Genomic DNA, 288,358 nt, shown 5'->3' on the forward strand with positions numbered 1-288,358 from the left:
GTAAATACTGTCAACACCCACTAAAAAACATTTCTCGCCATGTTTTTAGGAATACAATGTTAGATAGACCTGGCTATAATAATATTTATTTTAGTAATATATCACCTTTCAAGTTTAATAAGAGGTGTAAAGTGAAACAAAACAAATAATATTAACCGTATATATAAACAAATAGGATGCAAATAAAAAAAAAGATCTCATTTAAGGCAGGTAATGATATCATATGAAGCTGATAAAATGCCAATAAAAGAACAAACTCCTAGTTTAAAAAAAGATACATGTAGACTGTAGAAAATCGATTGAATTTGAATATGTTATGACAATCAAGTTAAAAAAACACCATAAAATAGTGATGAACAGGAACTAAGAAGTGATGTGATAATAGGAAAAGGAAACATTTTCAATTTAGGACATCTTGTAAACGTGAGTTTTAAGAAGGCACTCAACTGCATAAAAAAAGACTTATTACCACCCAATTATCACCCAACCCCCCTTTCAGCTAATCTGTTTGGTTGTATAGTCTGCGACTATGATGTTTGGTTTAGCCTCAGCAATATTATTAACTCCACTTTCATCCAGCAAAAAGAGCTCTGATAAAACCCACTATATGAGCGCTACCTGTGCTCACTGCTCAGACAGATAAAGTTAGCGGCTAGTTTGTGAACACAAATAGAGCTGAGATCTTCAACAGGGGGCCTGGGACACCTATGGGGTTATCAGAGTCACTGCAGGGGGGGAGGGGGCACCAAATTACTGTTTATTCTTTGAAAGATTTTTCAAAACTTAAAATGTCTAAACATTCAATTCAAATAACTATTTGTCCCTGAGGGGCAATTCAAAATGAATGAACATGAATCCAACATATTATTAGCTAATATAAATCAGCCTATTTGTGAAAAGAAAACATTGATGATAGGCGCACAAGCCTATAGGTGATGTAGTCACAGAGGTAGCCATCCACAGATACAGTTCATCCTAAGGATTCACATATTAAATTATCCTGATCCTGAAAAATGACTTTTTTAGCTGGTCATTTATCAATGTGGCATTTACAGCTGCTGCCTCCAGGTTGCAAAATAATGAGCTACATTCATGCTTTTAATTAATGCTACTTTTCACTGGGTGAGACCATTAAAGGGCTAAGAAATATGGAGAACAATTTCACAAAAAAACTACAGATATTTGTAGAACCTTTGCAATGGCTTTTAAAAAATGTCAATTCATTTTTTTTTACACTTTCCACTCGAACCATAAACAAAAAAGTGGAGGGCAGATTTGAGTTCACTTGAGTGCATTGATACACACACCTCTGTACTCTAACTGGCAGTAAGGAACTGATGAATGACAGTCAGGTACAACAAGAGAAGGTCAAAGGCAAAAACAGACGAATGGAAAAATAAAAAAAATTAAAAACACTCACCCTCACAGGTTATTCCTACTGCCACCAGATCCCTGGGTTGGTTGTTTAAGTTAGCTGCTGGAATACACTCAGATATATGTTTGGCGTCTGTCTTGCAATTTATAGTTTTGCGTAGAACATCATTTGAACCCTGGCTGAATTTTTCAGGAGTGGGGAGAGCTCTTCTAATTCCACAGTTCAGTTGTTTGCAGACAGTGTCTGAATTGGTATCTGTCCATCCAACTTGATTGACCTTGTGCCATTTGCCCTCATGCTGGACCTCCACTCTCCCAGCACATTTACCAGGACCGTCCAACAATTTCACTGATATACTATCTGTTCAATGACAGCAAGAGAATTGTCAAACATGGTACGCAACACAACATCGCACAGCTGTCACATTTTTGCTTCCAACATAATGTCAAAGTTTACTGTAAAAGACAGGAAGAGTGCATCACATGTGATTCCTGCCATACCTCACCTGCACAGACTACATAAGCAACGGAGGAACATTGGCCACTGTTGGTGTAATGCTTGGCTCTACAGTGCCACAGTGAGGGTTCATCGCCTGAGCATTTCACATTGTCCATTATCCCTTCTCTCCTAAATGTCTTCACCTCTTTACTAATCACCTAGAAGAAAGCATGATCATTTTGATATTGTCATTCATTTCTGCCAAACAGAAGATGTTGATCTACCCAAAGACTAAGTTATAACATGATTTTTATTATTATTATTATTATTATTATTATTATTATTATTATTATTATAATAATAACTCATTGGCACTGCTTATATGTATGAAAGACTGGGACTTAGGCAATGAGAAGATTGAAAGCCACTCTCCTATCTGCACGTTAAATATGAAGCTGCAGCCAGGAGATGGTTAGCTTAGCTTAGCATGACGACTGGAAACAGCGGGGAAACAGAAAGCCTGGTCCTGTCTAACGGGTTGTTCCCAGTCTATATGCCAAGCTACATGTAAGCTTATCATCTCCTGGTTTAGCTTCATATTTAGTGGACAGAAATGAGAGAGTTGTTGATCTTCTAATGGAACACTCAGCCAGTGAAAAAGCCTATTATTTTAAAAAAGGAGACTATGTCACTGTTTTTAAAACACATTTTCAGGAAAATGTACTTAGAGTTATAAAAGTAAAAGTACTCAATGCAGAAAAATCCTCACATTTTAGAAACTGGAAACGATCCAAACAGTTCTGTCAATCAAATCAGTGTTCAGTCGTCTAATCATTTCTGCTCGACTTGTAGGCCGTTATATTGTCGGATAGTTTGATTTATAATAAAACATCATATTTTATAAACTACGTTTGTTTTGTGTGCAAAAAACTTAATTTGTAAAGTAACTAGTAACTTAAACTGTCAGATTAATGTCGTGGAGTAAAAAGTACACTCTAAGAAATATCTGTGTATTAACAGTTTGTTTGTCTATATATTTTAACATAAATTGTCCATAGAACGTGATTACCAGTTGTATTTCTGTTTTTTTACATTTCAAACTGCATAATCTGTGCCCCAACAACCTTCAGGGGTCACACACGTTGGTTTTGGGAGATTAAAAAAGCGTTTTGTCAGAATACACTATTGAACATCTGCTTAGAAATATAGGACATATGTGATAGGATAGAACAACAAAATGTAATTCTGCTAAATAAAACACATAACATTCATTATTAATTTAACTTGTTTACATTTTGAAAAAAATTGTATAGCCAAATATAATACCCATTTTCTATAGGCTCAGTCCGCCTTTAAAAAAAAATACTTTTCCAGTGCTGGCTGTTCAGAAAAGTTACATACGGCATGCATTAAATAAAACATTTAGTTTGAAAACTCACGCTGCCGCAGTTTAGCTCCCTGCAAACCACTTTAGCCTCCTTCTCGGTCCAGGTCGAGGCGGTCCCACACACGGCCCGACTTTTATCATTCACTTGAATATGAACTTCACCGTAGCAGTTGCTGGGTTTGTTACCGTCCTTCAGAAGTACTTTAACATTGTCTGTTGGAAAAATAAAAATTATGCAAAGTGATTTAGATTTCTATGACGCTCAAGAGGTGGCTCTTTTGATGAATCAATCAATCAATTAATCAATCAATCAGACTTTATTTATATAGCACTTTTCATACATAAAATCCCCCCCCACACACACACACACACACACACACACACACAGATATACACATATACAATTGCATCATGTTGTCGAAGATATAATACATAAGACAAAGCAAGATCATAGCGAAAACATTGTTTTGATCTGGAAATATGAGTTGCTGTTGGAAAAAATGTGGTGAAATATTAGTTGAATTACCTGAGCATGTCAGCTGTGTGCCGTTGTCGTCCTCACTGTGGGAGACCTTCGTACCACAGTGCATTTGCCGGCACCACACATCAGGATAGGAGTTGTTGGTTTTTACAGGATTCCACTTGCCATTTTCCTCTTTTTCCAGCCGCCCAGAACACACATTTGATGGGTTTCCTTTGAGTCGCAGTTTGTCATGACCTGTTTATGAACCATTTTCTCAGTTTACTGATTTGTTGCAACCATAGTAAAAAAAATGGATGAAGGATTAAGTTGCTAAATTTGACTCATTTAGCGACTGGCTCCCAGACTGAAATGTTACTACTTTCCGGAAGTCCGTTCAAACCAAAGTTTATACATTACCTATAAATACATTACACATAAAAATGGCTGCCGCTCTTACCATTCTTTGTTTGTGTGTGTGTGTGTGTGTGTGTGTGTGTGTGTGTGTGTGTGTGTGCATGTTACCTGTGCATATGACAGAAGCAGGATTTTGGCACGTTGTTGATTCCCCAGTGACACACTGCCACAGATTATCTGTTGTTTTAAGGGCTCTACAATTGATCGTCATCTTCTTTGACTGTGGGAATTTCTCCCAATTCATCCAGTCGTTCAAAGTGTCCTTGGATGTACCACAGTTGAGTTCTTTACACAAAAGATCGGCTTCCTTTTGTTCTTGATGTGAGATGAATCACATACACAGTGATTAATAATCATCATAATAGTACTAAAAATACTCCATACCGAACCCTAAGTCAAACTAATTAATTTTAATGCATTACAAAGTGAAAAGCAAACAGTACTTTGAACTTTAAAGTGTTGAAGAAAAAGAGAAAAGAGTCTCTAGTTATAGACTGAATCCTGTTGTAGTGTAATGCATGTGTGATGCTAACTCTTACCCCAGCCTGTATCACCGCAAAAGTAACCTGAATCAGTTTGCCCCCCATCTGTGGAGTACTTGACAGCTCCCGCACATTCAAATCCATCCAGGCTGATTTTGATGTTACCTACAAGAGCAAAAACAGGTAACAGCCAATTACAAATAGAATAGACAGCCAATGACATCATCATCATCATCATCATCATCATGTTATAATATATATTTTGGATTAGCAAAACTATATATATATATATATATATATATATATATATATATATATACTATACAAAGCAGCTATTTTGTAGCATGTAATCTGACTATTGGTGGAAAACACACGGCTTTCACCCAGGAAATGTGTCCTGGGAGAGTTTTCATTCCAAATGCTTTTTTTTCTAATCTTAACTAGTCATCAGTGGTGGAAGAAGTATTCAGATCCTTTACTCAAGAAAATTTACTAATACCACACTGTAAAAATACCCAAAAAATAATCTTTAAGAAAAACTAAATACTCTGTTACAAGTAAAAGTCCTACATTGAAAATGTTATATAAGTAAAATTATGTAATATCATCAGTATCAATCTTCACATTTTAGAAACTGGAAATGATCCAAACAGTTCTGTTAATCAACTTAGTGTTAATCGGCTAATCATTTCAGCTGGGCCTGTATATTTTTGGGTAATTTAATTCATAAATTCAATAATAAAACTTCGTACTTATAAACTGCATTTGTTTTGTGTGCAGGAATCTTAATTTGTAAAGTAACTAAAGCTCTCAGATTAATGTAGTGGAGTAAAAAGTACAATATTTCCCTCTTAAATGTAATAGAGTAGAAGTAGAAAGTGGCATGAAAAGTATCTACATTTTTTAATTAAGTACAGTCCTTGAGTAAATGCACTTAGCCCCTTCCGCCACTGCTAGTCATTCCCGTTGCTGCATCACGCTCACGTTTTGTCGACTAAACTTAACAGCCACGGCCCCTGAAAGGACTTTCTCCTCGAGGTGCCCTTTACCTGGCAACTGCCTGTGATTTGACCGGCAGCTCATGGTGCTCTGTAGCCGGCTCCCAGCCGGCTTTTGTCGGCTAAATTTACTTGTAAAGACCCCTGAACGTAACTGTCATGTGACGGGCCGTCACATGACCAGTTGGCAGTCGCCTAATTTAGTACAATATCAAACCCATTAAAGCGTAGATCGTCATCATCATCATCATCATCCTCATCATCATCATCAATTGGGGGAAATTGTTGAGTCTTTGTAAATTATAGAGTGTGGTCTAGACCTACTCTATCTGTAAAAGTGTATTGAGGTAACTCCTGTTGTGATTTGACACTATAAATAGAATTGAATCATCACCATCATCACGTTATATGTTTTGGATTAGCACATCTATTAGCAGTTATTTTGCAGCACATAATCAGACTTTTTAAAAAGGTGTACTTTTTAACAGTGCATATTTAACTAAACATGTGTAAAAACTAGTTCATAAAAAAAAATGTAAGTTCAGCCTTACTTGAACATTTGATCTTTCTCTGAGTTCCCGGTCGTTGAGGGCTGACTTTAAAACCAGGATGAGTACATTTCCACAGATGGTCCTCATTTCCAGTGCAGCTCACATCATTGAGCAGCACCGGCTCATCGGGCCTTGACGCAGCCTCTGTTGTGCTGTTCTTTACAGGTTCCCCACAGTGAGTGCTCCTGCACACCACTTTGTCAGTGTTCTCGGTCCAGTATTTCTCTCCAACATGGCCCCATTCGCCTTCATGGTAGATTTCAATGTAGCCTTCACATGGGTTGCTTCCATGCCTCAGAATCAGCTTATTCTCACCTGGTTACATGACAAGAGGTTTGTAGAAGTATGTAAACATGCGAGGTGGGGTACAGTATACGTATCCATTTTGTAGTCTTCATTCATTTATTTGCTGAGAATTTTGAGTTTTGCTGTCAGTGTTGTGATTATTAGTTGAGTCAAATTTCTTAAAAACTCTGTTGAACTGCCTTTTTTGACTTCAAGAAAAACTGACATCTGGCTACCGCAAAACATTTTTGTTTTCCTATTCAAATGCCCTTTCATGTGTTGCTTTTTAATGTCAACATTGCTTCAAAAATGTAAGACAATTCCCATACAATTCAAAGAAATGAGTTGATAGAGAAAGAAAAGATTAATTTTACAAATCTGCCTTTTCTCTCATTACTATTTGGTTTCCTAGATTAGAAATAGGCCTATGTCATTTGATACTATTTATAATAATATAAATTAGAAAATAGGAATATCCTTGAAAAATAAAGCTCCATTTAAACCTAAGCACTATAAATATTAATTCATGATCTACAGTATTGTTGGAGACTTTATTCCACCTATATGCTTGATTGTAACACCTTTTTAACCCTCTGAGCTCTTTTAGATAGCTTTTCAAATTCAAATGTATATTTTAAATGTATATAACAACCCCCATGTGTTTCATATCAAAATGTTCAGAACAAACTCAGCTTTCAGTAGAGTGATGCCCAAATTTGTTCCAGAGCAATGTGTAAAGAGATCATTTAGCCCTAAAGCTGAAAAGTTGATGTTCACTTTTTGAAATTTCCAAACCTACACTCAATTATTTTGGCGCTTAAAATGCATTTTAAAAAGTATTGGGTTCACAAAAGTAGCGCAATATATTAATAAAACAGTAAATAAATGTCTAAAATTAAAATTTGTAATATATTGTCAAGCATCGCTTGGAGTCGCTGGTGCTTCTTTTGTCCTCGGAGGGTTTTAAATTATTAAAAAACTATGCAAAAAAAATTATTTACACCAAATGTTATTGGATAGCATTGTTTTTGAAGTTTTGATATTTTTGTCCGTTTTTTTGTCTTCTTTTTGGTTTGAAAATTTATCAGAGCAGGCAGCTCCGGTATCGGACCATGGAGACCTTTATTACTGATGCTGGCTCGACTTTGACTTCATTAAAAAAGCTACAGCTTTCAAGGTTTCACCACAATATATGAGAAGAATATTTTATTGCAACCTGTTGTAAACTATTTCATCCCAAACTATTTGAAATTACTTTAGAATGTATCACCCAAATTGCTATACACTTATTTATCAACATATCATATTTATTCATTCATTTGATATACAGATTTCTTTTCAATTTCATTGAAAATATTTGCCAAAAGACAGAAGTGTCCTGATGTAACTTCTACATCAAGACACTTACCTTAACACTTTCATCATACTAACTGATTTGTCAGACAGAGAACGTTTTGTCATTTTTATAAATCATTTCACGAAAAATTGGGCACAAATTTTCAATGTAAATAATAAATATAATATATAATAATACATTTCTAACTGATCTCTTAATACAAAATTGACTTTGCGTGGGATTTCTTTCTACACATCCAGAAATGTTAAAAGAAATGATCAGTCAAATTTTGTGTTATTGTTAATATTAGGATTACCGTCAGTTTTGAGCTGACATGAAAATGTGCCAAACTTAGCAGTCCATCTAAAGTGATGCTCACAAAACTGTAAGAATGTTTTTTTGCCCTGATTGCGGCACTAGGGTTGGGTATCGTATTTTTACGATTCCGATACCGAACCGGTACTTTTAAAATGATTCCGATTCCTATACCGATTCTTGAAAAACTGCATTCTAGCGATGTCGGAATCCTTGGCTGTAAAATACAGCCACACTTTCGACCGCTTTGCTTTAGGCCTTTTAAATGCACTAAAAGCTAGCTAGCTAACGATAGACTAGCAGAGCAAGTGTTATATGTTTACTAGCGATCATGTGCAGTGAATGGTTAATATGCTTTTACGTCCGTTTTGGTGAGCCCAGAGGGAAAATATGGCATTTTAAAAGTAGCCTACATTTACGGTAGCTAGGTAACGGTAGACTACAGAGAAAGTGTGATATTTTTACATCTGTTTCGGAGTGACAGAGGGAAAATATTTCAGTAGACGCATTAAGTGGAACTGAAATGAGGAACCGAAATTTGCGGTCCGATTGCTCCCGGTTACGAAGGAACGAATGGTTTTGGTACCCAACACTATGTGGCACTGTGGGATTATCTACATTTCAAAATTGTGATAAAAAAAAAAAAATCATAGTTACTGCTTTTTTTTTTTTATTCAAAAAAGATTTGGAAAAAGCAACAAAAATGTAAAAAAAAAAAAAAAAAAAGTCAAAAGCAAGGGTTAATCTAACTCTTAATTGTAATTAGTCCCAGATATAGAGAGTTGAATCTAGAGAGTAGTTGTTACTTACTCGTGCTTTGGGCGATCACCGCCTCAATGTGAGCAGTGTGGAGGAGAAGAAGGAGGAACCACATCGTCAACACAGCTCATGACTAGAGAGTGAGGCAGATCAATGATCTGAGCTCAGCTTTATATCGCCCAGGAAGCACCCACTCAAAATGGATCAGAAGGAAAACTGAACTCAGCCTCCTTTTTCTCATACTAACAGCCAAGGGCATAGGTCAACATTGGTGGGGGGGGGGGGACAACACACATTATAACCAGGGGTTCTGGGGGGTCACCCAGAAAAGTTTCAGCGTCAAACACTTCATTCCCTGCATTTAAAAAAATAAATCTGGTAAATAACAGAAAATGTTCTGGTAGTTCATTACCTGGATTTTGCCCTGAAAAAAAAGGGGGGAAATTATGTGTTATTATTCTGTTATTAAAAATGTTGTCATACAAAGCTGTTCCGTTAGTAAACTTCTGAAAATGTTGAACTCAAACTTCAAATTTTTTTGAAAAAAGCCACAAAAACATCTGAAAAAGTGTCACAAAGGTCGAAAAAAGCGACATTGTGGATTTACTTTCCCAAAACCAATGACCTTTTTTGAGGTGGACAAATCTACCTCTTTTAAATATTGGGGTGGCATTGTATAAAATGTGACATTTAGCTCCATATTTGCAAAAATTGATACAGTATCTGTTGATAAATTGTAAGGTGCATATTCAAGTTTTACAACAGCTACACATCTTCAAAAATGTGTTTTTCTCTTCTAAAGACTGCAAGACTGGAAGGATTGAAGTATTTTCACGTTACTGTTACTGCGATGCACACTTTTATGAATAGCGGAGATTTATTTATTAATTTAATAATGATTACAATGTCTTAGTTTGCGATAAGATCACAGCTACTTCTTTAAACACGGCAACACAGACGGATGTGAATTACTCTCATGCCTGGGTGAGTTAATTCAACTATTAATATCAATGGTTCTTAATAATTATCAATAGTTGCTTAAAAACTCAAATCTAAATCAAATCTAAAATCAAAATTTTAAGGGGAGACACTACAGGTAAAAACATTTTTTGCGTACAACTTCTTTCGGACTAGTGGAAATAAAACAATTATTTTACAACACTTCAGTCTATTTGTGTCTGTAGATTTCTCTTAAATTCACCAAAAGTTACCATAAGTTAGTGCCTCATTTGTCTATTTAAACATTAAATTTCAGAAAACATATTGAAAAAATAATTGTCTAAATGAAAGCTATCATACGCGTATTTACAATAATCAAAACTGGCCAGTGCAAAAACAAAAGGACACCTAATAGATAAAGTGAAATATACACCTAATCCATGCATTAATAGCTACAATTTGAAATCCCACTATGTTTACCCTATAGTGTCTTGCAAAATGGATGGAATTTTACAATACATAGCCGTAGGCCCTTTTTAATAACACCCATTCAATAAGATAATGCCTATAATATAAACTAATAATATTAAACATATATTAAATTGTATTACCTTACTCACCTGTGCAGTCTTCCTTTAAATTATACGACGTGCCTGCTCAGCCAAAAGCAGTTGTAATTACAACAAACACATGTGGGCTTTTAGAGACCCCAACAGTGTGATTGTAAACTAAAAAAAAAATAAAAGATATAATTAAAACAAAAAATACTATGATCACTGTAACTAAGAAATAGTATTAAAAAAATGAAAATACATAATCTTCTGTTTTATCTGAATTAAGATCTCAAACTCTGTCATTAGACATAGCAGACAACATATCGTGTAGTTGTCTTAATAATTTATGCCAGCATTGTTATTATATGATTAATGATGAAACTTTTTTTTTCAGTGCTGTCTTTCATAAAGTTCAGTTAATTTAACTATAAACCTCTTGCAGTAATTCTGACATCTGATCTGATAATAAGTCCTCAAATACAACGACTCAGCGTTAGGGAGCAACACACTCAGCACTCATCAAGGGAGCCAAATGTCAACTCGCTGTACATCAGAGAAATGTCAAGCTGTTAATATTCTTGGAAACAAAAGATTATTTTTAGTGAGAAAAAAAAGCCTCCCGCTAGCTATTATCACAAAGCATGTAGAAACTATAAAAAGCTCAGGTAGTGGTAGGCTACAAACAAATATCTGGCTTCCTCAGCACAGAGATCAAGATTGTGAATAACATGAGGGCAGTTACATCCAATGGGTATTTTCATTTTTTATTTATTTTTTTTATTTTACATGGTAGAATCACAAAGAAAAACAACTTTTACAACAATTACTCGGATGTAACTCATCATTTATATTTGTTGCATTCATTCAACTTGTAGACACACTTGTAGAGGTTGGACATATTGAAAGATACTGCGCAACATATGAACCCTATTTTACATTTTATGATGTGATGATTTGAACAAGCATAAACAAAACCAGGGGTGGAACGCAACTAAGTACATTTACTCAAGTACTGAACTTGAGTACACACGTTGAGGTACTTGTACTTTTTCTTGAGTCTTTTCTTTTCATGCCACTTTCTACTTCTACTCCGCTACATTTCAGAGAGAAATATTGTACTTTTTACTCCGCTACATTAATCTAGGATTTTTGCACACAAAACATGTGTAGTTTATAAAATATGATGTTTTATCATAAATTAAACTACCCAACAATATAACAACAGCCTACAAGTCAAGCTGACATGATTAGACCATTAAACACTTGGTGGATTGACAGAACTGTTTGGATCATTTCTAGTTTCCGAAATGTGTGGATTTTTTTGCATTGAATACTTTTACTTTTAATACTTTAACTACATTCTCCTGATGATACTTATACACTCTTACTTAAAGTGTAACTACCAGGGTTTTTTTTCAACCTGGACCCTATTTTCCTATACTTTTGTGTCTAAGTGACTGATGGGAACAACAATCTTTGAAAATGCTCCAGTATTAAGCGAGATCGCTGCAGTTGGCAGCGGCAAAACAAGCTACTATATAAGTTAACAGGGCAATTGTCCAGCTTGTATTTACCTTCACAAAAGTGCTCGTTTTGCCACCAACAGGCTCAGATTAATATTCTAAGTGTCTGACAAAGAAAGACACGAAAACAATGGAAAATAGGGTCCAGGTTGAAAAAAATGGTAGTTACCCTTTAAGTAAAATTTTCAATGCAGGACATTGACTTGTAACAGAGTATTTCTACAACATATGCTGCATTTTATACAGCATATACTTTATATCCAGTCGCTATAGAAACTGTAATAGGAATGTCCATCATAGCTGAAACCTTCTGTACAGTTAGTGGATGTACAGTATGATTTAAAAACTTGGCTCCTGTACTATGAAGCAGGATCAACATGCCCTGGATCTCTTTCAGTTATCCGGCTTCACCTAACCTAACAACCGCGGTCCCGCATAAGCTGTGTCACGACGGTGGTTACCAACTAGTTCAATCAACCCCGGGTTTCCCAATCCAGCGGTGCGCGCCTTCACATAAAAGAGGCAGTGTTTGCACTGCAAGACCAATCACAAACATCTACCAGAGTCGCATATTTTACATAAGAAGGGCAAACTATAATTCTACATAAATATGAAGAACACAGACACGGTTTTACAGGCAAAACACAATACAGTCGCTGCTTCCTGAATTGAGATCTCAAACTCTGTCATTAGACATAGCAGACAACATATCGTGTAGCTGTCTTAAGAATTGATGCCGCCATTGTAATTATATGATTGATGATGAAACTTTTTTTTTCAGTGCTGTCTTTCATAAAGTTCAGTTAATTTAAGTATAAACCTTTTGCAATAATTCTGACATCTGATCTGATAATAAGTCCTCAAATACAACAACTCAGCGTTAGGGAGCAACACACTCGGCACTCATCAAGGGAGCCAAATGTCAACTCGCTGTACATCAGAGAAATGTCAAGCTGTTAATATTCTTGGAAACAAAAGATTATTTTTAGTGAGAAAAAAAGCCTCCTGCTAGCTATTATCACAAAGCATGTAGAAACTATAAAAAGCTCAGGTAGTGGTAGGCTACAAACAAATATCTGGCTTCCTCAGCACAGAGATCAAGATTGTGAATAACATGAGGGCAGTTACATCCAATGGGTATTTTCATTTTTTTTATTTTTTTTTTATTTTACATGGTAGAATCACAAAGAAAAACAACTTTTACAACAATTACTCGGATGTAACTCATCATTTATATTTGTTGCATTCATTCAACTTGTAGACACACTTGTAGAGGATGGACATATTGAAAGATACTGCGCAACATATGAACCCTGTTTTACATTTTATGATGTGATGATTTGAACAAGCATAAACAAGACCAGGGGTGGAACGCAACTAAGTACATTTACTCAAGTACTGAACTTAAGTACACATGTTGAGGTATTTGTACTTTTTCTTGAGTCTTTTCTTTTCATGCCTATTTCTACTTCTACTCCGCTACATTTCAGAGAGAAATATTGTACTTTTTACTCCGCTACATTAATCTGACAGCTTTAGTAACTAGTTACTTTACAAATTAGGATTTTTACACACAAAACATGGTAGTTTATAAAATATGATGTTTTATTATAAATTAAACTACCCAACAATATAATGGCCTACAAGTCCAGCTGACATGATTAGACCGTTAAACTTTTTTTATTTATTTTTTTTTTTTTTATGCAAAGCGCCAGTTCATTCATTCATTCATTCATTCATTCAAGGTGCAAGGTTCAAGGTAACTTTATTGTTCCTGAGGGGAAATTGTTTGTACAGCCAGCAGACAGACAGAAGGACAAGACACACACCAATACAGCAAAACATGAAATATCCACAGTATCTAAAACACAATAGTAAATAAATACTTATTTATTTAAACTCAAAAGATCATTGAGCAGCCTTCATTTAACAATGACATTGAGTCATTACAGAGACAACAACAAAACAATGACAGAAAACACCATCATAAGAAAGAAAAAAAAACTTGAAAACTTTCTGAATTGACAAATCTAAATGCTACATCACATTTGATAAATAGGATAATACAGATACCAAAGAAAGTACAGTTCTGTAAAGCAAGTAAGAGTAGGAGTTTCCAAGTTTAAAACCAGATTTCTAATTATTTAGGTCCAAAATGTACAGTTAAGTTGCTGTAATTTGTTTCCTGGAGTAAGGGCCACTAAAGTTAAAAGCAGTTTTACCAACGTTCACGTACGCGTTGCAGCCGAGTGCATTTGCTTCAGATATAATCAGTAAAGGGACCCCGTATCTCTACAGATACCAAACAAGGAGTGGGCCTACCTAATCACCTCTAAATATAGACAGGAAAACGCCACTCGTTCAAACCAGGGGGGGAGGTTGATTTCTATTTTCTTTTTCTAGATACTAACTCTGATTTCACTAAAAGAAATGGTGATGGAAACTAAGTCCAATTACTCAAGGCAAGGCAGATTCATTCATAGAGCACGTGCTTTACATAAAACATTAGAAAAACATTTTCAAACATTTGTGAAAGAGAATATAAAAACAGGTTAATGAGAAAAGGCAAGAATAAAAGTTACAGTGCAGTGTAAGTAATGGACAAATGAGATGGAGGATGAGATCTCCACTTTTGAGCAAAATTGAAATTTGGATTGTCCCATTTTCTGCATTCTGGTGAATTTTCTGCAACAAGTTGTGCCCTTTCTGCATCAATGTATGGTACAAATGTGTTTGTTTATGTAAAGGAAATTATAATAGTTTTTTGGGAGGGCTTGCATTGGTTTTGATTATAGGGGGGGTTGTAACCCATTTGTAATGGAGTATTTTGACCTTGTTGTTTACTTAAGTAAAAAGAGGAAAGAGTTCTATCCCTCAAAAAGAGATACCAAGTTTAGTTTGCTTGTGCTGTGGCAAGATGTTTATGTAAATGTCTCTATAAAACCATGTTTGATTAAAATGTCCCTATGATAACATAACTTGACAGTGTTTCAGCCATGAAACAAACTCCTTCACGGAAACAAGACTTAATGACAGGGGTCAGATTGTACATGTGAGTGCTGCCTGGTTCTATTTCATATAGGACCGGCTACATCCTGCCTAAGGCATGGATACCCAAACCGAGCCCAATGGGTCCCGACGGGTCCCAGATGGGCCAGGCTGGGTTTGGACAGATATTTAGAAATTATGGTCGGGCTCGGTCACATCAGAGTGATAGAGAATTCTCTCTCTATGGCTCTGGGTCACATCAGCGCGATAAGGCATTTGTTGTAAAATGGTGCTGCGGCTCCTTTAAGAGAGCTCCGTGCGTGTGGAAAGTGGGCAGAAGAGAGATAGAGAAAGAGGAAGCAATCCTAGCCAAATCAGTGTAATACATTGATGCCATCAACACAAAGTTAAGGAGCGCAATACTAATGATTTAGTTTGAAGTTCCTGTGACGTGATGTTTACAGTCTATTGTTCAGACTCAACCACACGGAGCTCTGAAGAAGACCTGTGCGTCTCTTAGTGTCCACTCTCTCTGTAAAATGCAGCGCAGCCTCAGGTTATAACGGATGCGCTCTGCTGTCGACATGCTGCGGTAGATGCGTTGCGTTCGTGCTCCCTGAATTTCTGCAGTAGATTCGGTTTTCCACCTCCGATGTAGAGCAGCGTACGGCCACTTCCCTAGCTAAACTCTTTGTCTCATTCAGACACCCAAACAGGGCTCTGTGTCTGTCAGAAGGTCTGAGAGCTACAGCAATCACGTAAAACCAGACTATGGTGCAGGTAGATTTCTAAAATAGTGACTTTATTCTTGTAATGGCCTATTATAACTTTATTTTTCTCAAAATCACGACTCCTCCAAATCACAGAGAACACAGATATACTGTATTTTGAATGTGCACAAAGTTTTGAACATTGCTCAAACACATCTGAAATATTACAGTCCAGGGGTTTATAGCCTACATTAACAAAAAAAGAGCAAAACAGGAGGGATGAGTAAATGATGCCTAGGCTAGATGTGTGCTGACTCAGCTATAATTAGAAAAGTCCATCCAAAGGAGAATACATATTTGAAAGCAATACATAATGCCTGTTAGCCTTACTTCAATATATTCCATTATGTTTTTATATTTGGATTGTAATCTATTTTTCTCTTTACATAACGATTTTTGCAGCATACATTGATTTAGAAAAAGGTAGAAATAGGTGCATAAAAATTCACCGGAATGCAGGAAATGAAGTGTTTAATGCTCAAAATTTTCAATCATTTTAATTCTTTTGGTGTTATTGGAATAAATATCACTTCAAAAATCTTTTTTAGAAAAGTCTCAACATAAATCTCATTCTGAACTGAAAAAGGCTGTTTGTTTTGTTAATTTTACCAAAAAAACAAAAAAAAAACATTTATTATTAGATGAGGAGCCTATGATCAAAATAATAAAGTTACTGTCTATGTCTGACCTCGGCTGGCACATGTTCATGTTAAAAAGCGTGTGCGCGTGCACAAGCACTACGGTTACACGCAAAGTGTCCCGGTTTCAGCTCCCGAAATCTGGTCACCCTATTTTAAACCCGACATTATAATGTTGGCCCTGGAGGTAACGAGTCTCCCCTGGTTTTCTGACCACGGTGGGAAACGAAGCAAGCAGGAAAGGTTAACACATGGAACATTTTAACAGCTTATTAACGTGCGCTTGTTGCCCCATGTGCGCTGATGCGCTCATCTGTTGACATTTCTGAATGCCTTCATACTTAATAAAAGCGGACTTTCCACACAAAAAACGTAGCCTACATGTGTCATTAGTATGAGAACAAAAATGAGATTTTAACTGTGTTGGGCTCGGGTCGGGCTCGGACACAAATTTCTTAAAGTGATGGTTCGGAGTAATTTCACCCTAGGGTCCTTTGCACCATGACCTCGAGCCGAACACCCCCCCCAGAAGCTTTTTTCACCTGGGTCGAACATTGGCAGAGTTAGCGTTATCAGCTGAATAGCTTAGCGTAGGGGCTAATGGATCCACGTTTGTATCTCGTAAGTTACCCCACTAATAATGCTCAAAATGATACCAAACTTCTACACTAGTACAAATAGGTTATGCACTCATAAAATGATGGATTGGAAAGTTTGTAAGTACACCATAAGTTTATGTAAATTACACTTGCCTGTTGGCTTCTGCTCTCTGCTGTTGCTGCTGCTACTGCTACTGCAGTAAGACGAGTGCTTAGGGACGTCTACAAATTACAACACCGAAAAGAGATACAACAAAAATATGTATTAATTGTTACGACCCCACCTCTGCAGTGCAGGGGAGGTTCCTCCTACAGGCAGGTCGTTAGTGATTGGAGCCACCTGGGCTCAGCATATTTAAGCTGCTTCTAACCACTCTGTTTTCTCTCTCTGCTCCTCCAGGTGTGATCCTGTTTTGTTGGTTTCTTTCTAGTTTTACTTAGTTTCCACTCAGTCATTTTCACACACACAGACTCACTCATCCATGCACTTTACAGACACCTTACATTATGACATTCTCACACCTCATTCCTTTTTCTTTGTTTAAAGTTAATATTTTTGGTTTACAATAAAAGCATTTTCTTGATTGGCCTATACTTGTTGTTGGTGTCCCCTCATTTCTTTGCCACAGGCCATGAGCCGGTTTGTGACATAATTTTTTTTTTTTTTAAAAGTAAGTGCTGTAGTATAACTAGGAGACAAGTTATAATTGATGTAAGTTTGGAGACATTACCTTATTTAATCATTAAATTAATAAATATTTTTGTGCCATGCCTCTCAATTAGAAAAGGACGGGAGCGCAGCCACTTCACAGCCAAATCCATCATTTATACCGAAAGTTTTAACAACCCTTTTGGGTGAGGGAGTTTTCCCACCGCCTCATAACAACGACGCGGAGGAGGCGTCTCACCGACTTGCCCGGCTACGAGGAATGCGGGGGTTTTACAGATATTAATTGTGATATTAATTTTTTGTCATTATAAAACATTTTCACAATCCACATGACATGGACCTTATGATCAGTAATAGGCCTACTCATGATGATGACAGGATTTTTCTCATCAAAATAATGTGTTTTGATTCATTAAACCTTGTTCAGTGTGAATAGGAAAACAAATTAGTCTATGTTCTGCTTGTGGACCTTGTGTCGTGGGTGGCATTGACTACATCAGCTTCGCCCTTAACCCAATAGCAACAGCTCTTAGAGGGCATAGCCTATATGAAAAAGAACGATAGTTACGTATTGTAACTCCAGATTCTACGAGTATAGGCTTAGCCCTCTAAGATTCAGGCAGTGTTGGGGAGTAACGGAATACATGTAACGGCGTTACGTATTCAGAATACAAATTATGAGTAACTGTATTCCGTTACAGTTACAATTTAAATTGTATATTTAGAATACAGTTACATTGTTGAAATCAATGGATTACCTGACAATACTTCTCTGTTTCACGAGTTTATTTACTCTGAATAAAAGGCAACTCTATCGCATTTTCCAGAAGCCCCGATATGAAATCGAAAAAATTAGCTCCATGATCAGTCACAATGGAGTCGGAACCGGCACGACAGAGCCAGGGCAGGAATAAGTTTCTATCTTGGAAATTCAAACAGCATTTCACATTAAAGAAAGAACAGGGAGAACAAAATATAAATGTGCAGTGCAGCCTCTGCTTGCCAGCAACCAGCCTTCTTTCAGCGTCCAAATTAATCCACCTCCAACCTGAAGAAGCATCTTAAAGTAAGTTATTTTTTTAATTAGCCAAGGGTAGTAGCCTGCTGTAGTTTTACTGGTCACCTTGCTATTTTAACATTGGCGTGGGACCTTACATTCTCCTATACGTATACGTGTTGATTTACTAGCTCCAGAGCCGTTTAAAGACTGACAGCCCCGTTTGACGTGCTAGCTAACGTTAGCTAAAATTAGCTCGTGGTAGCTTAGACCGCGGTTAGATTTTTGTAGTATGCAGTTCGGGACTACCAATACAAAAATCTATCTGCTTGTTTAGATACACATTCAGCCAGTTGGAATGAAAAGAACACACCATAATATGCCTGTTTAGTAAGCTGGATGAGATGGTCGCATTCCTACACTTATAAAACGCAATTCAATGTAGAAGTTATCCTGAAGTAATCCAAGTATTCAGAATACGTTACTCAGATTGAGTAACGTAACAGAATATGTTACAAATTATATTTGTGGGCATGTATTCTGTATTCTGTAACGAAATACTTTTGAAAGTATCCTTCCCAACACTGGATTCAGGCCACCTGCTTCACCAACATTGGCTGAAGAAATGATGTTGGGAGCGGATCTTTGGTCATGCAGCAGTAATATACAGTAACTGCAGACGTAAGAGAGGCCCATGCGGGGCACAGGGCGCAAAATAAATCTTGACAACTGTGCATGCGCGAAGGGATAAACCAAATAGCAACAGCTCTTAGAGGGTTATGCCTATACTCATAGAATCTGGAGTTACAATACGTAACTATCGATGTGGACTGTGGTTACAGGTGCAAACTGAAAATTGCTGGAGAGCTGCACAGGGCTGTGGCTTTGTGTTTTCAGACTTTCCAGAGCTGTAACACACCAGTAAGTAAAAGTTAACCACACTAAGCTAGAAAATACAAAACATATATCAGCAAAGTGCCCTTTAGTCTGTTGCTATAGACAACAGGAAAGCACATAGTTTTTACTGGCTTTTTTTAGCTCGCTGCTTTCAGGTGCGCATATCTTCATGATGGAGGGCTCATTCAGATCCTGTACTTAAGTAGTAATACTGTCAAATACGATTCAGTGAAATGAGCTTGTATATATATATATATATATAATTTTGTGTGTGTGTGTGTGTGTGTGTGTGTGTGGCATTTTCAGGCCTTTTATTTGATAGGACAGGTTAGAAATGAAAGGGGAGGGAGAGGGGAAACGACATGCAGCAAAGAGCCGCCAGTCAGAACCTAACCCGCCACCGCTGCGGCAAGGAGTGAGCCTCTGTATAAGGGTGCACGTTTTACCAGGTGAGGGGTCCAAAATTTTAATATTTTATAAGTAAAATCCAAAATTTTAAATAAACTGTCAAATAATGCTAATGAGTAACACACACAGTTGTCAATTACTATACACACCCTAAACACTTAAAATGCCCTTATATCTGTATATAGAGTATACCTGATCTATACCTTCACAGTTTAATTTGCATTTAATTTAGCACTACTTGCACTCTGGCACCTCAAACAGGTGTATATGAGTGTGATTTAAAAACCTGTTCAGATGAACTATAGAGCCACTCTCAGAGGCGCACATGAACCAAAGATCACGCACGTGTTGCAGCCGAGTGCATTTGCTTCAGATATAATCAGTAAAGGGACCCCGAATCTCTACAGATACCAAACAAGGAGTAGGCCTACCTAATCGCCTCTAAATATAGACAGGAAAACGCCACTCGTTCAAACCAGGGGGGAGGTTGATTTCCATTCTCTTTTTATAGAAACTAACTAATCTATTTCATGATTCGTTAAAGTAAAAGAATGTTGATGGAAACTAAGTACAATTACTCAAGGAATTCATAGAGCACATTTCAGCAGCGAGGCAATTCAACGTGCTTTACGTAAAACATTAAAAACTATTTACTATTTGTGAAAGAGAATGTAAAAACAGGTAAAATAGAAAAGATGTATGAAATACAAGAATAAAAGTTACAGTGCAGGGTGTGTGTGTGTGTTTGTGTGTTTGTGTGTGTGTGTGTGTGTGTGTGTGTGTGTGTGTGTGTGTGTGTGTGTGTGTTTGTGTGTGTTTGTGTGGGTGGGTGTGTGTGTGTGTGTACAGTAAAGTATTTCAGTTATGTTGATAAGTATTGTGTGTGTGTCTTGCTCTTTTTCTTTTTTGCTCGAGGCTGCTGTCACAGTGACATTTTCTACTGAATAGATCAGACTTCAACGTTGAGTGTTAATTAAGTACAATCTACCTTTTTTTTCATCGCAGCCTTTTGCCTTCATGAGATAACACAGTGTCTTCCTAAAAAACACTTTCAAGTATCCCATTAAACCTTAATACTATCCTTTGAAAAATATGTTAGGACTTTTTGTTCATGAACCTTAGATGCATTCAATAAAACAAATGTTAAAATCGCTTGTATTTAATTGTTTGCAGTTTGTTAATTTCTTCAGTTAATTTTGTAGGTGTAATAAGCAATGGCTCCAATGTATAACCTTTGTGCTTGCTATGATTGCTAATTACCGTGAATTACTATTTTGTGGCTGTGAGTTTTTAACAAAATCTAAACTCACAAAACCGAGATAAAGATGTACAGTTTAGCTCAGGGTTAGCAGAAGTCAAGCTGCAGTAACATTTGGGCTGTGTCTAATCATTGTACCTGTGTGAACCTGACGGGGAAAAAAGGGGGCACAACACTTTTGCAATACATTTTTTGAATCATACAGAATTACATTAATACATTTTCCATGTATAACAAATACCGTTTAATCTCCATATCATACACACGGTGCATAGCATGTCCACACCATATATGTATAAAGTTCATTGAGTAAAAATTCCTCTCTTATGAACTGGTAAACAAAATGTGTTTGAGATGAGTTGCTGTATTTAAAATAATCTTTTAAGTATCCACGACCCAACAAAGAATAGTTATTTTATAGATATGGCAAATGTTTGATTTAACGCATTCTCATGAACGGGTTGGTACGATATAGTATGACAATTTATGCACACCAATTGGTATGATGCTTCATGAGAACGGCCGAACATTCTCAACGTTTGATCTCACAGTGATGCATGTATGACTCATGTAGAGATGGTTTGACCACATATTTTTACATTTATCAGCGAGGCAATCACAGATTAAGTATAACTGACTCCACCACTGTCTTGTGAGCGGAGTTAGTTTAGCAGAAATAAAGCCACAAACCTCTGGGTTGTGTTTATGCCACCAACAATCTTCCATCTAGGCAGGAAACAGTGATCTCACACTTGTTTTTGCCTCCGATGTTCTCTCAAGGAAATATGAGTGAAATGTCAACACCTATTTTTTAGAGTTTATTTAAAGAAATCTGCTGGGTACTTAGACTTAGGCTTTTATTCATCTATAATTTGTTATTGACACAGTATATCTGTGAATGTATCCATCTTTTTGTATATACACTTTATTTTAGGAGTGTAGGAGTCAACATAAATTTAAATTTACATAAAAATGTGATGTTATATATGTATAGCATTCCTACAATGGTCATACTATATGTGTTATAGTAAAAACTGAATAATAATGACAATAATATGAATGATAGTTTATTAGAGAAAATAAAAAAAAAATAACAGTAAAAAAAAGAGGAAAAATCAGTAAAAAGAAAAAGTGCACATATAGCATACACATATATAATTTAGTATACATGCTGTATATATTTATACATACATACATACACATATACACACACATACATAGAGAAAAAAAAATACTGAATAAAAAGTCAAAGGGCAGCCGTCCCTGTGCTCAGGGTCTCACAGTGTGACTAGAATACCTAACCCTCAGTGGTCTTGACATTTACACATGGCATCAACATACTACCACATGCAGTACTGCAACAGGAGAAAAAGGTCTCCATGAACATTTAGTGCACAAACCAAAAACTACTGGCAGTGTTATCTACTCCCACAGAGTGAAAACAAAAGCCGGTCGTGACTGATGTAGTTCACTCATGTTATAATTACCTCCTCAAAAAAAACAAATTAAATGGCTGTGTTTTCATCTTGTTGCCAACAGAGATGATTTATCTGCTGGATGATGAACAGAAATGAACAGAAACAGAAATAGTTACGGGTGATTACTGCACACATCATACTGTATAAAAGATAAGACTATTATTCAACTCAAACTGCCAATAAGCAATGATGTGTCTTTGAAGGAAGTCTCTCTCTTCTACCTTACACCGTTCTGAAGCCTACTGTTGAATTCACAGACTCAAAGTAGTCGTTGCGTTGATGGAAATTCATTGTTTACAATGTTCTTCTATTGAACATGCAAGAATAATGTGTCCATTTGCTCCAACAACATTTACACATCCACACGCGGTGTGTAGCGATTTGATGCGGTCAAAAACTATTTGTCCTCCTCCGATTAACAGCACCCACCTATTACCTGTTGAAAGGTTCCTACCTAGATAGACATCACTCAAAAGCACGCTAGTCACAACTGTGGACAGTTTTTGGGGGACTGCCCATTTCTCCGACGCTCCATTGTTCCGACCTCTCAATAACCCGAAAAATTCCCTTTGGTCCTACAGCCCACTAGTCCGACGTCTCGCTGGTGGCGAAATTACAAATCCTACTATGGCCAAGCCAAGACCCGCCCTACAAAGCAGCTCGATTGGTTGGGGTTAGGCATTTGACCTTGAGTGGTTAAGGTTAGGATAGCCAATTGGTCAGGGGATAGGACCTGTACAAATGGGGTTACGTTACCTTGCGTGGACGTCGGACTAATGTGCTATAGGACCAAAGGGAATTTTTCGGGTTATTGAGAGGTCGGAACAATGGAGAAATTACATGGCAACCAATTTGTGTCCTACAACCAAACAAATGAAAATGCTCTTACAATTCTTGTATTGATAGCTCACTTACCAGATACAATGAATATTGCGCTACTTGCCAATGAATGAGCATAAGGCACGAAGCAATACGTATTCAGGCGCAGGTGAAGATGAACATATACAATAAAAATTTGGATGTAGAATATACGTAATCCCTCATGCATGCTCCTTGACGCCAGCAATGAACTAACTGATAATGATTGCAATAGCTTCGAAGAGAAATTTTTAACATTGTGTGTTGTTTCCCTATCAAGAAAAGAATGATATACCTGCCCAGGTATTAGAACAGTGAGTTAACTCCAGAGCAAGTCACATAGGATATTCCAATTAGGATCAAAAGTGATGGAATAAGAGGTCGCAATGACCATTATACAGTTAAGAGGTCACACGACCATGATGCATATACCACGCTGAGTTTGACGTGCCATGACTGAGTCTACGCACGGTGAATGATGCATGACTAACTGCCGAGGTCAGCCATGACCGGAAAGGTGAATAACCAACGTAGTGATTAGGAAACCAGACCTACCACTGGTTCCATGCATCACTTACCAGAGATTAACCAGACATCTGTGATGGAATGGAAAGACTACTCCATCGCCTAATCAACATATATTAGAAATGTATAAAACTTAGCATTGTTGAGAGTAGACCTGTACGAGTCGTGATTCACTCGGATCTTTAACCCGAGTCTTTAAATTGACTCATGAATCACGAGTCTCTAGCATCATTAACCCGGTTCAGTTGAGTCCTACTACATTTAAATCTAAAATGATAACAGCGCCACACACAAACCTCTGGCAACATTAGCTTCTACTATTCCTAGCCATCTTAGCTGCAAAAAGCTTTATAACTTACAATTTCATAGGCAACAGCAACTCCACAAGTCAACCCAAGTGCCTGAGTGAGCAGAGAGACAGTCCTGACCCGCAGACTCAGAGCCGGAAGCTCGCAGACCATGGGATTCACTCGAGAACTCACGAGCCCTCGATGACTCAAGAGTTGTTGGTGATTTATGAGTTGTGGATGACTCGTGAGTTGTTGATGACTTGTTAGTTCTTCTTCTTCTTCTTGTTAGTCTTTCACTTCTGAAATAACATACAATGTTCTGCATGTAGCCTAGCTAAGACTTCTGTACGTTTGGTGTATAAATGTAGCATATTAAAATGCAATTAGGTCGAGCAGACAGTCCAAAACATTGTAAGCTCGCCTCGCCGACAACTCATGTTTTTTTTTTTTGTCTTCACAAAACTTTAATATTCAAGTACAGATACACATACACATTGAAAACATTAAATGCATACATACAGTGCACACATGAGTGCATTTACATTAAAGAGGTTGTAAGTCATTGTAAATGTTCATAATGAGTCCAGATGGCTTTCTTATTTGTCAGTCCTATTAAAGTTACAAAATATAATTCCATGTCATTTTTAAATGAATATTCATATTTCTTTCAGACCATTTACAGTTATGGATATAACGTTTTCCAAATAAAATTAAAAGATTCTAAATGAAAACATGGCATTTTATCCAAAACAAAAGGATGTAGCATACAATACTGACTCAAGTGATTCAAGTGACTCGCACAACCCGGATCAGTTTAGTGAGTGACTCAGAATAACCCAAATCCTAAAAAGGAATCGAGTTAGCCAGACCTAGTTGAGAGTCAGAATCGTATACCAGTTACTGCATATCAAAATATGTACGCATGATATTTAAAGAGCTGCTTCTCTGCGATTCCACTTAAACATAGACGGAGTGAACCGCTAGAGGGCTTTTAATTTTAACAGGAACAGTAAGAGTAGTATACCACCACAAATGCACACGTGATTTTAAGAATGTCAACTGAGATGTTTGAGAGCATGCTAAATATAAGCAAATGTCTGAGGAAGATAGAAGCAGCTTGCCTTATATGCCCACTAAAATAGATGTGGCCTGCCTAATGTGCTCGCTTAAACCTGATGCATTTATTAGAGAAAAACAATGCCCGCCGGCTGTCACTATTACAGAAGTTACGGTAATTAAACCCCCGAGAGACAGAGGAAACGCGACTGAAAACCAGAGGTTAGACAGCACCTGGATCTATAGTTCACAGCAGCCCGATCCGCATATACTGTATGGTGGGCGGCAACATGAATGAACAAAAACGCAGCCCGATGAGACAACTTAACTTAGGGTGGCATGTTCCAGCTGATTTTGAACGTGCCGGGTCCTCTGTCGTGATGGAACCGACTGAAGTCGCGTTCAGCGCTGATGCTTGAATGTCGGGCAGCTGGAGGCCAGAGCTGGGCAGGACGGGGCAGGGTCATGCGGCGATTAGGTGACAACCGAGGCAACATCGCCAGGAACTGCAGGCGTGATGACATGATGTATAAATATATGAATATGTCAATAATTATTATTGTTTAATTAATACCTTAGTATTGTATGTATCATCAACTGGTATGTGTCTCAATGTAATACAATACGTAGTGGGGGTCCATGCTCTGTCTTTCTTTCAGCTAAGGGGTCCTGCCACAAAAGTGAAATTAAAAAGTCAGTATAAGTATTGCTATATGTAATATAAGGTGCACAGGTTAACCTTTTTTAATGAATTCTGTTGCAGCCAATTTGGATGAGTGTGTGTGCATGGATAGTGTGTGTGTGGGTGGTAGGTTTGTGTGAATGGTTTGATCGTTACGTCACCTGCGCACCTGTGTGTATGTGCTAATTAGCCAGGGTAGTAAGGGAATCACAGGTGAGCCAGAGGGAGAATCTAGTCTGGGAAGCCACACAGTTTTTCAACCTCAGCTGTGCGATAGTGATGGTTTTTAGATCTCGTCTGTTCGTTTTTAATCTTGCACGTCAGTTTTTTGTATGTGTTTTTAAATACATTTCTACAATAAAGAATTAACTATACGGCGATGGCGGACCTCATTTTTTGCAACAGCAAGAGTTGGAAATGGCTTCAAATTCCCTGCAGTGGCATTTTTTGTGGACAGATTGCCACTACAAATTCAATTTATTCTTGTAATTTGTTTTGTATTTATTTGTACAAAAATATATCTTTAATTTGTAAAAATAAATGGGTGCAATTAACAATAATTGGTAAGAAAAAGATTATATAGGAACCACGAAGTGTATTCTTTAGTTTTTAGTGTTTACAGTAAGATTTGCCCTTTTCTGTGAGAGAAAGAGTATTATCTTCACATGATCTTTTAGGAAGTGTGTGTGTGTGTGTGTGTGTGTGTGTGTGTGTGTGTGTGTGTGTGTGTGTGTGTGTGTGTGTGTGTGTGTGTGTGTGTGTGTCAAAGGACATGCTATTGTGAATACTATAATTATCAAAGAGTCACAGAATGCAACAACACAGCTGATTACCAACTTCTCGTCATGGAAAAGGTTGAAGACCTCAGTTGCTTGGTTTCATCAGTGGAGAAAGGTGTTGCAGTTGTTGTCTCAAAAAAGACAGGAAATACAAGCGTGTGTGTCAGGTAATGGACTTAACATAATTGAACAGAAGAACAAAGTGGAAAAGGAAATGCAAAGCTTCAAAGCCACATTGGGTGGTCAGACTTTGGCATTGGAAGATATTAACACAGCTGAAAGTGCCATTATTCAGTACTGCCAAATGGAAAAGTTCAGTGATGAAATAACTGCATTGAAAAGTGGAACATCTGGAGTTAAGAAAAGTAGTCCGATTTACAAACTTGACCCAGTGCTGGAAAATGGGCTCTTGAGAGTGGGAGGACGACTCAGTAAAGCGGCAATGCCTGATGGCATGAAACATCCAGTCATTCTTGCTAAAAATCAGCACATCTCAACTCTCATTTTGCGCCACATTCATGAGCAACTGGGACATTGTGGAAGAAATCATCTGCTTTCCAGACTTCGCCAACAGTATTGGATCACCAGTGCTAATTCTGCAGCCAGAAAGATCCTCTCTTCCTGTGTTATTTGCAGACGCTATAGGGGAAAGCTGGGTGAACAAAAGATGGCAGATTTACCAAAGGAAAGACTCAACCAGATCTCCCACCTTTTACAAATGTGGGTGTCGATTATTTTGGTCCTTTTGAGGTGAAGGCAGGCCGTGAGCCGCATCAAAAGATATGGAGTTATCTTTACTTGTATGGCCAGCAGGGCAGTGCACTTGGAAGTGGCATACTCATTGGACACCAGTTCTTGCATCCATGCACTGCGCCGATTCATTTCAAGACGAGGCCAAGTGTCACACATCAGGTCTGATAACGGAACCAACTTTGTTGGAGCAGAACGCGAACTGAGACAAGCTCTATCTGCTCTGAACCACAAGCAAATTCAAAACACATTACTTCAATCTGGAATAAAATGGAGCTTCAACACCCCTAGTGCTTCACATCACGGAGGAGTATGGGAGAGAATCATTCGTATGGTCAGGAAGGTGCTGAATTCAGTACTTCATCAGCAAACTACAGGCGACGAAGGACTGCAAACTCTTCTGTGTGAGGTGGAAGCTATCCTTAATGACCGTCCACTCACAAAAACTTCAGATGATCCCAATGACTTGGAACCCCTGACTCCCAATCACATTATTTTGTTAAAAGGCAAACCTGCGCTACCACCAGGACTTTTTGACACAAGTGATCTGTACACCAGACGGCGATGGAGGCAAGTTCAGTATCTTGCTGATCTTTTCTGGCACAGATGGGTTCGGGAGTACATACCACTGCTACAGGAACGCCAGCGGTGGTCAAAGGATAAGAGGAGCTTTGTTGCAGGGGACATTGTTCTTGTGGCGGACTCTACTGCCCCTCGTGGATCCTGGCTGTTAGGAAAGGTGTTGCAGACCTTTCCAGACAAGCAGGGACTGGTACGGTCTGTCAAAGTTCTGACCAAATGCAACATACTTGAGAGACCGATTACAAAGATCTGTCTTCTGTTGGAGGCTGATTAAGACTTTTGTAATTACTTATTCCATGGATATTTATGGACATTATTGACTGAAAATGCACACTTGTACTATGAACATTATTGATTGATTTGTCATTGGCTCCATTATTAATTTTGTGAATTGTTGTGTTATTATACAATAACAATTAGGGGCCGGTGTGTTGCAGCCAATTTGGATGAGTGTGTGTGCATGGATAGTGTGTGTGTGGGGTGGTAGGTTTGTGTGAATGGTTTGATCGTTCGTCACCTGCGCACCTGTGTGTATGTGCTAATTAGCCAGGGTAGTAAGGGAATCACAGGTGAGCCAGAGGGAGAATCTAGTCTGGGAAGCCACACAGTTTTTCAACCTCAGCTGTGCGATAGTGATGGTTTTTAGATCTCGTCTGTTCGTTTTTAATCTTGCACGTCAGTTTTTTGTATGTGTTTTTAAATACATTTCTACAATAAAGAATTAACTATACGGCGATGGCGGACCTCATTTTTTTGCAACAGCAAGAGTTAAATGGCTTCAAATTCCCCCGCAGTGGGCATTTTTTGTGGACAGATTGCCACTACAAATTCAATTTATTCTTGTAATTTGTTTTGTATTTATTTGTACAAAAATATATCTTTAATTTGTAAAAATAAATGGGTGCAATTAACAATAATTGGTAAGAAAAAGATTATATAGGAACCACGAAGTGTATTCTTTAGTTTTTAGTGTTTACAGTAAGATTTGCCCTTTTCTGTGAGAGAAAGAGTATTATCTTCACATGATCTTTTAGGAAGTGTGTGTGTGTGTGTGTGTGTGTGTGTGTGTGTGTGTGTGTGTGTGTGTGTGTGTGTGTGTGTGTGTGTGTGTGTGTGTGTTTTGCATTCAAAATGTTACTGGGTGGAAGTACAAAAGTATTATTAGTGTAATGTACATTTATTTGAAGTAGAAATGTAAAATGACTCATTATGAAGATGCTTCTTTCAGAGTGCCTACATACTATATTATTGTATTGTGATTATTCATGCATTCATTTTTGTAAGCAGTGTTCTACTGATATAGCTGGTGGAGGTGGGTTTAATTTGAATTTTCTTATATCTTGTGAGCAGTTTAATCCTAAACAATCCATCAGCCTCAGCTCTGAAGGACTGGAGATTGAGATGATATATATATATATATATATATATATATATATATATATATATATATATATATACAGTATAAATCAAAGGCCAGCTGACATCTTTAGGGCATAATTCATATACATTTAAACGATTGCATTATTACAAAACTTTAAAACCTAAATATTTAAAACTCACAAGAGGAATCTTGGTTGTTATCGAAGCCTTCATTCTTGTATGTGTTAATACATTGTACCATAGAATTCAGTAACAACCTTATAATTTATGAAGTATAAATATTTCTTATGTACAGTAAATATACAGTGTCAGTAAATGTATATAGGCAGTAAATCGAGGAACTTCATTTCCTCATTAAAAACCTCAGTTGGTGGCATTAAGGTTTGTGACAATGTTGTGAATGACAATGTTGCAAATTATTTACTCAATCATAAAAATATTTTCCATATAATAACATTCACAAGTATATATACTTGTGAATGTTAACATTTTATTATATGGAAAATACATGTCTACATACATATATACATACATATACACACATATATATATAAATACATATACACACATATATATATATACACATACATATACACACATACATATACACACACACACACACACATATATATATATATATATATATATATATATATATATATATATACAGTATGCTTGTTTTTGTCACCTTGCTTCCAAAAAAAAAAAAAGCAGATTGTGCAAAGGAACATCTCTGATTTTCACTGAGATAAAAATGTCCAAAAGCTGGTGGTGGCAGCGTTTCCGCTGACACAAAGACACGCATTGTGTCAGTACATAAAATGACTACAAACATTATATATTGTGATTACAGTTTATTGGAAAGGCAATTGTAATGGCAAAATTTTATTTTAACATGATTGTTTAATATTCTACAAGATTATCTTACAGTATATTCTTACAGTTTGTGAACTCTTTCACTCCAAGTGAAATAGCTGAAATCATAAACCTCGAGTCTAGCTGAAGTAATTTTTTGTTGAGAAGACCTCAGTCCCTCATTCTGTTTACTTTTAGCAGATAAGGTGAAGTAGGCCATAACAGTCTGAACCGTGTCTCTTTCTGTCTTCTGAGATAAGCAGTTGTTGTGGAAAGGTTGTAAAATCATCTGACTGTTTATGGTATTCTTTTAAAAGTGCCAGCATGCTAAAGATATTTTGAGAGGGGTGGCTTTAACAGAGTTTTTACTATAAGATGTGTTGACATTTGGCTTGAGTCAGAAGACTTTTTCAGATGTGCCGTGGTACTTGTGAAACTGTATTCCTATATTTGCAAATATAAATAAATACTCAAAGACCAAACTCTGGTTTAATTTTCAAATAGTCTTTAATTCGTCTCATCTTGTGTTTTTGATACGCACTCCTGCTGCTAACAAGAAAACTTCCACCACACAATCACAACACATTTCCATAGTGTTTTTTTTTTTCTTCTTTTTTACAGAATGTCAACTTGTTTCTTGTAACATCAATGATGGCTCTGTTTTATTCAAGTGTCCCAGGAAGTCAAGGCAGAGTAACAAGACCAGGACTCTGAAACTGAAGCAGCTAAAATGAAATTCAGCCATACATTTCATTATTTACACCTGTGCTTGACAAAAGGGCCTACTTAAAGTGATGGTTCGGAGTAATTTCACCCTAGGGTCCTTTGCACCATGACCTCGAGCCAAACAATCCCCCAGAAGCTTTTTTCACCTGGGTCGAACATTGGGAGAGTTAGCTTAGAGTAGCATTATCAGCTGAATAGCTTATCGCAGGGGCTAATGGATCCGAAGTGTCTCTTAACATTACCCCACTAATAATGCCCAAAATAATACCAAACGTCTACAGTAGTACAAATAGGTTATGCACTCATAAAACGATGGATTGTAAAGTTTGTAAGTACACCAGAAGTTTATGTAAATAACACTTGCCTGTTGGTTTCTGCTCTCTGCTGCTGCTGTTACTACCGGGCAGTAAGAGTGCTTAGGGCTGTCTACAAATTACAACACCGAAAAGAGATGCAACAAAAATATTTATTAATTTAATGATTAAATAAGATAATGATTAAACTTACCTCAATTATAACTTGTCTCCTGCTAGTTATTCTACACTACATACTTTAAAAAATAAGTTAAATTAATAAATATTTTTGCTGCATCTCTTTTCGGTGTTGTAATTTGTAGACGGCCCTAAGCACTCGTCTTACAGCAGCAACAACAACAGTTGCTCTCCCAATGTTCGACCCAGGTGAAAAAAGCTTCTGGGGGGGTGTTTGGCTCGAGGTCATGGTGCAAAGGACCCTAGGGTGAAATTACTCCGAACCATCACTTTAATATGTAGTATTTAAATGTTAAAGGAAGACTTTATATAAGCCCTTTTGGGGTTTGGTCTTGCTTGCACATGTTTTATCATGATGAAATGATTACTATGTACAAATTATTTTTCTTTTCTGATGTGCTAAATAAAAGGAAAACAAATAATTAAAATTATATAAAATAAAAAGGAAAAATTATAAACTTTTAAAGCTTTAGTGCGTAACTTTTTGATATTAATGAACATCACATTCAAGCCATTGCCAAATGAGTTGCTACAAAGCTAATTAAGACGTTCAGCTCCACACAACTCAGTATGACTATGTTCAGAAGATTGTGGCGTCCGGTGACTTTCCCGCGAAGAAGCTCGAGTGAAGATAATTACCTCTTCTGAAGAGGGTGTGGGGAAATCGGTGATGCACGGTCATGGAAGACTTGTATCACGTGGACGCGCCGACAGTTTTGTTGTCAAGAATGCTGATTTACAGCAGGTAGATGGCGCTAGAGAGCACACATTCTGACGGGTCACAGATATAATTGTAACACCGAAAAAGCATCTGTTATTGTATCTAGCCAGGTAAACGGTAGCATGAGATTTCTTTATATAGGCCTAATTGTATTTTAATTTTATTTTAGGAGTTACTGTATCTGCTGTAGTTATGGCTGATACTGGGGCAGGGCCACCACAAAAAAAAGGGAAAATAAACGACGAACAACTAAAAGCTAAAAGGGAAAGTGAAAGATGACGGGTGAAATCCGAGTCACATTCGGTCGGGCTTTCAAAAGATGGAGAGAATTATGATTCGGGATTGTGAATTATTCAAAATCGACCCCGAACTGGCCCTCAGGTATGTAATATGTCTGTTTCATTCATAAAATAACTTTACAATGCGCAATGTGGTTGTACGTCAATAGCAGACATTAAATTACCTCCTCCTTCCATTGTCCCTTGTTTAAAGCGTCCCTGGGTTTCACATTATGTCAGTTGCTAAAACAACCAGAGTTTCTTAATGCTTTGGCTCGTGGCACAGTGACAGTGATATCTGGTTTAGCTCACGATACATTCAAAGTAGTTTAACTTACCGTATGGTACACTTGAAATGCAACAATGCATCTGTAACGTATTCTCTTATAAATGAATGATTTTCTGTCTGAGCAAAACATTCATTGCAACTATATGACCTCCCGGTCACACTAACTAAGTACAGTGGGTAATACAGCACTGTAAAGAAAAGACCTTTACGACAGCAGGTGTGGTAAAAACACTACCGCTTTTGTCCAAAGAGGCCACTGCAATAAACACAAACGGAAAGTTACATATAGCCACTTTAAGTATCATCAACGAACAACTTTTCTCTTAAAATGAACGGTGTGATTGGTAGTACTGGTGTTGTCACAACTTTTTCTTATTTCCCGGTGGAAAAAATGTCTCACTGTGGCATCCCTAGTATGAACGTCATTTGCTAACACCAGGCTATTTTCGCGGAAAAGACGTTCATTCCAAAAGTGACATCACTGATGCTGGATATATTTGAGAGTTTGCTACAATATAAAATCTATGGTCTCTCTGTCTTCATCTGTTCTTGAATGTACTGTAGCTAGCTGTACCCAAAATGCCGTTCAGCAGTGTAACAGATAATAGGGGTCCCCTCTCAATATACTACACAGTGTGTTTATAACACACTACAAATAAAGATTTCTTGTAGATCTCAAGAACTCGAACTCGATAACTGCATTTTGGGTCTTCAGCAATACACCTGACAAGTGTAAAGTCGGGACGGATGAACAATTGTTGAGAAAATCAAAGGACAGACAGACAGACAAACAGATACAGACAGACAGACAGATACAGACAGACAGAGACAGACAGACACTCTTTACATTTTAGTTAGATGACTTGATACCTGATGTATCTGAATCATCCTAGATACCACAAGTCATTCTCACTAAATATAAAAGTGTCATAGTCCTATAGTAATTAACCATATTACAATTACAAGAAAATGCAATTTGACTTTACCCACCACAACTATTAACCCTTTCTAATGGATGGAATGGACAGACATAAACAATGAAATGAAAATAATATTAATAAATGAATAACAGACAAAAACATACACAAGTGTGACACACATCTTTATATTATATAGGTTGTTCTTTTCCTGAACAAGGTTGGCTGTATGACAGCAAAGGTGATATTAATATTAAAGTAAAACTTCCATCTTACCTTTCCAACCATGCAAAAACTCATAGCCCCCATCACCCTCATCTGTTTTATTTTATCTACCATCACCCCCTCTCCCCTACTTGCACAACACACACACCCACACACACACACACACACACACACACACACACACACACACACACACACACACACACTCAACACAACACAACACACACACACGTGCACTTAGAGACGAGCATGTTGGGGTAGAGCAGGAGGGGTATTTGCACCACTAGGTGGCACAAACACACAACTGCTTGGATTGAACCAACTCAACAGAAGAATCCCTGTAGATGCCAATAATTTTTCATTTAAAAAAAAAAAGAAGAAGTAAGAAACACTTTTTAAAAGCCTTGTTTCTACTTCATCTGTTTGATTTGTTATTGCTAGGAAGCTGTGGAAAAAAATATGCTACCACTTAATTGTCTTTCACCTCCTGCCAGGCTACTTTTCTAAATTTCCTTTTCTTTGTGTTCTATTTTGGTCTTGGCTTGATGTCAACCTTGTTAAAAAAACAAAGAGGTATATCATAGAAGCCAGAGATACCAGGAGTTGGTGATATTCAAAGTGACCTCCTGATGGACTCTAATGAAGACGGAGTGGAGCAGGCGCAGGAGAGGAGGGCAGCCTGTGCTTGCTGATTCTATAAATGAACAGCCGTGATTCGAAGCTTGAAGACATACCACACATCTACACCTTTTTTTAAGTTCACCAAGTAGTTTTTGCAATAGCGCACTGTTCTTTACAGCCTTGTAATTCAGTGTGTTTTTGTAAAATATAATTTCCAAATGTAACAGGGTTTATATATTATGCCATTCCACTTTCCATTATTGTTATTTAATATCAATGTAGATTTATTCAGAGCTGTAAATAGAGAGAGTTTGGCCAACTCAAATCATGGGCGCTATATTGGATACTATCGTCAGATGACTCTACAGTGTAACCCTATTGGGCGAATATGCTATCTTGAAATAAATCACTTATTTTCACCATAAACAGGCATATACATGTTATAATCAACGATTGTCAATATGTAAAAGGCCCTTACGGAAATATTGCAGTGTATATTTACCTTCTATATCGTAAATGGGCCTCTAAAAAATGCCCATTGTAGTGAGTGACCACATCCGCTAATAAGTCTCTGACCAGTGTTTACCTTTCTTTTCTCTTGACCTGACGTAACGTTTCGTAACCTTTATCGTCATGACTAGCAGCGAACCCTTCACAAAGTCACTCACAGTCTTTTGACAAAATGCACAATAAGACAATGACAATGCAACCGACGGTAAAAAGTCTGTTTTTGTCAGATGTAAATCGCAGGTCCCATACTTTTCGCCTTTTTGGCTCACAGGGGAACTTGTGAAATCTTTTGCCGCTTCCCTGTCTTTCATTGCAGAAAACGCGCAACAGTAGGGCATTTTTTCAGTGATTTATGCCATTTTTAAATAATTTATGAAATCTTTCCACTATTCCCTGCACTATGTCAATAGGAATCTCTGGAGATAGAGCGGGGGAGCCGCTACATCTGCCAGTTCTCCTACTTCACCATTACCCGCTCCACGGCCCCAAGACATCTTTGACGTGAGTAGGCACATTGCACTGGTTCCACCATTTAGAGAATCTGAGGTAGAATATTTTTTCAATGCTTTTGAACGCTGCTACACTGAATTGGCCGAAGAGTGTGTGGCCTCTTTTACTCCAATGTAAGTTAGTGGGCAAAGCTCAAGAAGTCTGTACCTCTCTGTCCATTGAAGACAACTTGAATTATGACGTTGTTAAAGCCACTGTCCTCCGTGCCTGTGAGTTAGTGCCAGAAGCATATAGGCAAAACTTTCGAAGTTGTGAAAAAACTGCCACCCAGGCATATGTAGAGTTTGCAAGGGAGAAAGGCACTCTGTTTGATAAATAGTGTCAGGCCAGTGAGGTGGCAACTTTTGATGATTTGCGTGAACTTGTTTTGTTGGAGGTATTTAAGGATCGGTCACACGTTGTGTTGCGTCCGGTCTACCCCTAGACATCAGGTCGTAACAATAGCAAATGCACCTGCGCCCATCTGTGCGCCCATGGGCGTGCTGGTCTTACAGGGAGGTGTGTTCAGGTGCATTCTTGGCATATTGCTATCTTGAGGCCAGAGGTGTCAAGTAACGAAGTACAAATACTTTGTTACCTTACTTAAAGGTACAATGTAACATTTCTGATTTAAAATGTATAAAAACGACCATACCTATGTTATATATTTTTATGAGTTGTGTTCTTACACTATCCCAAATGTTTCCACCAAATGTCAAACCCGGAGAAATCTGTTATTTTATTTTCAGACACGGCACGTTTCCTTTAGTCGCCCGTCAGTGGCGTCATATAACCTTTCACCCTCCAGTTACTCTAACTTCCATCAGAACACTGGCACCATGATGATACGTTCAGGAGTAATTGTAAATCATACAATGTCACAGAAAAAAAAGTACTTGTAACCGTAATACTGCTTTTTTTTGCCATACAGCATCATTTTGTGATTAATTACAACCCACTTTTTATCACAGTAATACAACAGAGACCTTATCTATTTTGAAAGTTCAATATCGATACAAGCTTAACGTTACTACAATGTGCTAACGTTAATGCTAAAGCTTTGTGGGTAACATTATGAGGTTACAACATCGTTCAACACGCTAATAAAGTTATTTTTAGTGTGACTGTTTCAACCACAGCTAACAGGACTGAGCTAACCCATGAATAACTTCACTAGTTACTCCTATTTCAGTTTGTCTTGTTTTCTTTCCGGCTTGTCATCGTTCAAAAAAACACACAGAAAAAAAAACTATCCAGATAAACCGCGCCATCCGGAGAGAGTGAATTTGATTGTGGTTTGATGAGAAGTAAACATATACCATTCCGACACCCTATTGGTTTGTACGCGATCCATCACACCTGCACAGACCCGGTGCTAATACAGCACCGGTGCCTTAACAACCGTTATCTACCGGACCGAATATTACATCTCTCTCTCTCTCTCTCTCTTTAAAGGTCTCTGTGCTAAGTGGTTCTCCATATTTTTTTAAATCCAAAGAAAACAGCAGCACAACCTTACTGCATAATAGTTGTGTTATCTAATGCCATCACTAGGCTGATTTAAGAATTTAATTGAAGCTGCTACATTTAACAGTGAGTTCATTTCATTCAGGTGTGAGGATGGTTGATCAGATAAGACAGGGGAAGGCAACGGGTAGGTCCAGAGGTGTCAAAAGTATTCACATTCATTACTCAAGTAGAAGTATAGATACTAGGGTTTGAAAAGACTTTTGTAGAAGTTGAAGTATCAACTCAAGCTTTTTACTTAAGTAAAAGTGTAAAAGTACTGGTTTCAAAACTACTTAAAGTATAAAAGTAAAAGTAATGTAAGGCAGAGATCTTCAACAAGGGGTCCTCAAAGTCATTGCAGGGGCCCTCCAAATTATTGTAAATTTTTCAGTCTTTTTATTGTCTTTGAGTCTTTTAAAATTAAAATGCCTTAACATAATTCCAACATATTATTAGCAAACATAAATTCCCACTGATGATAAGCTTACTGGCCTATAGGTAAGGTAGTCCCTAAGATATCAGCCCACAGATACAGTTAATCCTAGATTTACTGTGCCACATACAGTATGTCACATACAGTATGTAACATTAAAATATGATTTATAAAATCATGCCAACAATTAATATTTTAATAGCTTATGAAAAAAGGGTATGTAAGAACGCTTTAGGTTGCCCTAACTGTTGTTGTAGGCCCAGTTTAATATGCAACTTAATTTCATACAATATGTAGTAGGTGGTCCCTGCTACATCTCACTTTAAGTAAAGGGGTCCTTGGCTTAAAAAACGTTGAAGACCCCTGATGTAAGGGGGAAACAATGCCTTTAAGGACAACAGCTTAACCCCAAAACGTTAGGACAAAATCATATGACTATAATAATGTTATATTAAAATCATACCTGCAAACTCAGAAGGGCTGAAAAAGGTCACATCTCTTCTGTGTTTTTCAGACAACGGCAGCTACAGGCTCGTGTTACAATCCTCTCCAGTGAAATACAGACACACTTTACACCGTTTAGCTCTCAGCATTTTAACAGTGTTTACTCCAGCTGCTAGCTAACCGTAGGCTAACGTTAGCTGCTGCCAACTGTAGTGTTAACTAGCGTCCCGTGCGGCGATGTTCAGTTCCCTATAACGTCCGTTTTCGGAGCATCAGAGAGAAGCGCAGGCATCTAAGTGGCACCTAAATAAGGCACCGAAATCAGCGTTGCTATTAGGTCCGGTAGATAACGGTCGTTAAAGCACCGGTGGCGTATTAGTACCGGGTCTGTGCAGGTTTGATGGATCGCGTACAAACCAATAGGGTGTCGGAATGACTATGTTTATACTTCTCATCCAACCACAATCAAATTCACTCTATCCGGATGGAGCGATCTGGATAGGGTTTTTTGTGTGTGTGTTTTTTTTAACGATGACGAGCCGAATGAAAACAAGCCGAACAGAAATATGAGTAATAATAATAATAACGAGGCTATTTTTAAAATGTAAGGAGTAGAAAGTACAGATAATTCCATGAAAATGTAAGGAGTAGAAGTAAAAAGTATGCTGTAAAATAATTACTCCATGGAAGTATAGATACCCAAAATTTCTACTTAAGTAAGGTAACGAAGTATTTGTACTTCGTTACTTGACACCTCTGGGTAGGTCTAACATTAGGTGGAAGTGTAGGGGGAGACCTCGACTACTTTTTTCAACAAGATATCACAACTCAAAACAGTGGAGTTAACCTCTAAAGGGTTAAAGCTATGCATCCTCCACACAGTTGCTAGTAGCCAAGGAGGACACGGAGGATTAAAAAAACATGATGAACTCTTGAGAAGACGTAATTAATTTTCAGCGTGCGTAAGTCACCGGACGACACCAGTTTCTGAGCATAGCCATACTGAGAAATACAGAGAGAGTTGTGTGGAGCTGATATTCTTAATTAATTTCATTTAAACTCATTTGGCAATGCCTTGAATGTAACGACGTTTATTAATATAAAAAAGTTACGCACTAGAGCTTTAAAGCTCAAGAATTCATTTCTAACTAGTAGCGTTTGCAATGAAAAAACAGCATTCAAATCAGACCTAACGAGCACACATTTTATGTTATTGTATATGATGTTAGCATTCTAAAGTTGAATAATGCATGTTAGATTGGTGTATGCACACAGCCATGAATGTACAGTATGCACCTGAATATTTCTGGGTACCTTGAACATCCTGTCCCGTACGTGATGTGTAGACCTATGTGATGGTTTCCTGCTTGAGTAGACCAGGCTAAGCAAAACATAACAGCCAGGCTTGGTACCACAGAGATGTTACAAATAGCTTTCTGATCCCGTGGGTTGCAGGGAAAGAATAACAATGTATCTCGGATGAAAGAATTCACAATCTGCCAGCATGTTTATCAGACCTAAAGTCATGATTTCTTGCTGTTTATCTGCTTCTTCTTTTTTGTCACTGTCACCTAACCATATTTGCTCAGCAGTCAGGATGGCTAAGGGAAAATGGATTTTACAGAGCGGATTTTATGTTGCAAATGTGTTTTTCGTCATTAGATCTGTCTGATTCCTGGAATCCCTGAATTCCAGGAATTCCGGTGGAACATGTGTAAGTTCAAAGGTAGTTTTAGTCGTGTTACAGAAAACTCAGATTGGACAGATAGTCTAGCTAGCTGTCTGGATTTACCCTACAGAGATCTGAGGAACAGTTAACTATAGTCCTCATAAATCCACCGGAGTTTAAAATGCCAACACAAAGAAAGCGGAAGGTAATGGACATCCAGGGGAAATGAGGGACATCCGGTGGAATTTCCGGCGGCACGTGGCAGTTGAACTTTTTGGGCGTTAAGCGCTAATGAGCAACTCTGTCTCACTGCTTAACATGCTGAAATGCTTTGCAATAATCTGAAGACGTGGGAATAACCCAGTGTTAGCAGCGGCTGTTTCCTGAGGACTGCATCTTGTATTTAATATGACATGTATTCTGTGTGACATATTGTTCCCTTGGAGAGTGTGAAAAAGAGAGGAGATTAATTTGGAGAACCAGCTGACCATAGTCATATATCCAGTTATTACCACTGTTGAAAAAATGAAATGCTCATTTGAATTTTTTTCCTCTCTCTACAGGAGCACTTCATCCATGAGCTGCGTTTGAAGTGGGTTTTGATGTCAGCTTCATCTATTATGGATCAGATGACATTTTTCTGATGGCAGCCCCCAATACGCCTCTTAAGAGACAGGAATGGAAAACAGGGACATGGAAATAGATGCCAGTATGCTATTTCCTTTCATTACCCTACTCTTCTCCACTTTTTGCCCCACGAGAAGGTGCTGGAGTCAGACAGGGAACAACAAAAATTACACAGGACATATGGAATCAGACAGCAAGTCAAAATAGTTTATTGTAGAACAGGATTCATAGTCGAGGCACTACCTCACATTTAGTATAGGCACTGAACTACTGCACTGGAGTCACAGCCACGACTCGGTCTGAAAACAAAAGCCTGCCAGCCACGTTGACGCTGGCTACAGCCACATGTACAATATGTCATCTTCCTGATAGGCCGCCTGCCAAATCAAGACAACACATCATTACGTAAATGCTCTATTAAGTGATCTGATGTGGATCTATATGCACCAAAGCATGTAATCTGAATAAATTCTGCAAAGACAGTTTTAGCCCCTTTTTTGTATTCCATTTGAGGTGGTAAACAGGGCATTATTATTATTATTATTATTATTAATAAGCAGGGGTGTAAGTAACAAATTATATTTACTATCGTTATTGTAACAAAGTTGTTTTTTGTAATTTTTTTAATATATTTATAATAACCTTTTTAACTAACAGTATTTTAACTCTTACTGAAGTATTTCTCATGTCAAGTTTCAAGTTGCAATCGTTACAGAGTAAGAAGAAAAGTAACATGAAAAAGTCCTGATAAACTACGTGATAATGGAGCAGGAGAAAGGAGCTGTAGGAAGCAGAGCTCCACGTTCACAGTTGACACCCTGCACTCGGCTGACACTCTGGAAATGTAACAGGTTCTACGAGTAAATGTTGACTGGCTGTGGCCTAGTACACGGGTATTTTTGGAAACAGGGTTTTTCCCTCCTTCGTTCTCCAAAAATATCCAATCCACACAATCACTGTTTAAAAAAAATCTCTGTCCAAATGACAACGCAAAAACACATTGAAGTGCTGTCAAGAGCATGCCAAACCAACAGTCTGCTATATAACCCGCCTATCACGCAAAGAAGAATATGTTAGCCAATCAGAAGCCTGAAAAAAAAGCTATTGTCGGGAAGCTACCTGGCTGCAATGGCCCATTAGGGTAGCATGTAGACGCCTCTGTTTCTCAATATAGTGGAAGAGTAACTGTACATTTATGTGTAAACATGTAAAAATTCCTGTTGGCAAGGTTAGAATCAGCACTATTCTGGCCACGTCCGCCCTTGCATGAAATGTTGCCTCATTTGTGAACTTTTACAAAAGAGATAACAGCACACAAGGACGTTACAAGTCAACAACTGTGTTTTCCCTGTCTACACGTCAAAAGCGTAAATGGAGGCTCTGAAAATCTTGGAAGTTGTTTTCCAAAAGCGCCGTTTACATAGACTGGGTAAACCCAGCCCGATCTGCCGGTGATTGGATTTCGCCCTACAGCTCAGGCTGGAAACCTGTACGTTTATCTATCCTGCTTCCGTTATAATTTTGCGGGGACCAATCACAAACTGGCTTATCCACCTGGCGCGCTATTTGTGGGTTTAACACGATGACGATAGAGAAGCAACGAAGCAGCTTCTTGTTTACATTCAACATGGCGGCCACCGAAGCACAGCAACCTGTTGATGCCGCTGTCGATGCTACGTCACCCGGATCGTTGGTCTGATTGGTTGAAGGACTATCCAATTGCGTACAGAGTCATTTGAACTATGCCCGTTGATCACTCCTCTTGTGCAGTAGAAAATACACAGCAGACTCCCCAGACTAATGTTCAGTCTTAAAAGATTGAGCTTGGTTTGGTGATAGCCAGATTACTGTTTACAGTGACCTAAAACAGAGTTTGCGTGTGGACGAAAGGCCAAAACACATTTAAAAAAGCTACGCCTAAAAAAATACCTGTTTACGTGTGGACTAGGCCTAAGGGGAAGGTAGTGTTGCGGTTGCACGTGGGACAGGCCCAGCTGATAGTGACCATTACAGAATACGTACCACAATGCCATAACATTAAAGATCACGTCATTATGGGTTATCGTTAAGGTCAACATATTTTTGACTCAGCACAGGTAAAAAACTAATTGCAACAAGCCTACCTAAAAGACATAATATGCAGTGTTATCCTAGAAAACAATGTGTACACTCATTCAAAAGTAATCCCTCTCAAAGCGATCCTTCTCCTCAGGATGAGTGGGGAAAACTGTGGTAATTGTAGCATATGTGTGCGTGTGTGTGTGTGTGTGTGTGTGTCAAAGGTGTTTTATTTTGAAATGTTTTCTTTTTGTAAAGTATTCAGCTGCACTATGGTCTTCCTGTATGTGATTACCTGCCTGCTAGCATCTTTCACAAGAAATAGAGGTGACGCCGAAACGATCACTGCAGCGCGGACAGTTCCGCGGCAGTTCCGCGGCAGTTCCGCGCCCGGTATGAACAGACAGATTGGATAACATGGGCGCTGAAATAAAAATAGCTGTGCTACACGGCGTTTACGCGCTCTGTGTGTTTTTAGTGTGTGATGACATTTGCATCAGGATCTGGATTTTCTCTTTTTTTTCCTATCATTGCGTCAACAAAGTGGGTGTGTAAGCCCCAGCCGAAAAATGGGTGCATGTTTTGTAGCCCTTCCTATGATGATTGACTCATAATCTGACAATGCGGTACAGTCCCGCGGAGGTGTGTTTATTTGTGCTTTAGAACATAACCGCTGTGCAAAAAGCCAAAAAAATTGCTTTACCTTCCTCGGTTACACTTTACTTTAAGGTATCTACATAAGAGTGACACGACACTGTCATGAACGTGTCATAAACATTATAAACAAGTCACAAACGTTTATGACATAACGCTTCTTTTACTAAGTGTCTTTCGGTTTTTGTCATGACAAGTTAGGGTTAGGGTTAAGGTTAGAGTTAGGGTTAGGGTTGATGTGTCATGACTGTGTCATGTCACTCTTATGCAGATACCTTCAAGTAAAGTGTTACCTTTTCCTCTAATTCACAGCTTTGGACCACGCTCCTTCTCTTCGTTCACTCTCAAGCTCACTCGACCACCGCTGCGTTCTCTGTCTGGCTTTGAGCTGGGGAGGAAAGGGCCAATTTTGAACATTTTACAAACAGTAAATATTCTACCTTTAATTATTCACTGATTTAATACACCACCCGTCTATCATAGTGACCGAAATCAAACACACCCACATGGTATGTAACCAACAGGTGCATGCTGGGTCTAGCAAAAATGCTCATGTTGGATCCTACAGCAGTGACTTCTACATTCACTTATAAACTTCTACCTTTGGTGGGGAAAGCATGAACTTTTGGCTGTTTTTGAAAATCTGTGTGACAGTTATGACAGCTTACTCACTATCCAGAGAGGAATGTCTGTATCTGTCTGACTTTTGTCCTCTTTTCTGGTTTATTCTAGTAAGTTTGTATAGAGGAGGGTTATAATTGATAATCAGTGGTCAGCCTAGTTCTGTTAGTAGTTCTAACATGCAACATTATCATCATCATATGCCTGCTCTTGAAACTTTAACCCCAAACTAACCCTTCTTATCATTTTGAAAACGCATTGATTGTATCATTGGTGTAACAATGTGACTGGCAGGCTTTGGTGAGGGGAGGCAGCATTTCCATGAGCACATTACATCATCCAAACACATCCTTAAACTAATTTGGCGTTGCCTTGCCCTGGACTTTCTAATACATCGTAATACATTTCTTGTTCTCTCATTTCAACCAACAGTTTAAGAACACACTGCATTGTCACATTGATCAAGTACAACAACAACCACATCAAATATTATTATGATTACTATTATTATTATTATAATAACAATTATAATAACAAAAGTAATGCCAGCATATCCCTGTCTGTGTGAGTGGGTAATGAAAAGGAGAAACTCCTCCTGTAAACAGGAAGTACATTAATTAATTAATCTTGTTGTATTTTTCTCTCAGAAAGATTATTATAGCACAAATTATGTTAGAATAACTTTGTACATCTGTGGCGCATAATGTAATCTTAAATTAGCACGATTAGTAATGCTTAACCCTTAAGTTAGATCTGCATGTATTTGAAGCCAGAGTTTGGTTTCTGCTTGTATGCGATGATATATGTCATAGGCCCACCTACAGTATGACCCCAGAAATAGTTTGACATTTTCAGACATTGGCTTATTTGCTTTCTTTTCTAGCGTTACATAAGATCAATACCAGTCTCATGTCGGTGCACCAAGTGTGAAGCTAGAGTCAGGAGGTGACTATCTTTGTGGCTCTATGTAAAATTGGTTAAAAGAACTCCTCTAAATTAAACTAATCAATTAATTGCATCTCTTAAATCTGTTCAGGACCAAAAATGTACAAACAACAGCTTGTGGCTATTGGGTGAGTTAACGATTTATTTGAGGCCTCTCCTGAAAAATATCCTCATGTTAAATTGGAGATCTCCCCAGAGCCAGATAAAAAAAAAAGAAATAAAAAAAAGACAGAAATATCCAGATTTTCAGTCCCTAAATTGGGTCAAAATGTAGAACACAATTTTCAAAAAGAAAATTAATAATGTCTCTCAGTGGACCCTCTCTACCTGTTAAATGCTCACGTCTTATAATCTCCATGCCCCCTGTTTGTAACACATGCTTTATAATAAAAATGTCAACCTGGAGCCAAAATCAAAAGCACCATCCTTAAGCATTAATGTATGGTCCTGCGGAGGCTCCATATTTATTTGTTTCTGTTATTTATTATTATGCTATATTGTTTGGTGGTTGTTCTCAGTACTGTTAAACTGGGGTCATATCTGACTCTACTCAACAGACTACGTTTACATGCACATAATATTCCGGTTTTTGCCCTTATTCCGAAAAAGACCATAGTCCGACTAAGCTGTTTACATAGCTAATGAAAGTGAATATTCCACTAATATTCCTGTTTACATACAAAATACCATTAGTTAAAAGTTTACCAGCGGACCATGCGAACACAGGGTCCCTCTTTCATTCCTTCAACCAGCTTCTTGTAAAGCTCGGCATAGCTATGTGTGCACATATCCAAAAACCTGTTGATATCCAAGTCTCTTAAGTTTAAAAGTAGCTGTGTTTCTCCTTCTTATCGGGTCTGCAGCCTTGCAAACTGTTGGCTGGTTGGTTTGTGTACAGCAACCATAGCAACACACAGAGGAGACCATAAGCCGTAAACAGCCAAGAGGCCGTAAACTGGGCGTAAACTGCGGTCAGACCGCCATTGAGATGCATATTCCGAATGTGCTGTATACATGTCCAAAGAATGAGTTTAAAACCAGAATAATACCGGAATATCCCACATGTCTTAATCGGAAAATTCTATATTCGGAAAAAGGCCTTATTCAGAATATCCAACCGGAATATGCTGTTTACATGACCTGTATCAAATTCAGGATATTGTCGTATTCTGAATAATAGTGGACTATTGTGGTGTGCATGTAAACATACTGAAGTGCAAATGTTTACCCAGTAATTATAAGGATAAAATACAAAGTGTAAATTAATAACATAAATATTTTGTTTTACTTTTTAGTGTTTCACACACACTGCCTTCCACCTGCCCACACACACACACACACACACACACACACACACACACACACACACACGCCATCTGAGTGAGTCGAGTCCAACCGTCCTTATGTTTAGTTTTCTATCTTTCTTATCACCTTCAGTACATTTCTTTAGTTCAATACACCTCCCAAATCACATTAGCACATACAGAGCACATGGCAATACTGATCCACTGTGACCACAAAGCAGTTTACCAGGTTCCTATCATGTCAATCACTGTAGGGAAACAGCACAGTACAGCGAGAGCAATTAGAACAGCAGAGAGAGGGATTCTGGGTTTGTGTTTCCCAAAATGTCTGTACAAACTAGTTTCACTTTAACACTTGTCAGTTAAAATGACGCACAACATTGAAGGCCTGTGGTTCTCAAGTGAAACGGGTTTTGAGATAGCATCTTGGTTCAATCACAGAATTAAAAAAAGAATTATTCTGTGTTGAGATTTAGTTGATTTAGTTTTTTATTTTGCTGATGACCATTTGGGCGTGAAATCCCCCCCAGATAGTTATGAATCACTCAACAAATTAAAATAGAAATAAAACATGCCAGCTTGTTTGTTCTAAATATCTCTCTTGTCTTTTGTGTCATATATAACCCTTCGAAGGCATTTCTACTTAAGAACCATATTAGATAGTGGTATATATTATATAATCCTCATTCCCAGTATTATACAAACTGTGCTCACATGGTGAAAATAAACAGATTTCTGTATATAATTCTATTAAGAAAATATTTGCTGCAACGTCCACCCAAGCGAAGCTTTTCAAGAACACATAACTAGCGACAAACACTTTGGGGAACCCAGCTCAGATCAACACCACGACACAACCTCAATCCACAGCACAAACAACTGACAAAATAATGAACAAACATGAACAAGTAACGGATAAAACCCCAAACAATTATATCTAATCCTGGTTACCTAATCGATAATTATGATGGGGATGTTTGATATATTTTTCAAATACAGGCCCAAATGGGAAATAAAAGCAAGAACACATTGGTATGCTAATGTAAGTGGAACACATTTATGCTACCTGCGGGTGTTGACACTGTTCCCTGTTGCCCGGGAAACTGTGTTCAAGTTTGCCCGCACAACAAAAAAAACGAAAAGTCATATAAGACACAGTTCTGCATTGGATTCATAAAACTGAAAACAGTGTAAATTCAGCATCTTCCGCCCCCATCTGTGCTGAATGCACCCCCAGTGTTTTGTCAGAACCTGAGTCTGTGGGCCTTTTTTTTGTGAATTAAGGCAGAGAGTGTGCCATGCACAGTGTGCCTACACCAAAAAGGGCCCTGGATGTACTGTATCTTGGACAAGAGGGCACATACTGTATCTACGGATGTCTGAGAGGTAATGATACACAAGGCAACTTTTTGAGGCAATGCAAGTCACGTCTGTTTGCTCCAGATAATAAAAACGTGCCTGAAAAAGAAGGTTGTACTTGCGCATTTGTTGGCAGTCCCTTTGCTCTATACTGTGGGGTATTAAAAACCTGTGTAATAATTGTAGGGCGCTTATTGCTTGTAAAATTGCGCTGTGCCTCAGGTTCTGCCGATTTCTCAGACTCAGTTTGAAAAATGACACCTAGAAACCATATTAAAGCTCTTGTCTTGGAAAGCAGGTCCACAATACATTTTAGCTTTCACCTAGTCCTGTAAGAACACATTTACATATGCTTGTGCATCATCTGCTCATGGCCTGCTAAAAAAAGTAAAGCATGTAATTAGCTGCTACCTGCACTGAAGCATCCTGCTCTTTTGTTCTGCGTTTCTCAACCTGCTGTCATCAGAAGCAGTAGAGGGATTTCACTCCAAAGAGTAAACAGCTTGACACGTACTGTATGTCACATCCGGAGCCAGATAAACACATTTACGAGGCATACTTTCTATTGAAAGAGAAATTTTAGATATATGAGGCATCTTCTCTAGGAGTGAGAGAGAAAAGCTAAAAAAAAAAAAAAAAGAAAAAACAGACAACCAAAAGAGAGAGCAAGCTCTGGCAAAGTCCCAAAATTCCTCGGGGACTGCAGTGTGGCATGTAAACTGTATCAAAGAGAAGGAGAAACCGAAAGACTGCAGAGGAGACATTGTATATCCTCCAGACAGCTCACACAATAATAGATGGTGAGTGTGGCTTTGTGTCAAGAATTTACACAAACACACATATGCACCCACACAAAAGCATGATAACAATCCACATGCAGTCAATATCACACAAATGCAAATAAAGCACAGCAGCACATATGATGTTGTGTTTTCAGCTTGGGTCGACTAAGTGAAAAACCAAACAAGCTACTATAAGCTGCATTCATATACATTTTTTAACAATATGTGAAATGACTATGTGAAATGTAAAAGGTCTTCAAATCTGTCAAATCATTGTTTTGGTTTACAGCCCACAACTTTACTATTTTGGTTCAGTATCTCAGTATCAACCTTGTTTCCAGTCATAGCTTTTGTGAGTGTTGCCAGATAGAACTGTGCGACTGGGTGACTGCATTCTTACACTCAGGCTTACAGGTCTGTGCTTGGCCCTGCGTCCAAGTGTGTGTGTGTGTGTGTGTGTGTGTGTGTGTGTGTGTGTGTGTGTGTGCACATCTGAGTGGCTTATACCTAACATACTCAATTAGATGCTCACAATGCAACACCAGAAATAGCCAACTGTCAACTGGCATTTATTTGAGCTCAAGCAGCTTTAGTGCTCTCTCACAGCAAAAGATGTCTGACTCTGTTAGTAAGGTGTGCCACGGTGCAGACCAGAAACGTATATGAAGTGGGGCAATACAGGGAAAATGGTGTATGTGTGTGTGTGTGTGTGTTTTTAGTGTGTGTGTGTGTGTGTGTGTGTGTGAGAAATAATGCTTATATTAGGGGTCAGAGATAGCTTCCTCTTCCTGAACTGTTCCTTATTTGTGCTTCTAACTAATCAAACTAACTTATGTTTTTCTCTCTCGTCTCTTATGTATGAATGCATACAAGTCTTTTTTAAATAAGTTTCCTGTTTTGGGGTGACATAATGGTTTGTTTGTCACGCACCTGCAACATGTGTTCAGTTATTTAAAATAGTTTGTATGTAGCAGATGAATGTCGTCTCTAAATTATGCACCGTTCAATAAGGCTGCAGTATTGTATCTCAGTTTTGTGTGTGTGTTCGAGTAGTAAAATAGACCATTATCTGTTAAATTGTCCAATCATAGCTGTCAATCCAATCTGGCTTTAATTTTCCAATTTCTTTCCTACTGCAAGTCTCACGGTCATTTATCATTTTGAAGCACATCCTACCTTTAATCATCCAGTCATCAAATAAACTCTGGTAGTTTAAAATAAACTCGACATTTTGTCGTTGCTAACATCACCTGTATTCTACAGGCAAGAGCAGTTAAGCTTGTAAATCAATCGCCTAATAATGCAATTTTTTTGTAAAGAACCTGGGACCAAACCAACAGAGCCACTCCTCTGTGTTACAGTAGTCTGAATGGAGGATATGATGGCTGTCTATATTTGAAAAAGCTACCAGTATGGCAGAATAAGAAAGACCAACAGAGGCAGCTTGCCACACAGTAGCACACTGCACTGAGTCATTTGTTCGTTTCATGCCCGACCTCGTCTGCTGTCCACAAGTCACTGAATCTGTCACAAAACATTCTGCACAGCCGCTTTCCTCCATCATCTTTTATTCCTAACTCTTGTACACAAAGCCTGAGACCTCAGCCCAAACAAAAAGTCCATCTTTTGAGTATCAGCTGCTCACCCTGTAGGACTGAAAGGTGCCTCTAAAAGGTTGTAGTAGCTGTTGTCAACTTTAGATTCACAGCAATTACAATAGATTCCAATGGGCACCCATTGTCATGGCAAAAACATGTGTCCATAGAAACCTCTCAAAGCACTCCCAGCATAATTCTTTACCATTTATCTGTGCAGTGCTCATTCAAAACGTGCCTGTTCAGAATGGGCCGCATGCTTGGTCACCGGTACTGCTGCTTCCTTGTTTCCTAAGCAACACACTTGCCATGACATAGATGTTTACCCTAGCAATGATAAAAGCTAGCTATTTGGGACCAGGCTATTTCTGGGAACAGGAAGCGTTCATTCTGAAAGTTACATTGCTTATGCTTGAATTGTTTAAGTTTGTAACATCTCCGGTCTCTCTTTCTTCATCTGTTCTTGAATGTACTGTACGAGCGACGGAGAGCGAGCTGTACCCAGCATATTGTTTTGCGCTGTTAACAGTAAATAGGGGTCCATTCTCAATACTACAGTGTGGAAATAACACACTACTCATAAATATGTCCAATAAATCTTAAGAGCTCGCACTAGACACTGCACTTCCTTGTGTCCTCAGCAATACACCTGCCAAGTGTGAAGTCGATCGGATAAACGGTTGTTGAGAAAATCAAAGGACAGACAGACAGATAACCAATTTTTAGGTTTTAGTTAATGTCAGGCAGTATGTTATTATACTATCTGTAGTATGTCACCTACCGTTTTGGCTAACATGCTAACAGTGGGCAGTAGTTACTAGTGACAGTAATGTGTTATAATAATGTGTTACTTTTCCAGTAACAATGAGTGTAAGGATTACAATTTACTAATCCCAGTTACACTTTGTTTCTTTGACAATTTGGCCAGGAGTCAGTAATCAGTTTTGTCTCATGCCTTCAGTGGAAAGAGCGCTGTGTTATGTGTTAGCCTGGCGCAAGCGCTGGACGTGTTGTAAGGCAGCCAAAAGATTCCACTAACTCCAAGTTGTCTTAATTTACAAGCCGTGTGTTCTTTGTAGTTAGCCACTGATAAACCCACATTCAGGAATCACCTGGGTTTTGTTTATTGGTGGAGAGTTTGTGAACAGCAGTGTCACTCTAACAACAGGACTTAAACCATCTGTAAATACCTCCAAACTGTCAACACGGTTTCATGGCAGTTCGTGAAATGGTCACGTAATTTTTAATCTATTGATAATGTGTACAAGGACACGTTTATCTCATTTTTTCGTGGTGGTCAGCACGTAATGTCGGGCGTGAAATGAACACTATCACCGAAAATTCCGTGATTTGACCACGCAGGTTGGGTTTAGGAAAAGAAGAACGGGGAACCAAACTCCCTATGCGGATTTTCGGCATTTCATACTACCCGCTACCATAGTCGTGCTGTGATCACGCAAGATGCTTCCCATTGAAATACATTAGTTTAAAAAAATCTGCTGATCACCATGAAAAAGGCTGGGTGGCTTTGGAGTTGTTTAAAGGCACCTTTGACGGAGCTGGGATGGGTAACTTAATGCAACCAATTACTTTTGCTGTTGAATAATTAGTTTAGTAATATAATACAAAAAATGTCAAAGAATAATATATAATCTGTAATGACTAGATTTTTCCACTAACTTGCCCAACACTGACTTCAAAATGTTGCCCAGGTATCATCCCTTTGAGATGCTCTTCCCATTTCATCCATCATCTGACTGACATTAATTTGATGTAAATACAGTAATACAAAGTATTACTATCAATCCTAAAAATCAAGGGGAATATACAGTGTCAGGAGACTGATTTCAGGTTATTAATCTGTCTGGATGCTTCAGTGCAGCAGGTATGAGGAACTCTGCATTCACTCCACGAGCAACTACATCCTTGTGCTACAGTGTGAAGGACCGTTTGAGCCTTGGTAATTTTCTCTGGATTGATTGCTGTGGCGCTAATGTTGAAGCAAGGGTGGATAGATGTGTAGCAAAACGAGGTGCCGACCACAGTCAGCTTTTCTACAACAACAAATAAAGGAAACACAGTGACTGTGGTCAATGTCAGCCAACGCTACAGTGGTTGTAGAAAACAGATGGGCTTCTGACTAGCAGTTGCTTGAAGTGTGAACGCATGTCAAGGGCCACTGTTGTTGACACTGTGGTAGCGGTTGCTAGCTGCAGCGCTAACTTTCACACATATACAACACTGCAACAAAAACAGAAGAACCACAACAGACATACACATTCCCAGAACGACACTGTCTGAAACTGTTTCTAAGGTCATAGAAAAGTGTCCGAGCTCGCTGACGCAGCAGCAGGGAAAGCGACGCTGCCGCAAAGAAGAAATGCAGATATGGCCCTATCTTCCTTTGATATCCAGAAAAGTACCCTGCTTTTATTCTGAAAAATACTCAAAAGTTCAAAGGCGTGTTGTTTCTTCAGACACCGTGTGTGTGTGTGTCTGTTTTTTGCTCATTCTTTTCTTTCTCTCTGATTTCCCCAGTGTAGAAAAGCTGTCAGTGTTCTGTCCTCGCTTTAATCTTGTATTCGTCCAGCTCTGTCACAAACTGTCTCTGGAGTTGAAAATGCTTGTTGAATGTCAAAAATTGTTTCTTACATCCCAGTGTACAATAGGAATCCATCAGTTGGACATAAAGGTAGAAAAGTATCTAAATGCGATCTGTGGATCCAATTCATGTGTTTTTGTCTGTGTTTAGCACACACATGAATAAAATATCAATGCCAGTTTGCACTCCTGTGTGTGTGTGTGTTAGCGTGTGTGCATGTGTCACACTGTTTCCGGTAAGCAGAGGGCTTCCACAGCATGACTCGGTCCCTGGGCGACTCCGCCGATGACAAAGAGCATGCTGTTTGTCTGCAGGAGGGCAGAGGAGCAGCGTGCAGTGGGCATGGGCGCCACGTACTCCCAGCGACGCTTCACAGGGTTGTAGCTCTCCGCCGTGCCCAACGGCAATGGTTCATTACCTGCGAAATGGAAAGTAACATGTAAGGATGACAGCAATTATGTTGCAAATGCAGCATAAAGACCTTTACACACACGTGCTGTACACAGCCTCTGTGCTGTTGCATTCTAATCTTCAAGTATAGGCACAACGTGATTGGTGATGCCTTTATTCGTGTTGCAAAAAGCTCAGAAAAAAAACAATGTTGCTTTATCGCTGCTTAATATTCACGTTCTGTGTGAAAGTACTAATGACAAAAACAACAGTTTGAAAACATATATTGACATTCAAATTAATTGCAAAAAAAAAAAAAAAAAAAAAACAGTATGTAAAGGCCTTTAGCCAGGTCTTTATTTCAGTTTGGAAAACTATTTAAAACATACCAATATTCAAGGCTTGAATATTACCGTCTGAACTCGACAAAGCCAATTTCAGCGAGCGGATTTTTGACTTGACTTAATTTTTAGATCTGAATTGAGCTTCTTATCTTTGAATATAGTTTTTGATTATTGGTAATTGGAATTTTATATCTGTATATGTGTGAAGCCCAAAAAATAAATAGAATGTTTCGTTTTTGAAATTGCATAACTTGATATTGGCTACTGGAAATTAGACCACATAAATTCATGAATTCAAGTAATTCAGTGCTATGAAGTAATTGTCTTTCAAACATTCAAGAGTTATTGGGTATTCAGTTGCTTGTAAGATTCAAATCGTTATGGCCATTATTTGCTTCAATAGTGGTCACTCACACACACACACACACACACACACACACAATCAAAGATAAACTCTTACAGCAATGTGATGGAGAATCACCATGACTCCATCTCCCCCTGTTGTCATAAAGACACTAAAAGAGTCTCAGAGAATCAATACAATAATCAGTCTTTTCCTAAAAGAGCTTTTGTCTGCAGCTATAGAGAAGGTGGAGTGAATTTTGGATTGAATATTGGAGTGACATTCGATGGAAAGAATCATGACTCCAAACGAATGCTCATGTTGCTTTGTGTCTGCTGGACGTGTAAATAAGCAACTGATTGCTGACATGTTAGTCAGAACTCTACAAGGAGATAATATACACCGGTGTTGTGTTTACAGCTTGATGCGCTGCCCCCAAATGATCAAAAAAATGTATATAGATATATAAAATACAGTTGGAGATAAATGAATAGATTGTTTTGCCATGTTAAAAAAGATTTAACACTCAAACCGTTATGATAGTGTATCAGCTTTATAGCTGCAAAATCTGTTTTCTTTTCTTTTTTTCTATACTTTCCATAGTCATTGAAACAGGACTTTTGAGTTTCCTTATTTGGAATTTCTTTCTTTGAATGATTATTATATAATCATTTTATCATTATCAATGCTAAACTAAACACTAGGGCTGTACCCGACTCAGAATGTTGTCAGTCGAATCGGATTTGGCTGTTTAATACAAATAATTGACTATTCATTCTGAGGCATAAGCCTGTTTTATTTGCGACCGTTTGTGCATGCGCAACATGGTAAATGTTGCTTGAGATGGCTTGACGCCATGTAACTTACTCAGTGTTACTATAAACACATCTGTTCCTTTTTTCAATAAAGAATATCAAGCATCTCTATTGAACTGCCAGATTTTTTAACATATACTCACCCTGGGTGAAAGTGAGGAGTGCTCACTCTGCAGCTACCTCTGGGGCCCGAAATGTTTAATTTATATTCAAATGTTGCAGGATATTAATTTAATGTGCGTTATTGGATTAAATATGTGCTCCAAGAAGGGCTGACAACAGATTTACAATGATTTAGAACTACACAGCCAGAAAGCCTATTTAAGGATGTAACTTAGTATCACCAAGGACTCCTCTCCTTTCTCAGGTCTGCTGTGCTTCTTTTTATCTCCCTCTGTTTCTCTTTCCCTCCCCCTTTCACCTCAGGTGCAACGCTCACTGTCATTATACATCAGCCAGCACTAAGTTGTTGCCGTTTCCATGGAGACCCACATCATAGCGAGTCCCCAAATGATATGGACTGTTGAGTGTATGATGTGTGTGTGTGTGTGTGTGTGTGTGTGTGTCTCTAAGGAAGACTATTATGATCATTTTGTTCAAAGAACAAAGTGACGGAGCTGGGTCGGCCTTTTCAAAGCAATCTGGGTCTGCTCAGGCCTCGGCTCCATTATCATTTTTTACGGAGACACACATACGTACCCAAACCTGTGATCACACACACACGCACACACACACACACACACACACACACACACACACACACACACACACACACACAGTGCTGCTCTTGGTGCTCAAAGGCTTCCTGCCGTTGCTTTGATTCACGGCCCACAAACGTCATGTCAATTCACCCGCCGCTCCTCTCCTCTCCTCCTCTGTTCTCTCTCTCCTCCTGACCTCCATTCCTCTCCTCCCTACTTCCATTATTTTTAGCTGGTATCTCTTTTGCCTCTTCTTGCCTATTTCTCCTCTAACTTTATTATTTCCTGTCTTTCCTTTTTCAACTCCTCATCTTTCACTCCTTCTAGTCCTTTCTTAGAAACAATTTTTCCTGTACTTTATCCCTCTTAACCATCTGTCCTCCTCCTTGCTCTGTTCACTCTAACTATTCTTCCTACTGTCCTCCTCCTCTCCACTCTCCTGATCTCATTTTGGCTTCACTTTTTCTTCTTTGATGCTGCTCGTCTCAAACTTCTGCTTCTGTCACCCCTCCAACTCTCAAACTCCATTGCATTGTTCTTAGTCTCTCCTGCACCTTTCCTCTTCTCACCTCCTTGCTGTTCGCACGTACACAATACGTAAGCTACAGCGCATACAGCACAGCGATTTGACCTTTTTGTTTGTTTAAAGTTGGTAATGCATGGTTCGCTGTGGTGCTTCATGCTGTAACATTTAGCTTTAACACTCTAGCATCTCATCAGTCCATGATAATCAGTGCGTTCAAGGAGTTATTTCTATTCAGTCCTTCCAGGATTTCGCGATGTTGCGATCGCGGCAATTCACGCAAATTCAATCACCGCAACTTTTCTGCAACTTTGACCAATCATCGCGGTCTCCAGCAAAGCGTCGTCATACGTCAGCAAACTCACTTCCTTGTTTTGTTCAGAAGATGCAGCAGCATGCGCAGCAGACATGTGTGCTGCCAACGTCTCACATTTACCTACAAAAATAACAGCAAAGGACCGTGAAAAACAGTATCCAGATGTTCTTTACGAAAGCGGGGGTAAACTGTTTTGCAAGACGTGCAACGATTTAGACTTTAACGATTTAAAAGTCGCTGAAGTTGCTGCCGTTTCAATCCTGGCTGTCGGCTCTCTGCAGCGGGTGGGGCTACTGCTCCGTTCCCTCCGCGACTGACGCTTGCACACACACAAACAGACACACAAACACACACACAGACAGACACACAAACAACACACACACACAAACAACACACGGTGGATGCAGGAGAAAAAGGAGATGAGACGACACAATGACCTAAATTGAGGACAGCTACGCTCGTTATTGTAAGTGCAATGATACTGTATGAATGTGAGTCCCAGGCCAGGTTAGGAAATTAACTAACAATGTAAAGATTAACAAGCCACTGATAGATATTTTCAAGTTTGATTCATTCAATAAATTATTATTTTTTTGTCGTAAATCCACCAGCCATTTTCATATTATACCAACATTTGCAGAATCCTGAGCCTTTTTGGTAAAGTTACTAGGAAAACTCAGCCCAGGATAGTTTTATTCTCCCCAAAACATGTTTCCTTTTTATTTTTAAAGAACTATACAAAAAAAAAATCGCAACTTTTTTGCAACTTTCAGTGTCTCCCGCAACTTCATTGCAACAAACATACAAAATACATCGCAACTTTCATCGCAATTTTTTACAAAAGCTCCCGCGAAATCAGGCATTTTGGACCACAACAATCTCAAAAAAAGGCCGCGAAATCCTGGAAGGACTGTCTATTGATAAATTGTTGTAATTCACTTTATTATTTAGATGCTATCATTGGGCTGGGTACCGAATTCAATACTTTTTACGCTCAGACTGAAGTGCCTCTAAAGTATCGAGTATCAAGAATTGCCTCATCATTCAATACCCAATTTCAATACCTAAAGAGTAAATCCCATCAGCATCAGCAAACCAATAAGCATGCAGCATGCTTCTACCAATATCTAATAATGCTTGTTATTGGTTGTCTAATGTTCCACGTCGCAGACATACGCAGGAAAAACTCTGTTACGCTCACGTAGTAGGAGCTGAAAAATAAATAAGAAGAGTTGTGCCTTAATGTATAATGTTGTAATTTATTTTTGTTTTATGAAATTGGTATCAAAAAATTACCGTTTAGGAACCAGTATTGAAGTCACAGTATCGGTAAGGAATATTTTTGAACGATACCCAGCCCTGGCTATCACCTCAACCTGCCTCTCCATCTTCTACTTCAGTTACGGATTAGGTTTCTTAACATGTTTGCAAGAGGAGGAGCTTAGAAATAAGCCGTTGTTGTTTAATTCCCAGACATTGACACCAAAACTGACTTTTACTGCTAAGATTCAAGATTGATTTTTGGCTGGATTTTCTTCTTGAAGGGAATTGTTACTTTCATGCTCCTTTAACATTATTAACGTCAAAGATTTATTAGAGGCCTGTTTGTATCAGTGAGAATGTAAAGGTGGGAACAACAGACCTTAAGATAATTGAAAGCTAGAAGACTAGACACCACACACAAGCAATTTCCGCCAATATAAAAAGATTTTTCATTATCTCTTTAACACATGGACGACAAGTAGTTGATTAGAGTCGCGAGGCTGGGCAACCTCCAAAATACCCCAAAAAAAGGTTTTCATGTGTTCCTATAATAAAAACAAGACAGAGTCTGACCTGTCTAGGCTCTGATGATGATAGTCTGATAATGAGGGCCTACAGGTTGATGCTTGAATTTCAATTCCATTCAATTTATTTATAGTATAGATCCTCCCACACCATGCAGCGCTGGAGACTTTTAGCATCAATAACGACGACAATGGCACATGACCAAACGTCCGTATTTTACGAGATGGGAGTGAGAATGTGTTCAAAGCTTCTTAATCATTTTATTTTGGTGCTGTCACTTGTCATCTTCAAGCTTGGGAGTGAGAATAAAAAAACATGAATAATAGGCTACATTGTTTTACAGATATGCTTACAGTGTGTATTGAAGTCACTTACTTATTTTTCTATGTTTGTTCGGTATGATCATTAATTGTAGAAAGGTATTTAGAATTAGACATAGCTCATAGAGATTTGTGCATATGGTTGTAAAACATATTCTCGCATTATGAATAAGGGTTTGAAATTAAGCCTAGTCCTTAGGGTAAATTTCCCGAGGAACATTAATTCCCTCTGCTCACTTTTATGGCAAAGTAAGCTAAATAATAATACATTTAATTTATATAGTGCTTTACATGGTAGGCTAAAAGACACTTTACAGTAAAACCAGCACATTTAGCACATAAAAACAGATATAGCAATAAAACCAACACATAAAACAAGCACATTAAAGCAATTAAAACAGAATGAACAACTTTGTAAAAATGTGGAGTGACTAGTAAGTAGATTTTTAACAACAGCCATATTTCCCTTTTCTGCATATATGCTTACCTCCTCATAACTTTCCTTAATTAGTTGCTGCTCAGCGGGTGAAACATGTGCCGCACGCGTAGTCTCCATTTCTGCATCAGTAAATCTGTGATCGATACCGTGGTCTATTTAAGAAAGCCGTTAAAGTGCACTTATCCCAGCTATCTACACCTGGCTTGACATAGCTTCACCGTCTGATCCTGGCTCGGCAAACGTGCAACCGATTAAGCCGCGATGAGCGGATCACAGTAAGTCAAGCTGCACTTTTTCATTTATCCTGGATATCTTCATTCTACTTTTGTGCAACAGGCCCCTGATGTCTCAGTTTATTTACCCTGAGATGGGAAACTCAAAGTTTTCGGGTCTAGAACAGCTGATTTGAGTTGGTTCAAGCAACTCGGAGTATGTTCACGCGCGTGCACCACCGCTATAAAAAGGCAGCATGAATGGAGTCATGAGACTACGATTCACCATAGTAACAACCACAAACAAACTGGTCGGCGGAAATACTCATGCGCACTCTCTCATCTCTGTTTACACTTGTTTCCTTTTGTATGCATCCTGTCCCAGAAATGCTTGTTACTAACCTAGCTCTGGGGAGTTTACTCCCCAGAGCACAGCAACGCCCTGCTGTGATGTTCATACGCACAGAGTAGTCAGGATCCGGTATTGGAGACTGCACTACACAGTATGACACGATGTGCCCTGCTATGACATGAACTTCCAAGACTACCTTCAAAGTCACTGTTCCATTATCTTTAATGTGACTATTATCGCCACTGTTCATCACACCCCTAACTGGCCCCATCAGACACCGCCTACCAAGAGTCTGGGTCTGCCGAGGTTTCTTCTTAAAGGGAGATTTTCCTCGCCACTGTCCCAATAGCTACTGCTAATGCTTGCTCTTGAGGGAATTACTGTAATTGTTGGGGTTTTGGAATTTATAGAATGTGGTCTAGACCTACTCTATCAGTAAAGTGTCCTCAAGATAATTCTGTTATGATTTGATGCTATGAATAAAATTGAATTGAATTGAATAACTGTAGCTTAGTGTGATTAATCTCTGTACTATCTATCTATCTATCTATCTATCTATCTATCTATATATATGTGTATATATGTGTGTATATATATATATATATATATATATATATATATATATATATATATATATATATATATACCCCCCCCCCAAACCAGCTGGAACAAACTGCAACTGACTTGGTCCAACTTGGTCTTGGTGATCTTGGTGATCAAATTTGACCCGTTTTCTAAATTTCTTTATCGGAAATATGTGCTGCCACTCAAAATAATAAAATGGTTTGAAAACAGTATCCTGACTAAACATTGACATATACCAGTCTGTGATAATCCATCAACAAATACTCATCGGATCTTCACTATAGTGAAAATAATTAATAATTTCTGCTTATTTTACTCTCCGAAATGAGGTATAATTTCATGTACAGTAAATAAAGTTTATTGACCATAAATTCAAAAGAATAAGTGTAAAAGTAGTGGTAATGATTTGGAATGAAGTTGGGTGATAATTTTTACTTTATGCTTCATAAAAAGGCTGAACAGACCGGGTTCATTTTGCTGGGAGGACAACAAGTGCATGGTCGACGGGAAGTCAACACAAGGGTTAATCGGCGAAAAAACATTGTGAATCATCTGTTGCAGTCTGTGTTTTTTGCATCTGCAGCTCCAATATCAATTTCATCCTCTAATGTTTCCATCCCTAGTCTTCAGCGTTACCCTTTCAGAAGCTCACAAGTGTTTATTATCTGTCTTTTCTGTTCATCTCTCTCTGACCTCCTGCTTCCGTTTTTCAGACAGCGAGAATAACACAGCACTTTAGGTCTAAAGGAAGGCCACAGCAAGCCTGCAGTACAGTTTGTGGTATGATGTGTGCTGTACATAGCATCATTACATTCCCTCTTTACAGCACTTATTATATTTTAGCAAGTCATTCACAGGACTCATCCTTGACCTTCTTTCTTGCTTCTTCCAGTTCTTTTGTAAATATGCGTGTAATATAATGTGTAGTATAAGCAAGGTATGTTTACTATGGAAGTTGTTGGGTCTTTTTCCTTAAAAAAAAATTACAATTCGCATCGCCATGGTTTTTGGTCTCTTGATCGAAATGTCAATTCAATGAGCGGCATATTTAATCAGCATAGAAATGGACATTAAGATGCTAAGTTGAAAAAATAATACTTTATCTATAGAGAAAATAATAAGAGGTATAATATTTATCCTTTTGGGACACCGTTGACAACCAGTTGGGAGTAGAATCACCAAACCAATGGAAAGCAGCTCATTTAACAAAATGTTGTGATCAACAGTTTAAGAAGCCTTGGACAGATGAACAAAAAGTGCAGAAAACGTATGCTTTTTCATCAAGTGAGTTAATCTATATACAGTATAATAGGAACATATATACAACTTATGCAAAGACTATTTTAATCCTTCATTCTTAACCTGAACTTAAACTTAAACAGTATTTTGGTCTTTGTGGATGTATTTTCCTCTTTTATTTCCCAAGTCAAGGCATAGGGTTGGAAATGTGCTATAAACCAGCTATGACTCACATGCCCAAAATATCCCCATAGATTAGATGGTGAGCCAGACTCGCAGCTGACACTCGCACAGAGAAAAATATACCATATCTAACTCTGTTCCTCTTACTCTCCCTCACGCTGGCATCTGCACACAAACACACACACACACACACACACACACACACACACACACACACACACACACACACACACACACACACACACACACACACACACACACAGTCTCTTCCATTCTTGTATCTCATTCAACCATCTAGTTTTCTCTGTCTCTGTTGGCGCCTCCTGAATTTCTAACTGTCTCTCTCAGCAGGACAATATTGGCATTTTCCTCTATTTTCGCACACACACACACACACACACACACACACACACACACACACACACACACACACACACACACACACACACACACACACACACGTCCCTACACATTAGGGTCTGTCACTTTGAGCTGTGGAGAAAGAACAAAACTATTTTGTATTAAGCCTACATGGGAATGTGTTAAACAATCTAAGGACTGAGGTGTCAATCAACAAATGGAGAACTATTATGCTTTTCCTTATTTTTTGTAATCCATGTGAGCAAAAACCCCAGATTTCAGACCGTTCTGAAACAGGGATGTTATTGATCAACTGTTTAACCGTTTACTGACAATAGGAATGTTGGATAATTAATACTATACTATAACACGATAATACTACTAACTTAATACTATTGGTTAAACAGTTAAAAATAATATTACTACAACACAATAAAAAGTTATGTTTTTGGCAATACATGTCATTCTATAACTACCACATCAGTGTGTGTGTGTGTATGTGTGTATATATATATATATACACATACACACACACACACACACACACACATATGTATGTGTATGTATATATATATATATATATATATATATATATATATATATATATATATATATATATATATATATATATATATATACACACATACAGTACCAGTCAAAAGTTTGGACACGTTTTCTTATTCACTTGAATGGGAAAGCGTGTCCAAACTTGACTGGTACTGTATATATATATATATACAGTATATGAGTGTAATCTTGCTGATGCATGCAGGTGCACAGGAAAGGGAGTCAATCTCTGCTTAATAAGCATGTCATTGAGGATAAAAGCTGACCTGTGATTAATTTGTAGCATTGCTCAGTCTCTCGTCACACTATATTTACTTTAACAAATGCAGCTCAGTCAAGGAGAAAATGGAAAGTTAATGGAAAATTAATTTAGTTGTGTGTGTAAGCATGTGTATGATGCGCGTCGTGTTTGTGATGAATCAGAGTTTGCTGTTAGCAGTGAAGTCGGCATATACAACTTCACTGTCTGTAGGTGGTGGGGTTTTTTATTATCAAATGAAGCCAACTGTAAGTATACAGGGAATATCTGAACATATTTTAAGTTACCTAGTAATAGTAATAGTAGTATTAATATGGTGATTCTTCAGAAACAACCTTTACTTTGTGCTTTAGAAAGAGTGTCATCATAAACACAAATGGGTTATGTGATTGAAAGGGGCAATCCACCGATTTTACACATGGCAATCAGTTTATTTGTCCTACATTATACATAACTTTATGACTACACAACGTAAAAGTGTTTTTTAAATGTTTGAGTAATAGGTTTTATTGAAACTACAACTCAATTCTATTTCATTATATACCAAAAAATATATAGTACGGTACAGCCATTGTAAGGTATGTCCATGAGCAGACAAAAGGTGCTGCAACATTGGAAATCAATGACAGGATGACCTGTGATTGTTGTGTCTCTCATCCCTTTTTCCTGCATGGGTCAAAGCACCGTGCTGTATTTAATTGACAGAAAAGAACGGATGGAGGTGCTGACCTAGACCACCAGCTGCGATTACTCTTCCTCCCAGGCATCCTGCCACAAAGTCAGCCCTCTTCTCCCTCATCCTGGATGTCCGGCTGGGTTTGATCCAGATACCTGCAAGAGACGAGATACTGTCAGTCATCTTGGAACAGGTCAGTCAAAAACAACAGAAGAAACACGGAAGTTTCTCATTGCCAAAGTATTTAAAAGAAAAACAAAAAACTGCTCTATGTTGACACCAAAACCCAGAAACTCTTTTTTCATATTCAGAGTTAGGATTTTGATAGTCTATATCCTCAACATTCCAAGACATTCCTTCCACTTTCTTTGTGTTGAAATTTTAAATTTGGTGGATTGATTAGAACTATCGTTGACAGGGTAAATTGAGACAGCTAGCTAGACTATCTGTCCAATCTGAGTTTTCTCTCGCTCTGTGCATCTCTGTACTCCTTCAGAATGCTGTGGAGGAGGGTCTGGCAAAGCGAGACTACTGCTGGACAGAGGAAGAGAGAGCAGAAGTCGGAAGGGAGACGCAGAGTAAGAGACGGCAAAAATGGAGTACATAATAGAGAGATCTGTATTTGACAGCACAACAAGGTGCACCTCAGGACCTCCCGCACTCTCCACCTTTCCCCTCCCTTATTCTCTGGCTTGAAACCCACTACCCAACAGCAGATATTTTCTATATTTGGGACAGTGATATGTAGTGACACATCCACTTTCCCACTCCTCCACGTCTCCTCTGCAAAGAGCCTCAGTGTGGGAAATGAGCTGCAAATTCAGGGAAATGCAACAAAATACACAACAGCACAAGCATTCAAAATGTGCTGCATATACATAATGCAAATTAATGCTTAAGGCTGTAAATGATAAGATGCAGAGTACAAATCACTTTGAATGGTGGTACTTTTCTTCCTGTGCTGCAGCCTACCAGTTTTAAATTGTAGTTTTTCACTCATGGATGAAAACCATGGATTTTTGAAAGGGAGGAGGGACATATTTCCCCCCTTATTATACGTCTTCAGTTTCCCTAAAATCAATGTTTGTTGTTATCAGGGTTAGACATGTGACATGAATGCCTGTCCAAAATATCAAAGCTATCCATCTAGTCTCGCTTTGCCAGACCTTCCTGCACAGTGCTGCGGAGGAAGATCTGGCTAGTCCATACAGCATTCCGGGATGGGAGAAAAATGTGCTCTGGTTTATTGGCATTTCTTTAAACCAATCACAATTGTCTTGGGTGGCGCTAAGCACCGGACTCAATGACAGTGCCTCTGCAAAATAGCCTGGGGAAGGAACTTGTTTTGGTGGAACATGTGCTCAGTGAAAAGTTGTTTTAGTCGTGCAACAGAAAACACAGATTGAACAAATAGTCTAGCTAGCTGTCACAATTTACCCAGCAGAGATCTGAGGAGCAGTTAACTATAGTACTCATAATTAGACTGGAGTTTAGAATGCCAACACAAAAAAAAGAGAAGGTGACGGACATCCGGCCGAAATTAAGGGACATCAGGCGGATCTTCTGGCGGCACCTGAACAATCCCTTAAAAGATTCGTCGTTGATATAGACTATCCATCTAAACATTGTTGAGACATTTCACTCAAAACAAAAATGTCAAATTTATGGTGGTATTCCATTCTACGTTGTTTGAATGTAAGTCGGTTTTGGACAAAAAGCAGCAAATGGATGTAACGCGAATGAAGTTGTGTGTATCTTTCTAGCTAGCATTGCTATAAACATATTGACACAGAAGCAGTGCAGTAGTTTGGGTTAAGGCATCTCAGTACCTCATTTAGGAAGTTGGGTAAAATATTAAAACGTCTGCTCTGCTCCCTCTGCCACCATACCTACCCTGACTGGGATAAGCAGCATGATAGTAGATAGAGGTATGGGTGAATGGATAGATGGATGGGTGAACAAATGAGTTGTCAATGGCACGATAAGCTTAGTTTCACATCAGTGTCAGAGGTGCAGGCCACTAAATGGTCACCAGAGATCAGTTATCTCACCTAACAGAAAGCTGTGTGTTTTTAAGTGTACTTTGACTGCAGCCAAGCCTCCGAGCACTGGGGACGACACAAACAGATTGCCAAATTCCACTTTGCACCAAACACTGAGCACGGCAGAGGGCAGAAAAAAAGTTTTTTTAAATTACATTTTTTTAAAGGGCATGTGTTGTGCTGTTCTCTGAACTTTCATGCATACATATTGCATATTTTCCTGTTAACAAGACTTCCTAAACTGCTGTTCAGAAAAAAAAAATTGTTATGCATCGCTTGCCAAGAGAATTAAAAGAAAACACTACTTCGGTGAACACATTCTCATTTCTGTTAGTCAGCAACAATGACAGAGAAGCATTAGAGGATTAAAAAAATAAGCTCTCATAACAACAATGGGATCAACACATTTTCAAAAATCTTCAAAACCAGATACAATTTGATTTCTTGGAGCGGAGAGGAGGTGAGTAAACAAAAGAGGAGAGGTAGAAGAGGAGAGGGAGGTGAGGTGGAGAGGAGGAGGAGACGAAACCGGAGAGGAGAGGAGAGGAGAGGAGAGAGGAGAGGCACGTTTCCAATGTTTCCGAACAAAAATGGGTGCTGTAGTGCTGGCTGTAGGAAAAGTAGCTAAATGGTAATCTCTGAGTCAGAAAAGGGGAAGGCAGAGCCACCAGCAGCTCACTAATAGATATGCTGGCTGCAAAACATCAGCTATTCAGCCGTGGAAAATGGAAAGGCCAGATAACATGCAAATATAGTGCAGATATACGGGAGGAGAGGAGTGAGGAGTTGAGCTTTCAAACAGGCATGCAAGCTTGTAACTTTTTCTGTTTTGCTCTTCTTCCCAGTGACGTCTGTAGATAATTTGGCAGAAATAGCCATGACAGTGTTGTCGTCTGTGTTCAGTTCAGCCTCTGCACTTTTCCTCTGATTGACTGTGTGTGTGTGTGTGTGTGTGTGTGTGTGTGTGTGTGTGTGTGTGTGTGTGTGTGTGTGTGTGTGTGTGTGTGTGTGTGTGTGTGTGTGAGTTATTGATTATATCAATTCAATTCAAAGAACTTTATTTATCCGTTAGGAACTTAATTTGTGTTGAGCATCAGTGCATGTACAGTACCACGAACACAGCATAATCTAACACACACACACACACACACACACACACACACACACACACACACACACACACACACACACACAGTTCCATATAGACAAATAGTAAATAGTTACCAATAAATAGTAACATAAATAGTAACCAAAGCTTGCAAAGTACAATAGATAAATACATGATAAATAAGCATTAAAAAAACAACAATTACATAAATTACATTACAAAAAGTTAAAATAGTAAATGTGTCAATCATTCATATTTCTGATAGATGTAGGCACAAAACTTGTCATGGCTCTCTTGGTCCTGAATATAAGTGATCTGTATCTCTGGCCTGAAGGTAAAAGACAATAGTGACTGTGCATTGTATGATGATGATATGAAAAATAATGTGATTTCATCAAATTTGACTAAATATATCCATAATAATCCAAAGGATTTGTCAATGTAGAAACATGAACTAAATATTTCTTAACCCTCCAAAAGTTATTTGAACTCTGTCAATTTTTTAGTTGTTGCGATATGCTCATTTTTATGCGCAGAGTGTAAATGCGTTTTGATAGTTTCATCTGCAACAGAAATTGCGTCATTGGGTTTTGCAGCAGACGTCACATGACGTGATGACGTCCCCGCGAGTAAACACTTGACGAGGTTAAAGACAGAAGCCTTAGCTTTCTGCTGCAGAAAGAACGAACGCTCTGTTATGGTTTTTATTTTAGATTGTGTCATGGTTGTATGATTCTGTTTCCTGTTTTATTTTGGTAGTCTGGTCTGGTCTTGTTTTACTTCCTGTATTGTGTTTTCCCGCCTTTTGTGATTGTCTGCTCCGCCCTGATGCCTGTTCCCCAGCCCTCGTGTCACCTGTCCCTTGTTAACCAGGCCCGGATTGGCTAATCGGGAGCACCGGGAGAATTGGGCCGGTCTGGTTGTTTGGTTGTGAGGGCCGGTGTTCAGGTATGACACCGGGTTGAAATCATAGTTGAATATTATGGATGCTGTCCCTATGCTGCCTGCACTCGCAGCCCACTTTTTGTATTTACAGTATTTATTTTTTCTTGCAGCCCACCGTTCTCTTCATTCGTGCAGCCCACTCGCAGAGTGCAGCCTGGTCAATGATGACCTATTTATGTTCGGAGTCCTCCGACGGCAGCACCTTGCTAAAAAAAGAAAAAAAAATACGTCAGCGTACACAAGTCACTGGTGCTTGTTGGAGGATGCCACCGCGAGCAAAACTAAGCTGTTTTAAACGGGTAGTAGAAAGCGCAAAACGGCACTGAAAAGGCGTCAATTTAAAAAAAGAGAGCTCTAGAAAGTGACGCAGCCAGATGGACTTTTTCTATTTTTAGCAAAACGCCAAATGAAGACGTTGAGACGGGTAAGCTAAGTTAGTTAGGAGAAGTGACTGCAAACCAGCGTCTATGTTTATGAATCAAACTTGTTCTTGTAGCTCCGCAGCAGCTACTAGTCCAGTTTGCTGCTAACAGTGACAATGAAGAGCCAGTAACGTTACCAAGCAGCAGCTATATGAGCCCAGAACTCCAGTTTGGGCAGGTAGGGTTGCTCATTGACTGAATATTATAAGAATAAATAAGAGTGTTGTGTTGACCTGCTCTGTATGAAAAATGCCCTGGGATAATTAATGATGCCAGATGATTCGGCACCAGCATAATGACACTGACTTGACGTGATCAGAAAGCTTCGTAAAAAGGAGAGATTTGTGCTGAGAATTATGACAATTTATAAAATGTGATTTAGTGTCAGAAGCAGAGCCAGTAGTCTGCATTAGGGATAGCTGCTGTCAGTGTGCATGGCACATCTACTGTAAGCTATTGTTTCACAGTGTGTGATCAAGCAAACATGATCAGATTAGCTACAATATAATCACTTTTTATGCCCAAATATTACTTGTGACCCATTATGAAGGTTGTATGAAATATTCAAAGGAAAAAATAGATGTCATTAGAAAGTGTATCTTGTTCTTTATTTAATCTGTGATTACTTATTTGCACAGAAACAGATTATGATATTGTTCAACATCATTGGGTTGTTGTTAAGATGTTTTTTTAATAAATCTACATTGTGAAGCAACACTTGGAAATAGTGATATTTTACAAAATACACAGAATTACAAGGATGTAGAGAACAGGGCGCTATTGCAGACTTATATACTAAGGTTTTGATTACATTATTTTTAATATAGTCGTTTGTGAAGTAGGCTAAAGTGGGCCGGTCTAAGGCATGAAAATCCAGGGCTGAAAATGAGTCCCAATCCGGCCCTGTTGTTAACCCTTACTTGTTGTATTTAGTCTGTGTGTTCTTTGTCTTGTGTCGGATTGTTGTGCCGTTTAGGGTTTTGTGAGTGAGTTGCGTTTGTTTTTCCTGTCGCTGTACTCCCTGTGGTTTTTGATGACTTTGGTTTTCTCGTTTTTGCCTGCCTGTTTGCCTTAGGACTTCCTTTTGTTATTTGCATCATTTGCTATTAAATCTAACCATCGTGGACATGCTTTAACATCCCAGCAGATTCTTTGTGTCGCATTACGTTTTTTGCAAACGGCAGTTTTCTTTATTGGTGTGTATACGGATCATACTGTAATAGTAAAGCCACTGTCTGCAGAGCCGTCAGAAAACGCTCTGAAACGTTTTTTAAACATTTTTTGTAGTGTTTCCTGGACACAAACCAGTGAGAGCCATTAAAAAGAAATAAATGATTATAAATTATAGTTCTGTTAATGATCATGGTGCTGCAGCCTCAGAATGGGATATAGTAGTAGCTTACTTTTTTCGCCCGCAGGATTGCACCCAAATGAAATTATAGGTGTAATACAATTCAGTTACACCAGTAATATTATAAGTTAACTGTGATAATTAAATATGAAATTAATACACTGTTAATGCTTACGCATTCACTCAAGCAGCAATTTTCTCCCACACCAATTCTCTCTCCGTTTTGCAGCAGCCGTTGTCTTGCTTTTTTAACGAAATGCATGTTCAAACTCGCTGTTTGTGCGCTTGAGTATTTCCGCCGACCAGTTTGTTTGTGGTTGTTACCATGGTGAATCGTAGTATCAAGGCTCCATTCATGCTGCCTTTTTATAGTGATGTTGCATGCGCGTAACCCTGAGTGAACCTACTCTGAGATGATTGAACCAGCAATTGTTGCTATAACCTGGCCCAAGACATATTCTCTTGTTTAACAAGTTTAATGTTTATTTGTGCATTGTCCCTGTTTCAAATAAATCAATTTCCAACTCAAATCAGCTGTTCTGGAACCAAAAACTCTGAGTTTCCCATCTCAGGGTAAATCAACTCCGAGATCAGGGTTAGACTCAGAGTTCGTTAAACCTCATTCCTGGAACGGACCCCGGCTCTAACAAATTGTGACAGGTTGATTAAAAGAGAATCATATAAACAATCTCCTGCAGCCGTCGGCGGGAGCTCAGTTCTCTAAGGGTTAACTACGGTGGCCCTGAAGTGTAAACCATGGCAGCAAATGCCACAACACGGCAGTATTTAGCCACCCAGACACCCCAGCATTAGTAAGATTGAAACGGAAAGGGTAGGTACATATTAGATCCTTGTCCTGATTGGTTCCACTGTGTCATTTACAATGGACACTGATCCTCGTCTGTAATTTACAAATGGGTCCGATTAGTTTTTTTTTTTTTTTTTTTCGTTTTCATTTGAACCAAGAAATTATCAAATAGAAAAGCATGGTTTTTTTTTTCTCATTTCAATTCAAAAACAAATAAATGAAAATGCAGAGCCATATTTCCATTTTTGGTTTCTGATTTTGAAAAAGAAAAACGTTACAGAATGGCCATTCTAAACGCTTGGCTTTTATTTTGAAATACTTTACTTCCGCGTCACCTCACCCTCCTCTTCTCTCCTTCAAAATTTGCTAAAAACCCAAATCAGAGCATTTTTTGAGTTTGGTCGTTTTTTGGAATCATTTTTTTTAATTGAAACAAATCAGGAAAAAAAATGCTATTTCTGTTTGATCCTTTCTTGGTTCAAATGGAAAAAGCAATGCAACCAATCGTAACGAGGATCAGTGTCTAATATGTGGCATTTTTCTGTCGCATTGTGGGATTTGCTGCCCTGCTTTGCACTTCAGGGCCACCGTAGTTAACCCCCTGACCACTATAATTTTATCAAGTGTGAGAGAGAAAACCGGTGTGCCTGCCCTGTCACATGTCTATTCTAGCACAGCCTCTCACAAAGCCTATCAAGCAGAAAGCTACCAAGAGACAGAGCGAACCCTTCTACCATACAAAAACAAAACCTCACATGCAGCATTATTCACTGCTGCCTTAACCTATTCGAGGACAAATGAGGTGCCTCAAGGAAGGGAATGCCGCCATTCATCAGTAGAAATGATTCATTCTATTGCCCCAGCCAACCAGAAACTTTGGGGAAAAGGAATGAGAAGGCAATAATTTCATTTGGCCATTAATCCTTTTGTTCCTGGACTAACTGACTGCTGGGGCTACGCACACAGACAGAAAGGCCGTTGAGTGACGTGTGGGGCAGACATGTGTCTGGTGGACTCAGCTGGAGGAGAGGAGAGTGTGTTATTTAAAGCTCCGAATCAATCCTCTTCATTTTCCTGTTTCGCCCTCCCAGACACTAGCACTTCCCTCTGTGCCCATTGTGAAGCTCAATAACACACACACACACACACACACACACACACACACACACACACACACACACACACACACACACACAAAAATGCAAGTAGGCAGATGTGGACACATTTTTTACCTATGCATAGAAAAACTATCTGTCTCTGATACACACACTTGCACACACACGCTGCATCTGCCCTATGAAAGGATACAGTTAAACCCCACCAACCCCCACCCCCCATTTCCAAATTTAATCACAAGTTAGAAAAGGGAAGATATTGGCAAGGAAAGGAGGTAATAATGGCAGCAGCATGCCCTCTCTGGGATAACATTCTGATAGATGTGCTTCGCATATTTCAGGCAGAAATCAAACAGCTGCACCGCTTGGATCACAACCCACATCCATCCATCCATCCATCCATCCATCATCATTCGCTTATCCGGGGCCGGTTCATAGGGGCAGCAGCTTAAGCAAGGTATTCCAGAAGTCCCTCTCCTTAGCAAAGTTTTCCAGCTCTTCCTGGGGAACCCAGAGGCATTCCCAGGCCAGATGAGATACATAATCTAGACCCAGGACACGCTGGGTCTACCCATGGGTCTGCCCAGAATGTATATGTAACCAAAAGTGAACTTGGTGTTTTTGGGCCCTATCTTGCACCAGGCAAAATGTGGGCTGCAAAGCCCGACGCAAGTGTCTTTGCTATTTTAAGACCATCCAGCGCCCACGTCGTTTAAATGGCAAATGCACCTGCGCCCCTCTGTGCGCCCATGGGAGTGCTGGTCTTACAGAGAGGTGTGTTCAGGTGAATTCTTGGCGTATTGCTATCTTGAGGTAGCAGGAAGTGATCGTGCCGTTGACCAACAAAAACCTGGTCTAAAGTCAATAACGCAGCATTTCATTGTTATTTTAACAGCGCATTAGTAAAATGTGCCTAGGCTCGTGCACCGTGCGTGCACACTATGCTTGTTACACACACAGGGACGCACAGCAGCACACAAACAAAAATTACAATGTGAAATAGTATTATGATATGATCTGCTCGCACACTTTCACGTAACGCACGAACAGATCAGTTTCTTCTCCTGAAAATCTCTCCTCCCAGCTTAGCAAATCCACCATCATAATAGCAATGCGCCAAGCAGTGATGCTCAGATTAGAGTAACGCGTTACTAGTAACTACGTTACGTAACGCGTTACTCTAATCTGAGCATTTTTTTCAGTAACGAGTAATCTAACGCGTTACTATTTCCAAACCAGTAATCAGATTAAAGTTATTTATCCAAGTCACTGTGCGTTATTATTTGTCATTTTCCTTAGTAAAAATATATATTTTTGCTTTCTTCTTGCGTCTCGGGGAGTGAAGTCACGTATGCGACAAGTCACGTTTTCAGCATGTGGACAGTTCACGTGTACCACGCAGCGACACAAACGTAAATTTGAAGAACCATTTGGAGTCGCAGCGCTGCAGTCAAACTTACAGAGCAAGTCCCAGCAGGTGGAGTGAAGCAGAGAGGAGGTCCCCCACCACCCAAACAACAAAAGCTGGACTTCGGTGCAAAACCAGTAAGTGGGGGAGAGTTGAAGAAATTGGTCGGGCAGTAGGCCTATGTTGTAGCGGAAATCCTGCCCTTAAACACGGCTGACTCGCTCTCTTTCGTGCCATAATAAACCAGATCCTACTACTGGCAACGCTGAGCTGCCTCACAGTAAACCGGTTGTCATGTTTATGTTGAGGCTGTGGGGATGTTGTCGGCAGCTGCTGCATTTAACTAATAAAGTAACTTGTAATCTAACTTCGTTACTTTTAAAATCAAGTAATCTGTAAAGTAACTAAACTACTTTTAAAATTAAGTAATCTGTAAAGTAACTAAGTTACTTTTTCAAAGTAATTGTGGCAACACTGGCGCCAAGGTACAAACGCGCCTGGTTTTTAAAGGGAATGGGAGATGACACTGGTTTATTGCATGTTATGCGCAAAACACCCCTATGAATTAATGAAGAGACTAAGTACAACCCTTTTAAACCACGTGCGTGGCGCACGGACCCTTTTTTCCGCCGTGAACTACCAAAAGTGGATTTGGACACGCCCTAAACACACCAGCGCCAGGCGCTTCACACCGTGCGCTTAGATCGCTAAAGTAGGGCCCTAACTGGCAATTTCCACCGGTTGCAGAACGGTTGCGGAACAGTTGCAGAACGGTTGCAGAACGGTTGTGGAACGGCTCCGGAACGGCGGCGGAGTCAATAGGTTTCCATTAAAGTCAATGTGTGCATTTCCACTGACTGCAGAACGGCTGCGTTCCAACGGCGTCCCAGCTCTGGTGGTCCACAGCCCTCCGGAGCAGATACACAGAGCTTCTATTTTTGACAGACGCCGGAGAGCTCCGCAGCAATTCAGCACAATTCAGACTGTGCGGGACAGGAAGTGGAGCACAGAAACAAAATAAAACATCCACCGTGCTCACGGCGGATCATATTTCCCTGCACTACACCTTGAAAACACAGCACAGAGTTGTTTCCCCTCTCCTCCTCTGGATGGAAACTAACTGTTGTTGGTTTTGTGGCTCTATTCTACGTGAATTTGCGAGCTCTCGTGGGTCCTAGTGACTTCAGCTGTCAGTCATGGCCGCAGCCGTTCAGCAACAAATCCGGACCCGGTGGGTATTGACGGACAGCGGAGCACGGAGCCATTCCGCAACCGGTGGAAATTAGGAGTTAGCGTGCTTGCATCTTAGTCACTTACTGTAACCTTAAAAGCCCTATACCGTTGTGAAAACAATTAAGATTAATAATAGGCCTGTCAGTTTAACACGTTATTAACAGCGTTAACGCAAACCCATTTTAATGCCGACAATTTTTTTATCGCGCGATTAGCCTATAGACAGTTAAAGAAGGGTTAACGTTCTTTCGGATCTAGCTAGACCGGAAGCAAAATTACGAATCCCACTATGGCCACGCCAAGACCCGCCCTACGAAGCAGCTCGATTGGTTGGAGTTAGGCATTTCACCTCAAGTGGTTAGAATAGCGGATTTGTCAGGGGATAGGACCTGAACAAATGGGGTTACGTTACCTTGGACGCCTGGCCAATAGTAGTGATTGAAGGGCGGGTCTTGACGTGGCCATAGTGGGATTCGTAATTTCACAGACCGGAAACAAAACAGACACACGCTGCGGCCGCACACATTTGTTTGGGCTTGCGAGCCGCGTAGCTAGTAGGCTCGTCACGGCGATTAGCTTCGGAGCGAGTAGTGACTCTACAGTCAGTGAGAGAAACAAAGTGTCTCCTCTGTTCTTTCTGACCACGGTGGGAAACCTGTAGCAGGAAAAGTTAACCCTCTCCTTGATTTTCCGTTGGTTATGGAGAACGAGAACCAGGAAATGAGTCTGGGGAAACCATAGTCGCTATGACGACCAGCCACGCTCGCCTCAGGCATGAGGCAGTACTATCTGCAGTGGAAAATGGAGGTAACAGTGTTACATTATGTGACAGATTATTAGCTCCAAGTGAGAATGTTAGTGTGAAATTGAACACTACGTATATACCAATGTTGTTTTCAATAAAAAAAACATTTGCACAAAGCAAGCCAATCCACTTTTCCACGTTGATAAGAGCATTAAAACGAAAAAATATAATGAGACAAAAAGAAGGGACATTTAGAATAGAAAAAATGTGTGATTAATTGCAATTAATCGTGAGTTAACTATGACATTAATGTGATTAATCGCGATTAAATATTTGAATCGTTTGACAGCACTAATTAATAACAATCACAATTCTAATTGACCTATATTGTGTGGCCCATAAGGAAAAATAAATTACTTTTATAGTACTTTAAATAAGGTGGGTTATGTCACGGTTAGAATCATTTCATGTTGTAGTTGTGCACCATAATAATTCATAATTAATCCCCCCTTAAAACCATAGAACTACTTGAGTGCACACATTTCAACATTACATTTGTGATTATGATTCATGCTAAATTGAAAAATGATTTATATCATGAGGATATGATTTGACATGATTTAATCTAGAATGCAATACATTACCTTTAAGATAATTCACAACAGTATTCACCACTCAGACATACTCAACACTAATCTCAGCACATGAATCATCACTGGAAGTGTTTTCAGAAGGAAGAGAAATGACCTTGATATATCCAAGGTGTTGAAAACAAGCTTGATGTGTTTTGTTGTCCCCACACACTCGGCTGAGTTACATCAAGGTGGAATATATCTGCATCTGTTGGACTGATGGTGAATCCACACCGAGCTGTACAGGCAGGTAGGATGAGATTTCATCAGACCAATGTAAAAAGAAGTAGGCGGCTTCTGAGGTGCTAGCAGTCATTTAGCCTGCTATAAGCAAACTAAAAACCAAACGAAATGCTGTCAAACACCCACACGCACACAAGCTGTTGGTAGAGTAATGTAACAGGCAAACAAGCAGGCAAGCAGCGGATTGCTGCAAGTTAAGCATGACCGCATTTTAATTAGCAAAAACTAATATGGAAATAATATCAGTCAGCCAACCAGTAAGAATGGCAGCAGGCAGATGCAGGCTATTCTTAACCCTTTCATGGGTTTTTATCCACTGTTTCATACAGCTCATGTTGTGTGTTAGGATATCAAGTTGAAAAGTCAGTTGTACTTAACTCAACCTGTTTGAGCCATCACTCGGCTGAAGCACCATCTGTTAGACCCGAAAAAGTCACCAGGGAGCGCTGAGTTTTACATGTACTATGTATAGATTTTTTCAGTGTCCCCCTTCCACAGAGTTAGTGACAGAAAAAAAATCTCTTGGCATGTGGCCTGTTCATGGTGGAGTTTCTAAAAGGAATCGTATTTTTATGCACAGTTGTGGCATTGCTTTATGGATGGTTGCTCCAGACTGAAATATATCAACTGTTGGATGGATTTCCATTACATTTAGTTCAAGGTCAAGGCTTCTTTATTTGTCTCCCTTGGGAGAAATTTGTGTTGGACAAGGGCAAGATGCTGCATGGACAATACAAAAACACAGGCAAAACATCAAAAGAAAAAACATCGTGGACAGTAAAACCACAGACGGAAACACAAAAACATAGACAACGTCCAAATGATCAACTCATGGACCGCTGCTATGTAAATACATACTAATGACTGACCACATTCAGCATGCCTGTACAGATATTATCCTCAATTATAAGAGCATAAGTACTCTGGGTTAATTGTAAACACTTTGGGGACAGCATGACATTTAATGACGTGACTTTTTATTTCATACATCATCACAGATACCTGCAAAACCGATGACATTCCCACCAGCCTCAGCTGTACTTTGTGTTTAGTGTTAATGAGCAACTGCAAAAAGAAAACATTTCCCATGTTTTTTTGTAACTGGGACATCACGTTACATGCTGCTTTAAAAGCCTAAAAACGTTTGGTCTTTCCTGTTCTTTCCTCGCTTAACCAGGTTTTCAGATGGATCCCCTGGTGCAACACAAAGACTCTAGAGGTCTCTGTCCATCTGCATTACTTTATCTGGCTCACTGATAGTATTAGTCAAGAGTAAATATGAAAGAGTATTTATTGTCACCTTCTTTACAACTAGATTTGCATCCCAGACTGATAGATAATCACTTCCACCCACAGAACACACACAAGAACACACACACACACACACACACACACACACACACACACACACACACACACACGAGAACAAACAAACGTGCACACACACAAGCGAGCGCACACACACACGAACACACACGAAGTTGCTGCAATGCAGCTTTCATTAATAGCACTCTACTATTGATTACAAGATCGATGCACTAATCCACATGTCTTATGAGGATCGAGGGGATGTGCAAAGCAATCGGGAAAAACACTACACCCTACAGGACTTAGAAAACGTCCTGTGAGTGCAGAGATAAGAAGTTTGTTTTCATTTGTATCATGAAGGACAGTCGACTAACTCAGCACCACAGACAGAGGGAAGACAGCTGAATGAGGATCTGATGAATGAGGGAAGATATCACCCAGCTCATTTTGGAGACAATTCTGGACAAACAGATTATTGCGGCTCAGGCTTATCCAGCAGAGCTTTAGGGGACACTCAGGACCGAAGTGGTGGAAGGGCAGAAGGCGCAAGCTGCAGGCTTCTACTAGGTCTGCTAATGAGTCTCCTTGGTCTCTCAGTAATCCTATAAATATGCATGCTCAGTGGGCGGGCCTGCAAGTTGATGTGGGCTTTAATCAGTTCCACTGTCATGGCCACATCATGCACCCTGACACTTCTGAACTACTAACAGATCTACTAATGTTCCCACGATTGATAACTCCTCTTCGATCTGTTCTTAGAAAACCCCCTTTGCTCAGGTGGTTGTAGTGTGAACATAAAAAAAGAGGTTCTTGTAAGTGACGTTCCAGTATGCAAACATGTAGAAATCTATCAGTCAGTCAGCTGCTGGACAGTATACGAAAATCCACCCACTAAAAAAGCAGAGCCCAAGTGGATACCCCTTATCAAACACACCTACATGAAGATGAAGAGCACTCATCCAGAAACATGGCGTGGTAATAAATATATCAATTTTGGACTCTAAAAAGACTTAATTGCAGCAGGTAGTAAGAGGACGGTATGTAACTAAGCAAGTCTGTCACGTCTCATAGAGTCCTACTTTCAAAGATCCATGAAAATGAATGTCAATGCGTGTGACTCACAGTGGCACATATAGAAACGTTTTAGAATGAGAAGGTATTGATTCATAGAGTGTACATTTGATTCATAGGGTGGACAATGAGCATTTTATGTAGGCTCAAAGTCAAAGCCTTAGTTCTTGGCAAATTAATATGGAATAATATCAATACATAACGACTTTGTTTTTATTTCTGTCTTGCAATCGTGCTTTTATTGTCTTCATTAAAAGTTTTCTACTTGTATTTTTTTTAATTTGTCCGACAGTAGGCCAGAGCGGAATAAACAGCTATGACTTATTGGCCTAGTAGTGTGAAGGCCGTCTCGCTGATATCTGCAGTATTATTAAATGTGAGCTCAGGGAGAGACTGCAGCGCAGGGGTTACCACAGTTGTAAATTAAGTTGCCATATGCATAAGTCAACATTTTAATAAGGTCTGGGTTGAAAAGTTGTCATAACACAAATATACATCATCTCAAATATGTTGTCAATGGCGGATGATGTCAATTGTGTGTTAAAATTATGCTCATCTGTGTGTACGGCTGGGTATCGTTCAAAAATGTTCGTTACCGATACCGATACCAATACCATGACCTCAATACTGGTTCCTAAACGATATCGCTGGGCGAGGCCTGTAATATATATATTTTTCCGATACCAATATTATAAAACAAAAAAAAAGACATAACTGCACAAATCTTTTTATTTATTTTTCAAATCCTACTACGTGAGCCCTGTCTCTGTGCCTAATGTAGAGTTTTTCCTGCATTCCTGTACGACATGTTAGGTCAGATAGCCAAACAGCAACTTTATTAGATCTTGGTAGAAGCATGCCGCATGCTTATTAGCTCACTGACATTGATAAATTTACTCCTTAGATATTGAAATTGGGTATTGAACGACGAGGCATTTGTAGAATACTTAATACTATGGAGGCATTTCGGTCGGTGCCTAAAAAGTATTGAATTCGGTACCCAGCCTTATCTGTGAGCCAACATAAAGAAAGGCCCTAACCCGATTGGTATTCATTTGTTGAGATCCATCAGGTCACTGTTTTTGCTTGACTATCACCTATTTCTATGGTGAAAGAGAACGTAAGAATGAAAGCAAAACATGTTGAAAGGAAAGAGCTTCACGAGCTTCCAAAACAGCAGGAAAAACTGCGTGGGATAAAAAAATCCAATATCAAAACATCAAATCTTAAAAATCTGTTCATAGAGTAGCAGAGAGTAAACACGCCAGGGGAGAGTGTAAACATGACAGAGATGATTCAAAAAGAAGTACACACATCTTTGGTTCTGCGGCGGACAGGTTTTGAGTCATCGCTCAACACCTTCTGTGGTCTCCTCTCCCCCCCGGCAGGGTAAAATATCACTGATTTGCACACATTAATTATTCTGCAGACAGTGCTTTAATAGAAAGAGATGTACTGCAATCAGCAAGAGGCTTATTAATCTATTTGATAGTCTATGCAATCACAGGATGTCAGTTACATAAAGGTTCACTCCTCTCTCTCTCTTTTTCTCTCCATCTCTCTCCTTCTTTCTTTCATAAACTCCCGTACACCTCCGCCCTCCAACAGCGAGACCATGAGAATGTGGATTAAGCTGAAGGTAGCTCAATTACTGTGTGAAACACAGCCCACGGGGGCCAGTTGAGATCAAAGTCCATGTCCATTAGCCTCTCAGCGCGCGCGTGTGTGTGTGTGTGTGTGGTTGCTTGCGGGCATGCGTCCACATGTGTAAGTACACACACACACGTGTGTTATGAGACCTGTACCATGTATGAGTCAGAGAGAAACAGCTTGGTGAATGTGTGCGGTTATTAATAAACGGTCGGTTCTACCACGTTACAAAACCTCCTTTCTCACACACTCCTGGTTATAGCCAGCAGATGCGGCACTCAATCTCAAGCCTTTTGGTTCCTTCCGACAAGTCCTCCAAATGAAATGACACTAGTACAGTGCCCGTTCAAACGGCGCCTGTTTCGGAATGGGCCGACAGCTTGGCCTGCGGTACAGCTGCTTACAGCTTTCTCGAGAAACCGCACATCCAAACAACTTCACATTCAACGCTGTGCTTCATTGCGTCCTGAGCATGACACCTGCCGTGACACAGTTATGTCACACACCCAAGTCACCCAAGTATTAAAAGTCAAGGTACTCACAATGCAGAAAAATCCTCACATTTTAGAAACTGGAAAAAATCAAAATAACAGTGTTGTTGTCGAGACCACCTAAACAGAGACCAAGTCATCACCAAGACCAAACTGTATCGAGACTGAGACAAGACCAAAACTTTGAGGGGTCAAGACCAAGACTAGACCAGTGCCAGACAGCCGAAGCTTCTCCTGTCTCCCACATTCACTTTCTTTTAAACCCTAATTCTTTTAATTTTGTATGAATTGTTTGAATTCTGTATTAACTATTTTTAATTTTGTATTAATGTTTTAATGTTTTATGTAAAGCACATTGAGTTGCACCGCTGCTGAAATGTGCTATACAAATAAAATTGCCTTGCCTTGCCTTTCTTGGGAGTGCGTGTTAAGGGGGGTGGGAAAAGGGGGGTTACCAGTAACAAATTTCAAATTAGAAATGAGTCAAGTTATTGGTTGCATTTGAAGCAGGAAGTTTTACATCCAATCACAGTAATGATGATAACACATACAATTAGACAATGCACAGGCAATTTAGTGATATCCCTGCAGTTGTGGTCTTGACCCGTCTTGAAATAAAATCCTCTTCATCCGAGACCGAGACGAGAATAAGTATAAATGCAGTCAATTCCGAGACGAGACCTTCAAAAAGTGGTCTTGAGTCCGGTCTTAAGACCAAGACCAATACTCAGTACTACAACACTGCAAAACAGTTCTGTGTTTAATCGTCTAATCAGTTCTGCTGTACTTGTAGGCCGTTGCTGGGTAGTTTAATTTATAATAAAACATCATATTTTGTTAACTACTTGTGTTTTATGTGCAACAATCTTAATTTGTAAATTAACTATAGTAACTAAAGCTGTCAAATGAATGTAGTGGAGTAAAAAGTACAATATTTCTTCCTGAAATGTAGTGGAGTAGAAGTAGAAAGTCTCAAGAAAAGACTCAAGTACCTCAAATTTTTACTTAAGTACAGTACTTGAGTAAATGTACTTTGTACTTTGTTACATTCCACCACTGCCCCTCTCTCTTTGCTGCTATCAAAAAAAGGCAAAAAGCCACTATAGTTGTAAGCAAACGTTACTCAAACAGGCATAAAAAGGAACATTGTTGGGGACCATAGCCAGGAATACGGTGCTTTATTGACAAAACAGTGTATGTAGTATTAATTTTTTTTTAAACTAAAGTGCCCAGTTTCATCATAGTGGAGGGACATATCACCTGTACCTGTGGCTCATTGAGTATGTTTACATGCACATCAATATTCCACGGTTATTCAGAATATGACAATATTCTGAATTTGATACAGGTCATGTAAACAGCATATTCCGGTTGGATATTCTGAATAAGGCCTTATTCCAAATATAGCATTTTCCAATTAAGACATGTGGGATATTCCGGTAATAATGAGTTTTAGAGGCATTCCTTGGACATGTATACAGCGTATTCGAAATATGTGTCTCAAACAGGGGTTTTTACATTTATGGTCAGCTCTGTGCGTTGCTATGGTTGCTATACACAAACCAACCAGCGAAGAGTTTGCAAGGCTGCAGGCCCGATAAGAAGGAGAAACACCGCTACATTTAAACATTATCAAAGACTTGGATATCAACAGGTTTTTGGATATGTGCACACATCGCTACGCCGACCTTTTCAAGAAAATGGTTGAAAGAATGAAAGAGGGAGGCTGTGTTTGCACGGTCCAACAAGTCCGCCGTCGCTGGTAAACTTATTTTGCTAATTTTGCAGGGCTACAAGTAATCGGGAATGTTAGTGGAATATTCACTTTCGTTAGCCATGTAAACAGCTTAGTCTGAATATCATCTTTTTTGGAATAAGGGAAAAAAACGGAATATTATGTGCATGTAAATGTAGACTTTACCAGGGAGGCTGAGAAGTGTGATACCCCTATAATTGGCATACACCCTCTGGTCCCCCTTTTTAAAAAGGGGAACCACCACCCCAGTCTGCCACTCCTTTGGCACCGTCCCAGACTTCCACGCAATGTTGAAGAGGCGTGTCAACCAGGACAGCCCCTCCACACCCAGAGCCTTGAGCATTTCTGGACGGATCCCCGGGGCTTTGCCACTGTGTAGTTGTTTGACTACATCAGTGACTTCCGCCCGGGAAATCGACGACAATCCCCCGTTATCCTCCAGCTCTGCCTCTAACATAGAGGGCGTATTAGTGCTCCTTCCACCGCCCACTGTCCACTCGGGTTCAATGCCCCCAGCCTCCACAGGGATGCACGAAAAGCTCCGCCGGAGGTGTGAGTTGAAAGTCTGTCGGACAGGGGCCTCCTCCAGACGTTCCCAATTTACACGCACTACACGTTTGGGCTTACCAGGTCTGTCCAGAGTCTTCCCCCACCCCCTGACCCAACTCACCACCAGATGGTGATCGGTTGACAGCTCTGCCCCTCTCTTCACCCGAGTGTCCAAAACATACGGCCTCAGATCAGATGAAACGATTATGAAATCGATCATTGACCTTGACCCTAGGGTGCTCTGGTACCAGGTACACTTATGAGCATCCCTATGTTCGAACATGGTGTTCGTTATAGACAATCCATGACTAGCACAGAAGTCCAACAACAAACAACCACTCTGGTTTAGATCAGGGAGGCCGTTCCTCCCAATCACGCCTCTCCAGGTGTCTCCATTTTTGCCCACGTGTGCGTTGAAGTCCCCCAGCAGAACAATGGAGTCCCCCACTGGAGCCCCATGCAGGACTCCAGTCAAGGTCTCCAAGAAGGCCGAATACTCCGAACTCCTGTTTGGTGCATATGCACAAACAACAGTCAGAGTTTTCCCCCACAACCCGCAGGCGTGGGGAGGCGACCCTCTCGTCCACCGGAGTAAACTCCAACACAGCGGCGCTCAGCCGGGGGCTTGTGAGTATCCCCACACCCGCCCGGCGCCTCACACCCTGGGCAACTCCGGAGAAGAAAAGAGTCCAACCCCTATCCAGGAGTAAGGTTCCAGAACCGAGACTGTGCGTAGAGGTAAGGCCCACCAGATCTAACCGGTAGCGCTCCACCTCCCGCACCAGTTCCGGCTCCTTCCCCCACAGAGAGGTGACGTTCCATGTCCCCAGAGCCAGCGTCTGCCGCCCGAGTCTGGTCCGTCGAGGCCGCTGACCTTCACTGCCACCCATGTGGCATCGCACCCGACCCCAACGGTTCCTCCCACAGGTGGTGGGCCCATGGCCCAATGATGTGTTTGTAATAGTAACAATGGAGCTCTATAGCCAAGAATAATAGGAGATATATGCCCTTGAGCAAGGTCCTTAACCACATAATGGCCAGCAGATCAGACTTGGAGGCTTTGGATACAAACACAATACTTGTTAGAAGGATCAATTAATTGTTCATTTTGGTCTTTTTCTGAGGGTTGTTGGCAATAACAAAAACACAAACTAGACTTTTTAATGCAGAGAGGACTACAAATAAAATTTAATTCATCTCCATGATGTGGAAATTGTAGCAGAAACCAATGTCCAAGACCAGAAGCCAATATCTCATAGATTGAGTAAACTAAACCAAAACAATGTGCGTGGCTAGGTGTCACTGAAGGTAAATTAGAAAATATGTGTTTTGTTACGATTCATTTTATTTTGTGATTAAGCTGAAATGTCCCTTCAACGTGATAAAGAAGCGGGCGGAAATATATATATATATATAAAAATATTCATGTCACGGAGAAAGACTGGGTCGGAGAGGAAACTATGGACAGAAGCACAGGGTCAAAAAGTCAACACCCACCGCCATATGATCCTGCGAAAAAGAAGCCTGGAGGAGGATTGAAGGTCTGATGTAAGCACTATTATACTGTAGAGGACACACTGCCAAAGCTAATCGCTTTACCCTGACAGGGTCATTCTGAAGATGTGATGGAGTTCTGTCTATAGAGAGTTTAAGAGGTTATGTTCAACTCCGCTGTGTGTTTCTCGGGGTTCGTCTTTGAATGAATGCCTGGGGCAGTGAGGCGTGTCAAGTGTGTCTCCAAACCTCTTGATAAAACCTTGACTTTGTCTGTGAAGTTATTTAATCACTGTTTAGTTCACCTCCTTATACCACTCCTGCCTGGAACAAACTAGTCTCTCTAGTGGAGAGCTCTGGGGTCAATAACTCACGGTCATTGTTGTAAATTACATTCAGTAAGGATATGGTGGCTTTGATATGAGTTACATATTTTGCACCGAAGAATACAAAAGTGTGATGCAAAATAGCACTATATGCGTTCCTAGTATTTCTGTCTCTGTGAGTGCTTTGAACAGGCAGGCACAGAACTGCAGTCAAAAGCACACAGTAGGTGTGTTATGCCTCCGACCTTTTTTCTTCGCTAATAAAATGGGATTCATGTCACAAACAAGACAAGGTCACAAACACTTTTCAGTGCTTAGAGGACCATGTTAACGTAAAATGTAAAATACATGACAGAATCATCACTGCAAATGTGCCAAATGTAGGTGGTGCTTCTTGTTTTTGTGCAATTATGCGTTGCCATGTGTGATTGGAGTAATGACTACCTTAAATGTCAGCTCTTGATTAGACACCTTATCTATTTACAGGTTGCACCTTGAGGTGTGTTTATTGGGTGCCTGATAGCACTCACTGTAGTTGTCATGCGTCATGTGTTGTTGTAGAAATAAGAATTTCAAAAACACAAATGTGGGTAAGCAGCTTTTGGGTAGTTTTTGCAGCTCATGTATTCTATGTAACTATATGTGACACAGTGTTGCTTTGGCTGTTAATGTCGATGACTTTTATAGCTTTCATATTGCTACTTTGGGTGTGTGTATCTTTGTTTTGTGTAAAAGGATAAAACTGATGCAAAATATGTTCTACAAGGTTATGTGTAAGAAGTGAATGAATGTTTATGTATAAAATTGTTCTCTCTGTAATTTCCAAATCATATGAGATCTCCTGGTTATAATAGTCCCATACAAATAGGGATTTTTTCGCTCTATAATTATGTCACCTGACTTCCTCCTTTGCTCCCTTCATATTTACCACAGCTGCTTTAAGCTGTCCTCGTTCGGCGACGTACAGATGATATTTTGTGAACGTTGTTAAAAAGTGACTGAAGGGATATTTACTTGGTGGAAGTGAAATCAATCACGGGAGCAACTCCGACGGCGCGTTTCCTCGAGCTTTTCTGAACTATTCTGGTGAGTTAGCTGCACCGTTAGCTTCATTAGCAGTATCATTCTGGTTCAGTGTAAATGAGTAAAAAAAAAAGCCAGTCAGAATAGTCGATAAATGTTAAATGTTACTGAGACATGTTTTTGTGATTGTTATTGTGTGTTACCGTGACAAACGGTTAGCAATTTTCAGAGCTGTTAGCTTAGCTGCGGCCTGGTAATGAGGCCAAGCACAGCTACATAGCTGTCGCTGTAGCTGAGATGCCAAACTGATACGTTTCATATTTCCTGTAGTTCACTTGTTTATATTCCGTGTAATGAAGCTGCATGGTTAATGTACAATTACGCTGCATATTATGCAGGCTGTTTTTTTTTCGAGGGACGAGTTCTCCGATTCAACTGCGACCTGTATCACTGCCATTGCCACGTGGAGGCTCTTGATTCAACTACGGCCTGTATCACCGCCATTGCCATGTGGAGGCTTTTTTTTTTTTTTTTGGGATTTTATTTTACTTTTTTGCTAAAACCAAACTGACAAAGGAACCTAAAAACGGTCTCCTCCTTGGAGGATCCTGGGAGACAATAAACTGAGACAGACAATGGAAAACAGGGAAGAATAAGGACTATTAAACCCATTAAGGGAGGAAAAGAACACTTCATTTTTATTTTTTCCTAAATCTTACCTAGGTCAGCTAATTTTATTTCATACTGTGCATTTCAGTTATATGGAAAGAACTGCATTTAATTTAACAAGTGTAACGCTGAACATTTTATGTTTGAAATTTTTTTTTATATTTGAATATATTATTCATTTATACTACATTCTGTGTCATGTGTTATGTGGGCTGAGGGATCTATTGCTCTCGTGCTTTAGTGCTACTGCCAATCTCCTTACCCGAACCTAGTTGATCAGACAGAATCCGAGGAGACTGAGAAAAAGGTTACAAATACATATTTCCTTTGGGGCCAATTGCTAAACTGACTGATGCTGTCATTTTTCTCTTGAGGGGACAGTCTGCGTAATCCATGGATTTGCAAAATTGAGGTTATTGCCTGGTGATGGGGTTTCACATACATTAATTAAAAAAGTGAATTACTTGCAGAAGTTAGGGGGGAAACAGTTACTTTTTCATTAAGGTTAAATCCATTTAGAAGCACATATCCATTTTTAACAGTGGAAAAAGCTGTTACCAACTCAAAGTGTGGCATACACTTTCCCAATATTTCATTCTGGAGAAGCTGTAGAAGAGGAGAAGTTGAAGAAGCATATGGGGTCAGTGTGCTTCAAACCACTAATGCTTCTTGGATCACCGAAAAGTGTGTGAGTCAAGCACATCCACTTCACACATAGATTGGGAAGGTGTGTGAGGGGAGAAATAAGGCAGGGTGGATTTGAACTACTCTCTTAACATTTCTTTGGCTATTCTTCACAAAACTACTTTTGTCACTTCTTGTGTTCAAATGTGTGAACAAATGCCTTAGAGAGGAGACTGTATGTGTGTGCCATTATCCCCATTTAATATCACAACATGTGGCTGTTCAAAACACGCATAGGTGCTATTGCCTTAAAACATGGTCAAACTAAACTTGGCAACATACATACTAGTTATTTTTAAGCATACCCTGACCTCAAGGCTTGTGACATACTTTCTTTTAAAAGCCCAGTTTACCTTAGAATTAGATTTGTATTGGATGATTCCACACCACACCACTGATGTCCAATGAGCAGAATCATCCAATATCAACTTTCTTGTCTGGCAAAAGGCTAGCCTTTTTAAATATGGCTAGAACAGTGGCTGGCCGGCAGGCTACATTGTTTAAATGCTTACCTGCAAACTGATTTTGTACAACATAAATATAACTTAACATGGTGACACTCAAGGAGACTGTTGTAACGTTAATGTTGAAATTATTGCAGAATGAGCCACAGAGGTGACAAGCTTTGCACACATAATGGATATGATTCAGGTGCAAGACAATTGTCAGCTCTGTGTCAATTGACGATTGTGTTTGTCAAATCACCACTTGTAATCAAAGCTACATAATAACTAGGCATGAAGCTTTGAATTTCTCTCTTCCCGAAGCAGTGTGATTTCTGCAGGGGGCTGTAATAAGAGCGCTACTGTATGTAAGAGTTGTAAGAGATGTATATTAAGAGTTGGAGATTGGTGTGCTTTTTTAACCTAACTTTTTTAACCTATAATAGTTCAGTTTTGAACCTAACTGTACTTTTGTTAGACCTTACAAAAGTGGAGGGAATGGATTAACAGGACCCACAGGAGTGTAAATGAATTGGCACCCCTAGAGGTGGCAGGAAATACAACCGCCAGGAGCATTTACCGTCCTCCGAGAACGTAATGATTGCAATTTGAACACATCGTTAACGTTTAACGATTGCAGTTTGGTTAGGTTTATACACAAAATCTACTTTAGTTAGGTTTTAAAAAAACATTGCAGTATGGGTGAAAATCATGAATTACTTCACTTCTGGATACACACGTGACTAAACGTACATAGTTTGTTCCGTAAAGTAGAGGTTACATTATTTACTTGCTTGCAAACTGATTTTGTACAACAAATATAACTAAACATGGCTATACTCAAGGAGATTAACGTTAATGTTGAGATTATTGCACAATGAGCCACAGAGGTGACAAGCTTTATCATTTTGTCTTTAGAACTTTCTGCCCATGTTGTTGCCATTGGTTTACTGTTAACCTCACTTCACATCCTGATGTACTGCCCCTACTGTTCATGTGCTTAATTGGATGGTGGACGCGTAGCATTAACTTCTGAGGATGCACACAACCCCGATTTGACAAAATGTGATATTGCGATATCGATTATGAATATTGCGATGTCGATATTCATTTTGATATTTTTAAACATATGTGAAATTACAAAAATTATGGTAAAACGCATCAAAATAGATACATAAATGCAACACAAAGTTTATTTCAACTGTCATATTGGACTGTTACAACATGAATAAATAAATAAATAAGGACCATGTCTACAAAACAGGAAATGTTTCACTGGTTGTACAGTATAAAATAAATAAAGAGAACAGGACACAACTTTTCTTTCGCTTCTCTGATTCATTCTGTTTTGTTGTCTCTATCTATTTCTTCACTTACACTGTCACTCTGTTGAAATATGCACACGTGGTACGCTCCCTAGGGTTTGCACTGACGTGTACCAACATGTGCAAGTGGCACGGTAACTGGCCAATGACATGATGATCATTATAACGTTTCAAGCAGGCTCTAAATCAAACACAACTAAGCCACACAGCCAACGGACGGGACGCAGAGCTCCACAAAATAAACAAAATATTACTTATTGTGACACTTTCAATATGATATTGCGCAACATGATATTGTGATAACGATATTGAGTCGATATATCATGCACCCCTAGTTTCTGGCTCATTGGTATGCCATATGGCACTGCATAATGAATCTATTTCTCCTTCCTCTCTTCATCCAGCCTTAATCATCCGCTCCTGAGATGCTCAGCTACATTTGACCACAGCTGTAGATATACAAGTAATGACAGTTGAGGAAGATTTCTGTCATCATTTCGGTAAAAGAACTGATTTTGTATTTGCCTGAACTTCTTGTCCTGTTAAAGCATCTTCCCACCACTACTATCATCTTTTAAACATAAGGCACAAACACATACATTAGCAAATACACACACACACACACACACACACACACACACACACCCCCACACACACCAACAGGGGTCATCACCAGCACTCCCTAGAGTCTATTTATAGGCTTCCTGTGACAGCATGTCCAAACCAATAATAGTCTGAACAACAAGCCGGTCTTTTGATCTCATACTTAAACAGATGTGTAACACCTATTCAGCTTCATACTTAATATAATTACAGTTGTTTGCAGCTCCCGTCAGTTAGAAGACCAGATAAATATGCATGAATATAATAACTACAAAGCTAATGTGCACATTCAGGTACGGATATGTCTGTGGCGTTGCATCTTTGCTGCCATACTGCATGGGGAGTAAAACATGTAGAAGGAAAACCAATCCCTGTAATGAGCTGTTGCATTTCAACACCGCTACAATCTCCTAAACAATCGCTGGAAGGCTACTTTTAGTAATAAAACTTATACGCAGCATCAGTTGAGAGAGGGGAAGTGATTGAAAGAGAGTGACACAGTTAGAAAGCAAGAGCAGGTAAAGTAGAGAGAATAAAAGAGAGCAATCAGCTTTAGATTATCAACTTTTACATTTTACAAACTAAATACTGTATCTCCTAATCAACAGGCCCACCTAATAAAAAAGCACGTCAATGTCAGCTGAGCTGATTGCCGTGTAATTGTCTGTTAATCAGTGTCGACACGGGGAGCAGATGTGGAGAAATGGGGATTAGTTACAAATACAGCGTGGATAATGGTTTGTGAACAATATAGCTTTTATTTATGGTTTAATGCATTTATCTTGCCATACAGTAAGCCCTGACTAAGATTAGGGCCATAAAACCTTCCGATATCTAATCACCTCTGAATTTTTTTTCTATATTTGTGTTTTTAAGGTATGTAAAATTGGTTCTGTTTTATTGTGTGTTTTTGTTTTCAGTCAGTCAGTGCTCCTGAGTATTCTGTCACAGTAGAAGTATGACCAGAGCAGGGCCACAGAGGACAGCGGTAAGAAGAAAATGTCAAGTAAGGGCCAGGGGAGTTGGATGGGGAGGTGAAAGTGAGAGGAGGCGGTGGACTGTGTGAATGGACAGAATGAGAGAGCAGAAAGCTGAAAGACAATGGTTGGGGAGACACTGGAAGCCTTTTTCAAAGGCCAAACTGATCTTCAAATTCACCCAATTGCACACATAATGGATATGATTCATGTGCGAGACAATTGGCATTGATTGTCAAATCATAGCTTGTAATCATAGCTACATAATAACTAGGCATGTAGCTGTGAAGCTTTGAATTTCTCTCTTTCCGAACCAGTGTGATTTGTGCATGGGGCTGTATATTAAGGGTTGGAGAGTGGTGTGGTCTTTTAACATCACTTTTTTTTAACCTAAAATAGTTTGGTTTTTAACCTTACTGTACTTTTGTTACACCTTAAAAAATGTAAGTGAAGGGATTAACACGACCCACAGGAGTGTTAATAAATGAGAACCCCTAGAGGTGGCAGGAAATACAACGGACAGGAGCATTTTCCGTCCTCCGAGAACGTAACAAGGTTTGAGAAAACATTGTGGTATGGGTGAAAATCAGACACTACTTCACTTCTGGTTACACACGTGACACTGAACATACATAGCTCCGTTTAATCTGTAAAGTAAAAAAAAAAAAACTAACAAAAACAAACCCCAGTCTCCAGGGTGAAAGTCCTGTTTGTTTGGCCCCCACCCACCACCTCAACCTGCCTCCTATACTTTGTCACATTACTTTGTGCTTTTCTCCCATCATAATAACTAAGGCCACTAGAGAGCAGCTCCTCTATGAACGTAAACATGAGTCGTAACTGCTGCTTGAACTAACGACCTAAGGAAGTGTTTTTCGGGGGAGGACTGGCTCGAACAGTCATTTAGGCAAGTGAGAGCATGGCATTGATATATGGGCCTCATCTCAGAGGAAGATATGGGATTATTCATGAACCAGTAAACTGTATAATCATATGCATAATCACTACAAGCTTCTAAATTTAGATTATTCTGTATGGTTGGAGGGGAGAAAAATCTATCAAAAAAAGATCAGGGTGATAATGGACTTTCTAAATTGTTTTCCTTGCGTTGTTGGGCTCTAGCTTTTCAGTGTAACTTAGAAACCTGATTTATTATTGGCGTGCCACCCATCAATTTGTCTATCAATCCTCATAAATCCATGTGCCATTGGAAATAATGTATTTCAAATCTTTGACATAATTACTGAAGCTCAGATTAGTTTGCAAGATCATCCAGGCTTTCCAAATTGAATCTGTCAACACTTCCCTTTTCTAGATAATCTGTGCCAACTGTCAGTCCTAACAGGTGAGATCAAACGGATTGAGGAAGGAAGCGAGGGAGGAGGAAAGAAAAGGAATATTAGATAAAGAATGCATTGGCATAGCTTTGCCACTACATGCAATCTGTTGGCAAATCAAAGCCCTGCATCCTAACCTTCTAAAGAGGGGTGGGATGTGCTTGATTGGCATGCCATTTCTGGGAGGAAGGTTTGCAGGCTGGTTGGGTTAAAGCTTTAGCGCCTGTGTGAACTTTAAAATCCACATTACCTTTCACATAAATTACAGCCGAACAACCCTGCATGACTTTTAAGATGAGAAAGGAGACAGATAGAAGGCATATCAAATCAACCTGGAGACCTGGTTCAGATGGAAGAGACCTGGGCAAGATATTTTTAAGCTGGGGAGAGCAGTGGACCAGCCTCAGGGCATGATTAAAATGTGACGCAAAACTGTAATGAAAGAGAACAAGAAAAAGACCGAAGGAGATGTAGACTGAAGGAACAGACTTCACTTACACCAACGACCACTTTATAGAAAGGACATTTGGAGAATACGGGGGAGTTTAGTGCTTCACTTGGCAGTCAACATTTTCACAAAGACAAGCTTGTAATAACTTAAAGGTTCCACATTATGCTCATTTTCAGGCTCATACTACTATTTTGGGTTTCTACTAGAAAATGTTTACATGCTTTACTATTTAAAAAAAAACACATTATTTTTATTCATAGTCTGTCTGAATAAACTTGTTTTCACGCTCTATAATGCTCTGTTTTTTAGTCTCTTTAAGCCCCCCTTCTGAAAAGGCCAAGTCTGCTCTTGATTGGTCAGTGTTTCCGGGTCTTCTGCATGTGCGCTCTAGGGGTCTCTGCACCATCATTGCAGCCGGGGGAATGACTATAACGGCACTGTAGTGGCACTTTTTCTGTGGACTGAGCGTTTTGATTCTTCACAGTATTTATATAGCACCTAACCTGCTTTATAAATCATAAGACATGGAAATCCCACTTTTTACAATAGGGGACCTTTAAAGTGAATTTTCTGCAATAGGCCTCCACCTATACATTTCTATACAAGTTATTTTCTGTTCAGGGTTTGAAACCTCTACAGTTATAATGTTTACAGGTGTGTTGACCCAAAACGGGTCTGTTTGCACAGAGGAAGCAGTTGTGTTATCACTTAATCTTGCATACGAGAATGCTCTTTCCTAGTTTTACAGCTTAGTTTGGCTTATTTTAGTAGAAACATACTGTATCTTCCACGCACAGGGAACACCAGAACATCCATTAACCCTGCTTGCTGCTCTGCTTCTCATCAGCACTGAAAGCTGATGTTTGGAACATTTAAATGCTAATCACCTTGACTAAAACATTGTGACTGTACAGAAATGAACAGGTAATGAGTATTAGCAAAGGTCCAGAGGGTTATAACCTCTATTAAATACCATAATCACTGATCAGCTCTCTTTAATATTTCAAGTATATGATTGTCCTTTGGATAAACTTGACCAAACATTATTTTGTGCCACACAATCAAACTACCGTATTTTCCGGACTATAAGTTGCTCCGGAGTATAAGTTGCATCAGTCAAAAAATGCATCATGAAGAGGAAAAAAACATATATAAGTCGCATTTATTTAATTTTTTTTTTTTTTTTTTCATCTGTCAACTACACAATAGCACACAGAACAACAGGCTGAATACGGTAGGTGTCCGGTATGTTAACGTAACACATTAACAGTTATTGAACTATACAATAGCACACAGAACAACAGGCTGAATAAGGTAGGTGTCCGGTATGTTAACGTAACACATTAACAGTTATTGAACTATACAATAGCACACAGAACAACTAGCTACCAGGGCGTGGAGCATGGATGTATTAAAAGGCGTGGAGACGTAACTGCACCGTTGACAAGCCCCTCCCGACTCGTTCCTCCAGCTCTGGCCATCTTGCTTTCAGCCCGCGATTAGCCAATTAGCTTTCTTTGTTTTCTTCATTGCAGTAAGAGTAATCTTTTTGCCAGTCCCTCACAAGTTTCTCCCTCATTTCAAACTTTCTTTCTGCTGCTCGATTGCCGTTTTTGGCTGCATATTTTACTACCTGCAGTTTGTTATCTCTTTTCTTTCTCAGTTGTCTTTAGGAGCAGCATTCTAGTTGTCACAAGCCTAGAGCGCCCTCTCGTGGCTGTAGACGGTAATGTTTTCAGTATGAATTAACATGTAAAAACATGTTAAATTGTATATATTTTGATATATAAGTCGCACCTGACTATAAGTCGCAGGACCAGCCAAAGTAGGAAAAAAACTTATAGTCCAGAAAATACGGTAACTATGAATCTAAATCTACTTGCTGGGTTAGCCCTCTCATGCTCTGCGTCTTTTTCGTTTCTCGTTTCTGTTCTCTTGTTTTTGTCTGTATCTGATTTTCAGAAAGTCTTACTGTTGTTGCTTTAATCGCTAGCTCCACGGTACGCTCGCTTGTGTCTCCCTGCCACCGTCATGTATTATAATAATGTTAATCACAGCGCTTTCCCCAAGCCGGTTACCGCTCTCCACTCTCAAAGGACACTGGCAAGACATATTCAAAAGGAGCAGAAATAAAAGAGGGGTGCAACGGAGATGAAAAGCTAAATCCTGAGCAAAAGCCATGCAGGGAATTAATCACACACACTGAAACACACAAAACATGACGCACAGAGCACAGAACACATGAACAAACAGCACACAGCAACGTGACAAGCCAGGTCAAGATTTGCTGCTAATATGCATACATATGAAAGGTCAACACTCCCACATTCTACATGTGAAATACTTGCATTAATACACACTGTATGTTGTATGTGTGTGTTTCACGTACAGTATATAAAGAGAGTGTTCAGTGTCTCACTTTATCCAGAGGACATCTTAGTATAAAATGCCAAGTATATAAGATAAACATGCTTTTGTGTCAACATGATTGGACTACTGCCATGGACTTTTGTCCCAACCAGATTACTTACAGTAGATACTCAACATGCTAGCCTGATCCAGACTGTTAACATGCTCATGGCTTTTAATACAACTTTTAAAGCATACTTGTTCTTTTTTATTTAATTTAAAGCTGCTCTTATCAATATTTTTGGATGACATGACAAAGATTAATATAAAAGATGTTGCTTGTTCTATCTGAACCCGATGTCAGTCAGACCCAGACTCAGATGAAAAGTCAGTTGTGCACTAAAATTGGTGACAAGCAGACAGGAATGAATGGTTAGTGTAGTTAGTATCTTTGATTTATTTATGTTGTGTGTTAGCGTGTTAGCATGTTAGTTTGTAGCTTGCGGTGGCTAACAGCTTGCGGTGGCTAACAGCTTTGATGACGCGTTTTGATTGATTTCGCTCTCTGTACTGACAGTCCGCTCTGTGCTGGAGGTTTTAGCTTTCTTTGCCTGCTTTTGCATATAAAACAGCAATTGGTTTACGGATTACCTAATCAAGCTTGCCTGGGATACGTTTGAATCTCAAATTTCGGGGAAGGGAACAGACATCTCTCCCTTCAGGAGAGGAATGTGAAAACACCTCTCTCTAGTGACAAACTTTGTAAAGATTGTCAACGTAATACATTGTAAGGGACGTGAACATAAGGAACACAATTTTGAGTGGTGGAGGACTTTAAATTAGGGGAACGAGACCGATTTAAGAAGAAACACCAAAATTGGCTTTTAGTCCGTATGGCTCAAGCTTTAACATCACTGCCATGCCATACATGGCCTGTAACAATGCTGCGTTCACACCTAAACCACATACAGGCGATGCAGTCAAGTCCGGGCCCCCTCTCAAAGGTGAAGTGAGAATGAGACCTGATAGTTGAGAAGAGGGCCATTATCCTTTAAAGCCAAACACATTAAACCTGACTGAGAGGACTCACATAAGCAAAAGGATGAATCGAATGTTAAGCTGACAGGCGCAGGGGGGTGTCAAAGGATGCATTGTTAATGTGGGTGGATAGACTTGATTTTACACATAAATGCCACACACACACACACACATACACACACACACACACACACAGTGCTGAACACTCAGAGGGGGGGATCTCTTCACGGGTGAGCAACCAAATAATCCCCATATCTGTACACACTGAAACTCTTTCCATTCTGTCTGTACGTCACACGCACACACGCACGCAAGGTAGCCACCTAATATCTTTTTTGTGGTTTAATCCATTCATCCAGCAATGAACAGCTAAATCATAATTTGTAGAATATCTAATCATCCTCTTTCACCTAGCTGTGCCAGAGTCTGAGTCATTTGGCACGTTCTACTGTGTGTGTGTGTCTGTGTGTGTGTCAACCCTTTTCCCATTAATATCTGGATGCCAAATGGTAAATGTCCTAATGACTTTCATTATTGATCGACATACAAATTGCAGCCTTATTCTTAAGTCTTAAGTCTTGACAAATGTTCAGTGGAGCTTTTATTTTCATTTCTTTTGCCTTAATTCACTCCCAAAAAATAAGACTAAGAGTCTACAGCCATGCTTGTTGCTCTGTGAGGCTCTACTAAATGCTAATGCTAGCATGGCAACATGTTAACAGTGACAATGCAAACATGTTAAACCATCTTTCCCGGTGTCTCGGCCACAAGCATTTCAGACGCGTTTCTTCACTCGCATTTAAAACTATCAGTTACAATCATATCAATTTATAAAAAGCAACTAAAATATGATTTTACAATGTTATTACTTAGCTATTCCAGACATTTACATGAAAACAAACCACTTTTTATATAAATAATATAAAATGGGAAATTCAAAACAAAGGCGCACCTTAAAGATGACGATATGTGTTAATATTTCCCAATTGCATCGATGATATTGGATTGTTGATCACTGAATTAATATATATCGATCAGATCGATGTATCATTACACCTCTACCCACTACAATGTCTGATCATGTATTCTTCCGTAGCTAGCTGCAGCATGTGCCTCTGGCTACAACATTGCTAAAAGAGTGCTGGTATTCCCTGGGCATGGCACACTTCATTGCACTCCATGCCCCTTAATTCATAACAGTAAAGCCCAGAATGTCAGTGGATAAAGTGCTGCAAATAATTGTTAGCTACAGCCCTGTTACGGAAAGTTAGAAAACTGCTCCCTCATCAAATGGATTACTGTCTGCTGAGCCTCGAACACACTTTGAATCTTATTAGCTTTCTCTTCATGCTTTTCTTCAAGTCCAAATTCAGTTTTCTTTTCTTTCTGCCACCTTTAAATTGCACTCAAGCTGAATCAAATCACGACTCATTGTACAGAGCTTTGAACAAAGGGTATCTATCTATGTATCTATCAGACTATGAATAATCACAGTTTCAGTGACATTTAGGTGACCTAGCATTTAGGTTCTGGTGGATTGAAAAGTTTCTGTCTAAGCTTTATTAGATGTAAAATACACTTTTACAAATTGTCCGTCATGTAGACAGCCCCTTTTTTTCATTCATCCATCATGCATACTTCACACTCACCTTCAAGTGTGCACTCACATACAGCATTTTGCTGCATGCCCACACATTGGAATGTGTGGAGGCATGTTGACATCAGTTTTTATTCATGGTGGTGTTTGTATTACCCTAGTTTATGATAAGTGTATAAAATCAATGTTTTAAAGACTTCTACACCCTTCCAATGGTACTTCATTATTATTGTAGGATGAATCATATTATGATATTATGTTTCTGGTGCACTCTTTGATATTGTGTTATACAGTGCCTTGCAAAATTATTCACCCCCCCTTGGCTTTTTACCTATTTTGTTACATTACAGCCTTTAGTTCAATGTTTTTTTAATCTGAATTTTATGTGATGGATCAGAACACAATAGTCTAAGTTGGTGAAGTGAAATGAGAAAAATATATACATAAAACTATTTTTAGAAATAAAAAACTGAAAATTGGCATGTGCGTAAAAAAACACTGTCTGGCATAAACCCAACACGTCACATCACGTCACCCAAAGAACACCATCCCCACAGTGAAACATGGCGGTGGCAGCATCATCCTGTGGGGATGTTTTTCAGCAGCTGGGACTGGAAAACTGGTCAGAGATATGACCATAGTTATGCACATTGACTTTTTCTGTTATTTTGTCCTATTTGTTGTTTGCTTCACAATAAAAAGAAATAAAAACATCTTCAAAGTTGTGGGCATCCATCCATCCATCTTCGTCCGGTTATCCGGTATCGGGTCGCGGGGGGAGCAGCTCCAGCAGGGGACCCCAAACTTCCCTTTCCCGAGCAACATTAACCAGCTCCGACTGGGGGATACCGAGGCGTTCCCAGGCCAGGTTGGAGATATAATCCCTCCACCTAGTCCTGGGTCTTCCCCGAGGCCTCCTCCCAGCTGGACGTGCCTGGAACCCTAGGGAGGCGCCCAGGGGGCATCCTTACCAGATGCCCGAACCACCTCAACTGGCTCCTTTCGACGCGAAGGAGCAGCGGCTCTACGCCGAGCTCCTCACGGATGACTGAGCTTCTCACCCTATCTCTAAGGGAGACGCCAGCCACCCTCCTGAGGAAACCCATTTCGGCCGCTTGTACCCTGGATCTTGTTCTTTCGGTCATGACCCAGCCTTCATGACCATAGGTGAGGGTAGGAACGAAAACTGACCGGTAGATCGAGAGCTTTGCCTTCTGGCTCAGCTCTCTTTTCGTCACAACGGTGCGATAAATTGAATGTAATACCGCACTCGCTGCGCCAATTCTCCGACCAATCTCCCGCTCCATTGTCCCCTCAATCGCGAACAAAACCCCAAGATACTTGAACTCCTTCACTTGGGGTAAGGACTCATTCCCTACCTGGAGTAGGCACTCCATCGGTTTCCTGCTGAGAACCATGGCCTCAGATTTAGAGGTGCTGATCCTCATCCCAACTGCTTCACACTCGGCTGCAAACCGATCTAGTGAGTGCTGAAGGTCACAGGCCGATTATGCCATCAGGACCACATCATCTGCAAAGAGCAGCGATGAGATCCCCAGCCCACCGAACTGCAACCCCTCTCCACCCCGACTACGCCTCGATATCCTGTCCATAAATACTACAAACAGGATTGGTGACAAAGCGCAGCCCTGGCGGAGGCCAACCCTCACCTGAAACGAGTCCGACTTACTGCCGAGAACCCGGACACAGCTTTCGCTTTGGTTGTACAGAGATTGGATGGCCCTGAGAAGAGACCTCCTCACCCCATACTCCCGCAGCACCTCCCACAGTATCTCCTGGGGGACCCGGTCATACGCCTTTTCCAGATCCACAAAACACATGTAGACCGGTTGGGCATACTCCCAGGCTCCCTCCAGGATCCTTGCGAGAGTAAAGATCTGGTCCGTTGTTCCACGACCAGGACGGAATCCGCATTGTTCCTCCTCAACCCGAGGTTCGACTATCGGCCAAACCCTCCTTTCTAGCACCTTGGAGTAGACTTTACCGGGGAGGCTGAGAAGTGTGATACCCCTGTAATTGGCACACACCCTCTGGTCCTCAGGGGAACCACCACCCCGGTCTGCCACTCCTTTGGCACCGTCCCAGACTTTCACGCAATGTTGAAGAGGCGTGTCAACCAGGACAGACCCTCCACACCCAGAGCCTTGAGCATTTCTGGACGGATCTCATCAATCCCCGGGGCTTTGCCACTGTGGAGTTGTTTGACTACATCAGTGACCTCCGCCTGGGAAATTGACAATGATACCCCATCATCCTCCAGCTCTGCCTCTAACATAGACAGCGTATTAGTCGGATTCAGGAGTTCCTCAAAGTGCTCCTTCCATCGCCCTATTACCTCCTCAGTTGAGGTCAACAGTGTCCCATCCTTACTGTACACAGCTTGGATGGTTCCCCGCTTCCCCCTCCTGAGGTAGCGAACAGTTTTCCAGAAGCACCTTGGTGCCGACCGAAAGTCCTTCTCCATGTCTTCTCTAAACTTCTCCCACACCCGCTGCTTTGCCTCTTTCACGGCAGAGGCTGCAGCCCTTCGGGCCCTTCGGTACCCTGCAACCGCCTCCGGAGTCCTCTGGGATAACATATCCCGGAAAGACTCCTTCTTCAGTCGGACGGCTTCCCTGACCACCATTGTCCACCACGGTGTTCGTGGGTTACCACCCCTTGAGGCACCTAAGACCCTAAGACCACAGCTCCTCGCCACAGCTTCAGCAAGGGAAACTTTGAACATTGTCCACTCGGGTTCAATGCCCCCAGCCTCCACAGGGATGCACGAAAAGCTCCGCCGGAGGTGTGAGTTGAAAGTCTGTCGGACAGGGGCCTCCTCCAGACGTTCCCAATTTACCCGCACTACCCGTTTGGGCTTACCAGGTCTGTCCAGAGTCTTCCCCCACCCCCTGATCCGACTCACCACCAGATGGTGATCAGTTGACAGCTCCGCCCCTCTCTTCACCCGAGTGTCCAAAACACACGGCCTCAGATCAGATGAAACGATTATAAAATCGATCATTGACCTTTGGCCTAGGGTGCTCTGGTACCAAGTACACTTATGAGCATCCCTATGTTCGAACATGGTGTTTGTTATAGACAATCCATGACTAGCACAGAAGTCCAACAACAAACAACCACTCTGGTTTAGATCAGGGAGGCCGTTCCTCCAAATCACGCCTCCATGTGTCTCCATCATTGCCCATGTGCGCGTTGAAGTCCCCCAGCAGAACAATGGAGTCCCCCACTGGAGCCCCATGCAGGACTCCAGTCAAGGTCTCCAAGAAGGCCGAATACTCCGAACTCCTGTTTGGTGCATATGCACAAACAACAGTCAGAGTTTTCCCCCACAACCCGCAGGCGTGGGAGGCGACCCTCTCGTCCCACCGGGTAAACTCCAACGTAGCGGCGCTCAGCCGGGGGCTTGTGAGTATCCCCACACCTGCCCGGCGCCTCACACCCTGGGCAACTCCGGAGAAGAAAAGAGTCCAACCCCTATCCAGGAGTATGGTTCCAGAACCGAAACTATGCGTAGAGGTAAGCCCCACCAGATCTAACCGGTAGCGCTCCACCTCCCGCACCAGTTCCGGCTCCTTCCCCCACAGAGAGGTGACGTTCCACGTCCCCAGAGCCAGCGTCTGCTGCCCAGGTCTGGCCCGTCGAGGCCCCTGACCTTCACTGCCACCCGTGTGACAACGGACCCGACCCCAGCGGTTCCTCCCACAGGTGGTGGGCCCATGGGGTGGAGAGATGGGAGCCACGTAGCTTTTTCGGGCTGTGCCCGGCCGGGCTCGGTGGCAAACCCGGCCACCAGGCGCTCGCCGACGAGCCCGCCATCTGGGCCTGGCTCCAGACGGGGGCCCCGGGTTTCCTCCGGGCAGGGTCACTCCATCTCTACTTCGTTTATTCATTGGGGTTTTTGAACCATTCTTTGTCTGGCCCCTCACCTGAGACCACTTTGCCTTGGGAGACCCTACCAGGAGCACACAGCTCCAGACAACACAGCCCTCAGGTTCACAGAGACACACAAACCTCTCCACCACGATAAGGTGATGGTTCACGGAGAGTTGTGGGCACGTTCTGTAAATTAAATGATGCAAATGCTCAAAAAATCCATGTTTATTCCAGGTTGTGAGGCAACAAAACACACACGTGCGTGCGTGCATGCATGCGTGCGTGTGGTGACGAAGGTACGTGCGTGCACGCTCCGGTCAGAGCCGTTACTGATATGACCGGAGGTAGGTCATTGATTAGTTAAAGCCTCTGAACACTCACACAGGTGTTTTCAGTTGTGGCAGATTAGACATCTGCTCAGGTTGAAGGCAGGGCAGAGTTTAGATGGGAATTTATTAGGTCACAAATCTCCATCTACCAATAAGAATGATAATGGTGTCATTTGTCCTGCCCTAATAGTGCAACAAAGCTAACAGGTGACTCAGGAAGATGTCAATCAATCAGTCTATACACACCCACACAGTCCTGGGTAAAGGCCCTAACAAACCAGATTAACTGGAAACACGTGTGGGTGTTCAGAGCCTTTAAACTCCGTTGATAAAAGTTTATAAGAGATATTAATTGTAATTTGAACGTGAACAAACTAAGGTATTGTCATATGTAATGTCCGATTTGTCCGGTGTGATTTATATAGTGGTTTGAATTCGCCATCTAAAGTTTTTCAATTAGTTCTGTGATTAGATAGACGGCTAACGCTAGCAAGCTAAGATCGTTGCTAAGGCCGCTGCTAAGGCCTTTGCTAGGCAAGCCTGTCAGCATATTAGAGTAACGTTAAAAGACAACTCCGTAGTTCTACGTTAACCGCATACATTCGGCTCTTTTGTCAGGGTATCTAAGCAGATGTAGCTACCACACAAGTGACGTTCTGTCTTTTATGTTGAAACCACAGAGGACACAGAGTAAAGCGTCGGAAATCCAGCACTGTCTCCTGTCTCATCTGTTGCAAGAACACAACACAGAGATCACGAAAGGGTGAATCAGAGAGATTAATGCGCTCATATATAAGCGCATTATTCTCTCTGATAATGCACTCAACATACCTGCAGCATACCTGCAGTGTTACCATGCCTGTGGAATCTGCAGCTGCTGCTGCATAGATGTTTCCAGTTATGACAGTGAGTCAGTGCACCATCTTTGTATCTACATCACTCAATATCCTGTCAATTAAACTATTGAAACTTGACAAAGGCAGGCACTTTGGTAACAGTTGCTCCAGCAGAGCAGCCATACCTGTGCTTCTTACTGAAACTGTCTGTGTGCCTTTCTCCGCTGCCAAAGCAGTTGTTTCCATCAACTGTCAATGGGAAGAATCAGTTTCTGCTCGTTTTTTTATATTTTAGGCAGTATCGGAGGCATTTCCGATACTGGTATCGGTATTGGTACAACTCTACTAATTACGCTGTATATACGTCACTATAACATTTTATTGATATTACATTTTAGGCAGTATCGGAGGCATTTCCGATACTGGTATCGGTATTGGTACAACTCTACTAATTACGCTGTATATACGTCACTATAACATTTTATTGATATTACATTTTAGGCAGTATCGGAGGCATTTCCGATACTGGTATCAGTATTGGTACAACTCTACTAATTACGCTGTATATACGTCACTATAACATTTTATTGATACCATAAACTTAGTGTTAAATATAACTACAACAGAAATACTTTTTATATTGTTATCGTTATCGCTGCTGTCATGCTGTCTATGTTTAACCCTTCCACCATCACACTAGAAGCCTCAGTGTTGATTCACCCTTTAGCCTACTTGCTGAGTAACATAAAGGAAAACCACAATAATCCCCTAAAATCTACTTACAATTCATAGCACGAGGGACACTTCTCTCCTCTGTCTCTCTTAAAAAGACTGTACCTTTTCACAGAGCTGCTGAAACCTATTTGGAATATCAGATGTCTTTTTAATAACATAACTACAGCCTAATCTGATGGAGGCACACTCTGTTATTTTTGCTTGAAATGGGATTTGCAGCGAATGTATAACAAAATAACAACGTGGGCTAATGAAAGCTTATCACAACCCAAATCATCCTGTTCTCAAGGTAATGATTCATCTTGAGTTCTAAACCTTCACAGTGCAGCAACATGCAGCTTAATAGTACAAGCTACGAGTACGGGTTACAGTTGAAATCACTCAGATAAATCACAGATTTAGAACAACTGATGTGTTTGCCTCAACCTAATCAGCCGACACATTACCCATATTGCATCAATGCATTTGTTCAGTTATCTTTTATGCAGTAAGATTTATGCAAACCATAACGCTTCAGCAAAAAGCCTTGTCGGAGTGTTTCTCTCACTGAAATCTGGTGCAGGAAAGGAATTTCTCCATCAGCATCAGCATTGATATGATCTGACTTAACTAATGCATAATCTTCCTGTGTTTGGGTTGGATTATGAGCACAGAACAGATCATGTTCTCACTCCATTCAAAGTGCTTCAGGGCAGAATTGCATACATTGGGAGGAACCCAACCAACAATTCCTTTGGGCTGCATATAAAGCAGCTTCTCTATTCTCATGGATTCACATGAATAAACTAAAGCCACTTTCCCAGTGGACAAAAAAACCTCACTGTCATCTAGCTTTTGTCTTTAGTGAGAAAGATTACAATCGGCATTCACTCCCGGGTATTTATTGGCTCTAGCTCCGATCGGAAACATGACACCTGGGTGGACACGGGTCTGGGTAGCATTGGATAATGCATTTTCCCTTTAAAAAAAAAAAAAACTGTTCTTCAGTCAGTAACCCTGAAACCATTTTTTGGTTTTTGCATCAGCCCCCCCACGCCCCCGCCCGGAAAGCTCTGGGTACTCCAGATGGGCAGTCCACTCTTGTATCCTGCTTTAAAAGTAGCAGTTAAATGTATTTGTAGGTCACCACTTACCTTGATCCAGATCATACTCCTCCATGGTACTGACAAAGTGAGGCCTGGAGTAGAAGTTATGCGGCCCCGGCTGCTGGAGGCCCCCCAGGCTGAAGAGGCTTCGCTCATTGGTAGCGCAGCAGGAAAAGGCCCTCCGGCTCGGGATGCAGGAGTAACGTGTCCAGCTCTTCATATCCAGGTCAAAAGCCTCGAGCGCCGTCACCGGCATCTTTCCCTGACGACCACCTGAGGGGAGTTCAAATTCAGGGTCAAAACGCATTTCTGATGATATCGGGGCTTGGCATGTCCACAGAGCTTATTATGTTAAAATCTACTGGAAATATGATGCTGTAATAACCTGTTAGATCACTTGATTTAGTTACACACGGCCATGTCTGAAACCCAAGCCATTTTTGAGCGTTTTTTGCTCCTGTCACATTACTCAATGTGAGCTCATTTTTCACGCAAGTCTGGCATCTCAAATTAACAAGCACAACCATGGCTAGAGGTAGAAATCGCTCCTAAATGTCTTTTGAGCTGTATAACAACGTTATAATGGCATAAAACATAAAAAAATTGAAAAAGATAAGTTAGATTTATTTGACCTTTTTAAATAGAAAAACAATTGAATCAGATAATTCAACATCTCCCTAAGGGAACACATGTATATACAATACAGGGAAAAATAATTTTGGCTCTACATCATTCATACAAAGAATAAGTTATAACATTTTTACAGTGTGGTATTAGTACTTTTACTGAAGTAAAGGATCTGTATACTTCTTCCACCACTGTATACAACTAGGTTGCGCTGTGTTTTGGTGCTTAGGCTTGCAGTCTCAGTCACGGATTGGATGAATTTTCATCACATGACCATGCCTCAACCATAGACAGTAAGAGAAATGGACCAACAGATCTTGCTTGATGACGTAGATGTGATCAACCTGTCTGAAAGTTTCAAGTCTTCTGTTAGAGAGAAATCTCAATCATTCCCAATCTTGCAGAGACGGAGAGTGTAGGTATATGTAAGGAGATAACATGGGCACAGGCTAATTATTGCTAACTAAAATGCTAGTTAACATCAGTAATTAAACTTAAACAGCTAATGGAAGTCGAAACTGCCTGCAACCTTTTCCTGTACTATACGGTAATTCCTCTACTATGCGACAGTAAGTCGTGTGGTAATGACACAATCGTTAGCCTATTTTTACAAAAATATCTGCTACGCAGCCATGACATGAGATACGAGGTAATGGAGCCTTTTATACGCTGTCGTGTTTCTTTAGAAATAAACATTGAACAAATAAAGTCTTTAAACGCTTCAGATGTAAAGTTATTCGCTGTCAAAGTGACGTCAAAATGAATGGCAATCAATGGCATGCTAACAGCGGGTGAGTGCTTGTTAGTATCAAAATGGCGCCATAGGAGGTACGCGTTGTGGAGAGAGGCTTACCCCCTTGGGGACAACACATAGAATGTTGTGCAATTTACAGCTTGATCAAGCAAATGCTTGAAGTTTTACAATGTTCTTTGTGAGTTTTTTATCCACTAAGTGGGTTTTTGGCCTAACTTTGGAGCTTTTTGTTTACCTAGTCTCTGTGATTTTGTTGAGACGGGACAATCGGAATTTTGAGAATCCGACAAACAATTTGTTTTTTTTTTTCAGCTTCTTTATAGGGTAAGTGGTTTTTCTTTGGCGATCTTTTAAACAAAACATGCTTTTTCAAACCCGCTGGCGGGTTTTGATTACCAGCAACAAATACTTTCGGTACAGTAGTGGAAGAAGTATTTGTACGTAAGTATCATCAGGAAAATGTACTTAAAGCATTAAAAGTAAAAATACTCAATGCAGAAAAATCCTTACATTTTAGAAACTGGAAACGATGAAAACAGTTCTGTCAAACAACAATAAACACCAAAAGTGTTTAATGGTCTAATCATTTCAGCTGTACATACGTTATATTGTTGGATAGTTTGATTTATAATAAAACACAATATTGTGTAAACTACATGTGTTTTGTGTGCAAAAATCTTAATTTGTAAAGTAACTAGTAACTAAAGTGGTCAGATTAATTTAGTGGAATAAAAAATACAATATTTATATGTAAATTTAGTGGAGTAGAAGTACAAAGTGGCATGAAAAGTAAAGTACAAGTACCTAAAATTTGTACTCAAGTACAGTACTTGAGTAATTGTACTTAGTTACATTCCACCCCAGTTTCTGAAGTATCATAAAGATCATCTGCATGGAATACATTTCCAGGACTATTAGCATTTATATAAATAGAGCCACAGACGTGCAAATACAAATGTTCTGTGTGACACTGTGCTTTGTTTTCCATTTCCTTTTCCCATTCGTTTTCATTGCTTTTTAATCCCTTGCTCCTGACACAAAGTTTCCTTGGCATTTATGTCAATGGTTGGCAAGCTTGCAGGCCAGCGCTGGGACCACATTTTAGAACTGAAAGACTGAAAGCAGAGCACAGCAGCAGGATACTCCCTTGGGATGCCTACAAGTTGTTTACTTTCACAAATCACAACTTAACTTTGTAAAATATAACAACAAGGGAAAGGTAAAGTGGTGAAATAGCGGCAGTAAAAATGTGAATGATAGAGAAGGTAGAGGCCAGTGCTGCCAGTACCGGTTAGATACCGTTTGGATTTTTACAATTCCGATGCCGAACCGGTACTTTTAAAGCGATTCCGATTCCTAACTGATTCCTAAACCGATTCTTGAGCTCCTTTCACTCCTGAGCTAAAGCTAACAAGCTAGCCTAGTAACCAGAACCAGTCCATTCATGCTGCAGGAAGTGCAAGATCCCCGGGATACTGTACTGCGCCCTAGCCGTCTCTCCAGCGTCGCCATCAGGCAGCGGTACTTTACCACTGCCGGGTAAAACAGAGTTTTTATTGTTGTTGAAGAACACACCGGGCCCCAACTGTCCATGGCCGGGCTCGGTGGAAAGCTCTGTCCGTTGTCTCGCTGATTCGTGGTATCAACGGAAAGGCACAAATCTATCGACTGCGCTCGGTTTCCTCGGCTCAGGGTGGTTAACATGCTTTTATGTCGGTTTTGGTGAGCCCAGAGGGAAAACATGGCATTTTAAAAGTAGCCTACATTTACGGTAGCTAGGTAACGGTAGACTACAGAGAAATTGTGATATTTTTACGTCCATTTCGGAGCGACAGAGGGAAAATATTTCGGTCGACACATTAAGTGGAACCGAAATTTGTGTTCTAATCGTTCCATAGTGGAACCAGTTATCAGTACCCAACCCTAGTGCTGATAGGGCTGGGTATCAGTACTTGATATCTTTTAAGGCAGGGTTGCCAAACTCAACTCCACTAAGGGCCACACTGGAATATAAGAATCACATCAAGGGCCAAACATGTTTCAGTGGTTCATTAACTTGTAACAGGGTGAACGGCACTCCTGCATTCGCTTTGCGGCCCTTTTTCGGCTAAAACCGCACTATGCAAGTTTGCCAGATCGGGTAGCGGATCTGTAGTTTGATTTAGAATGGTAATGGACAATTCCGCTTCCAACCTGTAGGTGGACCGAAGAGGAAAAGTACTTTGGTGTTAGTTAAGTGCGTTAGATGTTTTAATGTTGTCATCAGTCAAGTTTCCCGTTGATCTGTGGGTAGGGTAGTCCATGTATAAGGGGGTCTATAAACCCTTGTGTGTCAATTGCCTCGTTCGAGATCAACTGCACCTCGCCTGTAAAGTGGATGAGAGCATGCGGCAGCAGCAAGGGGTGGTGACAAGTCGGACAGTTTCCAGCACCCTTCAGGCTTAACAGGAAGTCACAGAAACACTCACATCATGTTAGGTCCGATTCCGATTTAATAAAATGTTATCAGACAAACTAATAAATCAGCTTGTACGCAGTCTACAGTTGTTTTATTATGAGAGAGTAGCTTTCAAAATGCACTACATGCAAACTGTTGCTGATGTTAATAAACAACAGACTAGATGATCTGTAATCTGAGCAGATTTAGTCTCTCTGACTTCTAAATTTAACTATCAGCCACACTATATGTGTTATGTACAGAATAAGCCTTTAAATCAGACAAATAGGAATAAAAATCCCTCCAATTCAAAAACAATAAAAAGTTTATATAAAATGTCATCATGTTGAGTTGATTCTGAACCAATCAGCTGTTTGTTAGATCAGCTGAGAGCCAGGCGTCTCCTGCGTCTCAAACCTGCGGCTGCCTTGATCTCGTGAGGTTACCGTTGCCTACGTGTGCATGACGTCAGAGCAAGTCGGGATCAGGTCGACAAAAATCTAACCGGTATGCATTGGGCAGCGATTGCTGGTGATCAATTCTGCGCAGACCTGGCTCATCTCCAATGAGCCTATTTAGAACTCAGGACCGTTTGGTTAGGCAACATAGTTTATTTATTACTTAACCTCTTAAGTTTGGGCCCTTTCTTTTCTAGTTATTTTGTTGAGTTTATTATGTTATGTTACATATTTTTATTCCCTGGCTTTTGATTCACCGTGAGAGCTGCTGTGGTCTTCGTTGTCGCTGTCATTGTTAGTGTTAATTTATTTATTTTGTTGTTGCTTTTTGTTTTATATGTTTTCTCTGTGAAGCACTTTGGTAACCTTGTTGTTTTTTTAAATTGTGATATATAAATAAAGTGGATTGGATTGGATGTTATATTAACAAAATTTGAAATACATAGATTTTTTTTTATGCCTTTGTCCTGCCTTTCTTGCTTGGTCCTTGCCAGGTATCGACCAAAAATAACCCAGTACCGAGTAGCATCAAAACTTCTCCAGTCAAACCATGATTCATTGTACACTTTTGTACAGTTATTTAATACATGTTTTAAAAAAAAATTTTTTCTTTCTAAATGTTTTTCTGCAAAAATCATTTGATGTGGAGGAGTGGTGGTGGTATTTTACACAACCTGATGCTTCCATTCATTTATGTATCAAATGAAGTAGAAGAAAGCAAGGCAAGGCAGCTTTATTTGTATAGCACATTTCAGCAACAGGGCAATTCAAAGTGCTTTACATAAAACATTAAAGAGCAGTTAAAAACAATAAAAAAACATTTTTAAACAGGCAGGACCATATTTCTTTACCATCTCATCCACCATGGGCCCCGCAGGAACATGTGACTTTGTACTCTTGTTACCCAAAACAAGAGTGGAAGTATGTCTCTTTCCCTACAATATAGCCTTCGCTATAAGGCTTAGTTTAATCAGGCAAATTTTGCAAAAATCCTAAACAGTTCCAACTGTAGTCGAACCTCGGGTTGAGGAGGAACAATGCGGATTCCGTCCTGGTCGTGGAACAACGGACCAGCTCTTCACTCTCGCAAGGATCCTGGAGGGAGCCTGGGAGTATGCCCAACCGGTCTACATGTGTTTTGTGGATTTGGAGAAGGCGTATGACCGGGTCCCCCAGGAGATACTGTGGGAGGTGCTGCGGGAGTATGGGGTGAGGGGGTCTCTTCTCAGGGCCATCCAATCTCTGTACAACCAAAGCGAGAGCTGTGTCCGGGTTCTCGGTAGTAAGTCGGACTCGTTTCAGGTGAGGGTTGGCCTCCGCCAGGGCTGCGCTTTGTCACCAATCCTGTTTGTAGTATTTATGGACAGGATATCGAGGCGTAGTCGGGGTGGGGAGGGGTTGCAGTTTGGTGGGCTGGGGATCTCATCGCTGCTCTTTGCAGATGATGTGGTCCTGATGGCATCATCGGCCTGCGACCTTCAGCACTCACTGGATCGGTTCGCAACCGAGTGTGAAGCGGTTGGGATGAGGATCAGCACCTCTAAATCTGAGGCCATGGTTCTCAGCAGGAAACCGATGGAATGCCTTCTCCAGGTAGGGAATGAGTCCTTACCCCAAGTGAAGGAGTTCAAGTACCTTGGGGTTGTGTTCGCGAGTGAGGGGACAATGGAGCGGGAGATTGGTCGGAGAATCGGCGCAGCGGGTGCGGTATTGCATTCAATCTATCGCACCGTTGGACGAAAAAGAGAGCTTAGCCAGAAGGCAAAGCTCTCGATCTACCGGTCAGTTTTCGTTCCTACCCTCACCTATGGTCATGAAGGCTGGGTCATGACCGAAAGAACGAGATCCAGGGTACAAGCGGCTGAAATGGGTTTCCTCAGGAGGGTGGCTGGTGTCTCCCTTAGAGATAGGGTGAGAAGCTCAGTCATCCGTGAGGAGCTCGGAGTAGAGCCGCTGCTCCTTTGCGTCGAAAGGAGCCAGTTGAGGTGGTTCGGGCATCTGGTAAGGATGCCCCCTGGGCGCCTCCCTAGGGAGGTGTTCCAGGCACGTCCAGCTGGGAGGAGGCCTCGGGGAAGACCCAGGACTAGGTGGAGGGATTATATCTCCAACCTGGCCTGGGAACGCCTCGATCCCCAGTCGGAGCTGGTTAATGTTGCTCGGGAAAGGGAAGTTTGGGGTCCCCTGCTGGAGCTGCTCCCCCCGCGACCCGACACCGGATAAGCGGACGAAGATGGATGGATGGATGGAGTTCCAACTGTTTTCCTTTAGATTTTATCATAAAATCATGTCACACCCGAATAAAATAAAAGTTGGCAAATTAAGTACTCTATTGGTATTGTTATCACATTAAGGGTACTTTTATTGTATTTAAAAAAATAAAATAAAAAAACATTATCCAGCAATAGGGAAAATGTGTGAGGGGTGTTGACAAAGACAGGGAAAGAAAGCAAAGTACTGTGAGAGAAGAATACAGAAACAGACGGTAAAGAAAAAAAAGAGGCGGAATGGGAACTGAAAATGGAAAGGGAGACAATGACACAGAGACATTGTGTAAAAGTAATACAGGGAGGAGAGGAGAATGTGGAGGAGTGAGAGAAGAAAGTGGAAGAGGGTCAACTGGAGTAGGCAGGGTGGCATGGAGATCGATGGCAGAAGCGAGACAAAGAGTTGAACTGAGTGGGAAGCATTATAGTCGGAGAGTTGTGAGAGAAAGAGGAACATTCTGGGCTTAAAGGTCTGCTGATTATCATATAAATGTGTTCAGTATACAGAGTACTAACCCTACATTACAAGTCCACACAGAAATAGAATGTATAATATGCAGTAGACATATTCTGTAGTATACAATTTTCTGAGATTGGACATTGAATTTATTACCTCAATACTTCACAGAAACTGCATAAAAAAAGAAACTGTGCTGCACCACTGACTGTGAGAATTCACTGATGTAATAAGTCAGTTTCAAAAACTCAGCTCAGCACTGATAAGTCATCTGTCTAAAATGTATAATTAACGGAAATGACAGAGACAAAATCACATTTACATGCTGAAGAAAAGCCAATAAACTGCATATATTATGTACTATTTTCAAATTAGCGTAATGTTATGTATCTGAAAAAAACATGTTTAAGCTATTTTGGTTAGCTGTTATCTAATTGGACACTCCTAAAAAATAAATAGCAATATTTGCCTTCTTGCCAACTTTTAGAGGAGAAGATTGATACCTCTAGAGGCAAGTGATAGGCATATAGCCTAAGTGCTGAATAGTGGAACAGCAAGCCTGGCTGTGTCAAAAGTTTAGAAATATGTCTACCAGCACATGTAAAGCTTATTAATTAACACATTGCATAATTGTATGTTGTTTGTTCAGTCTGGACATGGTGGAAAGCTGTGGTTTTATGGGGAATGAGTCTCTTTTCAGTGGCACATGTGTGTCTATTACCAGCCCTGACACTGCAACAAAATCCTTAATTCAAAGCGTGTACACAAACACAAACACACACACACACACACACACACACACACACACACACACACACACACACAGAATTGCATAGCAGTATGAAGCCTGATGAGTTACGCCATATACCAGCAGCAGCAGCAGCTGAAGAAGCAGCACACACTTACAAAGAATGATTAACTTTTCAAGCACAGCAAGTAAACAAGCATTACATTAACACAACATGACAGAGCGAGAAAGAGAGAGATAAATAGGTTTCCAGTTATAAGACGAAGAGTATCACATTATTCTGTTTGCACATTGCTCATAACTGTGAGTTATGTGATATAATTGGATTAAACTCCCATGTGTGTATTTGTGTGTGTGTTGTGTTGTGTCCAGGCATCCTTCTCTGACTATGCATTTCCCAGGCATCATTCACACATCTTTGTAATGTAGCGTGCTCTACAGATAAGTTACGGATGTTTGCATTTAAAGGTCCCATGGCATGGAAATTTCACTTTATGAGGTTTTTTAACATTAATATGAGTTCCCCCAGCCTGCCTATGGTCCCCTAGTGGCTAGAAATGGCGATAGGTGTAAACCGAGCCCTGGGTATCCTGCTCTGCCTTTGAGAAAATGAAAGCTCAGATGGGCCGATCTGGAATCTTCCGCTTATGAGGTCATAAGGGGAAAGGTTACCTCCCCTTTCTCTGCTTTGCCCGCCCAGAGAATTTGGCCCACCAATGAGAGAGAGAGACATCATGGCTTTCAAACAAGCAAAGTGGCAGTTGGTCAAGGCCACACCCCCACCCTCCACCTTGCACAAATGGCACATCCATTAATGTAATTCTGCACCAAGGCTGAATTTCGGGAAAGAGACTTCAGATACAGTATTAGGGGACCACTAAGGTCTATATAAAAGCATCCAAAGAGTACCATGTCATGGGACCTTTAAGGGCAAGCTGCTTTTTTTTCTGCATCATGTTTTCTTATTTTTATTTTGGCGTTCATTTCAGAGAACACTAACTAACTCCACTGATGATGCACACATATTGTTTTCTAGGACACCACTCTAAACTTGCATGGGGCTGCAGAGGTCATATGAGTCCTTAAACAGAACAGAATGTACTTCCTTTAATGCTAAGCTAGGTCAGGAACAAAGCTGAGGCCATGTGCACTCAGCTTCACTTTTTAATTTTCTTTATTATGCGATAGTCCATGAGATTTTAATTTCACCGTCGGAAGTAGCCAGGAAAAGAACCCCCACAATCTCCCATGTAAGACTTGAGACATGACAGGTATTATTATGAATCAAAAGTGCAACCATATGTCTGTATGTAACATAGACTGTAAAGATGGAGGGTGAGTCCCCACTTCCTCCTACAGAAAAAAAGGGAAGCTAAAATATCCTGGTTACGGACGCAGCCATCTTGTAATTTCGGAGCCAGAGTCTGCGCAGTAGTGATTGGGCGGTGGAGCCGCGGTATTGAGGTCCCGCCCTTACACCCGCTCGACTAATCCCGAGTCATCCCATCTCCTAATTGTGACTTATGTACACTTGATGTCTCAGGGTCATTTATACATATGTTTTGGGAGTGTCCCAATGCGTTTGCCTTTTGGAGACATATATGTCTCACTTTTAGTGATCTGCTTGGAGTTAATATTCCACTGTCACCGACCTTGCTTTTACTTAATGATGACTCTGCCTTAGAATTGTCTCTACAGCAGAAGCGTATACTATGGGCTGGTCTCACTGGAGCAAAGAAAATGTTGGCTTTGCGATGGCAACCGCCTCACACATTGTCATGGCAGCAGTGGGCCAACTCTTTTCTAGACATAGTTATGATAGAGAGATCTGTGGCTCGGGTACATGGAGCTAGTCGGAAAACTCTACACGCATGGGATGAAGCTTACACCTTGGTTAAAGAAAGAGTGCAGCATGAATGTATTTGACTCATTTTTATCATGTTAGATATTATACCTGTATGTTTGTATTGTTTTCTTTTCATTTCTTGGAGAGGTCGAGAGATGGTTGGCAAGGGGGCCGCCAAGGGATGGGGGAGGGTGGGGATGTTCGTTCTGTATTCGTGAGGTAAAAGGTTTTTTGATGTTTTTAAAAGTCTAAACCTGTCTTATTATTGAAAGTTTACCTGTTTATTATCAATAAAATATAAAACGATCTAAAAAAGATTGCACTTAAGTACAGTGCTTGAGGAAATAAACTCAATTGCATTCCACCTACTTCAATTTGCTTGTGTTTTCAGTATTTGTAGTATTTCTAAAAGCTGACTACGTGTTGCCAAATTTATGAATATGTTTTCTCCGCCTGCTTGTGCTGCGTGTCCGCAGTGTGTCTAGCTCTGTCGGCCCCTGCACAGAGTTTTTCTACCCCTCTGGTGGAGCGTTGGAGAAAAAACATTGCTATGGGAAGCTCCTGCTCTCAGGAGGTCACAGCTACTTTGTGCTGAATGCGTTGCTGCTGGTAGCGTGTAGCGTGTCATCTCTTTGCAAAACGCTTCTGCGGTAAGATTACATTTTCTCTCGCAGCACTGGTGTGACATTTTGACCAAGTGTCAGTGAGCAGTAACAGTCCTCCAAAGAGACAAAATGAGAACAAATGTAGAAACCTCTAATCATGGCTGGAAAACGACTGGATGTCAACCGTGCTCTGTAGGAATAAACAAAACACAGGATCTGCACTGCAAACACATTTCTTTCTCTCTCCTACAGAGCAGCTTTTAACTGCAACTCTATCCTTCTGATCGATATTGTACCAAGACAGTAAGATTCCTCGGAGCTGAGAGACACATTTTTTGTCTTTCCATCAGTTCCTTTCACAGCTCTAAAAACCGCCAGGCAGATAAAGTCACAAAGCTGAAAAGCTTATGTTGAAATCACTCGCACAACTGTAAACACACAGTTCAGTAGGTGTGTTTGCTGCATAGGAGAAACAGCCTAAAACAGAGTGTCTAAGACAGACTGGAACAACTACAACTTGCAGTCACAATCCCTTTATCTACTCTACATAAGCACTGAGGGGTGAATTCACAAAGCATGGATTGTGGCAGCTGATAGCACCATGAATTGCACGTGACTTGCAACCGCAATCTGCCCCATCTCAAGGTCCGATTCACAAAAGGTATTGCGCTCACGATGTTACAGCGCAAACAGGCCATGACTGACGAGGTGCAGAGACATTCTCAAAACATCAGAGAAGGAATTTAAATGTGACGGTGAGATTTAATATCCCAGTCTGTCAGCGCTGTTTGTGTATTGAAACGCACACCTTCAGACTGTATAAAAGAAGATGGCATGATTTGAAGCAGAGGACACCGCTTATAAACTCGCTTCAGTTACCACCAACTATCAGAACATGCTAATAATTTCACTATAACTGCATGTGGCTATTAGCACAGAGCTTTGTGAATTTGACAGTTTTTGCATTAAGGTTCATTTCCATAGAAAGGGGCCAATTTTGTACCAAATGTCTGCACATTACCTAATTTATCAGAAGCAACAAAGCCTGAGGATTGAGACACTTTCCAATATGTCATTATCATTATCTATTTTAAGCGGATTGTTTATTTATACAAATCTGCACAGCAGCTGTTTACTTCATTTTTTCTGAGTGATGAGAAAGGGCCCATATTATTTCACTAAAGGCTAATTTCATTTTTGTTTTTTTTAACCTGGACCTTATTTTCCTATATATTTGTGTGCAAGGTCTGGGAAGCACTGGGATGGAAAGTGTTGGTGAATTCAACATTGAGCAATGAAGAGATACAAAAAAAGAGAAATTAGATGATGAGATCTTGTTTCATACCCATCATGTAGATTTTATTTCCAATTACGAAGGGCGTGGCTCCGTACCGCGGCGTGGGCATGGAGGTCATCGGCTGCCATTGGTCCTTCTCCGCGTCATAAACCCTCACCAGGGCCTGTGGCGTTGTGTCGGTTCCCATACCTCCCAGCGCATACACCTTTCCATCTGCACAGAGACATACAAGAGAGTCCCACACTGTATATTAACAGCTTTTACAGACCGTATTATAATCTACTTTCTTGGTGCAACAATGTAGTCAACAGACATTTGCTCTCAAGCTTGTTGACATGATAATGTGAGGTGAATGAAGGTGCCAACACCTCTCCAACAGCCAGGGAAAGTGATGCATCGCAGTTCCCTTTTGTCCTGTCATTGCTGATCTAGCTGTCATGTCTGCTATCCGTCTCATCTGTCCACAGTCATCCAGACAACTTGAAATATTAATGCCCTTCGGTCTGAGAAGTTTCCAGATGACCCTTTCAAAAACTTTTTCACAAGAACACTGCAAACGTCCCCAACCACTGCAGTGTCATTAGAATATACAGAGAGGCAAGGAAAAGAGAGAAGAAGAGTGCTGAGCAAGCAAACCGGGTGCTCCTGCTGAAATACTGGAGAGGGAATGAAAGGATCCTGGAAGAGAAGAGAAGAGAAGAGAAGAGAAGAGAAGAGAAGAGAAGAAAAGAGAAGAAACACAAGGAGGGGACAGGAAAGGAAAGGAAAGGACAGTAGAGGAGCGGAAATACATGGAGAGGAGAGGACAAGAGAGGTCATACCACAATAACAGCGCATTGGCACTCTGAAAGTTGTGACAACCTAAATCTGAGGGAGAAAGAGAGAGAGATGGAGGGAGAGAGGGAGAGGGTGAGCGTCTCAGTCACCCAGACAGATGACAGATACACAGAGCTGTGACTTAAACTGCGAAGAATAAAGCAATAATAAATCTGTCACTCGGAATGCAGCTCAACACAGTTTAGCAGTTATGACTGAGTAAATCCAATTTGACTGTTGCACATAAAATAAATGACGCAGCACGGACACTTCCCTCCCACAGAGCGTGTCGCAATGCATCCACGTAGAGAGGCGGGGGCGAGGCAGTGATGGAGGAAAATATTCAAATACTCCTTGGCTTGTTAAAATACAAATGTCTTCAAATCACCAGGGAGCTAAGTGGGTTGAGCAGCACCAGATACAGTGTAAGCATGTCTGGTGCTGTAATGATCTATCTATAAATAGGAGCTTTATACTGTATATGCCCCTCCATTTAGCCTCAGTTGTATTTTCACCAGTGGGGAATCGATAAAATGACTTTTGATTTGCTTATGGTGAGATCCCCTTTATAATGCGTAAGGAGAGTCTACAATACTGGCTCTGTGAGGCTGTAATGGTCATTTTAAAGAAAGCCAAACTGTTAGATAAACCAAAGTATTGGTCAAATCAAAATTTTGACATGATAATATGTTAGATTTAAAAGTCTGGGATTACCCACTTCACTAAGATCACTAATGTCTTTATCACATTGCATGATAATCCATAAAGCAGAGTAAAAAACAACAAATATCAACCTCATGGAGGAAGATTCAGGTGATCACCAAAGTCAGTAGGCTTCATCTTCTGGGGACCATGAATGCTTGTGAGAACATTTAGTGTACAGCTTAATGAAAAGGTATTATTATAATTGTATAGGTGTCATTCTAAATGACAGTGGGTGCTGGCAACTTATCCTACAAACCTGTTCATGAGAATGTGTTGCAAAATACTTTTTATCATTTGTACTTCCTACCCTAAAATGATGTAAACAATAAAAACAGATTTTTCTAAATCACCACTAAATTGCCACACTGCTGCAGTGACAATTTAAAGGGTTTTGCATTTCTGGCAACTTGTGTGTGTGTGTGTGTGTGTGTGTGTGTGTGTGTGTGTGTGTGTGTGTGTGTGTGTGTGTGTGTGTATATATATATCAGTAAGTGTCTATGTAATGGCAAAATTACATTTAAGCACAATTCCTTATATTTTTATGTTAATTTTCTACTTTACTGCTCTCACAAATGCTGAAAGAGTCTATCTCATTCCCACATGCAGATTTTGATTCTAACTTTGTGAGACATCCAGTCTGGAACATTATGTGAGCCTGAACCGATAAAGGTACAAGGTCACGCTAAAACTATCTCTAGTTTTCTCATGCCAGTTAAGATGTAACGGGGGGGTGAAAGTCATACAGGGAGGAGGAGGTGAGATGACTCCAAGATGTCTCTTGCATTTCTCTGATTGTCTTCATGTGTATCAGATTGCCTGTCAAAATTGTAGCGTCATAATAATCCAAGTGTGTATGTGCTGTCACTCTGAAGATGCATAAAAGCCTGGTGTTTCTGTTCACTCATGGGAGAAACTGACTCCACACTGGGCTGCGGCCTTTTGTGAAATCATGTTGATCCTATTTGCAAATATATCTTTTTTAATAAAATACAAAAACCCAACTTGGTTTTAGTCTCAGTCTGTCTTATTTGTTTCAATTTACTAAACTCTGAAATTTCCCCCCCTGCTGCAAAGGAAACTTCCATAACATCTATCATATAGGAAACTATTTCACGGATGTGTGTCTGTGCATGAACCGATTCAAAACAGCACAATAACTGTCAAGACATCTGTCAGACTAAATTGCTTTTACACTTCCAAAAGCTCCTGTGTGAGCAGCATGATAAGCATTTCAATGTACAATGAAATAAGAACCTGTTTGCACTGAGATTAGAGTTAGAAAAAAAAACAATTTACGTGCCCAGAGGAAAGCTTGGAAAAGTTTTCTTATAAATGTGTTCTATGGGGCAGTTTTGGCTTTTATAAGCCAATAAATCACAAGATGTGACAAGCTCCAACTCTCTCATGCTATATTACACATTGATCCAAATATATTCTAGGAAAAGAAAGCTTAAAACATTCTCTTATTTTAATAATTTCTAAAACGTAGCAGTACTGTGCATTATTTTCATTCACATTGATCACTATCAAGGTGCAAAAGGAATATATTTGAACCACCAAGACCCGTTTTTTTCCATCCAAGTTTCCACCTAGTGCACATGTTCAAACACTGTTTATTAACACTAATACATTACATTACAATATACCCAGTTGACAAAGGGGTACACCTGATTGCACATAGTGCCGATACATCATAACTAAAAGAGATCAACACAGATTCAAATTGAAATTACTTGTGTAAAATTCCGCTCATGTAATAGTGAATGTATAGGCAAATATAGGATGAAAGTTACAGAATTGTAGTTTCAATCTAATGGCAAAAGTACAGAGGCTGAGAGAGCTCAACAGCAATTTGAGAAAAACACAAGCAAACAGACACAACACAAGCAGACGAGGAAAACATCAGCACCCCTTTGACAACACGTCACATATAACTGCAAATGAAACAAATGCAGACACAGAAATGCTTTCGAGTCCATACTGTCTGAGCTTCTCACTCTGTCACTAAAGGCCAATTTATGCTTCTGCGTGAAATCGACGCCGTGGGTATGTACGTAGGTAAGTGGAGATACTGACCCTACGCTGGACCCTACGCCATAGCCTGACGCGCACCTCTCAAACAAAGCAACTACACGTCGCGGTGACGCAGACCACAACTGTGACTGGTCTGCTCAGCCGTGGCTTGGTAGCTTTGCATTTCCCCCAACTCATTTCCTGGTTCTCCTTCTCCATAAACAACATGAAATCAAGGAGAGGGTTCACTTTTCCTGCTACAGATTTCTGACCATGGTCAGAAAGCACAGGGGAGACACTTTGTTTCTCTCACTATGACTCTACAGTCGGTTTTCTCACCGAAAATAATCCCTGTCACTCTCTCACTCACTCTACCACACACTCCGCCACCAGTGGTGTAGTCTAATGTATTCTCGTAGGTATACTGTACTGTATATATACGTATATATATACGTGTATATATATATATATATATATATATATATAGGCCAGAATCTGCCTTTGGGGGAGGGGGGGCCATATCATAGTGGGGGGTCTGGGTGTCCTCCCCATGGAAGTTTTAACGACTTCATTTCCTTATTATTACTTGGATACACTTTTATGAACCAATTTACGGTGGAAATACCTTTATTTTGTGTAGAAGAAAACCACAGATGACAATTCAAAATATATCAAAAATATAATGGAAAGTATGTTGTTGCATTGGGCATTTTTAGGTGGGTATAAGGAAATCCTGGAGCTTTCTTAGTGGTAATACCTGCGTATCACGTAGACTACACCACTGCTCCCCACACACACATATACACACACACACACACACACACACACACACACACACACACACACACACACACACACACACACACACACACACACACACACACACAATTCTCCTAAAGAGATCGACGCACACACCAACGCACAGATATAAACATCAGGCCACTTATAGGCTACGGTGAAAGCTCTGCGTGGAGCCTCCGCAGAACCATAAATCACACTTAAGGGTTAGCCCAACCACACTGAGAAGGAAACTAATTTAACTTGATCCTTTCTGTCATTGCCCAGAGCTTCTGAGCATACTGTAGGTTAGGGGTGGAAGATACAACTTCATCACGACAGACCGGTACAGTGTTCATATTACCGCTGACGCGACACCAATCCGCCTGTCTTTTTGTCTGTCTCTCAGGCAGGAAGTTTGACTCATCGTTGGAGGTTGTTGGAGGAAGAATGCACGCTGTAAACTTTTGATGTAAATTTGCAGCTGAAATCTTACAGTATCTAACTGTTCTGTAACTGTTTAATGTTATACAAGATCAAACTGTAAATGGCAAGGAATTCTGGGAGAGGAAAAGTATTTACAGTATACTTACTGTAAATAAACAGTAGTTTACTGGTGAAGCCGCTGCCAGTATATAACTGTAAATTTACTGTCAAAAGTTATACAGTGCAGACATTACTCCTCTTGTGTCTTTTATTTAGAAAGAAACAGAGCATTAAATCTACGTTTTTATTTACAGGTAATATTCTTCTTCAAACATGGTAGATTTTAACATCAGTCAAGGATAAGGCAATAAAACACAGTGGCACACCATTATCATAACGTATCCGTTTTTTTATCAAAGAAACTAAGCGACTTTTGGCCCAGCCGCGGTCTGATCGGATGCAATCGCCTCTAATTAAGGAAACCATGCTCTATTCTCTGCCCGTCACCCCGGGAGACTCCATGGCAACCACAGCGTAACATACAGACTCTTATTATGGGGTGGCTGTTTGGCAGGTTGGTGCTTTGTGAACAAAATCTGTCACCAATCAAAGGCAGACCAGTACTGAGTCTCTACCTGGAGCTTAGTGATAACATGAATAAGGTTTCTGGACAGAATGTGCACATAACGCCCTGTACTGAACAATCATCAAAAAACAATGACGCACAAAAGTGCAAATGTAGTAGTGTATGGGACTTATTACACATTAGTTACTTAAGTTTTATTTCTTTGTCCTTTCGTAACGCTGATGGACAAACTCTGATTGCGGCTTTGATTCCTCTACAGCCCAACATCTTTCATCACTCTCTGTCTTTGTGTCTCTTTCTTGTTGACACCCTACTGCCTGGCCCTCATCATTTTGTCTTTTTTTTTTTTTTTTTGCGCAATTGGGGGAGGGGGAGGGGAGGGGAGGGGGGGGATCCTCCTCTCACTGCTACTTTTACTTTTCTTTCATCATTTTCAATCCCTTTTCCTTCCATTCGGTTTAATTGACTTCACACGTCCCTTTCTTCTCTTGCCTATCATTATATCCTTTTATCCTTCTCTCTCATCTCTCTTTTCATTACTACTTATCCATTTGCATCCTCCCCAATGCAGCCTTCAGCTGGTATTGGATGCTTTTCCCCCTGGAACTGCGAAGGAAGCAAGATTTCTTTTGGCTATATTATTAAGTTAAGTGTTACTTTAGATACTTTTTTCAAACAACCAATCATCACAGTAAGATTAGAGTAATGTATGTTCCCTTGAAAATAATAATAATAATAAATCCTGTGCACACTGCATGAAATCACGTTTCTGCTAAACAAAAAAGGGAAAAGAAAAAGAGACGATGATAAGTTAAAGTATCAATACATGAGTAAAAATCAAATAACCAACTAGTAATGAATATTTAGCTTTTCAGTCTGTCTTTTACTCCTCTTCCTTCAAGTTGTCACATTTTGCTTTTCTGTCTCTTTAAGGCAGAGCTCTCAGACCAGCCTTATGTAATGCTGACAAAAAAAAGTATATTTCATCCCTGATTTTCACTTTGATGTCCCTTGTCCATTCACCCGTTGGAGTATGTTAAAACACAGCTTAGCCCTTTCTAAAGATTAATAACCCATTCAGTTTTGTTTTAAAAGTTTAATAGTTTTTTTTTCTTCTTCTAAGGGCTTTGTCCACTTTGGAAACATTTGTTTAGTGATAACCTGTAGGCCTCTGAAGTTGTAGTTAGTTTAGTAGAACGCTTATATGACCAGTAATAAATCATCAGACCAGTGCTCCTATTTTTAGAGGCCTCCTGGATCTAGACTCAGTCTGGATTGAACACATTTAGAGCAAAATAGAAGATGATAAAGTAAAAAAGGAAAGAGAGGGCTATGAAAATTGAGAGCAGAAGGGGGGAGTGATATTTCAAACCCTCAAAATAAATGTATATACTACTGTGTGTGTGTGTGTGTGTGTGTGTGTGTTTGTGTGTGTGTGTGTGTGTGTGTGCGTGTGTGTGTGTGTGTGACATTTATCATGCTGTAATTGCCAGGGGTGGATATTGCATCAAAAACAAGCAATTTTTGCAATCTTTTACAGCAATTGCAGTCTTGAGTCTCCATGGGTAGAGCAATGAGCCATGTGAACACTGGCATATACAGTACATTACCACACTACAACATTGGCAACTTAAGTCCATTAAATGCAATGTCACACTCAAGCGGGATATTCCTTTGAGTTTTAGTTCCAGTTCAGTGTTTCAGTTTAATAAGCTCAAATCCACGTGAGGAAAAATCCACAATCCTTCTGCTACAGCAGCAAAGCAGTATTTAGGCAAGTCAAACCGTATGCAGGATGGGATGTCTTTTCAATCCTTGAAAGATACACAACCCTTGGGTGACGATCGCCGTCAAACCACCTTGTACTTTAAGCTAGTGACAGACACTCACACAGAGGAGTCAATACTATATACAGTACTGGAGAAATCCCAATGTCCTCTTTAGTGAGGCGAAGGGTCAATCAATATGCCCGTCTGAACCTCCATCTAAAGGCCACCTTGAGGAAGGAAAAGATCAAAGTGTATTATTGGCTTTAAAGTGATCGGCCCACTGTGAGGAAAAGAAGCATAAATAACGGCTGCGTGAAAGAATGCAGGTTCAGGCACTGAGTTTAGATTCACACTGGAGGCAGGACAGAGGGGAAAGCAGCTTCCTTTCAGTCGTGTGAATGTAGAGAACACAGACCTGCTGCAACAATTTAAGTCTGTCCCTGCATGAGCCATTTGGACTTGAGAATACACTGCAGAAATAGGAACTCACAGACACACATAAATATATATATATACACTACCGGTCAAAAGTTTGGGGTCACTTAGAAATTTCCATTCCACTCCATTCCAGACACAATACCTGCTGAGATCAGTTGTATTGTTTTTTTTAACCAGGGCAGCAGTTTTCAGATTACATTATTTGCTTACATAATTGCAAAAGGGTTCTCGACTGTTGTAGAAAGAAGTGGCTGAAGAAACACTTGAAATTCATGCTTTTTGGTCAAAACGTCATACCCAAATTAAAAGTGGTACAGCTCCCATATACTTTGACACTCAGGGGTGTGCCTGATATCATTGGAAAGGTGATTGATGTGGGTTTGTTTGTGTATTTGAGAAGTGTTGTATTTTGTAGTTTTTTGGCTTTTTATTTGCACTTTTCAAATAGAAATAAAAAACGCACAGACATATTTGTAGAAAAGAATTCATATAAAATCCATTTTTGAGTCTTTTAGCTTCTGAATTTTTTTTTGTAGTAAGCTGAGACGGCTAATGCTGTGTTGTCTGTCACCTGTCAGATGTGTTTACAGCAGTGTATTTTAATAATTTTACAGATTTATAACTTGGACAGAAATAAAAATCTCCATTCTAGCCTCTGTAACTCTGTGTCAGTAAGGCCTAGAATCACCCTGACACAACTTGAGTGTTTCCTTTCCAATGATATCAGGCACACCCCTAAGTGTCAAAGTATATGGGAGCTGTACCACTTTTAATTTGGGTATGACGTTTAGACCAAAAAGCATGGAATTTCAAGCATTTCTTCAGCCACTTCTGTCTACAACAGTCGAGAACCATTTTGCAATTATGTAAGCACATAATGTAATCTGAAAACTGCTGCCCTGATTAAAAAAAACAATGCAACTGATCTCTGCTGGTATTCTGTCTGGAATGGAAATTTCTAAGTGACCCCAAACTTTTGACCGGTAGTGTATATACATACACTACTGGTCAAAAGTTTTAGAACACCCCAATTTTTCTAGTTTTATATTGAAATTTTAGCAGTTCAAGTCCAATGAATACCAAGAAATGGTACAAAGGTAAGTGGTGAACTGTCTGAGGTTAAAAAAAAAAAAGTAAGGTTACACAAAACTGAAAAATAATGTACGTTTCCGAATTATACAAAAAGGCCTTTTTCAGGGAACAAGAAATGGGTTAACAACGTAAAGCTGTTCTGCAGCAATGGAGGTTGATCAAGCTTTGAAAGTTGGTGCTACCAATTCCCACAGGTGGTCCAACTTGTCTGGATTACTTACAATGCCCTCTGTTTGTATAAAAGTATTGTTGGAACACACTGTGGTACTGTACCCTCGTGAGCATTATTTGAACAGTATTGTACTGCAGAAAGTAGTGTGTTGCTATAAAAATGGCGGGGAAAAGGCAATTAACAATGGAAGAGAGACAGACCATCATAACACTTAAGAATGTTGGTCTTTCCTACAGAAAAATTGCAAAGAAAGTCAAGGTGTCAGTGAGTACAGTATTCTTCACCATCAAAAGGCACTTAGAAACTGGGGGAAACTCTGACAGGAAGAGGTCTGGCAGACCCAAAGCCACAGAATCAGAAGACAAGTTTCTGAGAGTCAACAGCTTGCGTGATAGGCGGCTCACAGGACAACAGCTTCAAGCACAGCTTAATAGTGGTCGTAATAAGCAAGTCTCAGTTTCAACTGGAAAGAGAAGACTTCGAGCTGCAGGTATGATAGGTCGAGTTGCTGCAAGAATGCCATAGCTAAGATGTCAGAATAAGAAAAAGTGGCTTGCCTGGGCCAAGAAACATCGTCAATGGACTACTGAAGACTGGAAGAAGGTGTTATGGACTGATGAATCAAAATCAAATTGAAATCTTCAGTTCATCACGCAGGATTTTTGTACACCGTCAAGTAGGAGAAAGGATGGTTCCTCAGTGTGTGACATCAACTGTCAAACATGGAGGAGGAAGTGTGATGGTCTGGGGCTGTTTTGCTGGATCCAGGGTCGGTGATTTGTACAGAGTGAAAGGCACCCTGAACCAAAACGGCTACCACAGCATTTTGCAGCGCCATGCAGTACCCTCTGGTATGCGCTTAGTTGGTCAGGGGTTCATCCTACAGCAAGATAATGACCCAAAACATAAGTCCAAGCTATGCCAGAACTACCTTAGCAAAAAAGAACAAGATGGTAAGCTTAAAATGATGGAGTGGCCAGCACAGTCACCAGAATTAAACCCCATTGAGCTGGTTTGGGATGAACTGGACAGAAAAGTGAAAGCAAAGCAACCTACACGTGCCACACATTTATGGGAACTTCTGCACCAGAGCAGGGAACTTTCTGAAGAATATGTTTTCCATTGTAGAAAGAATGCCACAAGTGTATTCAGCTGTTATCTGGTAGATTTCCCAGAGTGAATAGTAGCAGGAAATTAACTGAGAAAAGACAATGTTCTGCACAGATTTGACATAAACCCAGGAGACTATTCTGAAATAATTGTGTTGAGGTTTGTTTCAGCAGTCAGGCAGTGGACTGAAACACTGAATTAAAACTTGAATGGTTGTAGAATTTGACCTAGAACTGAAAAAGGGCAGTATGACGCCTCTTCCTAAGGCCGGTTACACAGTGGATGTGTCGCGCGAGCGTGTCAGTTGCGTGGCATTTCCGTTTTTATTTTGGCTCCCATGTTAATAGGTTAGAGCTTACACACTGCCTGCGTGACACGCGCGTCTCAGAAAACGCATGCCTGCTAGAAATAGAACCAACGCCTATTTTTCACGTGACACGCAAGCGTGTTGGAAGCGTTTCCAGGCAAAATAGAATAGGAAAAGATGTTTATATGTTGTTTAGACACGAATACATATTAATAAATGACGATGATGATGATTAATAAATGATGAGTTTTGATATAAATGCAGATATAAATGTAATAAAAAATAGATCACTTGTCAATACAGAACGAAATATTCTGTAGCCTATTTTGCTGTCAATACTGCCAACGTTGTCGTTGCTGTAATCAAATCAATATATATTTATGTTTAACATGGTATTTCATTTGATCAATGGGAAACATACATGTGTCCAGACAAGGATAGCAGCAGCAGCACCAGCGTCAGACACGTTTCTGGTGTGTAAAGACAGAAAAATCCACACAGCCGCCACGCAACTGACACGCAACAGAAACGCCACGCTCACTCCATGCAGGCAGTGTCTAACCGGCCTAACAAAGAGCGAGCGAACTCTGACAGATGGAGCACGAAAAATTGTCCAGATAATCTCAGAGCAATGCCGCGATTACTGCGCAGGCGTCAACTCAACAGATGTTTATTTAAAGCCTGCTACAACGCGACACTGATACCGTCCATTACTGCAGCCAGAGATGGACTGTAATGGAGTATAGCCACACTTTCAACTGTGACAAATCACCAATCATCACGTAAAATATAAACACTGTGTCTGTTGAATGGTGCTGAATCCCAAGTGTAAACTGGCATTGCTAACAATGACGACGAAGGTCCCCCAACCTCAAGGAAGTACTTTTTTTTAACCAAAAACATGATCTTTCCCTAAACTTAACCAAAGTGCTTTTGTTGCATAAAACTAACCACACACAGGACTCAGGACCCCTGTCTCCAGTCAATGTGCTTTGTACACATTCAGGATATTGTATTCAGGATCAGTGTGTTTCTCTTCACTGCGATCACACAAAAAGTTGCCACTGAACACAATCCAGGCAGCAATTATGTTTCCCTCTGAACAGTTTTGTGGAAAAACTAATTTGTAGTATATAAAGGTAATTTGTAGGACAAAGTGTTGGGAGTCACAGGTGAATTGCTCTTTAGCAGTAAATTTGCTGTGTAAATGTGAGAGCAGAAGTCACAATTCATTCATTCATTTCATTAAAAAATACAAATGCTAAATATGACCTTTTCCACCCAACTAGCTAAACAACAACAATTTGGGTACTGTCGTGAATATGTAATGAGTTTTAATATCCACAGGAGTAAACTTAACATTCCCACACATTCTTGGACAACGCATTTAATGCCGGCAGGAGAACATATATTCTGAAGAACAATAGTGTAGTTAAAATATACATTTTAATATATAGTCAAAAGAAAGGCCATTTTGCTTTAACATAAGATGTTTGACCTAAAAGGATAGAATCCATTTTGATTCAGTGAATTGTTTTCTCTCTCTCACACACACACACACACACACACACACACACACACACACACACACACACACAGAGAGAGTGAGAGATAAGCTCCTTGCTGCTTTAACAATGCCTTGCTTGTTACACGTGCTATTTAATGCATTTTCATCTCCCCGGATTCCACAGATCCTTTTTATAGCTCAATTTCCTGTTTCCTGTTCTGATTATTTGTTTTTTGGATTTTTCTGGAAGTCTCTTTCTTTACACACACATTCTCTCTCACAAATAAATTGTGTTTTCCACTTCAGCGTTCCCAAATTTGGGTTGTTTTTACAATCTCTCCTCTGTAATTCCATCTGGCATTGCTGTAGTTTGGTGGGGGGAAAAAAATAATAATTGATTTAAATCAAAGAAGAGAAAAGTTAGCAGTAAAGCTGTCGAAGCCAGAGTTTGGTTAGGATTAGGCAAAACTACTAGTTAAATTAAGAAAAAGATTGTGGTTTACTTTTCTTTACTTGCGGTTACGTATGTAACGCAGAATGTGATATACTTCCTGCTTTGCTCCCGTCATAACTATTACGCCCACTAATATGGGTTAATATGGGTTAATATGGGTTGTAATTGTTGATTGTACAAGCTACTTATGAAGTTGTTTCCTCGGGGGAGGACAGTTTCCACAGCAGGCTGGTGTAGCACTACATCCAACCTAACGGCAGCAACAAAAAGTTTGCTGATCCGGCCGGTAGTCGGGGTAGTCCTGTGTTAGGGTAGTGGTGGGGTTACCCCTATTTTCCACCAGGCACGTCTGTGCTGCGACCCCCAACAGCAATAGTGGCCATTCAAGTCTATGCTTGTTCTATTTCGTATAGGCTTCACTCAATGACCAATCTGATTGGTGGAGTGCTCTCAAACGCTGTAATACGCCTCTCAAAATCTGACGAAAATCTTTTAAACTGACCTTTGTCGATCTGAAATGAAGACAGATTCAGCAGCTGTATGGCCTATTTCTCACTTAAAGGGGTGATAGAAAGATTATATAGGGTATTTCACACTGTTCCTTAAGGTCGCCTAATGGGGTATGTAACATTGGTTGGGCTGAAAATGGCCTGGTTGATATTTTATTGGCCCTTATGCATCTCTGTGTTTTGGCCCTATTTGTAACAAGAGCTTTTCTTCCAAATATGGTATGTTCATGAATATTTAGATGAGCTGCGTGCTGATTGGTTGAGCTAATTTCCATACGCACACATTAGAGACGCGCACTGATTGGTTGAGCGAATCGCCATACACACACATTAGAGACGCGGGCTGATTGGTTGAGTGAATCCCCAACAGTGTTGCCAAGTCCACTTATTATAAGCGACTTTGGGCTTGTTTTTCTGTAAAGTCGCTTACAAATATTGGTAGTCGCGGGTCGCGTTTTTTTTGGGCTTGTTTCTAAAGTGTAGTTGCTTATTTGGGCTTGTTCCCAGCTCCATAGTAAGTTGTCAAGCAGTCTTGCCTGTTCCCTCTGTCCCTCCCCTTTCCCCTTACACACAGGAGACAGCAGAGTTTTTTCCCACCCATGTCCTGCTTCTAATTGGCTCTAACCCAGATGGCAAAGAGTAGTAGCCAATCAGAGGCAGAGCAGGTCAATCAGTTTTTTTTGTTTAGGAAAACGTCAGTGAGTGACGTTTAAATGAAAATATGCGCGAGTCGTGACTGATGGTGAGTGACTGGACTGTAGGAGAGTTTTTGGAGGAACAAATGCCCGGGGCAAAGTGGGCGAAATACGGGAAGAAATATAACAAAGACTGGGAGAAAAAGAAAGGAGTAAAAGAATGGATTCAACCCGTTGCAGGTTGAATCAATAATTTCTCCTGTTTCTGGGTTATAGTTATTTAAAAATGGGATCTTCTGCAGTCCCTGCAATAATAATAAAGAATTTGTGAATTCAGGATGATATTTATTTGTGTATGCAAATTTTAATTATCAGAGGTTACTGTGTATATAATGTACTTGGTACATCAGTCTATTTTTGATATCCCATCAGTTTTCTAATGTTAAATAATGTTAAAAGGTGGTTTAACTACGTATTGTAGTCATGGTCCTGAAGCTCATGTTAATATTTGAGCTTTACATAGTTAAAATAAAAAAGTTTCAGAAGTGAATGGAATAGCAGAGATCTGCGCGACCTAGATTCAGAAGACTACCTGATCTCAGGTCAGTTGTGTAGCCTATGTAAATGTTGGGGCGTGACCGTTCTCTTAATACAACCATGGGCGTGACAAAGGTACAGGTTTTGAGATGCTTACGTAAGCAACTAGCTTTGTTGAGATTTGCCGGTTTTCAGCGGCAGTTTCAAAATATGAGATTTTCATAGTAAAGAGGTGTCAATGGGATTTTGAGCTTATATGTCCTATTTACCCACCGAACTGTCGTTATTCAACTATGACAGGGTAAAATCGGTTTTGCATTCTATCACCCCTTTAAAATGTTTTCAGAAACACATTTCGGTGAACTATTTTCGTGAAATACGAGATCGTATTCCAAACGAGCCATTATGGTTGGTTTTGAAATTTGGGAGAAGCCAGACCCACGTGACGCGTTCGTCCAATCAGCTGCCGGTTTTCATTTTTTGGACGACAATACAGATTAGCGCCGCCTGCTGTTATGGAGACATATTACGTCTCCTGCATGCACAGAATGTACACTCAAGTCGGCGTCGCTTTGTGTGTTCCGAGGCACTTTTTTGACCAACTCGGGGAGGCAGTCAGTCCGACTGCCTTTTCTGCCAACGGTCGGCCGTCGGGTTGGTGTGTCAGAGCCTTAAGAACTATTGCTATTGGGTTTTTCCCTCGCGCATGCACAGTCGTGAAGATTTCTTTCGCGCCCTTGGCTACATCCTGCCGCCAGATCTCCGCTCAAGCTGCGGGGCTCCTGCACCAGAAGGCCCATGAGGAATGTGCTTTGCATTAATTAATGATGATTTTAATCTTAATTACGGAGCACCTTCAGAATCCATGCGGCAGGGCCTCACGACGTTAAGCAGGCCAGTCATGGAGATAGCCTATCAGGTTTTTAAGCAAACAATATAATTTTGTTACATAAAAAACCTGTACAGTGTGAGGAGGAAGAGATGCTAGTCTATGCTATCTGCTTGTGGATTTTGGTGTCACAGGTGGCATTGACTACATCAGCTTTGCCCTTAACCCAATAGCAACAGCACTTAGAGGGCAAAGCCTATAGGAACTAAAACGATAGTTACGTATTGTAACTCCAGATTCTATGAGTATAGGCATAGCCCTCTAAGATTAAGGCCACCTGCTTCACTAACATTGACTGAAGAAAAATGCTGATGTTGGGAGCAAATCTCTGGTCTCGCAGCTGTAATATACAATAACTGTGGACGTAAGAGAGGCCCGTGCAGGGTACAAGGGCGCGAAAGATCTTCATGACTGCGCATGCGCGAGGGATAAACCCAATAGCAACAACCTCTTAGAGGGCTATGCCTATACTTATAGAATCTGGAGTTACAATACGTAACTATCGATATAACACCAGCATCCCAGAAGCGTGCGTGAAGTGGCTCTCCGCTCCGCTTAAGATACGCGCCAGGTCTATTTTCACACAAGCCGCAAGGCTTCCGAACAGCTGGGCAGGAAGTGGAATAGTGAGAGCATCCAGTGAATTTACCAAAAGACACCTCCAATATCGTACACCTCTCCTCTACAACACCATGGACGACCAGAGATTCATCTTGGAGGTGGAAAAAGATAATACGACACCACAGATCCTTTTTATAAGGACAACGTGGTGGAGAGTCTGGGTTATGGTCTGGTCCACCCAGGTACAACAAAACCATTTCTCACCGCTGTTAAAAGAAAATCCTAGAGCTGAGAGGTTGTGACTGGAGTGTTTAGAGCAGTAACAGTTTGAAACAAACAACTTTCAAATTAGTAAGAGAAGTTCACTCCTCTCAGGAGGCTCCTCTGAACTAATCATCAAACAGGAAGCTGATCTTTGCATGGCCGTCACTAGTGTTGTTCGCTCTCCTTTACTTAACTCACAATCTTGCAGCACAAAACCTTACCCCTCACTCTAAACATGCTAAAAAACAGGGAAGGTGGCTAAATAATTCACCAAATGTAACCAAAAGTTGAACCAAAAAATCCTAGCTTGCACTTTCTGTCTGTCTTCCATCAGAGTGCAGTTTTCCTCGTCTTTCATATTTGCATTTACTGTTGTGGAACTGGCAAAGGCCTGGTGGTTGGTTGTGAAGGAGAAACAGACAAAATTGATAGGGCCTAGTCATTTTCATCATTTCACAGCCTTAATATGAATCAACAGTGTAATATGACATTGACAAAATATTAAATAGGTTATTCAATGCTAATTCTTTAACACAAAGCAACACATATTATATCATCAATAATAGCTAATAACCTATCTTTAAAATAATTTGTTTATTCAGATTGAAAATAGTTGCAGCACAAAAGATGACAGGGAGAGTGCAGGGGAGTGCCGGGATTTCGCAGGATGCTCTACATCACAATATTTCACATGGGACAAGTCAGATAGTCACAGCCTGGAACAATTTTTTGCTTACCACCCTCAGCAAAAGCCTAAAAACCTGTCTGTACAGAGAGTGTTTAGTTGTAAAGATGGTACCAACCGCAAAAGGCTAATAAACACAACCCCATCATTGGTTTTGAGATGTTACTTGCTTTGAATACCTTGTCTGATAGGCTAGAGTATTGTGGCATAGTATCAGGACATCCTGGCTAGTGTCTGTCGTGCAAGGCTGGGGGCGAGTGGCCAGATGATGGGCCTATTTGGGAGAAAGTCCAGGGCTGTTTTTTAGCCCCAGTCCGTCCCTGGCATCTACTGACTTTTAGTGTCTTCTTGAAATAAATGATTCATATGACAGCATTGAACCTGCTGCACTCCTAAAATAGTCACAATGCCACTCAAGCAGGGGTTCAAAAATCAAAATTCTAGGGCTTTTACTGCTCTTGTTATGTGGGGACCTGGCATGGCAGCAGTGAGCCAATGTCCTCTGTACACTTCAAACCGTGTTTAGGAAAACAAGCACTCAGGAAATTAGCTTTTGATTTGAAGCCCAGTAAAAAAGTCGATTTCTAGTTCAGTGGATGACTGAGTAAAGCTCTTACCAGGTTTGACAGGAATCAAAGAGTGTTAAGGAAAGGGCTGTGTTAATTATTGCCACTGTGACTGTGAAATGAAAGAATTGTGTTTAAAATCCTGTAATTACTTGACTGAAAGCATAAAACCAGTGTTTTCAGTCTGATTTAAGTTCATTGAGACAGTGTTTTTTGCATGACAGTCCATTTTTATGCTGGTACCCTGTATAGCTTACTAGGAACAGAGTTGAATTAATGCTTCCTGGGTATAAACTCCCACTGGGACTGCAATCATATCCACTCACAGCACTGTCGGGCGCTATAGGGTTTAGCATCCCCAGAAGGACACATACAGTAAAGCACTACTGTGCTATGTTTAGGGATGATTGAACACTGCCCTTCCAGCATATCTTAAACGTTTTCTGAAAAACACTCCAAATCGCAGCATCCAATTGGAAAATATCCTAACTAATATTACAGCAATTTTGTGCAATGATTCTTTGGCTCCTATTCTAATCTGTTCACAAACAGAACATACCCACAAATATAAAACTTTTGATAACTTCAGTATAAAAGCGTCAGCTAAATTACATGTAATGTAATGTAACTTAAACACAATTGTCAACCTCATGGTGGTGCTAAAGGAAAAGTCAAGGGATCACCAGAGTCAGTAGTATTCATCCTCTGAGGACCAGAAATGTCTCTATAAAATTTAATGGAAATGCATTCAGTAGCGGTTGAGATATTTCCTTCTGGACCAAAGTGGTGGACCAACAGAGAGACCAACTTATGATTGCCATCCCTAAAGCCATAGCGCCAGCGTGAATAACTAACACTTTTGTACAGTATATTTCACTGGGGACATGACTAAAAAGTTTAAAAACTACGGTGTCAATGTTGTGTGTAATAGTGTAAAACCAAGTTGTTCTGTTGAATGGCATGTGTTTGACAGAAGCCAGGTCTTAATGTAACTGCAGGTTTTCGGCTCCTTGCTGAAAACCTCAAAAAGTTCCCAGAGGAAACAACTGACTGGCCAGCTCTGCACCTGGCTATTCACAGTGCAGCCTCAGAGGCGCTTGGCCAATCAAAGAAACGTCACTAGGACTGGTTTGATGGCAACTCAGCTCAGATACAGTTACTCCTAAAAGCCAAGCATGAGGCCCACAAAGCTCTCCTGTCCTGCCCTGGATCTCCCACCCTTAAAACCACCTTTACTGCTGCAAGAACCGAAACCCAGTGAACCCTCCGGACTATGGAGGACACCTGGTGGGTGCAAAAGGCGCGAGAAATCCAGAACCTGGCAGACTGCAATAACACTCAAGGCTTTTCCGATGCCATAAAAGCATTGTACGGCCCCAGGAAGCGGGCCATCGCCCCAGTCCGATCAGCTGACGGGTCCATGCTCTTTAAGGCCCGCCACGAGATTCTTGCCCGTTGGGCCAATCATTTTGAGAGTCTCTTCAACCACACCAACCCTGTCGACCTACATATTCTGGATTATCTCCTAGACCTGCCACCAATCACATGCTTGGACACTCCTCCACTTTACTCAGAACTCCGGCAAGCTATTGCCGGGATGAAGAACAACCAAAGGGCTGGACCCGATGGAATCCCTGCAGACGTTTTCAAACATGGAGGATACACCCTCACGCGTCGCCTGCACCTCCTGATCCAAAACCTCCGGGAACATGGGACCCTCCCACAAGACTGGAAGGACGCAAACATTGTGGTCAGTTACAAACAGAAAGGAGACAGAGCAGTCTGCGGCAACAGCCGTGGGATATCTCTCCTCTCCATCGCTGGGAAAGTACTGGCCAAGATCATGCTTAGCAGACTGGTTGAGCACAGTGTGGCTTCCGGAAGACCAGATCCACGACAGACATGGTTTTTGTCTTGAGGCAGTTGCAGGAGAAAAGCCGAGAACATCACAAAGACCTCTACGTAGCCTTCATCGACCTCAGCAAAGCTTTCGACTCCATCAACTGTGAACTGCTCTGGAAACACCTCTCCAAACTTGGGGTACCACCTAAGTTTCTCCACATCCTACAGCAGTTCCATGACGGGATGCAAGCCAGAGTGCTCACGGGAGAACTCCAGTCAGAGTTTTTCGAAGTAAACGTTGGGGTGAAGCAAGGCTGTGTCTTGGCTCCTGTGTTCTTTAACGTCCTCCTCTCTGCCATCACCTGCCTCTTCCACCGTGTCATGGGACATGACGACGGCATCCACGTGGAATACCGACTTGACGGAAGTCTTTTCAACATCCGTTGGCTCCAGGCCCACACAAAGACAAAGACCCGCCAAATCTGTGAGCTTCAGTATGCTGATGACTGTGCCGTCTTAAGTCACAGCCCATACTCTATGCAGCACGCTCTTAACACAATATCCAGTCTGTACCAATCCTTTGGCCTACAGGTAAACACTCAAAAAACCGAGGTCATGTCCCATCTCACCATCCCCGCCCCCACACCCCCCAGTTTTCACATAAATGGTGTTCCACTTAAAACTGTGGACCACTTTACTTACCTCGGCTCCACTTTGTCCTCATGTTGCTCCCTTGACACAGAAGTACACACCCAGATAAATAAAGCCTCATCATCTTTCGGTCGCCTACGCAGCAGGGTTTTTGAAAACGGTAACCTGAAGATCAGCACCAAGGTGCCTGTTTACAACGCGGTATGTCTCTCCACTCTGCTTTATGGGGCAGAGTCATGGACCCCATACCGCCAGCACATTACCAACCTAGAGGCCTTCCATATCCGCTGCCTACAGAAGATCCTCAGCTTGTCCTGGGAAGATCGAATCCCCCATACAGACATTCTCAGCAACACTGACTCAATTTGTATGGAAGCAGCGGTGGCCAAAAAACATCTGCGCTGGATAGGGCACACCATACGCAAGCCTGAACACCGCCTGCCCCATCAAGTCCTCTACAGTCAACTAATGGGCGCTAAACGCTCCGCCGTAGAGCAAAAGCAGCGTTTTACGGACTACACCAGGGACCTCCTAAAGCGAGCGAACATCCCTCTCACGCAGCTTGAATCTCTGGCACTTGATAGATCAGCCTGGCAGGTTACCTGTGCTAAAGTAGTCTCTCAGATACACCAAATCAGCCAAGACCGCCGAACCGAGAGGCGCATCCAGAGACACCAGCGGGCGGCTGGTACCCCCCTGGCATCTGGTTTCCCGTGCTCCATCTGCGGACGAGTGTGCGGCTCAAGGATCGGACTCTACGCCCACGAGAAGTGGCACTAGCGAACACAATGTCGCTGAACCCCCCCCCACCCCCACCCCTGGAGCAAGCGTCATCATCGAACACGATGGACAGCTAAGAGAGAGTGTAAAACCAAGTTGTTCTGTTGAATGGCATGTGTTTGACAGAAGCCAGGTCTTAATGTAACTGCACACAAACTGGTTAAATTCCCGGAGGGGAGAAAAATCAAAATAGACAATAAAGGCCTTGGATATATTTTGTTATTAGAGCAAGCAGAGGGGTTTGGCAAAATATGTTTTAAATTATGTCAACATTGTACGTATTGTATTGTATGTATAAAATGTTACAAATACTAAATAAGTCTACATACTGAAATGTCAAATATAGGACAAAAAAGAAAAGAAACTCACAAGGGAAACAGAATATATATATATATATATATATATATATATGACTTTTATTTTTACTTTTTTATATATATATATTAGTGCTGTCAAACGATTCAAATATTTAATCGCGATTAATGGCATTAATGTCATAGTTAACTCGCAATTAATCGCACATTTTTAGCTATTCTAAATGATATATGATATCATTTTAATGCTCTTATCAACATGGAAAAGTGGATTGGCTTGCTTTGTGCTTTTGTCGCCTGGCTTTGACGAGGGGGCGGAGCTGTGTGCTTGGTCATCAGGTGGTATTTCAGGCTGGACATGATGTGATAGCTCAGTGCACAACGACAAAAGACACAGATTACTTTGGTCTTGTCAATGCATCCATTTGGCAACTTTTTAAAAGTAAACTTTCCATTCAGAATCTTGTTGGCATCCATTTCGGTGTCTTGTGCTCGCCATCCACTCAAAACGTAACGTAACATATATATATATATATATATATATATATATATATATATATATATATATATATATTTTACTTTTTTGCAGACATAAGTAGAATGGTAATGGATAAAGCCTGGATAAAACAAAGGCTGTTTGACACAGAAAGGAACAAAAAGTCAGGACAGATGAAGCATGAATGGAAAACACTCAACCTGCCACTACCTATATTTGTCTAAAGTAAATCTGCAGCGCTATGTGAAAACTTTGTCTTGAACACTGCAGGTGCACTGCAAGCAAACAAGAACAGCTTGATTTTCATTGATTTTAAACCCACTTTAAATTCACCATGAAGTCTCATCGGCATCCATCGATCAGCTAACAAGTGATGAAGCACTTGTCAAGGAAAAATAGGTTGATATTGATATCTGGTAGCCTCTATTCTTTGCAGATAAACCCATCCAGAACATTCAGTTTCCTGACCTGTCTCCTGATCCTCCCCACTGGGCTGTGACATTTACTGCGCTGCACATAACTGTATGCACATTCATTTGGCTTTATGCTAAGTAGGACGTGACTGGAAAACTCCAGACAAGGAAAGTGAATAGGTTCTAATCTCCCTTGCTCTAACAACACGTGATGTGCTATTAAGCTATCGGCACATAGACCTCGCTAATTGTGGAGGTCAGAAAAGGAAAACATAAAAAAGTAACAGACAAAAGATGGGGGCAGCATGTGAATGTGCCGGCTGGCCAGTAGTCTGTGCATGAATCTGGGGGGCGGAGCTTCTGAATAGGGGGTTGTATTTGTATTATTTGCATTTTTTCAGCATTGCTTGCTGCACGTTTAAATGGGTACCAATTTATCCTTTATTTAAACAACAATAGGCCTCATGCGAGAACCATTAATTTGAACAGATTATTTCTGAAATGGCACACAATCACATAAAACTGATTTATGGGAACTTCTCCAACTTGTCACATTTGTATATAGATTTTTTTCTTAGAATGAAAATAACGTGTGGTCCACGGCTGTCATACAAGTCAAAAATGGACGGTCTGTCTCTACTGTTGGATTTAAGAATTAAAATGCCTGAAGGCCCGGTCACACCAGCATTTCACACCAGTATTTCAAACAGTGTCACTGCAACATTTCAATAGAACTGGTGTGAATAAAGGATTCACTAGTGGGGGAAAAAGAAATCCGCGCAAATCTTCAGTTGAACTTTGGTGAACTTTGACACAAATTTGCACTGATTATGCCAACAGAAAAACTGTCAGCAGCTGACCTTTGAGGCAACGGGAAGTCAGAAAGCTATTCTGTCTTTACTCTTCAATAACTCTATTGCATAAAATGATGTTTGATCTTGAAAACAAAATGTAAGGAAGGGAGTAAACAGCACAGTACAGGGACAATGGAAAGACTAACTAGTCCTGTGAGTAATCCCTACACCACCAAGTCTTTATAGCAATGCCTATTTCGCAAACACACATGGATGAACTTCACTGTAACCGGGCCTTTAATATCAATGATTTTGAGTTCAAATATTTTCCCATAATCTGCTAAAATATTAATGAAAAACACAATTTATACATGGATAGTGGCTTGTCAATTTACTGAGATTACTTTTTTTCATTTAGATGAGGATTTTTGCATGACAAATTAGTCAATTCACATTCGAACATTCCTCTGGGTCTTATGCAGGTCGCTGAACATGTCACATCACAGACTGTAGGCTATAATATTCAACTCAAATTCATTTCCATGGCTGTTAAATCCCCTTAACCGCCTCACAACTACATCATGGATCAGTTCGCATTAGCGGGACAGTTTTTTAGCCTTCAACTTTGCTTCTTTAATTCTGTCACAGTACTGCAATTACATTGCACTACAGCTAAAGCTATAACATTTTATAAGTTTTAGGTCCCTTAATACTGTATGACTCTTGACATTGCTAAACTTGTTATTTGCTGATGTCCAACAACAAGTACTTGAAGCAGCAGTTATTTTTTGTACTAACATTTTTGTGAATGAAGCCTGCACACAAATGGAGCATGACAGGTACTGTAGCTTTATTTAGCAATTTTGTGGCCTTGATTATGATCAAGTTTTTTTAATTCTTGTAAATCTGCAACTGCTAGTAAACAGGTGGTATTCACCAAGATTCCAACAATCAATTTACATCGAGTTTGCTGATAAAAATACAAACATTTTCCTGCATGAGGCCAAATCTAAATGTTGCTTTTTTTAAAACATGCCTGTATTTCCCTGTGTGCTGCTATTACACATCCTGGTTTCAGTCTGACTGAAATACATGTTTCTGCTGTTTCACAGGACTTCTTGCTGTCATTAATCCCTTAAAGCACCTTTCCATTGAGATGGATATCCATCAGTGCAGCTGCTTTCCTTCCACAGACTCTATTTACACAGTCTCCAGTAGCTTCTTCCCTCTGCACGCTGCACTAATCAGATTTCCTGTAAAGCCACTGTTGAAATGATTGGGAGCAACAGTAAGTGCCTCTGTTTGGTAACTGCTGTTTTAATTTGTAAGCCTTGTACAAAGCACAGCATAATAGATTCTGCCTGTGTATTCAGCAACAGTGTGAAGACAGGTTTTGTCAAGCTCCACAAGAGAGAATGAGAATATATAATTGTAATGTTTTGCAGAGGGTGCAATGTAGCTGCCAAAGGAGTGTTAATGAATTTAGTGTTTTCTAAACCAATGTTTTCATCATACTAGGCTTTTAAAAATAAATGTTAAAAGCCTAGTTTTTACTTGATGATAATTGATGTACTCAAACATAATGCCAGAGTTGGCCTTAAAGAGATAGTATGGATTTTTTTTAAGTGGAGATGTATGGAGGAAGACAGGCAAGGAAGCTTAGCAATGCACTTTAATGGTGGTTAATTTAGCACACAATCAATGCAAACAGTGGATGCATACTTGTCAGTGTGTGTGTGTGTGTGTGTGTGTGTGTGTGTGTGTGTGTGTGTGTGTGTGTGTGTCTGTCTGTCTGTCTGTCTGTCTGTCTGTCTCTGTTTGTATGTCTGTCTGTCTGTCTGTCTCTGTTTGTATGTCTGTCTGTCTGTGTGTTTTGAGTGTGTGTGTGTGTGTGGATCGTAAATGATGAGATACAGAGACAAGCCAGCTGTGATGTTGTGCAGGCTTGTCCTTGTTTTTTTAAACACAAGGTAGCGGACATAAACCTAAAGTGACAGCTTGGCGATTCACAGCACAGGCTACAGCGGTGACACACGCTCTCTCACACACACTCGCCATCAGTCAACGGCTACATTCATCATCCTCTTTCTCCGCCTTTCTCTTGATGACACAAACGTAATCAGACACTCTCTCCCCCCATCTCTCTCTCTCTCACTCTCTTTCTCTCTGATACAGACACACACATCGGCAAATGTCTCTGATCTGTCCCATTCTGCAGATGTGACAGCGGTGATTGTGTTGTGTTGCCTGAACTGAGTTAGCTGATGACAGGTCGGCGACACGGCAAGCCACGGCAGCAGGCTTTGCTCAAACACAGACAGAAATCAACATTATTACCCGTCATTCTGCTAGTGTCAACACTGGCACAAAGACGGCCGCCGCAGCCTGTCTCCTTCTACAAAACAAACTACGTCTGTGTGTATAAATGTCTCTCTGACGATTACTGAGGAGGTTTGCAATGTTCTCATGGGAGACACAATGAACTGGATGAAGAAAGATATCCAATACATTAACACAACAAACATAAGTGTGTTGGATACACAATGTTCATTTTCAAGGGTCAGTTCACCTCAAGTGACAGCTTGGCGATGCACAGCACAGGCTACGGTGAGACACTCTCTCCATCAGTCAATGGCTACATTCATCTTCCACTTTTTCCATCTTGCTCTTGATGACACACACATATTCAAATAGAGTTTTCCCAAAGATGGATTTCTGTCATTTTAGGTAGTTCTGATCACGCTGATGTTTGTTCAAAGTGTTCACTTTGTTTTTTCTTAGTTATTTGATGCTATAAAAACTGATAATTGATAGCTGTGATTGACTCGCAATTGGTCGAGCGGGTGTACGGCGGGACTTCGATATCGTGGCTCCACCGCCCGATCACTGCTGCGCAGACTATGAGCCCTATTTTAACGATCCAAGCGCACGGCGTGAAGTACCTGACGCAGGTGCATTTAGGGCGAGTACGGATCCGCTTTTGCTAGTTTAACGGCAGAAAAAAGGGTCCGTGCGCCGGGCGCATGGTTCAAAAGGGTTGTACTTAGTGTCTTCATTAATTCATAGGTGTGTTTTGGGCGTAACATGCAATAAACCAATCAGCGTGTCATCTCCCATTCCCTTTAAAAGCCAGGCACGTTTGTACCTTGGCGCATTACTATTATGATGGCGGATTTGCTAAGCAGGAAGGAGACATTTTCAAGAGAAGAAACTGAGTGTTAACTGTGCGTTAAGTGAAAGCTTGCGAGCAGATCATATCATAATACTATTTCACATTGTAATATTTTTATTTGTAATCTTTTGCATGTTTGTGTGCTGCTGCGCGTCCCTGTGTGTGTGTGTGTGTAACAAGCATAGTGCGCGCTGTGCACGAGCCTAGGCGCATTTTACTAATGCGCTGTTAAAATAACAATGAAATGCTGCGTTATTGACTTTAGAACAGGTTTGTGTTGGTCAATGGTGCGATCACTTTCCACTGCCTCAAGATAGCAATACGCCAAGAATGCACCTGAACACACCTCTCTGTAAGACAAGCACACCCATAGGCGCACAGATTGGCGCAGGTGCATTTGCTATTTAAACGACGTGGGCGCTGGACGGGGAATTGAGAACTGCGTTGGTCTTAAACTAGCAAAGACACTTGTGTCGGGCTTTGTGCCGCACCAGGTGCAAGATAGGGCTCCACGGCTTCAAAATATCAAGATGGCAGCGCCTGTATACGGGATATTTTGGCTTCACTTGGGAGGATGTGGAGACACGTTGTTCATCTTTACATACAGTAGAGTCTATGGTTTGGGGAGCTATACTGTAACCATGACTATGACCGACTGACCGACTAAAGCCAGCGTGTCCGTGGGTGCCTGGCGTGGTAGTGTTTTGCTTGGCAACTACATTAGTTCACCAAATAGGCCTGCAAGTAGATACTAAGCAGATGAACGTCACCGTGCCACTTTTGGTGTGACAAATAAAATAGCACACAGTAAAGTGAACTGTGTACAGTCAAGATGTGAATACATGCATTTACTTGTGTTTCAATACAAATAGCTTAAATGCCCCCAAACACAGTTCGCTAATTTAGTTTGTTTTTTATATTTCTTTAGGGAATGTGGTCTGACAACCACAGTCGCTGACTCACATTCAGCTGCCCAATTATATTCCGCTGGTTCTGCCCAATTGTGTTCGTGTGTCACACTAATTACCTTGCTCAAGTGCCTTTGGACAGCAGCAATCAAGGCCCATTGTTTTGTTTCTGCCAGTCTTGGGATTTGATCAGAAACGATTTGATCACTGCCTCCTCATGTTCCCTTCATGTTACCTCTGAGAAATGTATATTCTACAGTCAACTTTAATCATGTTTTGTTTTCCTCTCAAACTATGCCAGGCGCCTTCTTCTGCTATCCAAGAAAGTCATCTTTAAGGGATTTCTTTCTCCTATAAATGTGCAGTAGGAAGGATGAAAATAAATTAATACAGTTACATAAATAAGGATAACCTTGGTTTAATCCCAATCACCTGTCTATGGAGAGGGCAGATTAAGAAAATTGGAGTGTTTAAATGGTTCATAAATGCAATCTTGTTAGCCCAGAAACTTGCCTTTTGCCCAATGGATGCTAGCTCCAACCCTCCACAACCCTGACAGGATGAAATGGCCAAATGCAGCTGCCACATAAATCACACCAAATTTCCAATACATTTGCCAATCTCTTGGGAAATCAAGAATGCACACTCAATATTGCACTATGGAAAAAATTACCCCTACTAATTGCTTGGGTATCCTTAAATGTATGTCTGGAAGTTGTGTGTGTTATTCCACTATCTGACATCGTAGCACCCTCCTCTGCTGTGCTCTGCAGTGTGTAATCCCTGGTAAGCCCGGTGGTAATGCAAGTTCTGATGGGATCGTTAGCTAATGTTCCACCGAGGATTTTGCTGAAGTAACACAGCTCCACTAGTACAATGGAGCAGAACCAGACAGATGGCTGGGATTCTCACAAACCACAGGAGCTCTAACACAGCCCCAAAATACACAGAAACCGACACCAAAGATGCATCACACAGTAGCAGTTACAGTAGCTAGAAAGGCAAGGCTCCTTATGAGTTAAAGCATGAGATCCAGCAGCTGTTTAAGGTTGACTGATATTCATTCGGCATCTGTAAAGACTAAAACAAATCATAAATAAAATGTACTTTGTGTATTTCCAATCAAAACTCTACAATGTACCTTTTTTTTAACTAAAAAGTAAAAAAAAAAATGTTTTTTAGAGAATTTTAAGAGTTTCAAGTTATTTTCTTTCCTCCCTGATTTGCATTAATTAGACTCAACCTTTACTTTATGCAAATGTGGAGCAGTTGATGTTAAGTGCCTCCTACTCAAAACCCACCACACTGCTACCCCAATGCATATATCACATGGGAAATTAATGAGAAGCTTGCAAATGACATCCCTCTTTGGAATTGATCAAATGTACCATTAGACTCCAGTCTTTGCTACAGTAGATGACCCCAGAGTCCTCAGGGATACATAGGGATTTAAACATTCAGCTACAGTATTTATTCAAGTGCTTGAAACAGAAAGAATTCTAGATCAGGGGTAGAAAACAGGTTTAGTTGTTTTTTAATTTGCTGATCTGTGTAAATGGTAACTGTCTGTATTATTTATTAATTGCACCACGGAAAAGAGACTAAAAATAGAATTAATTTAACATAAAACATTAAAAACATCTATAAACGGTATAACGCTATAAGCATCATCTTGCCTTTCAGTATGCTGAAATGCTACTGCATGCCTCTGCCTGTGATGTTAGCTAACGTTACTGGTTCTTTGAGGGGAAAAAGCAACACGTGGATTCATAAATAATCTACAATTCCACTGAAAATGAACAAAAACAGCTGGGACAAACCACGAAACAGGCTGGTCAGCACGCCAACATTTATAAAATAAAAGGTAACGTAACATCATCAAGAGCTGTGCATGCAGATGTAACCTTAATGTTACTTTCAGTCATCTATCTTTCTTGTTTATAGGCAATCATTAGGAATAAGTGCAGAATTAATGTAGACCGTCAACCATCTACAGTAAATCTTCTCCTTCATGTTTGCTAAAGGAATTATTGCGTTATCTGACGTTTTAGCTGCTCGTCTCAAGTTAAACCGAAACAGTGAACAGTATTTTAGTCTACGTCTATGTGAAGTGAATAAAACTTCTCAATGAACTTCTAAACCAATACTGGCATTTGAACCAAAATAATGAATTGATTAGTTGGTCTGAAGAAAATGATTGGCAAATGATTTGACAATTGATTAATCAAATTAAGTAAGTTAAAATTCAATATTTGCTGATTATACCTTCTCAAATGTGGTAATTAGCAAATTGCCTCTGCTGTTTTGCACATATACCTAGAAACTTTAAAGTAATTAACATGATTGAAATATTAATCAGATAAAATAATTGTTAGTTGCAGCCTTCATGATATTTTTCTTTTAAGGGAGGTCGTAACTTTCAAGACCAATATAAAGGATATTTTTGGATGTCCCTCTCTAGCCTCACTGTCTTAACTAGCCTAGGCACCAAAGACCACGATATTCACAAAATCACTGCAGTACACCATTGCACAGTGCAATAAATGTTGCATGTATGTCATCTTGTACAGACCTGAAACCACTTCAAACATTGACTGAATATGCACTTTGTCACCACTTGAGTCTAGTCGCTAGCTGAGATTGCAGTAGGATTGTCAGCGTGGCTCTACTTCTGAGGCAAATTTTGTATCAACAATCCAAGAAGCCCTTTTTAGCAGCAGTGTGTGCAGTGCACAAATATCCTTTCCTAATCATGACATACAGTAGCCTACCAGTCAAAAGTTTGGACACGCTTTCCCATTCAAGTGAATGAGAAAACGTGTCCAAACTTTTGACTGGTACTGTAAATGAAATGCATTTAAAATAACAGCTAAAATAAGATATTTCTTCAGCAGCAATAGTAATTTTTCATAATGCCCACAGAGCGTTGAAATGTCTTACAATCACTTGCTCAAACTGAATTTGGCTCCTAGAGATGGCAGGGTGGAGAGAAGAACATCTCAGGGCGCCAGAACCACCTCCGTCTTATTAAAATGATAAATGGTTTGACAGCCACCTTGGTGCATATGGCATTTCTCCTGCATAGAGTGGAGCTAACAGAAAATGTAGTCTTTCCCTAAAGCAGAGAAGGGTTGCAGACAAGGCAGCTGCTGTTTTCTCGACATGATGATGTCCTAGAGTGATGACTATGTTACAGAGCCACACCTTTAGGTTTCTCATAGCAGACATCCCATTAAACCGCACGCACAAGGTTTAATTCTGATGATTCAATTACAGCATAAATACTGCAAGTACATACACAAGCACCAGCACACTATCAAAAACAACTGGGCAACTGGGACACACTGCCTCTTATCACACATAACAGTAAGATACTATTTCAGGTAGTGAGTTGGTAGATAACAAATTATTCTCCATTATGGTGATGTGTTTCTTGAAAATGGGCCATTAGTGGAGGACGGCATGCTGTTAAGAATTCATTGGCTGCCAGTTTTATTTGCTCAGGGGAGGTCTGAGTCATTTGTCAGAAACAGAAGTTGTTGTCTGAAAAAGTCGTTGCCGGACTCAACAGGACAAGATGTTCATCCAGCAAAACAGTTTTTTATTTTTCTTATTGAATTAAATCAGGTGTCCAAACTAATTTTACAGCTCCTGTGTCTCAATTAGTATCAACCAAATGCAATATCTACCAGATTAAAGGGCCCTGACACAGCAAGCCAACAGTTCAATGCCAGGCATCTTTGGCAAATCATCACCAGCTTATCCAGTGTGGTAGCTGTTCGGCTAACTAAGGATGAGAGAGAGCCATTTCTGGCAGAGTTGCCTCTACTTAAAAAGCAACATTTTTCAGTGTGAGCTCAAACTTTTTTAAGCAGCAATGTGAAAACAGAATTTGACTTTCTGTTAAGGTTTTAACCATGGTTGCCAGACCGGCGGTTAATCCACCATTTCAAGATCCATCTCATCAACAATTGCATGCACTGCCATGAAATTTGGTGCCCAAACCATGACTTTGATGATCCCCTGACTAAGCTGTTCTTACTCCCAACTCGTAAAATACTGATGCACAATGCACCCTTTAGCGTCTGTATGGGCTGGATCGGGCATAGGCAACTGCAGCGTTGTAAAATGATGTAGTATGAAGAGTGATAATGGTAGGGAGTAGTTAGTTAGTTAGTTAGTTAGTTAGTTAGTTAGTTATGTTTTATTTCTGTGTCATGCCAAACATTTTGCCCCATCCCACATGGGATTACAAGACACCACAAATTTACTTATTTAACAAACATCTTCCTGTCGCATGTACAAATCATTCGGAGAAATACATGAATACAAATATATACACATACACACATATACACATAATCATACCACACACAAACAACAAATTATCATCTACACTTCATCTCGATAAAGAGCTTTTTTCCTCTTCTCCCAAGCTTTATCTAGATAATTGGCTAATTTATATGTTTCATATGTGAACAGCCATCTCAATCTTTGAGCATCATCCATATTTACCAAATCAATTTCTGCTTTTATCCTACAAAACAAAAAATCACGCCATTCATAATAGAGTAGTAGAGTAGTATTAAAGACCGGAAATCAGGGGGGGAGGTAGGGTTGGTGGATCGGTCAAACAACACAGGACTTTCACCGATGAGTTTCCCATTCTTTTTCTTTCCCCGCGTTTCACTTAAACATACATATTTTAACCCCACCCACGATCTTTTCGTAACTATAACTAAGTGGTTTTACAATGCACGTCAAAAAGTAACACCAAGGTGTCCTGACAAAGCGCATCAAAAACCTACGCCAAAGGGATACCCAAAGCATTAAAAAGAGACGCCAAGGGTGATGGTTTCAAGTGAGAATGTTTTGCACTGCCTTTAGCACCATGAAGAGGTGGACATTTGTGGTTGTGAGTAAAATGTCTCAACGACTATTGTATGGCATGTCATGATGTTTGATAGTGACATTCTTGTTCCTCAAAGGATGAATTTTAATACATTTGCTGATCCCCAGATTTTTATTTTGTGACCATCACCAGTTCCAAATTATAATTTGTCCAGCACTTTGGTTTATGACCAAATACATGCAAAACAAATCCACCTCCTTTTCACATCCACCAGAGTTGTACTTTGTGCCTGGTGCTAATTAGCACGCTAATATGCAATATTTGCATGCTAACACCCTAAACTAAGATGGGGAACATGGTGAACATTATATCTTCTCTGAAAGCTCTTAAAAATGTAACAAATTGGGTCTTTCTAGCTCAGATAACTGAATGATCTAATTGGTAGAAACGCAGGTAGGTGACCATGTGGCACCATTGCTCACACTCGTTCATTAAAACCAGCTTGAGCAGCCACATCATGTTAACCTCCAACAGCAACAACCCTGAGTCTGTTCTGATCAGAGTTTCACTGCAAATCAGTGAGTAATATAAAAGAAAGCACAGACTGAATTGTACTATTATTTATAGACCAAGCCCATGCATGTGCAGGCATGTTCTCAGAAAGAGTGAGTAAACCTGGACTGGTTGTCATAAGAAAGAAGGGTGGCTGAGAGCTGGTACATTATTAAGGATGTCGAGTGGGCAGCTGCTGTCAAAGAATCTTCACTCAGTTGGCCTACGATGCTAGCAGATGGTCCAATTGTGAATTCTGATATCCCATAACCATCCCCTGCACACCTGCAACACAGTGTCCGAGACTGAGTCACCAGCAAAGAGCTGGAAAACGAAAACTGTACTTTCCACCAGAAATGTGTCACTCTGCCTGTCAGGGTAGCTGTAAAACATCCGATTGTGTGTGAGACACTGAACAGAAGGCAAGAGCAGATTTCAACATTTTGTTTTTAAATCTGCTACACTATAAATCAACACATGAAATAATGTTGTATCTGTGTCTAGGCAGGCAGGCTGCAAGTCTGTGGGTGATGGCGAATGAAGTATTTGCTAAATAGTTTCTCGTCATCTTGCAAAGCTAATAATTATAGTTATTACACGCAAAAAACGTGACCCTTGAGCTTACTACTGTTTGTTGATTTTGAAATTTGCTAAGAATCAAAGTTTTAGTAAGATGAGTTGAAGATAGGCAGGCAGCTACAGTATCTGTGTACTGTACGTGCTGTAGGTCAACGGAGTTTACATTTTACGTAGGCCATAATTAACATTTAAAAGATTACATGGTAAAGGAAATCAAGTTTTGCAAAATTACATTTCTGCCCTTTTTACATTTGCAATAATCATATCAAAGTAACCCATTACATGATTGCAGTTGAAATTCTCACTAACTCGACAGTGAAGCAGAATGACATAGTTGCTGCAGATGAATAGTCTACAGAGCCCAAAATCCTTCAGTCCTACCAACTGTATGATGGATGGTATCCGCAAGGAAAAAGTCCTTTGCCTCAACAAACAAACACGTCAAACGTAGGTAAAAGGTAAGGGACAGCACCCATAGTGTGAGAGATAAAACTGCTCAGGTGTCACATTGATCCACAGATATTATCCTGATGGATAATTCAATACCAGAACCTGACAAAGAGCTGTGAAGAAAAGCATACACTTTCATTTGTTCTCCTCCTGCACTAAAAAAAGAAGAGACTTCTCTAAGCTCCTCCACAGGTCTGTGGGGACGTGATCCAGAATGACACAAACACACAAGAATGTTCAGTTTTTTACTGAGAGAGCGCCTACTTTATCCTGTATGGTGGGGTTCTTTATTGATTTTGGCCTTGATTCCTGTATCACACCTGGCCTTGATGTATTTTGTCAGCTTTTATTGAGCATTGCTAGTACTCGTTCACTGAAAACCATAGACTACTGAGTTTGATACATTCGAGTAGCTGTGTGGAACATTAATAGCAGCAGCATTGAGTGGCAGCAGGTGTTCTAAACCATGGTGTAATTGGCTCATGGAAGAGGCCATATTGTGCATTTGTTAAAATTTAATTTGCCGGGGGACCGGATGCAGCGGAGGAGTGCAGACGTGTGTTCGTGAGCTCTCGGTGGTGGTACCTAGCTTCTGCCTTTATCCTGACTTAACCCCCCCATCACTTTAATTTGCTTACAAGAGGCAAAGCCATTAAGTACACTTTTATATGGCAAGCTACAATTTTCGACATAAAAAGCGAAAGAAAACGACGACTCAAACTTCGCAACACCTGCACGCTGTAACCACAAGAAACATGGCGGACGGGGAAAAGGAAACATCCTTCAGCAAACTTCTCGATGCCATCCAAGAGACCAAAGACGACCTCACAAAACATATTGACAAGAAAACAGCCGACATACAAACAACATTAACGAAAATCGAGTCCTCGCTCTCTACGCTGGCGGAACAGGTTGAGGAGATACAGACACGAGTGAGTACAAATGAAGACAATATCAAAGACACGCGCGACCGCGTCGGCGAAATGGAGAAACTGATAACGCACCTCAAAGACAAAACTGACGACTTAGAAAACCGCAGCAGGAGGTCTAACATTAGGATAATAAATGTGCCGGAACAAGCAGAGGGCCGTGATACTGTAGGATTTTTGGAAAAGCTTATACCTCAAATCCTGGGTAAGGATAACTTCACCTCACCTGTCATCCTGGAAAGAGCACACCGCATCGGGAAGAAGTCTGACAGACCGCGGCCCCTCATCGCCAAATTCCTGAACTTCAGAGACAAAGAAAAAGCCCTTCGTCTGGCCAGAAGTAAAGGAGAGATGACATACGACAACAAAAGGATATCGTTCTATCCAGATTACAGTGCAAACCTGCAGCATAGGAGAGACGAGTTCCGTGATGTGAAGAGGATACTGCGAGAGAAGGAGATAGAATACGCGCTGATCTTCCCAGCCCAGCTTCGCATCAAACATCTGGGAACAGTCAAGTTTTTCTCCACTCCAGCCGAAGTCCAACACTTTTTGAAAAAGCTTCCAAGTGAGTAGAATAAAGCTAACCAAAGTGACTACAGTGCAGAGCCCAACGTTATAGACACTGATGAGAAGGGTTGTGATTCAAGCTGCGACATGATAGTCAAACCCTGTTACTTTCAAATGTCCAAAATAAGTGGGACCATGGCAGATGATAAGCTGTAGATCCTACGTGCAGACTAATGCACGTGATGTTATGGTTAATACCACAAGAATGGTAGAAGGAGATCGCACCTCATTTAGCTAACTTTTCTATGTCTTACATAGTTCTGCCTTATCAATAACATTGTGAAATTGCTAACTTTTTCTGTTATGAGTGGCCAGTTTTTAATTATTAGCAGTTGCTGGAGCCACCACTGTTGTTTAAGAGAGTTACCTACCTAATGTGTTTTTGTTACAGGGGCTTTACTAGGCAGGTTTTTACTTTAATGTTTTGGGGTTACGTATGGTTTCTCACTAAAATTCGAACTTCAATTTACACACATACCCATATTACTTCCAGGGTCAGATTCAGTCTTATCATTACACCCATGTTCGCTATTTTACTACCTCTAAAATCAACGCAGGAATGTATCCAGACACCCACAGAGCCGAATAGAATGACACCTATCCTTTTGAGACGTCTCTATGAAGAAACTATGTTATGGGTAAATTAACATGCATATCTTGGAATATAAGAGGGGTCAACTCACCAATTAAGAGGAAGAAAATGTTGACATATTTAAAGAGGCAAAATGCAGATATTGCATTTATCCAAGAGAGCCACCTCACTGACTATGAACATTTAAAACTGCGCAGAGACTGGGTGGGTAATGTTTTCTATTCTTCCTACTCCTCGAAAGCAAGAGGTGTTGCCTTGCTCATTAATAAACGCCTGAACTTTAAATTAAATTCAGTTGAAAAGGATAAAAATGGCAGATTTTTGCTTGTAGATTGTGAAATAAATAGGAACAAGATATCCTTAGTGAACATATATGGGCCCAATTATGATGACCCGTTGTTCTTTAACAATCTGATTATGAAACTGGCTACAATTGGGGGTCAATGTGTTGTAGGTGGAGACTTTAATTTGGTATTAAAACCACTTTTGGATCGATCATTACCAAAAACCTTTTCACTATCAAAGGCGGCAACAGCACTAAAACAAGGTATGAAAGACATAGGCATAGTTGACGTGTGGCGAAATCTTTATCCAAACCAGAGGGATTTATCTTTCTTTTCACCTACCCATAATACACACTCTAGAATTGACTTGTTCCTGGTGCCACTATGTATGATAGCCGCAGTGATCGAATGCTCCTATCTAGCAGCTACCTTCTCAGATCATAATCCCATCAAACTCTCCTGGTTGCTTGATACTCCACAGCCCACAACCTGCAGGTGGAGATTTAAAAATTACATGTTGAAAGACCCTGAGTTTATTTCATACATGACTACCAATATTGAAATATTTCTTGACGCCAATTCAAATTCCTCCTCACATGCCAATATTTGGGAAGCTCTTAAAGCCTATATGAGAGGTCAAATTTTATCATACAGTGCTCACAAGGTAAAACAGATTAGAGAGAGACTAACCAAATTGGAAAGAGATATTAGAAAGCAGGAACAGGAATACATTGCCACCAAGAAGGACGAACACCTTAACACACTAACAAGAACAAGGATGCAATATAGTAATCTATGTACCAGCAAAGAGGAAGCAGCTATGGCCAGAACTAGATATCACTATTATGAGTTCGGGAACAAAACAAGTAAACTCTTGGCCTGGCAAATTAAGAAGGAAACATCTGATAAATTCATACACTCAATATTAGCAGAGGACGGCAGACTCCTTGATAACTCATCATCCATTAATGCAGAATTCAAACAATTCTATGAAAATTTATACAAAACTGGGCAAGATGCGGATAATATTGGAGCAAAAAGTTCTTGGATAGAATAACCCTCCCAAATTACAAGATGAGGATAGAGATCTGCTTGATGCAGATATATCAGAAATGGAGGTACTCCATGCCATTAATTCTTTACAAAACAACAAGACTCCCGGGCCAGATGGCTTCCTGTCGAGTATTATAAGGCCTTTTCAAAAAAAACTATTAACTCCACTCACGAACATGATTAAAGAAGCTCTAGAAAATAAAAATTACCAGATTCATTGGAAATCGCAACAATCACACTGCTTCCTAAACCGGCCAAAGACAAACAGAAATGTGACTCGTACAGACCCCTCAGCCTCTTAAATGCAGATTATAAAATACTATCCAAACTAATTGCTCTCAGACTGGAAGATGTTATACCTAAAATAATACACCCTGACCAAACGGGTTTCATTAAAGACCGGTGCACGGAGCAGACAATGTCTTGGCGACTGCTCCACATACTGAACATCGCACAAAAAAATTCAAATCCTATGCTAATAATGTCTATGGACGCAAACAAAGCATTTGACAGAATTGAACCAAGCTTTCTATTCCAGACTCTACAGGCTATGGGATTTGGAGAGAAATTCACTAAATTTGTTAAAACACTTTTTAATGCACCCAAAGCTAATGTTTTAACAAACGACATGCTATCTAACACTTTCTCATTATCCAGAGGGTGCAGGCAAGGCTGTCCAAGCTCCCCCCTGCTCTTTGCGCTTGCAATTGAACCGCTAGCCATTGCCATCCGTTCTAACACCTCCATAGCAGGAATTAAATTTGGCTCACATGAACACAAACTTTCTCTGTATGCAGATGACCTCTTATTATATATAACTGATCCGCAAACATCAATCCCTCCTCTATTGAAATGCCTCAAAGAATATAGTGCTATCTCAGGATATACATTAAATTACACTAAAAGTGAGATCTTACCACTAAATATACATGACAATAATATTAGAGCTCTCACTGACCCATTAAAATGGTCCACCATTGGTTTTAAATATTTGGGAATACAAATTGGTAAATCGGATGAACATATATTTAAACAGAACTATATAAAACTATTGGAACAAACCAAGCTTAACCTTCAAAGATGGATTGATCTTCCACTGTCTCTCATAGGCAGAATCAACACTATCAAAATGAACATTTTGCCTAAGTTTATTTACTTATTTCAATGTCTCCCGATGAAAGTTCCCATGAGTCTCTTTAAGGAGCTTAACAAAATTGTAACTCCTTTTATATGGCAAAGAAAAAACCCTAGGGTCAAACTCCTCTCTATACAGGCTCCATATTCAAGGGGAGGACTCAACTTACCAAATTTTAGGAATTATTATCTTGCGTCTCAGTACAGATCGATTTGGATCTGGCTGCATGCAGAGAACAGTGAGGTTAGATGGGTCCCAATAGAACAACATGAGATGAAATCTATTCCGTTAAAGGATATTCCTTTCTTAGGCACAAAAAAATGTTTAGCCACACTCACAAACAATTCAATAATACTGAACACATTTGCTGCGTGGCAAGAATCTCACTCACTTCTCGACACAAATATTTACTTTCTTAGAAAGGCACCTTTATGGGGTAATCCCAACCTCTCACACCACATAGCTGACTCGGTGCTACGGGGGTGGAGGGAAAGAGGAATCCAGACAGTTGCTGACTTGTATATTAACGATACATTTGCTAACTTCCAACAACTAAATGAAAGATTCAATCTTCCCAAAGACAGTTTCTTTAAATTTTTACAAATCAGAGACTGGGTTAAGGAGAAATCCAAAGAAACATTCCCATATATGCCACAAGAAACTCCTCTTGAAACCCACTTATGTAATAAATTACATGATTCAACAAAAGGAATAATATCTTCTATATATGGCATAATCAATGGAAAATTACCGGTTTATGATAAAACATCTACAAGGGGAAATGGGAAAAAGACCTAGGCTGTATTTATGAGGAGACACAATGGCATCGTCTACTGGAACAAGCACAGACTGTGCTAACCTCCACGAAACACAGACAAATTCAATTTAATATATTCCATAGGACATACTACACCCCTTGCAGGTTACATAAAATTGACAGTAACCTCTCTTCCAAATGTCAGAGATGTAAAGTGACCGATGGTGATCTTTTACACATGCTATGGAGTTGCCCAATGATAGAACAATTTTGGAAACGTGTCATTGAATTAACCTCAAGGATAATAGGAAATCAAATTGAACAGGACCCAAAACTTTGGATCCTGGGGGACACAAGCTCTATTAATGTGAACTACTACAAGAAATACTTTATCTTACTTGCGAGCACTGCAGTAAAAAAATGTATTCTGATTAACTGGAAATCTGAAAATTCACCATCAGTAAGACATTGGATTAATGAGCTTGTGTCTTACTGCACACCCGAAAAGATATTATATAATGTGAGAGGGAAACATGCAGCCTTTAGACAAATCTGGGGCCCCTTCACAGACATTCTGCCCTCTCTGGACTTGGCTGACCACGCTAGTATGAGCCCTCCTGGACCGCCTTAGAAATTAGCACTCTGCATGTTTATCTGGTATGACCTCCTCATTGATGCATTTGTTATAAGTAGTGTGTAGACTTATATACAATAGATATGTATATACACAGATGGGTGTAGGTACTTAAACTGTACATAGACTGTTTAGATATATAAATGAAAGGAAATTGAGAACCATACAAGGGAAGGGGGTGGGAAGGGGAAAGTTTGTGTAATATTTGTGTTTTTGTTTTGTATTGATTTTATTTACTTAGTCTTTTTCCTTTCTCTTGTTTTCTTTTCTGATGTTCAAAAATTGAAAATCATTATCATTGTACGGTGTATCTGTAAGGTTACACATTTGTGTGTATTTCCTTTTTGTGAAATACAACCTTCAATGTTTCAAATTGCAGATCCTTACTACACACCTTTAATATCTTGTAAGAACTTCTGTTAATAAAAACAAATCTTAAAAAAAAAAAAAAAAAAAAATTTAATTTGCCCAGAGGGGGGGTTACCGTGACAGGCTCTCTTGCTACAACACGTCACATCAAATTCACAAGGCAGCAGCAAAGACTTCAACAGAGCGGTCTAGTATTCAGTGCCTTGCTAGAGGGCACGTCAGTGGTATCTGAAAAGAGAAGGAACGTCCATTATCATTTGTTATTGTGAAACAATCCGATTGGGATTGTTTTGTGGTTGGGCGCCTGTGTAGCTCACCTAGTAGAGCACGCCCATATAGTGAGGCTCAGTCCTCGACGCAGCAGCCGCAGGTTCAGTTCCGACCTCAGCCCTTTGCTGCATGTCATTCCCCCTCTCTCTCCGTCCGGCGCTTAGCACCAGCCAAGACAATTGTGATTGGTTTAGAGAAATGGCAATAAACCAGAGCACGTTTTTCTCCCATCCCAGAATGCTGTGTGTGCTTGCCAGACCCTCCTCCGCAGCGCTGTGGAGGAAGATCTGGGAAAGCAAGACTATCTCTGCATTAACATTATTCAAAATGTCACTTTTCTCAAAAACCAAGTCTTCAGTAAAAAAAAAAGAAAATGTTACTCCACATAATCAGCTGTTCCAGGAGTTTAAGTGATAATATATAAGTGCTGAGTGCATGATGCATCAGTGCCACTCATAATAACAGCCATGAAACCTGGTGATTGTGCTCTGCAGCCTGTTGAACTTTTCTGTCATCCACACCATTGCTCTGTGCGTTACAGCTGAGTGCAACTCTCTAATCCACACTTACACTGAATGACATAACAATAGATGATATCTTTTTCTAATGCTGACACATTTGTCCAGTTCTTTTTGTATAATTTTGGCCATCATAGTGTACTGGAAACCGCTGTACAGAACATATGAAACCCAGAAATGTTGTTTTCTATGAACTAAATATCATCCACAGCCCTAGTGGATGAAAGTAAGATTGGTTGCTAAAAGTTGCATTTTGGGCAATCTTTGTAATTAGCATAATTAGCTCATTTAGGGGTGACACCGCAGGTGAATAGGCTTAAAAAATTAAAGGGTAACTACTGTTTTTCTCAACCTGGACCCTATTTTCCTATGTTTTTGTGTCTAAGTGACTGATGGGAACAACAATCTTTGAAATTGGTCTAGTATTAAGCGAGATCGCTGCAGTCGGTAGTCTAAGGAGGTTGACATTTCTGTTAAAGAGTACGATTATTTTTCTAAACATAAAAACATCTGCGAAATTGCGTTTGCTAAATCCACCAGACTCCATGTAAATAAACAGTAATTTAACCATCGTAAAATACACTTCAAAATAAAACTATGAAAAGCCATTTTGGGTCGTCTTTCCACTTTTCCAACCATCACAACTGTAGTTATGGTTGAAATAAACACATAGTTAACTGATTTACGTGTGAAAATATGTTGGCTCTATACACGCTAAAAGTATTGCTTTTTTAAATGGAGTCTGGTGGGTTTAGCGCTAGCGACTTCAGAGCTGTTTCTGGTTAAACAGAAAGGTCTCAAATAGGTTTTAAAGGTCTATCGCTGAAGGGATCCTTTCCATAATGTTGTCAGACACTTAGAATATTAATCTGAGCCTGTCAGTGGAAAAACGTGCACTTTTGTGAAGGTAAATACAAGCTGGACAATTGCCCTATTAACTTGCATTGTAGCTTGTTTTGCCGCTGCCGAATGTAGCGACCTTGCTTAATACTGGATCCATTTCAAAGATTGTTGTTCCCATCAGTCACTTAGACACAAAAACATAGGAAAATAGGATCTAGGTTGAAAAAAACAGTAGTTACCCTTTAACTAACAGATATCAACATGAAACTTCCAAAGCTTAATTTCATCCACTGGGGCTGTAGATGATATTTCAATCATAAAAGTTCATAGGAAACAACATTTCTGGGTCCAAGAAATTTCCAGTAGACTATCATTTCTACCAGCTATAATGACATTGTGCTCACAAAAGTTGTCTGCTGAGAACACTGAATTTCTTTGTTAAGTGACGTTTGAGGTATACTCAAGGATAATCTTTCAATTAGAAAACAAGCATCTACCACATCTACATATTAATTTACCAATTAATTTGCACAATTTCTGCTTATATCCAGTGGGTCTACTACAGAAATTATGACTGAATGACGTCCTCAATTGACGACGTGCTTATTCATGAATCCTCCACTGCTTTATTTTAGGTTCAATGTGTGCTTAAGAGTACTGGCTGTCTCGAGCAGCAGCAAAATCAATCAAAGTTTACGCTCCTGAACTGACTTCCAGCCAGCGACATGAATCATAAAAGGCAGTAAGCCGAAAGCTGTAGGCTGTTAACTGCACATGGAGCTTCACTGAGCTATTGCAAGTATACAGTAAAACATTTCCTTGTGTCCTTTACAACACTTAGACTTCAAAATGTGGGTGTTTTTTATGTGTAGCACGGCTTACAGACAGCTAAATTACTTTGAAGAATATTTTACATTATCTTCTGTACCACAGACAGACGGCATTAAGAAGCTCTTAATGGCATGGGCACTCTTAAAGCTACAATTGGTAACTTTCATAAAAAAACACAAAACATTTTTGCCCTGGATGTTTTTTTGCACAAGGGGGAGGCGATAACTTTTTTTTAAGGTAAGACAGCTTGGTCTGACAGTGTATTAATATTTGTGGCTGGTTTCGTTATGTATCAGGTTCTGTGTCTTGCATTGCCAGACCTATCTCCACAGGGCTGTCAGCGATGGAGTATGATCTGGCTACAATGCCTATCTATTGTGGGATAAGGGAAAAACGCTGTGGTGTGTTTGTATTTCTTTAAAACAATCACAACCTCCCTAGGTGGTGCTAAGCCCCGATAGCAAAGATAGCGAAAGCGGAGGGACATCCGGTGTCAGGCTTTATCCCAGAAATGCACATACGTTGAGCCTGACTAGGTTCTGTTCTAAACTCCGGTCGATTTGGGAAACATCCTCAGAGCTAGAAACGACAATAAAATTATGTTTATCTTTTTTTCACACACTTGACAGCTATTTTAAATTACGGAGCTCACCTCCCTACGTGCGCATGTTCCTCATGTTATTTTCTAGAGGCACCGTAGCATCCAGCACTTAGCGCTGCCAAGTCTCTATCTACGACGTTCCATTTCCACGATTGCTCCGGTGCTGCCGGAAATTCCACTGATGTCCTTCTTTCCAGCTGGATGTCTGTTACCTTCGGCTTTCTTTGTGTTGTAATTCTAAACTCCGGTGGATTTATGAGGACTATGGTTAACTGTTCCTCAGATCTCTGCAGGGTAAATCCAGACAGCTAGCTAGACTATCTGTCCAATCTGAGTTTTCTGTTGCACGATTAAAACAACCTTTTGAACGTAAACGTTCCACCAAAATAAGTTCCTTCCCGAGGCTATTTTGTAGCGGCACTGTGGCTCCATCTGGCGCTTAGCAATGGCCAAGACGATTGTGATTGGTTTAAAGAAATGCCAATAAACCAGAGCATGTTTTTCTCCCATCCCCGAATGTTGTGTGGACTAGCCAGACCCTCCTCCGCAACGCTGTGGAGGAAGGTCTGGCAATGCGAGACTAGGTTCTGTGCAACGTTCTAAGGTTTTTCAGCGAGATGCTCTGTAAGCGAGGATTTGTACTGGCAACCAGCATGTCTTGTCTCTCTCACTCCTGCTCTCTTATCTCGTAGCACACGGTGCAGGAAGGAAGAGAGTGGAAGTGCCACGTTGAGTCCCATAGGACATCTTACATCACAGTCCTCATTACAGCTGAGCTCTCTCTCTCTCTCTCTCTCTAGTGCTGACAGACACCCACACCTAGCCAGCTGGAGGTTCACCAGTCACACATCACGCTCACACACAGTACATGCACACATGCAGCAGAAGTCCAAAATAGGCAATCAAGCGCCTTTTGTATGGCCACAAATTGTCAACTATATATATATATATATATATCTCAAAATTGAGTGTAATGACCAGCAGGCACATGCCATGAAAAGAGCACACACGTAGTCAAACAGTGAGTTCTGATTCTGTAGACACCTGTGCAACATGCCCACACTGTTTTCCTGTAAGCAGCTTGTTGCAACAGGCACAGGTGCACCAGCTTATGAATAAACATCCTTTCTCTCCCTGTTTGATTTTTCCCCACTACAACCTCCAGTCTCATCTCAAAAGAATAACATATATTTGCCAGGATTATACTCTAAGAACTCTAAGAAATATGGAATGTTATTGTTCCTTCACAAACCCTCGTACCCCCACTTTTCTTTCTCAGCCATTGCCTGAAGCTTGGCCAGAGATGGATGTAAGATAAAGAGAGTAAGGAGAGACAGCACTACGTGTATATGACACGTTTATTCCATCTGTATCACGTATGCTGGACTACATTTCATGCCAGGCGATTCTGTGTTTTCCCTCGCGCCAACACTCCGGAAGCCCCATTTATATTTAATGCAAATCCGTGATCATTTAAATACACATGCAATCCCATGCTGAGTTCTCTGACAGAGAATCTATGATTGTAGCAAACAGCTAGCTTTGCCTCGTAATAACAGTATTATTATTCAATAAGTGACCACCTGGTGCTGTGTTATTATGGAGTGCGTGCACGTTGGTATATGTGGGAGATTTAAAATGTCAAATGCCAAGTCAAACAAAGAATAAAAGTGAAACAAACAAAATTGTATATATTTTTCTTTTGTTTGATCATGGTCTATAAAAATAAGGATTTGCAGACTGCTTTTTAAAACCAGGCGTGTGCATTTTGGCGCCCCATGGCATCAGGTTTATGACATATCTCCCAAGCGCAATAAAACATGCTCATGAGCAAATTATATCATTTCACACGCGCAAATATTACTCTTTGTGCACAAAGTCAACAATCAAGTTGTTCAGGCACCGGCGAGCGTGAAACAAAACATAGGGAGAGAGAGAGAATGGCACCCGCGTGTATAAAGCTAAATTTAATCAGACTGGCATGTTAGCTAAGGCTAGCTCTAATAGCTCTAGAGATAAGGGTTCATACATCTGCGTACATCGGCAAGGATATTCGGACATTTCAAAAGCATCGCAAATATCCCAACAACAGAACGAATGAGAGACACTTATACAGACAGGCATATAAAGACAGAAAAACACTTCTTCGGCCGGGACACTCCGGGTTTCCTGAAAGATAGCTGTCAATAAAGGTAGACTAAAGGCTCTGACACACCAACCCGACAGCCGACTGTCGGCAGAAAAGGCTGATCATCGGACTGATCATTCAGCTCCCGTCTGTCCAAAAAGTGCCTCGGAACACACCAAAGCGTACGTTCTGCGATTCAACAATTCAAATCGGCCCAAATTAAAGCCGACGGCACGGAACACACCAAACAGACTCGAGTCACCTAAATCAGACTGTCTGACGGCCGATAGCCATGAGTAGAAAAAACTGTTGAAACTGGAGCGTTCAGAACAGTTGGAAATCTGAACGTTTTAGCTCACGGCGATTTCTCTAAAATGTGTTTACCTCATTATTTAAAATTGTGTCCACGTTTGACATGAAAATCCGACATTGTAACATTGTAGATATGACAGAAAATACGGAAAAGCATAATATGTACCCTTTAATGCACATAAGAGAGCAGCGACTTCATTATATAACCGGATCTCTTGGTATAGATGGACGGATGAGAAGGAACAAAAGAGACAGCGAGGGATTCAGACAGACTGAGATGTCTAATGAAATGGGAGTCAGGGAGAAAGCTATATTAATAGCCAAGAAGATTCAGGGTCAAACGCTTCTTCCTGCACAACCACACACATGCAGTACGCACGTGGAGACTCCCAAAACTGATAAAACAAAAAATGCAGCCTTTTTTTAAGTCCCATTTTTTTCTCAGATTAACCTCTGACTTATTTGTCTTATCCCCATAAAAAGAGGCAGCCTCTGATCTGTCTAGCCCTCATGCTCTACACTTTTGTAGAAGCCTTTGGTTCTGATGTTTCCTACAAGAACCTGCAAATGCTGTAAACCAATTACAAGCTTAGCTGGCTCCCAGGCATCTCCATTTAAAAGTGTGTTCTAAAATCAGCTTGACAAATGTGGAACACTGGTGCCGCTCATATCCTAGGGCTGCAGCAGGGCAACAGTGTAATCTTTGTTTACTATTGATATCTGGTTAACCAATTAGTTTTTTTCCCATAATTTTGTTTTTGCAACCTCTCATCTAGGAAAAATTTAGGACATTCTCCTCATCGTTAAAATGTGCTGCATTACAGTAGAGGCTATTCTATCAAACATTTCAGAAGACTCTCTCGACCCTGCTAACAAGTATTGTGTGTGTATCCAGAGTCAGACATGTCTTCTTCCTCTGTGTCATCGAGTCCCATCGTTGTCTAAATAATGTTAAAAACATCAATCAACGAGAAACTCTTGGTAGTCTATTTTGATAGACCCCCACTCCCCATAATCAAAACTGGCCACTGCAACCCCCCCAAAACAAACTATTATAATTTCCTTTACATAAATAAAGACATTTGCACCATGACATGATGCAGAAAAGGCACAAATTGTTGCAGACAAATCCACCACAATGCAGGAAATTTAAGTTTTTGATACGCTCGAAATTTCAATTTTGCTCAAAACTGGAGATCTCAACCCCCCCAATGTTGAACCCAAAGTTAGGCCCTTTATTCAATCTCCCACACAATGCCCTTTGACCTAACTACTCACCAGCGCACCAAATCTGCTGCTGAAATTAGTCCCCCAACACACTCACTTTCTACTCCTGTTTGAGTAACGATTGCTAAAAACTACAGTGTCTATCTAGTCTGGCTATCACCAGACCAAGCTCAATCTTTTATGTTTGAACATTAGTCTGGGGAGTCTGCTTTATATTTTCTACTGTACAAAAGGCGTGATCAGCGTGCATAGTTCAAATGATTCTGTACGCAATTGGATAGTCCTTCAACCAATCAGACCAACGCACCAGGTGATGTAGCAGCGACAGCGGCATCAACGGGTTGCTGTGCTTTGGTGGCCGCCATGTTGAATGTAAACAAGAAGCTGATTGGTCACTTCTCTATCGTCATCATGTCAAACCCGCCAATAGCGTGCCAGGTGGATAAGCCAGTTTGTGATTGGTCCCTGCAAAATTGTAACGGAAGCAGGATAGATAAACGTACCTAGCTTATTTAGGACAAAAAAACATTTAAGTGAAAATATATAGATTGAATTGTCATGTCCCATTTCTAAAAGGTTCACATCTTTATTAGAAATTAATGAGCTACAGCTAGCTGCCTTGGAGCCACAGGAAAGTAAGGGAAGTCTGGAACTATGAAGAGACAGACTAAGACATTGCCATGGGATTTATTAACTATAGCAAAAACATATAATATCACCAGCCTTTTCCTTAAAGGTAATCTCAAAGCATAACAGAAATAGCAAGTTAATTTATATTGTGATTTATATATATTAATATTGACTGATTATCGTTATAGTATCTCACTTGATAAGACTACCATGACTTTTTATAATTATACAGTGTTGTGCATTTATGACAAATGCCATGTAATGTTGACACTGAGATTTACAACTAGGCCTTGGCAATATGGCAAGATATTCCATTACTGACATTGTGCAGCGCACCGACACACACACACACACACACACACACACACACACACACACACACACACACACACACACACACACATAAATTAACACCCTATAAATAGAGGAATGCTTGTCACACAAAAACAACCTTCACGTTTGACAGCACAGTGATGCTGGAAGCACATCCAGATACAATATATCTTCAAAGCACTGATGATCATGTGGCTCCACAAGTTGTCTCTATGAAAAGGCATGCACTGTGTGTGTGTGTGTGTGTGTGTGTGTGTGTGTGTGGGGGGTGGACGGGAGGTTTGTTTAACTATATTTGTGGATTCCAAAAACTGGGATCCAGTATACTTATGGGGTCCTGACAGCTTTGTGGGGCCAAAATGCTGGACCCCACAAGTTTAAAGGGCTGTTTGAGGGTTAAGACTTTGTTGTAAGATTAGGGATAGAATTAGGTTATGGTGAGGGTGACGGTAAGGGTTAAGGTTAGGCATTGTTGGGGACCAAGAAGCTGGTTAAACAGTGATTTGGCTCAGATTGAGCTGACGGCAGAGACACAGGGAAGGCAAGACAAAGGATCTTGGCCTACATGTGAATCCCAAAGCCAGTTTCACCAAACTCCTACAGGCAGAGTCGCCAAGATGGAGAATCTACCTTCACCACATGCTAGGCAAGGCAGACTGGTGGTGAGACAAAGAACTGCTTCACACCTGTGACAAAGTTGCAGTTTTCCCATTGGCTGTCGGGCCTTTGAATGCACCACCCCGCCACTAGGAGGCGGAGGAAGGATAAAAGCTGTCCGCGTTTGTGTTTCTTGGCTTTTTCCACGGTGACTCAGGTCACTACAGGAAGCACTCTAGTCCGGGCTAGCTAGCCAGCTCACCTCGCTGGTCGAGTTTGGAGTTGGGACAACTTTGTATCGGTCTGATATACAAAGGGGATCCGAGGAAATACTGGCCGAGTATTCCCTCATCTGCAGCGGGTTTAATCAGCCTGGATTCAAGAAAAGGACTGCGTTCTGTTTCTTGCTTGTCGACCTGGATCACGTATCGTCCCCTGCTCTGGACGAAACGGATCGTTAACCTCTGGCAAGAGAGTAACTGACAATCAACGCACAGTAAGGCTGTACACAGTTCTGGGCAGACGTTAGAACTAGTGCGTTTTGGTTTGTTTATTAATGAGCAAAGGGTTCGCTACCGCTTGTGCCATTAATGTGATCTGATTGTAATCATGTAATGGTCCATTTATGATTATTAATCTGTTTTCTGTGAATGTATCAATAGATCACGATACCGTTGATTATGTTGTGTTAAGTAGCTGGGTTAAAACCATAAGCGCTACCTGCTAAACCACTCCTTTAACGGAGTTTAGTTACTGTCCGCGAGATAATCGCGGTGAATCAGCTGTTAGCCACTGGAGTGGTTATAATGACCAAAGTTTCCCTCGGTAAATCAAAAGTCTCAGTCTGTCCTAACTACACGTGGGGTCCAGACCTGGGTGGCTGAGGGAGCATTATCGATAACTAAGATAAGAGTGTTTTCCTCCTTTATTCTGTTCCTTTTACTAACACACACACGGAGACAAGCTAGCCACGTAGCTCCCTCTTGAGGCTAAATAGTTTTGTGCAGCTCACAGGAGTAGCCATTTTTGGAGTTGTTTTTGTGTTAGAACTACACTTTGACACCGCCCCTCCTCTTTCACTCACTCTCTCACACACACACACACACTCACACACACGCACGCACACACACACACGCACACACACACACACACGGACACAGACGCGTCCATGCTGCTTTGTTTTGCTTTGTTTTTGGTTGTGATATTGTAAAAAGGTATAAAAGTTTATTATTGAAGGATTATTGATTAGCTACTGATAATTGTGACGTTAATAAATCTTATTATACTTAATTAGCAGTTGCTTGTGATTATTTGTGTATTTGTTGTAATAATTGCTGGCTAAAAAGGTCCGTGCTCGAAATCACCCCTTCCTTTGTTTCCTTTTAAAAGATTTTCACAGAAACGAGACTGTTCCACAGTTTGATTATTGGTCCCTGACTTGCAGGGTGGTGCCCCGTTTTGATTGTTTGTCGATTTGATACAGTTATTAATAACCATTTTCATAACTTTATTAATATTGATAAAACATCTTTTGATAATTTGCCAATGATCAAATCTGTACCCTAAGGGTATCCAACAGCATTTAGTTGTGATGGTTAAGGTTAGGGTAAGGGGCTAGGGAATGCATTATGTCAATGACGGGTCCCCACAAAGATAGTGCCACAAACCTGTGTGTGTGTGTGTGTGTGTGTGTGCGCGTTTTTCCTCTCCTGCTGTTGCGTGTGCAGCCAGAACATAACAGTTGTTTATCTTCATATCCTAAGCTCAAGCAGTCCTGAACAAACACTTTAATGATCCTAAGCACTCAAATGAAGTGAGCTTGTATTAAATTAAATTACACATTAAGGCCTTGTGTGAAATGCACATTGTAATGCTACAAGGCCATAATGTAGGAGAGAGAGAGAGAAAAAGAGAGCTAAAGAAAACATTAACAGTCCTATTTATTATCTTTACATTTGTATTGTGAATGCACTATAGGCATTGCAGGTTGTGTTTATGAATGAGTACACACCTGTCTTCACACGTCTGTCTGTGTGTATGTGGGGGGATGTGCACATGTCAAGTGTCAAAAGTATGATTTGTGTCAAAGTTTTCAAAAAAAGTGGGAGGACAAGGAGAGACGGGATTTAGGCAAGCAGACTTTGCAGAAAACACACCCACACACACACAAACACAATTCTTTTTCAGTGCCTTGGGCATTTTTAGGGGTTCAGTAGGAGACCATTATGTGTACACTGGCTCTATGAAAAGCTGAGCAGCCAAAGGCAACGCACTGAGCTGTATGATCAATACTGACAACAAGCACTTGTCAGAGATGGGGATACACCGATAGAGACGGAGAGAAAGGAGGTAGGGAAGAGGTGATGAGGAGGAAGCAGACCAGAGATAGGTGAGAAACAGGGAAGGCAGCGGAGAGAAGTGAAAGCTAAAGCAAGACAGGCAGAGTTGAGGTATAGGTGATGTGAGAGTGATGGGAGCAGTGAAACCTCTAGACTCCCTGGGGTGAGCAAAATGTTGCTAACAGGACCAAAGAGCCTAACTGTAAACCATTAGTCACACAGTCACACGCCATGTCGGTTCTAGCTCAGAGGATGTTGAAGTTTGGTGAAATTTAGAATGCCAGCACAAAGAAAGCGGAAGATGAGGGACATCCGGCCGAAAATAAGGGGCCTTCCGGTGGAACCTCCAGTGGCACCAGAACAATCCCCGTAAATGAAACGTCGTTGATATGTCTCAGTGAGCTGTGTCATATTCACTGCTGCAGTTCCAACTGCTAAATGTATTTGTGAGTGGGCTAAATGAGCGGCCAAGCTACAACAACTTACTTCCTAGAACACCAGAATACAACTCACCTCGTGCAATTTCTTTGCCTTGCGTCTCTCCCTTCGTGTCAACTCTCCCTCCACCTCAGTTTGAAAACCTCCGCTTTAACTTTTGCTTCAAAAATGCCATTAGAAGTTGACTATTTCAATTATTTCCAATGAGAAATTCTCTTGGAGCTAGCTGAATAAAGCAGACCACTCTATTCCGATCAGCAAAACACACACATAGGATATTTGTTTGAGGACAAGCTGACTTGTACTAAAAACAAGCTGAGTACTTCTATCCCAGTCACAGATATTAAAAAATTCATTCAGGAAAAATAAGAGTATAGAGATGTGGTGTTAGCAGGTCCGTGATGATTCAAAATGTCAGACTGTGACTGCATGTTCATTGCATCCTCTCCCTCCCCCCTCATTTCTCCTGGCTCTCTTTTATTGACTTGCTATCTTCCCTCCACACACTAGCACATCTATCCTCTGCCGGGCACTTCCCACACCTCACAGCCCTCCTTTCGTCCTCCTCCTGTCTTCTTTCACTTTTCCCCCCTGAGTCGCCGTGGTTCTCACCTTATTTCTCATGTCCCCAAGGGACACTGGCAATGCAGTCTGTGTTCTATATGTGAACTATGTGGGTGGTTTGAGTCCTAGATTCTCCCTCTTTCACTTTGTTTGTGTGTGTGTGTGTGTGTGTCATATTTTTTACCAACCATATTTTTTTGTATTTTTCGCCGCATGGAGTCTTGGTTGGCGGGGCACTCCGAAGCTCGTGACTGCTTTTCAGTTGCTTTCTTTCAAGAAATTTGCAATTCAGATGGTAGGAGAAAGAGAGAGATAAGCCACCTGATACGTCACAAGCTGCTGATGAAGCATTGCATTAAACATTAGGCACTTTGGTGCCAAGGAGGAAGCTAATTCTGATAGATCGATTTTGAAAAATGCAACTGCGATAAAGTGGCGACAAGCAGGTTCAGGAGGTCAACTGGTTCTATCCCAAAGACAAGTCGTGTCTACATTGGCTGTTGAGAGGATGATTGATAGCGTCCTCACACAGACTTCTTAAGTGGGGTTTAAAGGGTGAACATAAAGTCAAACTGCTTCCGTGGCCCTTGTGACCACATGTACACAACATTAAGACTTTATACTGTAGGTTTGGAGGTTTTCACCTGAGTCATCCATCAAAGACGTGGAGGCTTTCCTTCATGATGAAAGGCCCAGTAATGATCACACTACAAACAGTTGAGGAAATAGACTGTATAACATAATGGGTTCATGGGTCTGAAAAGTAAAGCCAATGCAAAAGTGCCTTAAATGTCATGCACATGTTAGGATGGCCTATCATTGCTTTTTGGGGAGCCTATTGTAACATCTGGCCAGAAACTAAAGATGGAAACTATCCCTTTGGCAAATTCTGGCATAATTACAGAAATGTTTATTAATATGCACTGTCAAATCCCTGTCAAATAAAAATTAAAAAAATTAAAATAAACTGCATTCTATGTCATTTCCAGCAAGGGGTGACACCACTGGTTGCAAAAAGAACTCTGCTTGTGTAGAAGTCTAAGAGAAAATGACCCTACTTCTCTCTTGATGTATTACTTCCGTAAACACTTTCCTAATGAGTTTATGGCCTCAATCGCTAGTTTCAAGTGTTCTTCAATACAGCACGGTGTTCATTTTGTAAATTTTGGTCCTGTTTATTTTAAAGTGGACAATATAGCAGGGGATACTTTAAGCCGTGACTACACGCCAACCTGTCAATCATGATAGAGGCTTGGCAATGCTAACCATGGCTCTGTGTAAATTAAAATAGCTGTGAACTTGTTTAAGGGTGATGTCTGTGATTTCGTCTTAATCCTTGACTCTCTCACTGTGTGTTTTCGCTTCATCAAGGTTGATTGGAACATTTCTCAAACTACTCAAACTCTTGGCTACAAAATGGTAGTCCACACCCCAATGGGTGACGTCACTGCTGCTACGTCCATCCATTTTACAGTTTATGGTTGAGGGCACCTCATGGCAAGGTTGACAAAGCTACTCTTAGCTTCAGTTGCCTGATATCTGTATCAGTCTGTTCTCTGAGGCTTCTGTACTGTATGTGCAAAAGTCAATGTCAAGGACTGTTAGTGGCTACAATGGTACTAGCAAAGCTAAAAATAATTAATAATTAATAATAATCCAACATTTCTTTGCCAAGGTAAACCAAGAAAACTGGACAAACTCTGCTGGTCCGATCAAAAGCTTGAGAAACAGCTACTAATGGTAATTATAACTGCAGTTTAATTGGGTCAAGAATGAGCTTCAAGTCTAAACATACAGAACCTTTCACTCATATTAGTGAAAAGGGTGTTTGATGTTCAGTCACAACTGTGACCAGTGAGAACATACAGAGCAACACTGTCTCAAATACTCTTATAACATAACATACCACATCGTTTTTTATATTTAGTAGAGCTGGGGTCCATTCCAGGAAGGAGGTTTAACAAACTCTGAGTCTAACCCTGATCTCGGAGTTGATTTACCCTGAGGTGGGAAACTCTGAGTTTTCGGTTCCAGAACAGCTGATTTGAGTTGGTTCAATCAACTCGAAGTAGGTTCACTCAGGGTTACGCGTGTGCACCACCGCTATAAAAAGGCAGCATGAATGGAGCCATGATACTACGATTCACCATGGTAACAACCACAAACAAACGGGTCGGTGGAAATAGTCATGCGCACAAACAGCAAGTTTGAACATGCATTTTGTCAAAAAAGCAAGACAGCGGTTGCTGCTGCAACAGAGAGAGAATTGGTGTGGGAGAAAATTGCTGCTTGAGTCAATGTGTAAGTATTAACAGTGTATTAATTTCATATTTAATCACAGTTAACTTATAATATTACTGGTGAAAACTGGAGTTGTATTACACCTATAATTTCATTTGGGTGCAATCCTGCGGGCGAAAAAGTAAGCTACTACTATATCCCATTTTGAGGCTGCAGCACCATGATCATTAACAGAACTATAATTTATAATCATTTATTTCTTTTTAATGGCTCTCACTGGTTTGTGTCCAGGGAATACTACAAAAAACGTTTAAAAAACATTTCAGAGCGAGTCACACTTTTCAGACAGCTCTGCATACAGTGGCTTTACTATTACAGTATGATCCGTATACACACCAATAAAGAAAACTGCCATTTGCAAAAAAACGTAATGCAACACAAAGAATCTGCTGGGATGTTAAAGCATGTCCACAATCGTGGATGTTAGTGATATGAGGACGGATAAGTTATCTACATATCTGATGGACTGTGAAAAAATGTGGAAATGAAAATACATTTAGTCGGGACTCAATATCATCTCCCGACGTAAACTCTCTCTGAAGTAATACAGCTTTTTCATCAACGGGATCGTCGACAAAAGGACATGACATGTTTGAGAAAAAAACGTTTTATAATCTGCCTAACAATAAGTTTTTTTTATTCATGCAGATAACAAACTGCATTAAAATGCGCCTGATACAGACTGAATGAATGAATGAGGAAATGAGAGAGAAGGAGTTCCTCTCAGTCTCCTCCCTCTGACACTGTGTCAGAGGGAGGAGACTGAGAGAAACTCAAGGTTTCTTGAAGAAACCTGCTCCCGACCAGGTTAGGTTCGCAGGCTCAGTTACCATAGCAACTGACTCTGAGGTTAAGTTACCTCTCTTTCTGAAACGGAAAACCCAGAGTTTCCCTCATCTCAGGGTTAACAAACTCACAAAGTTTTCACTAAACCTGCTTTCTGGAACGGACACCTGGTGTGGATTGTGCTGTAGTCAGTGTACAAATAAGTCCTCCAGCCTAAATTACAGCAAAGAAACATTGTTTTTCATTTCATGTTACATGTGACTGATTTGTGATCTGCCACCTCTGTGATTATGGTTTGGTTGAGTTTAGTAAATCTAAACTAAACTCAACCAAACCATAATCACAGAGGTTAGAGTTAGGAACCAAATATATGTGTATATATATATATACAGTATATATATATATATATATATATATATATATATATATATATATATATATATATATATATATATATATATATATATATATATATATATATATATATATATATATATATATATATATATATATATATATATATATATATATATATATATATATATATATATATATATATACACATATATTTGGTTCCTAACTTTCTGTTGTAATGACTCAATCCTCACTTCAAAGTACAGTCAGGAAGTAAACATCTGTGTTCATGTGATATTTACACTAAAGACATGACCATATTCATATCTGAATTCAATGTGTTTCAATGTAACAATTGTTCATCTAAATTTGTATTGGTCACTATTGTTTCCTGAGGGATTAAATGGGTTATTAATAGTATGTATGCTACTGTAAGTTAACTAGCTACTTATCTGTCAGTGCAAACTCTCCAAAACAAGTGAATAAGCTATTCAAGCTTCTCAGTGTCTTTTTCTGACATTAAAAAAGCAACTTAAAGAGTTGCGTTTTAAGTCGACTATCAAGTCGAAAATACAACTGCAACTTATAGCCGGTACACACCAACCAGACGGCTCCATAGCAGCAGGCGGCGCTACTCTGTGTTGTTGCCCAAAAAATGAAAACCGGCAGCTGATTGGACGAACGCGTCACATGGGTTTGTTTTCTCCGTAAATTCAAAGCCAGACTGTCATGGCGGCTCGTTCAGAACACGATCTCATATTGTACTAAAATAGTTCCCTGAAACATGTTTTTGAAAACATTTTAAGCGAGAAATAGGCCGTGCAGTTGCTGAATCTGTCTTCATTTCAGATCAACAAAGGTCAGTTTAAAAGATTTTCGTCAGATTTTGAGAGACTCTAGTCACGCTCATTCTGTTCGCCATTCCGGGTCAGCCTCCGACTGAACATGTCAGGTCGGCCAAAATGAACGCCGACAGCCCCCCAGATTGACGACGGCACGGGACACGCCGAACAGATTTGAGTCACTGACCTCGCCAGACTGTCCAACGGCTGATTTTCATCCCTGTGTGTCCCGGCCTTTAGCTGTTATAAACAAACAGCATCACACCACTACAGCTCTGCAGTCTATTTAGTGGTTACCCACTGGGTTTCAAATTGTTGTCTGTATTTGTCAGACACTACATCTTGTTTAACTGTCAAAGCACTTAAAGCTCAAAATGTGTCAAATGTGTCATAAAAATGTGTTACAGAGTTCAAATAAAGCAGTTTCTTCAGAGGCAGGCAAACCCAGCATGGTAGAAGGAAGGAAATGGACAGAAACTGTGTAACTTTGACACAGGTCAAACCCTTAACTCGCTCCCCAATGTAAAAAAAAAAAAAACAATACAACCCATTAGCGTGCAATGATCTTAATGCATTAGTTGAACACTGTAAAAGGAAATTTAGACCACCTGAGGAGAAAAGTGGAGTATGACTTCAAACATTCAGCCTGTAATTCTGCTGCATGTAGAGCACCTGCCACTGCACAATCTTGGGAATAAGTTCAAATAAGAAGGAAAGTCTCTGATCTAAATATGAACATAAGCAGATCCCACTATCAGAGGGGCTGCTCTAAACAAAGACTGTAGCATGAGCACAGCATACTAAGTGTTAAAAAGTTCTCAACTGTCAATCTTGACAACAGATAGTGAAGTAAGTAACTGCTACAGCTTTATTGAAAGATAAAGCTGCTGTTAAATCAATCAAGTAAATCAGCCTTTGTTTCTACAGTATGTGTCAGAGGCCACGAGATGACAAGTGCTGCCTGGGTTTTTTCTGCTTCTAGGTAGACATATTTGTGTGTTGTGGGTGGTTGTTCACTACATTGTACTGTACAATTGTACATGACGGATAATAAACTTTCTTCTTTGTCATGGCAACAACTTCTGCATCCTCCTCTTTTCCATCTTCTGCCTCTTATTCCCAAAGGGGAGTATCACAGCACCCTTGGGTTCCTTAAAGACAGACCAAGGTGTTGAAAGATGTATTTCCATTTTTGTTACAGAAAATTTTTAATAAGATTAAATCCATTAATCCCGGTTCCAGTCCACACTGCGTACTTGTAGAGCAAGCGGGTCATTATTGCATTATTGAGCTTTCCAGGTGCAGAGCGATCAGACATATCAAAGTGATAGAAATATTCGTCACTGGAAATGCTGATACATTCCAGCCCTCAACACAGTCTGAAACAACCCAACCTGAGACAACGTAAAGCATTAAATCCAGCTGTACAGTGAAAGTTCCTTGGCTTACATGTTTTCGTGGATAAGAATGCCTCATCTGCAGGGAAAACTGTCTTGTGCTGGCGCAAAGTAAGCTCATGAGACATCTCAAGACAATCATTTCCTCAACTTCTGCAAAGGGATCTAGTAATTTCAGCGACTAAAAAATGATTTATGCTTCTGCGTTAAATCTATGCCGTGGCTACGTACATTGGTACGTGGCGACAAGGACCCTACACCGGACCCTACGCCAGACCCTACACCATAGCCTGATGTGCACCTCTCAAAAAATGTTGCGGTGATGCGGTAGCGTTGTATTTCCCCTAGTCTATATCCTCGACGTTCCACTTCAGGAATTGCTCCGGTGCTGCAGGAAATTCCACTGAATGCATGTACTTTCGCTGATGTCCCTTTCCTTCCGCTTTCTTTTAGTTGGAATTTTAAACTCCGGTGGATTTCTGAGGACTATGGTTAACTGGTCCTCAGATCTCTGCAGGGTAAATCCAGACATCTAGCTAGACTATCTGTCCAATCTGAGTTTTGTTACGCATGACTAAAACAACTTTTGAACATTCACGTTCCACCAAAACAAGTTCCTTCCCGAGGCTATTTGGCAGCGGCTCCGTGCGGCGCTTAGCACCGCCCATGACGATTGTGATTGGTTTAAAGAAATTCCCAGCTGCTCATCATTCACAATCAGCCTCAGTATATGTCAGAAAACATCCATTGGTCACGCTCCGTCAGATCGTCTATGTTGCCTGAGCAATCAAGCCTTTATTGTGTGCTGACTAGAGTGCGGATCGGGCCGCATTTTTCTGTCCGAGCCCGGCCCGCGTCCGACAGAGCAGTAACTGAACCTGACCCGAGCACGACAGGCATAAGATATTTATGTCCAAGCCCGACACAGTTAAAATCTCTTTTTTTTTCTTATGCTAATGACGCATACGTTTGTTTGTGTGGAAAGACCGCTTTTATTAAGCAACTGTAGGAAGGCATTTGGACATGTCAACAGATGAGCACATCAGCGCACACGGGGCAACAAGCGCACGTTAACACAGGCGTGCACAAGAGGCCCAATCATATAGCCAATTGAAATTAAATTAACACACAAATGGCCCAAGCTAACACAACTAAATCCTAAAAATTCTGTGTAGACATTTTCGGTGGTTTTAAAATCTCCTGAGGCCAACTTCTTTTTAACGTCTTCCATCATTGAGCTGCCACATGTAGCCTAATATGCACGTGTTTCGTTGTCACAGCTACATAAACAAATTTCCGCACACAGAAAGACGGATGTTAATATTTAGAATTTATATTCATTCACAAAAATGAACCTTTGCATCAAGTGAAACAGGCCCATTGGCTACCTACATAATAAGCTGTTTTAAATTTAAAATGTTCAATGCCTTATCGCGCTGATGTGACCGAGCCCAACCCGAACCCAAACATAATTTCTAATATCTATCCGAACCTGGCCCGGACCGTCGGGTCCCGTCGGGCTCGGGTCGGGTATTCATCCTATAGTGCTGACCGCCTGTACCTGCTCTGAAAACCATCTGCTTGCTTTACCCTCTGCATTACTTTGCCTGCTCTGACTGCCTACAACACAATGTTTTTACCACACTTGTTCTGCCTTCTGAGTCCGTGCCCAGATCCGTGATTCAGTGTTACATTACATTATGTTTCACAAATAACAAGTCTTAAATCACCATATTTCTATGATCAATGTGAAAATGTTTAGGTAACTGCTCCTAGCAACTGCTATTACAGCTTCTGGGCCAACTGACAATTACGTCAGCCAGACTGATGTGTCTCTACTGCCTGGTTAAAGCAAAATATTGCAATTTTATTGTGGGATATCAATGTCTAGAAAGTCAAGAAAACTGTCTATCTGCAAATTTGAGGGGCGTAGGTTTCTAGGAGTATAACATCAGTATATAACCTAGAGCTAGGGCTGGGTAATAAGTTAATATGATAATGTATCGTCTTTCAATGGAATCATATTGTGATGAAATCATATATCGAGATATCGTGATTTATAATTATGTTGTCTTAACTGATAATATCAAGCACATTCTAAATCAATTTTCTCAGAAAATCTGATGTGAAACCTTTTGAGGGAATAACATTTGAAGCATTGCAGATTTGTTTTAACATCACACTATTTTTGTGCATGCATGTAAACATTTACCACATTTTTGATGATTATTTATCTAAAATCTCATTGTAAAACATGTTGTGAAAGCATCCATTGCCAACAAATATCACAATATCGATATCGATGTATTTGGTCAAGAATATTGTGATATCGGATTTTCTCTATATCGCTCAGCCCTACCTACAGCTTTAATACTATATACACTGTATGCTCATGCTTTCACCAATCACTTTTTATAGTTTGTATTGTATTCATTAAATGCTGTATGGAACAAACTTTTGTATATTATGTGATTGATTTTTAAAGGTCCCATGGAATGAAAATTTCACTTTATGAGGTTTTTTAACATTAATATGAGTTCCCCCAACCTGCCTATGGTCCCCCAGTGGCTAGAAATGGTGATAGATGTAAACCGAACCCTGGGTATCCTGCTCTGCTTTTGAGAAAATGAAAGCTCAGATAGGCCGACCTAACCTTTCTCTGCTTTGACCGCCCACGAGAAAGAGAAAGACATCATGGCTTGACAACAAGCAAAGTGGCAGTTGGTCAAGGCCAAACTGAGTTCAATGACATATGTGAGACACTGAAAAAGGGTAAGAGTAGTGGGAAGTTTGTGGCAGGTCACCACCATCCATCCATCTTAAAGTAAGAGACTGATGAAGCACCTAATTTAATAACTTATCTTTTTAACTTATTGAAGTGTTCTAAAACTTTGCCATCCATTGATAGAGTGAAACTGACAACATGATAGACAAGCACTTGGAGCAGATTTTAGACGGAAATCCAGCTGGCAGCAGCACGACAGGGTTCCAGCTCAAGAACTGGGCTCTGACTTTTGTGACTCCGCTTGTCGAAAAATATCTTTATCCCAGCCAATCTTTCAGCTATACCTCAGTTCTGTCACAGCTACAAGCCACTATATCCAAGTTATTTTGGTTTGATTCAGCTTCATAACAACTAATCTATATGATATTGGCAGAAACAAAACTGAATGAATAATGCCTGTATTTAAGCCTATAGTCTAGTGTGGGGGCATATAGGCTACAGCACAGGTATATAGCTCATGATCCACATCCATCCACACAGACACTTTTACCATTCTCCTCCTTACTGCTAACTTCATTTATAGTCAAAGTCTGTTTCTGTGACTTAGGCATCACATATGCTCTTTGATTGCCTCCTGACTTGCCTCAAAACATGACACGATAATAAAATATGTAATGCGTGTGGCTACAGAGGAGCTTTCTATGTCAGCCAGTGAAAATCCTGATAATAATAGTTAGGTCTTATTTGAATTACCAGATTTAAAATGATAGTGTGGTTTAATAGGATGCATCTCATCGGAAATGCATTGTGGACGTACCTGAGGAGCATATGGGAAAGACTGCGGATGATAAATAGGTACAGAAAATGGCATACTGTGATATCAAAACTGAAGTTAGCAGAAAATAACAAGATATCATAGTGCTCTGAGCAACACAGAATGCTGCTATAAATAGTATATGTGGGTTTTTGTGTGTGTGTGTGTGTGTGTGTGTGTGTGTGTGTGTGTGTGTGTGTAGTGTGCGCCTGTGCGGGATTGCGTGCGTGCGTATGTATGTGCGTGTTACTCGCTTTCATAAGTCAATTATTTGTGGAGGCTGTGAAAAGAGTTGCAGTGTAATATTTTCTTTTTTGAGAAAGCCTGATTCTCATCTGCATGGATACACAAACATGCACTCCTCTGACACACAAACATAACCATACTGCAGCAGAAAATCAGTATGAACGGCCTTCCTACATTATTACCAGGGCTCCCTACATTATTCATCTGATTAGCTTCTCATAGGGTGAAACTCCTTGCTGTTTTATAAATACATGTAACACACACACTCACTCACTCACTCGTCACACACAGACACACACACACACACACACACACACAGACACAGACACACACTCCCTTGAACATGCTTGGAGCTATCATAGATGGAGGGGGAGGTGTAGCAAATAAATTGATCGATTCACCAGCTTCAGTTCAGCATTTTCATTTTTGTGGTAGATACAGTATATACTGATGCACTTGCTGTTGTGCAACGACCTGAAATGCTGCTCTGCTTTTGTTATATGTAAAACAATAAAGAACATGTTGAGTATGAATAATGTATAAATCATTCTATGATCTCATATGGATGTCGATTAAAACTTTTAGATGTGAACCAAACCAAAGTGAGCCTGACACGGCATGCTGTGTTTGAGAGGCTTGCTACACTATTTAAGTGAATATCAACCTCACTGAATATGTTTGACACCAAAAACCCAGACCATTACATTCCTGAAAGGCAAGTCTGTTGCCTACAGTGGGAGGCATCTTGACCAATCAGGCTTGCTCGTGCCATATCGAAGACCTATAGATGCAACATCAACATCAGGATGGAGTAGATGGAGCAGCCTATAGAAAGCAAGGAGGAGCAAAGTTTAAAGATGAGAAAAAAAAATGAGCTAGTATTGCAGAAAGAGTACAGACGGCATTAAGAAAGGAACAGTTGGCAGCCGTGTGTGTGTGAGATGAAGGTGTTGAGGGTGAATAGTCTTAACCTGACTCCGCCAGATGGATTGCTTCGCATTTGCTCGGCATATCCATCTGGGAACTTTCCGTTGGAGAACTTTTGGGAAGGGGCGGAATACTGGTTATTTGATTGGATGAACCATCTGTCTATCACCTATGTTGGTGATAGACGGGCCAAATCAACCAATCAGATCCACAAAGCGTATGAAAATACAACCGCAAGCCCGCCCCTGCTGCTGCAGGCAAAGCATAGCTCGTAAGCTCAGCATGCAAGCAACATGTTGGTAAAGGATATTTGCCATTTGTGTAACGAGAATTTAGGAATAAAAGTCACCATTTCAGGTTCCCGGACCATATTCCAAAAGAAGGATCCAAGAGAAAAAAAGCATTAGCGAGCAGCTAACAGAATTAGGGCTACCGCTGGCTGATAATACTGGTTAGCTGATTGGATAAACCATCTGTCTATCACCACCTAACCCACCTCAAAACCAACGCTGATTGGCGCGGTCGTTTGGCTAACGGCTCCAAATTTTCTCTGCCTCAAGATGCCAGACTGATCTGCGAGTGGAAAACTGGAGCTCGTGAGATCAGGACAGTCTCACGAGGCTAGAATAGTCTATAGTCCCGGGATTGTTCAGGTGACGCCGGAAATTCCGCCGGATGTCTTTCATTTCGGCCGGATGTCTATTATCTTCCGCTTTCTTTGTGTTGGCATTTTAAACTCCGGTGAATTTATGAGGACTATAGTTAACTGCTCCTCAGATCTCTGCAGGGTAAATCCAGACAGCTAGCTAGACTATCTGTCCTATCTGAGTTTTCTTTTACAACTTTTGAACGTACACATGTTCCACCAAAACAAGTTCCTTCCCGAAGCTATTTTGCAGATGCACCGTTGCTCCATGCAGAGCTTAGCGCCGCCCAAGACAATTGTGATTGGTTTAAAGAAATGCCAATAAACCAGAGCATGTTTTTCTCCCATCCCGGAATGCTGTGTGGACTTGCCAGACCCTCATCTGCAGCGCTACGGAGGAAGGTCTGGCAATGCGAGACTAAGGGCCGGGACACATCAGGCCGATTATCGGCCGTGGGACAGTCTGGCGAGGCCAGTGACTGAAATCGGTTCGGTGTGTCTCGTGCTGTCGTCCGTCTGGGGGGCTGTCAGCATTCATTTTGGCCAACCTGACATGTTAGGTCGGCGGCAGGGCCGTCGGAACTCACCCGGAAATGACGAGCAGAATGAGGTGACTAGAGTCTCTCAAAATTTGATGAAAATCTTTTAAACTGACCTTTGTTGAGCTGAAATGAAGACAGATTCAGCAACTGCACGGCCTATTTCTCGCTTAAAATGTTCTCAGAAACATGTTTCAGTGAACTATTTTAGTACAATATGAGATTGTGTTCTGAACGGCCACCATGACAGTCCAGGTCTGAATTTCCGGAGAAAACAAACCCATGTGACGCGTTCGTCCAATCAGCTGCCGGTTTTCATTTCTTGGGCAAGATTACAAATTAGTGCCGCCTGCTGTTATGGAGATGTATTACGTCTCGTCTCCTCTTGTCTTTTTGGTCTGTTTTGTGGCAGTTTTTTGCACCTCAGGGACGCGACTGATCATATCGACGGGGTTTTCTGTCAACGGTCGGCCGTCGGCTATATGTGTCTACACCATAAGGGTGGAATAAATCGTCCTACCTCTATGGGTCCTTGGCCACTTTATAGGTGATTTGAGAGAGAGTGAGAAACATGTTTGGCAAGCCATAAAAAATATGAGCTGAATCACTGATGAAACTTTCTTCGATCCCAACTTAAAGCTGCCTCCAGTGGAGCAGACAGAAAACAGATGGGCTGGAAAATTGAATGGTGGTGTCACGGGGGCAGAGTAAAAGCTGGTTGTAAGTAAGCATGCTAAAATGAGAGAGAGAGTTGAAATTTGAATTCTCCTCACTCTGTAAGGATACTCTCTGTGTAAGGAAATACAAACTGTTATTATACCACAGCTTATTGTGCAGATGTTTCCATTTATTTACGAAGGCGAACTGTAAAACATTTTTTGGACACATTGGCGATCATTGGTGATCATCTAAGATTCAGGCCTGTGAGTGGGCGTTTCCCATGGCAGCAGCTGAATATTATTTGTGAACTGTATATCATGCAAATGTTGATGCAATGTTTACCTATTTTTCAATAAGTCTACATAGGGTTGTTAAAATTAAAGTGATATTATGATTTTTTTTGCGTGTCCGCCCACAGATATTTAAGCAATCAAATAACAGGGTTTTTGCAGGTCCTTAAAAAAATTCAAAAATCCAATAATCAGATTTTTAGGGCTTAAAATGCTCTTAAATGTCCAAAGTACAATTTTGACAGATCATTAGAATTGCTTGGATTATGACGTTACGTTTATAAAGTTGCATTAACTTCAGTCTCGCTTTTAAATGTGTTTGAGGGAAAATGTGTATTGATGGCAGTAACAAAACAATCTGGAAACCCCTACATCTCCTCTGATAAAAACAATTGCTACTTCTAGAAGTACTACATTAAAATGACTTTTATCTAATATGGGTAAGTGCAAATTCAAGGAGTTCTGGTTCAAGAACACCACATTTAGTGCTTGGCTGAAGCCTGTTGAAAATAACAAATTTCACGCTTGCTTCAATTTGTGTAAGACAAAGTTCAAATTAGAAACTTTGGGTATAAAAGCATTCAAAGGAAGTCAAAAAAAAACATACTGTTACAGTACCAGCATTGTCAGTTGGCACCAAAAATTGTTGTGTCAACGGGTGCAGACTCAAAAGTGTCTATTTCTACAGAAACAAAAGCAACGTTCCCACATTTTGTAGGAAAATGGTTGTTGAGGCATCATGTCTGTCTTGGACTATGGTGAATTGTTATTTATAGCCATGCATCATGTTCAACTCTTAAATCTCTGGACTCAGTCTATCACTCTGCCTTGAGATTCATAACCGGTCATGCCTATGGTTCACATCATTGTATTTTAAATGAAAGTATTGGGTGGTCTTCTCTCCAAGAAAGACAAGATACTCACTGGTATCTCTTTATCTACGAGGCTCTTATTGGAAAACTGACATCTTACCTTACAGAACTACTCTGTTACTCAGAGGGACATTATCAGACTGGCTCTGCTGACTGGCTTTTATTTCATGTTCGACAAGCTCGGTCTGAACTTGGAAAAATGGCTTTTAGTTTTAGTGCACCCGACTCCTGAAACAACACAAACAACAACAAAAACAACACTTTGTTAAAATCAACTCAATTGTGCCGTTCGGACATTTTATAAGTCGGGAATTAAATCTGCAAAGTTCTACTTGTAACTGCTTTACATAATTGTATTTCTTTTGCATCCTTATTTTCCTAATGTATTTATCAAATATTTGTCCAATTTTAGATTGTACTCTCTGTGTTGTTGTTCTGTATTTGTCTTTGTAATCTGACTCGACGACATTGAAAATGAGGGTCACCCCTCAATGATATCTCGAGGATAAATAAAAGTTGAATGAATATATGGGGCAGTATCACAGAAAAAAAATATTTCATTTATTTAGTAAACAAACACCTTGAATACATATACTGATTTATTTGCCAGAATATTTCAGCTCAAAAGTCTACTCCCTTGTTCTGTGTTGGTAAACATATGTACCACTGAAAGCACATTAAGTTCCAGCAGTCTGATTTATGTAAAGTAGACCCACTTCATCCATTACCTGATCATGATCATCACATCCTCCACAAATAAAACAAAATCAAAAACACACAAATGCACTCAAAATGTCAAATCTAAATACAAATAGAAGCAGAAATATAAAAGAAAAAGCAGAGGAAATAACAGAGTCAAAACATCTCAAAGGAAGACATTTCGAAATATGTTGCCTCTTCTGTTCCTTTTTTATTTCTTTGATATAAAGCAGCCACAAATATTGTCAAATATGTTGTTTACTGGTGTCATGCTTGGGGATGCAGGTGTATCTGAAAAATTCAAATAGCTACATCTCATTGCAGTTTAGGGCCACCAGTGTGTGGCGTTGCCTGGAGCAGCTTTAGGGGAAAACATACTGGCTGAGTGCACACTCGTTTATAATGGTCTCATTGTCATTTGAACAAATGTTATTACAAACCAAAAATCCCCAAACTCAAATAAAGGTTAATATTTAAAATACTCTTAATATTGACTATCATAGCACAGCAAAGTGAGGACAACCCTACCTTATTTGCATGCGTGGTTGTGAATGTACTTTACAGAATATGCAATATGCATGATTTTGTGTGTGTGTGTGTGTGTGTGTGTGTGTGTGTGTGTGTGTGTGTGTGTGTGTGTGTAGATGTATTTTATGTAAAAGCAAAAAAAGTCAAGTGCAAATGCATATGACTCATGCTGTCCACAGAGATTCGGATGAGTTATTAGTTAGAGAGGGCACTCGTGGAATCGCATTTCTAACAAGTTCATGATATATTGAGAATGCTGAAGTAGAGCCAATACTTTTAATGCAAATGTCTGTGATTAACTCAGATTGTGTGGAAATGGCAACGGTCTGAGTGCTAAAGAGAGACAGAATGAGGACAAAGTAGAGCAAAAAGGTCACGAGGGATGCCAACAGGCAGGTAGTGGAGGTGAGGGAGGTGTGATTAAAGAATTATGAGGAATCAGAGAGGCAAATTTAGAACTGTCAGGGTGCCTGGGTAGCTCACCTGGTAGAGCGCGCGCCCATATATAGAGGATTACTCCTCGATGCAGCGGCCGAGGGTTCCACCCCGACCCTTTGCTGCATTCCCTCTCTCTCTCTCTCTCTCTCCTTTCATGTCTTCAGCTGTTGTTATATGAATAAAGGCCTACAATGCCCAAAAAATAATAATTTAGAATTGTCTGGAGAGTGAGGTAGAAGATGAAGGTCCTCCGAGGCCACAGACCTTCAGGGGCCATGTAAATAGAGTTTAGCCAGAAAAAGTGAGCGATGACAGTTAAGTTTAGGTTTCATGTTGACACCATGTTGTGCTATTTCATTTTGAGATTATTTTCCTTTGGATATTTAGTGTTCATAAATAAGTGTTTTTGGCATGGCCGGCCAAGTGGCTCTATAACAATGGTATTGACAGCAGGATAGACTGCACTGGGAGAGGCGGGCTAGTAACCCTACCCTCTAGTTTTTTCCAAGAGGAAGACACCCAAAAGTGTACTACAAAGAAGAAACACAGAAAACAACCCGAAGGCCCTCAGAGAGGCGGGATGAAAGAAGGGCCAACAAGGACGTACCACACGACAACGAACGCAAGGACATTGGCAAAAGAGAAGATTCCAAGGAAGTGCGGGTGCGGATGGGAAAAAACAACAACTTTGAGGGGACTTCACATCCACATGGGAAAGAAGAAGTGTGGTGGTGGTGGTAGCATGATGCAACCTTGCACTGCCCCGGTAAGGGCAGGTCAGACAAATGGGATCCAAGGCCGGGTTGATAACCACAGTGCCAACGGGTCCAATGTTGCAGAAGTAGAGCAGGAGGAAAGGAAGGAGGGGGAAGACAGGGATGTTGATGAACCCCAAGAAGTGAACCCAGTAGCACCCCCAAGAGACCCAAGACCGGAGTTGAGCCAAAGAGCCAGGAACCTGAAAAACCCACTCCGAAGGAACAAGATCAAGTGGCCAAGGGCCAATGAGGCCAAGGAGTGGAGAAAATTGGATGAACATCTGAGCGGGCTGCTGCAAAATGCTCTACGTGGGTCAGTGGTAGCCAAGCTAAACCTATTCGGGGAAATCTTGTATGAAGAATGCAGCAACAGGTATGGCGATGTGACCATCAGAGAAGCCGTGATAAGATCAAAGGGCAGGAGGGAGAAAGAGATCGATGACCTGGTGGCAAGCAGAAGGCAGCTCCGCAAGCGGTGGAGGAAGGCAGAGTAGTCTGAGAAGGAAGGCCTAAAAGCCCTCTGGGATGAGGTCAGAAGACGCCTTGCTAACCTCCGGAGGGCAGAACGCATCAAAAGACGGAGAAAAAGGAAGGAGAAGGAAATATCAAGTCTCTTCAAGAATCCATTTCGGCATGCACGCGGGCTCCTTGAGGAGAAGACAAGTGGAACCCTGGATATCACCAAAGAAGAACTGCAAGAGCACATCCGCACTCAGTACAGTGACCCAGAAAGGAACAACCCCCTAGGCTTGCCAGGCTATGTGCCTAGACCCTCAGAACCATCAGCCCTGTTCGATGCATCACCACCCAAGGGCTGTGGTTGATGCAAACGCCAGAGTTGAGACTGGAAGGAAGTGGAGGGCCAAGGAGGAGGTGCAGAAAGTGATGGGAAGACTGAAACATCAATAAGTCGTGGGCATGGTACAGACAGGGCGGGCAGGCCTCGGATGGAACGATCCACCCATCCTATGGTCAAAGGCAAGCAGGAAGGAGAGGAAGGATCTTGTTGTCGCAGAGGTCACCAGGATTGAGCAGGAGGAGCTCAGAGTGAGGTCTGTGGCACAGGGGTAGCAGGGGCGGTGGACAACTTGGGAGGGTGTCGCAAGCCAAGCAATCAGCTGGGCAGAGTTCTGGAAACTGCCACAGGCTCGGCTCAGTTTCCTTATTAGGGCAACGTACGACACCCTCCCGAGCCCTAAAAACCTCCATCAGTGGCTTGTAACAGAGCAATCCTGTGACCTCTGCGGAACCATCAATGCCTCACTCCAGCATGTTCTGTCAGGCTGTAAAACAGCACTGACACAGGGTCGGCTCAGATGGCGGCACGACCAAGTGCTCAGGAAGCTGGCAGAGGTGCTGGAGAAAAGACAGCAGGAAGCAAACATCCAGAGACCATCAGAGAGCCGATGCAGGATCCACTTCCTCAGGCAGGGGGAACCTGCAAGGCATACCAGCAAGAGACCACCCGCCAAGCTATTAACATCAGGGGCAGTGTGGAAGATGGAAGTGGATCTGGTTAAGCAGCTCCAGTTCCCACAGGAGATATGCAGCACCACCTTAAGAACCGACGTGGTGCTGTGGTCTGCAGCTGTGAAGTCAGCAATACTGATCGAGCTGACAGTGCCATGGGAGGAGGGTCTGGAAGCAGCCTACGAGAGAAAGAAGGCAAAGTATGCAGATCTGGTTGCGGAGTGCAGAGAAAGTGGATGGAGTGTGATGCTGTACCCGGTGGAGGTGGGAGCCCAGAGGCTTTGTGGGCAGATCAACATCACGTCTGCTCAAAGACCTGGGACTACGTGGAGCCACACTGAGCAGATCCACCAAAGAGCTCTCGGAGGAAGCGAAGAAAGCAAGCCACTGGCTCTGGCTGAAACGACGAGACAAGACTTGGGGAGTAACATCTAATTAGGTTTTGCTGCAGGGGGTGTCAGGGAGACGTCCCTGTTCACTGCCCCGCCACCAGGAGATGTTCTGGGCTAAAGGGGAAAACGTCAATGAACGGTGGTCCCCAGCTGAAGACCCTGCAGCAAAACCTTGCGGTATGCGGCTAGGTTTAGGCCTGCCTCAGGGAAGAGGACGCCCCTGCCATGCATAGTCCACCACAGGCACCGTTGGAGGTGCGACAGGCCAAAAGCCCAGCAGAAAGAACACCTTGCTGTAATGAATGATGAAAGGGGGATTTAATTCTTGCATGCTTTTTTGCATGCTGATGTTAGGGGTCGCCCCCCATACCTGCTTGACATCAGTATGTTAGTTTTGTTATTGTGAACCAGTCTTATCCTTTAACATCAGTGGCCAACTTCATTAATTAATAAAAGCTTAATAACGAGAGCAAATCCCTGCAGACTGGTTCCAAAAAAAAAAAAGCTCCCCAGAAGAGATGATATTGTTACACATATAGCTCATATGAGTTTGATGCTTGGGTGTCCACACACTTTGTTTGGATGTCTATATACTTTTGGCCATTTCTACATTCCTACTGAGTCCTACTATGATTGGTATCTGCATGTTTATACAGCCCTGCTGCTACTACTACTTGTGTTTTCATTTTGTGTCATCATTTTTAGAGTTTATCTGATAAATTTCCCCGCTAGCGCTCATACAATGTTTCAACTTCCCTGAATGAATCAATAAAGTTTCATCTTATCTTAACAGGGTCAATTTTTGTTTGCTCTAGGTTTTCCATTTAAGGGATAAATCCCAGCTTGGAGAAAGTAAACAACTTCCACAGGGACCAACAATAATTCTCTACAACTACGTCCCATTTTTTCCTTTTTTTAAAATCACACTGCATGTCCTGAATACAAGTAGCTTTTGCTTATTCTGTTCCCAGAGCAGCCTCTGTGGAATCGGACATTTTACACTGCGGTCAAAGAAACTATTGTCCTCTTGTTGTTGTCCTGAATTCAGTTAATGTACACACCTTGAATCAGGATAGACAGATTAAATTAGGGTTTATTCTCAGACGAGTGCTCATCATTTTTAATGTAATCATCGTTATCTGTCCCCTAACCTGCCCTGGGCAATAATGAGACTCTCATCCATATTCAGACCGGGTCACTGAGACAACACTGATACTCTATTATCTAGCTGACTATTATTATGCATGGAGTGTAAGTGGAGATGGAGCAATGGCCAGAGGCAGGCGAAGGAGAAGAAATAGCATGAACAATAATAAAAGTGAGAATGTGTAATTAGTGAGATAAATGGATGAGAGAGAGAGAGAGAGAGACAGAAGGGGGAAGTGAAAATATCTAAGTAGAGGAGACTTAAAGGCAGCAGAAAAATGATTAGAGTTGACGAGTTGAAAGGACAGAGATCTGTGGGATAATCAAACCTGGGAGAGCAGAATTGGACACATCCTTTGCTTTACAGCGTTCAGTCATAGCCACACACACACACACACACAAAGCACGTGTAAATCCATGCACGTACATAAAGGGAGAGCACACACACACACACACAGTTTTTAAACTGGAGAATTCACTCCTGTTAGTTGTGAGGTGAGGCTTATTAGAAGCGAAAACACAATTTAATCCAAATACCAAAAACAACTTCCAAAACACAACAAAAAAATGTAGGGGGAAATGAAGTCTGGCAGCCAGTAGTTAACAGTTAACAATTAAAATTTTAAACCCTGGCAGCGTGACATTCCCTAAAACCGACCAGCGATAAAAGAAAATGATTCAAACAGTCTCAACTTTGGTTCTTGCAACAGCCAATGTGCTTCCTGTATAAAGTACTCCTGAGGAAGAAGCCTGAATAAAACATCAAAACTTCCATGTGACAGCGTCTGCCCCGCATATATTTAACCCATGGCCTTGCTTCCCCTCATCACAAACTCTAATGATGCATAAACAAGGGAGCAAATCAATCCCTATTTACATGCAAACAACTGTGGGGTCAAGTATTGAGTGTGTGGGTCACTGACTCACTGGATGTTAATGTAGGCTGTTGCCAAGTCTAAGGTTTTGGTGTTGTTTACTTCAGTCTGCCCTGCAGGTCTCTTAATATGCGTGGAATGTCAGTGTCTTTATTCTTGTGTTCTTCCACTTATCTCCACATCTCTCTCCCTGTGTTTCTTTGGCCATCTTCTTTACCCTTCTTAAATGAATAAAGATCTTATTATTGCACCATCCATCCAGTCTCAGATTCTTCGATTCGAAAAATCGGCCTAAGAAAATCACTCTCCCTTGCTTATTTATACAAACCTACTGACAAAATTGCTGTTGTACTTCAGTACGTACGACAGTAACCCCTATTTTCCACCGGGGGCGCCTGTGCTGCGTTCCGGATGCGCCGGGGCCCCCGCAAGCAATCGCTGCCGTTAAAGTCGATGCTTGCTGTTCCACCGGCCACGTGTCTATTTTCACGCAAGCCGCGGGGCGTTTAGACAGCCGGGCAGGAAGTGAAAAAACTAAATAAAAAAATGCAAAAGTCAAGACCCATACTGTTGATGCTGTTCCTATTGTGCCCAATGTGTCAAAGGGAATATCTGCCAAAATGTGGTACTGTGAGAAGGTCAGATAGAGAGGCAAAGAGTGAGAGGGGGTAAACGTAATGGTGTATTTCTAGCAGCTTGTTGGGAAATCGGTCTGTCACGGCCAACTGTCTTTAGAAACACAGAAGCTGCTCCCTCGGGCCTCCCTGTCTCTCTAGAGACCCTTTGACACATGCACTAAAACCTAAAATGATCTAGACATTGCCCGGAGGAGCTATATGTGAGAAGGCAAATGTCCAAATCAGTTGGAATGGACATCCAACGGACCTTATCCTCCCAGCTCACAAAGTCTGTATAATATCAGATTGAGCCCATGTGTCATTGTCCAGAGAATTCCCAGCGAGGGAGTGTGTGTGTGTGTTGATCACGTTTTCTATCATGCAGCTCACGCGGAAGAACACAAGGGTCATTTACACTAAGACACCAAGAATAATGTCTAACTGGAGAGACAACAAGATTTGGGGATTTCAGTCGGCAACAGCCGATGCCAAATTCGTCACACATGTATAAGGAACGGCAAGACACTCGACTGTTACTGACCAAACTATGAACTGCTACTTGACACCCTGTTATCCGCATCATTTCTTGCACGCTCCACCCAGCGTCGCCGCTTGCCTAAACCAAACACAGTAATGAAAAAATGAAAACTCTGGATAATATCTGCACCTGATTCTCCAGATATTGTCCAGAGTTCCAAAATAAATAAATAAAAAAATATGTGGGGTTAGTTAGAAAGGAGTGAACTCGCCAGACCTCTGTAGCTCACTCGTCATCTCTACTAGAGGTTTGAGGCTACATTAGCCGCTAGTAGCATGACACACCTGTTGGCGGACAAGCATTGTGGGTAATGTAGGCCCCAGGTTTTGGGGTTATAAATACATCACCCTAAAAATCTAACTATGTAAACACATCTTTAGTCTTAAAAATACTTCAATTGCAGAGCTCACTTGACAATGAGACTTGTTCTGTAAAATAAGAGAGCAAAAAGCGAGGCAGGTTTATAAAAAACTAAAAATGTAAGGGCTGCAAAAGCCTGACCTCAATCTGAATGTGGAAACTGATAGAAGTGTTTTATTTGCCAACCCTAAAGCCGTGCTATCATAAAAACAGACAGTATAAAGCACAGCGTGTGCTCAAAATTGTTGCTCCCCTCCAGTCAACAGATGTCTGAATGTCTGTATTTCTAATGGCTGGGCTTATTCTTGTTCTTTCTAACGTTTCCTGCCAGGGCTTGCTGCCGGCCGTCTTTGTAAAGACAGCAAGCAAGACAAGTGTTGCTGGAGACTGCAGCGCCCACGCAAATGGAAAGAAATCATTTCCATCATAACAATCTCATAAGTTATTGGGACTGCACGATATAAGGAAAAAGTGCAGTTTTCTTCTGGTGTTTTCTTTCAACTAACAAAAAATTTCTGAGTGTCTTTCGCGATATGATGCAGCCTTTTCGCGATGTGCTTATTGCGCAAGTTGATATTGCGATGACGATAATATATATATATAATATATATATATATATATATATATATATATATATATATATATATATTAGTGCGCAGCCCTACACTGTAAGAAAGAAATCCGTAGAAAAACGGATAATGTCCTGGCAGAAAAAAAGTTTATCGACATTTCTGTTCATCTAAAAACAGAAAATTCTGTAGATTTACAGTACATCCTCTGTACCTTTAACGGACATTTCTGTTTATCCAAAAAAAATCTAAATACGGAAAAACACCTGTGAAAAATCATTACAGAAATTTTTTTCATATTAACACAGTAAATTAGCCTCTATTTCTACGGACTTTTCTAACAGTGTATTAGGAATGTACCTGCATGCATCAAATTAGCATTAATTAAACTGAATCAAAAAAGCTGTTAGATTAAATATTGACACTTTTGCTAGCCTACATGTTTCTAATGTTTTTGCTTTGCATCTCATTTCTGTCATTCACTCTTCTCCAAATCTTCCTTCTGAGCCCAGAAAGCTCCCCATCCAGATCAGGAAACACAAGTGTGTGTTGTTGTTTTATGCCGTCAGATTTCACACTGTCAGGCAGCCAGCTCGTGTTCGTGTAGGTGTTCCTCTGTAATCATCCCTTCTCTGAGCGTCTAATGAAAGCCTCAGCAGGGCTCCAGGCTTCCCCTGGTAAAGCGCTTTCCCTGAGAGGATGAGGAGCTGCCACTAGAGTCGACGGTAAAGGGAGAGAGTATCTTCAGACACCAGGCTTCCGACATAAGTAATCCTGACTTTAACATTACGGAGTCAGCACCACAGTCTTTGGCCAAAGCCCCCTTCAAGTCTAGACGTATGGCTTTGCTGGGTCAGAGTGGAACAGAGAATATGATCAGTATTTGCACTGTGAAGGCAGGCACTTATTTCCTCTTAAAAAGGACATCAGCACTCAAAGATAATTTGAAGTCGTTATGCATCATCAACATGTTATGTTCACTGCACTTCCAGGAGTTGTTTTCTCTCGACGGGCTGTCTTTTGCTTTTTTTTTTTTTTTTTTTTTTTTTTTCATATGCACTTTTGCTCTGCCACTCTCATCTACCTCTGCTTTGAGATTCTTACATTTCCAGAGTGTCTTTTGACAGAAGGATGTTGTTGAATGTTTTGCAGTCAGTATGTGTGGGTGGAGAGAGCAATAGCGGTACTTTTTAAGGGTGTTTTTCCAGGCTAGAGTCGTGCTCAGAACTGAATTGCACTCTGGTCTATGGAGACGACGGTCAATGGAGTCGTATCTCCATCTGCCTTTTCTGCAGTGGATTTCTCTGAAAGAACGCTTACCACAAGACACACATTTTCTGAGTGGCTGACCCCAAACTTTCTATTTACTGTTGATATTTCAAATAGCTTACAGAGTTCCCTGCTATTCTTATTATTGCTATACATTTCCTGAATATCAAAAATATTCAAACTGCTGTAAATATTGTATAACATCTACATTTGGATAGCTATCAATGGAGGAAAAAAATGTACAAACAAAAAACGTACATTAACAAAAACTGTTTTAGCGTTTAGAAGAGATGCATCTATTTTCTTCTTTCCAAAGAGAAAGCTAGATTTGGGATGTGTTTAGCTTAGCTTAGCATGAAAACTGGACAGAGGCTAGTTGACTCCGGCTGTGTACTTAAAGCAACTTTTCAAGGAAGAAATAATAAATTCAACCTCTAACAAATGAAAAGTTGCACCAGAGCTTTGCTCAATTCAACACACTGCTGCTACAGTCTACTTGATCTGGATATCAGTAGCTTATAGTGGCTAGTGTTAGCTTATGTTAGCCAACTTTTAATCTCTATAAAATGATATTTGCATATGAATGCAGAATCTGTAGGCAACGGGACAAGATTTTGGTAGTGGAAGTGTTCTGGTTTCCATTTGTAGTCCGAGTAGTATTGACCAATCACATTGGAGCGGGCTTTGGTTGCATGCAGGTAAACAGTCTGTAAAGAGCAAAAGAGACAACACGCATTTGCCGAAATACAATCTGGGAACCAATTGGCTATCGTCTGACAATTACTTTTTATTTAACACACATGCCGGCTCGATGCACACACCAATGCAGTATAAACTCCGGCCACTTACGTAGGCTACGGCGAAAGCTCTGCGTGGAGCCTCCGCAGAACCATAAATCACGCTTCAGTGCTACAGCAGCAAAATATCAGACACACACCACACATACAGAATGTACAAGAAATAAATAGGATAAAATACAAGAACAAATATTCGAAAAATAAAGATAAAAAATACAAAGGAAAGAATGTACAAACGTATATTGGGAGAAAATAAATGTACAACTACCTAAATAATATTTATAAAGATGTAAGTAAAACCTATGTTTGTGCAAGTTGCACTTAGTGTAGTATTGTGATGTATGAGTCTTATCCAACATTCTGTGATCAAGTGTTAAAAAGTTGTATTGCCTGTCACGTAGGAATGATATCATATCATTCTTTCACAAAATATGACTATATATTGGCATTAAGCTTTTTGTAATTGTCATTGGTGGCCACAGAGACAGATGTTCAGCAAAAGTTACAGTCTTGCTTTAATGTAGATATGAGATTTATATCAATCGTCTAATCTTATTCTTGGACAGAGAAATAATGTGTTTAGTGTTTACACAAAAATTATATATATACATATTCATAACACAAACAACACTATGTATGTTTTTTGTTGTTTGAACCCACAAGTGACGGTTACGAGAAAATAAAATGTACAGTTAGAGCAGCATTAGATCAGTGAACTGAATCAGTTATATTTACGTCAAGTTTGCTAACATAACATTAGCCACCATACAGTAAGCTTGTTGTCAAACAAGGCCAAGTAAGGCAGAACTATCATGAATTTAACTTTTTATTTCTAAGTGGAGTGTTGTTTCACACAGAGTAGTCTCGCTCTAGTTCCACAGTAGATTTTCTCAATGACGTTTGTTGCTTAGCTGCCGTGACAGAACAGACCAGAGAGAAGCAAACTATTATCAGAGTTTTTGTTTCTTTAAGCTCCTCAGCTCTCATAATAAGACTGTGATACAGTATTGGATGAAACAAGAATTCAGCCATTTCAGCTTGTGCCCTCCAGCAGAACATCACAACTTCAGCTCAACTGGGCCACACTATCAGAGGCTTCTGTCATCAGAGACTCATCCCTAGAATAGAAACCACTGTGCTCAGCGCTGTGGGTTTAGGGCTTTACTAAGGTGCATGAAAAGCAAAAGGTTTGAAACTTTGTTTTGAGCACAGGCCTTATTTTTTTTTTTAAAGTTCAAATCACTGAAAGAAAAAGCCTGGTCAAGCAAAAAACAGAATGTGCGAGTGCAAAGTCTCCACAGACAAATGGCATTATCTCAGTCTTTTCTGCTCTCATGAATATAAGACTCAGGAAGAAAAAACTCCTTTTGAAAAGAAAATTATTTTTAAAAGTTGCAAACAATCATGGCTTAACATAAAAATAACATTTTGAGTTTTTAATGCTGAGATACATGATGTGAACAGACTAGCATTCAAAGACTGTCTCAAAATAGTCTGAATGGTGGCGTGTTTGTCAGTGAAACACATTAGCATTATTTTTAATGAAACTAAATATGTAAACAAAGCAGAGAAAATGTACACACACACATACACACAGAACACACAAAGTACAAATGCATGCACACACACAGAAAATTCACACACAAATAATTAGTCAACGTGGTGAGCATAAGCCAGCTCATTTGAAGCTAAAAGCAAAGAGATCTCTAAAATGGCTCCAGTGCACCTGTGTGTGTGTGTGTGTGTGTGTGTGTGTGTGTGTGTGTGTGTGTGTGTGTGTGTGTGTGTGTGTGTGTGTGTGTGTGTGTGTGTGTGTGTGTGTGTGCGCGCAATCTGTTGGTCAATCATAAACAGCAATGCAGGCAGAGGATCAGGAAATCAGATCAAACAGCCCTGACATCTTCAACAGGGACTAATGGTTTCATCACATTCAAACAGAGCGAGCGTGCGTGCATGTGTGCGTTGCATATTATGAAAATGCATATTGTGCTAATTTAAACCCATTACAGTGAGGAGAAATGCAGATGACCATGTATTCATTCTGATTGACATGATTCTGCTCTATAATTCTGGATCTAATAGGAATTTTTGCCTTATCTTGTTTCACACAAAAGCAAAGATATATTTTGCACTAACATGTAGGCCTAAAATGAATACAGTATCACTAAACTTGAGCGGAACAAATCTGTCTCTTCATGGTTAGCAGATGTTTGTATACTCATTTTGAAAGGGATTAATGTTGATGTCACACTCACTCAATTCATGTTTCACTTACGTGTGGTCGCCTGCTACCTCTGCATGTTGGATGTCTACTGGCTTAATTGGTCATACCATATTAGGGCTGCAATTTCCTTAATCAATTATTGGATGTGTTACCAATCAATCACTCAAGCTCACTGTCTGTACACTGGAGCTAGTTCAGCTAGCTACAGAAAACAGCTGGTCAGGCAACCTTTAGGAACCTAACCATTTCAGGCAATTTCGGTTCTAGGTGTCACAATTCAATTCAAAATCAATTCTCAGGTCAGTAAATGGTACAATTTTCACACTCTTACTTTAGCTTTTTTACTAACCATTTCATGCTATATGAAACATAAACGGGGCAGTTCAGTTAACTGGTCTAGATGAAGGACCCTGTCCGACCAAACAGAAAAAAAGCAGAGACAAATGTGTGGGGAAAATGTATGTTTTGGAATCATGTTACAGTCTTCTGCCTATATGAGAATAATGAAATGAAAGTGCAATTTACTGACAAAGAAAACATAGCTTTACTGTCAAAGAAAAGCCAAGTAATAAATTGGTTGAAAGAAACCATAGAAAGAATTTTGTGTTGTAATACACAGATGTGGCTCCGTTAACACAGGATATTCACAGAAGGCATGAGAGGTGTTTCTTTTCATACCACTGCAGTACGCATCCATTTAAAATGCACAAAGTCACAGGCGGTGATCAGTGGAGCAGGCCTGGGAGCAAACTCCAGCACTGTAACCGATGCTACCAAAAACCTTTGAGGAGTCGCACTGAAGACTTGTTAGATATCCCTGTGCAATAGCTACCGGTATTTCCTTTGCAAGAGCAGCTGAGTGATTCATAGAAACTGCTGACAGAGATAGTCAGAATGCTGAGGAGTCTGTCCTGCTTTGTCCTCTAGCACTTCTTTATCTTTTACAGAGAAGTAGAGACGGAACTCTGAAGTAGCAACAGTGTTGATAAAAGAAAGCTCTCAAAAACCCTGGAAAGATGTCTTTTATCCCTCCTCCTCCAAGGAGTTTTATAATTTGAATGGGTACTACTACACCTGAAGATATTTACAGTGTTGATGTCTATTATTTACAATATAACATGAAACCACACATGCATAGAGTCATCACCATAAGGTTAGGCAGAGCTCCATTGCCTTACATATTTCTACGTTAGTTCCATCCAATCACAAGTCCATCACATGGCCAAATTAACTCAGCATATTATCACATCACAGAGAACATTCCAGCAAAAAAACATTATCCATTATGCATTCTGAAGCTCCAGGAGCCCAGACAACAGGTCATCACAGGTTGTTCGAGAAAAGCAAGCAGTAGAAAAGATGTGGAGACTGCAATAGGAAGTTCCTATAAGAAAAGTAGAAAGATACATATTCAATTGAATTCTAAGAATCAGAGGTGAGTACTGTGCGATATTCAACCAACCCTTTTTCCACCAAAATTAGCACATATATGCAGTTTTAAAATCAGTAAAAACCCGCTAAAAATAGGCGATAAACTCCTTTCCTTATTATTATTATTTTATTCTCTATTATTGTGTTAAATGTTCCAAATGTAAAGCACTTTGAGCTGCATTCTGTGTAGGAAAGGTGCTATACAAATAAAGCTTATTATTATTATTATTATTATTATTATTATTATTATTATTTCCCATTGCCAGTAGAGGAGGATGACTTTCTGTCTTTTTTTCTGGTGTGTCACGTTAGACGTCACAAACGCGCCGGAAAACGGAGTTAGTAAAGTAGAAAGCAGCATGGAGGCCAGTGACAATGTTACGGTGGTTACTTGTTTTATTTTATATATGTTACTTATTCTAATACTCAGTGTCTCCATCACTGCCGATCAGAGCTGGAGCCGATAAATAGCTGTGACTAGTGCAGAGTAATCTGTCCCGGGAATGAATGCCGGTTCTTTCCCACTGCTGACAAAAGCCAGATGTTAGTGGGTGTTAGTGGGTTTTTTTCTCCAGTGGGAAAGGGGCTTTAATAATTAGAAGGGGGAAAAAAAACACATTGCAGTACCTCTCACAAGAGGAGAGAGTGGAGTCTTTCCTGGGAATTTATTTGTAACTGACATCCCACAGACCCCCCTAAAGAACACACCCCTGCACCACTTTGAAGCCATGACAGCAAGCCTTTATCTTCTTCCTCGTATAAACATACTTTATATCTTTTAGGAGCATGACAGCCATGCGGAACAGTTATTTTTCAGTCAGGCGGTGTGCAGGCCAGCTGACAGACACCCAGTGACTGTTGACTTAAGGAGAGGGCAGCGGCCGTTAATCACAGACCGAGGGAAAGAGGAAATTATACTCATCAGTGCAGTGGCAGCATGACACTTTTGAGTCACGCTACAGCAGCAATTAAAAAGTGGCTCGGCATGATGAGGACTAAAAGCTAGATGTTCTGAGGGAGCAGTGGGGGGGTTGCATTTATTATACACAATGTTCCATATCTGTGTGCAAACTGAGCTAAGCCAGAGGAAAAAGATGAGCAGTTCACGGTTAGCTGAGGTGTGAGTTGATCCATGAGTAAAAGTAAAAGAGGTAAGAGGGGAAAGCAACATAACATGGCATAGCCAAAACTCAAAAAAAAGCAAAGAAAGTGGGCCAGTGTTTGAACAGGGGGGAACGGGGGATTTCTATACAGCAGCAATTGGGATTTTATGATGAAGTATGAAGAGAAAGAAAGAGAGAACGGCAGGAGAAGAGAAAGAAATCCACACAGATACATGGTTTACCTCTCTAGAGGCATAAAAAAACACCACACGTATGCACACAGACACACACATGCATGTTGTGTTGGCTGCTAATTTAGGAATGCACAGAATTCCCACACAGGCTCGGTCTGTAGCTCTGCCTGATGCACACAAACAGACATTTACAACTAATCTGCTTGCTCCCTCTGCTAAGTCTGAAAACAAACACGGCAGTCACACACCTGTTGCCATGGAACAGCAATGCACGCTTGATCAGTCGACTCTGAAATGCAGAGAAAGTCAGGGGAGGAGAGGAGAGGCCTCCGGCCAAGACATGTCAATCACCATCTGAAAGTCACACACACTGGTTCACCCCTGACATTAGAAGGGATCAGTGGCAAATGTGTAGATGTTGGCTGAAAGCACAAGAACTGTATAACTTTTTTAAACTGATAAGACACACTAAAGATATCTTAGGTAACGAGTTTGGCAGGGGCTGCTAGACTGTAAACTCCCCAAACCAAATAAAGTGTACGAAAGATCTTGCCATCAGACATCCCTTTCCCACAAGAAACTGAGGACATGATATCCATTAATCTTCTAAGCCACCAGACTCCTTTGACACAAACAGCGGGCCTTTTTTTAGGTGGCTACAATATGTTTAACTGCTGCTCCCGTCAACAGCAGAAAATTGCTTAGCTTCCGTGCCAGTACTACTGCCTGGAAGGTGTTCTAAGCGCCATCTACTTTAGGTAATACACTGAAAAAAAATCTGAGCTTTCCCTTTAAGGGATCATAAAAGTGGCAACAATTCTTTGTCTGTGGACCATGAATATTTGTGCCAAATTTCATGGTGAGCCATCCAATATGTCTGAGACACTTTTATGATAACTTAAAGGGGTAGCTCAGACTTTTTATTTTTTTAAGGAAAACGTGGGTGAAAAAAGTTAGAAGATCAGTAGGATTTATCCTCTGGGGACCATGGATGCCTATATAACATTTTATGGACAGACAGTCTTCCTTTCATACACTTGATAAAAGCTATGTTACATGACATATTAGTATGTTAATCTATTTATAATCAAATACATAAGAAATACAACCATCCAATTTTACACATTTTGTAGGTGTAGTTAACAGTCCGTGTTAAGCACTGACGGATGGAAATTGCATCCGTCAATGTGCAGTAAAATCATACACATGAGCAGATAACATAAGTGTTTTCTTGTTAGTGAAAAGAGTACACATAACATCTTCTATCTGAGTTGTTACATCCCAGCTGGAACCATGACATCCTCTGATTAAATTCAGTGGACACTTTGCATGTCACAACCTGAATTGCCTTAGGTTTATAATTATTATTTAAATGAAGCAACAGGGTTCAGAAGCCACTGTTTTGCACATGCTGTTCTCTCATCACTGCTCTGCACCTCCATCAGCCTCACACCTCATCTCATTTAAATTCTGTATCCTTCAAGGGCAGCTGCAGGAGTTTCGCATTATTCACTTGCAGGCAAACCTTCTTAGATGTGACTGTGGACAGGATTCTGGATAATGGTTTCTCAAAAAGTTTTGCTCCAAATCCTGGAGCTTTGGCAGGGATATTACAGGGAACAGTGTGGTTTGTATCCACATAGAGTATAATCAAAAGTACCGTCAAGTCCAGTATCCAATTAAAGCAAGTTTCTATTTACACAAACAGCCATTGGTGGCCAACAACTACCTACCAGCAGACAGCAATCAGGGTGCCACACACGCAGTATACAGACATAAACACACCACACACAGTGATCATATTGTTAGTCATTTGTCACACAGATGTCAGAAGGCATCAGAGAATAACATGAACAATTGTAGGCTACTGTTTCTATAGTATCACTTCTGCAAAATTCCCTGTAGTAATAAACAATTGGGTGACATACATTTAAGATAAACAACAGCGGTCATAATCCTCATAGATTAACACTGGGTCCTGCAGTGTTTTAGTGTCTGGATTCACTGGTGATTATAAACTACACCAAATCTTCTTCAGGGTTCAACGCTAAGGTTTTTTTTCACTTGTCCTGTCAGGCAAGTAAAAAGAAAAAAAATTCTACTTGCCTAAAGTCAATTTTTCATTCATTTATTTATTTTAATCCTCTTGGCCCCCTTGGGAGCATAGTGCGAACCACCATGGATCTCCACCTCACTCTCCTCTGCGCTAAGGTCTTGGTCAGTTCATCAAGCGTGGACCGCCTCCAGTTGGATTTAGGTCTCCCTAGCTTCCTCTTGCCATGGGGATTATAGTCCAGAGCTTGTCTTGCTATGTTCCTCGGATCCTTCCTAAGTGTATGACCAGTCCATCCCCACTTTCTGGATTTGATTTCAATGTGGATTTGCTCCTGGTTCATGCGTCTCCACAGGTCTACATTTTATATCTTGTTGGGGCACCAAATCCTCAGTATGTACTGTATCTGAGACAGTTGTTAATGAACACTTGTAGTTTATCGATGATTGATTTGGTGGTTTTCCAGGTTTCAGAGCCATATAGAAGGTCAGATTTTACGTTTGTATTGAAGATTCTGATTTTGGTGTTTCTAGAGCGCTGGGAAGAGAGCCATACAGGTCAGAGTGTGTTAAATGCATGTCTTGCTTTGCTGATGCGCAGCTCGACATCTTTATCAGCTCCTCCATCTGTGCTGTTGTTGCTTCCCAGGTGTATAAACTCGACCACATCTTCCAGGGATTGCTCCTCGATTGTGATAGGTTGGTGGGTTATGGTGTTGAGACTCATGACCTTGGTCTTCCCAACGTTTAATCCTGAGGCCTATCTCTTTACTGTGTTCATGCAATCTGGCGGTCTTGCGTTGGATGTGTGTATGTGTTCCTGAGATCAGAGCCAGGTCATCAGCAAAATCGAGATCTTCCAGTTGCTCAAAAATGGTCTACTGTAGTCCTGTCCTTTGCCCATCCACTGACATTTTAATTGTCCAGTCGATGGCAATAAGGAAGAGGAGGGGGGACAGTAGGCAGCCTTGACGTACTCCTGTTTATATAAAGAGGGTGTCCGAGAGCTTACCATTTGAGGTGACTTGACCTGTGAATCCATCATACATGCATTTAATGATGTTGACCAGTTTTATGGGTATTCCATAATGTCGGAGCAGCTTTCGACAGAATGTTTCTGTCTAGACTGTCAAAAGCCTTTTCAAAGTTTACAAAGTTTATGAATAGTGATCGTCTAGCTTCGATCTCACTCCAAGTTGCATCTGTGACCCAATCTTTTCTTCTGGGGTTTCTGTAGCCCAGGACAGATTCGCAAGTGTTAGTGAAAGTCAATTTTTACTGACCCTTATATGCATTTATTCTGAGGACAAACGTCAAAAAAAGTTTGAAAAGAAAACATCAGAAAATATCGAACAAAAATGTCAAACTCAAAATAAATACGGTTGAATATGTAAAATACGGTCAAAAAGTATCAAAAAAGTAAACAAAAATGGCAAAAAAAAGCACCAAAATTGTAAAAATGTGAAAATAAAAACTGATCAGCATCAGGCGCCAACTCAATTCTTGATTGGCTAACAGCACATTCAAATCAAATGATTATGACATGATGATGCCTGAACAGGCAAGTGGGATTTTATATATACTTGCCCGACGTGGCGTTTTACTAGCCCCGGGGCCATCAGGCCAGCCCTTATTGTTGAACCCTGCTTCTTGCTTCTATAATCACGGACAACTGGAAACAGTGTGGATAAAACAAATAATTGCAAATCAATCAATCACATCAGATATATTTTCCTGTTCACACTGGAGCTGCGAAATCCCGTGTATCTCTTCTGCAGCAATCACTGAACATGAAAACATGAGCGCTTGAGCTGTTTATGTTAAGCTTGTCTTTAATGGGAGCTTTCTTTTTTATGAGTGTGACAGCATCCACTTAGGAACGTGTTTTGTCTGCAGGGCTTTAGAGAAGAACGTTTCTGCTGCACTGGTTTCTAGACTGAAAGCATGTGTCGTCATGCTCATTACAGTGCACCGCAGACTGCACAGTTTCACAAAACACCATTGTTCGCTTTGGTAAATATACAGTAAATAGAGATTTTTTTCAGACCCCATATTCTAAACATAACATATTATGAAGATGTTGCTGAAAAGAATATGGCTTAGTTTTTTTTTTTACTATGACTCACAATCAGACAACTTTTTGGACTCGAGAAGCAAAAGAAAATTCTAACCAGTTGATGATCCATGCAGAAGACATGACAATAAAAGAGCAGCATTGTTCTTGTATTGCAGGGTGGGCATTTAACCTGTTACAGTAAAGTATAATAAAGAAATGTAAGATTAGACATTTTATTCCACCATAACCCTGTTTATATGCTAGATGCTAGGAAAATGTTTGGACAAGCAACATAGGTTAGATTTAAACTACCACACTACCTTACAAAACTTCTCCGTTACTCAGAAGGACAATATCAGACTGGCTCTGTTGACTGGCTTTCACTTCATGCTCCACGAGCTCGGTCTGCTTGGAAAAACTGCTTGTAGTTTTAGTGCACCCGACTCCTGGAACAAATTACAACACTTTGTTAAAATCAACTCAACTGTGCCTCTTGGACAATTTAGAAATCTGGTTTTAAACCTGCAAACTTCTACTTGTAATTGCTTTACTTTTGCATCCTTATTATAACCTAATTTAATCATCAAATCATGTTCCAATTCAGAAACTTTTGTTGTCTTTCTATATTTTTTATGATTGTATTTTCTGTGTTGTTGTTTTTTTGTCTTTGTAATTTCACTCGATGACACTGAAAATGAGGGTCGCCCCTCAATGATCTTGAGGATAAATAAAGGTTGAATGAATACTTTATTGTTCATATTTCAGTGATGGTTGGAGTCCGGCTGGGCGTGAGTTTCTGTTTTTTTTTTTTTTTTTTTTTTTATCTCTTATGCTTTGCTGTCAGTTTGTGTTTGCTCTGCCTCTCTGTCTCTCTCTCTGTGTCCCCCCCCCCCTTCCTGTTCGTGCCAGCCAGCTGACTGCACACACCTGCTCGCCTCCTCACTACCACTCCTCCCACTGTACACACCTGCCGGTCATCAACTACAATCAAGTCCAGTATTTAAACCCCGGATTGACTCACCATCTTCGCTTGATTGTTGCTCCTATCTCCTTGGTGACATATGACACAAGCTCCTGCAAATTGTCTTGTATGTTTTCCTGTCTGCCTTCTTTGTAATCTGTTTTCTGTTTTCTTCTCATTCCAGTCGCTACCTTCTCCATCGCTCTACCTCCGGTCAGCTGGCTTTGCCATCCAGTCCCTCCCTCACGGCTCCCTGCTCCAGCCTACCTTAGCCCACGTTTCCTCGCCTGCGGATCTCCCAGTCCCGGTCTCCCCGTGCCCTCGGAGCTCTCCCTTCGGTTCCCCGTTCCAGTCTCTGCGCCTACGCCCTCTCCCCTGGCATCCACCTTCCAACTTCCCCGTTTATCCCCCACTTTTCCCTAATAAACTGTCGTTGAGCTCTGCATTTGGGTCCTTTTTGTGCTATTTGTAACAATTTCTCTTTTATTGTTAAAAGTGAAAAGGCTTTGAGGATGAGGACTAATAGTTGTATAGTGGGACTGTAAACTAGATTGTCCCAGGTTGCCAGAGTTAACTTCCCCAAATTCAACACAAAGCAGGACAGAACCACTATCGTTAGCCTGACACACAGTGGATGTTCCCATCCTGAACCTGGCTTTTCCATCACTGTCAGCAGTAAGCCAGTTAACCGGGCATGCCGACGTTTGTAGCTTACCCTACAGCAGATAAGTATTAGTTACAGTTACTAAGCTATGATTGGACAATTGTTGTTTAGGAGAAGGGTTTAGCGAATGCAAATCACTTGTCTTTTTTAAATTTATGTTTGCACGTCAGTTTTACAGATTTGTAGTTTGGTACCTTCACTGTGATTTTACTTAAGACCCCTTTAATCCAGCATGTAATACTTGGTATGCGCTGAATACAACATCCCATAAATGCTGGAAGAATCAAACTGATCTGCATTATACTCGGCAGCACCTGTGTCCTTCTTTTTTTACCTTGTGTATGAAGTACAGCATATGGAATGAAAATTCATATCACAGAAATATTCCCTCATTTTGTCTCAACAGTACTTTGGCACACAACAGCATGCATCGTGAGATGTAAACACAGGAAAATGCAGCGAAGAAGAACTTCAAAGTGCATCTCACTTCTGTTCTTTCTCTGTTCATTGTGAGCTCTCAGTTTTCTATCAGGCAATATTAGAAATATTTCTTCAGCTACATATATCGTGGTGCATCTTTTTCCCTATTATGGCCTATGATCGCTTCATTTTTCTGTTTCCTTCCTCCCGCTCTTCTTTCTTCCTCGCTTTTTCACGACTCTCCCTTCCTCTGGGCCAACATACACAACCTCAGACAGCGTGCGCTCGCTTGGGGGAATGACAATTACGTCCAGTATGTTTATTCAGTGGAGGTAGCCTGTGTGACGACTGGCTCTTCCACAAGAGCTATGTTTGACATTTGGCTTAAAGCACACGAGGTAACGCACGCACAGACGGAGATTTAAAAAAAAAAATTTATTCAACTTTATTGTCATTGAGTACAAAGTACAAAGACAACAAAATGCAGTTTCGTGCAAAAAAAAAGCAGAAAAGTGCAATGTGATATACAAAGTATAGACAGGTGGTGCATAGGCAGGCCAAGAAATATATTGCAGTGTAATGAACATGTATGAACAATATGTACAGATATGTGCAATGTAGTAGCATTGACATTATAATAGTAGTAAGAATAATAGATAGATATATGCAGTGTATTAGCAGAATATATAATAAGAAAAACAGAATAAATACGGGAGTAGGTTAAATTGTCACCGGGATGCAGAGCAAGAGTTCAGTAGGTAGTGAGGAACCGGTGATGTGTTGGGCAGTTTTCACCACCCTCTGCCGTGCCTTCCCGTCATGGGCAGAGCAGTTGCCATACCAAACTGTGACACAGTTGGTAAGGATGCTCTTGATGGTGCAGCGGTAGAAGTTCACCAGGATCTGAGGAGACAGGTGGACCTTCTTGAGTCTCCTCAGAAAGAAGAGACACTGGTGAGCCTTCTTGATCAAGGTAGAGGTGTTGAGGGTCCAAGAGAGGTCCTCAGAGATGTGGACACCCAGAAACTTGAAGCTGGTGACACACTCCACCTCAGTCCCATTGATGAGAATGGGGGTGTGTGTGCTAACTTTAGACTTCCTGAAGTCCACAATGAGCTCTTTGGTCTTCTTGGTGTTGAGAGCCAGGTTGTTGTCAGTGCACCACGATGATAGGTGCTGGACCTCCTTCTTGTAGGCCGTCTCATCGTTGTTGCTGGTGAAACCAATTACCGTAGTGTCGTCTGCAAACTTTAAAATGATGTTAGAGCCATGTACAGGTGTGCAGTCAGAGGTGAAGAGGGAGTAAAGGAGAGGGCATCCCTGTGGTACGCCGGTGTTCAGGGTGATGGTTGAGGAGGTGTGATTATCTAACCTAACAGACTGAGGTCTGTTGGTTTGGAAGTCCAGAATCCAGTTACAGAGGGAGGTATTGATGCACAGTTCACTGAGTTTGGTGATCAGTTTGGAGGGTATGATGGTGTTGAATGCTGAACTAAAGTCAATGAACAGCATTCTCACAAAGGTGTTGCTATTGTCAAGGCGGGACAGGGCAGAGTGAAGTGCCGTAGAGATGGCATCCTCTGTGCTCCTGTTCTGACGGTAGGTCCATCAGGACCAGTAGCCTTGCATGCATTAATCCTGCTCAGTGCCACACACACGTCAGTGGTGGAGAGTGTGAGGGGCTGGTGATCTGCAGAGACCACAGCCTTGATGGCCACCTCCTTGTTGTCCCTATCGAAGCAGCCAAAGAAGTGGTTCAGCTCATCAGGCAAGGAGGTGTCGTGACATGGGGGGTGGAGTTGGTAGCTTTGTAATCCAAGCCTGGATGCCTTGCCACAAGTGTCGGGGATCAGAGTTGTTCTTGAAGTGATACTCAATCCTTAGCTTGTGGTTGTGCTTGGCTTTTTTGATGCCCCTATTCAGGTTAGCCCTGGATGAGTTATAGTCTTGAGCATCACCTGATCTGAATGCCATGTCACGTGCCTTCAGCAGGAGTCTGACCTCACTGTTCATCCATGGCTTATGATAAGGAAAAGTGGTAATCCGTTTGAAGGTGGTGACACTGTTGATGTGTGAGTTGATACAGTCCAGAACGGAGGAGGCGTATGAATCGATGTCTGTGTGGTAGTCCTGGGTGGCCGGAGTTGCGAACACTCTCCAGTCAGTGTTTCCAAAATGCTGCTGAAGTGCAGAGTCAGCTCCCTCTGGCCACACTTTGACTGTCCTTACTGTTGGTTTCACACGTTTGATGAGTGATAAATACTTGGGCAGTAGGAACAAAAAGAGGTGATCTGAGTGGCCTAGATGAGGGAGGGGAGCAGCTTGGCATCACAGTAGACTTGTACAAACACACAACCTAATGACCATTTACATCACCAGAATCTTGGGACTGCTTAACTGCAATATTTACTAAACCTGAGCCCAAGTTAAAGGCATACTGTATCAATTTTAAACAAGCTGTGTATCATAAAAGATCCCAGAGCCCAGATCTCAGAGCAAGGAGATCTGGGCGCATGCATCTCACAGATGACGCATTTTGCGTCTTGGACCGAACTCATATTAAACTGTAAAACTAGACATCGCTCATCAAATATAGACAAAGATTCTGTTCCTGTATAGCCTATTTCCAACTTTAAATGTTTTCAGAAACATATTTTATTGCATCAAATATTAACCAAAATTCTGTTATAGTGTATTGCATTTCTCTCGCCTAAAATTTTTTCGGAATCATCTTTCAGCTACAAGATTGTATGTTACCAGCCGGCTGCTATAATGATTCGGTGATGTGCTCGCATTACACCCACCAGCAGGAGGTTAGTTGTAGGTTTTCTACCTTCTGAGCGAAAGGGGAATACCACAGCTCCTTGTCTCCGTTTTCTCTGTCCATGTCACACCAATTTCAAAAATGTTTGTGCCATTCTACTGCATAAAAAAGGCCCTTTTTTAAAAAGACCCACTTTCCTGCAGCAAAATGCTTCTTTAAGCACCAGCTACATGATTTTTGTAAGTAGCAATCGATCTAGGCGGCACTCAGCTTTAATCACAATTGAACAGCTTCCACTCCGTACACTTTAGCAGCTTCACAGTCACTGAAAAGCTTGGAGGGGCTTCTCCCAAAATGAACAGCTAATTAGTTTATATCTCCACTTCAGAGGCATGAGTTTGTTGTTGCTGTTTTTGTTTCAAAGTCTTACAAAAAATGTCAAAGCAGCACTAATCAGTTATTAATGAGCCTGCTGAACTTTTTGGCAGTAATTGATGAGGTGAAGGCACAGTCCTGCACTGACAAATCTAGAACGAGCGCACTCCAAGCACTACAATCAAGTTCACCTGTCAAACAAAGATTGTACACATGTGTAAGTCTATGTGAATAACTAATATTCGGGATCACTAGTACCCACCTCGAGACTCACGAACACCAACAATCAGCCTAGTCATCCAAGGAAAATCTGTTATTTAGGCTAAAGTAAAGAACAGGATGAAATATGTAATGGAAAGCACTGTATACCCTACAAAGCCGAGTATAGTTAGTTCTGGGAATTCAGAAATGTACAAAGCTGTACAAATGCGTGGGTTTCCTCCCACCATAAAAACATGCATGCTAGGCAACTAGGACTACAGTTGAAAATTAGTCAACTGGCTAACACTGGCCCATTTACAGAAATGTTCATTAATGTGCATTGTCCTAATCAAATAAATAAACAAACAAACAAAGCTAACTCTTCCTCCACTCTTCTCTTATTTACCGATATATGTGTCCCTCAGGTATCCGACAACTGAAGTCATCGGTCTCCTATTTCAGTCGCAAATATCAAACATGTCATATAACATATTCACCAACTGACCCAGACTAGAACAGACCCGATCCAACTCGGTCCAATCACGCCCAAGTCATATTCATAATTAGCTCGACAGACTTAATGTGTGCCCTCGCCTTTGGGACTTTATTAACAACACTGCACATTTGGTATAAAAAGCAGCTTTGCAGACATGCATTCCAACTTTCTTACCTTTCTCCACAGCAGTGACTCCCATGGACGGCTGACCCAGGCTGGCCTTCGTCTCCCATTTGCCCTCGTCGGGGTGGTACATCTCCACGGACGCCAGCGGGGTCTGCTGCTGGTTCATGCCCCCGAGCACCATCACCTGGCCCCCCAAGGCCACGGCCGAGGCCCCCGCCCGCGCAGTGGGCAGCGGCGGCAGCTGGCTCCACGTCTGGCTCTCCACATCCAGGACCTCGACGCTGTCCAGGGGCGTGCCCGTCTCGCTGCAGCCCCCCAGCACGTAGAGCAGGCCTTCGTGGTAGACGGGAGTGCAGTAGACGCGGCGCTGCGACATGGGGGGGAACGGCTCCCAGTACAGGGACTTGACAGGACTCACCGCCATCTCCTGCACAGGCATGTCTCCAGGACAGAGAGGAGGGGACACAGCATCACACACCACGCCAGGGAGGAGGAAGAGGAAAAGGCAGAGGGTGGAGTGGGGGGCTCGCAAAGGTGGAACAAAACTGAGCGAGAGCAGAAGAAACAAGCGGAGGAACAAGCTTGTTTCTGTCTGTTTGAGTGACCGCCTGAACCCCTGCGTCCACAGAGGTAAAGAGACTAGGGAAAAGTGAAAGATGGATAGAAGGAGGGGGGGGTGAAGAAGATAGGAATGGTAGTGTGTAAAAGATGGACAGAAAAGGGAATAAGAAAGAGCGAGGGAATGAGGAGAGTGTGTAAGTCACTCCTCAGCCAGATGTCACGACTCCCTCTTTATTCAAATGTTTTATTCATCTGGCTGTTGGTGTTTTTGAGCAGCGAAGCCATCTGCCTTTCGATTCTCTCTATTCCTTTCTCTCCGGCCCTCTTCTCTCCTTCACTGCATCCTGCTGGGAGGTTATTTTGGTTAAAGTTTTGGCTTGAGTATATTCCTGGGCAAAAAGAAGAAAAAAAAAAAGCTTGAAGAGGGTGTCCTAGGGCTTAATACTTAATCCCACAAAAACCTCAAAGTCAGGAGTGGAGGAGGAGATGGCACTGGATCAAAGACCCGAGAAAAGAGAGAGTTAAGGAACACTGACCTTCACTAGTGCAATGATAATCCAAGAGAAAGCCTTTATGGCAGAGACCTTTATACCTTTAAACAAAAAGGGAATTATTCAGGGCTACCAGTCCCCCTCAGCTGCAGCTCGGCAGTTCTATTTGCACCCTGGTGATAAAGCCTACAGGGGAAAAAAAAACTTTTATAAATGAACCAAAGTCGTTAAATGAAAACTCTACAGGAGTGTAATGACTGCAAGACCTTCTTGCATTTAATGTAAAAAAAAAATTCTTCCCTTAATTAAACTAGAGAACTTCAAATCCTGGAGCGTTGTTCTATGACTCGCTGTCAGACACGGGGCCTTGTGAACTGTGTCTCGTAGCTTCGGAGAGGATGAGGGTCCCTTGGTGGGTTCCAACCTGGAAAAAAAGACAACACAGGATTAGACAAGGGATTGGAGTATAAATTTAGAGCTAGAATGACAAATCTTAAATGAAGAGGAAGTTATCATTTAGGATTTATGGGACAATTATATCAGTTTGGGCTCAAAGTGATCAAGGGCAGGTGGGTTCCATTTGAATCACCTGCTCCTGCCCCGCCCACTCCCACTCTGCTCTCCAAGTGGCCACTATGCAACGTATGCTGTTACATAATATCAAGGAGATGCTGTTACATAATATCAAGGAGATGAGTTCCATATTTGTAGCTACCCAATTAGTTGAAAATTCACAATTTTAAGTTTGCAAGGCAAGTTGATCAACTGAACCTTTACAAACAGTCTCCCTTATCTATGTAAAAAAAACTATCAATTAGTAGAGCAGATTGTTTTATCGTTTTTATACTGAAATTGGACTATCAATTAGTAGAGCAGATTGTTTTATCGTTTTTATACTGAAATTGGATTACATTTTTGTCAAAAAGTACAAAAAGGAAAGGTGGAAGACACGAATCCCTTGGTTGATTTCAGAGCATGTTCTGAGTCGGTCTGCTTCTGACTAACTCAGAATAAAAAGTAATCTTGTCAGGTATCAACATACTAGCGTCACATTCAAATTACAATGTATGTTGTAATCAGAATTGCATTATACTGTTGACAGAAATGAGGTGTGTGTGTGTGTGTGTGTGTGTGTGTGTGTGTGTGTGTGTGTGTGTGTGTGTGTGTGTGTTTATGTGTGTGTGTGTCATACAGTAGACACAGCAGAAGGTAAGCACACTGTGACCTGAGGACTGACAGGGAAAGAAATGACATTTAGCAGGTGATAGGTGCGAGATAAAGTGACACAATAGCCTATATCTCTGTTCCTCAGTTTCTCCTCTGCTGTCCCTAATCTTCCAGCTCACACTCTACATTATACATATATAAAAACTATATATTCATAATTTATGATGCCTTCTTCGTGGTCCCAATTACTGTAGTGGCCTGTGCCCTGTGGACACGCTGACCTTTTACAAGCGAGAGGGAAAGAGAAATGGGGACGACAGACAGCAGAGAGGTTAGTGTATGTCCATACCTGCATGTATGTATGTGTGGATGTATTTGCATATGAATGAATGATTTGAACGTCAATGTGTGTCTACAGCGGAGAAAAGGGAAGATTTAAGAACAATGCTAAGAAGCTCAGGATCATCAAACTACCTGACAGGGTTGTATAGACACTTTTTCACTCAGTAACTTATACAGTTCAATAGCTTTAGTAGAAAAATTCATGTCACGCACCACTTTGTTTAAAAAAAAATAATTTCTAATTGTTTTAGGTCCCTAATGCGACTAATGACACTCCTAAATTTGTTTTTGTTTGTTGGTTTCCAACAACAGGAGTGTACAGTTCTTACACTCTTGGGTAATAGTGGGCGGATCGATCCAAATATTGAATATATTGATACCAACGTTGGTATTGATATTGATCAATACCAGTGTAATGAGATTGATACTTTAGTTTCAGTTTCTCTCCAGTATGTACTGCTGCGGTTTCATCAAAGAGGCGACCTGGCCTGCTGCTCCTGTCACAGCACAGAGCAGGCACACTTTGCTCCCCCCCCCTCCCCCCCCGCTTGTGATTTGATGTTGCACCATCACGTGACTCAGCGGCAAACAAACAAGCAAGCAGCCAGGCCCGGCGGCGGACAGCACCAAGCAGGACAGAGACGGAGCAGAAGAATGGCAGAGAGGAAGAGGAGCGCTGTGTGGCTATATTTTCAGGCCGAAAATGAAACGGCAAGCTGTATAATTTGTAAAAAGGCTGTAAGATATAGTGGTAACGCAACAAATGTATACAAGCATAGGAAAATGATGTCCTGGGTTTTAACTTATTAATAATCCAAATGTAAAATCACATAAACACTTAGGCTAAAGGTCATACAAATTCATTCACCTTAATCATTAAAAAGTATCGTTAATGTATCGGTATCGGCCATAATGGCCCTGTATTTACTTGGTATCGGATCGATCGCAAATATTGCAGTATCGCACACCACTACTCTTGGGTGACATTTTTGCGAATGAACTTGCCAACAAATGGAAAGCAACTGGTAGCCTTAAATAGCAATGCGGGGGGTGCTAATTATGCAAATGATCAGGTCTCAGGTCTATTCTTCAAATTGACACAAGCAATTTCCGGAAAGTTGTGCAGTTAAGAGAGTTGAGTGAGTTTGTCTTTAAACACTGCTACGAGAGGATAGGATAAATACCTGCATGTCCTCGCATGAGACCCAGTGTGAGGAAAACATTTTCAAAAGTGGCTCTTGGATACACAGTATGCATACACTAAAGTCCGGATCGGGCTGAATTTTTCTGTCCGAGCCCGGCCCACGTCTGACAGATCCGTGACCGAACCCGGCCCGAGCCCGACAGGCATTAAGAAATTTGTGTCCGAGCCCGACCCGAGCCCGACACAGTTAAAATAAATTTTTTTTTATTAAGCAACTGTAGGAAGGCATTCTGAAATGTCAACAGATGAGCGCATCAGTTTCTGGTGAGCAAATGAATGAACTTGGCTTTCAGTCTGGGGTTTATTTCGGACACTGTACAAAACTTAAACTTATTCCACCAACTCTGCTCCGGTTGCATCTACACGTCTGCTTCCTCTTTCTCTATCTCTCTTCTGCCCACTTTCCACACACACCATTTTACAACAAATGCCTTATCGCGCTGATGTGACCGAGCCCGACTCGAACCCGACCATAATTTCTAAGGGTACCGTCGGGCTCGGGTTCGGGTATCCATGCCTTAGCATACATGTATGCTGCGCATGTAAACTGAAGGTTGCATGACATTCATATATTGTCATATATCGTTCACTGTATCTCCTAAAATGTGTGTACTGACCGTAGCTTATTTCTGTTCCGTTGACACGTTCATACTTTGTCTTTCAACATAAGCTGCTAATACAGACAACTCCCTTGTGTGAGTGGGTGGTATAAACAGTATGCTGCTGCTGGCAAAAGTGCAACAAAGAAAGGCAAATCAAAGAAGCGACACTGTGAATGTGGATGACCAACCAGTATAATCCCCTTATGATGAGTCTGCAGCTCTGAGTTGAACAAGAAAAAACAAACAATAGAGGGAATACATTGCAGCCGCACCGAAAATCTCATTGCAACCATTTCTGGCACCATCATGGGTTCCATGTACTTGCCGTTATTAGCTACGAGGAAACAGTTTCACAAAAGCCAGAGTATTATGTACATTAACTTTGGGAATTGGCTAATACCCTTTCCTGTTTCCTGTTTTGAAAGAATACAAGACTAATTATTTTCTCAAAGATGCATCAGGAAGTTTGCATTTGTTCTAAAACATTGTTACATATTTGATCTTCACATATGCATCATCACTATGAAGCCTGGTGAGTCTCATAGAAGAGAAAAACATATCTATTTGTAGCCTAGATTTCAAATAAGTAAAGCCGCTTTTTGACACTAAGTCTGCGGTCTTTTTAAGTCCCCCAGAACTATTTGCAAGAAACTAGAAGGTTCCTTCAGCCCAATGACATGCGTTTCCACCGCAGTCTAAAGACCTGGGAAAATAAGGCAAATTAGTCCGCTGACATATAAAGCAACATGACAGGATGAGGGCTGGTGGTGGTCACAGGGATAAACAAACTGTTCAGTGTTCCCAACCCACTTGAAGAAAAAAAAATACATTTTGTCTCACTGTGCTTTGAATCTTAACTGCTAAGAAACCATCATAAAATAAGGTTTAATTTCTCTCATTCAAAGCACCGCCGTGCTCTCTCTCTCACTCGCCTGAGACACACTTCTGCAGCCTGCAATTCAGTGTGGCGCCGGCTTCCCCGATCTCTCTCTTTTTCTCTCCGTCTTTTTTAAAATGAAATGGGAAGCCGACAGCAAAGTGTAAATTTACTTTTGTTATCAAACAAAGAGAAATGTTCTCCCCTCGTACTAAAATGGTCATAAACCATACGAGAGTACTTCCCTGTTTTATTAATGAAGAATGTCAGCAAGTTGAAGTAGCTGCACTGTGTGGGTTAGAAAAATCAGCGATGGCTAGCCCTGCAAACACCAACCTGACGATTCCAAAATCTTCAGAACAAGGTACTACTAGCCCCCAGAACTCAAATTACACCCTGGTCCCTGAGGTCGAAAGGCAACAAGTTCTTGAGAAGGTTCCTAGTTCCAAGGGAAAGTTCCTGCGGTCAAAACGCACCTTTAGTTTCAATTACTTATTATTCCTCTCAAATTACATAAATGTGACATTGCAATTACTAAATCCTGACCACAAATTACTAGTAAATACTTTTATTCAATTTACTTGCCGAGAGTTAGATAACAACATGACCAGGGCTTTAAATTGACACCCGCCAACCCTGGTGATGAATGAAGAGAACAACACTGCGTTTGTGTGAATGGTAGGCTGTAATGGTTTTCTGCCATGAAATTTGGTGTGTGTGTTTGGCTTGGAAAACTTCATCTTTATCTGGCAACAGTGCTTGTAGTACTATTCCTACATTTCCCATGAACACTATGTCCTGGTGTTTCATATTACCATTGGCTATGTGCCTAGCGTGCACGATTTCGATTACAAGCTATGCTGAAATGGAGAAGACAAACAGAATGGCGCGCAACAAATCAGAGGAGCTGAAATTAAAGAAAAGTTAGTTAGGAAAAACAGAATTTGGCTAGTGGAAAATCTGATTGGCTGGTAACTTTCAAAATCTACTAGCCATGTTGGCTGGTGATCAAAAGAGTTAATTTAAAGCCCTGAACATAACAAACCAGAGCCAATAGACAATTAGCATAGATCACTTTAAAGACTGGAGGCAGGAGGAAATGACAATGGAAAAATACATCGACCAACACATGAGTGAGACGACTGACTTTTCAGTTCTATTATTTATCAGTGTTCTGTGATTTTGGGAGGCAAGCCTACTGCTTTGTTACAATCTGAAGATTCTGCCACAAACATGCTCTCATTGGATTAGGAAATATTCATGGCAGCGTAGTAACATTTGATGTACAATATGCGGGTTAAGTCGTGCTGCTAAATTTAACATTAGCTTTTTACTATCATAAATAGTGCACCCACATCTTCACACCTCTGAGGAGAAGAAACAGACATCAGTCCTTCCTGTTGATCTCTATTACTTCCAGTGAGTGTACTATGGAGATAAGCAGGCATGGCAAACTCAAAAGGATGCAAATGTATTTTTCAGTTCACAGTTCGTTCTCTGGAAAAAATAGCATCTCTTTCCTCTCGGTCTTTCTACCTCTCCTCCCTTATAATGATCCCCCTGATGATTCCAAAAGTAGGTGACTTAAAGTCCATGATTAATTAATAAATTGCTTGTGTTGAAACTATTGTAAGTGTGTTTCATTTAAGGATATAATTGAGCCGTTTTATTATATAATACCAGGCAGACTACACTCCGTTCTCCCAATGCTCAGCTGCTAGAGATTATTATACTTTCTGGTTATCAGCTGTGAATGGTGCCATGTTAGAGCGTGAATGGCAGATGTGACTATGACCAAGACTCCCTGGGGTGCTCTGTCCCTACTAGCAACACATGCTGACAGCCTAATACATTGAGCCAACAACACAATAACCGCACAGTGCAGGGAATCAACCACCTAGTGGAAGGGAAAAATTGAGAATATTTACTGCTGTATCACTCTTTAGGGATCCTGAAGTTTAATTTTACCTAGAAAATGTGTAAATGTTCAGATCTATCAAATTGAAACCGTTTTACAAAATGACCAACGTAATACATGATTAGGTCTTTCCTGTATAGCTTCACTGGCAGTGATAGACTAGAGCAGGAACTCCTAAGTCTTTTCTTAGCATAGAACCAAAATAGGACTTTTACTGTTATCCTGGGACTTGCCTCCTGAAATAGAGCGTAACTGTAGGGTAGGACTATGTAGAAGTTGGCCCAAGGGCCTCTACTAACACAGGAAATGTACTGTAATCATCTGCAGGGAGATCTCCCATAAGACAACAGGAACATCAGTGGTATTCTGCCAAAAGCCTCCTGGGGATACTTTCAGTGTATGTCTACAAAAGCCATTAAGCTGATGAAGATAGGGACAGCTGGAACTGCTGATTTATAAAGGAATAAATAAGTCAAATACTAGCCATTTTTCAAGATTAAAACACTCAGTCACCACTGAGTGTTAAGACTATTCAAACCAAATTTATCCAAATGGCTTATTTTACAATAAGGACTAGCTCCTTGTAGCTTTTGAAACAGCTACTTTGCATAAACATCATTTGGAACTCAATAACACTTTACAAGAGATGACAAGCTTCTATCAAAATCACCGGAGGTTGCCGCTTGGTTAAAAAATTCAATACCAAAAATTTCGGTGAGCATTAGAGGTAGGGTTACATGGATGTAGGGAAATTAAGACCCGTTTAAAATGATTTAAGACCTAGAACACTTAAGCGTATTTAAGACTTTTTAAGGCCTAAAATTTTAATTTAGAAATTTCTTCTTTTGACTTTTTAAGACCCCGTAGAAACCCTGAATGGGCAAAAGAGGAAAAATGATCATGCACTTATCATTAGAAATCTTTATAACAAAACAATGCTAATATCATCTACCAATGCTAGCATCCTCAGCAGCAGTCATGGGCAGGTTCCCTTTCTCATCTACACCCTCCGGCTTTTCGTGGTCCTGGTCAGAGAATACTAGTGTTGTGTCTACACCTCCATGAGACCTATTAACATCACCTTTTATTAGCCCTAGTAGGTTCACGATTACTTTCCCAGTTTTGATTAAGTCTCTACCTATGGTCGCCACACACTAATGCCAAGTTCCCAAAAGATTGTGCTCGGGCTAATAGGAAATGAAAGTAATTTAAACTCTGCTACAATAAATCATGGCAGTAACAAAAAAGCTGCACTTTTCAAACACACAAATGTCACCTGTGGTGTCGGCTTTCAGGTAAAAATAAATTTAAAAAATGCTTGTGTCAAACAATTGACACTACAATACAATAACCATGGAGATGGTTAGTAGCCAAGGAGTAACACCTGTTTGGCACTGTGTTTTTGCCATTTAATTTAAATAACAATCAACCAAATGGATTGCACTTACTGAGGCAAAAGCAGCTGGCTGCTATTGAGACAAAACAGAAATCAATATGCATCCGTTAGCATTTGGAGAACTTTGCAATTCCAACAGGAACAAAATCATCTATTTTTCTGTCCCTTATGTCTCTTACATTCAAAACCATCATGACTGTTTTTTAGTCTCCAATTATGTCAGCAGTCTTTATAATCTGTTATGAAAAATGCTAACAATATACATTTGCTTTAATTGCATATTCACATCGTGGGAATGGCTCAGAGCGAGAGAGATTTGTCCTGCTAATTTGGACATATTAAAGAAGACAATTTAAAGGTCCCATGGCATGAACATTTCCCTTTATGAGTTTTTTTTAACATTAAAGGTGCAATATGTAATATTGTATGTAATACTGGCAGCTAGCGGTTAAAATAGTTACTGCACTACCAATTCAAAATACTGGAGAGTTGTCTCCCCCGCCCCCTCCTGCCCAGACTCGAAGTTCACTGGGGTTGCCAGGCTGAGACCGCAGCATTCACAACAATGTTGCTAGACGCTTTTCTCACATAGCCAGACGTTATTCCACAGCACAGCGGAGTAGCTAACGGTAGATGCTGGCTATATTGACAGTCATAAAAGCCCGTGCTCACGCGGAGCTCTGTAACCAACTGACAGACACACTTTTTTGGCTTAAAATTACAGTATGAACCGCTAAAAACACAACAACCTCACTGTCCTCTCCACACGCCAGTCAGGCACACTTCCTCGGCTTAGAATTACAATACGAAACGCTAAAAATACCACTACCTTGCCGACGGAACACACTTCATTGGCTTAGAATTGGCTCATTGTGGGACTGGCTCTAGTGGCTGTAATTCTGAACCAAGGCTGAATTTCGGGAAAGAGACTTCAGATACAGAATTAGGGGACCACTAAGGTCTATATAAAAGCATCCAAAGAGGACCATGTCATGGGACCTTTAATTTAGCCGATGAGTTGATGAGATCCCACTCTAAAACAAGTGAATTCTCCTCGACAAAATCTGGGACAGTGGCTATGAAAATCGCAGTGTCTCATGTTGATGTAAAAATGTGCTTTTACTGTCTTTAAGTCATATTGCATGTTTATGTTGTGCACTAGCATTTCGTGAATAAGTAACGGTGGATGAAGTTGTGGAGACGATGAGGAGGAAGATGACAAACAGGCCCTCTGGGGAAAGAATGACAGAGATTATGCTAATGGTGAGATAATGATGGATTATAATTGCTTAAAATCAAAACGCTGGTAAGAAATGCTCCCAGTGGTTTGATTGGCATCTTTACCCCGGTCATGTTGTCAATTGAATTTCCTCACATATCTAATGGGAATCACTGTGAATCTTTAATTACTGCCTAGTGAATGGTGTGAATACCAATCACTGAGTAAGTAAATTCAGAAATAACACTGTGGATGCTGTAAGAGGCAGCTGAGCTCCTGAACTACTTTCAGGCTTTGAGTGACAAAAGCAGCACATGCATTTGTCCCCCCACCCCCCCTTCCCTTGCTGACAATCAGTACAGAAAATCAATAACAAAATCTCATTTCTGGTGTTTCCACTTGAGGGAGCGGTGGCTTGTCAGTTGAAATCAATAAAGAAAACAAAAGAACAAGGTTTGTATATTAAAGATATGCGAATCAGTCTCACAGAAGCACAGTTTTGATGCATGACAACATTTCATGAAAAATATCTACTTCAAGTTAGCAAAGTTTGCAATTTAGCAAGTGTGTCTCCAGTGTGTATGTCTTTGGAGTTTCTTGGTTTGCGCTTCTCTACCATTCCACTCTGTGCTTTGATTTTAGTTTTCATCCTGACAAGGCATGAACATTTCACTTTATGACGTTTTTTAACATTAATATGAGTTTCCCTAACCAGCCTATGGTCCCCCAGTGCCTAGAAATGGCGATAGGTGTAAACCGAGCCCTGGGTAACCTGCTCTGCCTTTGAGAAAATGAAAGCTCAGATGGGCCGATCTGGAATCTTCTCCTTATGAGGTCATAAGGGGAAAGGTTACCTCCCCTTTCTCTGCTTTGCCCTCCCAGAGAATTTGGCCCATCCATGAGAAAGAGAGAGACATCATGGCTTGCAAACAAGCGAAGCATGGCAGTTGGTCAAAGCCACACCCCCACCTTGCCACCCCTCTCTTCTCCTCAATAGCATTTAAAGCTACAGACACAGAAATGGCACATCCTAAGGAAAGCTCATTGTGGGACTGGCTCTAGTGGTTGTAATTCTGCACCAAGGCTGAATTTCAGGAAAGAGACTTCAGATACAGTATTAGGGGACCACTAATGCCTATATAAAAGCATCCAAAAAGCAGCATGTCTTAGGACCTTTAACCTAAAAGGTATATTTCACCATGTCACAATAGAGCTGTGAAGTGGGTGGAACTATTAAGGGTGCTCCTTGTTCTGGAAGTAGTGTCCCAATCATTTTCCCCCCATAGACAATGTCACGGGACTCATTTGGTAACTTTGACATGAAACTCTCATGATTAATGATCAGTACAAAAGATGAACAACTGCAATAGAAAATATCTGGTTCTTTGATTAAAAAGGCCATGTCAACTTTACAATGTAACGTCCATTTAGGATTAGGCATGGGTTGTGTTCAAATTAGTTTACAAATGACATGTTAGTCCTCATTCATTCAAACTTGACATCCAATGACAGCAACAAGAAAAGGAGGATGAGTGACACTTCTCATCTATGATAATATACTATAATAGCTAGGCTTGCCCTGTATTTAAGAGACAAAAAACAGCACATGACAATGTTTCGTTGTATTGTCGCAAAACTTATTATATAAGTTTATTAAGTTAAGTTATTATATTATCTGCGTTGGGTAAGAACACATTAAAGATAGCCTTCAGACACAGACAGAACACTGATTATTCTGTTACCTTCAATTATGTTCACCCAATGTTAGTCACACTAATGTGTCAAAGCTTTGTAGCTGCAGTGGGTAAGATATGTCTAAGATGTGGTTAATAGAGAAGCATTATACAGTATATAATACCTGAAAGTCAATTGACTTGTCAGCTGATACATGAACAGATCTCATCTCTGAATAAGATGTGTGCCAACCTCTTGAGACATCTTGTGCAACAAAAAGGTCAAGTATGTTTATGTTTCATTTCCCACAACTCAGAGCTAGAGAGGCTCACCATGCAGAAACTGTGAAGTGCGTCGAGCGATGCTCTGCTGTGAATACGCCTTTCATTTCCTCTCGGCAGTGGAGGCTGTTTTCTAATGCGTGGAACAATACGCTGAAATCCAAGTCCACCCCAAACCCAAAATAGTTCAAGGGAGCTTTTTCACTGTGCCCTCTACTCTCCTCCTCCATTCCTGCTGCTTGCTGCATCCCAGATCCACACTGAAAGTTTGATGCGGCTTGTCATTCATAATTTAAATCGGATGTATATTGTGTTCTGGTTCCCCCACTTCCAAATCCTCCTCTCTTGGTTCATTAATCCCTTGAGATTTCCCTTTTTTCTATTTCTCAGCTCTTTTACTGTCATCTTCCAGTTTCTGTTCGATGTATCATGACGGCTGACTGATGTAACTGATATGTAATTTAATATATCCTTATAATGAAAGGTGTAGGTACAACTCAAGAACAGTGTCATATTTATTTATATATATATATATATATATATATATATATATATATATAAAAAATGGTGAGGAAGAACATTGGTGGGAATTTAGAAAGCCAATTTCCTGAAACATCACTTTACTCCAAGGTAGTAGGTGGCTCCTCCATCACAGACCAAGTGCCCCACTGCACAATTGTCACCTACAAAATTACACAATTACACTTTTATTAATTACACAATTTTATTTATAAGAGAAATTAAGCAGATCAAAGGTTATATATAGAATATGAATTATACTCTCTTGCCAAGTACATCACATCAGTAAACATACATTTAAGAGCTCATAAAAGTACAATTGCACGTGGCTGATTAGCTCAGTTGGTAGAGCGGGCGCACATATGCAGAAGTTTATTCCTCGATGCAGAAGGAGCAGGGTTTGAATCTGACCTGTTATGGTTTTCCTGCATGTCTTCCCCCTCTCTCTCCCCTTTCATATCTCAGCTTTCCTATCCAATAAAGGCAGAAATGCCCCAAAAATTAAAAAGTACACTTGCACTACTGGCAGTGCTTGAAATATGATGTTATTTGTTCCACATCTTTGTGACGCTGCACTAAAGAAATATGGCAGTTTGACTGAAGGAAATGCAGTGGAATTTCACTTTAAGTTGACACCCCAAATCAGAAAATGGTTATACAGTAAATCCAAAAGTTTCTGAAAAGCAATTTTAAATCTTTGTAGATCTCTTTTAGGAAGGAAAGGAGACTTATTTGTTTGCAACGGGTTGTCATATTCTTGCTCGACAAATGTTTTAACACTGCAACAGACATTTTCGATAATCCACTGTTGCACAATACACAACCATCTTTTATTTCCCTGTCACCATTTTAAGGCAATGTAGCTAGACTGGGATTTTTTTATAGCAATTATGTCGATTGTATTGCCTTTGACAAACACCTTATTTTGCAGCAATCAAATTAAGTATCAAAAAATGTAGTTTGATTATCATAATTACCTACAAGCGTGAGGCAATGGGCCTTCACTGTACGATGCTTGACCATTATTTTTATCAAGGCTAGTCAACAGGATTATAGTCTTGCACTGCCAGACCCTGGCTAGTCCACACAGCATTTCAGGATGGGAAAAAAATGTGGTTTGGTTTACGGTTTTTATTATTTCTTGAAAACCAATCACAATCGTCATGGGTGGTGCCAAGCGCCGAGGCAGAGCCACGGTTCCGCTGCAAAATAGCCTTCGGGAAGGAACTTGTTTCGGTGAAACGTGTATGTTCAAAGGTTGTTTTAGTCGGGCAACAGAAAACTCAGATTGGACAGATAGACTAGCTAGCTGTCTGGATTTACCCTGCAGAGATCTGAGGGGCAGTTAACCATAGTCCTCAGATATCCACCAAAAGCCAGCAATGGACCAATCCCGGAAGTGGAACGTTATGGATATAGACTAACTATCACTGCTGGTGGCATGTGTATGTAGCTCTCCACACCGTCCAGAGAGAATTTAGCTGAAAAAAAAAGAGCTTAAAATGCAACTTGCTAGTGTTAACTAGCAGTTAAGAAATAAACTGTCAGCAGAATTAAGTGATAATCAATATCTTTATTCATTATACTTGTAATTTCTTGAGTGTGGCGATTCATCAGTCAGTAAATGGCCACAAACTATTATTTTAGCCAACTAAAAAATAGGCCATCAATAACACAGGAAAAAAAGCAGGCAAACAAAGGTGTGTCATCCTTTACCAGCCAATTTTGAGCAGTAGGGCACTTCAAATAAAAAAGGCCTGCCCTTGTAGAACCTTCTGAGGTGCAGTGCTGTATATTGAAATGGTTCAGTCTGGTTCAGTCATCCCACTCTCAATAAAGCTTGAGTCACCACTAGACGGGGATTTAATACTGGAACCAGTGACTGTAAACATGGGGTGGTGAATTTCAATACAGATCAGGGCAACGAGTGTGAAACAACCGTTGAGTGTGTCAGTGCAAGCACACATACACTGAAAGAGATACAAATGCACACACACACACGGATGGTATAGAAACACATGTGCACATTCAGCTGAGTCATATTGTCATCAAAAGAAGAACAAGAGCAGAGACGATGTTCAAAGCAGACAGAAGAGAAAGAGAAGTATGAGAGAACAACTGAACGCAAAATGCAAAAATTATTTGCAATTTGCATGAAAGAGAAAAAGATAAAGGAAGTTGAAAGAAAGAAATACAAAGGAACAGCTAGTCAAAGATGTGACCGAATTAAAAACACAGTGCTGGTGAGAAACAGAAAGTAGAGGGAGAGGACGGTCACAGTCAATGAAGCACGTAAGAGCAAAAGGAAAATGTGTTTGCATGGGAATTACACCAACGCACACTGTCGGCCAGGCAGACTAAATGAAAGTGTTTCTCTCCGCCGCACATTCCCCATCAGTCCCACTAAGAGGAACAGCAGGCCCAGTCGGCAAAGATGCCTCTGAGGTTAACTGTCCAATCAGTCGCTCCACTAACCGTCTCCACGGAGACAGCCTCAATGACATCATCGTGGGGTGAAGGCTGCTAGCGCAACACAAACTGATAAGCAACCGCGTCACCAGTGTCGTGTGACCCCCACGGGCACATACAAGACTGTTGGTATTGTGTTGCTTGTTTCACTTCACTGTAACATTTAATCTTCTAGATGTAATCCTCTTTGTCCGGCTTTCACTTTCTTTTTCGCCGTCCTTGTAACAACTGATGGATAATAGCTGCTACAACAACTAGAAACTAAAATTACATTAAATGTCTCTCTTACTTGTTAGTACAATACTGTAGGGTTGCACAATTAAATAGCAAATTTATCAAAATCAATATGGAATATTGCAATATGGACTGGTGCAACATCCAAATCGAAGGGGGGCGCAATATTTGTTAAAGGCAAACTAGGTGTCAGACAATTCCACTTAAGTATTGTGGTGCTGCAGAGACTTCACGGCCTACAAATCATATCCTACAGACTAAAAATCTTAGTTTTTTACAGATCCTCGCAAAAATGACACTATTATATATATTTTTTTTGATGTACTTTGTAATGTTACTGCAGTCCATATTCAAAATACTGGAGAGAGTCATCTCCCCCAGCCCCTCCTCTCCAGACTCAAAGTTCACAGGGGTTGCCAGCTTGAGAATGCAGCATCCAACAATGTTGCTAGACGCTAGTCTCACATAGCCAGACACTCCACATCACAGCAGAGTAGATAACGTTAGATGCTGATTATGTTGACAGTCATAAAAGCCCATGCTCAAGCGGAGCTCTGTACCTGACTAACAGCCATCCTATCTCCACTTAAAATTAATGCAACAACCGCTAAAACATCATGACCTTACCGTCTTCTCTACCCGACTGACAGACACACTCTCTCGGCTTAAAATGATGGCAACAACCACTAAAAACCCCACAACCACGCCATCCTCTCTACCTGACTGACAGACACACTTTCTTGGCTTAAAATTTCAGCAACAACTGTGTCTCAATTATTTTTGCGAGTAAGAAACTTGAGTACTCTATATAATTCAATGTGAGTACACAAATGTTGGAATGACTGAAAATGCCCATCCCTAGTAGCCGTGATAAATTAGCCTATAGCTGCTTTCCAGTTCAGTAGGAAATTAGCCAACTCTGCGTCCTTTTGGGCTCTAAGCTGTCTCTATACCACAAACAGACATTCCGTCACAGAATGGAACTTTCAAAAGGAGAAAATACTGGCATTAGCATTGTTGTCAAAAAAGCAAGTAGTCAACTTAGCATGTTTCCTTAATATCTGATGTTTTGCACTTTAATTTGAATATGTTTTAATGGAAATGAGAACAATGATACAAAAATGATCATTCCCTCCAATATTGTGAATCATATTGCATACGCAATATCAGTCAAAATAATCGCAAATAGATATTTTACTCACATAGTGCAGCCCTACAATAATGTCTATATTTTTTATAACCAGCAGTGTAATAGTTCCTCTCTTTCTTCTGAAGCATTTTTCAGTTACGCAAACAGACATTTTTAACAGGGGTATATCCGATATACATACACCCATCAACTTACGCTCCCTGACTCTATGACCTACACCTACTGTAACTCCACTCTTATTAACCCAGTCTCCAATGTGTGTGTGTAAGCTGACAGTTTCCCCATCAGTACTGGGTCTCCACCACTGCTGTCAACCTGCACTAACAACATGACCTTTCCCAAACTACAGCAAAATCTGACTGATGTTCTAATTATTACCCAAAGGCCCCAGTCTAAAGAGACCCTGCACCAGCTGATTCCATTTGTGCTAATGTACCACTGATACTGCCTATAACTAAGCTAATACTGCAGCTAATTGTCCCTTACAGTGTTTATACAACGGGAAATAAGTAATTTTGTCAAAGTGACTTCGACTTGGCAAAATGTTCTCCATGGGGAGGAAATTGAGGATTTAGTAAGAAAATGTTATCATCCACATTCTAAAAAATGACTACATTTTAACATAAATTATGTCTTCTAATATGTCCCTATTTTAATTTAATAAGCTTAAACTGCAAAACATGTGCACGGTATTTATGTATTATTGATTCATTATGAAGAGTTACAACAAAGTCCCAATGTCAACTGCTTTTGGCAAATATACTAAGTAATTTTGTAATCCAGTTATCAACTTGTTTCCATCAGATATATATATATATATATGGATGGCGATATGGAGAAATCAAATATCACGATATTCTTAACCAAATACCTCAATGTTGATATTGCGAAAATATTGGCAATTGATGCTTTAACAAAATGTTATCTACACAATGAGACATTTTTGAAAAAAATCATCAGAAAAGTCAATTTAATGACTATATGTGAGTATAGTCATATGGTCTGAAAAAAACAAAAAACAACACACATATTACAATGTTACGATATCCAAAATCTAAGACGATATCTAGTCTCATATCACAATATTGATATAATGTTGATATATTGCCCAGCCCTAATTCAGATTGCTGTAGTAGTAAACTCTAACTAACCACAGGTGTCGCCAAAACAACCAGGACAGAAATCTTAACGATTATAACGTTTACATTGCAGATGTACTACAACCTAGCTGAATAGTGGGCTTCAGCATAAAAAAAAAAGAAAGTATTTTGGCTTATAAGTTTGTCACTTTTTTTTTTGAAAACAGGTAAAAATGAATTATTCGGTCAGTAATCATCTATTCAAATTCAAATTTCTTGTATAAGCGTGACACGCCGTGCCTTTTACTCCAGTAGGGGGCGGTTCTAAAATGTACTGTCTGGCCCATTGCTCCGTTGTTCTCAGTACACTAGGCTATGGTTTATCTTCACTAAGGCAAAGTGCAGAAAACTAGCAGGCTGTGGCGTGTGGACCATTATGACCATCAGATTTTTAGATTTGACGCAGCCTGTCATGCTCTGAGTCCATCTGTTGGTTTGATAATACCAGCCTTGAGTTTTAATCTACAACTGGGTTAAGGTCGTAGTTCACATACACACACACTGGGCTGGACATAATACTAATGCTTGACTGGTTTAATTGGAACAGGAGGGATGCTGGGTGGATTTGACTTCCTCTTCAAATCCCTAGAGTTGAAGAGTACAGTGTCTTCATCCTGCAGCTGTGCATTTTACAATTCTTACAATGAATATATGCAATACAGCATTTCTGTGTGGAGCTAGATGATGAAAAAACTCACTTGAATTCAAGAATATGATAGATATTCACATTATTCATAACCCTTGACACCACTTCTGTGTACAACTGAAATTAACTCACACTGATGGGCAGGCTTTTATTATTTAATTCATTTAACCGCCTCGCCCAGTGAGTGATGTGCCTTCCTGCAGAGAGGAGAGAGAGTGAAGCCCATAGCGCATATCGTATCTGAAGTTTTCTGAGAACACAGCAGTGTAGCCTACTGCTCTAGAGATGCAGGAATATCACTCTGAAATTAAAAAGCAAGAGAAGGGGTGAGAAAAATAAGGGAAATCGTGAAGTAGGTCGGGTTGCTAAGTATTGGGTGGTCGGGTGAGGAAAAGAAGGAAGATGAGTTGAGACGTGCACATTAGGGGAACAAGGCCTGTTGTAAACATAGATTTAAGGGCTGTTTTCCTTCAACTGAGAAGGGAAAGAGCTTAAGCTAAGTTTCCACAACAAGACTTTCAAAGTCGCCAGTTGGCTGTACAATTCACACAACACAACTTTCTGCCTCGATGACTTTTTTTCACACCGTGTGACTGACCACTGCTCACATATGACTGGATCTTTTACAAGGAGGGACCCTTGTCTATAGGGCTGGGCCACATGGAGAAAATCAGATATCACGATATTCTTGACCAAATACATCGATATCGATACTGCAAAGATATTGTTGGGTTGACAATTGGTGCTTTCAAAAGTATTTTTTACAATGAGATTTTAGATAAATAATCATCAATAATGTGGTAAACATTTTCAAGTGAAATTATAGAATTATAGTTTTCTCTACAGTACGCGCAACAACAACAACTTTGGTCCGTGTTGCAAATGCAACACACACAGTAAAGTACCAGGGGTTGATGCATAGATTCTATGTGAAGCCAAAACATCTTGATCGCCCCCTGGTGGCTGGCTGCAGTACAGGTTATAAATCCTGCTCCCCTCCATGTTAGCAAATACACGTCACCAACCCGTTCTCACACCCAACTCGCAAAATACTGACACTTGGTCAGTGGCTCTCAGCGTCAGATAACGACGCAAAAATCACCCTTTAGCATCTGTATGGGACACACCGGGCACAGCAGCAGCTCCTGTTCTTGTCCCGTGTGTCAATAAAACATACATTTTGTAACCCCAGCCACGATCTTTTCCTAAACCTAACTGCCCCGTTCTCGTGCCGCATGTTTAACGTACGTCTCGACCCAGAGCGTCAAAGAGTGATGCCAAAAACCTGGAAAGTTTCAAAAGATCTGGGGTGGTTTTCTAGCATATTTGGACATGGAGTCCACAATACAGTAATTCTTTTATATTTAAACAATGTCAGGTGATGGTTAAACATGCTTATACAACATGTGGTGCGGTTTCTAGCTTTATTTTTCTTTTCTACCTCTCCTTGCTAGGTTTTTCCCAAAGATGGTTTCTGATATTTAAGGTAACTCTGATCAGGCTGATGTTTGTTGAAGTGTTAATTTTTCTGATAAGTTTGGTTCTTATCAGTTATTTGATGCTATAACAATGGGGTAAAACATCATGGTTGACAGCTGTGATTGACTCGCGATTGGTCGGTCAGTGTAAGGGCAGAACTTGGATACCTTGGCTCCACCTTCCGAACACTACTGCGCAGACTCTGACATTACAAGCTGGCAGCGTCCATATCTGGGAAATTTTGTGCTTGGAGACACGTCGTCCCATCTTTACATACAGTCTGGGGTGTAAATAGGCAACAGTTTGCTATGCTAAATTGGCCAACTAAAAAGGTATACGATATGTCCCAAAGTGGCCAAAAAAAACAGTTTTTGCAGGTTTATAATATAATATAGTTTATAATTAGGGTTGGGTACAGAGACCAGGTGCTAATACGGCACCGGTGCCTTAACGACTGGTATCTATCGGACCGAATAACAACACAGATTTCGATACCTCATTTCAGTGCCACTTAAATGCCTGAGCTGCTCGCTGATGCTCCGAAACGGATGTTAGAGGCAACAGAAACATCGCTGCATGTGACGCTAATTAACATTACACTTGGCAGCAGGTAACGTTAGCCTACCGTTACAGTAAACAGTAGGTTTACTTGAAACTCGCCTCGTCAGCCTCGTTGTGCATTCAAATTTATTGTGAAATACCCTTTTCCCATATAGTGGTTGTTTTTGTCTTTTACCAGCAATTTACTGGTGAAATAAGTTATTGTTATTACATTTTTAATAAATCATTTAATTTTGACCATATGGCCTTAGCAACAGACAAGCCGTTCTTAAATTTCGCCAATAGTGTTTTGTGGTCCTTTTAAAAAAAAAAAATTTAAAAAATCCAAACGATACCGAACCCTATTTAGAATAACTGATATTAAAATACTATCATGACTTTGTTGTACTTTATTGATAACAGCTGCAGTGTTGGCCTGTTATGGTATTAATAAGGTTTCAATTCAGAGCTTTTTAAGAAAATAAGTTAACGGTGATGTGAAATGCTTAAAAGTTGAACTTTAGATTTCTACAACTCTTTTCCCAGCTGTAGGTCATTCACACCAAAAAACTTTGATACCACCTGATAGCTGCCTGTTTGAAGTTGATGAGGCAATCCCCGTAGACCCACTTGCAACTCGGTTGATGAATCATTAACCAGCAAAAACACACACACCCCTTTTATTTTTTCATCAAAAAAAAAAGATACTTGGCCAGCTAAGTGTAAACTTACAGTCAGTGGAGACCATTATTAAAAGGGCCCAAAGCCAAGAGTTTATTTTTCCTTGTTCTGCCAAGGCACAGACTAAACATTCATTAGCTGCAGCTGAGAGGCTCTGCCGGTGACAGTTGAAATTATAGCCAGAAAAATCAATAGTCGCCAGCTTCAGAGCCAGACTCTTACTCGCTACAGCATGATAAAATACTTAAGTTATGTAGGTATTGTGATTTCAATGTAAAAGCCCTAATCAAAACAATAACGTTCCATTTTGATTCACTCATCTCAGAAGTACAAAAAGAGTTCCCACAACCCAACACTCTCTTTTGCTTGTCACATATGACACTATTTTTGCCACACTAGATGTTGATCCATGCAGATACAAACAGAATTTAAATGGTTTGTAACCACACCCATCTGGCACGACCAGCACTGTTATGATCTCGTTTGGAGCGCACTCATTTATTTGGTAATTGCCTCCCTCTGCTATCTGATTTAGATTTCCCTCTCTACGGCTGTTGTCTCTCAGTTCTCTCCCACTCATATACACCTTACAGGCACGAAGCTATATCAACCTTCAAACATAATTCTACTTTATTGGAGCATGGCTGCTTTTGTACTTTTTGCCATTGTGGCTAATGGGTATGATAACAGCATACCAACCAAGCTAATTACTGAAATCTGGCAGCAGCTTGACATTTTTAACAACGAGCCTTCTAACAATTATACAGCTAGTTAACAAGGCAACAGTTTACCAAGATTATCTAAACCCCTTTTGAAACTGAAAGTGAATGCACCTGAAATGATGCAGAGGAAAATTGTGTGCTGGCTGTGCTAACCCTAATTGAACCAGTCAGTCCGCTGTAAAAACCCATTCCAGTTGTAAATTGCAGCAAACCTTGCTTCATACAACTCCTTGAAGGGCCCAAATGAAAGGTAGATCACAAACAAAACCATTTCTAATAGAGATGGTTTTGTTTTTGATTTACAGTAACTTTAATTTGGGCCGCCCAATGGCTTCTTCCACTCTCTTTTATATGATCAGCAGATAATGGTGGAGCAGAAACATGAAGAGGCTTTCACAGCAGGACAGGGCACAGCAGAGATGGAGCTCAGCACACTGCTTCTTTCTACTCCCCGTTTCCATTGTACATCTTCTGCTCTGTCCACTCACGCTCACTCTAAGCAGTTGTTTTCTCTTATCCCTGCTTTTGCCCTGTCCATATCTGTCTATCTGCCACAGTGCATCGCCCTCTCTTTTCTCTCTTCCCCTGCAGCATGAGCCACAACGGGGCATCTGGGGACTTGCTGTGCCATTCAGCCAAATCTCCCCACCCAGCCCAGCAGTTTCCCAGCAGATGCTGCTTTCTTCCTTAAATAGATAGGATGTAGAGCCGAATTAAGAGAAGAAACAACAGAGGGAGGGACGGAGAGTAGATGATGGAAGAGACAGAATAAACAAGGAAAAGGCCAGTAAGGGTAAGACTAAAATAAAGAGAGCTTGACAAAATGCACAATGTAATAAGGAAACTAATGAGAGATGGGGAAAAAGAAAGCTGCGTTCAGAGAGGAGACATTGCACTTGTCCATGTGGGTCTGATATTTAAATATAGAGCTATGATTATAATGTGAATGTAAGACACCAATAATCCCAGTTATACTTAATTTAATCAAGCCAGATTAAGAAAAGGAGAGTAGCACAAGAGTGAGAGCTCAAATGGTATACGGATAATTACACTTAAATAAATAACAAGATAAGCTCTAGTAAGTCATTGCTCCTCCAAAATGATTATATTTCCTAATTCCACTTAATTTATTTATTGCACTGTAGCTATGATACTTTTCAACACTTATTGACTAGCTCTTTTTTTATCTTATTTTTTACCTTGAATCTGACTGTGAGCAACTGAACAATATCCCTGAGGAATAAAGTATTCTGATCCTGATTCTGTTAATTAGTTTAGCATGTTAGCATACTAACAGTTGCTAATTAGCACCAAACACAAAGTACAGCTGAGGCTGATGATGGTAATGTCATTAGTTTTGCAGGTACGTTGTTATAAACCAAAGACCTGGACAGAAGTCAAGAGATCACCAGCGCGATTAGGGTTCATCCTCTGGGAACCAGTATGTCAATACAAAATATGAATCCTGGCTGTCTGGACAAAATGTCATGGCAATCCATCCAGCAGTTGAGATATTTCAGTCTGGACCAAAGTGGTGAATAACTGACTGATGGATTGACATTGTAATCCCTAATGATAATGAGAACCTTTCTGAAATAGATAATGGAGCCAAAGTTATATTTATTTATTTGGAAATGTCTGAAATTTTCTTTCTGCCACAGATGTAACACATGGCGCGGTCGACACTGAGACATTGGGCGCATTGTTTCGAGAAGACGCGCAGCTGCTGTGACCACCAAACCATTGCAAACAAGTGACAAAAATGGCACAGGTGCGTTCATGAAATGCATCAAGGACTAAACGCTGCTTGAGCACCACCAGACACTAGCTGTTGTACCATGACCCGCTTTCCCTGCCTCCCTTCAGACCCACAGGGTCCCGGTGGTCCTTCCCATCAGCCCCCAACATGACTACCAACGAGTGGGAAAGAACAGGACCTCAGGGGGCCAGTAATGAAGTGTCAGGGAGGATAGGGGCATAGAGTTAGAGAGAGAGAGAGAGTGTGAGAGAGAGAGAGAGAGAGAGAGAGAGAGAGAGAGAGAGAGAGAGAGAGAGAGAGAGAGAGAGAGAGAGAGGTAGAGTAAAGCCAAGGAAAAAGGCCCCTCAAGTGTTAACGAGACTGAACTGATGAAACTACATACAGAATGGCTCTGAATGCCAAAGAGATTTTCTCCTCACACTTCTTTGCAGAGTATCAATTAATCTGCAGTGGATTATGCCTTCTGCATTTCAGTCATTACAGCGAAACACAATAGCTCACTAACCATTCCCTATATAGTGTTTAGTAAATAGTGAACTACATTGGGAACGACCATACAAGATTTTGGACACTCACCGAAAGTATCGTTGCCTCAGTAGGTACTTCTAATACGTGTCCTTGAAACAAACCGAGCACTCAGGTGAACGGTAAAAGGTTCTATATACGTTGCATGTTCCATTTCCACTGTTTTAGAAACAAAAGCCAGCTCCAATTTCACTTTATACATTTTTGCGGGTGCTTCTGCTTCTTCTACTTCTCTGGGGGAGGTAGCCTAGATGTTGGGCACATTGTACGTATGCTCAAATTAGCTGTGCATTGTGGGTATTTTATAGTGCACTATATATTGAATGAAATTAACCACAGAGAATTTGAACACCACTACAAAATGGCGAACACACTATATACCCACCTCACCTGCAAAGCAACCAGCATCGTGGGTGACCTCAGCACCCCCCACCCCCCACACACAGCCTCAAAAGTTGAAGGTACCGGAGCATTTAAAATGTATTACTTTATTGCACATATTACTTATCTTTTTATTGTATATATAACTTAACTTTCTTTATTATTATTATTATTAGTAGTAGTAGTAGTAGTAGTAGTAGTAGTAGTAGTAGTAGTAGTAGTAGTAGTAGTAGTAGTATATATTTCTTATCTTTTTTTATATTGTACTTGTTACATGTGTCCTTATTGCACCGTGGGTCGGAGAGAAACATATTTTCAATTGCTCTGTATGTCTGGCACATATTGCAGAATTGACAATAAAGTTGACTTGACTTGGTTTTGAACACGGCTGGTGTGTTCCTTATAGACGGATGTCCATCCATCCATCCATCCATCTTCGTCCGCTTATCCGGTGTCGGGTCGCGGGGGGAGCAGTTCCAGCAGGGGTATAGACGGATGTGACCGGTCAAATAGGCAAAGTCCATCAGGCTGTCTGAATAGGAAAGTGTGATGGATGTTTTTTCGCTATTTTATACACTTAAAAGGAGTCCATTATTGAAAATAATCATTTGCAGCGACAGTTAGCATGTCTAGCGTGTACACCTTTTCATGATGAATCCGAGCTTTCTTTAATTGATGGAAGGGTTCAGGAGAAGTTTTTTTTTTTAACCCACCTCCCCAGCAAGAGCTCGTATCAAAGCCAACGTTTCTGGGGGCAGCAATCACATGAAGCGATCAAAGATCAGTTTCCATGAGCTGATGTGTCTCCGTGCAAACTTCAAATAATACCCACTAATAATACCCACTACTCCATGTGGCAGCAGTCACACAAAGCAATCACACAGCGACTTGTTTCCCTCCACTCGGAGGACATCTAAAAGTGGAAGCAATCATAGCAAATAATCAAATAGCTAGGTCTCTACTGAGCTGGATTGCCTTAGTACTAAACTTAATACTTTACGCCCTTACAGTGATTATTTAATCAAACCTTCCCTCTTGCTCTACATTGCTCCCAGCATTAAAGGGCCTGTGGCTGTAATAACTAATTTCAGCCTGACAGTTACTTTCTTAAAAATAAAATACTACTGTAGTCACATGAATCTCCACAACATATGATCAGCCTTGAACTAAAACTTAATGTTTTCTACATTTCATTATTTATTCTGCATCTTTGATCTGATAAGTGCTCGCAGCTGTCCAGGTTTTGCTGGTGCTGGGGTTTTTATTTTTATTCTAACTGACCAGGATTGAACGCAACTCTTTTAATAGTGTCTTAGCAGAGAAGGTACAGGTGTAACTAATACCACTAACAATCATTTAATTTAGGTGTCCCAATAAGCCGTGACAGTGAGCCAGCATGCACAATACCGGGCCCTGAAACAATGTGCGATGAATAGAATTCAGCCATCATCAAAGGAAATTTTGTCAACATCTGTTTTATCTAAAAAGATACATTTCTCTGTTTGTTCATCTCTCTTCAGTTGTATTGCTGCAAAATGGGGATTGTCAAGCTGACAAACTGAACAACACACATATAATAAAAGATCGATACTTGGCGTCTGTGTACTGTATCGATACAGTATCGTCACGGAAAATATTGCGATACTATGCTGTATCGATTTTTTCCCCCACCCCTACGACGCAGCAGACCCAGGTTCAACTTCGAACCTGCGGCCCTTTGCTGCATTTCATTCCCCCTCTCTCTCCCCTTTAAAAAATAAAGGCCAAAAACACCCCAAAAAATTATCTTTTAAAAAACCAATATCTATTTGCACCACCATTTAAAAAAATGCATAAATATAGTACTGTACATATAGTATATGTTGTCATAAACTTAAAAATATTAAATATCATGTTTTGGCCTACTGCTGCAGCCCAATTATGCAATTTGCTGGATTGAGCTGGGAATGTGCCATGGTCCTTAGTGTACCCATGTGCTTGTTATTCCAAACACGCTGCTGCTGGAAACAAAGAATTGGTTTTATCCCCAGAGGATCTACTGTACCTTTGTTCCCAATATATGAATGGGACATAAAACTAGTACATGCCAACACGTTTCCCAGAACTCCAATGTCCTCCACCTTTTCTGTAATCATGATCAGTTGTACCAGGTCAATAGGCCTAATGAGGGGAATCATGTAAACAATAAAATGTAATTAAACAATAAGGCAGCTGCTGTCACACACAGACACACACACACAAAGCACACAAACCTGTTTGCCTGAGCTACTTTGTGCGCTTAAGAGAATCCTAACGCCACATTTTTTTCGTTTTAATTAACATGGCGGCGACCTGCTGACATGTGGACCTGCCTCGAGGAGAAGCAGACTCACACACACTGGGCTACATCTGCATCTTCACAGGTGGAGGGACGAAACACAGCTATGAGGTGATGACTCAACTTTGTCCCTGATTTTTTTTGTTTGCTCCTCACGTCATCTCTGTCTCATGGTAATTGAGAATATGACAATTAAAGGAATAATACTTTGACATTTTGAGGAATAAAGTTATTTGCTTTTTCTGCCGAGAGTTAGATGAAAGGATTGATACCACTCTAATGTCTGTACGCTAAAAATTAACCCAGCTTAGCTTAGCATGAAGACTGAAAGCAGGGGGAAACGTTGATTTATTAAAAGGTGAACTATTATGCTTTTCCATATTTTCTGTCACATCTATAATGTTATAATGTCGGATTTTCATGTTAAACGTGGCCAGAGCGTCAAATAATGAGGTAAACGTATTTCCGAAAAATCCCTGTGAGCTAAAATGTTCAGATTTCCCACTGTTCTGAACGCTCTGGTTTCAACAGTTTTTTCTACTCTCGGCTCAGTGTCTCGTAACACCCACAGACGGTATATATATAGAATGGACCAACAGACCCCGTTGCTCTGGACGGAGACCAGTGAAGGATATTAGAAGCACATTTCCGGTGAGCGCTGAGAGTTACTGCGCAGCCTCCAACTGAGCTTGAAGACGTAAATGTGACGTGAGCAACCTTCTGAAAGTTGTAAGTCTTCTGGTAGCTGTGCCAAGAGAAATCTCAATCATTCCCAGTCTTACAGAGACGGAGAGCGTAGGTATATGTAAGGAGATAACATGGGCACAGGCTAATTATTGCTAACTAAAATGCTAGTTAACATTAGTAATTAAACTTAAACAGCTAATGTAAGTCGAAACTGCCTTCGAGCTTCTCCTGTACTATATGGTAATTCCTCTACTATGCGACAGTAAGACGCGTGGTTATGACACAATCGTTAGCCTATTTTTACAAAAACGTCTGCTACGGAGCCATAACGTGAGGTACAAGGTAATGGAGCCTTTTATGCATATCGGGTTCTGTCATATTTGGTTTATAAGCCTTTATTGGCGTTTTTCATGGTACAAAGTCCTGCTGTATACGTTGAAGCCGGACACCAACTATATGGAGACAACAACAAGAGAAGGGAGATGAGGACTGCTGACCAATCAGAGCAGATTGGGATTTTTCAGCAGGGGGGCTTAAAGAGACAGGCGCTCCAACAGAACGTCTCAGACAGAGGGTGAGTACAGGTGCAGCAGCCATGGGCAGTATGAGAAAAATAAAGTGTCATATTTTTTATTTTTTTTTACATTAATGCATGTAAACATGTTCTATTACAAACACAAAATACAAGTATGAACCTGAAAATGCTATATAATAGATCACCTTTAACATGTTAAATAGTGAGCTTTAGAGGAGCTGATAGGCGAATGTTGTTACCTTTAGGGAGAGCAAAGCTAGCCGTTTCCCCCTGCCTGCTGTCTTTATGCTAAGCAAAGCTAAGCTAAGCTAAAAGACTGGTGGCGGTAGCTTCCTATTTTGTTTTTTTGTATTAAGTTATCTATCGTACAGACATGAGCGTGGTATTGAACCTCTCTAACTCTCGGCAAGAAAGTGAATGCGCACATTTGGCAGAATGTCAAACAATTACTTTTAAAACTCTGCCTGCTTGAGGTGCTTAATTGTTATTTCTCTCTACATGCACGACGCGTTTCATTCCTTTCTCCATTTCTCTCGCTTTCCCTCCTTCAGACATCTTATCCCTGTCTAAATGTCCCCTGCGTTGGCAGGCTGGATTTCCAAACTGTCCAAAGCGTCCCACTTAATCCTTTGATGAAAATATTGGCTTGGTTCCATTCATCCGCCCGGGTTAATGTCTGTAGCTGGCTGGTGTGTGTATATAGCAGCGGCTATCTCTGTCCCACACAAACCCCCTTAATCACATCTAAAGGCATTTTGTATACACCAACTCTGTCTTGCAGAGTTTAAGGGCTTCATTTATCAAAGCATGCATAGAACAAGTTCTAGATGTGTACCTAGGAACTGTAGATAAATAAAGATGATATATTTTAACCTACTTTACATTCATCTACATGTGGGTCATATATGGTCAAGCACATCTCTCTGAGAGTCACAGTCCTTGATGTAGAGTTAGAAAAAACATCCCAGACAATGAAGTTAGAATACTGGAGCATCCCGAAAGCATATGTGTAGGAAAGCATCCCAGCATGCACTGGGGCAACGATGTTATGGACCTAAGTCTCAATTAGTTATTACAAGCGAATGTGATTACACAGTGTGTGATGTAATGATCACGTTCTTGCTGTGTGTATACATTGTGGATTTTGTCAAGCCTGTTGCTATGGTATTAAAGTGGCATTGCTGAGCACCCTATAGACAACCACAGTAAATTAAAATAAAGCTAAACCAAACTGTTTTATTTGACACTAATTCAAGTGGCTAAAAGATAAATAAATGAAGGTACAGAATGGGGACAGCTTAAAAAAATGACAGACTTTATATGATGGTGAAAGAAAGACTTGTAATAGATGAATCAGACATCCACTTCAGTGTTATTCAAAGATTATGAATTTGTTTTAATTGTTGCATTGTTTTAGAAGTTCTTCGGCACAACAGAAAATGTACATGGCTTAGTTAAATCAATTAAAGTAAATGGCACTGGTAATAGTAATAGTTCATTATTAAGGCAGATTACAACTAAATGTCATTAACAGATTCTCTGAATCTATGTGGAGCCACAAGAGCTCGGCAGCCCCATAGACGGCATAAAATAGAGCCACACAGAAATCGAAAAATCAAGTTCTATGTGTGAAATTAGCGTATGCATGGTTTATGCACAGAACTTTGTATATGCATGGCTGATAAATGAGGCCCCAGGCTTCCATGAACTGTTCTCAGGTGATGCTTTTAACCTGCACAAATTAATGTGAGTTCAACAGGAGGACAAGATTCAATTCCTAGATCACAAACATCACAACAAATAACAGGAAATGTAAGGATAAGTGGCACACTGCTTTCACTACATCACCATGGAATGACCAGAAAAGGATGGTACAAGAGAGAAATGACAGAAAACTTTAATAAGAAGCCAAGAAATCAGGCATGCCGGTTAGAACAGATGCAAAATGCATTAAAGGTCCCATGGCATGAACATTTCACTTTTATGAGTTTTTTTTTTAACATTAATATGAGTTCCCCCAGCCTGCCTATGGTCCCCCAGTGGCTAGAAACGGCGATAGGTGTAAACCGAGCCCTGGGTATCCTGCTCTGCCTTTGAGAAAATGAAAGCTCAGATGGGCCGATCTGGAATCTCCTCGTAATAAGGGGAGAGGTTATCTCCCCTTTCTCTGCTTTGCCCGCCCAGAGAATTTGGCCCACCCATGAGAAAGAGAGAGACATCATGGCTTGCAAACAAGAAAAGTGGCAGTTGGTCAAGGCCACAGCCCCACCCTCCACCTTTCCCCCCCTCTCTCCTCCTCAATAGCATTTAAAGCCACAGACACAGAAATGGCACATCCTAAGGAAAGCTCATTGTGGGACTGGCTCTAGTGGCTGTAATTCTGCACCAAGGCTGAATTTCGGGAAAGAGACTTCAGATACAGTATTAGGGGACCACTAAGGTCTATATAAAAGAGACTTCAGATACAGTATTAGGGGACCACTAAGGTCTATATAAAAGAGACTTCAGATACAGTATTAGGGGACCACTAAGGTCTATATAAAAGAAACTTCAGATACAGTATTAGGGGACCACTAAGGTCTATATAAAAGAGACTTCAGATACAGTATTAGGGGACCACTAAGGTCTATATAAAAGAAACTTCAGATACAGTATTAGGGGACCACTAAGGTCTATATAAAAGAGACTTCAGATACAGTATTAGGGGACCACTAAGGTCTATATAAAAGAAACTTCAGATACAGTATTAGGGGACTACTAAGGCCTATATAAAAGAAACTTCAGATACAGTATTAGGGGACCACTAAGGCCTATATAAAAGCATCCAAAAAGCACCATGTCATGGGACCTTTAAGTTGCCCTGGGAAACAGCTTTGTCAAAAATACATTTATGTTTTTTTTTTGTAAAGACCCACTAGCTTCAGCACTCATGTGGGCTCTGACCCGTGGTTTGAACTTTAGTATAAATTTAGCTGTAAAGTGGGCAGCTCAATTGTTTATGCAGCGAAAGAAGAAGAAGAAAACACAAAGAAATGTATTCCTCCTCCAGACAGAACTAATGCTAATTAAAAATATTAATGGATAAAGAAAATCAATTTGCTCTGCTTATCGTTTGAAGAACAAAAAAAAAAGCCATGCATTTTAATTCAGCGATATCTAACCCACCATTGTGCCAACTACTTCCTCATCAATAGCTAATTCCATACATGAATAACTTTATTCTCAGACAGTCCATTTGTCAGTGTCCCTCACTGCTTGTGCTCTGATGATGGCGAAGAGGCAGGGCCCTGTGTGACCGAGCAGCCTTCCTGGTGAGTCCTGATTGAGGGTGGCATTTTGCTGGCACAATGAGATCTGCCACAGCACTACGCTTCTCTGCTGGATCCAGCAAGACAGGCCCAGACGCTGCATGTCAGCTGTAATCCTCATTATGCAAATTGACTCACACCAAATTAGGAGCAATCATTGCAGGTCAGATGGGAAAAGTAGCACACGCACAAAGAGGGAGGAGTGGTGGAAGGTACTAAGGAACAAACCACCTCTTTAGCAGAGCTGACAGCAGCGAGAGTAGGGAGTGCCTTAAACTGTAGGATGCTGCTCTTGAAAGAAAGTGAGGAAGGAGGGATGATGGAGAGAGAGAAAATGTCCTCATTCCCAAGTGGAGGTAGAGGACAGAGGAGCAGGTCTCTCGCTACCTGAAGACTCGACTCAGTAGAAAGACATCAGAAAGTTCAGGTTGATCCAAAAAAACAGAATAAAGACTATCTGCCAGTGACTCGCAGCCGCATCCAGATGTTGGGCAGCGCAGCAGATGGTACCGGCTTGTCTAGAAAAGACCATATCACCAAACAGCTGGAGGGATTTGCCCTTCGACCTCCTCCCTAAAGCCCTGAATCTGCACCAAAAAGCACGCACGCGTTGCTCCAACTCCACTGACACAACACAGGGGTATCACTTTACCAAATCCTACGCAGTGGCAAAGTCCCTGCAGCGGATATCATTTGCCATCCAAACTTGGATTAGGCCACCACTTATCAATTGATGATTGCGATGAACTAGATTTGACTAGAGTCCTGCAAATACTTACTTAATCGTGCCGGGATTATTGTGGACATGTTGTCCAAACTGATTCCTGGCGATATTTTTGGCTTGATCCTCGTCCACCATTTTATCGCTTCAACAGCAGCGCTATCAAACCTAGGCATAATGAGTATCCACACCTGTCTATACAGAGGTGTAGTCTATTAGCAGCCCCGCAACGCCCATAAACAACGGGAGCATATCGGCCAACAGAGCACATGTGCGCGGAGGGTGAAGCGCTCTTTATGCTGCATCGACCTTCCGAAGCTAAAGTCTTCCTATAGCATCTTAAAAAAAAAAGTCCGCAGAGGCGCCTGTGTGGGGCGGTATTAAATCAGAAGGAAAGTTTTGGTGACAGCAGTCCTTACCTTTCTTTTGTCCGGTGGGTGCACGGCACGCGCAGTCAGCGGTGCGTCGGCGCTCGCCTGCACAGCTCCGCGTAAATGTTCGGACACGGCATATCAGCAGCAGCAGAGGACAGTGGTAGTCCTGTCGTGTTCCTGTTCACTGACAGAATCCAGCCAGACAAACACCAACGTTAGCTTCGTCCTCCTTCCACGGACTAAACACCCCCCCCCCCCCTTTCCCTCTCCTCTCGTCTCCTCCCCTCACTCGCTCACCAGTGCGCATTGATGCACTCCCGAAACACTCACAGCGCCAGCTGTCCCTCCACCATCCTGAAGTGAAAACGGCGGACTCATCACCACCCCTTTAAACTCGAACATAGATGTAAATGCACCCAGTGCTGCTTTTGTGTCGCTAGTTTCAGGCTCCCCGCAGCGCAGCGCCAGCATCAGGTAACTCCAGACTCACCTGGAGGGAAAGATGCTGCCTCTAAAGGTGAGGGTGCTCCGGAAGCTGCGCTGCTGCCCTCGTGTGGATTGAGGGAACCACCAGAAATTCACACTTAAAAACTACACACACATGCAACGCATTCAGTTTAAATGGCACACTCAAGCCATTCCATTGCAGCCTAGTTGCTTTATAACATACACCATGTTTTACACTTGAGGAACAGGTGAGAAGACGCACGGTACAGTACACCAGTAATTTAAATTACAGTTGGGAAAGCAAAGATAACTATTAAGAAGTCCAAGATCATAAAGGCACTAAAACAAGAGTGTAAGTGACAAATAGTAAATCTATGATCTGCAACTCAGAGGTATCACTATAAATACTGATGTGAATTGTCTAAAAGAGTTGGTTTGTTCAAGCCCACTGAGTTAAACATGGACACTGATGGATGCGAATTGAATTTCTATTATGAATAATGGAAATTAAGAGGGGTAGGACTAGAAAAGTTCTCAACTTCTTTCTACCTCTTTTGAACATGAACAATATTATTTGAGTTGCTTATTTGTTGCTTATATGTTGCTGATGATCTTGTTTGTTTTTCTTTTTTATTGCTTATATGTTTTAATTTGGGTTTGTGTTTTTCAAGAAATTGACTAAATAGAAATTAAGAATAAATAAAACTTGATTATTTTATAGATCAGAGCCAGTGTTTTCCCTAGGTTTGTGGAAGACTTAGGTGCACGTATTTGGCGAGGGGTTTAGGGGTCTTCCCTCAAAAAAATGTTAGGTTTAAAACAAAAACCCTAAACACTCAAAAAGCATAACGACAAACCTTCCACTGGGGACCAACTCCAATCATCAGATCTGAAAAAGTCTTTTAGTTAGTTTTGATGCTCACATTGATTTTACATTCATGGGGCTTAGGTGGTGCCCAAAACGGCTTGGGTGATGCACCTAAGCCTTATAATGGAATTAAAAAAGAACAGAAGAGAATACGCTACAGGTGCCCATCTGGTCTACCATAGGGAGCCCCTGTGTTAGAGAAAACGTGATATAAGTGCCCTATATAGGGTTTCCTTATAGTGGAGGAAATGTGATTAAGTGCCCTCTATGGGGCCCTTTCAGTAGAAAAAACTAGATTTTCCTGCCCCTCAGACAGCCCGAGTCCACCACTGATATATTATTATATTACGGTTCCACAAAAAAGTTATTCTATGTTTTAGTACCCATCCTTGTCATCTTGGCTCACACTGTTGTACCAGCTGCTTTGTAAGTAAATCATTAAATGTTTAGTCAATTGCCAGCAGGGCCACTATCGTCAATCCCAATCAGCCTGGGACAGACCTTAATAGGTCTGACCTCTGCCATAATGAAGCAGTTAATTACACAAATGCTTTAGGAGAGTACACATACAATTACTGGTTGAAACCTGACTTCAAACACTTCTGTCAAGCCCTGTTTTGCATTTTTAATCCCATCCTAAACAACAGAGAAGAAACATTCTATCTCACAAGCATTTCCCTCATCATCTCCCTTTGAAGTAACTCCAGGTAGCTGCAGGGATGCGGATAAATGCATTTGTGTTGAACATTTGCTTTGAAATGGCGGGAAGAAAAGTATTTACGGATGTTTTTTAATGTTCATTACAGCATACCAAAGCACACAAATGCATGTACTTACCACTCTTTGTACTCTCTTTAATGAATCCCAAGTAGACACACCTATTGATCAACAACCTATCAGTGCTTTATACATGGGCTGTACCTTTAATTACAGCACGTGTTCTTAACCATTTTCCAGCTAGTGATCATAATCTGACATTTTTCATGGTGTCAGAAAAAAATAAAAATAAGAGATCCATTTAACTTTAATCTCTAATATAATACACCAACACTCATCTCATGTTGTGTGCTTACAGTAACACCAAACAGTGTAACAAAAAAACATACCGATTTATTTAACACCAAATGGAAATATTTAACATCAGAAAAATGAATAAATGACAATTTTCAAGTTATGATGTATTCAAATGCATAGCAGCATCATAATTCATGATGATGTGACTGAGTTCAAAATTAAAGTACTTACAATTGTGTAAGCCCCAGTTTACCTGGGAGAGTTTCGGTGTGCAAAACTCGCATGCTCAAAGGGATTTGTTTTTGTTTTTTTAGATGGTCCTTCTTTTAGGTGGCTAAAATATGTTTAGCTGCTGGCCCCATCCATAGCAGTAAATTGCTTAGCTTCTGTGCCGGGACTCCTGCCTGCTTCTCCAATCTGGGGGTGTGCCGGCTGCCATCTAATACACAAACTACGGATAAGTACAGTAAATCATACAACCACACTTCAAAAAATCTGAACTATGCCTTTAAGGAAATGATTAGTGCAAACAGTTTTGATGAAAATTAGTAACTGACAGCATTATGTCACAAGATCATTTTACTTTAAAGCAACACTATGTAACTTTTCCCGCTTCGGTCCCCCTACAGGTTGTCTCATTGGAACTACAGCTGCAGCTAAAGGTTACATATTGTTGCTTTAAAGGGGTGATAGAATGCAAAACCGATTTTACCGATTTTAGTTGAATAATGACAGTTTAGCGGGTAACTAGGACATACATAGAACCTCAAAATCCCATTGACACCTCTTTCCTCTGCAAATCTCACAATTTGAAACTGCCTCTGAAAACGGGCAAATCTCAACGTTCCGCCTAGTTGACGTCAATTTGGCGGCTCCTCCTCATTTGGCTCATTTCTCTCTTTGTCACGCCCCAACATTTACATAGGCTACACAACTGACCTGAGATCAGGTAGTCTTCTGAACCTAGGTTGTGCAGATCTCAGAAATTGTATACATTGTTCATCTGCTATTTTGTTTATTATTATGCAAGAAATCAACTATGTAGAGTTCAAATATGGGCCGTTTTACGAAAATTGATGTCTAATTACAAATTTTGTCCAACTGTGTGTCAGAGTTCAGCGGCCGGTGCTGCCCGTGTTGCTGCCTCAACGCCTTTCCCGCCTTCCTTCACAGACCCCGGCCTGCTGTGAGCTAGATTGAGCTCCGTCACGGCTGGCAGCCCACGGCACTCCATACCCGTGCAAAGTCACAGTTTTTTGGGTTAATGGACTACCAAACGCCACTGCCTGGACGGAGCTCCAGGGCCTGCAGCTCCCCTCTTCCTTCTAAATGGCCGGTGTGTGTGAGTGAGAGCGCGGTCAGCGAGCTTATTACACCAGCAATCTCTTACTACAGGTTCCAGTTAATCTTATAATGTGTGTAATTATAATGTTATTTGAGTTATTTAAACAAACGATCGGTGAAATAAACGCCTCTTGTCCGCGAGTCTCATTGATAGAGCCTATGGCTGGATGGAGCTCTATCAATGAGAGCTAGCTAGCCTCTTAGAATTCCTCTGAAATTCACAAAAATTTATAAAATTGAAATCGGACACCATTGTTAGCTTTATAAGACCTTGGGGTAGAGGTTTTATAAGTGGGGTGACGAAATTCAAACTGTAAATATACTCTAATTACGCCGAAAATGAAGCTAACTAGCCGCAATCTGTACACATAGGATTGAAGGGACAGTCGCAGCTAATGAAATCCCTAGTCTTCACAAAAAAAAAATATTTGAGTTTTATATAGTTGATTTCTCGCATAAAAAAGTCTCAGAAGTGAATTTGGTAACGAAACATTGCAGTGTCTGGAATATGAGATTCTGTCGCGTCTCTAATGTGTGTGTATGGGGATTCGCTCAACCAATCAGCGCGCAGCTCATCTAAATATTCATGAGCATACCATATTGGGAAGAAAATCTCTTGTTACAAATAGGTCCAAAACACAGGGATGCATAAAGGGCCAATAAAATATCAACCAGGCCATTTTCAGCCCAACCAATGTTACATACCCCATTAGGAGACCTTAAGAACAGTGTTAAATACCCTATATAATCATTCTATCACCCGTTTAAAGCTACAGTGCGTAGTTTCTGCCGCCCCCATGAGGAACTCTAAGTAATGACAACTGTTGGCGCATCCATATGATACAAGCACCATTTTGTGTTTAGCACATCGAAACTCCGAGCCAAAGCAATAATAAAATACTGTATTATTTTAAGGACCAACAAAGCTCCCGGGTCCCAGCTTTGTCGTTGCAACAGTGCTCGATCTATAGTTAAATGGTTGAGCACTGGTATCATCACTATTTTTCTTTAGATTATTGATTGTTTTTGACCTAAGAAAATATAGGAATTAAAAATCTCCCTGTAATCAAATAAAATAAATAAATCCTAAAACCTTAAAAGCAAAAATCACCATAACTTCCACACAACTTCCTAACTTCCATTCATTCATTCATATATATATATATATATATATATATATATATATATATATATATATATATATATATATATATATATATATATATATATATATATACATACAGACCTTCTCATTCAATGCGTTGTCTTTATTTTCATGACTATTTACATTGTAGAGTCTCACTGAAGGCATCAAAACTATGAATGAACACATGGAATTATGTACTTAACAAAAAAGTGTGAAATAACTGAAAACATGTCTTATATTTTAGATATCTCAAAGTAGCCACCCTTTGCTTTTTTGATAGCGCTGCAAACCCATGGTGTTCTCTCAATGAGCTTCATGAGGTAGTCACCTGAAATGGTTTTCACTTCACAGGTGTGCCTTGTCAGGGTTAATTAGTGGAATTTTTTTGGGTTGGGACCATCTGTTGTGTTGTGCAGAAGTCAGGTTGATACACAGCCGACAGCCCTATTGGACAACTGTTAGAATTCATATTATGGCAAGAACCAATCAGCTAAGTAAAGAGAAACGAGTGGCCATCATTACTTTAACAAATGAAGGTCAGTCAGTCAGGAAAATTGCGAAAACTTTGAATGTGTCCTTAAGTGCAGTCCCAAAAACCATCAAGCGCTACAACAAAACTGGCTCACCTGAGGACCGCCCCAGGAAAGGAAGACCAAGAGTCACCTCTGCTGCTGAGGATAAGTTCATCCGAGTCACCAGCCTCAGAAATCGCAAGTTAACAGCAGCTCAGATTAAAGACCAGATGAATGCCACACAGAGTTCTAGCAGCAGACACATCTCTAGAACAACTGTTAAGAGGAGACTGCGCAAATCAGGCCTTCATGGTCAAATAGCTGTTAGGAAACCACTGCTAAGGAGAGGCAACAAGCAGAAGAGATTTGTTTGGGCCAAGAAACAAAAGGAATGGACATTAGACCAGTGGAAATCTGTGCTTTGGTCTGATGAGTCCAAATTTGAGATCTTTGGTTCCAACCGCTGTGTCTTTGTGCGACGCAGAAAAGGTGAACGGATAGATTCTACATACCTGGTTCCCACCGTGAAGGATGGAGGAGGAAGTGTGATGGTGTGGGAGTGCTTTGCTGGTGACACTGTTGGGGATTTATTCAAAATTGAAGGCATACTGCAACCAGCATGGCTACCACAGCATCCTGCAGCGACATGCCATCCCATCCGATTTGCGTTTAGTTGGACCATCATTTATTTTTCAACAGGACAATGACCCCAAACACACCTCCAGGCTGTGTAAGGGCTATTTGACCAAGAAGGAGAGTGATGGAGTGCTGCGCCAGATGACCTGGCCTCCACAGTCACCGGACCGGAACCCAATCAAGATGGTTTGGGTGAGCTGGACTGCAGAGTGAAGGCAAAAAGGCCAACAAGTGCTAAGCATCTCTGGGAACTAATTCAAGACTGTTGGAAAACCATTTCAGGTGACTACCTCTTGAAGCTCATCAAGAGAATGCCAAGAGTGTGCAAAGCAGTAATCAGAGCAAAGGGTGGCTACTTTGAAGAAACTAGAATATAAGACATGTTTTCAGTTATTTCACACTTAAAGTACATAATTCCACATGTGTTCATTCATAGTTTTGATGCCTTCAGTGAGAATCTACAATGTAAACAGTCATGAAATAAAGGTATATGCATTGAATGAGAAGGTGTGTCCAAACTTTTGGCCTGTACCCTGTGTGTATGTATATATGTGCATATATATATATATATATATATATATATATATATATGATCATTTAAGTCATTCTCTAATGCAATGCCTTCATAATGTTTATAGAGTATAGTATGCTTTGAGGTATCTTTTTCAGCCATCTGCACATATTCAAGTATTACCTTTGAGTTGTGAGTGGATGTAAACAATGCTGACAATGTCCAACAAAGGAAAAACGCTCTCCGGGAGAAGCTAAATGAAAGTGTCACACCCTGAGGATGACAAATGAAAGAGCAAAACCCTGGGGGATTCTACTCGCTAGACAAATAACGCAACACTTGAAGGGTTTTCTCACCGTATCTGACCCCAATTATGCTGTCTGACACAAATTTCAGAGTCAGGGCAATTATCCCGTGGCGTGATTAGTAACAGAGCCTTCGATGCAACTAAAGAGTCTTTAGTGCTTAATCAAGCCAAGAACTCTTCTTTTGTGGTGGTTCACCTTAGGACAGCAGACAGTACAATCTATATGTGAAGTGATCTTTGTACAAGCTGACTTCCTTTCACCAACTCTCACCGAGTAGTAGTTTATTCCTGTAACCCTCACCCGTATGTAAACCTCTTGCATTTGTGGTTTGATGAACTGCGGTTCTTCAATAAGTCATCAACCTTTGTGTTTAATAGCCATACCTACAGTCCAGCGTATCTGCATCCCCTGTCTGTGCTGTAGTGTCTGGGTTAATGGAACCCTAAACTGGAGGTTGTCACAGAGACAGACATACAGTTGAGCGGTGTTCTAGTCTGCCCCCTGCTGGAGATTCCTCTCGTAGTTTTCCAGACAGATGTGGACGCGCTGAGTGAAGTAGCTTGGGTGAGAAATGGCCCGAAGGAGGTCGGTCTGGACCAGTGTGATGTCATAAAGCTCAGAGGTGCAGGCTGTACGAGTCTCAGTGCCACCTGGGTCCAGGAAAACCTGACACAGACACACACACACACACACAGAAATGTTAGGGTTCATGTGTCACTCTTATGTACAGTACAGGCCAAAAGTTTGGACACACCTCATTCAATGAGTTTCCTTTATTTTCATGACTATTTACATTATAGATTCTCACTGAAGGCATCAAAACTATGAATGAACACATGTGGAATTATGTACTTTTTAGATTCCTCAAAGTAGCCACCCTTTGCTCTGATTACTGCTTTGCACACTCTTGGCATTATCTTGATGAGCTTCAAGAGGTAGTCACCTGAAATGGTTTTCCAACAGTCTTGAATTAGTTCCCAGAGATGCTTAGCACTTGTTGGCCTTTTTGCCTTCACTCTGCAGTCCAGCTCACGCAAACCGGATAGGATGGCATGTCGCTGCAGGATGCTGTGGTAGCATCCTTCACGGTGGGAACCAGGTATGTAGAATCTATCCGTTCACCTTTTCTGCGTCGCACAAAGACACAGCGGTTAGAACCAAAGATCTCAAATTTGGACTCATCAGACCAAAGCACAGATTTCCACTGGTCTAATGTCCATTCCTTTTGTTTCTTGGCCCAAACAAATCTCTTCTGCTTGTTGCCTCTCCTTAGCAGTGGTTTCCTAGCAGCTACTTGACCATGAAGGCCTGATTGTCACAGTCTCCTCTTAACAGTTGTTCTAGAGATGTGTCTGCTGCTAGAACTCTGTGTGGCATTCATCTGGTCTCTAATCTGAGCTGCTGTTAACTTGCGATTTCTGAGGCTGGTGACTCGGATGAACTTATCCTCAGCAGCAGAGGTTACTCTTTGTCTTCCTTTCCTGGTCCTCATGTGAGCCAGTTTCGTTGTAGCGCTTGATGGTTTTTGCGACTGCACTTGGGGACACATTCAAAGTTTTCGCAATTTTCCGGACTGACTGACCTTCATTTGTTAAAGTAATGATGGCCACTCGTTTCTCTTTACTTAGCTGATTGGTTCTTGCCATAATAATAGGGCTGTCGGCTGTGTATCAACCTGACTTCTGCACAACACAACAGATGGTCCCAACCCAAAAAAATTCCACTAATTAACCCTGACAAGGCACACCTGTGAAGTGAAAACCATTTCAGGTGACTACCTCATGAAGCTCATTGAGAGAACACCAAGGGTTTGCAGTGCTATCAAAAAAGCAGAGTGGCTACTTTGAGATATCTAAAATATAGGACATGATTTCAGTTATTTCACACTTTTTTGTTAAGTACATAATTCCATATGTGTTAATTCATAGTTTTGATGCCTTCAGTGAGAATCTACAATGTAAATAGTCATGAAAATAAAGAAAACGCATTGAATGAGAAGGTGTGTCCAAACTTTTGGCCTGTACTGTAGATACCTTCAAGTGAAGTGTTACCAAGAATTCTTAGCAAAAAATAGGACTTGGAAACTTTGTACAAAGACTGTAAAAGCTTAACTTTAAGGGTAATTCTTAAGGACTATGATTTAAACCCAAATTGTCTTCCATCAAGCACTGAATGTTTTTCACAGAAGACATTTTGACGTGTCACGGTAGGAAAAGCACAGGTGTAAATAATGAAATGAATGCTGGCTGAATTCCATTTAGCTGCTTCAGGTTTCAGGGTCCTGGCTGCTGGCTCACTGTCACACGGTCATGGTTTGCTGGACACTTGAACAGATTGGGAGCCATCGTTAATGTTATTAGAAACACCTGTGGTTTTCCTGCTACGACGTCAAAATGTCTGCTGTGAAAAATGACTGATATCGGCCCTGAGTCACCACTGAGTCTGAGTCTGACTGTGGTGAAAGTGAAAAATGTCAATCCGTGTTTTCCAAAGTCCAAGATGAAAACTTCAAATGTCTTGTTTTGTCCACAACTCAAAGATATTCAGTTTAGTTAAGAAAGAAAGAAAATATTCGCATTTAAGGAGCTGGAATCAGAGAATTTTTCAAACCAATTAATCAATTATCAAAATAGTTGGCGATTAATTTAATAGTTGACAACTAATCAAATAATCTTTGCACCTCTAGATGATTTCTCTGGAGTTCACTATAAAAACAACAGAACAATTTAAACAGCATTGCCAAAAAACAGTACGGCTATATTTTCCACAGAAAAAAAAAAAAGAAGCTTAATGCATAATTACTCCAGCAAAGAGAGAATGTGGGCAGATCATTAATGACCAAGTTACAATTCTGGCTCATTATACACAGAGCCAGAGTGATGATAAAAACGTCAACTTATCTCTTCCTAACGAGTGATCACGACTTGATATGTGGCAATTTTAGATTTCATCATTGCTACTAAAATCTCCTGCCAAAGGTCTCGCTGAGCAGTGGACAGTGTGCTCTCGCTGCCTACGTCCATCCAAAAACAGATGTAATTTCCTTTAAAGTGACTATACGCAACTTTTACATGTTTCTGAAACTGTAATTTTTCAGTAAACAGTAAAAAGAACGATATTTTTATTAATGCCTTTGCCCGGGTACGATTTTGTGACCCGCAAAGTCACAAAATGATTTACAGCACGTAGACGGCGCTACAGAGTAAACATTCTGATGGGTCACAGATTTTGGCAAAACACCAGAAAAGCCTGTGTTTGCTAACACAGGCTTTTCTGGTGTATGCAGGCTTTTCTGGTGTATGCAAGTAAAAGGTAGCAGGAGATTTATATAGGCCTAATTGTATTTTTATTTTATTTTAGAAGTTATCTGCTGTAGTTATGGCTGATACTGGGGCAGGGCCATCACAGAAAAAAAGGAAATTAAACGAAGAACAACTAAAAGCTAAAAAGGGAAAGTGACAGACAACGGGCGAAATCCAAGTCACACTCGGTCGGGTTTTCAACAGATGGAGACAATTACAAGATTGTAAATTATTCAAAACCGACCCCAAACTGGCCCTCAGGTATGTAATATGTCCGTTTCATTCATAAAATAACTTTATAATGAGCGATGTGGTTGTACGTCAGTAGCAGACATTAAATTACCTCCTCATTCCATTTAGCGCAGACATTTTATTCCTTTTTTGTTTTTGTTTGTGTTGGCCTACTATTTTCTTTTCCCTTGTCCCCCTGTACCTGTGTAAAGCGAGTTTCATGAAATGCGTAATATGAATGAAAAGTTATTACTGTATTTATTTATTTTTTATTTATTGTAAGAGGAATACCTCTTGAGATGTGTCATCTCATTAAAGGAGAATTCCGGCCAATTTTTACGTTAATCTTGATCGCTATAGCTACGCGAGTACTTTCGATAGAAAAAACCCCGACCCAAATCAGTGCAGGTAACACGGAGAAGCTGCAGCTACGTACTACAAGCGTCCCCTGAGCTAAAACGGCAGTGCTCGGGGCAAGTTTTAGAGTGCCTTTGTGCCTCTTAACAGACACAATATGCAATTAATATGTCTGTGCCACATGAACAGGGCCCTTACGTGTCAACAAGATGCGTTTTCAACTCAGACATTGTTTAAATTCACCTACCCTGATCCCTGTCTCGATCCTGCCAGTAGCTAGCTTGCCCTGCTAGCTGATAGCCGTTAGCTGCTAGCTGCCGTTTGGTGAGTGTATTCAGACAGGCTTCTGTGATAATCATCCGGGGACGTACTACAAGCTCAGGGGACGCTTGTAGTACGTAGCTGCAGCTTCTCAGTGTTACCTGCACTGATTCGGGTCGGGGTTTTTTCTATCGAAAGTACTCGCGTAGCTATAGCGATCAAGATTAACGTAAAAATTGGCCGGAATTCTCCTTTAAGAGATTGTTTGCTAAAACAGTTTCTTAATGCTTTGATGATTTTTTTAATGCTCCTAACACAGTGACAGTGATATCTGGTTTAGCTCACGATACATCCAAAGTAGGCTAAGTTACCGTATGCTACACTTGAAATGCAACGATGCATCTGTAACCTAATCTCTTATTGTAAATGAATGAATTTCTGTCTGAGCAAGACATTCATCTTAACTATGTGACCTCCCGGTAACACTAACTAAGTAATAAAGTGGGTAATAAAGCACCGTAAAGAAAAGACCTTTACGACAGCAGGTGTGGTAAAAACACTACCGCTATTGTCCAAAGGGGCCGCTGCAATCAACACAAACTGAAAGTTACATATAGCCACTTTAAAAAACGATGACAAGAAAGAAACACCACATCCACTCCAGCAAGTCCAACAAAATGAACACATCTGTATGATGGTTTCTTAGAGCTGCAGGTCAATACCATCGACTCAATGGTTATATAACAGTGCTGATGTTTTTAGTCATCAGAACATGAAAGAAAATGACACAGCAGTGTTACTAAAGCACGTTATCATCCTTCTCTCTCTTCAAAATTATTCTCTCAAATCCTAGCTCTAATTCAAAAGCTCAATAGTTTCCAAAATGGAAAACGAAAAATTGCCCTTATTATTTATGTATAAGCCAATTTAAGCTGTATTTAAGCTGTGCATGTAGTTGCAATGCTTATGTTTGCCGATAGAGGTTGTTGTATTCTTGCTGATGTCCCGATGTAAAAGGCGCGACAGTACCTTGGGATGAACAATGGTATGCTCATCGTCCTGCCGGATGTGGTCGTCTATGAAGATGTGCTGAACGTGTTGGTCAAAGGGGTCGACCCACAACGGCTTCCCCCCGCGGATGGAGAAGGTGTTAGTGGCCCACCTGAGCGAGAAACAAGCACGGGAAGATTTTTGTAAAAAAGGATGGATGAAGGGACGGAGGCCACAAAAATTGGTGGCTTGAAGAGTGCTATGCATACCAGTCATAGTGGTCCTGAAAGCCCCCCAGGCCCTGGACTGAGCTGAAGTACTGGTACAGGCTTCTTTCTCCATCACGAGTGGAAATGCTTTCCTTGGCGCGGCTCACGACGATTCCCCTCCTGCTGCAGCGGATCTTGCCCGGAGTCGTATTCACATTTAACTGAGCCAAGAGTGACAGGAAGAGTCAGAGAGAGAAACAAGGAGGGAGAGCCGCTCGGAACTACATGGGGAAAGCATCAAATCAAAACGAACCTCTGTGAAATGATTTTATTATTAAAATCAAGTTTGACAGACTTGACCTAAATTAATTGTGATATCAGCATTAAAAACTTTCTTACACATGAAATAAAAGTCTGTGCCAGCTACATAACAAAACAACTGCCATTCTGTAGCTTTATAATAAATAGTGAATGTTTACAGATTAGAGCCCGACCATATATCGGCAGGCTGAGATTAGGCATTTTCCAAACTATCGGTATCTGCATTTATAATGGCCGATAAATGAATATTAAAAAATAAAATAAAAAAAGGACGAAACACCCTTCAACCATGTTATGAGTGTTGGCGTTGAATAGTTGGTCCACCAGAGGGCGCTCTACAACGTCCGTGTTGGCAACATAGACAGTAAAAGAATGGACACAGCGACGCCGTATATTTTGGAGACCAGTGAAGTCACTTTTCCGGCGATGGCTGAGCATTACTGCGCACCCTTAAACTGAGCTTGACGACGTAGATGTGACGTGAGCAACCTATTATAAGTCTTCTGGTAGCTGTGCCAAGAGAAATCTCAATCATTCCCAATCTTGCAGAGACGGAGAGCGTAGGTATATGTAAGGAGATAACATGGGCACAGGCTAATTATTGCTAAATAAAATGCTAGTTAACGTTAGTAATTAAACTTAAACTAATGTAAGTCGAAACTGCCTATGAGCTTCTCCTGTACTATACAGTCATTTCTCTACTGTGCGACAGAAAGTCGCATAGTTATGACACAATCGTTAGCCTATTCTTACAAAAACATCTGCTACGGAGCCATAACGTCAGATATGAGGTAATGGAGCCTTTTATACATTGTTGTGTTTCTTTAGAAATAAACAATTGACAAATAGAGTCTTTAAACGCTTCAGATGGAAAGTTATTCGCTGTCAAAGTGACACCAAAATGAGGTGATGGCATATTAGCCTACAATCTCCCCATAGGAAGAACGCTTTTCAGATGCTCGCTTACCCCCTTGGTCGGCAACACTCTTTGATTAATTTTTTTGTTATTGTGTTTTTGTTCAAAGGACTTTTCATATCTTAAGTTTGTATTTTTACACATTTTATTTATCAGAACTAATAACTAATATATTTTCTGTTGTGAAAATAAAACAAACAAGCTTATTTTTAAACTGCATTATATTATTATTTTAGTGAGGACTCATAAATAACTACAAATAACTAATGTTAGGGAAATCTGTTTTGTTACGCGGTTTTTTGATTATTTTTTTTTTAAATTATATATCGGCCGATATATCGGATTTTTAAATCACCAAATATTTGTATCGATATCGGCCTTAAAACTCCTTTATCGGTCGGGTTCTATAACAGATGACCATAAACTATTAAACAGCGATGAAGTGAACAATTATTCTGGACTTGATATGTTGTGGGAATTGAGAAAAAAAAAAAACCTCTGGCATGAAATTTCAACTTAATAAGAAGCCTACTTCAACTGAATGCAAAAATTTAAATGGAGTGGTGTCAGCCGTTTTATTCAGTTAAATCAATTATTTAAAATAAACAAAAACATTTTACCCATGCTAATGGGTGAGCTCTAGGGATGGAAATGTCAGTCATTGGGTCCACCACATGGTGCAGATTGAAATATCTCAACAACACGGAATAAATCATTTTGGTGATCCCTTAAAAAGGGGACATCTGATGAAAATTCACTTTTTCAGTGCTTGTGAACATACATTCGGGTATCTGGAGTGCCTAGCTGTAGCACATGGACAACCCAAACCCAAATAATATCGAGGCAGGAAAAAAAACAGCTCAAGATCAAAAACTGAACAATCACATTATGTCCTGTGATTGATTTCCCCCCCCCCTGCTCGTCTGTCAATAGCAATACATGAATAGCATGTGACAGGAGAATAAGATTTCCACTGTGCTCTTCAGCAGACAGCCAAGTGTGCCTGACAGCTTCACTTTCGGACATCTCCTCCACCTCTCCCTCCCGTCATCAGTCCATTCCACTCCTCTCAAAATCAATGTTTTCCGCTGTAGCGAGCTAACAAGCAAGGTATACAACTCTGTGTGAGTGAGTGTGTCGGTGGGACGGTCTGTGTTAAAGAAGGCCATGCTCTTCAAGAGAACATCTTCGCAATCCCCCACCCCTAAAGAACATCAAGACACACAAACGTTTACTGGGAAGGGGAACGACCTGCAGCAAAGGCCGAACCCGCAGCCGCTGCGTCGAGGAGCAAACACCCACACATGGGCGCCCGCTCCACCAGGTGAGCTAACCAGGGGCCCCACAATTTATAAAAAATTTCATTTGAATGATCCAAAATTGATTCATAAAATCCAAGAATCGATCTTTATCATATGAAATTAAAAAGACCTAAGGAATCCATTGGTACCAACTATGTCATACTAGCTTATTGGGAAGGGGGTTCAATAACGCTCCAAAGTTAAGTTACATTTTGGTGAGGGAAAAACTGCCATGGCCATTCTCAAAAGGGGTCCCTCTGTCTTAGAGGGAACCTTGTACAATTGCAGAATCTCTTTCATATCCAAGCTAAATTGGTATTGTTACTGAAATGATTCTAACCTAATTGATATTGAATAAAACTGATTGGGGACCTAGTAAATCGGAATCGATTTGGAAAATCATTGATGATATCCGCGCCCCTTTGCTGCATGTCATCGTCCCCTTTTCTGTTATTCTCTAGCTCGGGGGTTCCCAAACTTTTTGGTCTGGGGTAGCCCCCGGCCCTGTTCCCAGTGTGTTCCCAATGTTCAATACTAGTCATTATTTAAAAGTGGATATTGTGATTTTGTATGGCGGTACAATTAGAGTCAAGTCCTTACTGCACCCGGATTGGACTCCAGCCCAGGGCTCCCTGCTGCTTTGCCTATTGCTGTATTTTAAATTTGTTTAGCTGCTCTACGATCTGTCCACATACCCGCTGGTAACTGCAGAAGTACCCCGTGGGGTACAAGATACCCTGGTTGGGAATCGCTGCTCTAGATCTAGCTCTCTATAATGACAAGGGTATATAAAATCCCCCAAAAAATTATCTTTAAAAAAAGAAGAACTTGAATGCCTTCAAGCCTACTGTAGCAAATATGGCATGGTTGTAAAAGAGAACAAGACAAAGTTCATGGTAATTATGGGTTCTTAGGAAGATTAGCTGCACATTTTTACCCATGGGCAATGTGAAAGGTACTGTAAGGCTCTCTTGGTGTGATGTTCACAGTTCCCTGACCTAATTATAACTAAACTTTGAGGAGAAACAGAAACATTTAAACAGACTAATACTCTTATTTGCTACTGATTACGATGCCCTATTTAGCGTGAAAAGAAAAGTGTTAAAAGCTGCTATCCGTTCTGCTGTGGAAGCACCAGGGACACAAAACAATACCCCAAATCCCAGAAAAAGTGATTTTTTCATAATATGGGCACTTTAAGTACTTTGAAATCTCATCACATAATCTATTTATTCTAAAAACGCATTTTAATGACGTTTGCACGCCTAAATTTGTTTTTAATTCTTTGCTCATCTTTGACTTAAATATTAATTCAAATGCTTTTAATGTCTTTTTATAGCTTTGAAGCACTTTGTAACCCTGTTTTGGAAAGTCATAAAACATGTTTGTACTTACAGGAAGTCTACGTTAGGAAGTGCTGCTGTAAAGCCCACTCTGACAGTGTAGTAAACCAGACAATACCTTACCCCGCTGAATTAACCCCAAACTATCAGCTAGGCCAAAATAGGTTGTTGTCATTTGGGGCGAACTTACTGTGTACTACACTTTAACTCATAACTTGATAAACAAAATGTGTGAGATTCTACTTCACCTTGAGATCGGGCAGATCAGGGAACAGCGGATGGGCCCCTTCATTCAGCACTCTGGAGACCGCGCTCAGCACACGAGGTAGGTCGCTTCCAAACGAACGGAAAATGATGGCAAACTCCCTTCCTTCCTGCACCAGGTCTTTGAGCAGCTGGAAGAAGGAGGGGAGGATCCAGTGGTACAGTTGCCCACCCTCTCCTTTTACAGACAGCTCTCGGTCTCCCTGCAGGGAATGGAGTCAAAGAGCAGTCAGTAACACATACTTTATCTGGGATCAAGGATGCTATGTAGCCTGGTCCTGTGAGGCTCTTCCTATGTGTTATTGGTTGATATTTTTTTGATACATTTCTTCTCTGTGAAACATATTTCAGATAAGTCAAAATGCATTTCAATGAATCTGCCAATACTGCCAATAAATTTGCCATTCATTTTAAAATAAAAAAAATAACGATGCAGAGTTTTGAGGTATATCCCAATTTTAAACAGGCTGAACTCAAGCTAATGTCAATGTTTGAATCAACTTTTGTCTGTGGAGCAGTGTTTTCTACAGTGAAACAAGTCAAAACATTCCGTTCTTAAGGAAAGACTTGCTTTGAGTTGCCAGAACCGAGTACATGCCAGACACGAGAAGGATTGTGGATAACAAAGACTCAGGTTTCCCACTGGGTCAATATACTGTAGGTAAGAAAAAAAAAACTATGACAACTGATATGTACTATGCCTGTCATTAGATCTGGAAGTCACTGCTGCTGTTGTAACGTGGACGTGCATGTGTCGTGTGGCTCTTTGCTTTGGTGCAGGTTTTTCTTTTGGCTCTTTATGCTGAGCTGGTTGGCCACCCCTGCTATATAGCTTGCAACAACAACTAAAATGGCCAGGAAATCTTACTCATTTTTACACAGCAACTTTACCACCTATCAGCAGAGCCACTTTGCCAATGAAAGAATGACCAAGCATGACCTGAACACTACAGTGTTCCTCCCATACACCATGGGGTTGGATCTGCATGACTAAACAGGGCCTGACAACTGTAAAAGTTACAGAATATATTGTAACGGTCAGCCCAGTGCTGCAGTGTTGAATAAGGAGGCAATGTTATTTAGGGAACACAGCTTAACTCAGGCCGCGGTTGGCCGTGACCACGCCGTCCATTCAGTCGCCAACAACAGACCGAAACCCCCGCTCTTCCTCCACCACCCAATCACAAAAACTTGGGTTGTCTAGCGAGACAATCCCCACCCCAATTGGTCTCATATAACCACAATGACCTCTGCTGGTAACATTAGTGCATAACACAAACACATGTAAACATCTGCATAACTGATGAACTCATAATAACAGGGACACATTAACTCAGCTCATTACAATATAAAAAAAAAATTAAATAAAAAAAAAAAGCTGCTTGCGCTACAAGCTAGGTGTCAAAAAAGCTACAGCTTAAATCCCACAAGTATACTTTAAAAATGAATGAATGAATCTAACCATGTTTTGAGATGGTTTATGAGGAGATGTGAAAATACCCATTATGTTTATGATGCAGTTGAAAAAGGCTGCTAGAAAGTAAGGAAACTAAACTAAGTTGCATAATGTACAACTATTCGCTTAACTCGTGTACCTCCGGTGTATATGCGTCACCATAGATTTTGCAGGTTAAGCAGACCGGTTTGTCTCGTTTCGCAGAAAAAAAAAAATACGACCACATCAGCTGGTGTATACTAGCTGTTGAACAGAGGATGAATGCTCAGTTCATACAGGAGAGGAAAAGTGAGCTCTAAAGTATCGCAGTGGGTGATCTTTATGTGGAATTACTTTAAATTGGAATAGTACAAATTACAGACAGACTATTTGTAGGGTTAGCAACACCACAATCCTCAAGGTCAGAAGAAATATGATCAAAAATAATCAGTTAATCACTACAAACTTTGTAAAAACTGTGTCGAGTGTCACATTTTATTTGAATGTAAGAGTGAAAACATGATTTGTACTCATCTGTAATGAGTAATAGGGAAAATACTAGCCAAAGTACTACTGTTTAAATTAATGTTATTATTACAGTCGGATAAGTTCGGATTATACAGTTGTTTAAGTAATTTATGATGCACTTCATTCCTGCCAGGTGCCATTGTTTTGTCATTACTGCATCGTATATTTTTATAAATGTAATGTAATCAAGGTCTCTCTTAAGTAAATAAAAATTTAAAAACTTGTAGTGATCAGAAGGGGGGTGTGGGGGGCGGGGGGGAGTTTGAACTTAATCAGTTGTCAAACTTTATACCGACCATCTGGCCTTCTCATCCATTCTCTCTTATACGATGCTTGCCTTGGTGCCCTCAGGCCAGCGCAGCAGCTCCAGATGTTCATCCAGAATCCCGCGGAAACGTCTCCCTGCAGCGGAGGTGAAACCTGCTATCTTTCCAAAATGAGAGTGGTAACTAACTGCATCATCGCACGGTGGAAGCAGGGAGGCCGAGTCACTCAGCCATTCCCACTTTCCTGCAGACAGGTGAGGAGAACAAGGTTTTTGTGAATGGTATTAAATGTAGACACACTAAACATCAAACAATGAGTGGAGGATGCTAGTACAGTACTGGAGCGAGACCTGGCTCCCAGGGTTGCTCTGAAGCCCTCAAGGGATTCTAATAGGGCTGTGCTCGATTAAAGAAATTCTTAGTCGACTAATTGTATCGACTAATCGATTAGTTGATTTAATCGACAGATCTGTAAATCTCATGCAAAAGCACCACTTTAATTATTGTGTTTACCAGAGATGTGCTCGTACGTTTCTTGGAAATAAGTCGTTCAGCATGAAAAAAGCATAAAACATGACTAATCGACTAAAGAAATCTAAGTTGACTAAGACCAAAACGACCGACTAAGAGGGAGCAGCCCTAGATTCTAATATTTCTTGCTATAGAATAAAAATGCAGTTGTGTAGCCAAGGATAATATAAGTCAATAACATTCATGATTACATTTCTCCATTGCCTCTGATGACTTTAAGGCAGTTGTACACAAGCTTTTTTTTTTTAAATTACATTTAAGCCTAATTCCTTATATTTTTATGTTTTATTTGTACTTTAATTCTCTCACAAATGCTGAAAGAGTTTCTCATTTCCCACATGCAGATTTTGATTCTAACTTTGTGAGACACCCCGTCTGGAACATTATGTGAGCACTGTTCGCCTGAACCGATAAAGGTACAAGGTCACCCTAAAACTATCTCTAGTTTTCTCATGCCAGTTGAGATGTAACTGGGGGGATGACAGTCGTACAGGGAGGAGGAGGTGAGATGGCTCCAAGATGTCTCTTGTATTTCTTGATTGTCTTCATGTGTATCAGATTGCATGTAAAAATTGTAGCGTCATAATAATCCAAGTGCGTGTGTGCTAGGGCTGGTCTTAGTCAACTTAGATTTCTTTAGTCGATTAGTCATGTTTTATGCTTTTTTTCATGCTGAATGACTTATTTCCAAGAAACGTACGAGCACATCTCTGGTAAACACAAGAATTAAAGTGGTGCTTTTGCATGACTCTTTGCGGAGAAACTCAGATTTACAGATCTGTCGATTAAATCAACTAATCGATTAGTCGATACAATTGAATGATTGTTAGTCGACTAAGAATTTCTTCAATCGAGCACAGCCCTATTGTGTGCTGTCACTCTGAAGCTGCATGTAAGCCTGGTGTTTCTGTTCACTCATTAGAGAAACCGACTCCACACTGGGCTGTGGCCTTTTGTGAAATCATGTTGCTCCTATTTGCAAATATATCTTTAATAAAATACAAAAGACCCAACTTGGTTTTAGTCTCAGTCTGTCTTATTTGTTTCAATTTAATAAACTCTGAAAACCTCTACCCCTGCTGCAAAGGAAACTTCCACTACACTTCCACATTAGCATAACGATCATATCGTAAACAATGACTTTAGACATATTGATGACCTGCCATTCGGCATATGTGCGATTCCAGTAATGCATTTTCATTTTAATAACGTCAATTATTATTAGGCTAATTTTGGTTGGTTGACAGCTTGTCTTTAGGCTACTCATAGTTTCGGGAAAAGTAGGCTAGATGATTGGATTAGATTAGATAAACTTTATTAATCCCAAATTGGGCAGCAAAAAATTATAAGACACACAGCACACATACAGAATATACAAGAAATAATAAATAGGATAGAATACAAGAACTATTCAAAAATAAACAAAAAATACAAAGGAAAGAATTTAAAAAAAAAAAGGAGGACTTTTTTTGACAGATTTTTAGATGGAATTCGGCACAACAGGAACAATGACTTCGCTGACTGGGCAAATCCTTGTGGGATTCGGAAAAGTAGCCTACTATCGAGTCCATTTCCAGTTTACCTTTTTTGCTCATCTTTCCCCAGGTGACAGTCGAGAGGAAATGGTCCAGGGCAGCTTCTATCCCCTGAGCTATCACGGTGTCCGACACCAGTATGGTGTTGTTGAGGTCGATGTGCAGGACTAACTTTTTCCTCTGGTCATGATTCGATGGCCACAGCTCCCGAGGGACTGTCAACGCGGGGTCACCGGTCCCACACGCGAGCTCAGGGGCATTCCTGCCGTTTGTCCCTTCACGTTCTTCAGCTTCGCGACCGTTGCTCTCGTCGAACTCCGCCATTAGGGTGATACCACTGACGACACGTTATTGGCTTGAAATTATTCAACTAAAACTTACCGGCTCAGCCTTCTGAGCTGTCATTATTTACCTGTACTTCCTTCCTTCATCTTATTTTCTTCTTCTGGTGCTCAGTGTATACTACCCAGCCAGTGGAGAGAGCGCCATCTTTGGCTGAAATTGATAACCTTAACGATGGCTCAGCTCCATCAAGTGTCCCAGTAAGCTATTCCAGTGAGTCAGCATGCACAATACCAGGACCTCTCCTAAGTGGAATGCAGCCATCATTAATGGTTTTGAATAGGCTACACCTGTGCTTTTCCTACTATGACATGTCAACATGTCTGCCGCATAGATAATAATATACAGTCTATGGTCGGCCGTGAAAAAAAAAGCTCTATTGACTAATGCGAATGATTGTTAAAGTGTTAACAAGCAGGCACTATTAGCATGAACAGATTTCATGGAACAAAACATACATTATGAATTAAGATTAGCTACTGTCTCATGAATTTCTATAATACATTTGAGTTACATATTACAAACAAAGATGTCATGTAAAGCAAGTTTCTGTCACTGAATATCAAATACTCCTGGAATTTCTGTGGTCAAAACAAAGCAACATTTATTTTTCCATTGTATACAAACGTATGTGGAATGATGTGTAGGAAAATTGGTCATGCTGTATGGAAATTATACTTTAATTTATGCCTTACTTAATAGGAATGTTGTGTTCTTAATTTATTTTCATTTTTTTTTGGGGATATTCCATGCTTCTTTAATGATATTCAGCTACTACATTCAACTTGTTTCAAAATAAAAAAAGCTGCGAAGACATAAAATATTTTTAAATATTTTAAAACATACAAATTTACACTGTAGCCTACACCTTAACTTTCTCCTCCTACATATTCATGTATATCTATTTCATGTAAATAACTCCCTACATTATCCTTATACCTAATGTTAATTTGTGTAATTTTATAGTTTTAGTTCCAGGCACTACAAAAGCCTTTTCACAGCCGGGGGGTTGGGTTCTGGGGTGCCTGGGGAAAACTCAAAATCAGGTACAAAAATGGAAACACCTCTGTGATACCTGACAACAGTTTTGGCTCACAGGACTACTAATCCACAGATATAGAACTTAAAAAAACTTGACAGGCATCTCGTAACATTCATCTGTAAAAACAACAAAAAAAAGAACAAAACCATTCATGTAAGCAGTTCTCAAAATTGTTTTATTTATATTAACCATTTATATGTATCCACAGCAGCATTGTTAATGATCCCCACTTTATATATGCAGTCTATTACAAAGAAGAGGAGGGGTGAGACTGGACAACTCACGCAAAACTGAAATAATGAAATGAAAAAGTTTGTAGGGGGAGGGGGGGTATGTAACAGGGGCTGGGGTTACAGCCTGAACATGCAGTCATGCACATTTCAGTTTATACTGAAGCCTTTGACAATTGCATCCACAGGATCGAATATCTAAACAAGTACAAAAAAAATAAGAATACGCTAGAACAACAGAAGCCAAATTAAGCTTATAAAGCGTCAAAAGACAAAAGCGTGTGCCCTCCAAAATTATAAAAAGTAGCAAGTCAGCACCCGTCTCACATTGTTTTTCATGACATCCGTCGCTACAATTCCAATCGAATTTACAGAACACCCTGCTACAAATAAAAAAACTCAGGCATTACAAAAAATAAAATAAAAACAGTACACACATTACAACAATCTTTACTCAAACTCCCTCAAATGTACCCAAATAAAAAAGGACCATAGCTTTACCCAGGGATTAACAGGTCTGGTCAAGGTTAGCAGTGAGGTCTTTAGCTTGAAACCAGATCACAAGGTGCATTGGTGTGTGGAAGCCTGGCAGGCGCTCCACTCAACTCGGTTAGGTGGTAGGATGAATTCCTGCAGCAGCAGCTTATAACAAGCCGCTAAACAAGAGCTCGGAGATTACAGAAGTGTGTTAGCTTCTGTGTATGTGTGTGTCACTATATACACCGAATGGATAAAACTACATATACAGCTGGTTAAGTGTTTATCAATGGGTAAGTAATGTGAGTATATCAATGATGTGTGTCAAGTTAGTACATGTCTATATGCAGCCTCTGACGGTCTTTCACAACTGAGTGCAGTCGAACCCTCAAAGACCACCTTAAGGTCTTCCACAGATCCAGAAGCCTGTGTTATTAATGAGCACCGATGGGTCTTTAGAGGAGGAGTTAGCTTCCACTTCCCTGGATCGCCAGGCTCTGATCTGGATTTCCTTCAGTCCTCTCCGTGACTAGTCCACCTCCTCCATGTTGCTGTAGGATGGCGCGGCGCACTCTCCTGAGTTGGCGAAGAGGTCAGAGGGAACCTCTGGGGTCAACGTGGGCGGTCCTTCGGGATCCAGGTCTGTCCCAAATAGTGACTGGCTAGAGGCCTGTAAAATAAACCAGGATTAACGATAAATTTCGCTGGCTTAGTTATCGGGGACAGCTTTATCGGTTTGGAGAAAATGATGAGGATGAAGACCATAAACGTATGGAGATTTTATTTCCAAAAGGAGTACAATGCATTGTATATTAGGGAAGCAGCATTTAGATGGGCGGTATCTACATTATTGCAGGGACATTAAAATAGGTTAGGACTTTTTCAATAGTGCTTGCAAATATCAACAACTCAGGAATTCAAAAGATAGAGACCTTACATCATTTTCGGACAAAATCAAAGTCAAGAGAATTCTTTCAAACTAACATTTCATAGCAGACTACACATACACAGTGTCACCTCTCAGTCTGGTCCATTTGAATTCAGTCAATTAAACAAACACCATTTTTCACCATTCAAACACAGCATTTAAATAGTAAAAAACAACTTATAGTTGAACTTCAACTGGCTGGATACGAGTTTAACATCAGTCTGTTGTCTCTCGCTACTGCGGTTTATGTTAGGTACCGGGAGATTTCCCTTAATTCACAAAGTACTGAATGTTAAGCACAAGCTATACCTTAAAAAGACTTTTAAAAGTAGACAGACTTCAGCCTTGCATATATCTGAGTCAAGTATGCACAGTCTGACGGTGCTCTGAGCTTTACTGAGCAATTAAGGCAGACAGGTACCTCTACACTGCCTTGGATTTCCCTGAGACACACACACCCACACCCACTAAAGACATGATCTATGGACAGTTTGGAGTCTCAGAACGTGTTTAAGAACTCATTTTAAACTGCTGATCATAAAGCTATAAAATCATTAACATCTTTTAAGTATGTAATTAATAAAAGAAAGAACGACATTTGGGGATTTCTATGTATATTCTGTTTATAGTAATTGAGTATTTAAAATAATGTAAAATGAAAGGTTTTAGAGCTCCAAAACGGTCCATAATCAATTGCTTTTCACTCAAAACAGAGTAAAACTCCATTTGTGGTTCTGCGGAGGCTCCACGCAGAGCTTTCGCCGTAGCCTACGTGAGTGGCCTGAGGTTGCTACTTGGGCGTTGGTGCGTGCGGCTAGCCGGCGTGTGTGCTGAGTGAGAGAGCGTGGGAGCAAGTGAGAGAGTGACGGTGATTAGCTTTGGAGAGAGTAGCGACTCTAGTCCTAGCGAGAGAAACAAAGTGTCTCCCCTGTGTTTTCTGACCAGGTGGGAAATCTGTAGCAGGAAAAGTTAACCCTCTCCTTGATTTCATGTTGTTTATGGAGAAGGAGAACCAGGAAATGAGTCGGGGGAAATGCAACGCTACCAAGCCACAGCCGAGCGTCGGTTACATTTTTCGAGAGGTGCACGTCAGGCTACGGCGTAAGGTCCGGCGTAGGTTTGTTTCTCCACGTACCTACGTACGTAGAAATGGCGTAGATTTTACGCAGAAGTATAAATCCAGCTTAACACATTAAAAACCATTACATTCAGAGGTGGACGGTAATTTCTTAATCAATAATTGCACACTCCTAGTTGAACTTGGCTGTGACAAGACTGCATTGTCTGTACATTTCTCATGGACACAGAGCAACACATTATCTTACTACATTTCATCCTGAGAATTTAAAATCCTCACCTGGCTATGGCTTTAAAAAAAATTTACATTAAAAGCAACTAAAAACAGACTGACAGGCATTTCAATAAAAAAACTAAAAACATGGAAGAAAAATAAATCTAATTACAGTGAACTGCAGTATATTGCTGAAAGGGACTATAACAGTGATATACCATAAATCAGTAAGTGTTCAATTTAGGTACATAAAAAGGCAACCGCAATTGGTCACACAATTTTTTTTTTTGCTTTATAACATTTGAAAAGTGTCACTGTTGAAGTGCCTCTTCTTACATACTACTCTTCCTTGCTCTCGTACTGCAGGAATTTGCGATCTCATTCGAGTGTAGTGCAATAAAACAAAAGACTGTCCTCAACAGTGGCTTCATCTGTAGATCGAGAGCACATTTCTTTTACTACTAGAATGTTGTCATTAATCAGCACTTGGTACAACTATACAGTTTCTTTGACAAAAAAAAAAAAAAAAAAAAAAAAAAAAAAAAAAAAAATCGGAACTAAAGGTCAACTTACAAGCTTTTTTTTTTCCAGAGCTTTAAACCACACCTCCATGATTTATGATTTTATTTCAGCCAAACTACTGTTTCCAAGGTGAAGAATGAATAACTCCATGATTTAATATTAGTGTAGGTGATTAAGGCTGTCAGAGCTCAACAGCTGAGAACTATCTTCAAAATATGACTTAAAACAAACTGCCAAATTCTTAAAAAGCACACATGCACTGGAAGCAAGGGCCAATACAATGCATAGAGACGGGTACTGTGCTGATACAATCAGTCTACTGCAGCTTTAACTACGATGTTCGCTTATGATGACCGGAATATTTTTGCTGTCTCCTCCGTTGGGGCTGGCTGATTTGTTGTTTGTATGTATGTATGTATGTATGTATGTATGTATGTATGTATTCGATAGACGATACACGAATGTCTTTTTTTCTATGTTGTTTCTATTGCGATGTCGAAAGACCAGCAGGCGGCCAAACTGCGTTGCAGCAATATTTATGTCATTTGGACGATGCTTTGCATTCTGATCCTTGCACATTATGCCGTTCTTAATGGAATAAGAAAATACTAAGTACTTTTTATTTGTGACTTATTTAATTCACGCAGGAGTGTATAAAAACAGGCTTTAACATTATTTCCTGTATACCATTTATTGAATTACCACAAAACATGCTGTATCGTGATATTGTTGTGAGGATATGAAATGGCCTATATGGGGATAGAAGATGGTGGCCATATCGCCCAGCCCTAACCTCAGTGTCTTTTAATGTGTGAAGTAGCACACAAAGTATTTTAAAGGGTTGAGCCATGTAAAGTTATACATACACTTCTAAAGTGCTGTAGTGTTGGAAGAACCATTCTACTAGCTGAAGGCCAATGGAAGGATGACTTACTGGGTTCTTCCACAAGAGTAGTGGTGAAGTATTAAAACTTCCAAAGTTTCCTATCGTACCTCTGTTTGTTTGAACAACTGAACATTCATATTTCTGAATGCCCCAGCCAAAATCAAGTCACCAACGAGCCACTGCTCAGGTCCAGCTGGATTTGTAAAGAAGAGGGTAGACCAAATTGACGAACAGAGCAAACACGGCTGCCAGAGTGCCCAGAACAAAATAGCGCACACAGTCATCATCGGGATGGTCCGACATCCTCTGCCTGGGGTGCCGTCGCACAGATCCTTCAGTTCTGTCTTCGTCTTCCTCATCTCCGTTCCTCGACGCTTGTCGCCTCCGCCGCGCAGAGCGGAGCAGTCCGCGGGGGCCTTCGTTGAGGCCCTCCTCTTCTTCCTCCAGTTCCCGCCATATTAGAGAGGCCTGCGATTGGCGGAAACCGGTGTCAGCTTCTGGGAAAAGGCGTTGTCTAACAAATACTATGATTACATTTTGGAACATTTAGCTGGTCTACCCCACAATTTCAGATCAACAGTGGTTTGTAACAAGCTAATGACGTGACCTCTCGGTTGATAGTTTAGGGACAAACTGGGACAGTTTGAGAGGCTTGTTTTTCAGAAATCAGATGGGTAAAGTGCGGAGGATATTCGCATGATTTTAAAGTAAACACAGTCAAGAAAATCAAGAGCACAAGAACATAACTTTTTTTCTGAAGCCCCTTTCTGCCAAATCCAACACATATGTACAGATCACTCTTTGTGAATGTATGGTTTAACAGGAGAACCATTTATCCCTTTTATCCCATAAGATCACATACAGTCTCATGTCATTATCAGCATCACAAGGTTACACCTGACAACCAGTGTGATAAAAACTAACTGTATAAACACAACACCGCATTTGTTTAATTTCTGTAGAGAGGAAGATCTCATCTGGATACAGAAATTAAAGTGCATCTTCAGAGAGGCAGAAGCCAGAAAGTGGAGACATCCAAGAGTGAAAGAGATCATTCTCTGTAATTTAACCCAACTGAACTGAACGTGACTTGAATGTGCAAATGTTGAAGAGCATTCACAGCTCTCCCTCTCAACTGAACAGAAATCTGTACATTCTAATACGGTAAAGCAGTGCACTTCACTGAAACGACAGTAAATAAAGGATATTTCCATTATGTAGTTATAAGGCAACTCACAGCAAGAGATCTGTTTAAGACTACCGTATTTGAAAAGAGACCTGCCAAATACTGCTAATGCATGATTAGTGGCTGACATAATCAAATTTCCCAAAAAGCCATGAAAGGTGAATTTGAACACTTTGGAGTTTTTGTTGCATTCAAATATATACGTCATCTGTTTACAACGCACAATTCCTGGGGAAGTTGGAAGTTTTTCAATTTAGCAGGCACAATCTGATTCTATATCATGTAGAATAAACATGTGTGACGGCCTTACTGTAATGGCATGCATCTGCAAACTATTTTAACTCCATTTTCACAGGTGGGCAGCACTTGCATTGCATTAACTGTGCAGTTAGGGTATTTTCCCAAAACTCTTCACCCCAAGCTAATCCATGTATACACCCTCCATTTAACCCTCTACTACACTGCCACACTTACTGACATTAGCATTTTAAAGAGTTAGTGTTGCTTTCATTGGATTCAGGTCACCAGAAAAGTTGCATGCAGAACAAGATGTATGTACAGGGTAACATTCTGAAAATTAAACTAAATATCAGGTCAACTTTTCATTTAAAGGCTAACACAAATATGGTGCAAAATGTGAATTAGGCAAAGGATATTAAAGCCTTTCGATAAAAGCTTAACCTTGGCTACCACATGTGAAAACCCCTTTTACAGGCGTGATCATCTGTTTCTTAGTTTTGTAGCGCCCTCACCTGGCTCGCAGTAGCTCCTGTGGCAGAGGGCGACTCGGCTCCTACAGGCCTGAGAAAGCGTGGCGGCCTCTCCACGGGTGAGTTCCGTCGTCGGTAGAACAGGACGTAGGCGTAGCGCGTCACCACCTGACTCTCCTCCACCATTGTCACGGTACTGTCATCAAACAGACGCCAGCCTGCGGGGCAGTATGGATGGGTAGAGGAGGAGGAGGAGGAGGAGGGGAAGAGAGGTCGACAACAGGGTGGTAGACAACAACAAGAGAAAATAGGGAGGAGGGAAAACTTGTGAGAATTACTAACAGTTTTATAAAGATGGGAATAAACCACACTGACTGCACACTCACCAACATCGCTGCGCTGGCTGTTCTTGTCACTCGGCAGGCGAGCGTACGCCGTGTAGTGGCCTCCTATCATACCTCCATAGTGGTTGATGACTGCATATAAGTCGTAGATAGGGGGTTGTTGCATCTCATCCTTCTGGCCAATACAGAACTTACTTAGATCCAGATTCCTAGAGGACAGGATTATTAGAAGCATTGTTAAGAAAATGTGGGAACATGGGGCTCCAAGTACTGCGTTTAAACGTCAAAAACATTTTTTTGCTTGTTATAAATTTATGTTTTTACATTAAAGCAAATCAAAATAAGTGGTGTGCTGCAGATTGATATGTGGTGGAAACTGAACTCTTTACTGTGCGTTTACCTGACAGGAAAGTCGACCATGTCGTTGATCTTATCCCTCCAGATGAAGCTCCTGAAGGAGAAGCGTTTGAGCTGGATGATCAAAACGTTGGGCAGACGCCACAGCAGCAGTTGCTTGGAGGCCTCTCGGTGCTGCTGGCACTTTGGACAGTACCTTAAAAACGGACAGAGTGTGGATAAGTAATACCATTGTTGAACATTGTCCTGCTCTCCAAGGAAAGAGGAAGGACAAAAACACTACAGTGATTAAATGTTGAAAGAAGTCTGTTCAGTTTCTGGTTGAATATCACCAAATAAATGGTAAATGGTGAATGGACTGTTCTTATATATCCCTTTTCTAGTCTCAACAACTACTCAAAGCGCTTTAACATTGTACAGGAACCATTCACCATTCACACACATTCATACACCTTGCCGTACAAGGTGCCACCTGCTCATCAGATAATCATTCACACACATTCACACTCCGATGCGCAGCATCGGGGGCAAATCGGGGTTCAGTGTCTTGCCCAAGGATTGAACCACCAACCTTCCAATTGGCAGGCAACCCGAGGGGGCATGGGAACCGCGTAATGCAAAGCATCGCGGTTCACAGCTCCAACGGAGCGTGGAACCCTATTGTTTTTCTAAGGATTTTTCTTCTTCTTACATATTTTTATTATTCTTCTCCGCCTAAAACTCCGACTGCAGCCTAAACCGTACATAGTGGGGAGTGGCCATTTTCAGGACTGGTCCAAAACCCCGCAAGGACCTCAGGCGCAAAAATTGATTCATTTCCACCACTAGGTGGCGCTATAGCAGAAAAAACGCGTTTGGCCCCATAACTCCCAAACCGTACACCCGACATTCAAAAACAATACATCTACACGTTCCCTGGATCCAACTGAATCACGTGATATAGGCCACGCCCATTTCCGCCTAGACTTTTATGCCTTAAAAATCGCGATTTATCAAAAACCTACTTTTTCGAACTCCTCCTAGACCGTGCGACCGATCTGCACGAAACTTGGACCGTGGCATCTCCAGACTGACCTGACTAAAAGTTATGGAAAGAAATTTGATACGATAAAAATTGCGCATATAAACGCACAAACAAATTTGCGTAGCTAACTATGAAAACACCAACTTTGCCATATCTCAGCCAAAATAAAAGCTATCAACCCCAAACTTAGATTATTCTTTGGCATGCCCCTCTGGAGGGACCCCATGCGTTTTACGACAATTGGTGACTAGGGGGCGCTACAACTACCAAAAGTTTATATCTCATGAACGGCTCATCCGATTTATACGAAATTTGACGCGTACCATCTGGGGCCAATCTTGAGGCCATCCCTAGAATGGAGTACCGAGGGGTCAAAGTGGGCGTGGCCTATGGGACCCAATGTGAGCCAACTCTAGATTCACCACTTACACTAATGTGAACAACTTTAAATTTACAGGGTAGATTGACAATGGGCCGTGGATCACACCTACCAAAAATTACACATGTGGACCACTAGGTGGCGCTGTAATGGTTTTTTGTCATTAAATCCCACAATACACATCAAACATTAGAAATTCTTACATCCACGTGTTCCTTGAATCAAGCTGAATTGCCTGATATAGGCCCCGCCCATTTCTGAGCAAACGTTTTTTCGCAGTATCGCGCAACGTGCAAAACCAACTTTTACGAACTCGTCCTAGGCCGTGTGACCGATCTGCACGAAACCTGGTAGTTAGCATCTCCAGATGGCCCTGACAAAAAGTTATGGAAATCATTTTGCTACGTTAAAGTATGCGCATTTGACGAGAAAACAAATTGTCCTAGCTAGCTACCACACACGTATCATATCATATCTCGGTTAAATTTAAAGTTATCACCAAATGACTTGAGATCCTTGTTCACCATTCCACTACGATACTGTGTACCAAATTTGGCGAAGATCGGCCTTTAGGGGGCGCTATAAGCAACGTATATTTGTTTCTCCCACTAACTAAATGCATTTAAATGGGAAATTTGCAATTGCAATATCTCTGCCACAGTAAAAGCAATCAACACAAAATTTGTGGCTCTCGTTCGGCATGGCCATCTGACGCGCTGTACCAAATTTGGCAAAGATCGGCCATTAGGGGGCGCTATACTCAACATATGTTGTTATACCAGTTTGGGTCTTTTAATCCATTCTGAGTCGAGCATGTCGTACGCAACGCCAAACGGCACTTCTCAATACTAACTTCATAACTTCATAATCATAAATAGTCGAAGCGTAGGGTCTTTTGAAGCTAAAAGCTAACAGTTGCCCCTTTCTGCTGGTGTTTTCTTTGTCTTCCGGCGTCGGAGGCTTGGGCCCCGTTCATAACTGCTTGCAGTTCTAGTTAGACTTGCAATTACCCGGCGCGATACAGAACCTGATGGGCCCTGACTTGGCAACCAGGAGGCTAAGGGCATGGCTAAATACGGCTTTAACAGGTTTAATCTTTCTTTGTATTCTTGGGCAGGCTGAGACACCCTCAAGTACACACCGCCAGCCTCACCCTCTCATCATGAACTGCCAGTTTGCCAGCTATCAGATGCTGCCACTGTCTCCATTTTCGGATCATTTCCTATAGTTGGTATATATTATGTCAGCTCATAAACGAAGGACTGCACTAAGGTCATTTTGGAAGACAATTGTCACAAGTTTGTGTATTATTTCATGAGTAGTCAAGGAACTGGAATGAGAAAATGCTCCATGTGGTGCGAATTCAACCTTGAGCGGGAAACAAGAAAGAAACCAGAATGACAGAGACAATGTTGCATTATTTTAGATTCTAATCACAAAATAAAGATCCCTACCATGCCTCCTCTGGTGCCAGCACCTCTGGCTTTGTGAAGAGGTTAAGGCACTGCTCCAGAGTGAAGTTTCCCGCTCTGGCTGTCTCACTCAGAGAGCCGGGGTCCTCCTCGTACTCCAGCTCCTTAGAGCTCACCAGGACATACTCCTTCAGACGCTCATTGTTTTTCCACACCAGCTCCAGGGTCGCGTCTTCAGGGAGGTCTGCCAGAAGGTCCTCTGCAGAGGGGTTGGGGATGGAGAAAAACAGTGCTTTATTTCTTTAAGTACAATCTTAAGTAACAGTACATACAGCCAAAACACTTAACTCAACAGAGATGGGAAAAACTCACTACATCTTGTAACTAGTGTTTCCACAAGAAAACATTGTTGCCGGTCATGTGACCTGTAAGGTTTTAGTTTACCGGTCAAAAGGGAAAGGTTCTGGTCAAATTCTGCAGGGAGGGATGCCCGGATAGCTCAGTTGGTAGAGCGGGCGCCCATATATAGAGGTTTACTCCTCGATGCAGTGGGCCCGGGTTCAACTGCGACCTGCAGCCCTTTGCTGCAGGTCATTCCCCCCTCTCTCTCCCCTTTCATGTCTTCAGCTGTCCTGTCAACTAAAGGCCTAAAAATGCCCCCCAAAAAAAAAAAAAAAAAAAAAAAAGAGAAGCCTCTCTCTGCTGGCACACTGCAGATGGCAATTACGCAGGCTACCGTGGCCAGTTTGACTCCCTCCAGATAGATTACAGTGTAATCCCTAATAAGCACTTTGCAGGCTGTTGAGAAAGTCAAGCCTCCGTGACCGCGGAGAGCTGTCATCATATATTGGATCTCAATGTGCGTTTGTAGCATTAACGTTAATGAGAGGGGGTGTAGCTGGTGCCGACTCGTCCTCACTGGCAATTTCTTGGCTTAATATACATTAGACCGTCCGCTGCTTGGTGTTATAAAGTAATTTGCAACATTTGCCTGTTTCGCCAGGGCTTGGGCTTTCACACTTGCTTGACGCAGTTTGTAAATCTACAGTTGTCTTCTGCATTCAATCAGAGCGAGAACGTGACATGTAGTTTTTTCCTTTATCACATAGGCTAGTCTAGATATTTTTTCAAATGAAAAAACATGATTGTTCATCGTTTTAACAGAACAAAAAGATATGAAAATCACTGTAGCCTATTTTAACACAATTCAAATTGTGCTGAGGAAATTATTTCCACCGGTCATTCTGAGCTGAGACAATTAAAATTATTTAGTCCTCATTTTTTTCCGGTCAATGATCGGTAATTACTGGACAATGGAAACTCAGCATGTAACATAGTGGAATACACCACAAACTATGGTCCTAAACATCACAATAGAGTCACAGAAGATCAACACCTCTCTGACAGTCTCAAAAACTGAACATGCAATTTTGAACATGGAAATAAGGTGACTAGGTATCCAACGGAGTATCAGTATTTAAGACAATACTGGCCGTACCTTTCTCATCCAGCTTCTGTTCTTTGTTGTTCGAGTCCAGCAGAGATATGTAGAACTGACTGGCATGACCTGATGCTGATTCACTTGGATGCTGATACCCTGTTACTGCAGCTGCAAAGAAGTGGCAAGAATAAAGAATATGTGAAAGGGATGTAGAGACAAAAGAAAATAAAAAAATCCCAGAAATTCTGACGCATACTGTACGTCTGTTAATAGCTTTGTTATTACCTTCTGGCCGCACTGCCTTCTCACAGGACGTCTCTTTTTCAGCATGAGGGTCCAGAGAGCAGCAGGATGTGGAGGAGATTGGCTCAGAAAATCCTGAATCTGAAGTCCGCGTGGTGGAGAGTGAGGTCTGGGAGGAGGAGAGGGAATCTGAGTCCCCAGACTGGAGGGCTGAGGCCTGAGGATTCTCCACTTGGGACTCAGGCAGCAGAGAGTGACTCTCCAGCTCCAGATCACCTGCTCCTACAGTACTGCTATCACCCACGGCCTCGTCCCCTGTCCCAAGATCCTTAGGAGAGCCTGCTGGCATTGGGGGGAGGTCAACCCGGCACTGTGATGTTTCAGGGGATGTTCTACCTGACTGGAAAGGAGGCTGGAACACGTTGATGGAAAACCTGCACAGAGAGACATTAGAGTGATTACAATAACAGCTCACTGCATTTTATAAATCAGGGATTCCTTCCAGTGATCTCAACCATGCATATACTAGTAGATGTGACATGCAATTATGTTCTCTAATTATTTGTTATCTGGCAAGTAACAAGTGCCAGGTGTCATGATGAGAGCAGAGTAAAGAATTTCCTTCCTTTCCTGGACACAAGAGCAGCTAACTGTTATGAGTTGTGTCCATGTTGTAATGCTAACATTAGGGCTGGGCGATATGAACTAAAAACCACATCTCTGTATTTTTTGGCTGAGTGGCGATACACAATATATATCTCGGTATTTAAAGCGGGCTAAATATGTTGAGTTGTAAGTCAAATGTGAGTTGTCACAAGCATTTTTATTAAAGGTGACCAAAATAAAATTCAAAGACAGGGTTTCCTTCCCCGTTTGAAAATATACAGCTGCAACACATGTAAATGAAAAACATTAATGCATCATTAAGTATAATTCAATATATGATGAGCACCAAGGACTGTAAGTCAGAGCGTGTACCTGGAGTAACCCTCTAGTAGCTGGGTGAGACGAGCAGAGGAGAGCCGGGACTCTGGCACGCTGACCAGGAAGGGCAGGCCCACGTTCTCAGTGTTGGGTCGACACAGACCCTTGTGATTGGGCCAGTGGGTCCTCTGACACACTCTGGGAAGGGAGTTAACAAGTTCATAGAAATGTCAATGGGTTTAAAAAACAACGATGCCTCAGTGTACATTTGAAAACATTCAAACAATCTTGGTTTGTAATTTGTTGCAAGGCTGAGACAGCATCTTCTACTAGAACTCACTGATTGCAGTAGCCCACACGATAGCAGCGTGTGCACCGCTTCAGCTTGTCTTCCTCGGACACTGGAGGCTTCAGGCAGGCAGCACACTTTGAGATGGGGATATTAGGGACCTGGAGTCTCTGTAGGGCAAACAAAGTCCACTCAATATCTGTTAACAATGACATGTAATATGTTGTAGAAATGTAAAATCAGGACTTGGTTGTAATTACCTGCTGCACTCGAAGCAATACCACTCTCTCTTTGGCCATGTCTTTGGAAAGCACCTCAAAGCAGAACAACATGTCAGAGGAGGACACCATGTCCAGGGAATGGGACGGTGAGAACATGCGCTGAAAGCGGTTCTTCCCCACCTGAGAGGGAGAAAAAACAAGTCCAGTTTTGTCTTCAAGCAAGCCATTTCTGATTGTTCCATTTGTGCTAAGTGAGGCTACATTTACATTGCTACGTTTTGGTTTAAAAACAAATATCTTTCGCTACATTTACACCTTGCATTCACACTGCTCTGGCGTTTCAGAGACCCTAAACCAGAGAAATTTTAAAGCAATTCTGACCCCGTTATGGTTTGGATTCTGTTGGAGTCTTGACGGCCGCAAACGGAGACCTGACCCTGACGCCAATGTTTCACCGTGTGATTGGGTCATGACGTCTCTGAGACTAAGCTATTAACGTTACCATGGCAACTACCAGCAACGGGCAGAGTATACACGCTGCCTCCTGTTTATGCCCAGTTTACAAGAATGTTGATGAGATATGCGGTTTGGGCGTGTTAGTTTAAAACGGAGACTAGTTCTTCTACTGGAACTAAAAACACTTAGGTGCACGGAGATTGGCTCAAAACTCCAAATGTAAATGTAGCCTGAGAGTGAGCTGTAGTCAATGACTACCACTGCTTAACATTGCTCTGAATCTATCAGGATTATATTTGGTTCCACACCCACATAATTAGTACAAAAAAACATGTGAATTTTATTAGAAATTTCTCTCAGAGTATGAAATCCTGAATATTTGAGATATCAAACCTCTGCCAGTCTGAGGTTCTCTGGTTTGACCCTGACACTCCTGGAGATGGATTCAAGGACTTCAGCGGTGCTGGAGTTCTCCTTGCTCACACTCACTAAAAACTGAGACACACATAGCGTAAAAGGTACATCAGAGAGTGGGTCACATGGAAGATATTTTTTAATTTTCTCAAAACAAAGCAAAGCCCCATTTCTCCAATACATTGTTAATTGACACTGAGTGGGAAACCACTCAGTTATTTGATCTTACCTTGATGGGTTTTTTATGAGGTTCCTTGGCAAAGTAGAAAACTGAGAGCACCTTTTGTTTCTGGGGCAAGGGCACGGGCAGGTAGAGGAAAGGGTCAAAGGTGATGGAAACCTGAAGAAGAGAGATAAGTAAGCAGAAAATCAAAGGGAGTTGGTTAGTTATCACCAAAACAAGGCAAACATTTAAAAGCACTTACTTCTAAGAAAGTAAAACATTTTGTGGAATGCTATTGTGCATTACCTTGGAGCATGTGGGGCAGACGAGCTTAGATTTAAACTGGCCTTGGAAGAGGTCCACTATAAAGGAATCGTTTCTCATTTTGTGCCTCTGCCATGCCTCCTCAGCCACCACCTGCACCAACAAACAAAACACATCTTCAGGCCCAGGCTTGACTAAACTGTAGGAGGAATGGTAGTTATTTCGAGAGAAAAAATAAAATAAATAAATACACACACACACATTTACTTACATACATACAGTTTCTTTTACTTTGTTGTTAAGTAATTATTTAAGTTCAAGTGATTACACCTTAAAACAAGTCACTAATCACAGCATCAATTGCAATGCATTTCCTGCCAGAGACTTCATTATCAGACCACCTCTACAATATCTCATAGGTGAGAAAAACACCCACCTCATCCAGCCGTCCGTCAGAGTCAACCGTCTCTGTGTAAGGTTTATTCTGGATGCGGTTCAAGTCCTCGTGGAGCCCGTCCAGCAAAAAAGCCATGAATTCCTGGGCATCGTGCTGGGCGTAACCTGTAAACTGACTGGCTTTACTGGCCACAATTGCCTGTGCAGTTACAAACAAATGACAAAGAGGAAGGAGAGGGGAAATTACAACCCTGATCATATTGTCCTTGCTACGTTCAGCATGAACAAGTTTCTCCTGGGGGAAGGGGGAATTAAAAACTAAATGTGATCCATGCAGTCCAAGACAGTTGAACACTTCCAAAGTAAACCAGAAGCAACAGTTAAAAAGATTGATTATATAATAGATTTAATATCTTTCTTCAACAGGAAAATCTCTGAGTGCTGCTAGTATACCTTGAGTTTTGAGGGTTGGAAGGCGTGGTGTGTTCCTTTCCAAAGGGCCCTGAGCAGCACAGCAAAGCCAATGGCTAGCCTGCCTCCTGTTCCCAGAGGATTGTTGCAGTTGATTTCTGCCTCAAACGCTCGATCTGCAGGGGAAGAGAAAATTCAGGCATGAGAGAATGGTACCAGACAAAAACCACAGAAGTCACGGGAGCTTAGACATAGATGGACAAATGGAAATCATCATAGTAAAACTACCTTGGAAGACTTCATGTGGAATGTGAAAATGAGCAAAAAGTCACTACCAAAACCCTATTGAAACAGTGACCAAAATACTTACAGTGAGGAAAATAAGTATTTGAACACCCTGCTATTTTGCAAGTTCTCCCACTTAGAAATCATGGAGGGGTCTGAAATTGTCATCGTAGGTGCATGTCCACTGTGAGAGACAATCTAAAAAAAAAAATCCAGAAATCACAATATATGATTTTTTTAAACTATTTATTTGTATGAAACAGCTGCAAATAAGTATTTGAACTACTGTTTATCAGCTAGAATTCTGACCCTCAAAGACCTGTTAGTCTGCCTTTAAAATGTCCACCTCCACTCCATTTATTATCCTAAATTAGATGCACCTGTTTGAGGTCGTTAGCTGCATAAAGACACCTGTCCACCCCATACAATCAGTAAGAATCCAACTACTAACATGGCCAAGACCAAAGAGCTGTCCAAAGACACTAGAGACAAAATTGTACACCTCCACAAGGCTGGAAAGGGCTACGGGGAAATTGCCAAGCAGCTTGGTGAAAAAAGGTCCACTGTTGGAGCAATCATTAGAAAATGGAAGAAGCTAAACATGATTGTCAATCTCCCTCGGACTGGGGTTCCATGCAAGATCTCACCTCGTGGGGTCTCAATGATCCTAAGAAAGGTGAGAAATCAGCCCAGAACTACACGGGAGGAGCTGGTCAATGACCTGAAAAGAGCTGGGACCACCGTTTCCAAGGTTACTGTTGGTAATACACTAAGACGTCATGGTTTGAAATCATGCATGACACGGAAGGTTCCCCTGCTTCAATCAGCACAAGGCCCGTCTTAAGTTTGCCAATGACAGTTTGGATGATCCAGAGGAGTCATGGGAGAAAGTCATGTGGTCAGATGAGACCAAAATAGAACTTTTTGGTCATAATTCCACTAACCGTGTTTGGAGGAAGAAGAATGATGAGTACCATCCCAAGAACACCATCCCTACTGTGAAGCATGGGGGTGGTAGCATCATGCTTTGGGGGTGTTTTTCTGCACATGGGACAGGGCGACTGCACTGTATTAAGGAGAGGATGACCGGGGCCATGTATTGCGAGATTTTGGGGAACAACCTCCTTCCCTCAGTTAGAGCATTGAAGATGGGTCGAGGCAGGGTCTTCCAACATGACAATGACCCGAAGCACACAGCCAGGATAACCAAGGAGTGGCTCTGTAAGAAGCATATCAAGGTTCTGGCGTGGCCTAGCCAGTCTCCAGACCTAAACCCAATAGAGAATCTTTGGAGGGAGCTCAAACTCTGTTTCTCAGCGACAGCCCAGAAACCTGACTGATCTAGAGAAGATCTGTGTGGAGGAGTGGGCCAAAATCCCTCCTGCAGTGTGTGCAAACCTGGTGAAAAACTACAGGAAACGTTTGACCTCTGTACTTGCAAACAAAGGCTACTGTACCAAATATTAACATTGATTTTTTTCAGGTGTTCAAATACTTATTTGCAGCTGTATCATACAAATAAATAGTTAAAAAATCATATATTGTGATTTCTGGATTTTTCTTTTTTAGATTACGTCTCTCACAGTGGACATGCACCTACGATGACAATTTCAGACCCCTTCATGATTTCTAAGTGGGAGAACTTGCAAAATAGCAGGGTGTTCAAATACTTATTTTCCTCACTGTATAATACAGGTAAACATTTTAAATGTACTGGCATGTGTGTTGTAAGACCTCCTCGTGTGTGCTGCCGTTTTTTGCTATAATTAATGTAAAAAAAAAATTGTTCACTTTAGCCCTATGTTTTAAATGCTTGAACTGCAGAAACTACAGTTTTTCGAGCATATTCGGATAAACCTAGAGGAGGTTACAGAATCCTTGTTAAATTTGCTCCTCTGGGATACTTGGCACCGCTTTTGTGTCCGTGTTAGCAGTCGCTAGGACTATCTGCAAGCAGAGGCATTCAATATAACAAGAATTAATGAGGCAACCATTAAGATAGCATTATCGGTGTATCTGTGTACCCAAGCACAAATAAAACACACCCCGTCTTATTTCCTAGCAACATAACAGGGTTCTGTTTTTGGCAGTAGAATAAAGTAGTGTAATAAATTATGCATTTGGTCAAAATTAACGTTTTATCAGAATGGCATTGAAATATACCTATACTTGTAATATAATATGCGTCCGGCCCTAAACAAACTAGACGCTATTTACCATGGAAGTAATCCCTGAGTTCTCTGGTGTTGGACAGGGATTGGATGACACTGTTCATGAAGCAGGTGTTGCCGAGGTTGACCAATCCTGTAAAACCAGGCAGGCACACCTTCTTCTCCTCCTCTTCTTCATGGCGCTCATTGCCAGCAGGAGGTGCATGGGTCATGGGCTGCACCATGCAGGTAGGCTTAGGCTGAAACAGGAAAGATGTACACACCATTTCTACAAATTGGAACCATTCAATTTCCATCTTCATATCTGCTTTGATTGTACTACACTGCAATATAGATCTTTTATTTTATTATTATTATTTTACTTCAAGTTTATATTGTCAATATCTCTTCTGTTCTCCCCTTTCTATTCTAAGACTGATAATATGGTGCCAGACTGATCAGATCAAACCAACCGGTGTATTGCATCATCTCTTCAGTTTAGATGACTATTTGTTTTTCTGCTCACCGTGGTAACAGTGGGCTCAGAGACCGTGCGAGGAGCAACATTATCTAGACCGCCATCCTCCACTCTAGATGAGGCCTTGGGGGGCTTAGGTTTCTCCTCCCCGACCCTTGGAGGCTCCTCCTTGGCTGGGAGGCTGTGCTGGCTGCTGCCTGGCTGGCTCTTCTCAATGCACGAAGGGCTGGAGGGTACAGCCACCTTGGCGCCACCCACTGCACCTTAAACAGAGGAGAATGGAGCTTGTGGTTAGAAGATGAAGGTCTGGACCGTACTGGACATGAATATTGGTAAACTGTGGTGTAAAGCCTTTTCATTTGGGCATACTTTTGAAAATTAAAAATGTTCCCATTATTTTAAATAATATTAAATGACTGATTTACACTTATTATTCTTTAGTTAATATAACAGTGCTGACTAATCGTAGTTTCGTGGTTTCTGAAATTTCAACAATCAGCTAATTCCCATATATTGCTGTACTGACAAAATCTTACGTTTAGTTTTACGGTTACAGCAATTTTCCAGATTATTACTTTGGAGGTTTGTATGTCAAAAGTAGGTCATTTTGTACCAATTATGAGAAAAATTGGAGAAAGAAGCTCCCTTCAAACCAAAGTAAATATATCAGGCTTGCGATTGGCAAAGAACAAAAAAGCAGGAAAATATACAAAGCGCAGAGCATGGCGCGGCAGAGTAGTTTGGTCAAATTTGTTACTCAATTTTATAATATACCTATATAACAATTTATGCGTATGGGGTAGGCACCTACAGTAATTATTAAAAAAATGGTGCAGTAAAAAAAACTTGGGGATCATCAAAGGTTCTTGGGGACCTGTTTTACAAGAATATTGTGGGGTTTGCTGAAAACTTTAAAAATTAGATCTTCTACCATATGAAAATAAATGAAATATTGATAGGATTTTAGCATATCATTAAAAATGCTGTATTGGGAACAAGAAAGTAATGACAGATGTATTTCAACGAAGGACAAAAAGAAAAAGAAATTGAAACTTTCCGGTTTTAAAAAACATTTGTAGAAATTAGAGTATAGATTTTAGAGTTTACGAGGTGCACCTGGATGCACCATGAGGTCCCTGTCGGCTCCCACACAATCGATTTCTAAGTGGAGGTCGCGCGACCGCTGCTCTCCGAAGTGTAGATCGTGTGACACCGGCTCTAAAAACGGTGGACAGAAATACAATTTGCCCATGACACAAACAAAGTAACTAATCATACAGAATCAAGGCGCCCATCATACTTTTTTCCCTAGCAGCAAAACTGTGTCGTTATAGCTGGCAGTAACTGCTTGTTGCACAAACGTGCATGCTCTCTTTAAAACAACGTTACACCAAACAACGCGCACATAATTTTGCTGCAAACCCCACTTACATGGGGTTGTGGATGCTCACTTTGTTTATTTCACGGCGGTTGGCATCCAGCTTATCCGAAATACCCGAATCATCTTTATTTTTAATTTTTTTTTTAAATCACATTGCTGATATATTCAGTATTAATTTATTGTTGGAAACTTTATTCTCCATATATTTTGAAATATAGGTTTGACTATAAAATTATTTTTTTCATGTCTATTTTTCCTGTAATTAGAAGCTAATTACATTGTAATTGAAACTTCCAAAGAACTTATTGGGAAGTAATTTTGATATTACAAACTCAAAACAAACAAAATAAACTATTTGGAACCAGTTTCTGGGCTCTCAAGGGCACCAGGCCTTGGGTGTCACATAGTCTGCATGCCACATAAGGTTAGCAGGATAGACTGGCACCCGTATCTACTTACTAGCTAAGTTACAGAGTTCAAATTCCTGTCATTTAGAGCTACCCTAAAGAACACATACAAACGTAGACACGTACAGTAAAGAGACACACACAGACACACACACACACACACACACACACACACACACACACACACACACACACACACACACCACTTGTCGGAGTGTGAAAAACAAGTCCACACTGATATGAAACCTGCTCTTGAATCATAAAGTAGACTTAGCCTACTGTAGCTTTAAGTATATTTAAGATATGTTTTTAAAAGGTGTTTGCCTAGAAGTGTATTTAATGTACAAATGTAATGTGTTGATTTGAAGATCATGTGTTTTCAAGTTGTAACTGACAGTGAGAATGTAATAACAGTCTAGAATTTCACCACACACAAAAAATCTATAACTGCATAGTGTGAACAAGTAGAAGCCTGGCAGAACCTTGTGGGGCGGGGGCCTCCAGGCCCCCCCAGCGCTGGCTGTGCCTTTTCTTCAGGGTGATGTCCAGTCGGGACGGGGTGAAGGAGTAGCTGCATTGCTCAGGCTGGATCAAATTCCTGATTACAGCACGAGAGAGTAAAAAGGAGACACGTCAGATTAAAAGACTAAAGAGTGACACAAGGCAACAGCTCACCACTAATCTTTTAGTGTTTTGGGAATGATCAGACACTAAAAGCTCCTCCTTTGAAGGAGCTTTTCATTTACTGAAAATCTAGAGACTTTGTTGTGATTTGATTTTGAAAAGCAAACAATGGTTAATGAATGGCCTGATGCCTACAGTGGGGGAAATAAGTATTTGACCCCTTGCTGATTTTGCAGGTTTGCCCACTTACAAAGAATGCAAAAATCTACAATTTTAATCATATGTACATTCTAACAGTGAAAGACAGAATCCCAAAGAAAATTCCAGAAAATCACATCATATGAATTTATTAAAATTGATAACCATCTGATGAGGAAAAACAAGTATTTGACCCCCTGGACAAACAGCATGTTAATATTTTGTAGAAAAGCCATTATTGGCCAGCACAGATGTCAAACGGTTTTTATAGTTGGTGACAAGGTTTGTGCACATTTCGGCAGGGATGTTGGCCCACTCCTCCCTGCAGACAGCCTCCAAATCATTCAGGTTCCGAGGTTGTCGCCTTGCAACTCGAATTTTAAGCTCCCTCCAAAGATTTTCAAATCGGATTCAGGTCTGGAGACTGGCTAGGCCACTCCAGAACCTTGATGTGCTTCTTCTTCAGCCACTCTTTTGTTGCTTTGGCGGTGTGCTTAGGGTCGTTGTCGTGCTGAAACACCCATCCTCGACCCATCTTCAGCTCTCTCACTGAGGGAAGGAGATGTCGGTCCAGAATTCCACGATACATGGCCCCGTCCATCCTCCCCTCAATACGATGGAGTTGTCCCGTCCCCTTGGCTGAAAAGCACCCCCAAAGCATGATGTTGCCACCACCACGCTTGACGGTGGGGATGGTGTTCTTTGGGTTGTACTCAGTGTTCTTTGCCCTCCAAACACGACGAGTTGAGTTGAGGCCAAAAGGTTCTATTTTGGTCTCATCTGACCACATCACCTTCTTCCAGGCCTCTTCTGAGTCGTCCAGGTGGTGAATGGCGAACTTCATGCGGGCCTGTACATGTTTCTTCTTGAGCAGGGGACCTTTGCGTGCGCTGCAGGATTTCAATCCATGACGGCGTAGTGTGTTACCAACCGTTTTTTTTGTAACTGTGGTCCCAGCTGCCTTCAGTTGATTCATCAGTTCCCCCTTGTGGTTTTGGGATGATTCCTCACCGTTCGCATGATCAGGGACACCCCACGAGGCAAGATCTTGTGTGGAGGCCCAGACCGAGGGAGGTTGGCGTGGTGTGGTGCTTCTTCCATTTCCTGATAACTGCACCGACAGTTGATCTTTTCTCTCCAAGTTGCTTTCCGATTCTCTTGTAGCCCATCCCAGCCTTGTGCAGATCAACAATCTTGTCCCTGATGTCCGTAGAAAGCTCTTTGGTCTTGCCCATGGTGGTGATGTTGGATGCTGGTTGTTTGGGTGTTGACAGGTGTCTTTTATACAGGTAACGAGGTGAGGCAGGTGTATTTGATGTAGATAATTGGTTCGGATTGGGGCTGTGTCTTAAAGAAAGACTAACTGGCTTGTAGGAGCCAGAATACTTGCTGTTTGTCCAGGGGGTCAAATACTTGTTTTTCCTCATCAGATGGTTATCAATTTTAATAAATTCATATGATGTGATTTTCTGGAATTTTCTTTGGGATTCTGTCTTTCACTGTTAGAATGTACATATGATTAAAATTGTAGATTTTTGCATTCTTTGTAAGTGGGCAAACCTGCAAAATCAGCAAGGGGTCAAATACTTATTTCCCCCACTGTATCATGACTACTTAAGCTATAATGACACAGGACAAATGTCTCTTTATGCCTTCTACACTACATACATTTGGGCTTAGTATTTAAGGCAATAAAAGTAAAACATTGGGGACTAAGTGAACTGTGATCCCAGTGTAATTCAGGTTCTTGGCCACAATGTAATACTTTTTCATGTGTTTGACCTGATAAATCACTTTTGTTTATTCATGGCTCATTGGGCCCAAATAAGTGCTCCCAATGTGTAGCTGATGCTGGAGATGCTGACTAGGTTTCCTGGTAAAAATCAGTTAACAAAATTGCAAATGAAAACATGCAATCTCTACCCCTCCAACTGCCCATTTAAAGATTACATTTTTCGAAATTTGTATAAACATTTTGAAAAACACATGACTGGCAACAGTAGATGCAATGGTGTTTGGTGTTTTCAGCCCCCAACGTTGTCTTCAAGCAGAACTAGGCACTAGGGTTAGGCAAGGGTTAAGGTTAGGTGCTTTGAAGTAGGGTTAAACCTGTTTTACAGTTCTGCGGAGGATCCAGGCAGATCTTTCGCTGTAGCCTACGTATGTGGCCTGATGTGGATACTTGTGCGCTGGTGTGTGCGTCGAGCTGCCGTGTGTGTGGGGAGTGTGTTAGAGCGAGGGAGAAGTGAGAGAGTGACGGCGATTAGCTTTGGAGCAAGTAGCGACTCTAGAGTCATAGTGAGAGAAACAAAGTGTCTCCCCTGTGTTTTCTGACCACAGTGGGAAATCTGTAGCAGGAAAAGTTAACCCTCTCCTTGATTTCATGTTGTTTATGAAGAAGCAGAACCAGGAAAAGAGTCAGGGGAAATGCAATGCTACCAAGCCACGGCCGACCGACGTGTGTCACTGCGACGTGTAGTTAAATTTTTCGAGAGGTGCACTTCAGGCTACTGCGTAGGGTCCGGCGTAGACGCAGAGGGGTCTGCGGGGGTACGCCGTTGATTCTACGCGCAACCATAAAACGGCCTTCAGGATTTAGGGTTAGGTGCCTTGAAGTTAACGACCACAGCGCTGCCTTGAAGTTGACGGTTGGGGCTTAAAACACCATTGAGCGACTGCAACACTTACCTGAGTTTGACTTGCCACTTGAAGACTGTGTTTGGACCACAGTCTGAATGAAGCCGCAGAAAGTTAGTATCACTGTGAAAGGATGACGCACAAAAAGGTCATTCACAGGTTGTTGTTTTTTTAAAAGACATTAAAGCACACCAAAAGGGCATAACCATCCTTTCTTTGAAGCATAATCACATCCACTACCTTGTCTGGAAGATGAGGGTGAAGTCCTGCTCCCTGAAGATGACCCTGGCCGTGTCCCTGCAGATCCCCTTCGTGTAAACATTAACCACCATCAGGTCCGTGCCCTTCTCGTACGAATCATTCTTCACAAATTGCAGGTTAACCATCGGCTCTGGGACTGCAGGAAGATGTACAAGTATCAACCAACTCATTTTTAACTGTTAAATAAATCTGTGTTTACAACCTTAACAGCAACAAACCTGACTGTGTGCACACGTTTCTTTGTTATTGCTACATCAAGCTACATACATTGCCCATACATAGACTTTGTGACAATGTGGGGGTACAACGATTCACCATGAATACATACAAATAGAAAGAAGTTGGTTTATAATGGAACAATGACAATTTTGAGGCATGTATGATAACCACACCCCAAGACCCTCTCCATTCCCCAAACCTTCTTAACTAACCTTCCTGTTGTTTCATTTCCAGAGGAGGCTCCTCCTTCGACTGGTCCTGCTTCTCCTCCTCGTCACAGCTGACCTGCCTCTGAGCTAGACCGGGTGACTGGCTTTCTTTGCCAGCCATGCCAACAGCCGATATCGAACCTGCCTCTTTTGATTCAAGCTGCTGGCGGATAAGAGTATCCTGCTCCGATTCCTGCTCAACAGACTTTTTCTCTGGCTCAAAGTCAGTTCTATCCCCCCGCGTTTCTAAAGAGGCAGAGTCCACATCGTTGTTAAAGCCGACGGGTTCGAGGCAGTCACTGGTGCTGACGGGAGCTGCTGGTTGGCTATCACTGCCGTGTGCTGTTGCTCCAAACCTGTCTGAAGACTGGTTTTGCTTCTCTGCCACCTGAATCAGAAAAGACATTAAAAAGGTATACCCCAAAACCTCTAGAGAACAATTATCACTCTCTAGGACCTTGGAGGCACTGGGGACCAAGTGAATATCTAGAAGGAAAACATTCTTCAGACCAAGGCCATGTACTGTACAATAGCACTTAGTTCTTCTTTGACAGCTGAAGCATCTGCAAAGTTGACTTTTTTGACACTGTTGTTGATGCTGTGAAGACACCTCACTACACTCACCAGACAGAGAAAGAGTTATATCTTGTCTGGGATACTCCTCTTCATCAGGCAACCTTCTGTGTGAACAAACTGTAAGTAGCACGAGCTCATTTGCAGAAGCAGTAATAAGGTAGGGTGGTTGCTGTATGTAATGATGTTTTTTCTTTTTTGGGCATTTTCAGCCTTTATTGTTGAGAGGACAGATGAAGACATGAAAGGGGAGAGAGAGGGGGAATGACATGCAGCAAAGGGCCGCAGGTTGGAGTCGAACCCGGGCCCGCTGCGTCGAGGAGTAAACCTCTATATATGGGCGTATTCTCCACCAACTGAGCTATCTGGGCGCCCAGTATGTAATAATGTTTGATAAAATTAGTCTATTTCAAGCTCTTGAAAAGGCAGAGCCCACACAGGCCAGATGGTGTTATTGGAAGTAATCTTATTCAAATCGCAGTGCAGAATGATTTGAGGAAATTACCAAATTGTGATTATAATACATTAAAATTCCAGTCCTGTAGTTGTAGTCTATATAGTTTGAGATACAATGTTTATATCGATATACCATAATCACAAATTCTTCCAAATGAACAGCATCAAATTGATTGTTGTTGAGGTTCTCAAAGGGTTCAAACCAGTCATTCTGAGAAATGTCTACATCTAAGTAAAACTTAAAATTGGATCAGTTAAGGCATATTACATTTGTGGTATACTTAACATTATTCAATTGTGACACTCAAAAGTGGCATTGTATAAAAGCCACATAATTAGGTAATAATGACAAACTGCTGGTGTTGGAGAAGTCTGCTCTTGTGTATGTTGTTTTAGGGCACAATAAAATTAAATCTGACAAGTTTAGAGCAGAAAGTTTAGTCACCTCGATGGACAGAAAATCGCAATATTTTGATATACAATTGATCATTTAAGTAATTTTTTGCAGGCAAAAGCCCAAAGGTTCTCTGGTTCCGTCTTCTTAAATGTGAATATTTCTGGTTTTCTCAGACTTCTGTGATAGTAAACTGGATATCTTTGGCGTTTCAATTGAATTGCTAATGAAAACAAACAATACTTTATCAGACTGACAATCCCTAATATTACAGTTGACCGCTCTGTACTTCAGATGCTTAAGCTAACGTTAGCCTCACAGACTGTCATTTTTGTTTTGTTGTAGAGAACGATATACTGTGAACTGTTTGGCCACACATTAGAGCACAGCTAATATCCAGGCACTAATAATCAGTGTTCACATACATTACTGAAACAACAAATGCAAACTGTTAATTAATAAGTGCATTTTGACATATCTAAATGAAAGCAACCCAGTTGAGGTGACACAACTTTTCTCACCTGAGTTTTGTTGGTATGGCTGCCAGCAGCAACAGGCACTCCTGGTTTTTGTTCCTGGCCATTGCCTAGTCTCTCTGCTCGGTTGTCTACGTCTCTGCGTTGCGTCTGTGGGCTCCGACCAGCGGGCTGGTGTGTGTGTGGAGCTTTACCACTGGCTACCGTAGACTCGACAGATTGTGCGTCCCTGTTGGCCGGTGACGGAGCCTCCTTGGTGGTCTTGGGCAGCTGTACAACGGTGCGCTTGGCACTGGGTTCCTGAGGCTCGCCTTGCGTGACTGCAACAGGCTTGCTGGTGGTGGTCAGGCCATCTCCAGCTTTCACCCCCACAGAGTCCGTAGTAGCCTTGTCACACGCTGGTTTATTTTTTATGCCGCGCTTTACGCCCCGCTCAGCTTTGCCACCGCTGCGTCTTGACTCGCTCTGCGCAGGTGAGGAGGGAGGTTGGGGCTGGAGTTTTGGCTGCGAGGAGGACAGTTTGGGTTTCTCTAATGACGCCAAGGCAACAGCTTTCATCTCCAGCTCCTTGTCCTTTTTGGTCTCTGTAGGTACTGCCTCCTTCTCCTTCTTGTTTGACTGAAGCAGAGTATGCAGGGGGGAAAACATTTTATTATTTAACCAAACGCAGACTGAGCCAAAGACCCCATTTACAGTTTGAATGTCACTTAGGTGTTACTCAGAACTAAAAGTAACACATTTTCATGAAATAATACAATAAGTATGCAAAAATGCTACATGTATTAGTGCAGTTTAAAACAAAACAAATGTACTCGGTACAAACAGAATAAAAATCTTTCTTGACTCACCTTAAGCGAAGGCCAGATGTGAAAGGGGATCTTCTTGTGCATGATGACATGCAGGAAACCTCCCTTCTCCTTGTACTGGACTCTGCTACACGAGGCCTCAATTTCCTCCTGCAACTGGCAGCTCCACTGCCGTCCATCTGAAAAATTAAAACATGCCAACAGATGTCATTAGAGCAGAGCTAGACTCAACATACATGGTCAAACTGAAGCAATGACAAGATAAACGAGTCAACATGCAGTATGTGTAAGTTAAAACACATGGTTAACATGCAAACTCCTGAGACAGGTTCAAGGTTCAACAAGGCTGTATTTTAATATTATTCAACTGGATTCTTTTGATGTATGCTCCACTGTAGTTTCTGGTTATGTTACATGCTTCACTAGGACTTACCTGGAAAGCAAACATTGCAGTGTGTATCAGTAAAGGTTGTGTTGATGTCCTCTACCCTCTGCACCCCCTCCCCACAGCGCAGTCTGACAGTCACTTCATTGACATTCTGCTTCCAGTCCACAAACACATCTGAAAAACATAAAGCAATGGACAGTCACACAGATGTGAAATCAGAGAAGAATCTTGAAAAAAATAAAATAAAATGCTCTTCTCCTGTCCACACTGATCAATACAATACATTCAAAAATATTAGTCACAGGACTGAGCAAAACTCACTCAGATCAAGCATAAAAGCAGAAGGCCAGTCAGGATTTTAAAGGTCCCTTTTCCCCCACAATTAATCGAATTTTAATCACGATCACCATTTTGGCTTCCCACGAACAAATTTGCGTGATCGTGCGATATTTAAAATGCGTCATTCCGTTCATAGAACGCTCCTTATCAAAGTTTTTGCGAAGCCAATCTAGCGCTCCATAAACCACTGTCTGATCACGTGTGTCCATGAGCCAATCAGAGTTGTTCTAGATGTAGACCGTCACAGAGGACAGAGGAGTAACGTGAGGAAAATTCCACAACCGGTAGCAGTCGGTCCTCATAAGCCGGTCACAATGTTTACCAGTTTAACAGTAAACGCAACGGTTTGTCCCGTCTGTTTTGTTTTTCAGACAACAGCAGTGACCATAGTGCTAGTTTTTGTCTTTTAGCTCATAGCTTTAGCAGCAGTTTGATGTCCCGCTGTTGGAAACCTGTCACACTACACCGTTTAGCGGTCAGCTTTTTAGCCGTGTTTAATCCAGTTACTACTGTGGCTAACGGTAGGCTAACGTTACCTGCTGTGTAACGTGTTATTAGTGTTTACTATCGTGACATGCAGCGATGTTTATGTTGCCTCTAACGTGGGTTTCGGAGCATCAGAGCGCAACGCAGACATGTAAGTAGCAGTGTAATAAGCCATCAAAATTTGCGTTGCTATTTCGTCAGGTAGATACCTTACAGCAAACGTGCATGTATGGAAAGCGGTCGCACAACAGCTGAAATGGCATACTCCTTCACAGTATCCTTCAATAAAAAGGAGGAATGTAGCACAATATGGATGTATAGCAGTTATAATTAGCCTATGTGACAATAACATTTGTTTTGGTTAAAATCAACAAATAATCGTGATAATTAATCGTGATCTCAATATTGATCAAAAATAATCGTGCTTAACATTTGGGCCATAATCGTGCAGCCCTAGTCCCATGGCATGACAATTTCACCCTATGAGTTTTTTTTTTTTAGCATTAATGAGTTCCCCCAGCCTGCCTATTGTCCCCCAGTGGCTAGAAATGGCGATAGGTGTAAACCGAGCGCTGGGTATCCTGCTCTGCCTTTGAGAAAATGAAAGCTCAGATGGGCCGCATGGATGGAATCTTCTCCTTATGAGGTCATAAGGAGCAAGGTTACCTCCCCTTTCTCTGCTTTGCCCGCCCAGAGAATTTGGCCCACCCATGAGAGAGAGAGAGACATCATGGCTTTCAAACGGGCAAAGTGGCAGTTGGTCAAGGCCACACCCCCACTCTCCCCCTTGCCCCCCCCCCCTCTCTCCTCCTCAATAGCTACAGACATGAAATGGCACATAGTAAGTAAAGCTCATTGTGGGACTGGCTCTAGTGGCTGTAATTCTGCACCAAGGCTGAATTTTGGGAAAGAGACTACAGATACAGTATTAGGGGACCACTAAGGTCTATATAAAAGCATCCAAAGAGTACCATGTCATGGGACCTTTAAGTAAGATAAGATAAAGTCTACCTTATCCATACTGAAAATCTACCGGATCACAAATTTACATAGGGCAGATCATTGCACTCATATGTGGGTCAGTCCAGGGCACTCAGTCACAGACAAAGAAGAGTCAGCAATCGCTGATGGGACATCTAAATTTGTCTGCGCCACACAAACTGTATACCAAGTAAACAATGGCAAATGATCAACGTGCAATCAAGCCACACACACGCTTTTCAAGGTAGAATCAAGAGTGGGAACTCAAACTAAAATATTCCAACATGTACAACAAATAAAACACGTACCATTGTCCATAGTGACCTCAAAGTCAAAGCAGCTATTATAAATAAAATATCATCCCAAAAGTATAGCGAGCTATGAATTTCCCATCAGCAAAGAAGTCATGTTTGGAGCTTTCACACACTCGTATTTCGATTTATACTTCAACTACGACAACTAGAGAGCCTCGACTTTCCCACCGTCACTCTCTTCTTCACTCTCTCTCACCCAGTCTCTCAAACTTAAAAAGGTCACAAGCAACACCCAATCCCTTCCAGCTGATGACCGTTGCATTTCCAGTGAAGCCACGGCACAGTTAACTCTCACGCCGACATTCATAATATGAGCACAGTATTAGCACAAGTGAAGTGGCCACTTATACGGATTCCCACAGTTTACGCCAGAAAGTCCATTAATGGCGCAGGAAATACTAGCAGAGTGGACTTAGCATTTCTATCTGCACCTCAAAGTAGAAATGAATAATGGGAGGATAATCAACAAAACTGCATCTCAATAAAATAAAAAAACAGTAATTTATAAAGCCCTAAAATCTATCACATTGCCTTGTATTCAGCTTCATCATGTTACACATACACACCACATATCAATGCAAGAAGTATCAAATCTCTTGTATAAAAAAAAATCATATAGAGACGGCAATGTCAACAATTTACCTGTCATTTGTAATACCTTTAATAAAATTCCCATTGATATTTGAGGACGATACAGATATCAATATGTGGGATCTTAAATCTATCTATCTATCTATCTATCTATCTATCTATCTATCTATCTATCTATCTATCAAAACAAACAACCCTACTATCTTTTGGATTTTTATTAAAAAAAAAAAACTCTTTTGAACAGGATACATGTTAAGCTCGTCAGTGCCATCTCGTGGCGGGAACTATGTAGTGGTGACACTGTTAACTTAAAACCTATTTCTCTTCTGCAATTGTGTGTTACTTGTTGACCGTACCAATATATCTGCAATAAGCCAACATCGGCCAATATATTGTCCTGGGCGGTTTATCAGTCTAGCGCGTATTCCCGCCGGTGACAACCGTTTTCTATTAAGCCTGATAATTGCCTAATATGGATAAGAGCGCTGCTGATAAAGTAAGACAACCAGTGGGACATGGTTTAAAAGTGTACCATAATGCATACTAACAGGGTTACCATTGGCAGGTAGGGGGTGGGAATCTCTTGGCACCTCACGATTCAGAGGCCATCGATTCGATTCTAAACCGATTATCGATGCAACAATTCTTTTTTATGGCTTTGCTAATCCCTTCCTAGACAAAGCTTAGATTTTGACATATATTCATCACACACAAGTTTTAATGAAATGTTTTGTCTACTGAGGGTTTTGTTTTGTAGTCATTCCGTGCTTAAGCCTTAAACATGCTTGTGAAAGTCACCTTCTCTCCCCAGTAATCTTCCATGTCAGAGGCTCAGTAATGTTTAAAGGTGGAGAATTGGCTTCTTAGAACATGAAACATGAGGTGGTCAGATGTAATGTGATAAAGTAGAACAGCCTATATGTGTTTAGCCTAATTATTTTGTGTATGTCTTATTAGATCATGTGTGTGTGTGTGTACATACATACATACATACACACACAAAATTAAAAATATATATATTTTTGGCCATTTTTGTGTGTTTTCTTTCTGCACTCTTGCCTAATTATTTTATGTATGTCTTATTAGATCATCAAAAAAAGTAGTGTATATATAATTTAATTTTTTTTTCTTTTTGGCCATTTGGTTTTTTTCTGCACTCTTGCCTAAACTCTAAGTTGTTGTCCATTATTCCATCCTCTTTCAGTCACTCTGTTTTCGGATTTGTACCTGTCT

The 288,358-nt window shown here is 40.8% G+C and overlaps 4 protein-coding genes and 1 long non-coding RNA gene across 10 annotated transcripts in view; 1 reads left to right on the forward strand and 4 right to left on the reverse strand.

The window, feature by feature from the left end:
* The window catches only part of LOC114559127 (scavenger receptor cysteine-rich type 1 protein M130), a 20,201-nt gene extending 11,277 nt beyond the window's left edge, over window positions 1–8,924 (reverse strand). Inside the window, exons 1-8 of the mRNA XM_028583600.1 lie at window positions 8,855–8,924; window positions 6,109–6,423; window positions 4,617–4,724; window positions 4,186–4,392; window positions 3,727–3,918; window positions 3,253–3,413; window positions 1,881–2,031; window positions 1,421–1,735 (exon numbers count right to left, since the gene is read on the reverse strand). Coding sequence (XP_028439401.1) covers window positions 1,421–1,735; window positions 1,881–2,031; window positions 3,253–3,413; window positions 3,727–3,918; window positions 4,186–4,392; window positions 4,617–4,724; window positions 6,109–6,423; window positions 8,855–8,918 — 1,513 coding nt within the window. The 5' untranslated portion in view covers window positions 8,919–8,924. The remainder of the gene's footprint in view (window positions 1–1,420; window positions 1,736–1,880; window positions 2,032–3,252; window positions 3,414–3,726; window positions 3,919–4,185; window positions 4,393–4,616; window positions 4,725–6,108; window positions 6,424–8,854) is intronic.
* A 23,493-nt stretch (window positions 8,925–32,417) lies between these two features.
* LOC114559398 (uncharacterized) lies at window positions 32,418–40,704 on the forward strand. The gene is made up of 3 exons (XR_003693089.1): window positions 32,418–32,598; window positions 35,468–35,558; window positions 40,165–40,704. It is a non-coding gene; the product is annotated as an uncharacterized LOC114559398 (long non-coding RNA).
* An 11,582-nt stretch (window positions 40,705–52,286) lies between these two features.
* Window positions 52,287–204,093, reverse strand: klhdc8b (kelch domain containing 8B). The gene is made up of 5 exons (XM_028583609.1): window positions 203,674–204,093; window positions 114,177–114,341; window positions 102,684–102,908; window positions 62,614–62,715; window positions 52,287–52,566 (listed from the first exon to the last, which is right to left on the reverse strand). The coding sequence occupies exons 1-5, from the start codon at window positions 204,062–204,064 to the stop codon at window positions 52,370–52,372; spliced, it is 1,080 nt and encodes a 359-aa protein (XP_028439410.1). The 5' UTR covers window positions 204,065–204,093; the 3' UTR covers window positions 52,287–52,369.
* A 33,855-nt stretch (window positions 204,094–237,948) lies between these two features.
* Window positions 237,949–256,641, reverse strand: si:dkey-32e6.3 (uncharacterized). Of its 2 annotated transcripts, XR_003693012.1 has the most exons (7): window positions 256,168–256,641; window positions 254,126–254,298; window positions 251,810–252,028; window positions 247,741–247,901; window positions 247,511–247,643; window positions 242,714–242,996; window positions 237,949–238,311 (listed from the first exon to the last, which is right to left on the reverse strand). XR_003693012.1 is itself a non-coding variant. In XM_028583529.1 (6 exons), the coding sequence occupies exons 1-6, from the start codon at window positions 256,442–256,444 to the stop codon at window positions 242,820–242,822; spliced, it is 1,140 nt and encodes a 379-aa protein (XP_028439330.1). In that variant the 5' UTR covers window positions 256,445–256,641; the 3' UTR covers window positions 242,143–242,819. The 2 variants fall into 2 exon arrangements, 1 of the variants encoding a protein (XP_028439330.1); XM_028583529.1 differs by lacking the exon at window positions 237,949–238,311 and having other exon boundaries at window positions 242,143–242,996.
* Window positions 256,642–257,658: 1,017 nt separating this feature from the next.
* Window positions 257,659–288,358, reverse strand: part of usp19 (ubiquitin specific peptidase 19) — a 34,507-nt gene continuing 3,807 nt past the window's right edge. The window contains exons 1-25 of one of the 5 annotated variants that reach the window (XM_028582148.1): window positions 286,529–286,698; window positions 284,460–284,588; window positions 284,069–284,205; window positions 283,266–283,838; window positions 281,325–281,709; window positions 280,873–281,029; window positions 280,684–280,755; window positions 277,656–277,771; window positions 275,434–275,648; window positions 274,975–275,167; window positions 272,515–272,648; window positions 272,102–272,260; window positions 271,708–271,818; window positions 271,468–271,578; window positions 271,218–271,319; window positions 270,408–270,548; window positions 270,199–270,317; window positions 269,913–270,056; window positions 268,977–269,368; window positions 268,749–268,859; window positions 267,293–267,509; window positions 264,479–264,631; window positions 264,121–264,287; window positions 263,777–263,952; window positions 260,960–262,306 (exon numbers count right to left, since the gene is read on the reverse strand). In XM_028582148.1, the coding sequence (XP_028437949.1) occupies window positions 262,022–262,306; window positions 263,777–263,952; window positions 264,121–264,287; window positions 264,479–264,631; window positions 267,293–267,509; window positions 268,749–268,859; window positions 268,977–269,368; window positions 269,913–270,056; window positions 270,199–270,317; window positions 270,408–270,548; window positions 271,218–271,319; window positions 271,468–271,578; window positions 271,708–271,818; window positions 272,102–272,260; window positions 272,515–272,648; window positions 274,975–275,167; window positions 275,434–275,648; window positions 277,656–277,771; window positions 280,684–280,755; window positions 280,873–281,029; window positions 281,325–281,709; window positions 283,266–283,838; window positions 284,069–284,205; window positions 284,460–284,588; window positions 286,529–286,538 (4,509 nt within the window). In that variant the 5' untranslated portion in view covers window positions 286,539–286,698 and the 3' untranslated portion in view covers window positions 260,960–262,021. Of the gene's footprint in view, window positions 258,882–260,959; window positions 262,307–263,776; window positions 263,953–264,120; window positions 264,288–264,478; window positions 264,632–267,292; window positions 267,510–268,748; window positions 268,860–268,976; window positions 269,369–269,912; window positions 270,057–270,198; window positions 270,318–270,407; window positions 270,549–271,217; window positions 271,320–271,467; window positions 271,579–271,707; window positions 271,819–272,101; window positions 272,261–272,514; window positions 272,649–274,974; window positions 275,168–275,433; window positions 275,649–277,655; window positions 277,772–280,683; window positions 280,756–280,872; window positions 281,030–281,324; window positions 281,710–283,265; window positions 283,839–284,068; window positions 284,206–284,459; window positions 284,589–286,528; window positions 286,699–288,358 lie in introns of those variants that run through there. The other 4 variants (XM_028582147.1, XM_028582146.1, XM_028582145.1 and 1 more) reach the window with 4 other exon arrangements.

This window comes from Perca flavescens, chromosome 7 (genome assembly GCF_004354835.1).
Source record: "Perca flavescens isolate YP-PL-M2 chromosome 7, PFLA_1.0, whole genome shotgun sequence".
Classification (NCBI taxonomy): Eukaryota; Metazoa; Chordata; class Actinopteri; order Perciformes; family Percidae; genus Perca; species Perca flavescens.

What these genes read in the sequence shown, in the direction of transcription:
- si:dkey-32e6.3 (XM_028583529.1), bottom strand. Translation starts at nt 256,444, where the DNA reads ATGGCGGAGTTCGACGAGAGCAACGGTCGCGAAGCTGAAGAACGTGAA. An exon ending in TTTCAGGACCACTATGACTG is followed by an intron (nt 247,644 to 247,740) that starts GTATGCATAGCA and finishes TTTCTCGCTCAG; the next exon opens with GTGGGCCACTAACACCTTCT. An exon ending in ATACCATTGTTCATCCCAAG is followed by an intron (nt 242,997 to 247,510) that starts GTACTGTCGCGC and finishes TGTCTGTGTCAG; the next exon opens with GTTTTCCTGGACCCAGGTGG.
- klhdc8b (XM_028583609.1), bottom strand. Translation starts at nt 204,064, where the DNA reads ATGCCTGTGCAGGAGATGGCGGTGAGTCCTGTCAAGTCCCTGTACTGG. An exon ending in AGTCACTGCTGTGGAGAAAG is followed by an intron (nt 114,342 to 203,673) that starts GTAAGAAAGTTG and finishes GTCTCTGTGCAG; the next exon opens with ATGGAAAGGTGTATGCGCTG. An exon ending in GGAGTATGATCTGGATCAAG is followed by an intron (nt 62,716 to 102,683) that starts GTAAGTGGTGAC and finishes CGTCTCTTGCAG; the next exon opens with GTATCTGGATCAAACCCAGC.